Below are 280,282 nucleotides of genomic sequence, written 5' to 3'. Positions count from 1 at the left end.
TTTTTGTTACTTTGTATGTACTATTTAAGTTATTTTATGTTCTTTGTTGTAATTGTCTGTTTTCCATATCTTGTCATTGCCCCAGGATTATATTCTTTTGATTTTCGCTAGAATCTTGGTTCCCTGATTATCATATTTTTAAGCTAATGGGCATTATTGTCCTACAGCATAAAGTAGATTGGTTAATTATCTCTTATAACATCGAAAATAGTGCATTCACTGTATAAACAAACCAAATACATTCTCCATGAATTTATCCATTTTGTTTAAATGATTTATTGACATTTACATAGCTTGACCAATAGTATACTTGCACGAAGTTAGGTGGTGAGTGGTTTCGTTCATTTTTGTTAACTTAAAATCTCCCCAATGCTTAGAATTCTTATTTTTAATTGCGACAGGTAGTAATATTGTTATTGTGTGATGCAAGTGTTAATGCCAGTCTCCTGGTGTAAAGTATGGACTACTATAAGCTCCCAGGTGACCATCTATGATTGTTTAGACAGATTTTGTTGGAGGGTGAGGTGTTGGCCAAATCTCTCCAGCAGATCTACTGACTGTCGTAGACGGTTACGGGGGCTTTATAATATTTTTGTACGATTTTGCTTATTAATATTATGGGGAAATAAATTAATCTTTGTATCAAACTATATTTCTTCGAAGTTATTTTGGAAGTCATTCAGCATTTTTGTCTTGGCGTCCAGGTTAAATTGTTCGAAAGTGCACACTTTGCGTGCGTCGTTTCATTGACAGAATATTAATGTCAACGCCATTCTGCAACTATTGTTATCATTAGTGGCTGGATTACCTATCATGGTCATATGCATATTGCTGCTTTTCTTATTTGGACGAATGATTTTATCCAATCATGAGGTGACACACCGCAAAATCGTACAAAATAATTTTGTCAGAAAGGCTGTGAAAAGTCGTTCTGTCCCCAAAATAAAAATATTTAATTTTACCAATTAGTCAATGAATTGTTGAAAGTCGCATCCGGATACGGTTTCGACTCTCATTCAAATGTCATGTGAAAGTTAATTCTTTAAAAATAAACCTTTGCGCGATTTATCAGTGCGATTTTAACGTTTTAACTCGTGTGAACGTATTTAATGTCCACTGAATTTGATACAAATTTAAAATACGTGTGAACGTTAACGACGTTTACAGTACAAATTGGATAGTTAAATTAGAATGCGAATTACTTGTGAGCGCAGCTTTGACTGAGGCATTTTATCCACCCTATTAAAATTAAGATCCGTTTATTGATAGAGTAATCAAGGGAACCAAGATTATAGCGTCGTGCAAGCGTAATTTTTTATTCATACTTCAGCAGCAATCTAAGTCAATGTTTTGTTTTAAAAATCTGCCATGTTAGTAAATGGTGAAAATGTAGAAACATTTTTTTTCAATGGATGAGTAAAAAAGTAAAAAAAAACTTTCTCTAAAATTTGGAATATTGATATTTTTTTTCAAAAAGACCCGAGTTGCTTTAGTCTTAGAATATTCTAAACTTCCATGGAAACTCAAACCAAAGTCTTTGAAATTGATGACGTCTCAAACAGTTAGGAATTTTCTCAAACTTCAATAATTTTTCACGTTTTGTTGTGCTGGGGCCTGATGTTGGGTAGTAACGACAGAAGAAAAAAATCCATAACACGTTATTTTCGCCTTTCAAAGGTAATATCACCCTCCATCTCTGATCCAACGGAGACTAATATCTATTATAGTTTTCTAGTCATAACTAAAATCCACAAAAATCGTGATCTTTAGCTTTTCAAAAGCAATAATTCTACATCGTAATTTTCTTCAAGCTAAAGAAGGATGATTGCATTTATTATCCAGTGTTTCTTATAGTTTATGATATACTAGTATGTAGATAACTTTGGTGTAAGAATCGACGGCCATGTTATGCGCTTGATCTACACAATCGAAACAGTTTTTTTTTTCTTAATATTCCTTTTCAAAAATGGGTCGATAATTTGGCAAAAATACGAGTTTGGAATTAATAATAGGGTTATAACCCTTTACCGCTAGAATACCCGTTGAATAAATCAGTTTTCATGGTGAGGATGGATACACAACAACGATCCACGAGTTTATGATGACGACCATAGAACTTCTGTAGTGGTGACTTCAATCTTGTAGCAACATAACTCTGTTCCAGAAGCCCACTTGTTAGAGCTCTAGTCCGATACAAAAAGTCTGCGTGGTTTCGGCAAGCGCTGGCATAACGTATGAGTTGTGATATGAATACTCCATACGCAGGTGCTGAAGGGATGTTGCCACAGATGAAAGGAAAGTTGACAATTCTGAATGAAAAGTCATCACGTTTGTCGTAAAGTTTGGTCACTAGTTTATAGTGAATGTTATGTTTATAAAAACTTCGGGAAACACGGGGATGTACGCTGTTCTACTGCTGCTGTTGCCAAGAACCTAACCCGCATCGGAAAAAAAAACATAACTCAGATTATAATATCAAAATGGAAGCATAGCATTTCTAAGATAGGAAAGGCAATCATTTTCTGGTTGGGAATTTGCAGCTGTCGTCTGAGTTTTGTTTACGTCACATGATACGTTTAAAATTTTCCCATCATCAGTGGAGAACTGTAGTATTTCCGGTGCCCCGCGCAGGTCCGGGTGTCAAAAGAATAGGCCTGCAGAAGCGCTAAGCTTGTCGTAAAAGGCGACTAAATAGTGCTCAGAAACCTGGCCGGGGGCTAGGCGCTCTGCCCACAGAGCAACTGGGATGTGTGCCCCAGGTGGTGGAATGGGGTACCCCCGGCATGTTACATGCTGGGGTTGTCAGGCTATAATACGGAAAACCTGACCGCAAACCATAGTGGTGCACCGTGTTGGGAAAGATGCCACGTTCCTCGCACGTTAAAGAACCCTGCTGTGGTATTCGATAGGAGTTGGAACCTTTGCGCTCCGCCACAGGAGGCTAAATTGCCCGACCTTACCCATTCCTCCCTTTTTCTAGTGGCAATCATAATTTGTCGACCCTACTGTCCTTGTGTCCCATCCCGTTTTTCATTTCATCATCATTTCATGTTCATTTTATCCGTTTCATGTTCATCGTCTGAATATAGCTGAAATATTGCTGCTCGGACGTTAAACCCCAACAATCAATCAATCAATATTTCCGGTATCTGTACAGATTGATCTGACAGGCCAAAACTGAATGTTGCTAGAGATGCCCTTAAGGATAAATAATGTTAAGTACTGCGAAGTGTTAAAAAGTTATTTTGAGAGCGAAGGGAAAGTGAGGTATGGGGTTGGAATTTGGGGGAAAATTGTTCAAGTTATTCATTTATTAAAAAAAACTCCCCCATTAATTAACAAGACAGATTTTCAAATAGAAATATTGATCTTGCTTGCTTGTTAAATATAAATAAAAATATTGCACTTGCGAAGCAACAAAATTTTCATCCGGGTCGACCCCCCCGCTTTGTAATGTCCATCATTATTTTTACGAATCTCGCACAGACGGTACATGTATGGTAAAGCTCACAGTGCTCGCTGATTTAGGCAATGCCTACCCCATATTAAACAAAATAGTTCAGACATAAGTAAAATAACATACTTATGAAGTCTTCTCCTGAAATAATAATAATTACAATAAAGTATAGACATACAAATTCAGTAGTGTTATTTATGTTTTACAAAGTTAAGAAAAGACAGTAAAAATATAACATTAGGTGATGTGGTGAGATGTGATGTGATGTGAACTAATTCAGCTCAAGCAATAAGGAATCTTTTCGTGCATTTAACGAAGGAATGTACACAGTCCAACGCAACCTGATATTGTTTTCCTGATAGATTTTCTGCAAGACCAACAAGTAGATGTAGGTCTATATTGCAGAATTCAAGAACCCACTGTAGGTCGCTCATTAGTTTGGTTCTTGCATTGCTATAAAGAGGACATATAAAAAAAAGTAATGATGAGCAGTCTCGTACGTATGACCACAATGACACGATGGACTTATAGATGTATAATATAGACTCTATACAAATCAAAGTTTAAAAAGGATGAAGAATTACGAGTTATCAATATATTTAAATTTCTTGGGCCGTAACAAAAATGATTGGGAACAGTTAATTTATCACTGATGTTCAGTAAACACGATTTAAATTGTTTGGATGCCTGAATCTCCCTTAATGTTCAATCTAGTTTATGCCATTCAACTATTGTTGATGGAAAAAAGGATTTACGAATCACCGACAATCTACAAAAGGGAACAATGATATCTTCACCATTCCGAAGCGCATATACTGTAGTAGATTGAATCTGCGGTGGCATTATATCTTGTAAATAATCCGGAGCCATTTTATTATATATTTTATGAAATAAATTTAATTTTTTACGTTTTCTTCCATCTAATAGTTTTTCCCATTCAATTTCTCGATATAATTGCTCCGATTTGGTGAATATCGGTAAGCCAGTTATTATTCTAGCAGCTTCGAGTTGTAAAGTTTCTAGCTTTTTGGTGTTTACTATCCCACAATTATCCCAGACTTCTGAGGCATATTCTGTGAATAGTATTCTAAGTGATTTCGAGAAAGTTTAAATTTTAATTTTTGAAGAATACTAAGGTGCTTTCTAATCGAGGTAGCTAGATTTTCTATGTGATCGTTCCATTTTGCGTCGTCACTAAAAGTAACACCCAAATGTTTATAAGTTTTGTTACGACGTTGCGTACGTTGTTGGTGTCACATTCGATTGGACCGGGGCTGGTTACGAAAACCGAAATATTGCTATTAGAATGTGGAGTTATCAAAGGCAATACAGATATTAAAATGATCGAAAATGGTTGTTGTTTTAGGATTACAATCATAAATCTTTGAAAGATGCCGTTAATTGTGGAGGGAAAGCATTATTCGATCACAAGAACGTCCAGTTTCATATGTGGACTGGTAACATTAAGACATGCCTGCTTCCCATTTCACAAATATATCTAAGTTGTTTCTTGGCGTATTTTGATAAAACAAACTTTTTTTTGGAAAGAGCAGTTTGTGCTGCAGACGATGTCATATTTTTCATGACGTAATGGTAAGATCAAAGCGTATTACAATATCACAAATGTCTCCCCTTTGATGTGGACATTGTAAAAATAGAAAGAAACTTTTTTGAAGACAAAATGTTAGCATTTTTTTTAGTTATGCGAACAGCTTTTTTAATCGGGACTTTTGTTAACTATATTGACAATTTATTACATAACCCCAATTAAAATATATATACATAAAATGTTCAATCAGTTCAATTTTGTTAAAAGCCTTTTTGTCCGTCTTTCAATTATGTCACAAAACTTATTTTTTTCGACGTTGGCCATTGGCTATTTTCTTGCTTACGGTTGTAAAATATAGCAACGAATAGTATTTTTACCAAAGTATATTCACGCTTAAAGGACTGTATAAATATTCAGAATATATCATGTTTATTCTAAAAATAATGAGTTTTATTGTCTAATAGTAGATTAATACGCACGTATGTTGTGATGTCACGTAGTCTTTTTCCCACTTTTTCTACACTTTGCGTGCTACCCAGTCTTTATCAAAAGCTTTGTTCGTTAGCTTTGACTGAACTAATGACTATGAAATTTTAAATTTTACATGTATATATGCTGCAGATAGTATGTTCTAAAAATAATGGTAGTTGGCTGAACATGTATCTAAGCGCAGCATTTTGTTTGTCTAACCAAAATGTCACAACATCTAAAATTTGTATATTCTATTTATTTCGCGAAATTCGAACGAATTGTTCAGAAAGGCAAATGGTGTTGAGTCGATTTCTTCATATACTTAAAAATATATTCATCCTCCTCTATGGTTTTATCATTTCATTTTTTCTTTGGCTTAACAAATGGGTTATATATATGTATGTAAAACCGTGTCTAACAAAAATGTCACAAAGCGCATTTTTGATGTTTCCAAAGTAACTTTCTGCTATGAAAATGATTTTAGGCGTTGCCCAACTTTGACCCCCTATAACTTGAAAACGGTCAAAAACACATAAAATCTGCTGTACATAGTCGAATTAAATAAAGAACACATTAAAAATAGAATATTTAAAATCGAAAAAGAAACCAATCTACATGGGTTTTAATAAAATACGTATTTTTACCCTTTTTGGCCCCTTTTTCTAAAGCGGCAGGGGCAACAAAGTCCAAATTAAATAGGAATCTTGTTGTTGGTAAAATCATATGATTATTTACGAACAATTCGTCAACCACAACTAAAGTTATCGCACAGAAACGAAGTGTCCCAAGACGACGACGACGACGACGACGCGGACCACGGCTGCGCCATAACATTATACGACCGCAAATTTTTTTTGTCGTATAATAAAAACGGGAGATTTCGCTCTCAAATAGGGAGATTTGCCAAGGTTTAGTTTTCTCGATATGTTGTGTAATGCTTTATATTTAGCAACATACCTTGTAAAATTCCGAAACGAGTACATGTATTCGGAAATATCAACATTCATCTACATCAGAGATATAAAACCAAATAGGAAAGATTCACTTTATACGCTTTCACAATATGATTTTCGGAGGGAGGGTACTACTGACTTTTGCTTGTAGGTTTGTTTGCTTTCTGTTTTAGTGAGGGTATTTTACTTTTTTTGCGCATCACGAAATTTTTTTTCATAATTCCTAACATTTTTCTCATAGGATAAAATTTTCTTCAAATCATTTTTAAATGGTTGATGCCAAACTATTTACCATATCAAGATGTAATCTGATCATTTCAATTGACCAAAACGTACAAAAAAATAATATTGAATCGGATAATTAAATAATAAAACATGTCGTGTGTGTTATTTTATGTAAAAATTAAACTTCTTTTTACATGTAACAATTATAGATCGCAATACAAAAAAAAGAAGAAGTCAAATTTCGATTTCGACGTTACCAAAAATGACACCAACACCGTAGGCTACGTCTAAGTGGAATGCCTTTTCCGTTCAGACTGAAATTTATAGTTGGAAGATCGACTTTTGAAAACAACATAATTCCTGTTTTATTTGGATTAGCGACTAAGAAAAGGGCAAGTTAAAATTAAGCATTTTCGTTTACTGGTAGATAAAAGTCGACAGTTTACTAGATCAAACTAGTCAGTTTTCAATAGTGTTTAATTAATTCAGGAGTACTTCGTCTAACTGGCAAAAATGGAAATATGAATGTATTTACTTATTTTGTCAACAAAGAAAATATTCAGTTCTTAACAGATAGCTAAATATTTAGAAAATAACGTCTTTAGAACTAAACTCGTGTACAACCGTATCTAGAATTTTACAAGTACAGCTCAATTGAGTTAATTACTATCAAAACATTGTCTAATTGTTGATGAGGCCGATAAAGCACGCAGACAAAGCCATACCTATGTTGTTTTTTTTTAAACCGAAGAGCGGATTATCAGTACTATGCATGAATCCCTTGTGGGGTCGGTAGATCTGAGGTATGAAGCAATCGCGGTGGGTAGATCTAAGAAGATAAGAATTTTCGGGTGAACACGATAGTTTCATCCTCTTAATGTCTTAATTTAATCCGCATCCTTCCGAACGTATAAAAGATGAACATTTTGCGGTATTGTATCATTAGTGACTTAATTCTCGAGAGAAACTGAATATCCTTTTTGAGATGAAAACAACTGTGTTGGAAGCGCTTCTTGCTACGTCAGAACGTCGTTTTAGACGGACATGTGAGCAGATAGTACAATTAAACTACAAGCTAGCAGCAGCAGAAAAGAGCGTATAACATTCCGGTACACCCTCAGACTGAGAATAGCCGTTATTGATGGTCTCCGAGAAGTTTACTACCAGTACGCTCACCAGAAAGCGACAGATGTAGAAGAGTTGAAGACTTTGCTGAATGATGTCAAAGGCCAATAGCTACAGCCCACAAGAAAATATTATTAAAAGGCTCTTTTTAGAGCCACATATATGTTTCAAAAAGATTCTCTTCTTGATATGGGCATTAACGTGTCTAAGTTACAACTACATCATGAAAAACGTTATTTTTACTCAAATTTTAATTTCAAAATTATGATTAAAAATTAAAATCAATATTTTACATATTCATATATGCATTCAATAATTGATAATAGTTATCAATTGCGTTCAATGGCTGCACAATACTTACTGATAATTGGACTTCTACAGATCAAAATCCAGTTAAGTACATCATTTCGTTCGGGAGAACCGTTTTAAACGTCACATCGTACAAACAATTCCAAAATCCATAGCTGATACAGTAATGAAATTATTGACAGATCACCAAGAAGTTGACCGTCTATTTGTAATCAATTTTATCTGCTTCGGAGTGGTGTGAAAGTTACAAACTTGTCTATATCAGTACATTGAGTTGACGAAATTTAGTTTTTGTTTGTTTTTTTTATGTTTTTATCCACAACCTAGGCCGTTAACTGTACACGTGGTGAAATTGCCAGAAAGTGTACTTTCACAAATTGATCGTTCCTGAATCTTCTCTCTCCATCGCCCCGTGCAGGTCCGGTTGTCAAAAGAATAGGCCTGCAGTAGCGCTAAGCTTGTCGTAAAAGGCGACTAAATAGTGCTCAGAAACCTAGCCGGGGGCTAGGCGCTCTGCCCACAGAGCAACTGGGATGTGTGCCCCGGGTGGTGGAATGGGGTACCCCTGGCATGTTACATGCTGGGGTTGTCAGGCTATAATACGGAAAACCTGACCGCAAACCATAGTGGTGCACCGTGTTGGGAAAGATGCCACGTTCCTCGCACGTTAAAGAAGCCTGCTGTGGTATTCGGTAGGAGTAGGAACCACTGCGCTCCGCCACAGGAGGCTAAATTGCCGGACCTTACCCATCCCTCCCTTTTTCTAGTGGCAATCAAAATTTGTGGACCCTACTGTCCTTGTGTCCCATCCCTTTTTCCATTTCATCATCATTTCATGTTCATTTTATCATCCATTTCATGCTCATCGTCTGAATATAGCTGAAATATTGCTGCTCGGACGTTAAACCCCAACAATCAATCAATCAATCTCTCTCCATCCTTAGTAACGTGATACAAAGCACCTCCTTTGTTTTACGGTTCATTTGCTTTAAGTCATAACAGAAACTTGATGCTGAATCATGTAAGTTTCATTTCACATCTCAATTATTTTAACACACTAATACATCGGCCATAATTAAGCTTAAAAGCATAATAACCTTAAAGAGCAGCATCTTCGCATTAAGTTATACTGTGATATTTACATTTTTGCATGATACAATTTTTACCAGTGCAAACTTTGGTCATGTATACTTTCTGATGTAGTCGCTGCCACGTTGGCACGTTGAAATAACATTCTTAGATATGACTTGCATCATGTAGTTACGAAAATAACATCTCGGCAAGAAAAAGAGAGAGACCGAAGAAGAAGAATTGAATGACAAAAATACCCCAAGTCCATAAATATTGGGATGTATATACCAAAACATAAAAATAAAACAATTAACACTATTTTAGATAAGCATAAAAGAACCGAAGAAGTATGTTTATCATTTAGTGTCTCGTCATGATCTACCTATTTATATAAAAAAAAAATACAGAAAAGATAAAACGTGAGGATGCGTTTACATGTTTTTTTCCAATAACACGATTTTTAAGTTCACTGCTTAAAATCTGGCCAGAAACACAACGTAAAAACCGATCCTACCGTTTACTACTCTGCAAGTATGTAGCTAATAAAAAAACTGGTTTATGTGGTTTTACAATATATTATTTGTTACGTAGTTTGTCTATAAGGTACAGCAAAGATAATTGTTCCCTTATTCGCTATAAACTAACGTCGCATTTCAGTAATAGTTCAGATTCATAGCTTCGATCATCTTGAACAAACTCTTTCTTAGACACAAATTTATTAGAAAATTGAAAGATTTTGATCAAAGAAAGTATGGGTAACAGTTTCTGCTATCCTGTTGTAAAAGATCTGTGTTTCAAAGTAAATTGAAAATGAATCGATTTATTAAACAGATGCGTCAAAGAAAATCCGAAAATGAATTCGGATCTAATACCACCCAGAGAAAATTCAACTACCAACTGGACGACAAGTGATATAAACTATAATAATGTCAACACGACCGAAACTTCAACTTTGTTCACTAACTTTTCAAAGCCTTCAACAGCCGTTACAACCAACACAAGCGAAGATTTGATCTGGACTGTACCAACAATTTTAGGCATCATTTGTTTTTTACTTGCTGTTGCCTTTATTGTGTTTTTTGTCATCAAAAACTGTGAAATCTGCGTCCTGCGTGTGGTATACAACTACTGCATGTGCTGCGGAACATCGGCAGAGGCAGATGACAAAACACAACTTCATTACTCTGAACTTAAAGGAAAAGAAAGTAGAAAAGATGAGATAGAGGCTTTGAATGTAAAAGGTAAAGAAAATAAGTAACTTATTCTATCCGCATATGCTCACGTTTCACGTACATGTTACGTTTTTTTTTATATGACTTCCTGTATAGAAGAGCAGAGAAAACTTACCTCACCGGTGCACCTGAGCCATGCACTACAATTTGGTTTATTGTATGATATCTTGTGGTTCTGTTTTGCTTGTTTTTTCCTCCATTTCGCTTTAGTCACAAAAAATTATGATTTATTTGATGATAGCAAAAGTTACAGTATCAGTAACAATAGATTTTTTATGAATCCACACACATGCACACATACATGTTATAATGCTTGAATATCCTTCATATAATGGACTGGAAGTCTATCATGACATTGCATGTGGATTACCAATGGTACCTTCATTTGGATTTTAAAGGTGGCAAAGTCAACTATGATTCTTGCTAAAATTTCGTTTCTTTTCGGAAAAAGAGACCTTCTTTTTAAAGTAAGTATTCTGAGATACATTTTAAATTTTCAGATATGAAACAATCATCTGGTTCATTTGGAACAATGGACGGCTCAGTTGACAGTGGAGATGACACGGAACTTTTTATACGGAAAACATAAACTCTGTATGCTTGTGGATTTGGCAAATGATCATACATGTACTTATTCAACCTTTACAGAACTTGACATTTCTTTTACTTCTTATGACTATATTAAAAAAATGCACTGTTGGTGGATTTGCTTTTTATACGAATTTGCACCTACGTCGTCGCCCGCCGTCTGTAGACAATTGGTTTTCGTGCAAAAATTTGAGTATTGGTTGATCGTAATAAAATTTTATAGCAAGGTTCCAAACCGCAAAAAGAAGCTTGGTATTGACTTTGGGGGTTATGGCCTCAATCTTTTTGTAATTAAGGGCCAGAAAGGGGTCTTTAACAATTATTTCATAGTCTATATAACTCAAGTATCTTTATTGTTGCACAAATCCAAACCGCTTAAGGAAGGTTGGTGTTGATTTTTTTAGGCCATGGCACCAACCATTTTATAAGTATTCTTTACTACAAGATCAGATTTTGGATTGATTTAAGGGGTACAGATTTTGATTTTTCAGATATTAGGGACCAATAGGGAGTAAGAAATAAGCAATTTCCTGAATTATTAACTTGATTATTTGTGAATGAATCTTTTTTAAATTGTATTACAACGTGCCATACCACTAAAGGAAGACTGAGATTGTTTTCGAGAGTAAAGACTTGAACCTTGTAGGGACCAAAAAAATGGCACGAAACAAGCATTTTCCTTATGTTCGTATAATAATTTGATTAAAAGTAAATGGATTTCATATGAATTTTCCTAAAATGTGCCATACAACAAAAGGAAGACTGGGATTGATTTTTTTGGGTTGTGGCTTAGCCAAGTAAAAAAAATATATCGGCAAACGGACAAGAACCAAGTATTTTCTTATGATTTCTAGACGACAAGTTGAGTGAAAGGGAATGGACCCTTTGAAATTGTACCACAAGATCCTATATTCCGACAAGAAGTTTGGGATTTAATTTGCAAATTTTGATGGAAACCATTTAAAAAAAAAGTCCAAAAGTGCCCACTTTCGGTTTTAGTTATATGTTTATCTTGTGTCAAATGTCCAATTATTATTATAACAAAGCTGTGTCAAGTATAAATGGTATGTCCATACTTGCTCCAGCTGTTCAGAGTTCGACCTCCGCGGTCGTATCCAGCTACACAATGCAAAGCATTTAATTTTTAATAAGATTTCTGTATGAGCCTTTGCATGCCTTTACTTCCTGCTATATATTTCCTTTATGTGTTTTATGTGATTTTACTTTTTGTTAGTATTTGTTTGGATTTTGTATTGTTTTTCCACGATAAGTATCAGCTACCACTTAATGTGCATTAAGTTTCCGTTCAATTCCATAGAAAAAAATATATCATTTTTATATTTTATTTACAAAATATCATGTAAACTACAAAAACCATTTATAAATTATCTATAAAATACACTACGTTTATTTACAAAGCACCAAGTACTACTTTTAAAGATTGTCATGATTATCAAAAACACTCAAGACAATATACAAGACACATACACGACATTCAAGACAAATAAATAAAACGGCACTACATAACACATATACAATAATGTGCCTCTCACATATCGCACCATTCAATCAGACGAACCGAAACTTCTACCTGGAAATGTCCGATCATTTCATAGGGTTCTCTCGGCCGGAATTCGCTTTTGCCCTATATTGGTATCACAGATCGAAATACTTTGGAATCAGATTTGAACTCAATCGTGTAAGCAATAACCTAGTAAACTCTTCATACTTATGTTTTTACAGCAAATTGTTCTTTTTCTAGAATATAACTGATTCCATTGTCAACATCAGGTACAAATTTTGTCGGCTTCGCTAGTTCTGGTTCATGAGCTATGTCTCTGTGTCCATGGTAAACACTATCTTCGGACCTTGTTTCCGTCTCTTTCTCTGGATTGTACACACCTGTTCCGACTAACAAGCTTTCCATTGACGTGACAGTTTGTTCATACAATGCCTCTTCGCAGGGAATTGATCGAGATCTCGGTAAAGTGCGGGTGATGGAGTCATTTCTATTTCTATTTCTTCTGTTAGACCACGAATCTTTGAGAAATCTTTCGTATAAATTGCACCCAACGATATCTACGTTTGGATTATCACTGCAAAAGAGAAAGCTTTGATATAATAATGGTAACATGGGTACGAGACATGCAAGTTAAATTACTGAAAGGTTACAAGCTAAATATACGTAATACAAAAACGGTATCAATTTAATCTAAATAGATTTTATGTCGGTTGATATGAAACATAAAAGGTTAATTGAAAGTTATCAAAAAAGCATACTTACCCTACGAAATAAAGCTTCTTGATGTGTCGTTTAATGCCCATTTTCTTCGCAAGGTCTGCTATTGTATGTTCTGCATATCTGTAAGTTATTTCGCAAGGTTTTCCTATCAAAGCCTCGTATTCCAGTTCCTTTCCAGTAATTTTCTGTTAATTGAAATTTTACAAATAAGTGTATAGTTAAGTGACACACCTGACTACAGTTGCGTTATCTCTGGAGATTCTAACTAGTAAATGTATGCAAATTAGATAAGAAATATATTTTTTTTTAAATCTTTCCACAAAACATTTAGTTTAAAATATTCTCTACATGTCGACAGTGAATGTATTTGGATTTACCTTGTACAGCGCTTCTAAACAAACAAGGAATGCTCCATGTCCAAACCGCGGCATACATGCCTCTGCCATGAAGACTAAGTCCATGTTACATGCAATAATCGGTAGTTGTTTAACTGAAGCCAAGGATTGGGGGGCTTTTGTTGGTTTTCCTTCTGTCATTAGAAGATCTATCAACAGTTGTAGACTAGATTCCCACCGCTTTGGTTCTCCAATCATCAAAATTGCTGAAAAGAACGGAAAGTGTAAGTATAGTAATCATATTAAATTAATTAGTACTAAATGAAGTCTACATATAATGTTTGAAATATATTTACGAATTTAAAGAATGGGGGAAAAGAAAAACGAAAACTCCCACATTAAAATCCACTATTTTTTGTGTTTGTTTAGGACATTTTAAAAAAAAATTATTAATTTAATTTTTAATAGAAAAAATATAAAAGATATCAACACACCTTCAACTGGCTCGAAATTTAGGTTGTCAGAGAAGTTACCAACACTCTGAAACAGAAAAAAAGATCATCAGTAAAAAGTTGAAAGCTGGGGGAAAAAGACTACGAGAAAAAAACAATCAACATTTCGAAGTATATCCCATGAAATAAAACCATTGAGTAAGTATTCTTTATCTGTAACATATTTTACTAGGTAAAGCCGGCGATTAAACGGACGTACTTTTTAACAACCGGGCGGTGATTGAATTATGTGAGTTTCCCCATCATTTTACATCTTCAAAATTTTCTACAGATTTCATGGAAGAAGCCGTTTCTTCTTCAGCATATTCTTGATTTAAATTGCTGCACTCTTTATGGTAAATTGGAGATTTATACATGCTTGCTATAGATCTCATGTTGAAAATCTTGGGTTTTTTTCCATACCGAATGGAAAAAATTTAAACCAATGGAGAAAAATTTACACCACTCATTACTGGAGGAACCTATATTTTACTGTAAAATTGATATGCTCGTAACCGGTTTCTTATGGTCCACATTTTTATGATATATTTTATACATAAAGTTATGATATGTATTTACTTACTACTCTCCGTCTGTTTTCATGGTCCACCATGTCAAGGAATGGATAAGCACGTCGTACATCCTCAATAGTACAAGTATTAACAAAACCTATTCTGAGGGCACGGTTAAGGAAAATATTATTTTTCACCAAAACACAATACACCCAATGTGAGAACTGAAAAACTGCTCAAAACAACAGGTTTGTTTCATTTTCATATGCAACGAACCATTATTTTAGATTAAAAATATATTTATTGAGCATATCGTGTAATGAACATTATTCTACTATAATGTCAACTTTAAAAGGATACTCTTCAGCAATTTCTTGTCTATGTTCTTGTCCAATCACCAACACATGTTTGTTATGGAATTTTGTCAGAAGTTTTGCTGGAGTTGGAGCGTGGATGCAAGCTTCTGGGGAAATCTAGAACAACAAATTTAGGTCAATTTGTTATATTTACATTTTAAAGATTTCTGCTTAATATTTTGAAGTCACTTTATTATTGATTAATGTGTATTCTCATTTCCTCTTTTCTAAATTTTCACACTTGTCACGTTTATCTTGTTTTTCCAAAAAATAATAAAAAGACACTTAACTGGTATTATATAGAAATAAAAACCTACTTACTGGTGTATCGAACCAATTAGTGAGCTGCATAGCTTTATCTCTACTTCTACTACAACTGTTTGTTACAAAGGCGACTGGTACTTTCAGGTTTCCATGGCTGTCCTTTAGTTTGTCCAAGGCACGTACAGCTGGGTCTAATGGTGTGGCACCTCTGGCTAATACGCCATCCACGTCAAACAAAATCCCGAAGTCAGGCTATAATGAAATTTTATCATGATGTTAAAAGGTATTCATGTTTGAAAATTCCCGATTTAATTTATAACAAGCGGCCTCTATGAACACCGTGATTATTTTCACATGACTAAAATATCAATTCTTAAATAGAACTGGATATGATTAGAATTATTTTTCAACTTTTGAAAAAAGTAATTCTAGCATACCCAATGGTTTGTTGGTTAAATATATCGTAAATTAAGTTTTAGTAAAAAAAAAACATAGTCAACACATTTAACCGTGAATTTGTACGTCATCAAATTTGTATCTATTAATTAAGATTTAGATACTTGTGTATCTCTTACCCTGGACATTCGATAAAACACAGCTATCTATATAACAAATAAATTAAAAACTGACCTGTTCCTGGCCTTCATCTGATGAAAATTCCTCACTACTATCATCTCCATTCAGACTTGAGGTATCAGATCCAGTATCTTTAATCAAAATTAAAACCGTAAGTCCAATGTTTTATCAATTTTACAATTATGGTCTGCACGTGGTAGTCATTTGATAGTACATATATAATGCTAAAACAAAAGAGTACTTACCACTTAGAAATACTTCGTCATTATCAGTACTAAACTTAACTATTCTCATCTTCGTTTAATTTCAGCTCAGTTTAACAAGTTGTTACTGTTACAATATTGTTTGAAGATGCGTTCCAATATTCTCCTTATATATACCAAAACAATTGTGAACTAGAGGTCATGCATATATTAGTATATCTCTTATCTGATTGGATAAAACAGTTCAGTTAAAGTACAAGGTCAGTGCTCATGAATTTTCTTGTAAACAGTCATGAGACTAAACAAAAACAAAAATCGGCTAGGGCATTAGCACATGTATTTCTAGGACATGTTTACAACTAAATACTTGAAAAAAAAATAGTTAAAAAAATCAACAAAGTTAAAAACGTAGTATTATTGTTGTAAAGAGCACTCCTAGGAGGGTTGGGAGAATTTGACAAGCATACGATTTTCTTTGTAGTTTACTTATATTTTGTTTTGATTGTGAATATATACTGATGCTGCTGGTAATAGTTTTCAATAGATTTCAAGTAACTCATTGCGTTCGCTTTTTGACCTTTGTCTTTTAAACTGTTTGAAAACACTGTATGGTATACATCATAAATGTATGTGATAAATAATTTACTTCAATCCCAGGGTCATCCTCTTTCATAGAGGGAGTTTTAACGCGATGTACAACCTAGATTTAAGCGACCATTTGGTTTGAAATGCCTGTACCAAGTCAGGACCATTGCGGTACCAGCTGCTCCAGTGGTGTAATATCTATTTTGCCAAATTTATTTTGGACTTGACTTAATTATGAATCGGATAAGTGTTCGGTAATTTTGTTGTTACCCTTATTAGCTACATCAAAAGTTATATTTGTGATTTACACAAACGACTTAGATGAAATAATCAATTATCTTTATATCTTTATTACGAAATTAAAAGCCAATTAGTTCATATATTGTCCTTTATTATGTTTTGAGCATGAAGTCAAAATCAAGTTTGTGGAAACGTTTTGAGATGAACTGTCCTGTTAAAAGTACAGTTACAAGGTTTCTCAATTTTATCAACCACTCACAGTGGTGTTCATGCTCAAAATGTGTGATACTACCTTAAACAGATGCATCCCCACTGGTTTCAATTAAAACGCCTAGGTCGCACATGCAAGTAAACGTGAATTGATTCACTCTTATTAGGCACAATTGCTATCTTCCTTCCCCCACTGACCCTAATATTGCTTAACCGTGTTATCAGAACATGCATATTCTCCGTGATCCAGAGTACATCCTTGGAACGTTGTCATACTATCACGAGAATCGATAGGGTTAAACTCTCTTCAACCAGTTCCAATTTGTTTGTAAACGAAGCCACGAGGTTAATTTAGTACATTGCTCAGCCAGTGTATTTGCTTATATGTCTTTCCATTCATGTTTCTTTTAACAACGTCTGAAATGGGGTCGGCCTCGTTAAATGGTGGTAAACAATAACAATGAGAAAGAATGACTCAGCGTCTCGTGATCATTTCTCTTTACTTATCGTATTTTTGAAATTTGTTTATCCAGGTTATTTTTATACTTCGTTTCTAGTAAGTATTTCATTTTTACCGACAGCAGTTGGAGATACGAGTAAAAAATCACGGAAAAAATCATTTGACCAATTAAACATGACCTCCCTTTAATATTTTAACATATTAATTTAGGGTGATTGGTGAGTAACTGATGTAGGTGCAAATTCAAAGGTACCCAGACAAAACATACAAAAACAAACAGAAGAAAATGCACCAATAATATAACACTAATCGTTTAAGTCAATGAACTGAATTTTTATTGATATTAAAAATTAACCTTTTGGTCGACAAAGTAACCTTGAAATTATCTTATCCTTTACGTGTATCGAAAGCGATCATCAGCGCCGATAGTAATATTTCGATTTAAATGAAAACATCCAATTATCAAAAATACGTATGCATTCTTAAATTATCAAAAAAACTATGAAGTCACGTGACTATTAATTAGAAAATAAAAGGATATATTTTTTCTTTAAAATAAATATGTATGGGATACTAATACTCGGCTTAGTTCGCAAAAATCACAACAAATTCACGCTATTAGAAATAACACTATTGAAAGACCAATGTAGTAAATAATTTTAAAAAAAAGTAGAAAAAAATGCACTTTGCAATGATAAATATGTCAGCTATTTGCACTGAAACTTACACGAGCATAACAACGTGTGTAAAACGACATCGAATAAAAGCTTTTTGTATTATATAATTCTGACATGTCAGAAAAAAAGGAGTAACATTGCAGAAGTTCCTATACCACAGGTTATTTGTACTTAACCTGTTTATAAGGAAATCAATGAAAACATGTAACTTATCAGTATAGTGTTTCTTGTTTGTTTACAACCACAGCTCATTCACCTTCTGTCATACCAGTGGTCTTTAATTTTAAGTGTTGTATTATGATACACGAATGACGATACAAAAATACGTCGTAAACATCTCGAATGTTGCATAAAATTAGTAGACCTAATTAACGAGCTATTATTTTGAGAAGTCAACAACACTCATTTTCAAAGTAATATTACGATTCTGTAAAACATGTTTCATTTTATAGTATTTTATTTGATTAAAGAATAATCAAGGAAACCAAGGTTATTTATCCAGGAATAAATGCCAGACATGGAAAACAAACATACACAACTAAGAACACAAAGTAATTAAAATCATACATACAAAGTAACAAAAGTAAATGAGCAACTCGGACTCCACTTAAAACTGGGAGCAAGGACCAGGTGCACCGGTAGGGTAAGCGTCCTCTGCTTTTCTCGAAACACACGCCGAGTTGAAGTGATTGCTGCTTCTGTTGTTTTAAAATCTCAGTTAGTATGCATTATAGAAATTAATCCAATTGCGACCATTAAACTTATTTTCTAATTTTATAGATAGGTCACCGTATCTCACGCAAAAATACGAGGAAAGGATTAAGTTGAATAAAAATATTCATTTCATAAGCACTGATTGACCATTATGACGAATCCATTTCCAATATGTTCTACGACCTTGACCTGTCATAGATACTATCCTCTTTCTATAGTTTTTACATTCAACGAGCAGCACGGCGATTAATTGCATAAAGCAAGAACTTCTCTCTCCCATGCGGATCACACAAGTATTAAATGTGGTTAGTTCTATTCGTTAGTCAGTGAAACGAAGTTATGATGAACACATTTCTAAGTTGCTAAAATCGTGTGTTATTTTCTGGTCCATAAAACAATGAAATCTAAAAATAAATGCCAGTTCATATATACGAACAATGTCTTTCACTTATGTATCCTTTGATTTAGAAAAAAAACTTATATTACTAGTACTTTGGATTGCACCATTGTAAAGTTCTATTTACATGTAGACAGTATGTCTTCCTTATTTCCCAAGATAGCGAAGAATGATTATAGTAATATAATGAGAATTTGACGAACAAAACGGGAGCAATACCAATGCAGCCTGTTGAACACTGTACATTTTGGGACCAATGTGGACATAGATTCATATTGGAAACAATTTTTATGAGACTACGCACTTTTTACACACAATTTGATGCCATTCCTGAAATACCCAACTCCAAACAGCAATCAGTACCATTTTTTGTTGACAACATCATGACAGAATATGACTAATTCCTAAGAGTATGCACATTTCCATATGATAATATTACACTCCTTTCAGTTTCATTACTACCATGCAAGTTCTTACGGAGGGGTTGTTGGCAACGTATCGGACCAAGTTTTGCTAAACAATGCGTAAGCTTCAAAGTTCACGATTTCTACAATTTTTGCCCTAACATAAATTCATGACAATTAGCACATCTCCATATGGTAATCTGTCAACCAATTAAGTTTCATAACAACCCTGAAAGTCGTTATAAGGAGAGGTTACTGACAACGTATGAGACTAAATTTTGCTGAAAAAATGCCTAAGTTCAATAGCCATAACTAACTACATTTTTTTCCAAACATAAATTCTTGACAGTATTTGCATATTAAAGTGGTTATATTATACCTCACAAAGTTCCATTATAATATTCCAAGCTGCTTAGAAAATAGTTCGGATAGACAGACGGCCGGACAGACAGACAGACAGGTTTAAACCTATACACCCCAAACATAATAGAATGATAATTAAATATAATGAGAATGGATATAAGTCAAAGAGACAACAACCCCACCGCGATGAAAAATGTCAGCTCAAGGCCACCCATGGGTCTTCATTGAATGACGAAGAAACCCTCACACCATAGGGCAGACTGCAGCTGGCCCCAAAACAACATTATACATAACATAGTTGCCCCTATATAATGCAGCAACATCAAATTAAACCCCTTAAAAACTGGTCACTGTGGAAGAATTATTACACAATTAAACACACCTAAAATCAGTTAAAAAAGGTATGAGTCTCTTGATAAAACAGAAATGAGGCAACTGATTATACTTTACACTAAAGCACAAACAAAGGACTACTAGCAGTCAACTATCATACCAGCACCAGACCAGTTTAAATCTAATTTTGGTTGCTTATATGTGTTACTACATAATCAGGCTGCCCAAAACTGTAAACTGTATTTAGTTTTTTCCTCGAATACCATTTTATGACGCAAGAATTTGTTGAAACTTGTGATGTTTGATGCGATATCTAAATATAAAGTTTGGTACTATATCGAATTCTAAAACAACGATTCTTCAAACACAACGATGAAACATATTCTAAAAGTGCCATTAAGTTTCAAGTAAGCATATATATTTTCAGACGTCGGCAACGGTTTATATATCGGATGCTTTGCATATGTCATTTTAACATTTTGTTAGCAGGATTGAGAACCACGGCACATCACAAGTCGTATCATAAGATAAGGACACAACCCGTGCCATGCCGAAAAATGCGTTTAAATATAGTGCGTTAGTTTTTATCTGAAGAAGTTATGAGCGAATCAAAATGCTTGTTTGAAAAACACTTTGAAACAATATCATAACTATATCCCTTACGAATTATCCTATTAAATGGTTTGGTTAAATTATTGGTTACTTATTGAGCGTTCTGTGCTTTGTGAAGAATATTAGCATTAAATATAAGATGGGAGATACCCGCGAGTATTAATTGTTTACAAGTACATCTGTATTTGAGAATGAGTCCCTTGTATCGGTTGAACAATTTTGACGAGTTTTTATGAGTTTGTGATAACGAAAACTTGATTTCTCAGTTATATCAAGATTTTTTTTTCGTTGAAATCCGAAACATTGTTACAAATACGAGCAAATCGACCCAACACCATATGATAGTGACAAGGATCAAAACGGATGATCACAGTTGGGAATGAAAAAATATCCCTTTTTGCGTAGCTAGATTTCAGTATAAAGTTGACCTTTACTGACATGAATACTAAGATCAAGAAACAGACCCCCTTAAAACTACTAGGAATGCAGCCCCGTAAGGTCTCTCACGAACAATACGATTTTCACAACTGTGATCAAGACAGTTAACGAACCAATATACAATATTAAGTTTTTAAACATACTTGCAGTTTCTTTGTGTTATCTTTAGATGTATATTTATATATCATATTTAAGCTTTTAGTCTCTATTCTTGACTTCGTCGTTGATCACCACTATTCGCATTTTGATTGCTTTTTTAATCATTGTTTTATTTGATTAAAAATTAATAATATCTTTTTTTTTTTTTTTTTTTTTAAAAGTCCGTTATATATATTTAAGTGCAATTGTTTGTAAAAATCAGACAAAACTGGAAAAAAATCAGAAGCATGCATGTCAAAACCCCACCGATCTGACAGTAATATGTCACTCTAGGATGCTTTCTCAATTTGAAAAGGCAAATACTTGATCTCTGCATCATTGGATTTGCTCAGAATTTTTTTAATAGAATGTTAGAAAAATAAGATTTTTGATAGAGTTATCTGCCCTTGAAATGTTCATTTACAGTGCAATTCAATGATATTGTAGCTCAATGGTCCGGCATGATATGAAAAATCTTGTCTGTTTTCCTTGATTCTGATGATGAAAATAGTAAAATTACACTATCAAAATGGAGGGTTTTCCATACCATGTTTCACCCACTGCTTGATTCTTACAGATACTGACACTTAACAAATGTATTGTTATATATTAGATTGAATATACTTATATTAACGACGATGAAATATATGGATTAAAAAGTATTTTATTCATGTCATGTTTAGGTCTAATAAATTTAAACCAAATTAATCCTAATTATAAAGTTGATGATAAAATAATAACAATCGTTTTTTACCATGAAGCTCACTATGCATACGTTTTGTCTTTATTCTATTGCATTCAAAAAATTATCATGGAAGTTAGTTTTTTTCCAGTATTATATGAATCATGTTGAGATTTAAAATCTTCTCCTTGTATTTGGTTAATGAAACTCAACTAACAGGATACCATTATTTGAACATACCTTCCAGAAATTCTACTCTATATTTGTCCATTTTATAGGTAAAAACTCGGTTTGAGGTAGAAAGTGGTTTCAATTGTTACCAAAACCCGAAAATGAGCATTTAGTCTTCTTTTATATAGAAATGAAGCATATTTATATTGATAACTTACTTGTTATTTGGGTCTATAGATAAAATCATTTGGTATCAGTATTTGGGTTTATGTCCACGCCGGCTGTGAATGAATACTAGATGTAGATCAAGGGTGATGGCGGTAGTTAATTTAGTCCAGGGTTATGATACTACTTAGTAAAAACGATTTTGATTCTGAATGCATTTGAACTGTGATAAAAAAAAATTCAAAAAATTCAACGCTTGCTGTTTTTTTTTATCTTCGTTATGAATTTCAGTTTTGTATGAACAATTCATATAAGCTGACTTTTTGTTTAAAACAGGAATTTGATTGTCAATGAGCCTTTCTTGTATATATTCCATTGGTCATGCTGCGTTTTTTATTATTATTATTATTTTTTTTTTTGAGAACTGAAATGTTTCCAGTTCATTTTAAAAGGAACAACATGTTACATCATACTTTATTTTAGCAAAATTTTGTGCCATTTTCCTAGAGTTTTGTACTTACAGATATTTTTAATAGCTCCGTAAAACTTAAGGTTTGAATCTTAGTCATGACTTAGAAGTATATATAGCCATGAGTACCTTTCAAATGTACTTGCATTAGACAGACTTATATTGATAGACAATAACCAATTGTATTTTCCAATTTGACACTTTTGTTTTACTAATAGCACTGTCATTTGTATTTGCTTTCGTCTAACTCGAAATTATCGGTTATCGGAACATTGAAAACTTGTAGATGAAATACATGAACCAGTAATTGATTGAAATTATATGAAATAGTTGTTATTAGGTCAGTATATCTTTAGTAGTGACCATTTGATTTTATCTAAATAACCATACTGATAACAAGTACTTTAACAAACTTGACCCGATTCACTTCCAAACTTCAGATTTCACAGTTTATAAAAAATATATTAAAACAAAACATTTGAATGTTGTAACCAATTTCGCTTTGGCACCAAGATTTTATTAGTAGATATAAGTAAGGTTAATGAATCAATCTGAAAGAAATCTAAAACACCTGCACGGCTTAATGTTATCTTGATATAAGCGAAAATTAACAAAAATGATTGATTGATTGTTGGAGTTTAACGCCCAAGCAGCAATATTTCAGCTATACTCAGGCGATGAACATGAAATGGGTGATAAAATGAACATGAAATGATTATATGAAAAATGGGATGGGACATAAGGATAATGAGGTCGACTAATTTTATTGCCACTGGGAGTAGGTGGGAAGGTCGGGCAATTTAGCCTCCTGTGGCGGAGCCCTATGGTTCCTACTCCGGGAGAATACCACAGAAGGGTTCTTTAACGTGCGAGGAACGTGGCATCTTTCCCAACACGTTGCACCACTTTGGTTTGCAGTCAGGTTTTCCGTATTATGGCCCAAAACATGAAACATGCCAGGGTTACCCCATTCCACCACCCGTTGACATACAACCCAGTTGCCCTGTGGGCAGAGCGCCCTAGCCCCCCGACCAGGGTTCTCAGCACTACTTAGTCGCCTTTTACGACAAGCTTAGCGCAGCTGTTGGCCTATTCTTTTGACACCCGGACCCGCACGGGGCTAACAAAAGTGAAACCGGAATGTTAACCGTAACCGTATACGCTACAAAGATTACTGATACACTTTTATTCCCTATAAAACAGGGGTCCAAAATTAAGCCGAGTAATTAAGACTCTAGCAGAAAATAAAAGAACGTAGTCCAGGGACAAAGACAAGATATGGAAAGCAGACACATACACACAACAAAGAACATAAAATAACCAAAATAATACGTACTAAACAACAAAAGTAAATGAGCAATTCGGACTAAACTAACAACTGGGAGCAAAGACTGAGGTGCACCAGAAGGGTAAATGTTATCTACTTTTCTAGAAACTAGAAACACCTACCGAATTGCTCATTAAAAGTCAATGGCCGGGGAAGACGAAGGCAGGAGTGCTGGAACGTAAGGAGTTTCTTACTCATCTTACTCCACTTATTGGGCATATGAATGTTTTTCCTTACAATTTTTGAACGGAGCATTTAGCTTGCTTCACATTCTTAAAACAATTAGGATTATTATTCTTAATGTCGATTTTACTGATTACTCTTGCTTAAGTTTTCTTCGTGGAACTCTAGATCTGCTAATTTTTGTTTTCCTTCTTTTAAAACTTTGCGCTTCCCATTGAACTTTTATCGCTGCATTTTAGCACAAACGATGATCATTACTATTTTCTAGAATCACTTATTCTGTTGATGTAAGAATTTTCAAGATGAAATCTCCCTTCTATATGGCAGTTTCTGTTTCTACTATTATATTTCATTGTATCTCCCTAATTGTCATTATCTATCTAGGAGTCAAATAAAATACCTACCTTCTAATAGTTGTATTGTAAATTTTTCCATTATTTCCAACAAGTAAGAACGAAAAGAACAATTTAAGGGAGAAAAGTCTTCAAAGGAGAAAACGTTTTTGTAATAGAATATATCATTTTGATAAGACTTTTATATTGATACTTGATTTTGCTAGCGCTAAAAATAAATCATGTGAGTCTCCTGTCCACACTCTTGTCACGCTGTAAATGAATGAAGCTGGATTTTCTAGATCAAGGGTGAATCCCTCTGGGTGCTTGTTCAGCAAAAGATAACTTAGTGACAACTAATTGAAGATTTTAATCTGGGCTATTCCAAAGATAGGAAATCTGTTCTATTAATCCAGTTTTAGGAAACATTGAAGTGACGTATATAATGAAACAGCATATTAAAACATAATATGGATAGATTATTTGGTTTTTTGTTAAATACTTAAATAGAGTAGGTAAAATGCATATTTAGATGACCCAAGATGTCTTCTTTTTCTTTTTTTATATGAAATCTGTCTATAGAAATAGACCAAAGCATTATTCCGAACCAAATCTAACTATTATTTATTTTCGTCTTTCTTATTTATTTGTTTTTTTTTTTTTTTTTTTTTTGTTTTCAATTTCTTGTACTAATTACATATAAGAGTGAAAGAATACATAAAAAAAACAACTAACGCAGTAAATTATTAGATTGAAAGAGTAATCAAGGGAACCAAGGTAATAGCGGTAATCAAAAGAATGTAATCCAGGGACAGAGACCAGACATGGAAAACAGACATACACAACAAAGAACATAAAGTAACTAAAATCATACATACAAAGTAACAAAAGTAAATGAGCAACTCGGACTCCACTGTTTAAACATAATACATAATATACGCTGGTAAATATACGACTATTGTAACTTCTTCTCTGAAACTTAATGGGGAACATTGAATTTACTTCAACTGTGGTGATATTATGGGAAATTAGTTTTGGTGTTGTTTTGTTTTGTTTTTGTTTTTTTTTTGTTTTTTTTTCTTATGTTGATATGTTTCTTAGTGCATTTGTTGTAATTACAAGATCAATAAAAACTAATAAGATATCGATCTCTTCAATTAAAATTTAAAACTTCGATACCTTTTTTAACAAAGGCTATTGCTAAACTTGTTTTTAGTTTCAAATTCTGACATTATAATCAGTATTTGATTTTTCAGTTATTTGAAAAGCCTTTAATGCTAAGTTATTATTTTCCCCAAAATAACGTGATAAAAGCATGCTCAACAATGTTTCGATGCATGTCTACCTAGAAATTAAATATAGGTAAAGCATGTGCATTTAAAATTCGAGTAAATGACTTGCGGTTTTTTCTTCAAAATATTTTCGTTTCTTTGATTTACACCTTTAGGATTAGATATCAACGATTATGTTCAGGAAAATAATATTTATTACTCATAACATGTCTACTAGGAACAATAACAGAAATGGCTCATATTGGTCTTGTATTTGGATTGTTAATACATATTCAGGTTGCACTATATAGATGTGATTGAGGTGCACTGTTTCGTACACAAAGTTGACCACGTCTAATTTTGTAAAACTTTAAAATTAAATGTGAAACTTTCCACAAAGTTTCACATTTTATTTTTGAGTTTTACAAAATTAGACGTGGTCAACTTTGATTGTAGGTAGTAGACCATTCATATATAAATACACGCAATACTTGTGAAAGCAAAGAGGTGTGAAATGCATGTTAAGCTATCCGGAAAGATTCGGGTCCTCGCTGGATTGGGTTTTTTCACCATATGGATGATTTTTTTAATGCAAAATTTAAATCCTTTAAGAATTAAAATTATGAACAAATGAGCAGAAAAAGGTACTCTTGTTTTTTTTAATTTTTTTGCAAAAATACCACGCCTGCTTACTTTTCGTGGCAGTTTAAAAGTGCCTGATATTTTAGAAAACCTGTATTTTTTACATTAATTTTGGGAAGGCACCCAAAATCTGCTATGAAAACTAATTCATTTTTGTCATTAGTTACCATAGCTACATATTTCTTTGACAAAATATAAAGTAATACCTTTTTTTTTTCATGGATCTCCATAATGTAAGGATTTGAAAAATATATATATATACTTTTTACAGGACAAAGTTGTTGGATTTGCTCGTTTGAGTGTCTCAATATAGCTTTATTTCCACAAATTGTCATTTACAATATCTGCCCCGAGCGATAGCAAGTTGTTAAATAACGATATGAATGGCCAGCCTGTGGTAAAACAATGTTGAAATGGAGTTTCCATGATTTACTTCAATTCTAATAGGACTGATTTCTTCATATTTTTGAAAACACGCAGCCTATGAGTTCCACGAAAGGTTGAAGCACGTCATGATAGAATTATAGAACCGATGTGAATATATGTTGTGCTTTCAATTTGTGAATCGCCTGAATAAAGCTGAAATATTGCTGCTCGGGCGTTAAACCCCAACAATCAATCAATCAATCAATGAATCAATATTGGAGAAGACACTTACTTTTCATGCCGCCCATTTGTATGGTATTTTCACAGGTCAGAACTGGATGTCTACTTTCCTACAGTAGTTCCGCTGTTATGCTAGTGCTAATGATTGTATTATCGTGTTATTCATGTTTAACTAAATCGCTCTGCTGATTTTGCTATACTTTCTTATTATCACGTAATTGCTACATTTGATGCAAGAAATCAAAGAAACACTATTCTTTGATACGAAAGGTGTTATGTCATTTGGAATATTATCTTTCTGTTTTAACTCTTCATAGAGCGATTTACTTATGATACATTAACAAGCAATGTAATAGTTTTTTTTTCAACATCATTACATATATATATATATATACAACGTCTCAAAATGTGACGATTCTATTCGCTACACTGCTCCATCGGATCAAATTGATACAGGGAAGATAACGTAAACTCATAGAAGGGTCTGAAAAATTCCCAACGATATTACAACTGCCAAATTTGCAAAGCAAATATTGGTCGTTCCCTCCGCGGGACTCGAACTCGTACCGCTGTGACATCTATGGCAACACCGCCTGCACTAAGTCCAGCGCCCTATACCACTCGGCCAGCTAGGTTATATAGCCAATGTGAATTTATGACAGTTAATGTATTTACTTTTAGATTTGTTAATTCAACGGACAACATTAAGTTTTAATTTGATTATCAGCATTTTAAGCGGCATCATTTGATATATTATTGCTTATTCATTTCATATATTTCCAAATTTCATAATTTTATTTTTAAGGGCTTCCCTACAAGGGAAAGACCTTATTGTTTTTCTAATGTTTTCTTAAGGGCTTTCCCTACAAGGGAAAGACCTTATTGTTTTTCTAATGTTTTTTTTTATTCCTTCGTTATTTGCAAAATTGTCTTTGACATAGTCTCCCCTATTCATCTTTCAAGATATCGTTACCAAATTTGCACCATCGATAGATCTCATTAAGAACTTTTATCAGATGACCCTGTGAACAATTCCATTAACCACTGTAGAAGTTATCTCCCTTTTACCTATTTATAGATTTGATATTGCATCATATTTTCAACTTCGTCGAAGGGGGTCATGTGATATATCATTTTGAAGGGCTAAATGAGCACATTTCAAAAATCAGAGTTTCAACTTCAATAAGTCATACATGTTCAAAGGGTAGGGTCATTACGTGCAAAAATTCTTAAAGTTCTTAGAGGGTAAGGTTGTTGCATATCAAATGGAAGGTCTTAAATCGTACATCCGAAATATCGATGTTTTGTCTCGAAATAAATGAGTTGAATGAGGTCAATGAATGCAAAACTTAAGTCTTTTATATAGTTAGGTTGTCGCATATCAAATTAAAGATCATAATCTCAAATTTCATTTTTTTTTTACAGAAAAAGACCCCAGTTGGGGTTAATAAGTGCAAAATTCTAAAGTTCACAAAAAGTAGGGTTGTTGTAACGAAAGGTCGTCGAGTTTACATTAAACAAATCATGATGGAAACATCGACAACTGCATTTGACAGTTGACAAGGTCACCAAGTGCAACAAGACAAACTGTTGTAGAAGGTTAGCATTGTATGTATCGAACAAAGTGTCGTAATGTGTAAATTACAAAGAGAAAGTTTTCAAGGGAAAGACCTTTCAATTGTTTAACAAACAATTTGACATACTAGTTACTGGAAGTCAAGTTCATTATTCGCACGGTGTCCCTAAAGCTCTATAGATAATGATTTACGTGCCTAGTATTTTCTTGTTTGCGCAAAATATGTCAAAAGGTTGAGGTTAGAATTCGGGGCATTTGTTTTCATATTGTCATTGAATTTGATGCAGTACATTACAGTGCTCATTCTAATTATTCCTTGTTTTCTTCCAAGCAATTGTTTTAAAAGGGGAAAAATCTAAATATTTTAAAAAATTAATCAATAAAGAATTTTTTAGCGAATTTTAATAATCAAAACAAATTTAGGAACACCAGAGCTAGTGAGCAGAATTATTGATAATCTTTAAGTGATTTGAAAATAACGTTTCTTTTATGATTGCATTGTTTACAGTGCACATGTACCACAAAAATTTGACGACATCCCTTTTTTAGGCCAGTAAACTATGATTACCATATATATTCGTCTAAAAACTAGTCCACATTGAAAAGATCTATTTTAGACAACAAGAGAGGTACCATAATGATTTTACAATTGCGTAACTCAGACATCATATTCTAAATTAAGATGGAATAGTTACGGTTTATGTCAACACAGTACTGCACTAAATCATTGTTTGATTAAATGCGGTTTGTTTACGCAGGACTAGATACTAGTGCAGAGCCCTCTTTATGAACTTTAAAAACGATATACATATATCGGTTAAATCATAATTTACTATATTCAGTTGCATAAAAAATCACACTTTTGCTTGATATTGTAGCGTTTAGATGCGTACCGTCAAACATATATACACATAATTAAAGCATAATACATTATGGTTAAACATGAACATTCAAATAATCTCGTATGTTAATTTTTGTTCCTGGTTGAACGGTTTAAAGTCGCTTACCTGAATCTTGTTCGGATGATATACGCCTCCATCCTGTTAGTCGGGACAATTTCAATAATGATAAGTGTCGCGAAGCGTCTCCGTGAAAATGGAGACTTCTTGAGATGATTTTGAGTGTTATTCGCAATTTCATGTCCAATTCAGTTTAGATCAAAGGAAGTTAACCCCATTTCCTACCTGATAATATATACCATGAATGACCTAATTGTAGTTATGTTCATGCGTCCTACTAAGTAATGTTTTCTACAAATGTTTTGTTCAAATGTGTAAACTTTATAAACCAGATGAGGGAAAAGGTCGTAAACGATTTAGGATCTTTCATGACGACCATCGTGATTCTTATTAGAGCCCGTTAAATATTTACCGAAGTGTTCAAAATATCCATCTACCCAGCAGATTCTTCAACAAAACAAAAATCAACAGACCTACCTAAAATATATTTAAAAAACTTTAGCGCGTTCAAGTTTAATAAGGCTCCATTCCTACTAACATTTTCTCGTAATTTCTTTTTTTTTAACAATCTAATTTTCAAAAGTTCCTGTCCAGCACCTGTACAATTCTAAAGAAATCTTTCTCTCCAACTGTAAGATAATTAAAAAAAAAAACACTATGTGCCCAGTACAAATCGCCGGCGCGGCAATACGATAAATATTGAGCGGTCCCTAATCAGCTTGTATGTAAGCTGTCGTGAGGGATGCAAGTAAAACAGATAATGTTTATGAACATAAGATTTTTGGAGGCTTCAACATTGTGTTTGTTTCTGCACTGTGATGTTGTTAATATTAAATACTTGTAGTTACAAATCATTTTTCGAATGGTTCTAGGGAATGAATTGTGCAGTAATGTGCAACATTGTACCAAAACAAAATTCCGAATCTTCGAAAAATATAGAGGACGCGAAGTATTTTGATTTATATTTCACTCGGTTTTTACATGAATTTTTGAATAGAATTTCTGTTGAAATTTTATCTGTCATATTTTGGTTATTTCCTTATTTTATTTGCCTAAATGTTTAGAAACAAGTTCAACAGTTTTCCAGTATATAGCATAGATAAATAATATTAAATGATTAATTAAAAATTAGTAGCTTTTTATGTTTTCGTTAAAAGTGCATTTTGTGTTTAATAATTACAATTTTCTTTTTTTTTTTTGTTTGTTTGGTTGTTTGTTGTTGTTTTTTTTCTCTCTCTCTCTCTTTTTGTATTTACAGTACGAATATATACTGAATTATAAACATATATTTGTACTTAAATATAACCACAATAAAAAGACCATATATAATGTGATTATTTCTAATGCGTGTGCCATTCTTAAAATAATTATGAGAGACTGTTACATCAAAACATGTTTTGTTATTAACACAAAGCGTGATAGAAAATACTACCAAATACATTAGTGGTATAAAAGAAACATTAATATGATAAAAAAGGTGGGTTTTTTTTATGGTTGTCCTACATTTTAAACCGTAAGTCTTTTTATAGGACAATCAGGAATTTCAGTTGATGGGCAACCAGGAATTGTTTGGACACATATTCATAAATTAATAATAATAATTATCAGTTAAAACAACACTATCATAATTTCATATTTTTCTGTAAATTTGCATTAGTAACTAGCCATTTTTTGTTTCAATATTCAGTAAACTATCAAAACAACCCTACCTGGTGTGGCATTAGTGTCCCCTGCTTTCGGTATGAACTGTGGCCACTTGTGCTGTGTTTAAGTGCCACACTGCTTTTCTGTATTTAGTATTTGTAACATTGTAGAATTTAGTTATGATGTTTTGAAATTTAAATCTTCCTGTGTTGGTAATATTTTTCTGCTATATAACTTTGTTTTGATTTTCGTCATTTTGATAAATGAAATTAAAGTGGATATTGTGTCGTTTCTTTATTTTGAAAACAAGCATTAGCCCTTAATGCTTAGGATTGCTCTGGTTCTCAGTGTAATTTGTCACTGCATGATGACGTCTCTTGGTTCTCAGTGTAATTTTGCACTATTGACGTCTCTTGGTTCTCAGTGTAATTTGTCACTGGTGAGGTCTCTTGGTTCTCAGTGCAATTTGTCACTGGTGAGGTGTCTTGATTCTCAGTGTAATTTGTCACTGGTGACGTCTATTTGTTCTCAGTGAAATTTGTCACTGGTGAGGTCTCTTGCTTTACAGTGTAAATTGTCACTGGTGATTTCCCTTGATTCTTAGTGTAATTTATCACTGGTGAGGTGTCTTGATTCTCAGGATAATTTATCACTGGTGAGGTGTCTTGATTCTCAGTGTAATTTATCACTGGTGACGTCTATTTGTTCTCAGTGTAATTTGTCACTGGTGAGGTCTCTTGCTTTACAGTGTAATTTGTCACTGGTGAGGTCTCTTGCTTTACAGTGTAATTTGTCACTGGTGATTTCCCTTGGTTCTCAGTGTAATTTATCACTGGTGAGGTCTTGGTTCTCAATGTAATTTATCACTGGTGAGGTGTCTTGGTTCTCAGGGTAATTTATCACTGGTGACGTCTATTTGTTCTCAGTGTAATTTGTCACTGGTGAGGCATCTTGGTTCTCAGTGTAATTTGTCACTGGTGAGGTGTCTTGATTCTCAGTGTAATTTATCACTGGTGACGTCTATTTGTTCTCAGTGTAATTTGTCACTGGTGATTTCCCTTGGTTCTCAGTGTAATTTATCACTGGTGAGGTCTTGGTCCTCAGTGTAATTTATCACTGGTGAGGTGTCTTGATTCTCAGGGTAATTTATCACTGGTGACGTTATTTGTTCTCGGTGTAATTTGTCACTGGTAATGTCCCTTGGTTCTCAGTGTAATTTATCACTGGTGAGGTGTCTTGATTCTCAGGGTAATTTATCACTGGTGACGTCTATTGTTTCTCAGTGTAATTTACCACTGGTGACGTCTCTTGCTTTACAGTGTAATTTGTCACTGGTGATTTCCCTTGGTTCTCAGTGTAATTTATCACTGGTCACGAAACAAAGAAGTTCAACATAAATACTATTATTATTTCATATCTTTATTTTGAATTCATATTGTATACAAAACACTAATAAAGCTGCAAACATAAAACGCTTTTTCAGAGTAAATATTTACAGCACACAATATATCAATATCACAAATCATGAATGAATTATCAAGGGAACCAAGGTTATAGCGGTAATCAAAAGAATGTAATCCAGGGACAAAGACCAGATATGGAAAACAGACATACACAGCAAAGAACGTAAAGTAACTAAAATCATACATGCAAAGTAACAAAAGCAAATGAGCAACTCGCAATAAAAACTGGGATCATGGACCAGCTATACCGGTAGGGTAAACGTCCTCTGCTTTTCTAGAAACGTCCGCTGAGTTGCTCATAAAAAAGTCAAGTCCGGGGTAGATGAAAAAGGAAAGGAAAACTATGACACGTTGAACAAATCAGTTTTCATGGCACAAATGGATACACCGTAACGATCCATGAGTTCATGGTGACGACCATAAGACTTCTGGAGTGAAGACTTCAATCTTGTAGCAACGTAACCCTGTTCCAGAAGCCTATTTGTTAGAATTCTAGCGCGATACATACAAAAAGTCTGCGTAGTTTCGGCAAGCTCTGGCATAACGTATGAGTTGTAATATGAACACTCCATACGCAGGCGCTGAAGGGATGTTGCCACAAATGAAAGAAAGTTGACAATTCTGAATGAAAAGTCATCACGTTTGTTCTGTCTAACTGCAACATATATTTAGCCAGGTCCAAGTGCTGAGTCACTACACTTTATCACTCTATATTATAGTATACAGTTGTTGAGTCTGGTGTTGATCAGTGTGCATTTTTTGCGTTTGATTGGTTGACAAAGAGATAATAGACATTAAAAGTAACAACTATAGGGATCTCCTAATAGACCTTTTAACTAGTATAAACTTTTGTATGCTTAATGGTAGAATATCGGGAAACAACAGTTTTACATGTGTTTCAAAGCGTGGACGTGTGCAAAGTTCTAATAACTCGCTAGTTTGGGTGATATATATACATTTGTATTTTCAGTCATTTACAAATTTAAGACAGTTTCTAAACATTATGTAACGCGTACTTAGAACTTTGCACACAGTTTGATACGTTTTTGATATCCGACCTGATAAAAGCTACTGGTATGAACACTGAACGATCTATCCCCGATCATGGAACTATAGTCTGGGCTCTAAACATCAAGAAGGGTATCTGCTTAGAGAACCCTGTGCCTTCGTGCTGTGATACAAAAACACGTTATGATTTTAAACAGCCATACGGATGTCGTAATTGACAAATGAAAGTGAGAACATAAAAAACTGTTCAACTCCTTTGACTCAGACCATTTTGACAGTGAGATGGAGTGGATGAAGAAGCAATTTATGTTCAAAGCATTTGAAAATTATAGGTAGAATAGGTAAAATTTTTTGTGGGACAATCAGGAATTTCAAATCATGAATAATCAAGAATTGTTTTGATTGTAAATTGCTTTGATTAGGTTGTCGCCTCTGTTGTCAGGATTCTGTCTGCTGAAGTCCATTCTAACGTACGTGTAACAACTGATATAAAGAATTGTTAATCAATTGCATTTGCAATTAAGTTCTTTTTTTTTAATTGTTACCTAGTGACATTTGTTTCTAAATGATACTTAAACTACATGCAGCGTCAGATATTGAACAATATTCATTTATTCATATTTTGCAGATATTGCCGTAATATTTTCGGTATATGCGTATTTGTATGACCGTCTGCTATAAATGCTTGTTTTTTTTATATGTTTATTTACTTGTCCAGGTGAAAACAACAGGTACGTACCGATCAATGCATTCGGCGGCCTTGGTGTTTTAAGCCAATACTACATTTTGTTTTGTAATCACGTTGTGTACAAAATTCAGGAAAAACAATATGTTTACGTTTTCATTATTTTAGTTGTACTCTGAATTTTTATGATTTTTTTTCAGTACTTTTTTTAAAGGACCTTCACAACATCAAAATTAAATGCTTAATTTCTTCCTTTTACTTAGTATGAAATTGGTGAAAACAATGAAGCATTCTTAAACTGGACACGGCCAGGATATGACCTCGAGACCATCATCATAGCCGATGGTTGTTGTAAACACCTAACTAGAATAACAGTATTTAAACGTGAAGGACTACATATAATTGAGATTCATTTCACCTTCTTACGGCTGCAGTTTTAAACAACCTTCATATGATATTTGATGTTGATATTACATGTTATTACTGACATAGCAATCTTCAAGAAATTTTCAGTATAGCTCTGGCTTTTCTACTTCCTGAATCAATGGATAGCATAAAACCATTTTTGTTCATAGGATGGGGAAATCAAGGGAACCTGATTTTGAACGGTGTTTAAAAAACATGTTGAAAGGACAACAACCTGGCAAAGAAAATAGAAATATACAATAAGAACATGACATAACCAAAATAACACATACAAATGCTCAGAAACAAAAGTAAATGAGCAACTCAGATTCCTAAAAAAAATGGGAGCATGGACCAGGTTCAGCGGTAGGGTAATTGTCCTCTGCTTTTCTAGAAACACATGCTGAGTTGCTAAAACATATCACGTCCGGTGTAGACGAACGAAAAAAAAAAACTATTATACATTAAACACGTTGATTAACATGGTGCAGATGGATATTCGTTCATTTTTCACACCTCGTATTTTGAGAAATTTCTTTGAACAGCAAGACATTGATTCCCTGTCAGAATGGGTAAAGGCTGTGACGTTTTTAATTTTGAAATGTATGAAAGTTTTAAGTAGGTAAATAAGTGTCAATGCTGCGTCAGTTTTCAAAGGCTCCGGTGTAGCAAAACATTGCCTAGATCATTTAATCTCATGACAAATATGTTGTCAAACCAGCAGACAAAGCCCAAAACAACATTGTTTTTGCCTTCAAAACGTATTGCATTCATGTTTATTATCAGATGTAGATGTAAAAAATAGTAATCACAAAATCTATACTGCTACCACTCTCCAAAGAATAGATAGTGGGAAACCATGAATCTGTGCTATCCACTTTTGGTCTCTACCAAAGACGATGATTGTGATCTACCGTCTATGTACTGGATTCCTAAACTCCACAAGAATCCATCCAAACAACGTTACATGGCTGGATCTGCAAAATTTACCACCAAACCTCTTTCAAAAGTTTTCATTTAAATACTCACAGCTGTCAAAATTTATACTTCTATTCCCGATACTCAGTTAAAATCCCGACTCAAAAACATTATGTATATCGTTGTTGTTCCGAAAAAAAAAAGACGGTACACCTTGATACAAATAAGTAGTTCTTGGTAGAGATTCCTCATACCTCTAAAATAATTCCAAATCGTCTTCCAAATAAACCGGAGAAGATGCTGGAATTTTTGATCGACAACATATTTTTCCAGTATGGTGGACGCGTTTTTCAACAAACGGTCGGCTTTCCAATGCGGAATAAAATGTGCTTCTCTACTTGCTGACCTATTCCTTCACTCTCATGAGGCTGACTTAATACCTGATATTATCCAAAAGAAGGAACATCGTTTAGCCAGATCATTTAATATCAGTTTACGCTATATAAATAACGTGTTATCGTTAAACTATTCAAGTTTCGGGGATTTGATACATCCAATCTAGCGCAAAGAACTTGAGATAAAGATACTACAGACACTGTGAAGTCAGCCTCATATCTTGAACCACAGTTAGAGATCGATTGTAAAAGAAAACTACTGACCAAACAATATGACAAATGCTATGACTTTTCTTTCCGTATTGTCAACTTTCCTTTCATCCAACATCTCTTCAGCACCTGTGTATGGTGTTTTCATGTTACTACTCATACGTATGCAGAGCTTGTCGTAAATACGCAGTTATTTTTGTATCACCCTGGCTTCTGGAACAGGGTTATGTTGTTACAAGATTGAAGTCATCACTACAGAAATTTTATGGTCGTCATCATGAATTCGTGGATCGTTACGGTGTAACCATCAGCAGCATGAAAACTGATTTGTTCAACTTGTCATATTTTTCGTTTCCTCTTTCATTTACCCTGAACTTGACTTTTGCAATCGGAGGGTGTTTATAGAAAAGCAGAGGACGCTTACCATACCGGTGCACCTTGTCCATGCTCCCAGTTTTTAGTGGAGTTCGAGTTGCTCATTTATTTTTGTTACTTTGTATGTATTATTTTGGTTATTATATGTTCTTTGTTGCGTGTGTCTGTTTTCCATGTCTGGTCTTTGTCCTGGATTACATCCTTTTGATTTCCGCTAGAATCTTAGTTCCCTTGATTACTCTTTGAAAGGATACGTTTGGTGCAATTGCTTTCAAGTTCGAAGTGTCTTTAAGATATCCATTATGCAGTTTCAAGTCTCAACACTAATATTATTCCGCAGTCTCCCTTTTGTGGTTTTGGCACCTTGTGGTACAATTTCATAGAGACTAACATACTTAAACCAGGTCATGAATAGGAGGATTAATTGGAAAGAGCAAATAACATTCGAAAAATCACTGCTGTATGTATTGATACCAAATGTCTACGGACGCCGACCGAAGACGAGGTCAATGCCATACCATACATACCACAGATTGTTTTTATGTTTGTATGAAATGAATAAGTAAGGGGCTTATAAATGTAAATATGACATACAAATAAAATGCATCCCAGGGTGCAGCTTGATTCAACCAAAGAGGTCGAACCCTGATCTGTTATTTCAAGTATAGGATTGCGATTACATATTTAACAATATTTGACACAGGTTACGATTTCGATCTTAATCGAAGTCGCTCCTTTTTCCTTAACCACGCCTTACATTTGGAAAGGCTCTATGGAGAGAATTTTATGTATTATTGAGTGAATTTTTCGTATGTTTGTTTGTCGTACATACATTTCATTTCATTTGAAATCTATTAAATTCGTGACACGATCTAATTTTTTTTCGCATGACCTTTTGCTATATTTTTTCAAGTTCAAGATAAAATAATGGTCCTGTGTTTTTACTTGTACTTATATAGTTGAAATTGTTCTAAGTTTTATGGTGATTTTTAATTATGTCTATTTGGATATGTTTTCACTATTTCCGCATTATTTCTTTACCAACATCTTTATTCTTATTGTATTGAATGAGCTACATTAGTGTTGCTAGACTATAACAGGATAATTATCACTTGCAATATGACGGATGTGGCTGGCGGAGCAGAAGATGCTTATCCTGATGTTATTCACGTTTTTTTTTGGCGGGAGTTCATATTGACAGTGCTTCCGGTTTGTGTGTGTGTGTGTGTGTGTGTGTGTGTGTGTGTGTGTGTGTGTGTTACGTTACATCTTCAGTCTATATACGTAATCACGTAATCACGTAATCTTTCATTCGATTTTGACTGCTTACGTCCCATCACCTTGGGATGTCATGGCCTATGGTCAAAGCACAACAGGAAACAAAACAGGAAATATGTCGACAATCTGAAGATGTTGGATACTGGCAGAGAATGTGACTGACTCAAGTCGGGCTTCGACATGATGTCATGATATCAAAGCAGAAAAACATTACCTGTAAGTTTACCTCATTCATATATGCAACAATTGACGACCAGGAATGGCAACAAGGGAAGACTGGTGACACTAGAAAGACAGCTGGCTGCCAGGAATAGACTGGTGACGGGTGGCAAGGTGCAGTGCTAGAAACCTCTAGGGCTCTGCGTCATCACTCGACAGAGTCGAAGATCTAGTGGTTAAATTTGCACCAAAAGCACAGCAGAGACCACAAGAGAGACGAGAAAGGCTGGCTTTGCCAAAGACAGAAGACTCCCCAGTGTGGAACAATTTTGATAGTGATGTCAGTACTTTTCTGGAAAAAAACCTTGCAGGGAAATACAGAAAGAAAAAAAGAAACACTTACAAAAACTTAACTACAACTTCGGCATTAGACTTGCTACAAGTTTCTCTGTAATATATATTTTATTTGATTAAATATCATTACTATCAAAATTCATTCACTATCCAACTGCTGTACAGAGAGACTTGTAAAATCAGCAGTGTCCGTAATTGAGAAAATTTAGCAATAAAATTTCATTGAATCTGTCACCTTGGTAATAAAAATGTACTTAAAACCCAAACATCACTGATAGTTATATGATAAGGGTGATAATGACCATTTTATTCTAATATTCCTAAGCTGTGTAACAATTAGTATATATTTTGTGCTTATGGATTCAGATGTTCCTTTAACACCTGAAAAGAAATGTCTTTATATTGACTATACACCAACAACAAAACAATTAGTATGTGTATTACGTGGTGATAAAGTTATAAAAAGAGAGTATAGAAGAAAGTTATTTCATGGTAGTACAAAAACAGAATTTTGTCATCTTATTGAAAGGCACTTGGATATTTCTACTTGCCAAGATTTACATACTGATATTTAATGTAGAAAGGGCCACAGAAATGTTCAAAAAATTGATGAAACAATTAAATTATTGAAAGACTCATATAACAAAACATTGGTAAAATTGCAAAATTCCCATGGAAAGGAAAATCCTATTCACTCTAAACAGGTTGATAAAACAATCATACACTGTATAACCAAGTCAGCATTCCTAGCTATCAGAAACAATTAATTTTATGAGTGAATTGTGGAAGAGCAGTGACAAGATTAAGTGGTCTATTTATAGGTGACCAGAATATGATCACAGGCTCCGCAGATTATACAAGTCTCTCTGTACAGCAGTTGGATAGTGAATGAATATTTCTGTACAGCAGTTGGATGGGGAATGAATATTTGATAGTAATATTTAATCAAATAAAATATATATTACAGAGAGACTTGTAGCAAGTCCACTTCGACATAGAAGGTTTGGTATTGAGGACGCAAGAACATCCAAGTACACCCATAAAGGTTACAACAAGTGAGAAATCAGGATCAAAGAATGTCGTGAAGACATGAGGCAACTCAACAGACAATTTAAGTGGTTTATCTTCAGAATTTGAAAACAATGGGAATAGCTGTGCTGACAGATGATTGAACATCAGAGATAGCAAGGTATTGACGAGCAGAAAGAACAAGGAAGATGAAGAAGAAAACACCAAAAGCCTGGGCAAGTTTTGTGAAACTGACGCTTCGTGGACGACCTCACAGTGATTATCGCAACTCACGTACAGGCGAGATCGGTATTAGCCTCACTGAAGGATACTGTAACTTTGGCGCGCATGGAGTTCAATTCTAGGTGTATGCAATTCAATATGAAGGATCAAGGTGAGGAAAATCCAACAATTGTGAACGATCCAAAAATGCCTTGGAAAGTGGAAAGTGGTTAGATTCCTTGCTAAGACACAGTTACTACACAAAAGAGCTAAAGCCTACAGGAACATCATAACTAAAGGGAGTAGACACGAGTGGGCTACTAGGAAAGTATAAAGCTTGGATTTACCAGAATTGAATCTACCAAGATTGATGTGGTTGCTCCTGATTTATGATGTAGTGATGACGATAAAAGAGGGTTTGGAGAGAGTGGTCGCATCTATGCAAGAAGATGGTTAGAGTTCCACCAAGCTTTACTTCAATTGGACTACGCAGCAAAACAACGCAGTTACAGCTACCCTTATCATCCATGATTGAAGGGTTGAAGGTGGATAAATGCAGGCTGTTGACGACGTTGAGAGATTCGTCAGATCAAAAAGGTCCGTGACGCTGGAGTACAGACAAGATCGGAGCGAAAGTAATCAGAAGCTACAGTCGTTTACCAGGCAGAGAGCACGCTAGAACTGCTGGACATAATCGGCAATACATACAGAGGTAGAGAAGGAATTTGGAGTTTCACAGTTACAACAGTAGGCCAAAACAGACAAGACCGAGAAGGGATGGAAGGTAATACTTCTTCCTGTTAAGGTCGGGCTTCTCAGCAGTCAATGTGAAAACTACTTCAGACTGTGGGAATAATGTCATCAAGGAGGAGAACAGCTGTCCGACAACTGGCAGAGGCAGCAGAAATGGCATCGTGCTGGATATGAAGCAGATGGGAGGACCTGAAATCAACAACTAGTGTTTTGGCAACCACTGCTGACCCACCAACTAGAGGATATCATGGTCTAAGGTCGAAACATCCGAGGAAAGTTGGCGCCCACCTGAAAACGTAACCAGGCAGAGTGTGTGGCAACTCAAGTCGGGCATAGACATGATGCCAGGACTTCAAAGCATAATTAGATATGCAAGTTTATTTCAATTGTCACCACACATGTATTTATTTTTTTTCTTATGTGATACAATTTCAATGAGATTTATACACTTGTACTCAAGTTATTGTTCAAACACCATATACATAACAGCACCACACCAGATTATACTACTGCATTTTAAGTAACATGAAAGTGCCAGGATAATATAAGCAATGAATTAGTCACTGGAACAAGTCCTGTAAAACTTGGGTGTGTGCGTTTTCAAAAACTTTAATGGAACAATCAAAATCTGTGAGTTTTTCAGATAGCAATCTAGTTTGATCAGTTTTATTACAGCAGAGTTTTTTCCATATATTTGACTGAAGTTTTTAAGTAGAAAAGATAAAAGATTTAAAACATTAAAAGATGACAACAAAAGATTGGTTCAGTGATAATATATTAAGCATACTGAGACCTTTGATCAAGGAGGAATAAATTAAACACTATATTATAAAGAATCATTTTATTACATGATTCAAGAGTACAACTCTCATACATCAGCTGTACAAATAACAAATATACTTCTCTAGATTGTAACTAAGTGCATTTCATACCATAATTATCATTATCCAAAATTAACATATTGTTTATAATACAAGTAAAAGTTTTGATATATGTGAAAACCTGCACTAAAAATCCAATTTATAAGTTATGAAAATTGTTTATTCATAGATTAAGAAACACTAAAATTATACAAAAAAAAATTTGCTGTAATGTTACAATACAGGATTAATTATAATAAAAAATTATATTGTGGTTAGATTGTATTCCTGTTCTTCAGAAATTACGAAATGTAATCACTCAAATATGACATGAAACTTAATCAGTTACAACTGGAAAGGTTAAGAGAATAGGGACATGAGTCCAAACAAAACAAAAACAAAAAATAAAGGTCTGCATTCATCATTATAAATATATGTGTTAAGGTTTAATTATTTTTTCTGATGAGAACCATAATTTCTGCATTTCAAAAGTTTGATAATAATACACTTGCTCAATATCATATATATAACAGCATTAGACCAGTAAAGTGCATTTCTACGAATGTGACTATCATTCTAGCCAGAACAGTATTAACAGTAAAATTTTAAATGAATCACAAATTTCATTGACATCTATCACAATTAATGTAAGGACATTGCAATGGTGTTGGACAACTGCTTGGCAGATTATAGATGCACATTATTAGATTATTAGATTCAACAAACTTTTAAGTTAGAACTATGTGACTTCAACATTTTTATGCATTTGACATTTTACCAATGAAAATAAAAGAAAGGATTAAGGACAGACCAGTCCTCTAAAACTAGATAATGTAGCACAGGGCTCAAAGTGTATTTTAGTATTATGAATTTAAGAAAGCAGTGCTATAAATAAAGGCATATCAAAGCTTAGTGTTATTCCTTGGTCTTATTTCTTGGGTAAAATGAAATAAAAAATGTAAATATTCCAACTGTCATACATATAGTATTCAACTTCTATTCAAAAATATTATACATCCATGAAAGGGTATTTTTTCACTTGTTTGTCATCTGATTGAAAATAATTTTGTATCAAATAATTCTGGCTATACATAAGGTTACCAACTGTTATTTATACAGATATTTCCACAATGTACAAATAAAAATGCAAATCATCAGCTGAGTAAACATTAAAATTTCAAATACAATGATATATATTATCTAACAGAAAAAAAAAATATTGCTAGGTCTTGGATTAGGAGGTACATGTACCTGTATTGCATATGAAGATTTGGAGGTCAATCATGGATTTGATGGTGGCAAATTGAGTTTACTGGTGATGGGCAAGAGGAGCTAGTAAACTCACATTAGCCAATGTCAAATCCAATTGATGACAAATCTTCAATACAATACAATTATCTCCATTCTAATTTAAGTGTCAAATAAATCACGGAAAATTACAATTAAAAACCTTTAAAAATAAATCTGCACATGTGTTAAAAATTTGAAGAAGTCAATGCAGGAATTGACATCCTAAAATTTTTTTGGTGTAATCCAATGAAATTTGTCTTAACAACAAATATTGCATAAGAATAGTGGATCACCCCACCATGTGAAGCTTGTCTTTATCAATAAGATCTTTATTTTAAACATTCCTTCTAATTTTTTCCATCTTCATTTAATAGATAGATCTTGCTAGTATATTTTTGCCACCTTACTTAGCCAGTAATAAAATTATCATATCAAAATTAAAAAATCCAAACAAAAATTAGACAAGACGTTTTTTTTTATTAACAAGGTGGAAATAAGTAATAAGCTTCACAAAACTCTTCAAGGTAATAAATAAATAAACTTTGTAGTACTTCTGAGTAAAACTGTTATCTTTTATAAACTAACTGACTTCTCCCAGATGAGTCAGTTAACATTCACAGATTTTACACTGTAGCACAAGTATTACATCACAAAGCATAGTTATGATATATTAAACATGCATCTAAGTATAAATTACATAGCACTGAATGTACAAAATCACAGACTTCACTGAGCTTCCAAGTTATTGTTAAAACTAGTCACAGGTGGTGATAGGATTTATTAAATAAATAGCAGTGATTTACTGAATACTTCCAGAGTAAAAATTTTTGATAATTCACACTGAAATAAATTTGGTAATTTCACTCTTGGACTTTCTTCTGCCAAAATGTTACAACAAAAGTATCGATCTGCCATCCACAAATAAAAAATTCATGCTGAGAATAGGAACGAATAATGGAGAAAGTCTATATAATAAATAGTATAATTAATTGGTTATCAAAAAATAACTAAAATATGATCACTCATTAAAAATAGGCATTCTTCAGCATTCTTAATCATATTTTGGTTATAAACCCTTTCCAATTAATAATCCTATTATTATTCAAGTAAAATATCTTAAAATTGTAAATGCACAAAAACCTGCCAAAACTTATTTCAGTTATTTTAGCATTGTTTTAAGGATATATGTATTTTTTACAAGTGGAAACTTACACTTCCACAATTATCAAAACCTTTGATAGAAACAAATACCTTTCAGCTAAATCAATGAAACTTCACTAAAATATCTGCACTGAAAATTCTTATTTTCATTGACTCTAAGAAATTTTAATTGATAGACATTTCAATACATGAATCTATTTATGGTTTTTAGATTATGAAAAACAAACAAATCGATTTTTGTTAATACATAATGAAGGTTAAATGCAATTGACTGAAAATATATTTGCCAAGTTATTTGAACATTGCTTCTCCATGCATATGTCTACTGTCACACAATAAAGAAAGACAATCTTCTGAAGGAAGTAAAAAAAAACACAAGTACTATCTTTAAAAAAAGATAGCTGACGCACTAAAATTTTGTTCTTTTTCTAAGTTTCTACATTTCTTTCAAGAAAATAATACATGGCATGCAATGTCAAATTTTGGATTGTTTTTTTCGAACACAATTTCAAATTTTCAATACAGTATTTCCGAACGCCACTAAGTTAGCAGTATTTGGCAAATCCGGAAACATAATGGCAATCAGGTGATTTGCGCTACCATAGAAGAGCGTCTTAAAGGTCAAAGGGTAAAAAGCGAAACTATACCAACTGCGTCAGAAAAAGACACATACACTGTAAAATGTTGGCAAGACTAATGTGGTGTATTTATACATCAAAGCTTTCTAAAAAACTATGCGTATATTTTTATATCATTTTCTGGTACAATAAAATAGATATAAAAAGTTTGATCCTAAATCATGAGCATGCATTGAATTGACATGTCCCAATTTTACACAAAACCCAAAAAACTACATTATTTAAGTAAAAATTATTGAAAATCTAATAAGTCTCATTATTGTTTATAAATGTAGTCTGTCAAAGACAGACTTTAAAGCAGTGCTGAATATTCTAGTGTACATTTGTAGAGGATGAATCTAGCAATTTAGAATGTAAAAAAAAAAACAAAAAAGAGGCATTATTAAGATTATACAGGCATTACAAATTCAGAAATAGTCATTTCAAATTCATCAGATATTTTGTTAATATCATGAACATTCTAATAACAAATATGAATCACTGGGACTGTGCAAAAATTGACTTTAGGCCACAAAAAATATTTACTTGATTTTCAGATCCAATCAGACAAAAAATAAAGACAACTCAATATGAAATAATGAAAATAGGTAATTTCAAATCATTTTTCTTCCACATTAAAGATCAAACTTAATACGGATTATGTTCATTTTAATTGTCATGCAGTGTTTTGTAAAAGCAACAACAATAAATTGAATAAAACAAATTAATGCTACTTTAACATTAACTAAAGAACAAGAAATTAATTTTGAGTGGCCTAATAAGAACAGATACAAAACATAAAACAGTGTCAACTTTTAAAAAAAATAAATATTTAAAAATGCACCTGGCAATTACTTAAACACCTAAAAACTTCCAAAATTAAATGTCTAAGCTTTGACATTCAAAATTCATATCTGTTTAGGAAATGAAAATTATATATCTTCTCAAACAGTTGAAATAATTCATCATATAAAACTGTAACTAATTCATTAAAGGAAAATGAAAACATTCAAAACAAATCTGCTCCATCTGAAAATTGGAACACTTGGAAATAAAATATATCTATGTCTACAACAGGTTAGCTATTAAAGGGAGAAAAATCAGAATTTTTCTTTAAACTGTCCAAATATTCCTGCTGGGACTGTGCTAAAACTTGGGCCAATATGTCATCTTCATCCCAATCTTGGTACCCTGAAAATATATTAAAGTTCAAGACAGAGCAGATCACAAAAAAGCAGGATAAATATAAAAATAGTAATATTCAAAACGTTTACACAATACTTCTTAAAATAAGTAAGTTGGATCAATGACTAGACAAATGACACAAGATTCTATATAATGAGTCACCAAAGTATGAACTTTAAGTGTTTTGTGAAGTAACTATTGACTCAATGGCTAGATCTACATATATATATGTATACAATGCTATTGTGATTGATTTTCACTTACTACAACTAAAAGAATTTATATGATTTCTCTGATTAAATCATGTATGTGAATTATGTTTTTTATTTATACCAAAACATTCCATTTTAAACCAAATGAGGAAATCTTAAAACCAAGAAATTTGACACAAGGTAAAATCATTTAAGCCAATTTCTATATAAAACTTGTTAGTTAATTCAATAGAACAGTTGCAGGTAAAAAATTAATGAAAAGTATACAAATAACTAATAATAAAAATCCCTCTTACCAAAATACTTCTTCAATATTAAAGGGACATTCTCTTTATGCTTGTCTATATACATGTACTTAAAATTAATCTTTTAATCCATTAACCAACCAACAAACAAAATAAAAAAAAATAAAACATATTTGCTACATGTAACTGTATGTCCTAACCAACTACAAAAAAAGTGAAAAGCTAACTCCTGTAATATTTGCAGAAACAAAATCAGGGTGCAATATGATCAACTACATTTTTTGACAATTTTTTTTTTTAAAAATCCATTGAGCCATGTCAAGGAGTTGAGTCATAAAGTCATGTGTGACTCAACAATAAAATATGCATTAATCAAAATACATGATATGGAAGGTATGGACCTGACACGAAAGACGAACAGAATATGGAAATGACCCAATTTCATACGAAAAAAGTCCAATAACCTAAAAGCATAAAATTGGAACTTAATAAAATATGAAAAAGGAGTTTACATAAAAAATATTTCAAAGTTTTATGAAAACTGGTGGAAGCTTTATAGAGCAATGGTGTAAAGAGGGGTAAAAGTAAAATTTTTGTGAAAATTAAAAAGATTGTTCATCAAAGAAATAATCAATTTCATAAAGTTTGAAATTTGAGAAAGCATTTTTGAGTTCTATGTTCTAAAAACAGGAAGTCCATTTTTGCAAAAAGAATACCCCCTGCTTCAAATGATAGGACTTAAATGTGTAGCCTTTAAGCTTCATTATTTCCATTGGATTCCTCCAACACTAACTAAATTGAAATACTCCTTCATTATGATGTCTATTCTACCTATAAAATTTCACCAAAATACCTTGAGCAGTTTACGATGAGTTGCACATTTTAACATGTAAAAGACTTAAGTTGGATTATATTCCTTTGGTATAATCCCACAGTAATTATATTCCTTCGTTTAGTTCACTTTTGTTTTAATTTAACATTTTAAGTAAACTGCAATCAACGAAAGCCGTCACCCAAACAGTCAAACCGGCGATTGAATTCAAATATTATTGATCATTGCCGCTACCCTTTATGAATGAATACGATGATGATAATAACAACTTTGAAACCATTAAAATATATAAACAAACTCTAGAAAATATGTTAACATAACTCTTTTTAACTGAAAAGACATTATCGAGTGTTCTGGCATTATCGGTCCTTTAATATGCAAATTTATACCCATTTATGGTATTTCGTAACAAATTTGCACATGGCTAAATTTATAATTAGTTATGGTGTTATCTAAATGGCTAATTGCAACCAAATTTGCAGGTAACAATTACCTTTTATTGTATTTCTTAATACCAAGAAATATTGTTTATTATTTACCACTCCTAATTATGACCAATTCATCAAAGAAATTTCCTGCTGATTTCACACTTGGGCGCATACTAATTATGACCAATTCATCAAAGAAATTTCCTGCTGATTTCACACTTGGGCGCATACGTTTGACATGTTTATGATTTCGTACACCTGATGATCTGAGGCTTGAGAGCCATTGACACACCATTTGGAGTCCTCTGACAGTTATTATATTCCTTCATGCACATCTACATATCATGCCCTAATAACTTCTTATAAAATTCCATCTAAAACCCTTTAGCAGTTTAGGAAGAGTTGTGCTGACAAAAAATGTGGGCAGATGGACGGAGGGACAGACAGGGTGATTTCTATTTACCATCTAAACTTTATTTGCAGGGGTATAACAATAGGTCTTTTCTAGAAATTCAGGAATATATAAATGCTCAGATTCACTTTTAACAGAACTTAAAGAGGAATAAATTTGGAGCATGAAAAGTCTTGGATATTCAGGTTTTTTTCCTGGATTTTAAAAGCTTTAGTCACCTTCGCTTGAGAAAATCAAGACCATTTTCATGTTATATTTTTTGAAGTACGGTAGTATTTGCATCTGACTTAAGATATTTTAGAATCATCTATTATTTACAGCACTGTGTAAAGATATCAAATAAAACTTAAATGTGCATGTACATTGCATATGAATAAAGCACATGTTTTTCCACTATCATGCAAGCATGTTCTCCAGAGATTCCAAATAGCATGCCAGAGGTTAAAAAAAGAAACTCCCCAGCAGATAGAAATCCCCTAATCAGGGACAAACATCCCTGGCATATATTTTTTAATGTATTTCATATAGAAAAAAAATGCTGTTTTCTGCATTGCCACCCTTTGTAGAAACACAAAAATACATCTGGCACAGTGTAGATGTTGAACTGCCAGCATGCACCAGTGCTACATTGGACAGATATAAATATTTTCAAATAGGTATTTCCGTATTGTTGCATCATGAGATTCTTTTTTAGCACAATTTTCAACTGTGCTTTTGGGAACCAGACCAAATTAATGACAAATTTATGTAATTATTTTTCAGTTATATTTAGTATTGGTCCCTGTGGAATTCATTGATAGCATAAATGATATTTTCAAGATCTTAAATATTGCTGACATGCAACTATACAAAATGTAGTCACACCTGGGTAGTGACAAAATTACCCACATTTGGTTTACACTCAAGTTAATAACGCAAATAACTTTTTACAAACAAGTTTGATGTAAATAAATAAATAATTTTTATGTCTATTGATACGAAGTTACTGAGAAATAAAGGAAGTTTCCAAGCAGCATTTGTTTCTGGCATTTGAATTTTCACGCTTGAGTGGTCAGAGATCAACATTTAGTCCACGTGCCTGATTACTGTAATTGGCGAATTAGGTGATTGTTTACACAAAATTTTGACACCTGTTGAGAGTTGTAATTAGCTTGGGGTTATAAAATTGTTGCTTTTGCCACTTGAACCAATGTTGAGCTTACACCTCTTGATGTTTTTCGTACTTTCAAAGATTTCAGGTGACGAAATGTGACTAAATTATTTTTGTCATTTTGAAAAGCCTTTCATCATTGGCGAAAATAACGAGCACTAGAAAAATCACTGGATATTTTTTTCCAGTAAATCACTGTTGTTATGGACCTACTTGGCTTTAAGAGAGATAAGTAAAAAGTAATTACCACTCAGCAGTGATGACTGGTGATTCATAATAGAACTGGTTTCATCAAACTCAAACATTCCTCCACCTACAGCTCCTTGAGGTTCTAACACATCTGATTCCATCAGAATTTTTGGTGAACCTGAATTTTAAGAGATATTAAAAAATATGTCAAAGTCATAGCTGTCTTATGGGTTACCTGTATGAAACAACCACTTGCCTTTTAGATATACCTATTTAGTGTCAAAATAACCTGATTATAAAAGCTGCTATGTAAACATAAGCTGTCCATTAGAAGGTAAATTAACACAGGTTCTGCATCTGACCTGACCAAAAAAAAGGCATTTCTAATGTTATTTCACATTACTAATTGATTTATTGATTGACTGATTATGGTTTAATGCCTTTGGCAAATACAAAAACATCTGACCTATCGAATATACACTTCCCTATACTAGTCTGACACCCTCAGCCAGATTTTTATTCCACATTGCTTTCACATCAGTATTCAAGAATATCATACCGTTCTAAAATGTTAGATAGAAAAGCTAAAGCCAATTCTTAGATTAAACATAATTCAGTGCCATACAAACCACAACTATTGAAGTGATCAAGATTGCAAAAGCAAAGCTGAACATTTTTTCATGTGAATGTAATAACTGTCTCTTCATATACCTTCAAGACTAACTGATTGAACTCAAAGTCAATAGAAAATACATACTTGTCCTTCCCTGTTCAGCAAGTTTAGGGGAGTGGTGTTCTGCAGGATCAACTTGCTTAGGACTATTTTGTTGCGAATTTGGATTACTACGATTGCGTGGGGATCTGCCTGACCTGCCTTCAGATGAACTAGGTTTGTCAGTGTACATAAGATCACATGATGAACTACATGTAGCACTTGGTAAACAGCTGGTACATGTTGCACTTGCACTTCTTGTCTGTAATACATCAAGTAAACCAGATTATAATGATATGATCCTTCAATGATTACTCCATTTCAACTGATTTTTTTTTTCAATTTTCATGTGAGCTAAAACTCATTGATAAAGATCCTGAAATTTCTGATAAAAAATAATCTGTTAAGGAAAACTAAATAGAATGTTTCCTTGTGATCATTCCCATTCTCTTTTTTACAATGGTGCCACCAGCTTTCATTGAGATTTGTCAAGCTTTAAGTAGACAAACATATTAAGAAACAAAGCTGCATAGGGTATATGTGATTTTGACATTAAAATAACTCCTAAAATTAAAATGCTTAGCCTGCAAAACACCCTACAATTTGGAAATCAATCTGTCCAGTGAGAATAATATAAAAAAAATTAGAAGAAAAAAAAAATATCATTTAAGTTGGTTGGCCTTACAACAGACAGTTGAATAGTTCACTTGATTAAAAAAAATGCTCACCAACTAATTACATTATTTCAGACATAATTTTGTGGCGCAAGCAAAGTGAATATTGGCAAAATTAAAAGTAAATATACAGCAAAAAAAAGAATTACTAAGGTAAAAATCCAAATTTCAAAAAGCCTGAGAAAAACATGCCTGTGTTATACTGACAGAAGAATAATGTTTAGCTGAGATTTATATTATGACCTAGATTCAACTATTCTCAGAGAGGGTTACACAGTTCTATTATGGGATATGAAGCTCAGGGTACAGTAAAGAAAGGGCTGCCTTATCAGCACAAAATAATACTTGTCCCCTTTAAACTTGTCTTTTTCCAATGAATATTTATGATCAAGTAATGGTGACACATTTAAATGGCACAGCTTAATTAGACAATGCCTCCAAAATATGCCTCAATCAAAATAGGACTTTTATGTTCAATTTTTAGTGAAGGCGGCAATGTTTTTTAACCAATCAAAAAGCCCAGACGGTCATTTTGGATACCCTAAAAAACAAAAATACCAACTTTCATTGAATTCTGTGCAGTAGTTTCTGAGGACAAGATTTTTTAAAGTAATAACATCAAGAACAGCAAAAAACGTCCAAAAAGGGCATTAACTCCATCATGGGTCAACAGATTATCACCAAAATTTGACCACAGATAGACCTCATCATGCTGAATACTTTTACCCAGAATGTCAGAATTTGGATAAACCTAACAGTTTAGGAGATATATGCAAAAATCTGCTGTCTGACCCCTATGTTGTATTTTTAGTAACAGCCACCATGTTTTTTAATCGGTCAAAAATCCAAACAGTCATTTTGTGCAGGATACTCTAAGGAACAATCGTTATAAGTTTCATGCAAATCTATTCAGTAGTTTCATAGGAGAAGTTGTTTGAAGAAATTATTAACAACGTCGATGACAATGGATGCCAAGTGATGGCAATAGCTCACATGGCCTATGGCGAGGTGAGCTAAATATGGAAAACACTCTTCCAGCTTTCTGTTTTTATTTTGTAGCTGTGTTCAGCACACAACTGTATCCAGTATTTAAGAATGTTTATCATATAACTTCGTCCTTTCGTGCATGTAATGCTCTTTCTTCAATATAAGTCTTTGGTAACCTTATTGAATATTTACGTGATGTTAGCCATTAATTTGACTGAAAAAGAAATTATTCCAATGCCTTATCTCAAGATCATTTAAACTTTGTTTATAGATTTGCATATGAATAGCCCATATACTATCAGTTTTGTATGAAAATTGAATTATAGAGAGATTTTTATATAAGCAGATAGCTGAAAATTGTCCCCTTTTTAGTTATTTTGGTAAAATGAGTCTAGTATCTCTCCTAGTCCTACAAAATAATTAGAATACAAAATTCATGTTAAATCTTATATATTACCATATTTTCCAGATTATAAGTCAATATTTTTTCAGCAAAGTGTCAGCCTAGACTTATCGTCCACTTCGACTTATCTAAGGATTTTTCAAGACAAAATGTTCAACAACAATGCATTTTCTAAGATTTGATTAGTTCAGTTTTGATTGTTTTAATTCAAAACTTTCGGTAAACTGCAGTTAACGAAAGCCATCACTCAAACAGTCAAACCAGCTATTGAATTCGAATATTATAGATGAAACTTTGAAACCGGTAAAATATATAAATAAACTCTAGAAGATACGTTAACAAAACTCTTTTTTAACTTGGAACTTTTAACAATAACTTTTAACTTTGGAGTTATTGGTCCTTTAATATGCAAATTTATACCCATTTACGGATGTCGTAAAACATTCGTACATGGCTCAGGTTATAATTAGTTAAGGTGTTATCTAAATGGCTTATTGCAACCACATTTGCAGGTAACAATTACTTTTTATTGATTTCGTAATACCAGGTAATATTGTTTACTAATTACTGCTCGTAAATATGACCAATTCATCAAACGAATTTCCCGCTTATTTCACACATAGCTGCCCACATTTGACATGTTTACGATTTCGTACTCCTGAGATCTATGGCTTCAGAGAGCCACTGACACGCCATTCAATAAAAATAATTGAATTTGCGGTCAAAGTACACTTTAACAAAAACACAGAATTTAATTCAGAAATCTTACACTTAGTAACATCGCTGGAATAATATGATGTTGAAAACATATCGCTCAACTCGAATCTCCACAGAGAGGTACGATAAAAATGCACACATCTGACCCTCGACTTATCTGCCGAATTCGACTTATCTATGTTTTTTTTCCATTGATTTTGGTCAAAATTAGGCAATTAAACTTATACTCCACATTGACTTACAGTCCCGAAAATACAGTAATCCTCTAAAAATGAATCCGTCTTAATGTTCAGTTGTTTATTTAAATAATTTATCAAAATGATCCTATAATACCAGATATGGTTCAGTTTGGCCAATGATTCAGAATTCTAAAAATAGGATTTTTTTTTTAATCTGCAGAGTGAATTTTGTTTAATATTTGCCAGAAGATGAACTGCAGTTAGTGTAATATCATGCACAATAGGAAATTTATTAAAATGTAAAGGGAGCTTGCATCAGTAGAAATAAACAATTAATCCATGATCCATGAAATTTTTTAGAAATGTTTGATAGTGTGTGAAGTGAAAAAACCTTTTATATATAAATTCATACTACACAAAAATGTAAAATCAGAATTTAATAAAAAGAAAATCAAAAGGGCACGTACATTAATGGAAAAATGATTAACCAAAATTCATGACAATTGGTGGAAGTGTATTTGCATAAATGTGCGAAAATTAGAAAATCCCCCCTTAAAGTCCTGCTTGATTAACCAAAATTCATGACAATTGGTGGAAGTGTATTTGCGTAAATGTGCGAAAATTAGAAAATCCCCCCTTAAAGTCCTGCATCTCAAAAGCATAAAATTGGAACTTCATAAAAATCAAAAGGGAGCTTGAATCTATATATATCAGGGATTTCATTAATTTTTGGCAATGCAGGTATCATTTGTTTTGTAGGAGGTACTTTTCATCAATTTCTTTTACAAAAAATGTATGAAATTTTGAAATTCAGGAGGTACCTTTCAGTAGCTTGGTGGGGTAAAAGTACTTGGTACCACCTTTAAATGAAAGGCCTGTATATATTAATAAAAAGTTTTCCAAAGTTTCAGGAAATTGGTGAAAGCTTTTTGAATTATGGTCTGAAAATGGAAATCAGTAAACATAAAATTGAAACAAAAATAAGAACTCTGATGAGTAATCACTGAGAAAACTACTATGGAAAAAACTGTTACACATGGACCTACAAAGGTAAAACAGTATATCCCTCTCTCCTTTCGGAGCTGGGATAAAAAAAAAATGAAAGGAACATCAGTATACAGAAAAAAGTCACCTCAGATTTGTGCAAAGTGATAACAGGAAATAGAGAGTTCATAGACAACAGTAAACCATAATATGTCTCATCTAGAAAAACCAATGTATAAAAGGATATAGACTCAACTTTACTCTACAGAATTCTTTGACTGAGACTTACAGAGGAGTGAGTTTTTGCTCTATTTTGATTGTCCATCAACCACTGAAGGTATGATTCCCTGGCAACTTGTTCCTCTATTGTTTCTTGCGTTACCTCCCAATCTGTCTCTTTTAATTTATCCTCTAACATACACTGAAAATGGCATTAACAAAACAACCTTTAAAATAAGTTAAACAAACATACATTAGATCCTTATATGTACATACATATCTACATTTATACAGTGTACTCAAATTTATATCCGTGAACAAGAAAAATACCTGGTTTTGACACTTACATCCCATGCTCTTAAGAAATGACCTCACTCTTCTGACAAGGTTATAAAACCTTGTGGTACAATAACATAAAGCTCCAATCACAAGTTATTGAGCAAAAACCAAATGTCTCCATAGGAAATAACCATAAAAACTTTGTACGATTGCATTTTTTGGTGATTTTAGCACACCTGGCAAAATTTGCCTTTCAAGGGCCAAAAATTTAGTACTTAAAACGATCGTTTCAGCAACTCAAAGATTTGTTCTATCTATCATAGTTATTAAGATATCGGCTGAAAACTAAAAAAAAAAAATATCTTTTTTCCCCTTTCAAGGACAATAACTCTTACCAGGAGTCGTCTGACAACTTTGATCTCATGGAAATTTTTCTAGATTTTTATTTATGAGGATCATTTCAGCAATTGAAAGAATTCAGCTAAACCTAACTGTTTTAGAGATATATACGAAAAACTACTGTCTGACCCCTATGTTCTATTTTTAGTAACGGTGGCCATGTTTTTGGACAGATAAAAAATCCCCACACCAGTTCTATGCAAGATACCCCAAGGAACGTTCATACAAAGTTTGGTTCCAGTTGGTCAAGTATTGTCAGAGGAGAAGAGTTTTGAAGAATTGTTAACGACGACTAACGCTAAGTGATGGCAATAGCTCACATGGCCTTTGGCCAGATGAGCTAAAAATGAATATAATACTTTATTTTATTAAATTCACATAAACATAGCATTTTTTTTCTTTGTCTTTGTGATGAAGTAATTCAAATATGTGTATGGTATCGTCTCAAAAGTTTTAGCATGATTAAGGAAATTCATGATATCCTAAATATCAATAAGAAAGCATATCTGAACATCCCTACATGCATCATATAATAACAGATAACTTGTGCTATACTCATACCAAGCAAATAAACACATTAAGATGTTATTAATACGAATCATTAAAGAAAACTTTTACTACCGTCTCTATATGTGTATTCTCTGACTGTTTCACAGCATCACACATAAGGTTTTTATCTGCTAACTGCAAAATATACAAATAAAAATTCCTTTATGAAGCAAGAAACTGATGATAGATCACAACCTTGGAAAAGCTGGCACTTATGACAAATAGACCATTAATCATAGGGCACACTTTATACATTTTAGCTGAAATTCTGATATAACTCTATTGTAATTTTACTATTTCTTGGTTCCAGCACTTTTAAGTACATGTAAACACAGAGATTTTTAGATACAAACAACAGATTTGACTGTTATAATTAGTAATGTTTTTGAAGGGAGAGGAGCATATTAAGGCCATTGTTTTTTTTATTTTTAGTTATCCACCGACCCTAATTTTTAGCAATTTGGAAAAAAAATAAAATGACTTTTGTTTCGTTTTTTTTTTTGAATATTTTTTACGACCAACTCGCTGTTTTGTTGTTTCAAAAAAATAAAAGGTTAAAGGTTATTGGCTGTATCTTTAATAATCTTAATCTTTATTGCGCTTGAAAGACATAGCAGTTTTTACGGTAAATAAACGTTGCTCAAAGTTGGTTTCGAATACTTTGAAGCGAAGAGACTGAAGGTAGAACAGTACTATTTATTTCCCATAGACAACAATAGTGAAAACCTTTGAAAAATTCACACCTTTAAAACAATGACGGAGCTATAAACTGACTTTTTTCCAGAAATATCTTCAATTCTCTAACTAAAATTGTGATCGAAGTCATAGCAAAACTGTCTCTATTCTTTGGTATTTTAAGCATGTGTAGTCCGAATTTCCTCTGACCCAGCAACCCTTCTCTTTCTTATTTGGATATTGATATGTCGGGTTGGGGTCAGAACGAAGTGCCATACATGAAGTTGGAGATTCAGCGGTACCGTGAAGTACCATCCTTCAACTGCTTGAAACGACTTTCAAGTTGAAATGGTGCATATCACACCTATCTAGTTCTATTCCAAAATCATTTTCCTGTATGCTGATACCAAATTTGCTACAAAAATTACATTTATTATTGAAGTTTCGATAATTTTTCACGAGATACCCTGTTTTGTTGACATTTTGAACCGTAATAGAGTAGGCGGAGCTTGTTACTTTTGGAATGGAACAGAGCAGAAACGTTTTTTAAAACAAGAAATCTAACAGAATATTTCAAAATTCCACTGAAAGATTATGTATCCACTACCTTTCCATACTCCATGGCAAGGCTGAATCTCCAACTCTTTGTATGGCACATCGTTCTGACCCCAACCTGACATATCAATATCCAAATAAAAAAGAGGAGGGTTGCTGGGTCAGACAAAATTCGGACTAAAGCAGATGATGTTTGGGGTCAAGTTCCCCCCCCCCGCCCTTTTTCTGCGAATGGCACATAAATTTTTAAAATTCATAATATTTATACAAAATGGTTTTCAAAAAATATAATGCAATTTTTTAAAAGTATAATAATGTTAGAGCCTGGAATTAATAAAACACTTTTGGGTACACAAAAGGCCAACCTAAAATAATGAGAAATAGTACCGTTCTACCTGAAAAGCAGGCACAGAAAAGATGCATTCATGGTTCTGCATCGTTGTGTTTGATCCTGGTGTTAAAACAATTAAAAACAAATTTATAAAGACCCTAACTGATTCTACGATAGGCCAGGCTATATCTGACGAATTAGATCTGGATCTATTAATAAAAAAATATATGGAAATAGTGCTTACATTCATGGACAGGGCCACAGTACAATTTGTTCCTCCACAGATGTGATTAGTGAAATGTGGTATAAATACCTATACAATTATTGTTTGAAAAATAATAAAAAGTATGTTCAACTCTATTTCTGCATAATATTTAGGAAAAAGTGAAAAAAAAGAAGTCAGATCCTAGAACCTTGTGGGCAGAATACAGACCCATCGAAACCTGCCGGACCGTCGGACCTGTCCGGTAAAATTGTCCCGGGTCCGGTAAATACATGTTGCTTGTCGGCCCGGGTGTCCAATGTTTTTTTCTTACGTTAAAGAAGATTTTCTCAAAACTGAAGTGGTTTTTGTGAATAATAAAACTAGAACGTTTTAATAATTACGTGAATTAGTCTACAGTCTAGCGAGATAGTCAATCAATTTGATTGTAAACAATAATATGTAACTTCCGGTTCATTCGCTACACGTCCTTTGATATATCGTCCCTTCCGTTGTCTCGCTACTCGTTTACATGTGAAACATGCGGTCATTATATTGTCAAAATAATAATGAAAAAAATAATAAAGTATATTTCTTTTACATCGAAATTGATAAAGATTAATAATTGAACATCTGATAAAACAAATTTTCATTTGAAATTTTGTTGGGTCAAACTTATTTATTAAAGAATGATATTGATAATGTACAAGTTGAAGTTAACTCAACACTTAACATTGTGGAGAGCCTTTGTGACAAAGACAATGATGATGATTATGAAGACAGTGAATGTTTTGACTATCAAGATGAAATGTTGAATTTTGAAATGATTATGTTTTATGCCAGAGATTGAGAATAGATTTTATAATTTAATAACAATACTTTATTTCAAATTTAAAAAATCAACAATATATAATACAAAGAACTCAAAACAAAGTATACATGTTTCGTTTATGAAGACTCATCAGATACACTCTAGCCAAAATGAATAATGGTGACAAATTAACAAATTCAAGAGCCCATACCCAGTAGTTTTAAAATCAGCTTGATAATAAAATGTACTTGGAGATTCCCACCCCCCATCAAAAATGTTAGCGTGTCGATAAATTGTTCAGAGTTTTTTCGGTCAGACAAATTGTCGTTCGGTCAGACAAGTCATCACCTTGTGTCTGACCGAATGTCAGATGTGCTTAAAAAAATTTCGATGGGTCTGAGAATATCAACACATTTTTGTAAAATGGTTGAAACAATGTCAGACAGAAAGAAAACAACACAATTTCAAATGCACAGACACAAATTCAACTTATTTTCTCTTAAAACCATATTAAATACGTTCAAAAAGTATTATCTTTAACAAATTCAAAAAAAAAAAAAATATTCTAAAATCTTTCTTTTTTTTTTCGTCCTCCTACTCATGACTTTAGTGAAATACTTTCGTAAAACTAAAAATTAAAAAACAATGGCCTAATTAAGGAGTGACAATGTGCTGCTCTATTTTAGGTCAGAAGAGGCAAGGTTTTTTCTTCATTATAGTATTGCTAATAAAAAGGGAATAAGTCAATGATATTAGCCAAATCCCCACATTCCTGAAAGTGGGCAAAAATTTCTAACAAGTGGGGCAGTTATATATAAATTGTGAGCCAGTGTCTTAAATCCTGGAAGGATTATTTCCTAGAGTAGTTAGATCTGTTCAGCTCCATTTTGACCACTGAGCTCTACCAGGTCACCAGAAGAACACCCATGGCACACCCCTGTATTTTTAATTGTAAATATTAATACTACAACCTGACCTGTCATAACCTAGCAGCCCGTATCATATTTTTCTGGGACCTCCTAAGTGTTCAGTAGTAGGGTTTTAACATTACATATTGTATTTGTTATATTATTACTTCCTGAGAAGTTTATTAATGTTATATAGAAGTTGAAATTCTGTTCAGCTGTGTGTTAAGAACAAATATATGGAAATATCTTCAAAGCTGCACTACCAGTGAAATACTACTTAGTATACACTTGCATTTTAAATTTACCTACACACCTGTGAAAGTATATCAGTATTATCACTGCTTTTATAATATATGATACTCATTAACAATGTTTTGAAACTTCACTATTTTCTTAAGGCCATTATTTTTTGGTCATTACACATATGGTGTAATATAAGTACTAACCATATGCAGTGTTCTAGGATTTTTCATAAATTGAGGTTTCCTCAGGAAAAATCCACATAAAATCAACTTTCCCACAGTCAGTGACTGCTTTCCTAACAAAACAAATCCTTACAGCATATGAAGTTTTCAACTTGCCACTGGAAAGTGAAACTAAGTACCTAACTTTCCCTGACCCAAATTTCACTTGCCCCGGGTAACAGGAAATAGGAATCCTAGAACACTGAATATGGTCATTGTGTCTTACAGTATCCAAACTTGTGTTTCTTCCTTTTTATTTTCTGTTGTATGCACATAACTGAATGTGACGAGTTATGTGCGTTATATTCAGAATAAATAGCATTTATTGTATAAATAATTCATGTTTATTTGAACAGAGTGAATTTAGAACATCACATTCCTTACAATACATCACCTTATAATAATGCCAAGAATTTTAAGATACTTTCAGATACCTTGTTTGACATCTAGGTACAAAACTGGAAATGGTCACAATTTATGAACTAAGATCCCAGAGTAAGACATGGCAAACATCTTGTTTTTATAAGTATTGTCCATTCAGGTGGAAAAAACATTTATTGAATATATCAATCTTACCCCTGGTTGAAATCCCGGTAAACCAAGTCCTACACCAATAGTAGCTTTGTATGGATCTACTATGGAGTTGTAATGTGTATTACGATGATAGCTGATTCGAATGGGCTCATCTTCTGTTTTATAGGAACAGCTGAATGTGTTTATTGGTTCTAAAAATAGATACAAACATGAGATGAAGCATGTTCTAATGAATCAAAAAAAAAACATTCAAAGTATAAAATCCCTGTCAAGGGTTGCCATGAGATGTTTTTCAAGGTGGAGTTGTTTTATCTTTGAATCATTCTCTGTTTCCATTAATATGACGAGATAAAACAGAAAAAGAACTGATAAGGTGAAATGTAACAAATGCACCAGTGTATAAATACAAAAGAGTAAATACTTTGAGAGAACACCAGTCTTCAATAAGTGTAAACACACTGTTAAGTAATTTAAGTAAGCTCTGGAAGGCCAGTAGAGATAATAAATCAGACAAAATACTCAAAAATATTCAATTAAATATAAGCAAAATAACATTACAAAATCATATCATTTTACAGTCGAATCATGATGTGTCGAACTCGGAAGAGTCAAAATCTCCGATAACTTAAACTAACTTCAAAGTCCCAGCAAAACTCCCCTTACCCCAATACAATTTTACCTCGGATGACTTGAACTCAGATGAACAGAAATCTCAGATAACTCAAGGTTTTCCATCAGTCCTCTCAATAGGACTTTGAGGTTAATTAACCCTGATGTCTCGAAAGTCAACTAATTAGTCTGAAAACTGATTGCTTTATTTCAAACCATGATTGGAATGTGTTCTTACAATGATTAGCGTGGCTTTTGAAATTATTTGTTGACACTCGTTATTGCTCGATTAATCCAAAAAGTGTGTGTAGTGAAAAGAAACAAACTTTATTGATCACACTTTGGAATTCACAATAACAGTGGTATCGAATATTTTGATAAAAAATTTTAATAAAATATAGATGAATTATATTGGTACATGTATCTGAATATTTAATTAAACATCAAACATACGATAATAATTATGTTTATTTCAACAACTACATTCGTGTTGCTAGTGAATCTGAAATTTTCTCGAAGTAATGTAGAGCACATGGTTTGACAAATCTCCTGATTGTGAGACATGCAAAGCAGCATGTTATGAACTTATGTTTTTGACTTTTAAGCATGTGATGCCATTTAGTATTTAAAACATCATAAACATCACACGAACATATCTTCCAATATGAAATGCAAGGCATGACAAACCCTGTAAAGTTAAGAACACGAACATGTACAAACAAAATAAATGATTTAAATGCAAAAACATTCATCGACCAAACTATTTCTGGGTTATAATCAACCTCGGATGACTTGAACATTTTTGCCTGGTACCTCTGACTTCGACTTAATGAGGTTCAACTGTATTTCCCTTCACTATTGGTGCAAATATTTTGAATGCTAGTGTTAATTTTTAGGTGCTTAAAAAAGAACAATTTATGTTGATTTGTGTTAACATGTCTTGACTTCATATGAAAGAGAAACAAAGGATATTTTACCATTACATGTAAGTTGTTTGACATCCTTGTAAGTAAAATTTGTTTTATTTTGAAATCACCAATATTTAGACTAAATTCTAACAACAAAATTCATCTCATATGTTCACAGTGCTAGGTGAAAATTTTTCTCACATCAGTATATCAGTATGACAAACCTGTTTTTTATAATATAGATAGTGTCCAAAATAGTGTACAAATTTCTTTAAAAAAAAAAAAAGAAAGACCTCCTGATCAAGGTTCTGGAAATTTTGACAGCCGATGTTGGTCATTTACATTCTCAGATCGAGAATAAACTTTAAAAAAAAACCTATTTGTAGTTATTTAAAAGATAAATATTGTGTTTTCTTATCATATACTATGTCTGTTACTAAACATCTGAGCGAGTGAACGAGGTCATTTTAACCACACCTGTGGACGTTCCAACTACTTAACAAAACATCATATCTTTCAGACTTTTTCATCACACTGGCAAACAGCCGAGAAGTTTGGGTGATAAAAAATGTTAATAAATATAAGAAAATCGGGAATACACTTTTGATCTTGATTAAATGAATTATTGACTTCTGTCTTACAGCTTATTGAAAAAGACCAGTTCCTATTTCAATACCAATTTATGTAGGCTAGTGAGTAATTTGAATAGCTCTCTAAGTAGAAATCTGCTCTACATTATATAAATGTGTCCTACTTAACTACTACAGAACACCTTTGTGATCTTTTTGACACTGTCTTTTAAGTTTGAATAACTGTCAATTAAACTACTCAGTAGCCTTCCTAGATTTGTACTGCAATTGGAACTGGTTTTATTTCAACTAGCGGTACAAGGATTCAATCAACTAATTTATAATTACAAACTCAGACTGATTTGTAGTTTTAGCACCACATGCTTTCATTACCATTGAAAAAAAACGATGGGAAAATAATGGGAAGAGGAAAGTTTTTGTAAATCTTTTTCAGAATTTTATAAATTAAGTAGTAAATGTTTGAATATTCTCAGAGTCACTTCAATTCATTTGTATACGGAATGATGCTACATGTGTATCTTTAATTTAATTATGCAATCAACTAATCAGTTACCAGGCCTTCAAGCAGGTTTTGGGTAAATAACAGGGCTTTTAATAGGGCTAAATTTCTAGAAAAGTAGCACATTATAGAAACAATCTGATATGTTATATTTTTAGTAACAGTGGCCATGTTTTTCAACAGATCAAAAATTCCCACCACAGGTTTATGCAGGATATCCAAACGAATATTCACACCAAGTTAGGTTCCAATTGCAGTGTTCTAGGATTTTTCATAAATTGAGGTTTCCTCAGGAAAAATCCATATAAAATCAACTTTCCCACAGTCAGTGACTGCTTTCCTAACAAAACAAATCCTTACAGCATACGAAGTTTTCAACTTGCCACTGGAAAGTGAAACTAAGTACCTAACTTTCCCTGACCCAAATTTCACTTGCCCCGGGTAACGGGAAATAGAAATCCTAGAACACTGAATTGGTCAAGTAGTGTCAGAGGATAAGAGTTTAGTATAATTGTTAACAACGACGACGACAGACCTAAGTGATGGCAATAGCTCACATGGCGTGTACCAAGGTGAGCTAAAAATGTGGATTATCATTATTATTTATTCAAGTAAATTTAGTGAAGAATTTTTACGATCATTGTACCATTAGCATAATGATTTTGAGAGCCATATTTTCCCAGCTTTGAAATGGTATGCAACCTTAAGATGTCATTTGTCCTGGGAATTCACAGTGAACTTTAAAAATCATTTTTTCAACATATAAACTAATGGAAACGTTCTATTATGCAGGATATCCCAAGAAAAATATTCATACCAAGTTTGGTTCCAATTGGTCAAGTAGTGTCAGAGGAGAAGAGTTTTGAAAAATTGTTAACGACGACGACAGATGCCAAGTGATGGCAAAAGCTGAGTTAAAATACATAAATATTCATCATGTTTACATCATTATAATGAAAACTCTTACCAAATGACATCATATCAAGCAAACACACTTAAATTATGTCTTTTAAATGACTGTACTACCCCAACTGGGAAACCAAGGCAGCTTTGGAACATCTTGAAGTCTTCAGTAACCACAGATCTGCAAACTGCCAAAGCTGTCTTGGTACCATGTTGTTGTAGTCCATCACAAAGACTTGAGAGAAATGATAAAAAAAAAAATCAGATTCTGAGAAAAAAAACAATACTACAATTGTTTTCAAATTGTTAAATAAACTAACAGATCATACATGTAGAAAAACAGGTTTCACTAAATAATCAAGGAGAAAATTACAACTTCTTAAAATTTTCAACCAATTAATTTCAATTGATAGGAATATTAAATATAGAGAAAAGGGCTATTTCAAACAAAAACCTAGGAATTATAGGGCATTGCCAAAAAGATAGGGATTTTATAGGAAATATAGGGCGACTGAAGGCCTGAGTTACAGGTGGCTCCACATTGTCAAATATTGAGACACACCTGTCAATTTCTAATAAACAATTAAAGTTTGTATTTGTCTGCAAAAGCATATGTCCTCATATGCACATTTTGTACATGTATTACATAATTACTAAATTCATAATTTTACTGATCATCAATTTCCACAAGGTTTTGCTACATCCTCACAGAAAAACTTGTGCTTATTGCATTCATGTTTTTAGCTAAATCCATGCAGTATACTTTCATGCTACTTTGTATCAGAACAAGACCAACCTATGCTATACTGATAGACTTCTATCGGTCTGTTAAACAGTTCACATATTGCTTGCATTTCAACATGATTTCCATGACAATGATCAAGTCTTTTACGATTCAGATATGTGGTGAAATCTTCAGTTACATAGTGGGAAAAATAATCTGCATTTTTGGCCTGAAAAATAAGAACACAAATTATTGAAGTGTTGGAGTCGTATATTCTAATATTCTTGTTTTTCTTTGTTTTGTTCATCATTTCACTCATCTTGACCTTCACCACTGACATCCGAGTTTTTAGTCATTGTTGTTCTTGCAGTTTTCATCAATTTAAATTGAACTGGTTTTTATTATACTGAGCAGTATAGTGAAAGCAATATCAAAGTCAACCTTAATTGCATTAGAAATACACTTCTAGCAAACATTAATAGTGATAAAGAGAGTATTTAGTCTTGTATCAACTGTACAGGTAAACCCTACACAGACATATAGCACAGAAAATTAATACTTACCATGTAATCAACACAGCTTTTTCTAACAACAGAATGCATTTCCTGGTCACCATATACTTGATCAGCTGAAAAATAATTGAAATAAAATTAAGAGGTGACAAGTATTTCATCAGTACAATCAGAGTAACATCTTAGACTTAATAAGTAGACATGTTTGTTATCTAGTTGATACAGGAATACAAATAATGCCAGACCAAATAATATTTTTTTAATCAGTGAGCACATTTAACAAATAAAAAACTTCATATTCTAACAAGCAGCCTGATAACATTCGCTTTCAAGTATATTTATATTCAGATGAAAAGTTAATCATCCTTTAAATACTAGACAAATTGCCATTTCTAGATCTCTAAGACGAGACCATTTTGTTTTACTTGTGGATAAGTACAGTTACATTCTGCAAAATAGTTCAACAACAGCTCCCAGTAAATTACATAAAATAAGGTTACATATAAGTCAATATATGAATAGAAAGATATTGAATTCATTATGGAATCAAGTAGGTTTATAAATTTTTCTATGAACTTTTAACTCTGGTTAATTAAATGTGTGATGAATAGATAAAATGCGATTTATTACGAATTCATTGGTGCATTATTATGAATGTTGTAGTTAGACATATTTACAGTTTGAATAATGCAAATTTTTGTGATATTCCCTGACGAGTACTGATATGTGCTAGTAAGATCGTGCATGTTTTGTTAGTTTTACAGGATATGTCAGCAGAATGACAAGCACACATGGGACTGATGACAAGTTGTAAGCTTAATGTTTTAACGTTTCACAAACAAGAATAAATGTTTGCAATTTTCCTTTTTCCACATGGGCATTGGGCACAAGGATTTTTTTTAATGTTGAATTCAATATTTAGTTTGAATTTATGTTCCTTGTGTGTTAGCAAATCTTAGTTTTCCTCTCATTTTCTCTTTTTTTTCATATCCTTTACCACATCAGTTAATATTTCTCAATAAAGTGAACCTTCTTATCAAGACTATAAAATTTGTAGTTGTAAGTGTCCTTTTTATACTATAACCATAATGAAGACTGGTTATCAATACTTACAAAAATTCAATGATGAATTCAGTATAGTTTTCTTTTGAAAATCCCACAACTTTACCATGTGCAATAACCAAAACTTTGTAAAAATGTAATACTAATATATTACTAACCAACAGCCCTAAACAAACAAGCTCCGTCTTCACCCATTTTCTTGATAGTAAAACCTTTTTGTTCTTTAAGATTCTCTTCAAACCATCTCTCAAGCTAAATGAAAAGGGTATACCAACTCTTGATAAGTAAAAGGACATTTGTTTACATGCAAAATTTACTGGTCATATTGAACTGTCAGACTGACTGAAACATACAAATCCTAAACTTTGTTTATCATGTTTATGCCAATTATGGTGGTTTAAATAGGTTTGGACCTACATGTATATGGATTAATTAAACTATCAAGAGTTTTATTGTTATGCACATGTACCTTTGTATTTCATAATAGTTTCATTTAATATGATGGAAGGTACATTATAGGAGAACTTAAATAGAAACTAGGTTCCTCTAAAGCAAAACAAATCTAAGCCAACATGAATATAGATGATACAACCCTGTAGGCATAGCATCCCCTAGATATGACAAAGTTACATCAAGTTTAAGTAAATTTATATCAAAAACTGACCTGACTTTTGCAGGGTTAATTTTTTTCAATTCTGCGGAGTGCAAAAATAACAAAACAGGGAATTTTTTTTCCCACATGATCAGCCACATGGAATGGCAAGTTATGTTCGGCCACAAAGTTTGTAAAATCTTGACATAACTATCAATTCGAAATTGTAAATCATGCTATTAGTTGATATGAACGAAGATAATTCTAGAAGACTCATATGTCGATCAGCTGTTTGACGATAAAGTGCTTTCGCGGCCCATTCTGTTGTTGACATAAACTAAAATGGCAGACAAAAATTGACGAAAATTTGATAAATTCAATAATGGTTTTTAAAGAAGGAATTCTTGAAATCGGGAGATCGATGCCTCCTGCATGGGAGACATTTTTTGTCGATCACAAAGTAAAATTACAGGAGACTCCTGCAAAAAAAACAGAAGGGTTAACACCTATGAATACACGAGGAACATCTCGAAACTTAATTCATTATCGACCTCTCTGCAGGATTGATAAAATTAAAGCAGTAAAAGTCAGTCCATAATTTTATATAATTTAACATAAAATGAATGCAACTTTCTCATATCTAGGGGATGCTATGCCTTAAATTTTTACTAGATACACAGGTTTGTCTGTAGTAAGAGGGAAATAAGTGGTGAAATTGAGGCGATTTTTGTCGAAAGGTAATGATGAACCTTAACCACACTATACTCGGCGTCACATAAATAACATACTGTTAAAATTTGAATAAAAATATTTTCTACGACTTTATTGACACCAACCGTCGTTTAAATTGTCTTAAATGACTTGCTCATTCGTTTAGCCAAACAGCTTCTCAAAAACAAGTCGCTGATTAGCTTAAATCATGCGTAACAAATCCTTACGGGAAAATCCCATACTAATATCCGCCATGTTGGTTTTTACGGGACGATTTGTTTACAAACGAAGTGCGTAAGTTCCCGTCGAACTCCGGTGACAATCGTCTGCTTGATCAACTTCTCGGTATTATACGTTGTTCGCGTAAAATAAATCCGAGATATCCGAAATAACGCCGAATTGCATTCTGGGTTCTTCGGTTTTTGGACAAACCATTTAAACGTAAACAACATCTCCTAGCAACCCGATCACTGTAAACATGGCCGACTTTTTACAATGTAAATATTGCCACCTAGAATTAAAATCTGACCGGAATTTAACGATTCAATGTTTAGGGAGAAGCCGTTTGGCTAAACGAATGAGCAAGTCATTTAAGACAATTTAAACGACGGTAGGTGTCAATAAAGTCGTAGAAAATATTTTTATTCAAATTTTAACAGTATGTTATTTATGTGACGCCGACTATAATGTACACAAAATTCAATTTATTTTAATTTTGGTTCAATTAATTTTAATTTTGGTACTAATAAGAAAAGTTAATAAGAACTCTATACCACTAAGCCTTGATAAACCAAGATAAAAAGTAGAGACCACATTGATGATTTAAGTAGATATCAAATTATCATGCAATATAACTGAACAAGGTAATCGCACCTCCTCAATATTGTCAGGACATTTTGGGGGAACATATTCATCATCACTATTCTGACCAGTCAATGTCTCTTCATACTCAGCAGCTTGTGCTGTGGATGGGGCTGTACAAGTATGTGTTGAAGTTCTTTGGTGATTATGAAGTCGGTGTTTCCTAACGCTTCTGTGAGGTGATGATCTGTGACGCCTCTTATTACTTGTAGACGGATCGAATCCTTCATACGTTCCACCAGGATCTTGGCCAGTCAATAGTTCGTCCCGTGATGTTGACGGCAGCCATCTTGTTGGCGAATTCCTACCACGGGTTGGTTTCTCATGTCGGGTTTCACTGGCAGAATGTGTATGACCCATCGATGAATGGTCTGTACTTTCCGACTCATTTTTATCTTTCGTCGGCTTTTTCTTCGGTAGTATAGTCATAGTTCGGTAAAATAAAGTTTCTTTGTCAATAAAATATAAGTGTTTTGGTGTATTTATTAATCTAAAGTCCCTAAATCATCAAATTTCCTACGTCCTTCGTCCGAATTGCATATTGATAATGGCGTCTGGTACGTGACGTCATGCGTAATATTTTGGTTTTCAACTGTATTTCCGGTAATTTGATATATCTGAAGACCATTAAATTAAAAAAATACTAACACTAACATGACACTACCAATGATTATCTACTATAAAAATCATTCACACTACTAACTAGGGTACATTTAAATGAGAGAAAACACTTAGTTGAGATATAAAATAGTTATAAAAAAGTGGTCATGTACCCTACAGAATATTGTGATCATTTTTGTCCTAATTGTCAGTCCTACACTGCAGTCCTGTTTATTATATTTATTACCTACAGTGTAGTCCTGTTTATTATATTTATTATACATATATTTCTCCTTTAAAAGCTTAGTTGCAATTGGAAAAACTCTGGTTTTCTGGTTACATGGAGTATTGGGGAAATGGCATATATAGTTGTTCTGATTGGCTTTGTTGGCCACAAAGGATGAACAAATATATGTGTTTAGACAGCAGTAAAATTTCTCAGTTTCTTGAGTTAATAACTGATTTTTTTTTCAAATTGGTCAAGATTTCAGAGCATAATTCCCCACTCTCTCTTTTAAATAAAATGCCTCTAAGTTTCATTTTATACTCGCTTACTTAATCCTCTTCGTCTCCGGTGAGACACAAGGCTCGCGGCAATTGTTTCCCGCCACCTGGGTCTGTCTTTGGCTATATATCTTCTGGGCTTCTCCCCACGTATATCCACCCTGTTTCAGTTCAGCCTTCCCTGTTCTTCGCCAAGTTGTTTTTGGCCTACCAAGCTTCCGTCTTCCAGGTGGGTCCATCTGATGGCAACTTTAGGTAACCGTTGCTGGTCCATACGAAAAACTTGCCATAGCCATCTCAACCTCCTTTCTTTGATATCAATGTTGATGTTCTTGCAATTTTTTTTTGAGCAGTTTGATATCTGAGATTTTGTTCGGCCAAAAGATTTTGCATATCTTCCGTAGGCATCTATAGTAAAAACTCTTAATTTTCTTTATGTCGCTTTGGATGATTCTCCAGCACTCAGATCCATACAGTAAAACTGGTTTCACATTACTGTTGAAGAGTTTAATCTTAATTTTCAACGAATATAAGTTGGATCTCCAGATAGGACGCAGGATGGAAAATGCTATCCGTGCTTTCCCTAGTCTAGCTTTGAAGAACGCGAAAATATATTAACATTACCAAGTCCTTTGACTGTTATAATCATTGTTTCCACAATTCTTTTAATAGAAACATCGTTTTGTGCTAGGGTCGTATCATTCAATGCAATCAAGTATGAATTAATACTGAGTCTATCATAAAAACGTATACGGTAAAAGCATGTGGGTTATAATTTCTAAATTCATGATCTTGTTTACATAATGATTTGTATCACAGAGTACCCGTCACACCAAAGAATAGAAATTAACACCGCATACACATTCCATGAGATTTTATTTGGGGTTGGAAAATACACCCCTAATGATGCAGTAGCTGGTGATATGGGTTGGAAACCCTCATACGTTCGACAATGGGTTAACGTTTCTAGACACTGGTCTAGATGTAGTAAAATGGATGTAGATGGAATTAATTATAAAGTTTTTAAGTGGTCTATTAGAAAAGGCAGTTATAGAATTAAAAACTGGAGTTACAAAGTTATGGAAATGTTAAAATTTTATAATAAGGAACAATTTTGTAATATAGAAATAAATATACTTGATAAGAGTACCATATGTCAATTAGAGGAAAAAATGTTTGATAAATATAAAACCGACTGGTGTAACAGAATGAGTCAATATTGCCAAGGTGATAAATTAAAAACATATAAATTGTTTAAATTTTCATATTAATCTGAACAATATTTGTTGCAAAATACACCTTTACATTTTCTAGTGCATTTGAAAAATTTAGATGTGGTGTAGCACCTTTCAAGATTGAAATTGGTCTTTATGAACGAAACGAAATTAAACGAAAGATTATGTCTCAGTTGTAATGATATAGAGGATGAAAAACATGTATTATTAATCTAAGACAGTCACTATTTTTAGATATTATTAGTTACAATGACAATTTTTTTTTCATTGACTGATAATGATAAATTTATATTTTTAACAATGAAAATGTATGTAGCTTAGTTGCCAAAACCTGCTATATTATTTTACTGAGAAATAGTATTTTATATAATTAATATATGATACTTTTTTTTATAAATCGTACCTTTTTTTAACTACATTTAAGATGTATATATTACTATGTTCTCAATAGACCCTTTTGTGGTAAGTTGGTGAGCATGCTCAATATACACTTCCGCGAGGTAGAGCAAAAGAATTTTCCTCGCATAAGTATGTATCGAGCATGCTCATCGACTACCCCAACGTTAGCACAAAAGGGTCTAGTCTCTCAGAATTCTTTTTAGAATGGCTCATGCATTTTAATTTGTTTTATCTCTTGTTGTTATCATGTTTTATATGAATGTATGTGGTGAGACTTTAATTAACTATTGAATTGAATTGAATTCTATTCACAAAAACAACAAAATGTAATTGTCTAACGCACACTACAGGTAATCACGATAAATGTGACCATTAAATACACACGCCAGAGACTGTCAATAAAAAGTTCATCCGTAAACATACAATTAAAGGGTCAAAAGTTATCCCTACAATTAGCTACAGCTTGGGCAATTAAGTGATTTCTTTTCAGTTTTGGATAAGAATACATACACAGTTAGATTAAAATAGCTGTAGGAAACAAAATATGAGGACTTGTCAATTTGTTAATGTCGTATAGACATTTATTGAATTGTTAATGGTAAAATAACTGATCAAAAGAAGAATCGCACACTGCCGAGACTATTGAAAAACTTCATTTTCTTCAACCCTGAAAACTGCGAAAATTAGCTGCCATGAAAATTAATAAGTTTACAGTATACACTTTTACACTTCACAACATGATACCACACCCAATATCAAAGAATCTGTCAAGTGCTTTCAGAGGAGTTGCATCCACTAAACTTTACAGACCAAAAGACACCTACCATTACTAACGCATGTCTTTCCACCACTTCGTGGCTGGGGAAAATAAGTGGTTCAAAGTAACTGAACACCTGTACCTGTCTCCGCACACAACTTTCATCTAAGTAGAAATATGACCAAGGCAATAAATTGAAATATAGAAGTCATTCCACAAAAACAACATTTATTCAAAAAACTCGCAGTCCATGCTTTAACATCAAAACCTTTACCATCCGTCTTCCTATCATGTATTCCAATGTGTCTGTGGGATAGGGAGTATTTTTTTTTTTTATCAAAGAGGAAAAATTTGTTTCCCTACCAATTGTTTTCAAGACTATTACATTCCTAGTTAATTCCCACCTTATATTATAATAATCATTCCAATAAAACAGAAATCACAGAACATGACATTAGTTCTTACAAAATATTCAGTGTTTTCTTGTGAAAAAGTGCCTTAATAAATCACTTAAAATTCAGTGAATGCTTTAAATAACAATAAACTTTAAAAATTTTCTTACTGAATATTTTGCAATGTTTCATACTACAAGCCACCAACTCTATTTATACATTAACAGATAACTAGATTCTAAACACTGTAAGCTTTCCATGGGTACAATATTTGAAAGAATACATATTAGTCAAAAGAATATCAGAAAAGTCATATAATAGAGTACATAGAAATTTCACCAATAAAAATGTTGTCCAATTCAATGTATATACACTTAAATTAGAAAATAGCTTCAAGTCAGTTCATTGAAACTCTTTTCAACCTTTCCTATAATTATCTGATCTTGAAACTTTCTTGCATGCATTTACACCTTGAACTTGTTCTAATACCTAAATATTATGTATGAAGAAAAATAGAAATGGCATTGAAAGCTACCTTCTCAACAAATAGCTGTTAATTCAGTTTCAGTCTCGAAAAGCCTTGCAGAGTAAAATGTTTAAAATAACTTTCTAATGGATTTATAAAGTTTAACAAATCAATTTTTCAATGTTCAAACCTTTTCCCCTCAATTGAAATTCATCATCCATTAGTTTAACTTGATGCCCAAAGAAACAGCTTACACACTAGAAAAGGTTTCATGAAATTTCTTTCTCCTTTTCCCTTTCTTGGTCTTTTTCTTTTCATTTGTGGCCTTGAGTAGTTACTGAATTACCAGAATAAGAATAACCCTTACTTCTGGACAAATACATAATGTTTTGACAATATTTAATACAATCTAATTATTACATTATTTATATCAAATTCTAGTGAAATGACAAAATGGTGCAGAACCATTCTTATTTAATACCAACAATGAACTTGAGGAGTACCTTAATGATATAATGGATATGCCTATTCTTTTAAATAGAAAATAGAACATTTTATACACTAGAATTACAAAACCACATTGGTTTCATTACCTTACCTAGAAAACATCAGTAGTAATAAGAAATACCCTTTTTTAATAAAACATTCCCTTTGTGTCAATCTTTTTTTTTTCGGTTTTGCTATTATGTGTATAAATTGTCTATGTTAAAGCAAGCTTAAAAACTATAACCAATAAATTGCATTATTTCAAACATGTGAAAAAAGAAATAATTTTTTTTACAAGAGCTAGGAATTAAGATGACTATTTTCAGATAAATGCCCCATTTCCCTTAAATTTTCCTAATACATTAATTGTAAAAATGACAAGTGTCAATCAAAATTCCTAGCTTCCATTTAACATTTTCTCCAAATTTCATGCACAATAGCATTTCTCAAAAGTAATGCTAAAATCATTATTTATATAAATTTTAATCATTATTTATACAATGTTTGAATATGTTTTAACTTCATATCATTACAAAATACAAAAGAATAAAACAGGATAATTATATCCCGAAAAAATATACATATTTCAAGACTAGGGCATGGCCAACCCTCTTACGAGTCTCGACACCAATCCAAGCCTGGATTGTCTTTTATTTACCACTTGTCAGGTTATCAGAGCATTTTGCTCTTGTGTTGTCTCAACAATTCAAACAAGAGCAAGCCTTCCCTCTGAACGAAACATTTCTTAACTATCTTCTTTAAATAGATAGTATTTAAATTAATCCTTCCCTTTATTTTCACTAACTATCTTAAGAACTACAAGTTCAATTATCTTAACCAGTAGATTTTCTACCTTTATATCTTAGTAAATGTAAAACAGCCATAAGGAACAAACTCAACCCATTAAAGATACATGTATCCAATTTACACTGGAATAAGTTTTAAATGCTATCATATTGTTGACATCATCTTCAACATGTTGCCTACATTTTTAAACCATTACTATTTTCATACCGATATCAGAATAACAGAATTGATTACATTAGCTAAATTTTCTCTCTTTTTCAAAGCCAAGAATTACTTTCAATTTAAATTCTCATTTCAGCTCAATAGTTTTCTAACCCTATTCAATAGATACATATGACCATTGTGATGCTTTCCCTTATCTCACCCAAGGAAGATATTTTAGTGTTAAGAAATTAATAATCTTCACAATTTTATTTCTTTCTTTTTACTGACAAAAGAGCATGAAAGATATGTGTATACAGAGAAGATAAGGTGTACAGAAACAAGACAATTTTAAGAGATGTTGACATCTGTACACACTTTTCTTTTGGTCTCAAAAATATACTAATACTGATGGAAAGGTGTCATTTCTAATAGGATAAAAATTGAAATTAGATTTCCCTCTACAAGTTCCATCAAACTTATGTTTTGTCCATTCCTAAGCAACCAGACTCAATTTAATACAAAAATATACGAAATTACAAAAATATCTTCTTTGTAAAATGCAGTCAAAAAGCACTTCATAATCTTTGGCTGACATTAACATTCATCACATGCATACCAATGCTGTATAACAATCAATAACATGACTGCGTTTGTTTCCTGTGGCATTTTAGTCCAGTGGACTCAGTTGTCAAAAGACAACCATGAAAAAATATAAATGCAACAAGACAAACCTACAAAAGTAGGGATGCCATAACAAAAAAGAAGAGTTTTGAATAATATTAGAAAGTTTGACAGTTTCTAACATCATTCAAACTCTGTGACATGTTGAAAAGGAGACTACAAACTGCTAACTTTTTTTTCCAAATAAAAAGGCAAAATGTTTGAAAGACTCTTTTAGCAGCATAGTAGTGTTCTTTTCAACATGCACTAGAATGCTCATACTGATGAATTTCTAAAATTTACCAGAAAAAACATTCTGCTAGAACACTCAGTTCAATTAGACAGCACTATCACTATAAAAATGTAAATATATGAAAAAATTTAACAAAAACAAGAAAATAATAGAAAAGAAATAATTGTTGATACAAGTGCAGTCTAACTGAAATAACAATATCTTTCAAGAAAATAAGTGCTACCAATAACTGCCATTTATAAAATACATCAATAAAAATACAGTTTTGCAATCTTATTGAGGATATTGTTCAAAGTAAATGTATAATGTCAGTGCAACAATGGTTATTGAATGAGCACCTTAAACATATACATGATCTGAAGTAAAAAAGGAAATTGTCAACTTTTCCTATATATCCTTGATAAAGTTGATCTCCTATGGATTTATGGCATTATTTTGCAGTTAACATGCCTCATAAATATTCATTTAGAATCGTGCATATGTTGTATAACAATAACACATGGCAACAGTAACATTAATAGTTCAACACTGGCCACTAGAAGTATTTGTGATGCCATCAGTAACACTTAATTTCTTATGTACAAATGTCTTGATGATTTAGGCAGTGATATCAGTCGTTGACTTGTCACCATGAATGCCACTGTCAGGGCTTTGGATGACATCTGGCAATCCTTTGGCAGTGGGGGTAGATACTTCATCAGCATCTTCAAACATTCCATTTATTTTATCACCATTAACAGCTATTTTAATATCAGCCTCTTCTTCATCCCTAGAATCAAACAGGAAAAAATTACAAGTACTAATATGTTTCACACAAAGAATTTCTTTCAGTCAGCAAGAGGGAATTTCCTTTTTCTGGGCATGAGTTATATCAATGATTCAAGTCCTAAGATAGAGAAAGTAAATGCTATTCTAGATTAGATAATTCTGGCCAAACTTTGCACTCCCAAGTAACAATATCACAGACATTTTCTATAAATACAGTTTTTTACTAAATAAAATATTGTGTACATCTTCAGCAAACTATCACAACATTCAATTCATTAGTGATGCAAGTGGAGACAGCAATAAGACAATATAGCAAACTAGATGTAATCAAAGACTTGTCTTTGTTCTTTATAGACCAAACAAGACATTGCATCTTGCATATTGAAGTGTAGATAGATAATGCTATTTCTACATTTACACAATGTTTTAATGTTTATCTATATAATTACCCATCAGTTTCAACAGTTACACCTCTTCCTCTACCTCCAGCAGGTCTGGGTTTCTTGTTGTTAGGCCTTGGTCTGACCTTGATTTGAGGCTTCCTTACTCCTCTTACACCTCCTCTACCTCTGTAATAACCTCTTTCTGGTGACATCATCTGAAATATTCAATCAAGTAAACATTATTACTTACTTCCTGTAGGCTGCTATTTTTTCAGTACTTGGTTGATATATTTTTTCCAATTAAAGAACCCCAGTGAGCATGCTGACAAACCCAACCCCTTCACAAATTTGACTCCAAAATAACAAGTATTTAAAAAAAAAAAACAAAAAAAAAAAAAAAAACTAGATAAAGTGATGCCCCAGCATTTAACCTTTATACAGCTATATCATAACTCATAATTGTAAAAAGCACTTTGTCAGATGTGTTATTGTGTCTGTGAGACACAAATGATGCCCCTGCATGTCGTTTTGAGTAAATCTCAGCATAGCTGAACTAAATCATGACAGACACACATACCAAAAACCAGTCAAATATCTTCAAGCGTTTACAAAAAAAAAGCGAAAAGCTATTATTTCAATACAATTTTTAAAGTGCAGGGCCCTTTATTTTAGTAAAACTCAACGTAGAAGAATGAAACTTATACTCAATCTGTAACTAATCATGAAAGACTCACATACAAAAAATCAGTTCAATATCTTTAAGGATTTTCAATAAAAGTGCGGAAAACTTATGGGACGGACAGGGGTAAAACAATATGCCCCCAACTTATCGTTGCAGGGGCATAAAAATTGAGCGCATTCAAAGGGATCTAACTCCCATACAAATTTGAAGGATAAATATTTTCCCTCCAAGGAAAATCTTAGGATTGAAACTAATCAGACATTACTCAAATTTGGAAAGGGAAATCAAATGAATTAAAAAAGTGTATTTTACACAGTTACAAATTATACTGGAAGTTTCATTTAAGTCTGAAAAGTCATTTGAGATACTATGACCTCACCAACCTTTTGAAAGTCAGTCTAATAGGAATTAAGCAATACCTCTCTCTCCGGTAAACAGGGGGGATAATTAAGGTCACAAAAGGCCCTATGTGTAATCAATTACATTAACGTATGTGAAAAGTCCAAAGTTCTGTTATTTGTGTTACTAATGGTGGTTGACTCACTGACCAATATATAGCTCAATATCTGCAAGCATTGAGAAAAAAAATGCAGAAAACTGTTATTTCTATTACTTTTATAAGTCCAAGGCTGCACTGTTGGTAATTCACATAGTACTTACACCTTGATACCTCATTCCACCTCTGCCATAACCTGGAGGATATCCCATCCTTGGCCTCATACCACCTCTACCATACCCAGGATCACCTCTGTACATCATACCACGACCCATAAGGGGTGGCGGTCTACCCATCATACCACCTCCTCTGTAACAAATATAAACATAGAGTTACAAAAAAATGAAATGTTAACATAAAGTGTCTAAGCATAGGAGCTTATCAAGATATGCATAGAACTACAATGTTTTATTTTCTTCCCATCCAATGAAGAGCACAAGTCTTTCTTGAACCAACTCTTATGGAGGAAAAAAAAACGAACCTTTAACAAATGTAGATATTTTCTTGCAAAACAATAATTTAGAATACTGCAGTGGAAGATCAATGAACCAACCTGTTTGGATATCCTCTCCTAGCTCCACCAACAGACATAACCCTTGGAGACATGCCTCCCATATTACTACCTCCTCTGCCCCCAGGGATGTTGGCTCCCCAGCTTCCTACTACAACACCAGCTATTTCTAGCTGACCTCCACGTGCATCTATTGGGGACTGGCCTAAAATTTGGCAACATCATTAAACTGATATCTCTTTCATACTTAATGTAAAATTGCACAATGCTTAGTATGATTAAAAATATGTCATTTACCACACTGTTAAAAACTCATTTATGATGTAACATCAAATTTAAGCACAAACTGGTAAGACCTTAATAATAAGATTTTTTTTATCAATTCTATTATTTAGCTAATAGTTTTCATAAAAATATTTTAATGGTTATTATGCTAAAATTACAATGCAATTTTAATGTGAATTGATAACCTTTTTGTGAGTATGTGCAGCAATAAGCTAAACCTAATATGACAAATAGTGAAGTTGAAAAAACACACAAATTCTCCCTTCATCAAAGCCTTTCACACTGATGTCAACCAAATCACAGTATGAAAGTAAAAAATGTATTTTAATCTCAGACTGATTGGAAAATATATTAATATTGTAATATAATACCAGAACTGCTTGAGAAAATGTTTTTCAGACAAGAGACAAGTAATAAACAAACAATTGGCATATTAAAGGACAGAACAAACAGACTTAACTCTTCTACCAACAGTTTATTTAAACAAGAAGTGTCCTCCATAAAAGCAAACATTGTACTTAACTAATTGTTCAAATCCCTAAAATGTTTTTTTTGTTTGTTTGTGCCATGTTGATTTTCCATCAAAATACAGACCTATAAAGTACATCTATTACATTTGTCTTATTTTTATGTATTAAATGAAGATTGTCACGTATTGTCGGTAAAAAATAGGTTTTCTTTAATCTTCAATATAATAATCTGTTGGTGAAAGAGTCAATAATCAACAAGAAAAGAAAAGAAGTAACCAAGTAAAACAAGATGAAAGCAAGCTAACTAAATGAAAGAGGGTTGATACTGCACCTTTGGTCTGATATTTACCCAGAATTCCCCTTCCTCTTCCAGGTGACTTCGGCTGCTGTCCCATACCAGCTGGAACACCAGGACGCATGCCAGGACCCCTTTGCATGTCTGGTGGCATGCCTCTCTGCATCCCTGCAGGCCTGATGTTCATGCCCATTGGATTGGCAAATTGATTGAATGGGTAGTTGGTATACATGGACATGGCAGCTGAAGGAAGAAGGGGACGGGCAAATTCCACTTTAAGACCTTCCATAATGGCCTGTCTCATCCTTTCAACTCGAAGCACCTGGTCAACCTAGTAAAATTTGAGGTCATACACTACACATTTTCCATAAACCTTACTTATTTATCAATACAATTTTTAGTGTGTTGAAAAATTTTGTACATGTTTATTAAGATTTGTACAAAAGGTAATAAAATTGAGGGTTGCTATATTTTAACCGTAAAACAGGTCTTTGCATTATCATCATTTTAATTAATTCATTTAAGTATGATATTTGCTTTTGTATTACCTGACCATCACACATATCAATTAAGGGAGTATTGTTGTTAGCTTTGAGTAGTTTGTAGTGGAAGAGTTTGCCATCAAAGTAGTGCCATGGGGGACACATATTCCACGGAATCGGAGCTCCACAAACATCATTGGCAAAAACGGCAGTCTCAACACCAGACATGAACAGGGAGGCCAAGTGAATTCCTCTAGGCAACACATTAGGTAGCTGAAATAGAAAAAAAGTATATACGTATAGAATGAACAAGTTGGTTTTTGACTAACAGAAGTTAAAATTGAGATGTTCCACAGTCACAAGAGTCTTTGAAAAGGATTACAAATTCATACAGAAAGAAAGGTAATTATTCTTTTTCTTTCAAATTATTTAAAATTCAGATTTTTTAAGGTATTTTTAATCAGAGAAATGAACAATGCACCTTGCCTTCCCAATCCTTGCTTTTATTATTTAAATGTATGATATACCTTCAAATCTTGCATAGTCTGTACATCATGTAAAAGGGGTGACACACTCATGGCAAGGAAGGCATCCAATTCTTGTCTCTGAAGAATTCTTCCTCTTGTCAAGATATACCTGAATAATTTACACAAATGAATGTACGAAAACTGTTTGAATTAATTTAACTTGAAACTCATTTTAAGACCACACTTATTCAGTCATAAAGACTGTATGAATTAAAAACAAAAGCTCTTGCCACTGCGGATAATTGCACAAATCCATGTATGGTGCATTTACATTCATCTCAAGTTATTTAAGGTTACATTGAATATCCCTCCTTTATACTTCATACTTTACATGTAATGTTCAACTTATCAGAAGGCAGAAAGCATCAAACAGTATGTTATGATCAGTTAAGTAACTTACCTCAATACACAACAAAGTAACAACAGTTGCTGTGGTACATATTGTGTGTTTAACATCAAAGGAGTATCACTCTCCATACATGTGAGGAATGCTCTTAATCTTCTAGTTTTGTCATCAACATTAGTTCCTAACCACATTCTTTCAATACTGGGAGTTTTCCAGTCAACTGGTATGGCAGCAACTGTTTCACACTGAATCTTCGTTGTTCCTCGTCTGATAGTCCATTCTTTGACTGGAACTTCAAACTTCTTATCAAGGGCACCTCCTAACGGAATAGGTCGTAACAAAAATACAACTACCTACTTAAAGATCAAATTCTAAAGGTGTATGCCATAAATCAGGTTTGGATGCTTTATATTTTTTTAACAATCTTTTTATTTTAATAGAGATGGTGGTAACTTTCATTCACATTCAAGTAGCAAAATGTTTTTTGTAGAACAGCTTGATCCACCCCTGAGGTCAAAATAAGAACTATTACAGCAAACAGACACTGTTAAATCCAATATCATACAGCTCGGAATATAGATTGTGATTGAAAGTTAGACATATTAAAAGTGGTACAAATGTATAAGAATTTAAAATTTGAAATAAGACTATCCAAAATCCAAAAGCTAAAAAGATTTCTAATCACTTATTCAGCAAACAAGGAGAACCTCTAAAATTGTTTTTTTTTAATTAAAAAAAAAAAAACAATTAAAAACACTCGTAGATTGATAAATTTTGAAAGAGACTTAGGTAATCATAATTGAGGTTGAAAGTAGTACAGAATTCTATCTTAAGACATATTTAATCACTAAGTAGCATATCTAGATTTGTATTGACAGCTGTATAAGTTCTGTTCAAATTGCTATAAATACAATTCTTTTTAAGAACTTTTAGTTTTCTGTACTTTTTCTAACTTGAGAATATAAAATCAAGTTACCCTGGTCTTTGTTCTGGTTATCATATATGATTTTCTGTTTATTGAGGTTGAAAAGAACAGAATATACTGTTTGTCTAATAGGTCTGTACAGCTCCACTCCAGTTGGTAATTCTCTGCTAATGTCATCCTCCAAGGAAACTGCTATCTTTATCTCACCCTATTGAACAAAGTTACTAAGAATGACAAAATCGCACCTTTCAAGTCCTCCAACAGTAACAATACTTTCATGCACACCGCATGATACCCAACCTTTATACAAAATTTCATCAAAATCCCTTGAGCATGTACTAATGAAAGTTTAATCATGTAAAACCTTGAAGTTTATTTTTTTCCCTTGGAGTTTTGACAGTAATTATATTTTTTCATACATGTCTACACTTTCCTACTAAATATCATCAAATCCGTTCAGCATAAACTAAAGAAGTTTAATCATGTAAAACCTTCAATTTAAATTTTCTCTCTTGATTTCATGACAGTAATTACATTCTTTCACAAATGTCCACACTTCCCTACAAAATTTCATCAAAATCCCTTTCGTAGTTAATGACGTATTGCACTAAAAAAGTTTAAACATGAAAAAACACTGAAGTGAAAGGTAATAACAAAATTACCAAATGAATAAAATCTGCACAGTCCATATAACATTTAATATTAATATTTTTTTTCGATTTATTTTCATTAACATTGAATTATGTTCTTTGTACTTGTCCTGTAACTGGTTGTAATCCTATTATTTGGATTTTATATCAATAAATAATTTTGAATTCACAACAAATGGCAATATCATGGTATAAACTGGAAAGACAAAGACACCTGCAATGGCAAAGGTAATTAAAAAATGAAAGGATGGGTTGAACCAGGTTTTATAGAGCACTAAACCTCCCACTTCCATTGCGGTTGAATAATAAGTTGTATTATCTCCCTTTGGAATCCTGAACAGAAATAATATTCCTTTCATGAACACTCAATATTCTTGTTAGATTTCATAAAAATCCCTTGAGTGGTTTTAAATAGTCTTTTGTCATATTCTCGACTTTGACTTCGTTTTTCAAATTTTGGGTGAAGGGAAATAACTCCCCAAACTGTACAGACTGGTTTACTGTCCAATTGGAGCAATGGACAGCAATATACTCCAAATTCAAATATTTGACTTATTATAGCTGTTATAAGTACTTGGATACTCTAAAATTTTTTAGCACGTACCAAAGTGTTAATAGTTTTCATACTGTTTTCCTTTCCCCAAAGAGATGGCCAACCAGGTTTTTGTGTGTTGGTGAGTTATGCCTCTTTGAAAAAAACTTGCTAAAATTGCTTGCATTCTGTAAATATGGAAAAACGACTATTACCTGAGAAAGGAGTTGATAAATCCATGGACACATTAGTCCTTTCTGGTGTCTTTCACTAGCTACCCTCATAATCTCAGGAAGAACTTGTGGAATTCTGGAATCAGTCTGCTGTCCTTGGGGTTTGTGTACCTAACAAATAAAGTCCAACTGAAAATTCACCAATATAAAAAATCATGTGATTACTACAGTATAATATTTTACATCTAGGCAAATTTTAACTCATCACTAACACTTAGTTCTGGTACTTCTAAATTTTTATGCAGATCAGTAAGGAACTACACATTTAACAGTGATCAAAAAATGTACCAGATTATAGCAAATCATATGTGATGTTTAACTCCATCAACAGTAAGAAGTCCCTTGCTCGAAGAATTTTAAAACATAGATAAGATGACAGGCATTAAAAAACAAGGAAATAAGCTTTTAATTCTAGTACAGGCACCCAATTAGCAGACAGATTTGTTTTCATGTACTGTATATTGGTTAATTCTAATGAAACGTTGCTGTAACACTATGTTTCTGGGCCATGTCAAGCTTATTTCCTGTAAAATGTTAAATTCAGCCATGTTCAGCTCAATCTCACCCCTTGTTGAAGTTTCATAGTCTGTGGCCATCCAACTTCAGGGCTATTTCTGTTGGGACTAGATCCACTACTGCTACTGGATGAAGATGAAACAGCAGCTAACATTTCTGGTTTAACTGGCATAACTACAATGAATAGGTATGAGATATTCAAATATATTACCATTGCAATCCTGCAGGAGAAAAAATACTAATGGGATTTACATTTTTGTGGTTTCCATAAACTGGTGGAACCATGAAGTAAAATTCTGAACAAAAGGTATTACTTTCATGAAATCTTTGACATTTTTTATGGAATCCGAAAAATTAAATCCTCGCTAAAGGTATATTAAAATAATGATGTCATACAAACATCTATTTTCTAACCACAAAAAAATGACAGCAGACAATGGCAAAACATTTTGTACACGAAAATTGCATAGACCCAAGTTAAATTTAAATTAATTACCACATATCCATAACCCATTGGAAATCTCTATTCCTGTTTATTTTCTAAATACGCACTTCATTTAAATTCATGAATAACACTTACGTGTATCAAGTTTTTTTTTTAATATATACATGAAGTATATGTATTTATCCCGAAATTACTGTCTTGAACTACAAGGTGTTCATTATAGTTGTGCTATATCTTGCCTGTAGTGTTTATTTTTTTTGTATTTTCTCAATAACTACTTGAGATTACCATGTAGCAGGGAATTCAAAGAATTCAGTTTACAAATAGAAAACACCATTTAAACATGAAATCAACAAAGAGTGCTGTAGATAACTAATGAACTTAATTTTGCTTCAAATCTTTTGGAAATTCATTAACAACTAGTAAGAAAATACCACATGCACAATGAAAAATATATATTTGCAAAGGAAATAAACCATTAAACCTAATCAAAACTAGTTGGAGCACAAAAGAGAAGATGCATGCATTTAAAAGAAAAAAAATGTTTTTCAATTGCAGGATAATAACAGGATCAAGGTACTGTTTCAATACAGCCTGTATAAGTAAGAGGATAAGCAATGGTAGAATTTACCTATCAGTGTTTTCAACAGTAGCTGGCAGCCGGTGGAATCAGCTACCTATTACTGAGTTTTTTCTGGCTATGAAATTTCTGATCAATTTTTTTTTTGATCAATGTTAGTAAAAACGGAATTTGAATACAGATACGGATCAGTGTTTAATTAGTCATTTTGTCCAGCACGGAGGGTAATAACCGATGAGTTCGAATGTCAATTGTTGCGTCGTTTGTGCATAGATTAGACACAAAGTGTAATTCCAGAATATGCTCCTGTAAGCACTAAGAATTATATTCTCCTTAGAAATTAAATAAAAATTCAATATTATTTTTTTCAAGTAATGCATTAAATAACAAAGTACACTCTTATTCATTTAATCTTGGAAGAGTGATTTTGTTTTCTGGAATTGCACTTTGAACACTACAATAGTAACATATATCTTAATGATTTGAAGAAGATACATGACAGTTCAGAATGAAAATAGGTCCATGCAACAATAAGCACAAAGCACAAGAAATATTACAATATTTATCATTTTAAGAAAAAATACAAGCTGGATTAGAGGCACCATAGTTAATGAGAGGTAAGAAAAAATGAACAGAAAAAGCTGAAATTCGTTTTCGGACCTTGAACGGCCCCCCACCCCTCGCCGTAATTTGGGTTTCCTTCTATTCATTTTTAATTTCCAGCTATTCAAAAACTTAGTGAAAACACTGGGCTATGTTGAGTATTTTTTCTGGTAAACACAACTCCACCTGGTGGCTGTTGTGAAAAGGTCTGTTGGTTTGGTGGTTCTACAACTATCTGTGGATTTGGGCCTTGGTCACCAGCATACCCTTGGTTTTCCTGCAAATGCATGAAGGAGAGTACATTTAAATAAAATTTTGAACGGTTGAATTTCTTACATTATTACATAAAACAATTTGAACTAAATTTAGTAAGTATGTAATTGTATTAGCATTTCAGTTTTGAAAGAATTAAAATATGTACATTGACATGTTGTTTCATCTATAAGTATATATAGTCAGCAAAAGGTCTTAAATATGTACATTAACACTAAACAAGTTCAAATACCTACAGTGTTACAAATTTCCCTATGTAATGTCCTAATGATAGCATTTAATGCTGAAAAATTAAACATGCTGTAAGTGTAGGAAAAAACATCAAACTTCTCCATAATAGGAGATGCACATCTTCATGTATATAATCAAGTTTGACCAATTTTGTTTAGTACATTTTGAGTTGCAGATTACACAAAGTAAGTCCAATCCACAACCTAGTGACAAAAAAATGAGCTTAGACTAATATGTTCAAAATAAAGGACAAAATTCATAAAATTTCTCTGTAACAGGAGGTGTACATCTTCATTAAGTATATAATAACTGGGCAAATTCTTGGATACTTTTTGAGTTACAGAAAACACAAAGTAGGTACCCCTACTAAGGGTGAGGGACTGGCAAATGAACAAACTGACAGAGCTAAGCTTAGCTACTAGACCTGCTTTTACCTTTGATGTCGCAGGTATGGGGACATGCAAAACAGTATACTCCACCCCCTTTGGACTTGGGATGCATTGAAAACAAAAAATTCTATAAATCTGGCCTATTGATATATTTTTCTATTCACAGTTCCTACCTGACCAGGTGGTCTCTGCTGAATTGGAGGAGGAACAGAGTAACCTCCTTGCCTAGGTATACCTGAAACTAAAAATTTTCAATAAACAAGTGCTATAAGTGCATTTTTTCATTTATTTTTGAAAACTTGTAACCATAACCAATTCAACAGACAAATTATCACAATTCTACATTTGATTGACAATAACAGCCAGTACATCAATGGGTATCCTTGATACTGTTGTTTGTCTCAATTTATGTTAACTAGAACTCATAAGTTTCTAAACCATTTTGTTTTTTCAAAGATAACATATTAGGAATAAGAGCAAAGATTTAACTGAAGAATTTTTACATGAAGAACATAAAAAAATTGTTTTTCCTCCCCCCCCCTCATTTCTACTTAGGAAAGACTTGTAATTCAAAAATTACTTCACAGATATACTAATCTTTATTTGAGACTGAAGTGAGATCCTTTCATTCCTTAAAATATGACTTATCATAAGAACCTTGCAATTGGTTAAATATAAATACAATACACACTGTTCTGAGGTGTCCTGTACTTCAAAAATCCATCCTGTGTCCCATTCAAATAGTACTGGACACACTGCTTAAATTTTACAATAAGTTCAGTCTTCTTTCTGTAATAGATCAATGTATTACACTTTACTACATATTGTTCTTAATATCTAACATTAGAAAGGAAACATAACTGCTACAAGTCACAATGCAATAAAATACAAATAAAGGTTGCATCAAGGCAATTTAAATGATTAAAGTTAAAAATGGCCCATCAAAATCTTAAAGATTTGTAAACAAGAAGCTCTCAAGAGTCTTTGAGTATCTCACCTTGTTCAATAGCTTTAAAAAGTTGAATACATGCAAAACTGTAATACGGTCAAACACATGATTTGACCAATTTTGCACAGATGATATTTGTCATGATACTGAACATTTAAACATTAATCAGGATTCTACTTATGTTAACTGAATAGCATGCTAAAAGTGCAAAAAATCATTACAAAATGCAATAAACAGATTTTTCCCAAATTTGCCCCAATCAAAAATCTTTACATACTTTTACATATAGATTTTTAAAATTTACATTAATTATCAATCTGCTATAGTTTTGTGAACAACAAGCAAAAAGAGGGAAAATGGTCACTTTCTAGGGCAAGGGTCTGGAAATTTGGACAGCACATGTCGGTCATTTCATCAAACTTCAGCAGACGTTTGTGTCAGTCTCCTACATGCTCAGTAGACAGATTGAGAATAAACTTAAAAAAACAAACTTTTTTTGTAGTTATGAAATATCTATAGATAAATACTGGAATTTGTGTTATTTTATCACATACTCTGTCTTTCATAAAATATCTGAATGAGTGAACAAGTTTGGTTTCAACCACATCTGGATGTTTTTACACGTAAACAAAACATAGTATCTCTTCAAATTTTTCATTACATCGGCAAACGGCCCCCCAAACTTCCGACTGAAGAAAAAAATGTTGATAATTTATAAAAGAAAATCGCAAATACATTTTGTATGGGTTGTTGACTTCTGTGTTAAAAAGATTCAATCCGTAAATTAATATTTACAAACTACGACTGATCGGTAGTTTCAGCACTATGTGCTTTCGTTACCACTGAACGACAGGTGGTAAAATGATGGATTTGTCAATCTTTTTCATAATTAAATCAAGTACATGTATGAAAATTCTCCGAGTCACTTCAATTAATTTGTATATGCAATGGCACTGCAAGTGTACCATTAATTTAATTATGCAAACAACTAATCAGTAAAAGGTAAATCACAGCAGTGAAACCATTTTTTCCCCAACTCGCCATTCTGGCTAGTGGAATATCGATCTTGCTAGCCAAATAGAAATTCAACTAGCAAATTTTTTTTTGTCTGTACTATCATCTGTTTTCTCTTGGATTTGACTATCTTCTGCCTTTCTTTTTCTTTCTTCAACTATCTTTTATTTGCTTTTAAATTTATCAAAAACTTTTCCATTTTTGAATATTCCATCCCATTGAAGTTTATGAAGTACTTAAAGTACTCCATTTCTAAACTCATATTTTAAATACCCATGCAGGTCCGGGTGTTAAAAGAATAGGCCTGCAGCAGCGCTAAGCTTGTAGTAAAAGGCGACTAAATAGTGCTCAGAACCCTAGCCGGGGCTAGGGAACTCTGCCCACAGAGCAACTGGGATGTGTGCCCCAGGTGGTGGAATGGGGTACCCCTGGCATGTTACATGCTGGGGTTGTCAGGCTATAATACGGAAAACCTGACCGCAAACCATAGTGGTACACCGTGTTGGGAAAGATGCCACGTTCCTCGCATGTTAAAGAACCCTACTGTGGTATTCTCCCGGAGTATGAACCATAGGGGTCCGCCACAGGAGGCTAAATTGCCCGACCCTACCCACCCTCTCCCTATTTCCAGGAGTGGCAATCAAAATTTGTTGACCCCCCATCGTCCTTGTGTCCCGTCCCTTTTTCATTTCATCATCATTTCATTTTATCATCAATTTCATGTTCATCGTCTGAATATAGCTGAAATATTGCTGCTCGGACATTAAACCCCAACAAACAAACATATTTTAAAAATAAAATTATATTTCAACAGATTCATCATTATGAAACAAGAAAATGTTAATCAATTGCTTCTTGTTCATTTTTATTTTGACAATAAACAACTAATTTGCAAGGTAACATTTCATAAATTACCAAGATAATTTCGTTTGACTACTAATACAAGATCGGGACCGTCACGTAGGTTTTGGCACATCCCATTTACCGGAAATTAAAATGGCAGATCGTAAACAATGCTTTGCAAGTCAATAAATTTAAGCAAAATTCACTGACATATTCAAGCTAAACTTCTTAAAATATAGGGAACATATTTTTAATGCAGGTGTTTCTAGAAAAGCAGAGGACGCTAACCCTACCGGTGCACCTGGTCCATGCTCCAAGTATTTAGTGGAGTCCGAGTTGCTCTTTTACTTTTGTTACTTTGTATGTATGATTTTAATTACTTTATGTTCTTTGTTGTGTATGTCTGTTTTCCATGTCTGGTCTTTGTCCCTGGATTACATTCTTTTGATTACCACTATAACCTTAGTTCCCTTGATTACTCTTTAATGTATGATGTTAAAGGATGTTTCACTAAATACCCCTGTTGGCTGGTTAACCTTCCTTGGAACTCGCCAATCAAATGCAAGTTGACAAATTGATGAGTGTAAGCTAGTGAGAACTCGCCAAATTACACATCTACTCATATTAGGTGAGCGGGCGAGTGGTGGTTTCCCACACTGACACAGTCACAGGTGGCTGCACATCGGTTAGTATTGATGCACTAGCGGCACACCTATCAATTAATTTCCAATAAACAATTAGGAGACAGGTAGACAGGATGTTTACACACTAATAAAACTTAACAGACTGTAAATTATAAGGGTTGACAAATTTTTATGTGCAATATTGGAATATTATTCAATTATTTGCAAAATTTGCAAAAACCGGCATTTTAGACCGTTTCCGGACCCTTGTTCTAGGGCCATAATTCCAATAAGAGACAAAAGATTTTTCTGAAACTTTCACCAACAAGAGGCTACTAGGAGCCTGAATCGTCCACCTGGTTAATTTTGCCTCTCGAAGGCAATAAATTTAACAAGAAGATGTCCAACAATTTTGACTCAAGAAGTCTTTGGTAGGACTTATCATAAAGATAATTTCAACAATTGAAAGTTTCTTCTAATCTATCATAGTTTTCAAGATATTGACTGAAAACTTAAAAAAGTCATTTTTCCCCTTTCAAGGGCAATAACTCTTACAAGGAGTCATCTGTCAACTTTCATCCCTGAAGACTTTTGTAGTCCTAATAGATCATTTCAGCTATTGAAAGAATTTGGCTAAACCTAACGGTTTTGGAGATATATGCGAAAAACTACTGCATGACCGCTATGTTCTATATCTAGTAATGGCTGTTATGCAGTGATTTAGCTAGCGCTCATCATTTTCGCCATTTACGAAAGTATTTCATATCGTTTTCGTCACTTAAAATTTGGAAATTGTATAAAAAAAAATTCTATTCAAAAAGTATTTCAGATAAATTTTCGTCCCCTTAAATAAAAATGTCAAAAATTGTCAATCGTCATCTGGCCTTACGCTCTGACAATTTTATGACCCCAAGCTTGGTAATTACCTGGTCAACCAGGTGTGAAATAAATTTTATTGTTGTTAACCTGGCATCCCTGATATGTGCATTGATAATAATCCTTTAAAATAACAACAAATTATCAATCGTTTGATCATTAGGACCACAAAAGATAATACCAGGGTTCTCACTCAACTTCAGCTGGTTGTTTTCGACCAATGAAAAAAGCCTTGAGTTGACTCGAGACATTTCTGCTTTTAAGTATGTTTAAAATGTAACTTATATATATTCTTATTTTAAGGATGAGTCGTGTTAAACAATTTCACTCTTAAATGGATACTGACTGATTTTACGCCCATATGAAAAAAAACCCGTCACGAACCTTGCAACGTCTATATAGCTATCTATTTTAAGAAATTTAAATGCACACAAAAACAATATCTCTGATGTGTGACTGGTCATCTCATGGATTTCAATTAATTTTAATGCAGTTAGGCAGTATTAATCAACGATAAATATTTATTTTACGATTCTCTTTTCTTCTTGAAACGAAATCACAATGATTACGAACGTCTTCAATTCTACTCATGATCTGGGGACAAAGGTCACTAAAAAATTACCACCCAGCAGTAAGATATCACGCAGCAACCGCTTAGGTTGAAGAGGGCTTTTGAGGTGTGGTGTTTGGCAAAGGACAGGATTTTCTCTTATTAGTTGAGTGTCAGATCAGATTATAATAGTAGCTGTGTCAAATAGTAGCTATTTTTAGACTGAATGCATCAACACTTTGTCATGATGTAAAAAAATTCCTATTTTACCATTTTTCTAATAGTAACTACTTTATTTTATTGAAATTTTTATTGTATTTGTAAACTTAAAATGAATATATTAAAAGAGTGTTTATGTCTTTTGTTTATGATACTACTGACTATTTACAAAATTCTGCTATCCATAATATGTCGTTCGTGCTCTACACAAAAGTGACTAAAGCCCTCAAAATCCTAGCTAAAACCCTGGTTATGTTTTTTTGACAGATCAAAAATCCCCACACCAGTTCTATGCAAGATACCCAAGGAACACTCATGACAAGTTTCGTTTCAATTGGTTAAGTAGTATCAGAGGAGAAGATTTTTGAAAGAAATAACATTAAAAATGGGCAATAACTCCAATATGACTTAACAGATTAAAACCAAAATTTGACCAGAGATAGATCTCTGCTGTCTGACCCTTATGTTCTATTTTTAGTAACGATGGGCATGTTTATTTGACGAATCAAAAATCCCCACATCAGTTCTAAGCAAAATACCCCAAGGAACATTTATACCAAGTTTGCTTCTAATCAGTCCAGTAGTTTCAGAGAAAAGTTTTGTATAATTGTTAACGCCGACGACGGATGCCAAGTGATAGCAATAGCTCACATGGCCTTTGGCCAGGTGAGCTAAAAATAGATATTGAAATACTGCACATATTAATTTACATTAATCATCAATCTACCTTCGCGTTGTTAAATAATAGGCAAAAAATGATTAAAACGTAAAAAGATGACACTTTAAATTAAAGAGCCATGACAGATGACGACGATGGACGCCAAGTGATGAGAAAAGCTCACATGGCCTTTTAGGGCAGGTGAGCCAAAAATGGTCCACTTAAAGAAATTCTTTCTCGGTCATGTAACTAATATGAATACTACTCATCCTAGTTTCCATCAACAGATTGCTGTGAAGATACTATCTAGAAGACAAGAAGAGCAATAACTTTAACATGGCTCAACAGTTTTACATGAAAATTTAACCACAGATAGGTCTCCCCAAGCTAAACACTTATACCCCATCTTAAGAACCCAATGGTTTTCGAAATAAATGCAAAAAAAAACCTTCTGTCTGACCCATGTTCTATTTTCAGTAATGGCATCCATGTTTTTCACAGAATGAAAAATCCATACATCAGTTCTATGCAGAATACTCTTAAGAACATTCAAACCAAGTTTGGTCCATTAGTATCAGAATAGAAGAGTTTAGACATTTTTTTAACAACGATGAAGACAGACACCAAATAATAACAATAGCTCACACCGCCCTTTAGGCAAGGTGAGCTAAAAAAGTGGTTCCTCTCCATGGAGTTCTATGAAATTAATCCAAGCTTTAATGGTGTCTTACATTTCATCCTGGTTAAGGAAAATGAACAAAAAATAAGAACTGTAACCAGGCAATGACAAAGTAATTATTGACTGATCTGTCAAAAACATAACCCCACAACACTATCGTGTGTGGTATAATTAGTGTGTAAACTTCAAATAAAAATGATGTCCTCCTAATTATTGTAGCAGACTAGTTTCTCACATTGTACGACATGAAACTTACAACTACAAGAAGTTGTGAATCATTAGAGACTTAAAAATGCTCTCTCTATGTATATATGGTATGGCTCAATTCTACAGACCAGTTCTTTTGAAATAGAAAAACAAGCAAGCAGTTGAAAGAGGGAACCATGTCCTGCAGATATAATGTTTTTTTTTCTGTTAAATAGTAATTACTAATTACTAATTAGTATTATCTACTTAACTGCAGTTTTAAGCATGAATGGAGTATTTACCTAAATATCTGTTCTCCTACATTGTCCAAGTTGTCAACTGAAGGAAGATTTCTGACAAACTTCACTGCTGCTTCAATACAGTTTTCTGGTGTAAACTAAACCACAAGAAAAAGGACATGGTAAAAAGAGGTAATTAAAACCATTATTTATATTCTTAATTTTGTTGTCACACTTATATATAAAATTCAGTGTTGTGGGATTCCACTTTCCCATCACCCAGGGCAAGTGTAATTTTGGTGTGGGAAAGTTGTTTATCATGCTCTACTTTCCCTTGGGCTAGTAGAAAGCTTGACTCTTTAAAACAGGTTTTTGAAGTTAAAAAGCAAACTTCAAGTGTGGAAAAGTTTATCCTAAATTAGTTTCCCCAAGGAAACCTACAATTTTGAAAAATCCTGCAACACTGTAATGTAATCTATTTAATTGTGTTTGCTACATTGTATACGTCGATCATCTTAGTTTCCTGTTTACTTCTGTTGGCCATGTACAAGTATTTGGATTTTGATATATTTGAATTTTCTTATTGTTCAGTGTAAGTTTAAATCAATGTCTAAAATAATATAACAGACATTTTACAATAAAACAACATGGACAACAGTTAGGCAGCATCCCCCAAAAAATTAAACAATAACACCTTTCTCAAGTTTGTAACAGGTTATCAAAACTCTATAACACAGTCTACTTTGTTAATATATTGGAGCATTTTCCAGTTGTGAATAAATGGTGTAGAAGGATATAGCAGTAAGTTTAAGAATAGTAAGAATTATTTCAAGCCTTACCTTCACAGGCTGTCCACCTTCTTGCTGCATGGTATTTAGCAAGTTTCTGTAAAAGTCATACAAGTCTTCATCCTGGAGAATATGATTACCTGAAAAAAGATACAAGGTCCTTAGCAAATGTCTAAAACAGTCAAAATATACATACAATTGAATGCACTGATCAAATAAATGATATCACATGTTTTACATTTAGACATCACCTCATTTAATTTCAAGTTGGATTAAAAAAATTTGAATACATGAATCGTCCATCAATTTTTGAGGTTGCAAGAAATCCTTCACAGGTTTGAAACAAGACGGTTAGACCTCAAATTAGGATTACTGTGCAAGTATTACTATTTGATGAGTACATGTACCTATTTCAGGTCTTTTGTGAGTCTGGTAAACCACAAAATTTGTTCCCAACAAAAAGAAATTTCCCATTCATTTGTATAATAAAGTTGTCAAATCAACAAATTCAAGAATCTACCAACTGACGTTCCGTACTACAAAAATTAGTACCCACAAATAAAAGTACTTACACAGTAACCCCCAGATTGGGGTACTACTCGTCATGTGGTACATTTATGTAGGTTTATTATTCGTTATCCCATTAAGTTGATAACCTACACTGACATGCAAGTCACCTGAAGACTGAGAGTAATTCTTCCTTGTTTAGTCCATGTTTGAAACAATGAATTAAAAAGCTTGATGGCAGGCACATAAAAATTTTCAAAATTTTGTTCACAGCCTTTAATAAAGGGTAAGCCACACCTACATGTTCTAAATTTCTACCTTTAATTTGAAATTTTGGTGATTTGGAGTACCATGGTTTATGAGGTACATAAAGTGAAACAAAAAATCTTTTATTACAAAATGATCAAGTAGATTTACATTTACAATGTGGACAATGGCTTACTTGAGCCTCATATTCATTCACAATTTTAGGTCCTATCTTACTTACAGCACATCCTGTTTATGTATTCAAGGCAACACACTTTAATTGCCTTTTTCTATTAACCTCTTTGAATTGTCTCTTTTTACAATGCAATTGTTTATTCAATTTTAGTACTGGAACTAAATATATTTTTTTAAAGGTAAGGTGTTCTATGCAAATGATCAAATGCCATACCTAATAAAGCAGCAAAAATGCAGAATCTATTTGGATTCAGATTTAGATTCTTTGCAATTTCATCCATTATGTATTCTTTAGTCTCCAGCGAACCCTTGTATGTAAGTTTCAAATTGTGAGAAGAAAAGTAACGTGGAGGATCAAAAATAGTGTAAACTGCATCTTGTGCAAGAATTCCTTGAAGGCCATGTTCTCTGCAGTATCCAATGACTTCTTGTTCGTGGTCATCCATGGAACAAGCAACTGTGACACCAAGTTGTCGCAGTGCCATTCTCAAGGCACCATGAAGAAAAACTGGTGGGATCCACCATATTTTGGGAGGCGGAGTGCCTTTGTTGTTGACATGCCTCAAAATGGACTGAACCTTCTTCTTTTCCATGCTCTGACTGGCAAACCATTCTGTCATCTTCTGACTCTCAAGTGCACCATTAAAGAATACTACCAGCTCCATGTTTGCAGCCTGACAGGCTTGGATAAGACTGTTTAGGTAAGATGTCATTCTATTCCATTGGCCCCCACATACCCAGTCAGAGAAGTAACCTCCATAAAGACGATCCAAACAACTCTCTGCATCTACCACCAGACAGAATCTAGAAGTACCTGGATACCTGCCACGCCTCTTTGGTATGAAACCCCTTGATATTTTCAGCAAATCAACTGACACACAGGCACTGGAGCAATGCGACTCAATGTAATCTTGCAGAGACTTAATTCCCATAATTGCAATGTTCTTTCCAAAGTAAAATGACTATTTCATCGATTTTTTAAAGCCAAAACAAAAAATTCCGTAAAACAGAGCTCTAAAATTGGAGAAAATGAAAGGAATTTGACCTCATTCAGCGGCCATGTGCTTCTTCCTAGCGGCTCTGACACCCTTTGACATGCGTGCTGATGACGCAAGTCCCGGATGAATTTCCCGAGCTGCATTTCGCAACCTTTCGGTATTAAAGGACTTTTCCTTACTTAGACTCAAAGGTCCAGAGACATACATACCGTGTATTTTGTAAACAAACACCTTTCGCAGAGCTGAAAATGGCATTTCAACCAGGAACAGGGGTTGCGCCTGCTACCCTAGTTGAATTGTCCATTTCTTGTCGGTAAGATCAGCCGAAAATCATACATATTTAAATATTATATGTTTAATGACTTTTCGGAGGTGTATGTAGTAATTATAATTCGCTTATTTGCAATACTGTTAAGTCATGGCATTGACATTTCAAAATCAGCATCTAAAACTAAAAGTAAAACGCATATATGTTTTATAAATTTATACTAAATTTTGCCTTAAGTTAAATGTAGATTGGGGAAGCTGCATGTGGTTTTAATCTTTCGTTGAATGAAAGAGTAGACATGCAGGTATTTGATTTTTGATTCTTAGATTTTTATCATACTAACAGTGAGTAACAATGAAGCCAGTGAAAGAGATTGATAAATCAATGTTTCCTTGTACCTGGGTCTTGTATTCTTTTCTTTATAGAGTAAATAATCTGACTATTCATGTTAATTATGAGGCAGGTGTAACCTGTAGGAGGATGAAGTTGAATACATTAATCTTTTTAAAAATCATGTCTTCTAGTTTTACAGGTTTATATTAACTGTAAGATTTATTTTTCTTCATAATTTAAAAAAAAACTAATACTTAGAGATGTGACCTATAAATGGATAAACATTTTGTTAAAGATACAAAGCTAGTAAAGAACCTTGCTTGGTGTTACAGGTTAACTTCCTGGCATGCCCCTCTCAGCACTTCTTAGGTCATAGGTTTAATTCATATTTATTACTATTTTGAAGGCTTTGTCAATTATTACTGTTTGTTTTAGTGGTATATTAGGCAACTTACAGCTAATTGAAATGGACCAGTTTTCCAATTTCAATACAAATCTTGGTAGACTACTGAGTAGCTAAATAGCTGTCTAGTTTGAAATCTGCCTGACATTTTACCAATGTGTCCTACTGAACTACTTCAGAACACCTGTGTCATCTTTTTGACACTGCCTTTTAAGTCTGAATAGCTGTCAATTATGATGACCTTAACCTTTAAATTTACCATCCACCATCATAATTGACAGCTATTCAAAATTAAAAGACAGTGTCTAAAATATCATACAGGTGTTCTTAAGTCATTAAGTAGGACACATTTGTATAATGTAGGGCAGATTTCTACCTATAAAAAAACTTTTTAAATTACACACTAGCCTAGCTAGATTTGTATTGAAATTGGAACTGGTCTATTTCAACTAGCTGTAGGACATGGCATCACTAGTACCAATTCATAGTTTATAGGTTTATTTTGATCAAATATCAACATATACGATATATATGACAAACCATTTTCACAGGCATATAGAAAGAAATTTAATGTATTAAAGGCACAAATCAAAAGTTAGAATTCAACATACATGTATGGTTATGTTTTGACAAATCAAAAAAGTTGATACTTGACCTTAGATGGCCCATATAAGCCCAGCTTTTTCCAATTGGGTCCATAGGGTGCAAAAATACAAGTTGTTGTGTCTATAATGAACTATAAGTCCTTATGCTTAAGTGTGTCAAAAACTAATATTGTGTCCACACTTGTCCCAACTGTTCAGTACTTGACCAATGTGTTTGTATCATGTTACACTCTACGAAGCCCTGTATTTATTGTTGGTCCGATTTTGGATGTTTTTTCTTATTGGATTCCTTATGAAAATCCCTGTTTGCATTTTTCAATCAGATATTGGATATATCCTTTAGTTTTAAGAGTCAAAGTGGTCACACACCCAAAAATTGACTTATTTATTTCTGATCCAATTTTTTTTTCATTAAATTCTTTGCCTTGTGGAAATCCATACCTGCCCATACAATGGCCATAAATATTGAGTTCAATAATAACAGAGTTCAAGTGGCCATGGTTGTATCATACTGCTCTCTGCCAAGCTTTTTATTTTATCATAAAGTCAACTTGCTGTAGTATTTCAGGTCTTCACGTTTTTTTTATGTTATTCAAATTTTCCTTTCAATTTCAGACACTTGATTGATGCAGATGTTTTTTCTAAGTCTGATCCAAGTAAGTAACTTTTGATTTTTACTGTACTGTGCTATTTGATCACCACCAATACATATATTCACACCGCAAAGGAAGATGGAGGGTTTGTATCCTGTAAAACCTAGATTTAACCAACCATTTTGATTGAAAAATCTGTACCAAGTCAGGACCTTGTGGTACCAAACTTGATTATGGATCAGATTAGTGTTAGGTAATTTTGTTGTTACCCTTATGGAATTGTTGGCTGCAAATCTAGCTTTAGTACTTTTGTGTCTGCTATATTTCTAGCAACAAGACAGAAACCCTAATCTGAACAAAATGAACAAAATAGGTAATGAATTATTTTATATCCCTGTGTATTCACAGGAAGTGGTCTCATACTCCCACTGAAAAACAAAGAATGTGGTTGTTTACAGAGTAAAGACTACAATCTTATCAAACAAATCCTCTTTAATGCATAAAAAGAAATATGACACTTAACTATTTTTAAACTATATCAAGTTTGGTAATTACTATAATAAGTAGAAAATTCTGATAGCTGCAGAAGCAGCAAACAGAATATATGTCGTTCCTCAGTTTCCAGTGCTTTCAACAATAGAAATTCTGGATAAAAAAATTGGAAAATAAGACTTACAAGCCCTCATGCTATGTTAATGATAAGATATGCAGCTTATTTGCCTGTTATTCATGTCACATACAAAATTATTTCATTTAATTTTTTTTTTTTTTTAATGCTTTTTTATTGCCTTTCAGTATGTGTATTATTTTCAATGGACAACAACACCAAACAATACAGAGAGGTATGGACAGTGTTAAAAACACATTAAAACCTAGATTGTCAGGAAACAGATAATCCATGGTTACTTAATGTTTTATGAAAACTTAATTGTCCCAGGAATACTTCAGGATCTAATAAACTGCAGAAGGACCCCAAATTTCTATTCCTGTATATACTGTTAAACTGTTAAAGTGCAAACTGCTGGTTTTGATTGAATTTATGAGTACAGGAATGGTATTTAAAAAAAGGGTTGTAAATTAATTTACATTTTAAATCATATTTAGACATAGAACTGCTTGCACCTACAAACACTTTTCAATAAGAAGCATACAAAAAACTGATTTATGATATGGCAACCTATTCTAGTAAAGCTTAAAACACGAAGCTAATGTGATTCAGAGAGAATAACATATTACCAGAGTTCAATACTAACTGTTTTGGGTCAGAAATTCAGAGTGCTAAAATTGAAAAAAAAGACATTGGCTCTGTACTTAATAAATCACTAGCCTGGAGTTTGAGGGATAGCAAGATTATTTGAAAACTGCCATTGAAGCCTTAACTCTGAAAATTTACTGGTCTCTGGCTAGTGAGCTTTTTTATGTTGAAACCTGATGACCAGTATGGGTCTACATGAAATTTATAAATATATCATTGTTTTGGATTTAATTATTTTTTAGGTTGGAAGAACAGAAATCATCTGGAATAACTTAAATCCAGATTTTGTAAAGAAGTTTGTTTTACATTACTATTTTGAACAAAGTCAAAAGTTAAAATTTGAAGTGTGAGTATGCAGTCATTTTGTTCTATATGGTATATACTTTCATCATATTTTCTTTGAAAGTTGCTTTTGAAAAATATTGTGATATAAGTGTTGAAGGCTTTGTATTTCACAAGAAATATTTGAGCTTTCCAGCTTACAACTAATTTATAGTATTGCCTTTACTTTTGATGAACAATGTAGAAAAATATGATTGAGCAATCCAAATTTGACCTTTGTGCATGCATTTAGGAAAGATAACCATTGATAAAAGAAATATGGTGGTTTAGAGATTAAAATAGATTTGAAGAGAATTGATTTTACTCTTGAATTGTAGGTATGATGTTGACTCAAAATCTGCAGACTTATCTAAGCATGTAAGTATTCAGGGTTATTTTCGATTTGAATACACCAGTCTTTCTAGATTGGATGTACACTGTTATGGTATACCGGTGTCAGTCCCTCTTTCATTTTTTTCATTTGATAATAAAAATTTTGACACTATTTTTTGTGAAACTTTGGGGAATTGATTCTTTCTATTGATTTTCAATTTGTATACAACTACAAAAAATTGTGCTAATATAATTGTTTGGAGTTGTTGGCATCCATGTTGTCATCATCTGTGTTGATGTTATTGTTGTCCATAGACACCTAATTTCTGTTTGATAACTTGCATAATAGATGATTGATAATTTTAAAATTTTACAATCAGGTTCCAAACAACAAAAGGGAGGTATGTATTGATTTGGGGTATGACCCTAACCATTTTGGAATTAAGGGATAAAAAATTTTTTCAAAGAATTGAACTACCTGTATTTAACTCCAGTGAAAGCATGTGATGTCTAGGATATTTTTCTACAATATTATATATCACTATGGGGTTCAGATTTGAACGTTTAGGAATGAGGGGCCAGAAACAGCTGTTTTTCTGACAGACATAAACTTGACTGTGAGTATGTAAATGTCTTTTAAATTGTACTACAATGTACTTGGTGTCATACCACTAAAGGAAGTCTGGGATTGATTCTTGATTTGTTCAAAAATGGGACAATTTTTTTTGTTTTCAGACTATGACTTAAATACCCTTACAGCACATTTTTGTTGAATATTTTATTTGTAATAGATGTTAACTCCCTTTAATTTTTTGTGAGTTACAGATTTTAATTAACTTAGAACAATGGAAATCCATTCATAAAATTGATGGGGATACATTTTTGTACTAAAATTCAATAGTGGTAGTTCCCATTTTAATGAAAATTTAGAAATTAGTTTATTTCTATTGTTGTAAGCTCCCTTTCAATTTTTATAACTTTCTAATCTTCTATTTTTTTGTTTTAATTTTTTTATTTGAAATCTATACATTTGTTAGACCGAAACATCAAGTACCAGTATCTTATCCTGGTCTCTTTAACATTAGTATCATAATAAAATTATCATACTAAATTAGTTGTTAGTTTTTGTTGGAACATTTCACATAATGAACTATTTCAATCAGTATATATATAACATGGTAATATTCCAAAGGACAATATTGGACAAGTAGATGTATGGGACTTTATTCATAAAAAAGGGGTTATTTGCACAATAACTTGAAAACACTTCAATTTTTCATGAAGCTTTGTTGAACTGTTGATTTCTAATAATGTAAACTCCCTTTTTGTCTCGCCTGTGATGTATTAAAGACAAGACTATGGTCTTTACATGTATTACTTTTCCAAGTGAAGATTAAATGTTAAGTTTTCTTGTTAGGTCAGTATAATATGAACCATTTGCTAATTGAATCACATTTGTTATGCATTTTGTGTTAGCATCTCTCTACCACCATTCTGTACCTATTTTATGGATATGCTCCAACAGTCACTGTCTTTTGACTTGGAAAAATCAGATTTTATGTTAAGTTTTCTTTGTAAGTCAGTTCAAAATAAACCACTATTTTTAAGTCAGTCATATTTGGTAGGCAGTTACATTAGCATCACTTTATCACAGATTATGTGTCTGTTTCATGTAAATTGTATATATCCCTGCAGTCACAGTCTATTGACTTTGAAATTTCTTTGTAAAGAATTCAAAATTTTCTGATAAGGTCATTCAAGCATGAATCACTTGTACCAGGTCAATTATATTTTGTGTGTAATTGCATTAACATCACTACATTACATTTCTATATCTCTTTCATGTTTGTGCCCCCACAGTCACTGTCTATTGACTGAAATTTTCAAACACTGAACTGAAATATGAATTCTTCACAGTTCCATATATATGCAAAATATATAAGCTATAACCAGTAAACTATACCAGAGGAATCTGTCCACTTTGGTGATGTCAAATGGTTGTTTTGATTTTATAAATTAGTAACAATGTCACCATCAATCAAGTTTTGAACAACAGGGTCTATGCGCAACAGGGAGACATATTTCTGTGATAACATTCATGATTTTTGTATATTTTGGATTACACATTTTTGAGTTATGGTGTTTAATTCATATTAAAATAGGGTAAGATCCAGTTTTTGGACTATAACTAAAAAATTGTGAATTGTTTAATTTCAAAATTTTTGGACATAGTCCGCCCATCTGTTTGTCTGCTCAGTCTTATTGTAAGTATTTAAGTTAATTAGTTAAAATATATTTATTAAGTAATTTGCATAATTTATGATCAATTAAAAACTAGAAAAAAATAGAGGAAAATGTACTATAGCAAATTTATTACAGGATTTAGAAACCAGACTTGAAGTCTCATACCAATTCATCTCCTGAAATCATGAATAACAGTCCTATCATTGACACATAAGTTATTGACCACTTGCATTCTGGTCAAACATTTAATCACAATCAAAATTCAGAGTTGTATAAAGCTTGATTTTTGTCTCCGCATTTGCCTTTCTGTTCAGGATTTGAACTTAGTGGGTGTATCTAGCTGTACTCTGCGAGGCATTTTATTTACATAAGTCACTGGAAAAACCTAGAAAAAAAGTACTTTGATAAGGTATTGTGGTTTATTTACTGGTTTTTCCATTAGTGTACACAGACAATTGGTATCAGAAATATAAAATTGAAAAATTATTACTAATTGTGGAGACTCAGCAGATGACAAACCCTATGGTGAATACAAATATCTGTACATAGTAATTGTAAATAGGAGGATAAACATAAGCTTTATTGTAAATGTGACAAGACTTGTGTGTAACTAAAAAAAAGAAAGAATATTTAATTTTGATAATATGATAAATATTTGCAGGATTTCCTTGGTAGAATGGAGTGCACACTTGGAGAGATTGTTGCAAGTGGATCAAGATACTCCAAAAATCTTCTGTATGTACATTGCATGCTAAGATAAAATGTGATATTCAGAAATTTCAGTTTTTATACCCACTGCAAGCAAATTATGGGGATATATAGGAATTACCCTGTGTGTACGTCCGTCCATTTGTCTGTCCACATTTATTGTAAGATCAACTTCTCCTAAAACACTCAAGGGATGTTGATTTTTTCCTGTGCATGAAGGAAAATAATTACTGTCAGAAGATAATTCAAATTAAGCTTGCACACAGTATTTCTAGTTTGCTAAGTATTTGTCAGATTGATGATGTAAAATTACTTGTATGAGACTGTTTCTGTTTATCAACAGTCATTCACTTTCATCAGTTCACTTATCTTGATAGACTTGTATATCATGGTACATTGCCTATAAAAAATCTACATGTAGTTTGAATTGTTCTTGTTAAATAATTCAATTTTGGATGTAACATCTCTTCTGATGGCTTTAATGTTTTTGGTTTATTATCCAATAGACATATTGTGATGATAGCTTTGTTTGCTGATTTACCTGTTAAATTTTAATTAAAAATAAATTATAAGGAATGACTGATAATTTTACTTGTTTAAAGAATGATTGTAATATTTTTTTTCTATATGAAATAACCTCAGTGCATGTAGTGCCTATGCTGGTTATTTTGTGTCCACCATACGATTTAGTTTATTCCTTCATTGACCCAAACAAATCATTCCATATATAAGGGAAACTAATCAAATGTTATAATATGATGCAGGTATAACCTGTAAGAGTCTAGAGTTGAATATATTGGCATCTTAAAGAATAATTATGCCTTCTACAGTTTTACATTTACAATAATTTGTTTTTCTTCATAACTTTATATAGTGTGACTTATAAACATTTTGTTTTTGTTAAAGATACAATACTAGTAAGGTCCGTACTCAATATTACTGGTTGCCAATCAAGATTTTACTAAACATACTAATGCTATCCATTTAGGTTACTAGGTTACATGTTCATGTTAGTTTTATCTTCTTTTCTGACTGAAATCAAGATCTCAGTGCTTCTAAGGTCAAAGGTTAAACTCATATCGATTACCAGTTGAGGACTTTGTCATTTAATAACAATGACTTGTATACTTATGTAGAAGTGTACTCAATAATTAATATTCTTTTTTTAGAGGTCCAAAGAAGAAAAGTGGTAGTATAATTGGTAAGTCAGTGTGGTGATCAACATTTATGTCAGTTATATAATCTCTTAGAATCTAATGTTCTATACAAACAAATTCTCCTTTGAGAATAAAAATTTATGACTTATCTTTTATGAATGCCATATTAAATTACAAAATCTTTGTTGTAAAGAATTTGAATGTACCTGGTAGAAGATGAGTTCCATTTTTACCCTTTTCCAACACCCAGGTCTGGCTGAGACTATTTTCTGGTTTCTTTTCATTGACTTTAGTAAAAATGTATGGATCTCTATAAAATTATTATACAAGGTTCCATGTCATAGAAGTAGAAGGAAGGTGTTGATTGATTTCAGGGGTTATGACCTGAACCATTTAGGAATTAGTGTTCAAAATAGGCATTTTCTTAAATTTTGTATTAATTCTTATTTGCTATGTCTATTGGCTAATTATAAAGTTGTAAGACAACTTTCAGTTCATTCAAAAGTTTATTAAACACAATCCAAATTTAGAGCTGTATTATGTTAAAACTTCAGGACTTCTATTGCCCAAATTTTGTCATGGGTTCAACGTCTTCGGTTGTATCAAGCTGTGTCTTACGAAGCATTTTATATACACAATGTTGTATTCAATACTCGTAATGCTGTAGTTTGCATTAACAGTCAGGAATTTATGGCATATTTCTTGCAGAAAATAGTCATTTAGGTAGAACTGTGGGAGTATCTGTTATTACTGGATGCATTTATTTTTTTTTTTGGTTACCAATATATAAAACTCATAATACATCTGATAGAGAGATTGTCAAGGAAAATACATTGTACAACAAAACAATGACATGTTTTCAATTATGCTCTTCTTTAGAAATCTAATAAGATTACAGAATCCTATATCCTTGGCATATACGTAATTTATTGTGTACCGGTACTAGTGATTTCCAACATTTACTAATGTGTATATATTTATACAAATGAATGTTATGATGCCAAGATGTTTTTTTTAATTTTATTTTAGTTGGTGTTGAAGAGTTAAGTAGTTGCAAGGTAAGAACTTACAAGAGTATTACCACGGTAGATTATAATTGTACTATTTTATTTGGTGCTCAGAAACTTTTACAAAGAAAAAAACTTTTTTTGGATATCCTTGGCAAAATCTAGGTGGAATATGAAGATTCAAGTCACTAAGAATTGTTTAAAATTGCTTTAAGTTGCCAGCTTCTGTATTTTCATTTATTTTAATACCAAAATGTTAAAAAGTATTTCATTCTATTTTGATTCAAATTTCAGATGAGAAATTCTGCTACTTTTATATTTTATTGAGTTTGCTCTCATTTACATGCTTTTATGACATAAAATATGTATTGCTATAATAGTATCTGAATTTTCTTGAATAGGAACAAGCAACATTGCAGTTCAGAGCAACCAAAGTAGACAAAAAAGATTTCTTTGGAAAATCAGATCCATTCTTGACATTTTCACGGGCCAATGAAGACAATTCGTAAGATTTGATAGCATATATGTTAAAGCATTGTTTAAATTCTGGAAAACCAGTTATAGAAACTCATATTGAAGTTTGATGATAAGACCATACAGAAAAATGTGTGGGTTCTCAGGCCTTTTTTAAATGATGTAGAAGAGAGGATTTTGTTTTGTCAGAAGCAAAAAGAAGAATTTTGTTATAAAATGATAGATACTGCTTAATCTGATGAAAAAAATAACATATAGTTCAGAAAATTTGCATGTGGAGGACAAGTTGTAAATGATACTCCTTGACATCAAAATCTTGCTTGATTAAACAATTTGGCATGATATTAGTGCCATATTTTAATCAATGTCAAATTAATGCATCTACTGAACCACTTTTGAACCTTCTTGTCAAGCATGCAAATGATCCAAATGACAATTTTTTTTCAAATGGACACTGTTTTCTAGCCCAGACATGAAAACAAATCCGCATTTTTTTACTGCAGAATAAAAATCAAAGATCTCAAGTTTTTATATGCCTGTTTAAGATGGGACGTATTATGATATCCCGGTGTCCATCCGTCAACACTTCGGACAATAACTCAAAAACACTTTTACCAACTTTTATGAAACTTTGATAGTGGTTAATTTTTTGTGCATTTTTTATTTACTTCTTTTGGTAGGTAGGGTATTTGACAGGGCTCACAGTATTTCTAGTTGATCATATAAATTCATTAAAAGCATAAAGACAAATTAAAAGGGCAATGGGCTTATCATGCACTTAAGGCGCTGCTCTTTATTTATGAAACTTTTTGAAACTTTTTATTTCACTAAGAGACTCCACATGGAGCATAGTAGTACAAAATAAACATATATACAATTATGAACAATGTTGAACATGCTGAATGAACACAACAGAAAGGTACATGTAATATCATTTGAATAAAGACATCACTATCTTAATAAATTTGGCAAGACCTATTATAGTAAATTTATCTTCACAATTCATTATTTCCCTATAGCTAATAGTATTGGACTGTCATTTATGTATTTTGGCAAGAATTTACATCTTTCTTGAATAAAATAAGTACAATTGAACAAATAATGAAATTCATCACCTAATTCTTGTTTGTTACAAAGATTACATATTCGTTCAGATCTATCAATGGCTAAGAACCTGCCAGTTTCAATTTGCAATTTATGACTACTACATAAGTTATACAATAAATCTTGTGGTAATACAGTTAAATAATTTTCAAAACCAAAAGTTGTCTTGTACATCCTATAATTAGAACGTTTAGAGGAATTATATACTTGATCTATCCAGTTTTCAACAAAAGTGTCAAATGATGACTGTTTACATCTATATTCTGATCATTCCAAATCTGGATATTACCAGTCTTAATTAAAATATCTTTTATACACTTAACCACTTTTCTTGTACTAATAGGAATATACATAGGTATTCTACCAAGTTCACCATATATTATACATGTTGGTGTACATTTTTTAACTTTCAATATATATGTGCAAAATTCAAGATGTAATCTCTCAATAATATTATTATTATATTCATATCCCCACACTTCTGCTCCATACGTCAAAATGGGAGCGATCATTGAATCAAACATTTGTATTAAAATATCTGTAGGTAAACATAGTTTTCTTCATTTGCGTAATACATAGAACATAGCTTTCCATGCTTGTTGTACAAGTCAGTCTTTGTTAGATTTAAAACACCCTTTTCTAGAAAATTTAATACCTAAATATTGAAATTCATCAACTAAAGAAAATTCTTCACCATTAAGATTAGATCTGATATTTACAACATTATGATTCTTACAAAAAATAACAACTTTGGTTTTCTCAGCATTAATCTTTAAATTCCAAGTCTGACAAAATAAAAAAATTGCATTCAGAGAAAATTGTAGTTCCTCTGCAGATTCGGCTAATATTACAGTGTCTTCAGCATAATAAAAATAACTTAAAGTATACCTCAATTTCTGAATCGTCAAACACCAAATGTGCAATATTACTAATATCAGTGAGACCATTGTAAGAATGTGACATAAAATCAACCAAATCATTAAGAAATATAGAAAACAAAAGGGGTGACAAATTTTCTCCTTGTTTTAGGGTATACAGCATCACCTGAGAATGTAGATTTTTTTTCTTAGCCTAATGCTTCTGTCAAGGCAAATGAAATACTTTGTTTCTACTTTTTAAGTTATTAACTCTTCCAGACATTTGCTATTTTGTAGATTTACAGTTGTACACCGAACTGAAGTAATAAAGAAAACCCTAAATCCTACATGGAAGCCATTTACAATCTCTATCAGGTCCTTGTGTAATGGAGATTATGACAGGTAATCATACAGTTCATGCCTCTTTTGTTAGGGGTATATATTACCAAAGATAGGTTTGATCTTATGCTCTAAGGTAATATGATTTTAGGTTATGCCTACGATGGACTGAGCTCAATGTCATATTGAAAGACAAAACAGCACCTCTGCACTTGAACAATCGTCTACTTCCATGTACTTCCATGTCAACTAATTTCTTCACTTCTGCTAGAATGTTTTTTAGCCATTCACAGTTCTAGTATAACATTCTACATATAGAGGACATTGCTAATGCTCAGTCCATACCATTTTACAATGAAGAGTGCATGTGCTAAGAAAGACCCCTATGCACCCACTCTTGCTATCTAAAATATGATTTTTGGGTACTCTCGTTGATTCAACTAAAGTTTTAAGTCTTCCTGGTTGGAAAAAAGAATTGATCAGGTGAAATGCAACAAGTGCACCCACTTATAATTTAATTTCATCTGTAACACCCTTTCTGATTGGATAAAATATTTTGTCCAACTCATAGACCAAATTTTCAGTCTATGAGGAAATAACCTTAATGCCTGTGGTGCACACTTGAAAATAGCAGGTTATTTAGTGTGCACTACATGATTGAAGTTATTTATATTTATTATATGTTTTTAAATATTTTACATATGCATTTTGATTTAGACAAATGTTAAACAAAACTATTGATATATGCAGTTATACAATATTAAGCTGTCTTCATTGTCAAAAGGAAAAAAATAGGATTTTTTTGTTTCTTTCATTTTACAGTTATATGGTAATCCTTTTTAAATATCACAGTTCAAACATGTTTTGTGTTGTTATAAGTGAACATTATGTTTTATGATAAAAAGTCCAATTATGAAGAGCCTTAGTAGCTTATAAATATGTGAAACAATCTTAACTTGTGTTTGTTAGGTATGCTAAGAGACTGTATGAATTGATCTTAACACAGCTGATGATTTAAAATGAAATTTAATGGTTTGTATAAATATTGAATTTAACATCACTTCATACTTGTTTAACAACTGTGTGCATTACAAGTGACTGTAGTAAATTTTTTTTTAAACATATTTTGGTTTGGCATGGGTTAAGTGGAAAGATGATTTATTATTCTATTTTTAATTTCTTACAGACTATCACAACATTATGTAGCTAATAACATATTTGATAACATTGTTATGTGTAATTATCCTATACCTATTTTTAGGTCTATAAAGATAGAATGTTATGACTGGGATGCAGATGGAGGGTGGGTATAATAGAAATGGTAACATTACACTACAAAAGTTGTCTGTACTGTTCATTGTAACCTTTCCTGTCCATATTTCAATGTGTAATTTTCTATAGGCATGTTGGACAACTCCTTTTTAGAGTTATTGCCCTTGATAGGCAGAAATTTAACCAGGTGAGTGATTCAGGCTCCAAAGAGTCTCTTGTTAAATGAATTTCAACTTTTAAAAATAAAAAATCATAATCACACAAGTTTAAACACTTAAACAATAAAAAATACTGTGTAACTTCCATAATTTTTTTCTCAAAAAAATGTTTATATCTTCTAAAAATCCTGTAAAATTATCATCACTATAATTAACATCTTCAGCATAGTCAGAAATCGACTTTTAATTCCAAAATAAAGTTAAATCTTTTTTAAGTAAGTAAGTTACTTTTACCTGTAAATATGATAAGGGTTAATTATTAAAACAACACTATATTGTAAAAAACATTTATTGTTCTTTCCATGTTAAAATAGCTTGAATATGAAATTTTAAAATATTGGAATAGCCAGAAGACACCTTAGTATATATCGAAAAAAGCCCCTAATTTTAAGCACTGACTGAGCTGATGCCTGCAAGTGTAAGATACATGTACTTTTTTTCCAATTCTAGTTTGTATTACATGTATTTATTTTGCCAGGTGTTACTGAAGAAAATACTCAAACTTTAAAAGCCTTTACTATAGATAGCTTTAAAACATTGTTATGCACCAATATTTCATTTATAGTGCTGAGCCAAAAGTAAAAATATATTAATGTCTGATGTCACTTTCACAATATCAGCAAAAGATAAATTTAAGATTTTTTATTAAATAAGGCAGAATTCTGATATTTCAATATTTATTTTCAGACATGACTTCATAGGAGAATTTCAAACAACCATGAGAGAACTTGCTAGAGGACAGTGTCAGCAAAACATATTTGAAGTATATTTGAATAGGAACTTTTTTATAACTATGTTTATGTTAAAATTCATTTTTGTGGAGAGTGTATTTCCTGCTATGAGAAATTAAGCTCTTTTGAAGTCATTGTAATGCAAACTTCCTGAAATTTTGTTGTTAATTAAATCGTGGAATTTAGACCATAGACTGTTTTTTTTTTAACATTAAGCCAAAGTCCATGATGTATCTGTAATTTTACTAGGTATTTGTTTACATATCATGTCAGTGATAGGGAAAATTGCATGTAGAAAGTTAATACACAAACATCTGTTTCAGTGGTTTATTTGTATATTCCTGAAGCAAATATTCAAGTATAGCTTACTGAAAGAAGAAAACATGTATATCTGGAGAAATATCAGGATATTGTGAAATAATGCCAGAAATATACTTTGACTTTGGCCAGTTAGGGCCATAGATTGTTGTTCATAGTTAAAAACTATTATGTTAAATTCATGTTGCAGTTGATTGTATAAAATTTTTCTTTCCATCTGTCCTTTTAATGTTAATCATTTTATTTTGACAACTAGTAACTATTTTCAGTGTATAAATTCAAAGAAAAGAGATAAGAAGTTAAAGAAAGGCAAAACATATACTAATTCAGGTGTTGTAAGTATATCTTTGTATCCTTAGAAACTACAAGAGCAAATTGAAATTTACATGTACAGTCATCTTAATTGATGAGAAAAGTCTGAAAAATAGAAAGAGGGAGGGAAAAATATCTCATGAAGTACAGACATTACAAATTTTCAATCCTAATGCATATTTTGTACAAATGTAATTAATAAATTTCATAATAATAATGTAAAATTTAGCAAATGTAAAACACTGATTTGATTATGATTTATAACTGTATATTTCTAGGTGGAGCTAATGAACTGCAGAATAGAAAAGGTTTACACATTCTTAGATTATGTCAGAGGAGGGTAAGTTTTTCATACATTTTCTAGCTTTACTTTATAAAGATTATAAATAACTTCTAAATTTTTTCACTCCTGGTGAACTGTATGCATTTTTTAAAATGTGCAGTGGAATGATTCATTTTTCTACAATTATGTATTTCGAATAAAAGTCTTGTTTTATTTTAATTGCAATAACTTTATACATAAAAAGGTTTATGAAGAACATGTCAATTTCTGCTTAAGATTTTTTAAAACTGAAATTTCAGTGAACTTAATTATTATTACAGTGAAACTTTTCCAAACTGAACCCTCAGAAAACTGGTCTTCCCTTCAAACCGGCCATTTCCAAAAGTCCTGGCTGAAATACCTTAAAACCTGTGTGTTTTGTCTTCAATAGACCGGCCACCCCCTAAAACCGTACATTGGCTGGTTTTTCACAGTTTTAGTTGCATATTTCAAGTGAAAACAACCTCTCGCTTTAAACTGTCAGTTAATGTGATCTGTACCCAAGCCAAAACAAGACTTTGTTGGTAGGTAGTTTACTAAAGCAATACAAATAATTTGTTACCATCAATTGTCCTTTGATCTTTAATACACATTCTTTCAAAAGCGTGAACATTATTTTTTCAGCAGTTCCGTTTCTAAATCAAATCATTTACAAATGATGCAAGCTTTGAAATGTAATAGAAGGCCCGAAGTTTGAATTGGCATTAATTATGCCTTGACCAGCAAACTGACAATGTTCAGGGTTATTGAACACATTAATTGAAACAACTCTTAGAATGCATTGCTATTTTTCACAAAACTGGTCACCCCTAGAAACCAGCCATTTCATCTTTTCCCTATAGGGGCTGGTTTGGAGAAGTTTCACTGTATTATTTTTTTTTCAGGGGGTGGGGGGAGGGTAATTTGGAGGAATTTCAAAAATTCACTTGGAGTTTGATTATTAGAAGAATCATCAAAACACACACATTGCATATAACAACTGATATCACTCAGTTTATCACCACTTTTCTTGTGTTTTTTTTCAGAACTCAATTAAACTGTTCATTTGCTGTAGATTTTACTGCTTCTAATGGAGATCCAAAATCTCCATCCTCCTTACATTACATGAACCCCTATAGACCTAACCCATACCAAACTTCACTTAGGGCTGTTGGGGAAATCATTAAAGATTATGATAGGTAAGTATTTAATGGTTTTATGTCAACACTGTTATCATCTAATGTTCAATCATATATTTGTCTTAATTTGAACACAGTCATGCATTGTATATACCTTAAGAGAGTCTTGTTTGTCTGCATATTTGTATAATACACATCCCCATTTTGCTCCCAGGAAATGGTTTTAAAACATGAATTTGAACTTGGGACCAAAAGCAAGAAAGGCAATAAACATGTGCTTAACTGTTATCAAAAATGGATTAATTACCAGTAAACATGATTTTTACAGTACAAACTACTTGGAATGTATTTTAAAGACAGTGAAAAGTGATAAAAAATTAAAAATGAATACTGCATATTTTTTGTGCTTTAAATTATCATGGAATTAAAAAATATTCTATGGTAGAAAAAATGAAATGGAAGTTAAACTATTTCAAGATCAATCTTGTATAATTCAGTTGATAAAAATAAATTAATTGATTTACAATGCTAACTCCAGAACTGATAGTAAAATGTACTTTAGTTCATGTTTATTTTTACTTTTCTTCAGTGACAAGTTATTTCCTGTCCTTGGTTTTGGTGCTAGGCTTCCGCCAGATGGTATTGTGTCACATGAATTTGCTCTGGTGAGTTGGTATTAACAGTGTCATGGAGATTGTGTATACAATGTGAACACTGAATAAATTGGAAGCTGTTCAAACCAAATATCTACTGAAGTCACTTAATATCAATACAAAACTATAAAATCTGCAATCTGAAAGGAGTTTTCACTGTTTACATAAAATTTTTGTCAACAGGCATTGCCATAAACTGTGAAATTTTTGCTATTTTCACGATAAGACTTGTAATGAGTTATTATTTTTTTGAAGAACATCATAATATGAATTTTAAAACTGTCATAAATTTAAAACTACACAAAAGTAGATTGACTGCAGATATCGTAAAAAAAGATGGCACGAAATATTTTAAGTTTACAGTATCAGTTAAAACTACTGTATAACTCCTGTATGAGAAAATCTGATTTGTTATGTTATTTAATGAATAACTATATGTATTGAAGTACTGAAAGGTATGTGGTTAGCAGAATAAAAAGATATATTTATTTTATGGAAATACTTTCACAGATGGCTTAGCTTGGAATAAGATGTAGAAGGCTCAAGTTTTCCATGTTTTAAAGTATAAAGAATTTAAGTCAATTTTTTTAAAAACATAAGATAATTATCCTTGATGATAACTATGTGTATTAATTGTCTCCATCATAAGTTTGTTTTTACATTATTCTGTAGTCAGTAATTGTAATTAAATTTTTAATGTACTGGTAATCACATGTTCTATTCGAGAGTAAATTACCTTTACATTTCTTTTCTAAAGCTATGATCTATATATGGAATACTAATTTTTTTTTCTTACAGAATGGAAACCCATCCAACCCATACTGTACTGGTATAGATGGAGTATTAGAAGCTTACAATAAAGCATTACATTCAGTACAGTTGTATGGTCCTACAAACTTTGCTCCTTGTATCAACCATGTATCAAGGTAACTTATACATTCTAAGTATTACTTTGGTTTTTTTTTAGTTCAGCAAGAACTAACTATATAAGAAAATTGACCCAAATTTTTTTAATAGTATGTCATGATAGTGTACCATTAACTGTTATCCTTGTCAGTAGCAGATCCAGAGAATCATCTAAAGGTGGGGCACAAAAAATCTTTTAAGACATTTTTTTATGTATGCATATATATATATATATACACAAAAATGTGTTATTTTCATAATTTTCAAATTTGTAGTGGGGGCTTAGATTGTCCTATGCTTATCAAAGTAAAACAGTTTATCAATGATTCATTTTCATTTAGTGGTTCTTGCTGTTGTATACATGTTCTTTTCATTTTTCCACATTTTTCTTTTTATAAGTTTACTACTTTTTTTTCAAAAGTATCTGTACTATGAGGTATATTGAACATTATTATATTTTGATTCAACACCATATTGATCTCGTTAGCCTTTTGCTTTTCATACTGTATTGTTGTTTTTATATGTCCCCCATCTTTTGTGAAAGTAGGGGAGTATAGAATTAGGCTTTCCGGTCGTCTGTCAGTACATCCATCTGAAGCTAGTTTAAGACTTATAAGTTAAGGAAGACACTTGTTGATTTTGAGGTCTGTTGGTTAAAGGTCAAAATCACATAGACTTAACAAAATATAGTGTAGGGGTGAAAATTGGTTGGTTGAGCATAACTTTTGAACACCTTCATAGAATTTCACCTAACTTGGATAGTTGAAGGCTTATGAGGTAATAAAGACACCTATTGAATTTGAGCTCAGTAGGTGGACTTAATGAAATATAATTTTGGAGGCGAAAATTGGTTCCTGGATTGTTACTTTTGAACACCTTCATAGAATTTCACTTTACTTGGACAGTTGAAGACTTATGGGGTAAGGAAAACACCTATTGAATTTGAGGTCAGTAGGTTAAATGTCAAGGTTACAGAGACTTGACATAATATAGTTTTTTGGGGGGGAAGGAGACGAAAATTGGAGTGTAACTTTTCAAGGCTAAACTTGGACAGTTGAAGACTTATGGGTTATGTAAGACTCATATGGAATTTTAGATCAGTAGGTTTAATGTCAAAGTTAAGCGGACTTAGTAAAATATAATTTTGGGGGCGAAAATTGGTTCCTAGATTGTTACTTTTGAACACCTTCATAGAATTTCTTTAAACTTGGACAGTTGAAGGCTTATGGGGTTAGGAAGACACCTATTGAATTTGAGGTCAGTAGGTGAAAGGTCAAGGTCACACAGACTTAACAAAGTAGAATTTTGCATTTTGCAATATTCCATGAAATTTTACTTTTGTTGTGAGGCGGGGGACCTGGAGCACTACTCTTTTGTTTTTCCAATAATTAAGCACATGTTGAAGCATGAAATATATTCATTGGATAACCAGTATTGGCCAAATTTCACATATTGAAAATCAGGTTAAAGTATGGTGAATGTTGATTGGGAGGGTGGGAAAATATTTTCCTTACACTTTTCTCAGCAACTACTACAAATGTATTTGTGTCTAGCATCAGGTAAGGAGATTTTATCTTGGAAACAGATTTCATGCCTGTCAGACATACTTCCTGTTTAACGAAAGTTTCTGTCCGACCCATTTTTAAGAATATTACTGTGATCTAAGAAGTTCATGTTTCTTTTCATTGTACAGATTTGCTGAGCAGAAATGTAATGGAGATGAATATTTTATACTGCTCATTATAACTGATGGAATTATAACCGATATGCCTCAGACATGTGAAGCTATAGTTCATGTATGTATTTTCTTAACACCCTGACCACATGGCTATTTGGATTGTATGTGTTTGACTATATGGTCACACCATATGTGTACGGTCAGGGTCTTACAGATGTATTTATAGGTCCTTACAAGTTCCTATGTATATTTTTACAAAATATGTAAAGTTACAATTGTTTGATTTTTTTTATTTGAAATAATGAAACAGAGAATATAAAAATTGAGTTGCATAAAACAAATATTAACATGGTTTATAGATCATTGAAGTTGATAGTATTGAAAGCAAAAACCCTTGTAATTTACTCTCTTTAACTGCTCATAAAAAAGTTTAAAATTACTACATTTATGTTTCAATCCTGTTTTGTAAGTCTTATTTTATTCCCTTCCTTTTGATACTTGTTTAACATAAAATATTTATTTAAATAATGGAAAATGGAAATTATGTAAGGGGAAGGTAGTATAACATTGATATCCACATGCACAGTCCAACAAAATATGCATTATGCATATAGTTTGGACTTTGCATGTACAAATATGGTTGAAACACAACCATATGTATGTAGTATTAGTAATTTGTTAGTCCAAAACTTTTATATTGAACCTTTTGAGATACTAAGAGTAATCAAGGGAACCAAGGTTCTAGCAGAAATCAGGGACAAAGACATGACTAGGAAAACAGACATACACAACAAAGAACATAATTTAAATAAAATAATACATACAAAGTAACAAAAGTAAATGAGCAACTGAGACTCTATTAAAAACTGGTAGCATGGACCAAGTGCACCATAGGGTAAGCGTCCTCTGCTTTTCTAGAAACATCTGCCTAGTTTTCATAAAAAGTCAAGTCCAGGGTAGACGGAAGAGGTTAGGAAAACAATAACGCAAACAAATCAGTTTTCATGGTGCAGATGGATACACTGTATACACAAGGTATATCATGTACATGTAGTTTTATTTGGCATCTGAATGGTGATAGCATTACATAATGACTACTAAGTGACTGTGTGAAGCATATAAAAAAAAGTAAATATTTAACTTCAGCTAAAAGTTGATCAGCTATTTATTTATGAACTTAAATGTATTTCTATAAATAGGTTTACCTATGATCTGTATGGGTTTTAGTTAAGGAGATAGATCTGGGTAAGGGACGCAACTCTTTCAAATCATTTGAATGTTTGTGTTCAGCATTTACGTCAATTTCATGTAAGCATCAAAGTAACTTGGACTGATTTCAAATGAAAGCTTGATAAGCATTGGTGAAATTGAATATGATACAAACATATCACTGATTTCAAGAGTTATGTCCGTTACCCTAGGTTTATCTCCTTAAATTAATCAAATGTCAATCCGTTCTATGTTCTTTCTCCTCTGTTATTTCAGGCTGCCAGTCTTCCAATATCTATCATTATAATAGGTGTAGGAGATGCTGACTTTGAAGGTATCTATCATCTTTTTTTAGCTATATTCAACGGTTATTTTAATTATATCATCATGTATGATTCAAATGTGTGTCAGTCAAGATATTGTTATGTTTTCACAAAAAAATTAAATAAGACAGTCATTACACAAAAAAATTTCTTCACTGCAGTTAACTTGTTCCAGTCAAAGAGTAATCAAGGAGACTAAGGTTCTAGCAGAATTCAAAAGAATATAATCAAAGGATAAAGACTAGACAGGGAAAACAGACATACACAACAAAGAACATGAAATAACAAAAATAACATGTACAAAGAAACAAAGTAAATGAGCAACTGTGACTGCACTAAAAATTTGGAGCATAGACCAAATGCTTCTACAAGGGGTAAAAACATTTACATTACACATATTTAAAACAAATATGCAAATACACAAATATTTATGTATCTAATGCAGGATTTTCCTCAAATAGTAAAAAATTTAAATCATATTTTCAATTTAAACTGAAAAATTAAAATATTTGATGCACACATTGATTTCTTAATTTATAGTAATAAATCATTTAAATAAATCTAAAAATCTGTATGATATAATTTTAGCTATGGAAGTTTTAGATGGAGATGATGTAAGGCTGTCTTCACGAGGGAGGCATGCTGAGAGAGACATAGTACAGGTAATGAAGCATACAAAAATGTTTTGTTTATGTGTACTCTATTAAGATTTACTGTGTTAATATCTACTGAACATTAAAGCTGACGTATTTAATAATTTCAAATTAGAAAATTCTATGAGGTAAGATAACAATGCCACAAATGAATTGTATAGTTATTTTGCATTTTCAAATTTTCAGTTTGTACCAATGCGAAATTTCACTGGTCGTCAAGGAGAAAATCCAGCAACACTACAAGCAATGCTTGCAAAGGAAGTGTTGGAAGAAATTCCTGATCAGTTTTTATCCTACATGAAAACACGAAATATAAAACCAAAACCACCTCTACAAAGACAACTTACAATATCATCGGTGACATCACTTCCAGCTTCAGAACAGTAAGCGATCAAAATTGTACTGTATCCTAGTTGTGACACCCTTTCTTTGAAAAGAATGGTGATTGTGATACAATAGTTTACTTAAAACTTTTATTCAGGATTTTAAAAGTGCTTCTTTTTGGGTTTTACAGCAGTTAATTGTACTTAAATGAATTGAACTAAGATTTTGGTTAATACTGCAGTATTTTGCTCGATAAATACTTGTATAATCCTAATGTTTGGCTGAGTAAGCTGCCTTAACTTTAGCATTCTCAAAAGATCTAAGGTTTAAGCTATATTAACAAAACTGATATTATTTATAAGGTAGATTATATGTATTACAGCATCTTTCATATCTGTGAAGATATATGTATTTTCAATGAGCAATGTAAAAACTATGTAATTATTTCAAATGATGTTTTGACTTAAAACAATAACAAACACTTAGCCTTAAAAGTGGGAAAATAATTAGCATGAAATATAATTGATACATGGTTTTTAAAATTAACAAGAACAATGTTTGGTGACCCAACAGTTCAAGAAATGATAAATCATTATAATTGTTTTAAAAAATTTGCCATCACAAAGATTGTTTATCAGAAAATCAAGTTTGTTGACTTATGGTTTAAATTGAAATTTTAAAGTATCTCAATCTTTCATCATCTCTGTGGAAAAGTAGGACAAATATTATACAAGATATACAGCACTTACCACATGTAGTACTTGTCATTAACATTAACTAATTTTGTAGGAAAAATGATTTTTATCAGTGTTTCTTTATAATTCTTTTATGCTTACTGACTTTTTCTAATAATCTTTTTATATTTATTTTCTGTAATCTGTAATAGATATTTAAATATGGGCATAATACATTTTATTCAAATCAGTTGTTATTTATGAACAGCTTTTGTAATAGATATTTTTTATATAGAAATGTACACATTAATATATACATATACATGTATTATATAAAATTTAGATATTTAAATTTACTATTATTTACATCCTTTCAAAACTTATAGAAAGAACAGGTTTGTCATGTTCTTCAAACCAGCTATTTATTGCATATTGTGATCATATGATCTGTTGCTAACCTTAAAATTAAAATTTAAGCTTTATATAAAAGTAATTACATATATATATGTTACATGTTTTAAATATAGTTCTGCCTTTTCTAAAACCTGTTCTTTTTAGTGAAAAAAATCTTTTCTTAGACATGTTCATTTGCATTATAAGAAAAAAAAAAACAATTAACACACTTCATTTGCCCAAATATTAGAAAATGATTGGGGGAGGGGGGGTTGCAATATGACCATCAGCATCATGAAATACTTGTTAATTATTATAAATTGCCCATTTACAACATCATAAACTTCAAAGTACATCTTCCTTTTTTCCATGACATGTCTAATTAACAGGTATCCTTAAAGGGAAAGACCACCTTTGCATTAAGTTAGGCTCTTATGATAAATCATACCCACGTAAACAAAAATAAATAACCTTTAATGCAAAATGTGCTTTTATAAAATGCTCAAGGCTATGCAAAGTTCGAAATCCTTGAAATATAAGTGGATAGCATCTTGGAGAACTCTCCTATCTGAAGGAAGATCATAGCCAGATTTTCTTGATTTTTACCAATAGCTTCCGATTGGCTTGTGACCTCAGTCGGTTTGGTACTGATACAAGTACTGCAGATAATATGTAAACAAAGAATATTCCATAAATTTTTCCACGATCATGTTATCTAATCACCAAAACACGATGACTTGTCAAGCTTACGATTGCACAAATGATAAAAGAGAAATGTTCTAAAAGTTTTTTTTTTACCAGCAACACGAACATTCTTCGGAAGAAGCCATAAGATTTTCCTTACAAATACTAGTCCTCTGACTGCAAATCCTGTTGTTCGTCAGTGATGTCTGACATTTGCTTATACATGTTGTGCCTCAATCTCTTCATCTATTTATTTTTGGTTGAAATTATAGGGGAAAAGTCCCAAATTTATGATTTCTTAGGACATCGTAATCAATTAGCTATTTGTTTTCACTTCACAAACCGACCTTGTGACGTCACAATACAACCAGTCATGGTGGTGCCCATAGGCATGCCAAATTCACATTTCCTAATTATAAATCTCGATTTATAAATTAAGAAAAGGAAATTAATTTGTTTCAATTTAATTTTCATGAATATTTTACAGATTAGTTTTGATATTTATGACTTGCACAAAAACATGGTCTTCTCCTATAATTTTTATTTTAGAAACTATGTTTTGTTTATATTAGTTTAGACATTCCAATTACTACCTCTTTATTTCTCTAAACTCACCTTAACATTCCCAAACTTTGTATTGTGTGGTTACTACTAAACCTTTCAAATACCTGTTATGTTATTGAAATTCAATACCAATCATTTTATCTATATATTTTAATAAATGATGTATAGGACTTCTTTACTGAAACATTTGTAAAAGTCAATGGAATCAATTGTATATTGTATTTACATTTATCCTGTTCAACTAAATATAGAATAATTTTTACTTTATGGTTGTTACATGTTTATTGAGTTATGGTAGTGTTTTACCTTTTTAGTCTGTATATGATAAGTATATCTGAGTGATGTTTTTATTGTTACTTGTATATATCTTGTGTTGATCTATCTCTTCAACAACTTTCCCTTTTGAGTGTTATAGCTAGTTGGGGCAATTTATATTTTTCTGTGTTTATCTTTTTTATAATAAAGATCAGGTGTTTTCACATCTTAAGACTGCTGGTTGGCTCAAGTGAAAAATATTAACATGATATTCTGATGAATATTTTTCTACATATATTAGAATGGTTCTAGATATACCCTGTAGTTTCTCAATCGTATTATCCTACATGTATGTAAATTCCCTCAAATTTGTATTTATATTATATAGTAATATTTTATTTTTTTTGTGAAATTCTGAATAGTTCAGCGTTATCAAGCAATTGTGCATTTTGTATATGGAACTACGGAACTACGTCAATGGGGTATCACATTGCATTAAAAGCATGCATGTAAATTAGAAATGGCACAATCGATTGACAGTTATGCCATTTGATAACTCATAAGGTCTGAACAATGTTGTCTGCAGACAAATGTTAGTGCTATGATGATTGAGGAATGAAGGTTCAGATTACCTTATCAGGAATGAATATGTCTTCCTTTCAGTTATATAAGCTAGGTATCAATGTTCTGTTTTACTTGATTTATCGATAAGTTTTTTATACGACTGCAATAAGTTTGTGGTTGATTATTGGTCATGGCGCTGTCATTGTTATTGTTGCCCCATGACTAAAAAAAAGGCCTGAAACAAGCACTGAATAGAATTTAACTATATAACTCAATTAAAAGCATAGGAATGTCTGTGATATTGTTCCACTTTATTCTGAACTACACTGGTCAGACTTGGGTTGATATTTGGGGGTGGGGGGTGGGGGGTGGGGAGTATAGACAGAGTGAAGATGGATTGATTGTTTGGATTGTGACTGCAAGCCATATTAGAAAAGCGGTAAACAAAGGGGCCAGAAACAAGTTTTTTTTCCCTAATTTCTGGGTGATAAATGATGTGAATTGATCATTTTGAAATGGTATAACAAGGTGCAGTATTTCCTCAGGAAGTTAGGGAATGACTTTGTTGGTTTTGACAGGAACCATTTAGGAATAAGTGCCAAAAGGTGATATCTTCAGTTCTGGTCAAATTTTTATCTTTTGTCAATTGTCCAATCATTATCAAAATTCAATGCTGTGTCAAGTTAGAATGGTGTGTCCATACTTGCCCCAACTGTTCAGGGTTTGACCTCTGCAGTCATATCAAGCTGTGCCCTGTGAAACATTTTATTAAAATATTTGTATTATATTTACACATTATTGTACCGTTGTTATCCAAACAATAAATGATTTAATATTATACTTTTGTTTTACCGATATTAATAAAACACCACTCATCATAATTTTCATGGCAACATTTACTTTGAGAAGTAGAGAATCGTACAGTGAACTTCTATGCTTCTAGCAATATAATACCTTTTAGCAAATAGAATTGGCATATGCCCCCCTAACAGTTTTATTTGAAGATGCTTGGGTTCTATAGCTCCTTTGATATCTGACACTGTATTATGCACATCTACACTACATATCCTACCAAATAAGGAAGCAATCAGCCAAGTGAATTCAGGAGAAAGTTACTCACAAGATGTTGTTAACAAAGGAAGACAACCTACAGATGGATGGATTTTATTACCATGTCTTTCTGTGGCTTTGTAAAGAGAGGAGGCATATACCTTAAGCTGTTAAGAAAAAAGTGAAAATATAACTTTTTAAAGGCTTATAAGGTCATGCACTCTACAACTATTAATTACTGTGTGAGGAAGTAGGAATTTTGAGTCAAACAGAAAAAAAAATTAAAACTGAACAAACTTTATTTTTCAATATTGGAAAGTTAAAACTGGTTTTGGTTAAGTTCTCAATTTAAATATCAATGAGGTAACAGTGTTTCCAGTTTTTCCTCCAAACATAAAACTAGGAGTCTTGATCTTTGTATGCAGCTGCAGATCTGGAAAACAAAAAAAAAAGTTATAAAAGTTTGAGCTGAAATGTCCAACTCATGTAATCCTCATAACATTTAAGCAGCAGTTGTTACAGACAGAAGGTGATTCATGCATGTCAAACACCTGCCAAATTACCCATTATTACTTATTCAGAAACATTTACAGACCACATAACCAGTCTTAGTTTGTCTATCAATATTCATAAAAATTATACAGATTGTGTTGCACTTTGCAAGAGTTACCGGTCTTGATTTTGGTTATTTGCTTGATTTTAGTGGGAGATGAATTTAAAGTTTTCTCAAAATTACAGATTTGAATACAGAGAGTTTATCATTTGGTAAAAATACAGCATATTTAGACAAAAAAAAACAATGTTTGTTCGGTAGGTTTTTCTACACCATGAATTACCTCTACCATGGGCAGTGTTTGAATTTTATATACATTGGCCACCACAAAAGTTAAAAAATACTTAAGTCTAAGAATATTCTTAACTTCCATGGTAACACCAATCAAAGTACTTGAAATTGATGATGTTACAAACAATTAAGAATTTTCTCAGACGTAAGTAATTTTTTTGTGCTGCAGGGTCCTGGTATTTAAATAAACAAAATAAATTGGACATTGCGTCCATTAGACACAATTCATTCCAGTATTTTCTTTTAAAATACTGTAAACATATTAATTTACAGTAAACTAATTTTTCCCTAAATTTCGTGGTGGACAGAAAAGCATGAAAAATAGTACCAGCGAAACTGGCTGTTAACAGAATTTAATGCTAATCATTTTTTTGAAACTGCAAAATACTGGTTCCCATTAACAGCTCCATTTAACATAATCCGCAAAAATTAATATGTTTACAGTATTACTATGTACAAAACTTTTTATTATTATTGTAGCTTATCTAACTGGAAATTTGATCAAATAAACAAGGAATGTGAAAAACAAATCTAACTTTACCCAAAATTGCTCACTCATACTATGAAAGCATTATTGTTCTTAGGATACCAGTTTGTGATTTTCAAAATTTAGATATTTCAAAATAGTGATTGAAGACTAATTTATTTTACATTGATGAATGACTTAATCAATCCAAGAATTATAGATCACATTGAAGCAATGAAATGTACAATCCACAACAATAGTTTGTACATGTACCATAAACTAGAACTTTGATAAATACTGTATGTTATACAGTGAAACCTGTGGTTTTGTTCTGTAAAGGCAGTTGTTTGGTTTACAGGGGTTCAAATCACATAAAACATTGACAGAATTTCAGAAGATGTCTAATTTATGTTTTATATATTCAATGATTGTTTTCGACAGGTTTCACTCTATATTTCTGACATGACAGGATTTATATTTCTTAATATAACAACTTTACAAATGATTATAAGATGATGTGAAGAAGTGACCTTTCAACCTTACCTTTCCCAAAAAATTGAACAAGCTGTTCCTCTGTCCAATTACAAGATGTAATGATAAAGAGGCTGTCTGGTGTCATTATTCTCTTGAGTGTATGGAGGTAAGACTGTCTAGCAGATACATCATCTGATGGTATTAAACTAATGGCATCATAAGTTCCTTTATCTAAACAAACTTTATATGTTCGGCTCAAACAAGTGTACTTTCTATTTGCATCATCACAAATTAAGTCTGCTATCTGCAAGATGGATTAAGATCATATTACATCTTATATAACATCTGGTAACAACAATTGTTAACTTTGTAGAGCTGTCTTTTTAATACTAACTTTAGAGCGTTTGCATTGTAAAGCCAAGGTTTTAATTTGTTTTTTATGAAATTTCTACTTATCAGTAAATAAAATGTTTTATGAGGAAACTTGATACAACTGCAGATGTTGAACCCTGAACATTAAAGGTGAGTATGGACACATCACTTGGACTTCATACAGCTTTAATTTTATAGTGTGATTAAATACTTGAAACAGGATAAGAATTTGAACTATTTTTGGTACCTCATTTCTTAGTAGTTCGAGTCTACATTAAAAAATTCAATCTCAGCCTGACTTTCGTTGCATAAAATATTCTGCTGCAATATTGAATACATCCATATGCTTTTACTGGAGTTACACAAATAAATTCTAGAAAATGATCCTTAATTCCAAAACAGATGGGCCATAACCCATAAATTAATACCAATCTTCCTTTTGTGGTGAGGAACCTTGTTATAAAATTTTAAAAAGATCAACCAACTAATATTCTATGCTACTGCAGGAAAACCAAGTATTTACAGCTGATGACACGGATGACAACAGTGCCATACCATTACTGGTATATGATGGCAAAATCTATGAACAGCTAGGGCAAATATGGCACACTGTTCAACCTTGATACAGCTCTAAATTTTGATTGCTATTCAATATTTGACACAGGAAAAGAATGGCAACCTATGGTACAGTTTTAAAGAGATTCATTTGCTTTAAGTCATGTTATTGTCCTCATATCATGTAAAAGCTTGTTTCTGGCCCCTTCATATTCTCCTAATACCTAAACAATTTAGTCACAACCCCTTAATTATTTCCTGCCTTCTTTTGATGTATGACAACTTGTGGTTCAATTTTGAAGGGATTCATTCACAATTAATCAGATCAGACACCATGCTTGTTTTTGCCCCTTGTTTTACCACTTACCGGTATACATAAATGGTCTGAGTCACAATCCCAGTCATTCAATTGTGGTATGACACATTGTGTTACAATTTAAAAAGAAAAAGAGATCTGTTCACATTTACACAAGTTATTGTCCATACATCATAGAAATGCTTGTTTCTGGCCCCTTTTTGGCCCCTAATTCCCCAACGGTTCATATCACAACCCCCAAAATCAATCCCTAGCTTCCTTTTGATGTATGAAACCTTGTGGTTTAAGTTCATAAAGATCTTATAACTTATAATTTATACTTATAATTAAGTTATTGTGCAGACATGAAGTGTCTATGGTAGACTACAAACATACACTAACACACATGACAAAATTTCCTTTAAATACAGTCTGTCATGTCTTATGAGTGAAAATGAAGAAAGGCTGAATTTTTTATAAAGACATTACAATTACTGTGAAAGTACATTTATTCATGAGTACCGATTTTCGTGGTTAAGGGAAAAATGATTAGTTCGTAGATTCTAGAATTCATGGATTTGAAAACTCTATTCTACTTATTAATATTAAATTTCCTATTCATTGGGAACCAAATTTCATGGTTTACCAAACCCATGGAAACCACAAAAATTGGTACCCCATGAAAAATATTACTTTCACAGTTTGTAACAAATAAAAAAATCATATTGGTGTTCAATAAAGTTTTTTTAATTTTTTTGCCAGGTCTAACAACTAACAAATGAAATAATCAAGCCAAAAAAAATTACTTATGTACATCAATATAAAGAGTTCATTATGAATGTACTGCTCTGATGAAACATAAACATATGTTAAGTCATACCTCTAGAGTTAAGTTGTCTACATCATTGGTATGGGCTATTGACTTTGCTAACTGAATTCCACCTTCAGAGTAATCAACACCAGTCAAATCAGTATAACCTCTCTGGCTCTATTTAATACAATGAAAAGCCATCATTTATTATATAGTCTAGATAGCAGTGTTTTATTGAACGTTCCCAGGGTAAAAAATTTCGATAATTCACCAAGTGAAATAAATTCCGTAGTGTCACTCTTGGACTTGATACCAATCCACCAATATCAATCTACCAATCACAGAATTTAAAATTCATGTTGAGAATATCAATAAATTTTGAAGAAAATCTATGTAACAGGATAGTCAACTGGTTATTGTAAACAACCAAAATATGATCACTCGTGCTAAGAACGCTTGAGCATTTAACTCATGTGTGAAACAGTTCACGCACTCATTAAATCTAGATGTTCTTCAGCACTCATGATAATATTTTGGTTATTTCACTCTTTCCAATTAATTATCCTATCATTCTATAATTTTTGTCCTAAAATAATTCTTGACAGTAAACACATCTCCATGTGGATATATTATAACCCACAAAGTTTCATAACAATACTGCAAGCTTCTTAGAAAATAGTTTGGTCAGATGGACAGACAGACAGACAAAAGACAAACAGAGGGACAGACTGGGTGAACCTTTTACCCCCACCCCCCCGCCCCAACTTCGTTTGTTGAGGTTATGAATGTATTTAATAGTAAATTAACTTGGCACAAGGTTTTATAGGCATAAACAGTTTGTCACAGAGTGGTCTAGGTAAGACCCTTAATGGTGGAGGGTCTAATTTTGCATTCTGTAATCATGCTCTCCAATTATCATAAGTTCATCTGGCCAAAAAAGGCCATGTGAGCTATTGTCATCACTTGGCATCCGTCGTTGTCTGTTGTAAACATTTCTTTAAAAATCTTCTTCTCTGAAACCACTCAGCGGATTATTACCAAACTAGGTCACTAGCATCCTTAGGGTATTTATTTTAAAAATTGAATGGATTATATAGATAAAGCTTAAAACATGGCCGCCATTGCTATTTTTTTACCACAGGGGTCAAATCACCAATTTCTACATGTATCTCAAAAACTAAAGGTATAAGAGATAATGGTAAATAAATGTAACTTTCCTTCTTCAGTTTAAAGAGCTCCACATTTCAAGAAACCTGGTCACAATTATCCTTAGCATGTCTACTTCCAAAATTGTATGCATTATGATCCCTTGCCGAAAAATATTATCATCATTACTGAATATAAATGTAAATAAATACAAGACATAGGGGTCTCACAATATGTTTTGGCTTATATCTTAAAAACCATAACAGATAGATCAAATGCGCAGTCAAATTGCACTCTTTCAATCCATGTGATCTATCTACCCTCGAAATTTGAAGTTGGTCTAATTACTAGAATTTTTGCCCCATTAATGCCCATTTAACCTAATGTAAACCAGGAAATTTTCACCTTTTACATTGTTTCTGCTATAAATCTGCTTTCGCACAGTTTAAAATACACAATCGTTCATCAAATTGTACTGTAATGTTCTTCTAAAAATATTTGTGACAGTTAAATTTTTGCATTACAAATCTTGGTGCAAAAATAGGAACAATAAAACTGCAGCAAAAATTTCAGTTTCTTTTGTTATTTTCTTAAAATATATTGCTACTAGCTCACCAACTTCAGCTGTGTGATCAATTAAATGACAAAATCAATCAAAGGTAAAAATTTAAGAAAAATCCTCAAAAAAAGCATTTTTGGAGTGATGGCCCCATAAACGCTATTTTTGAAGATTTTTATAGTTTTTGTCTGTATCTAGAAAATGATAGCAGATTCGTTACTAATTTTTCAGCAAAAATTTTAAACATCTTAAAACCTATCATATAAGTAAATTTCATAAAAATCTGTTACATTTTCTTCAAGATATGCCAAATTAAAATGATATTTTTGACATATTGACATATGAATGTTAGTAGATAGATGGAAGAAAAAAAAGGGATAATGTAAATAGCAAATATGACCAATATCATGATCTCTACCTTTTGTGCAAATTTAAGAAAAATCTTCCTTTTCATGGATTGGTATCACCTGAAAATGCACTGTTAATTATTTTTTTCCAGTTTTTGCCTGTTTTGTAGGAAACAATAGCGGATGGATGATTAATGTAAATTGGAAAATGATCTGTTAATTTTTCAAAGAGTGGTATCCCCAGAAAATGCACTTTTGATGATCTTTCCAGGTTTTTCCTGCTATCCTGAAAACCAAAATTGTTGAATTGTATATATTTCACTAATATTTTAATTATAAATACATAATGATATAAAGAGTTGAATATGACAATACTTTTGATACTGAACATGTGAGTGATACAGGCTGTTGTTGATCTCTTGCTTGTGATTAAATGCTGTTTTTTTTTCCTTTTTAGTTTGGACTTCAAACTCCACTGAAATGAATTTAAGGCAAATTGAATTGTAAATAAAGCCATGTATCACTAATGATATTGATGAAATTACTAAAATCATTACCAATTCTACCAGTAACATGCCATTTCCACAGCCTAAGTCAATGATAGAGTCCTCATTACTAATCTCATCACAATCCTCAATCCAGTCGAGAATCCTCTCCTGACTATCTTCTCCAAACCTACAAAACAAGTAGCATATACCTAACAGCATCACACTTTCACAGCATTTGAGTTATAAATAGCAGTTTGAAGAAAAAAAAAAGATTGTTTATAATTATTCCATAGTAGTATACTATAGTCATACCAGCATGTCCACTGTACATGTACTAGTTTTATATGAGTTTATCAAAATTAATAAAGAATTGCAATGTTTTTCAACAATGCTTCTCACTTAAATTAGTATTCTTAAAACACCAATGAAAAGACTAGCCTGTTGCAGTGTAGATGTTATTGCCTTTCTATGAAGGGAACTTTGGAAATGATTAACATTTATGAGAGCTTTCGTAAATTTTTGAATTCATGAATAAATTATTTTATTCACTGCATTACAAATTGTGCTTGTTCAAACAATGTGGATTAAGTTTAATTGCTAAATAAAATTTCAAAATGTCATATTACTCATCAAAAAACGAAGAACTAACATAAACAAGAGGCTCCCAGGAGTTGGAATCACTCACCTGGTTGAATTTTGCCTTTCAAAGGCAATAAATTTAAAAAGAAGTTGTCCAACAATTTTGACTCAAGAAGTCTTTGGTAGGACTTATCATAAGGATCATTGCAACAACTGAAAGTTTCTTTTAATCTATCATGGTTTTCAAGATATTGACTGAAAACTGTAAAAAAAGTCATTTTTCACCTTTCAAGGGCAATAACTCTTACAAGGAGTCATCTGACAACTTTTATCCCTAAGACTGTTGTAGTCCTAATAACAAGGATCATTTCAGATATTAAATGAAATTTAGCTTAAACTTACGGTTTTGGAGATATATGCCAAAAACTACTGTCTGTTCCCTCTGTTCTATTTTAAGTAACAGCAGCCATGTTTTTTGACTGATCAAAAATCCTCACATCAGTTCTATGCAGGATACTCCAAGGAACATTCATACCAAGTTAGGTTCTAATTAATCAAATAATGTCAGAGGAGATTTTTGAAAGAAATAACATTAAAAATAGCAAAAAAAAACATCAAAAATGGGCAAGAACTCCAACATGGCTAAACCGATTAAAAAGAATATTTGACCAGAGAGAGATCTCATCATGCTGAGCACTTTTACCCTGTCAGATTTTAGTATAACCTAACGGTTTTGGAGATATATGCAAAAAACTACTGTCTGACCCCTATGTTCTATTTTTAGCAACAGTTGCCATTTTTTTCCACAAATCAAAAATTTCCATATCAGTTCTATACAGGATACCCCAAGCAACATTCATACCAAGTTTGGTTTTAATTAGCCTAGTATTTTCAGAGGAGACGGCAGACGACAACGACAGACACCAAGTGATGGCAATAGTTCACATGGCCTTTGGCCAGATGTGCTAATAAAAGGTAATTTTACAAATATTTTGCCATCTGCACATATACTGTATCACAATGGAAACTTTTCCAACCTATTCAGCTGATTAACAAACAGTTTTATTCATTTAGTGTGACTTCCTGCATACTACAACAACTATGTAGTTCTGTAAATATTCTTACTGTGCACTTGACCCTAACATTTGTAGTGTGGATAAATATTTAACATTATATAACTCAATTTATATAAACACATTAAGTCATACTTAATTAATTTTGTTACTTTGGTCAAATTTGAATAATTTTAATAAAAAAATTAACATACAGAACAGTCATATTGCAGTTATATTTTTAAGCAAAACACCAGAAATTATTAAAAACACATTTTAGATGTTTGACATTTGCTACATTTTTCAGTCTTTGATCAGGATACTTGACCGCTTCTGGTGCCTTTTGATGTAACTTGTAACTGATGACATACCAAATTTCTCCTACGTCACCAACATCTCTAAAAGAAGCAAGTTCTCTCTCATAAGCAGAATCCCAACTAAAAATATAAAACAAATACAGCTGAAAACCTGATGGCGATATATATTTTAGCTAAAGGTTTGATGTTTGATGTCATCTATATTGAGGATTAATGAGCTTAACTTAAGGTCTGATGTTTGATATCATCTTTGTGGTACATTGACTCTTGGGGTAGAGGAAGTGTAACAATGCCTTCCTTTCAAAGGTAGCAGATTTTAATACTACTCTCCATTAGCTGTGGTAGTTGAGTAATCCTTAGCACAGTTGGTGAGTCAATTTACAATGCCAGTCCTGTTAGATCTTAGGCTTGAACTATTATTAAGTGTGTCACGCTCTACTGTTACAATACATAGTGGTACACTCAAACTGAATACTGAAACTGGAAGATATAATAATGCTGATAAAGCTAATCACCTTTGTATTTGTTGTAATATGAATGTCATATAGGATGACTGTAATTTTATATTAGTATGTCCAGCTTATAGGAGAGTTCAATTATTACCAAAATACTACTGTTCATGGCCAAACTGTCATAAACTTTTTGCTTATATTACAGGCCTCCAATATATCTGTAACTTTGAAATTATATAATTATTAAAAAGCAGCTTGGAATGTGAGATCTTTTTACTTTATTACAGGCCCCCAGTGAATCTGTCACTTTGAAAGAGTAATCAAAAGGGAACCAAGGTTATACATGTAGTAGTAAACAAAAGAATGTAATCCAGGGACGAAGACCAGACATGGAAAACAGACATACACAACATAGAACATAAAGTAACTAAAATCATACATATTACAAAGTAACTTGGACTCCACTAAAAACTGGGAGCATGGACCAGGTACACCGGTAGGGGAAGCATCCTCTGCTTTTCTAGAAACACCTGCCGAGTTGCTCATAAAAAGTCAAGTCCAGGGTAGACGAAAGAGGAAAGGAAAAATTATGTACTTATTTAAAAGCAGCTTGGAATGTCAGATCTTTTTGCTTTATTACAGGCCTCCAGTAAATCTGTCACTTTGAAATTATATAATTATTCAAAAGCAGCTAAGAATGCCAGATCTCATACTATTTTGTAGTATATACAACTTACATTGTTCTCTGTTATTTTTGTTACTTTATATCTGTGTTTGTTTGCAATAGCAATAAAGTATTCATACACCAGTACAGTTAAACATGTCTATGGCATGCCCTCTTATGGATGCATATAAAGGATTTACTTGATTGAGTACAATATAAGTTCATAATGCATTAATGTTAAAACAGAAATACTGTGTGATACATTTCTTGCCATATATATATTTTTACAAAGTTTATGGTACTTTATTATGCAAATGTGAATCATAGGCCAAGCCCCCAGGTGCATAAGATTGAATACACATGCATACATTTACAGACATACAGTTGTTATACAATCATGTGAAATTACACAAATGACAGCACTATAGCAAGTGATTATAACATGCTGAAATAAATGATTCATGATATATTTATAGCACAGTCTTTCGAGTTTGACAAATTAAATTTAACCCAAAGGGCTAAAGAAATTCACATACTCGAAGCTGCTTAAGTAAACTGTTAGCTGCAGTGTCTTGTGATTGAAGCGAGAATTAAAGATAAAAGGGGAAGAATATCCAGATAAATTGTTATACGCCATATTGAGCTATTGCAAAGATGTGAATGTGAAAGCTAGAACTTTCTTGATGAAAAGGAAATGAGATTTGTTACTTATTGATGTGTACATGATTTCTGTATGATAGAGTTTAACAAAGGCAAATTATGGTAGGAACTTAAGTAAAATTAGCAGATCCTCTTACAATTTAAGATTACGAAATGTTATGGATTGTCCGGTTTTTTTTTGTATGCCTTTCTTTTCAGAACTTTTCTGAAATGATTCAATTTTTGTTGAAACATAACAGTAATGACTAAATTGTTTTTATTTCAATTCAATACATTTTTTAGAACAGAGATTTCCTTGAATATTACAATACATATATTTACTGCTGGGTAAAATGTGCTTTACTTAAAAAAATAATAATAAATTTTTCCTTTTTAACGGTGGTTATATGCAGGAGAAAAAGTATGTTCAGATCAAATTCAGAGGTCAATTAATTTTTCTGAAAGGGACATTCAATGTCATAATAGAGGCAGAATTTCTCTGTGCAATATTTATTCTAATGCAATTAGATATTTCAATTGCGTTCTATGGAAGGATGTGAACTTTCATATATCACTTTTATTTAGCGCATATATATTTGGTCTTCTTCTCTTGTTTATTCTAGACAAAAAATTCAACGGAAAAAAATCATAGATGCTACAATTATGTGATAGGATACTAAGTGAGACAGTAAGACCATGGTAACTACCCTATCTGTGACCTAACATGCGGTGTTTATAAAAGAAAAAAATATTGATAATCAATCTGTAACACATTTAGAAAGTTTGACACATTTTATATTTAGAATTAAAATTAAGCATAGTCAACCATTTTCTACCAATACTGCCTAATCCATAAGATTAAGAATACCCTGTTAACTTCACTCAAGGGCCAAACATTGCAGTGATTAGTATTGGAGGTATACACATGCACAGCTAACACAACATAAACCACAACTAGGCAAGAGCCACACACAAAAATACACATTGTAATGTCTCAATCATGCATATTATTTATGTTATTACAATAATAATTAAAAGACTCAGGCAACTAATTGGAACAAAACGTCAGAACTGTTCAATATATGTACATGCTCTAAAACATGAATGAATCAAAATCATTCTGCAGGAAGTGAATTATTTTGGAAATGACATTTACAGTCAGTGATTTGATTTTTTTGACACAGATGCAAAGCACTTGCCACATTGCCACTGTTTGAGACATAACAAAGTGTTATTTGAATAGACACTAAGACAGCTCCATCCCTCATTGGCACTGCCTACATATGTCAACACATTCAGGGATTTTATATTACACTCCCTGACACATTTCAAAAACACAGACATAGCTGAACATAAAAAAGTACACGTCATGATCAATAAAATAGCAAACTACAAATTATTAGTTAAATAAGTGCATGTCATGTACTTGTATGTAATGCATTCTCATTTTATGTATTAATAGAGTAATAGAGGTCTGTCAACTTATATTTTGAGTATCCGTGAATCTATTTCGTGTGTTTCTAATAAAAGCTACTGTTGACACGTGCTTACAATTCAATAGTTCCTAGATTAGATGAATCAAAATCACGTTTTTCTGGTTCAGCCATTGGTAAGGTAAACAAAGTTATCGACAGAGATGTTCCGAGTTAACTCGGAAGTTAAAATTTGACGTAATGAGGGTCACGCGACTGCGCCATTTTGGGGAGTTATTTGTGATTTATTTACAGTACTGACATTTGTCTTGACTTTTTGCTGATTTACGTACTACAAACAAGGTATTTTAATATATAGGAAGAATCTTAACAAAGCAATGGTTCCATTCGTCATTCATGTAATATGATATGAGTTCTGTATTGATTTATTTCTCTGATCAGCTACTGCCTCGGTTGACAATGTTGATGTTGACTGAGATTCAATCATGCATGTCACATTTGGCAAAAAATACTTTCATCATGTATATATGTCATAAAGTTCCACTTCTTAAGCTTTTTATTATCATTATGAGGATATGACATCCAAGTGGATGCAGTGAAATAGTCCTTTTAGTTTTGGTGGGCTTTGTCAACTTAACCTGTCACTGTGTGTGTCAGCTGATCAGTATCTTGGAAAAGGACATCATGATGAAGGCATTAAAACTTATAATTTCCATTGAACCTGGAACAAGAACCTGACACTGCATGTCATAAGATGTCAGGAAATTTTTGGCTTCTAGTATAAGCAAGTTGGGAACAAGTATATGGAATACCCCCTTCCCAACTATATGATTATATGTGATGGTGATCTCCCAGGTCCAGGGTCATATAGCATCAAATTGCTCAAATATTATTTTTTTTACCAGGTTGCTGTCTGAAAAGAACTCCCCATAGGGTCCAAGACAAATATGATGCTATAATTTTTAGATGCAAGATGCTGTATTGAAATTCAGGGGTTATCAGAATGCTATCTGTAAATCTTAGGGAGAACACTAAACCTTAGGGTTACCCACATTTTAGTTGTTGAACTTGTTCTCCACTTGACTAATCCAGTCTCCTATCCATCAGAGAAGATTCCAATAACTTGTCTGCCCTTTATGATCTTACTAAGTATTTACTATGTGTATTTAGTTACACCCATTGCATTAGTTGCAGTTTACCATATCTGTTCATTATTTTATTGATTTTATCAAAACTGTTGCTTTTTACAAATTTTCACAAGACTGCTTTAGTGTACTATAGATAGGGTTTTTTCATAATAGGGCACACTACATGTATATACATTTTTATATGTGTACACATACATTTTTGGTCAAATACAGTACATTGGGAGTTGATTGAAAGTGTCCCCACTACCACACTTCTCCCTTTAAAGGGAAAGACCACCTTTACATTAAGTGAGGCTCTTATGATAAATCATACCCATGTAAACAAAAATAAATAATCTTCAATGCAAAATGCGCTTTTATAAAATGCTCAAGGCTATGCAAAGTTCAAAATCCTTGAAATATAAATGGATAGCCATCTTGCTGAACTCTCCTATCTGAAGGAAAATCATAGCCAGATTTTATTGATTTTTACCGATAGCTTCCGATTAGCTCGTGACGTCACTAAGTTGGTTTGGTACTGATACAAGTACTGCTAATAATATGCAAACAAAGAATATCCCGTAAATATTTCTACGATCATTTTTATCTAATCACCAAAACATGATGACCAGTCAAGCTTACTATTGTACGAATGATGAAAGAGAAATGTTCTATAAGTTTTTTACCAGCTATACAAACATTCTTCGGAAGTAGCCATAAGATTATCCTTACAAATACTAGTCATCTGGCTGCCAAAAATCCCGTTGTTTGCAATGATGTCTGACATTTGCTTACATGTTGTGCCTCAATCTCTTCTTCTATTTACAGTGTATTTTGGGTTGAAATTATAGGGGAAAAGTCCCAGATTTGCAATTTCTTTGGACATTGTAATCATTTACTTATTTACAAACTGACTTCGTGACGTCACAGTTCAGCTGATGGTGGCACCCATACACGCAGGAAATTCAAATTTCCTAATTATAAATCTCGATTAATTAATTAAGAAAAGGAAATTATTTTGTTTCCATTTACTTTTCATGAATATTGAACGGATTAGTTTCGATATTTATGACTTGCACAATAACATGATCTTCTCCTTTAATGGGACTCCTCTGGCCTGATGGTCAAAAAGAAAAAAAAGAAAAATAGGAGATGTGGCATGATTGTCAATAAGATGGTCATCCACCAAAAGCTGAGCAACAAACTAACTTCTATAGGTCACCACACTGTCTTTAATAATGGGCAAAACCCATACATTAAAGCAAGCTATTAAAGGTCCCAAAATAAACTAATCGACATCTTATGTAATAAATGCTAAATTTGTCTTTCAGTTTCTGTAAATTTTGTATCTGCTTTCAGTGATAGAGATTAAAGTTATAAGAATGTGCTATTTTCAATTTAATTCAGAATTTTAATGGACCATTTGTTAACACTCTTGGAAAAGATTCTAATTTGCATGGGACATTTTTATATGGACGTGATAGATGGCAGACTGTAGTTTTTCGCATATATCTCCAAAACTGTTAGGTTTAACTAAATTCTGATGGGGTAAAAGTGTTCAGCATGATAAGATCTATCTCTGGTCAAATTTTGGTTTTAATCCATTAAACCATGTTGGAATTATTGCCCTTTTTCAAGGATTTTTGCTATTTTTAATGTTATTTCTTTCAAAAATCTTCCCCTCTGACACTACTTGACCAATTGAAACCAAATTTGGTATGAATGTTGCTTGGGATATCCTGCAGTGATTTAGCTAGCGCTCGCCATTTTCACCATTGACGAATGATTTTCGAAAGTGGCGAATTTTTCTTGTGCACAATTCGTCACTTGATATTTCGCTCCCCCCCCAAAGAAATATCAGTAAAAAAGCCTCTGATGTTCCCATGACCCCATAATTGACAACTTTATTACCTATCCCAAGCCAATTAGGGTTTTACAATAAACAATCATGACCAATGTTTTGATTGCATCACCTTTGATCACACCTTGCTTGATCACCTGGTTGAGGCTAATTATCCCAACAAACAAATTAATTAACGGTAATGATTTGTTTGTTGAGCGCTGTGACACGTTCTCAAAGTACTCAACATGTCATTGTATGTATTTAAAATGGAAAGATATTTGGATTTTTCAATCACAGTTCGAATCGCAACTATGTCCGCCATTACAAACTATTTTAGTTCGTCGTCATATGACAACGTACCTAAAGGTCAACAGTCTAAAAATAAGTCAACTACTACAAAGAGTCGCAGCGATCGACTATTAAAGTCAAAATTTAAACCAGAGTGGTCAAAGATATTTCCATGCATATACTACAAAGATGGGCAGAGTTGAAATCAATGGCAGTAATTTTTGACAAGGCAGAGAAGAAGTTTCAGGCAGGTCTTTGGTACAAGGTGGTTGTCCTTTGAAGGCAGTGTTGAGGCTCTGTTGTCAAACTTTGACATTCTAGTTGGTTGTTTGTAGTCTGATGAGCAGGGTGGTAATATCATAGCTTGTGGTCTTGTTAAGTTCATTTCTACTTTTGAGTTCTGGCAGTTTCACACTTTATGGCTGATGTCATGTGTTTAGTTTGTAGGGTTAGTAGAGTGTTTCAGAAGGAAGATCTTACTTTTACTGTTGTTAAGGAGGCTTTGGATCCTGCTTGTTCTGCTATATCTGACGTGAAAACTACTCCAGGTCCTAGGTTGAAGTCATTCTTGTCTCAGGTTTCTACTGATGTTGGGGAGAAGGGTCATTTCATGTTCAATGGTAACTTGATCAAGTACAGTGCAACTCAAAGTGCAACTTTGACAATCCTAATGTAAGGTTTATTGACCAGTTAGTTTCTAATCTTCAGAGTTGTTTCCCATCACAGGACATTTTCAATGCTCTTTCTATCTTTGATCCCAAGTTGATTCCAGAGAAGGGTAGTCAGGAGCTTGTTTCCTATGGCAGTGTTCATGTGGATTTCCTTTGTAGGCATTTTGGACAGGACAAGGGTGAGTACAGTGCTTTGATCAGAGACGAATGGTCTATGATGAGGCATGTTCTTGTAGGGTATAGAGGTTTGAGTATGGCAGATACTCTGTCATCTTTGTTATCCAAGGGCAGTTTTTCTGATGACTATCCTAATGTTTCTAAGTTGCTCTCTGTTTGTCTTCTTTCTGCTGTATCTTATGTGGACTGTGAGAGGGGCTTTAGTAGGTACAATCTGATCAAGACCAGTCTGAGGAATAGGTTGAAGGTGAATCAGTGAACACTCTTCTTAAGGTTTGTCTCCATCCTTCTGATATGGGTTCCTTTGATTTTAAGATGGCTTTCACTTTGTGGTGCATGGCTATGGACAGGAGGTTTATGCATTACTGATCAAGTAAACAGTGCTTTACATTCTTAGACACATGCCAACAATAGTATATAATTTTTAGATTTTTACACACATGATATGTATGACACAGTAACAAAGTATTTTTTTTCATTGTTTTTTTCATGAATAGTTGCTAATGTAGAAACTGTATGTTGTTAAATATTTTTTCATTAATATGAATTATCTGTTATTTATATACAAGTGCTGAAATAGAAATAAACATGTTATTATTTATAATATAGTTGTTATAAGTATATGTATATACATGCATGCTGATAAATTTGCGACGCGAAAAGAAAAAACAGTATTGAGATTTAGTCTTATGCAAAAGTGACTAATGGATTGAAAATCTTGGCTAAATCCCTGATCCTATATAGAATTGATGTGGGGATTTTTGATTTGTCGAAAAACATTGGGGCCGTTACTAAAAATAGAACATAGGGGTCAGACAGTAGTTTTTCACATGTCTCCAAAATTGTTAGGTTTAACTAAATTCGACATGGTAAAAGTGTTCAGCATGATAAGCTCTATTTCTGGTCAAATTTTGGTTTTAATCTGTTAAGCCATGTTGGAGTTATTGCCCTTCTTCAACGATTTTTGCTATTTTTAATGTTATTTCTTTCAAAAACTTTCTCCTTTGACATTACTTGACCAATTGAAACCTAACATGGTACAAATGTTCCATGGTGTATCATGCATAGAACTGATGTTGGGATTTTTGATCCATCAAAAAACATGGCAGCCGTTACTTAAAGCAGTGTAGGGGTCAGACTGTAGTTTTTCACATATACATGTATCTCCAAAACTTTTAGGTTTAGCCAAATTCTTTCAAAGCTGAAATGATCTTTATTATTAGGACTACAAAAGTCTTCAGGGATAAAAGTTGTCAGATGAGGTCTCACTAACCACTTCTAAAGTTTATATTACTTTACATGTTAAACAAGTAATTTTCAGTGTTTCACTGTGAATTCCCAAGACAAATGATACCTGAAAGTTGCATACCATTGCGAAGCTTGGAAAAGAAGGTTTTAAAATCATTATTCTAATGGTGCAATGACCTTAGATATTCTTCACAAAATTTACTTGAATAAAAAAAAATGAAAATCAACATTTTTACCTTTTCTGCTAACTGACAGCATGGAGGCAAATCATACACATATAAACAGTATTCATTCACTTTTGTAGTAAATTACAAAAAATGATTTTAAAATACACATTCTCAGCATTATTTTAACTACTTTTGATCAGAATACACACAAATTATGTATTTACAATGCAGATTTCTAGGTTCTGTGTTTTTGGTACTGCCTAGTGGGGTGGCCATATATATGTACATGTATATGTACGGTTCCCGCATGGTAATGGTCAAGATAAACATGATATTCTGATCTGACTGGTAGTATTAAAATTATTTTTTAGGTGCCCATTTTCACCAGTTGCTCAGATTTTAATGATTTTTATACTTGCTTTGATTCCAACCATAATTGGTTTATAAAGTAAACATGGTCTGCTGATATGAATGGGAATTATGAAAATGTTGAATAGCCATGGTTTAACTTCATTTTATGTTCTTGTTTAGCAAATGTATACTGGGTTAATGTCCCCTCAGACCCGGGCATAGGGGGACCCTTGCCCAAATTTTGTCCAGAGGTTCTAAAAGCACTGAAGGCATTTCCAACATTTAACAGTGCCTTAGGTACTCTTTTGAACTTACAGCATTCATCAGTATATGCTCTTTTCAGCAATTTTTTGTCAAACATGGTAATAAAGCATGATATTTTACTTACTTAGTTAATAGGACATGGGTTTCCAGGTGAGCGATTCAGGCTCTTTGAGAGTCTCTTGTTTAAAATGCCATATTTTTGTTCAGTGGCAGTATACATTTTTGTACTTTTAATTAAGATATCTATAATAACAATGTATTTTATTGATACTTCCACGTACTGATTAAGGTCTATAGGTAGTTTGTTAAACAGTCGTAATCAGATACATTCAGCAGTTACCTGGTGAATAGGACCGTTATCCGTAAAGTGTCTAAAATGTTCACAAGATGACTGCTTAATGCCTGTGTTTATGATTGTATCTTTGGTAGTGATCTGAATTTCAGTATTTGATAGGGTTACAGGGGCATTCACTTTAATTTATGATTAAAATTTTGAAAAAAAATAATCTTCATTACTTACAAAATTTGTTCTTTTAAAAATAGTACGGTATTTTCCGGACTATAAGTAAGTGGTGTTTAAGTTGAATTGCCTAAATTTGACCAAAATCGACGAAAAAAACATAGATAAGTCGAGGGTCAGACGTATGCATTTATATCTTCCATGTCGGGGGAGATCCAAGTGGAGCGGTTTGTTTTCAACAGCATATTATTCCAGCGATGTTACCAAGTATAAGATTTCTGAATTGAATAAATATATGTGTTTTTGTTAAAGTGTACTTTGACCACGAGTTCAATTATTTTTATTGAATGGCGTGTCAATGGCTCTGAAGCCATAGGTCATCAATAGTACGAAATTGTGAATACGTCAAACGTGTGCAGCTATGTGTGAAATAAGCGGGAAATTTTTTGATGAATTGGTCATAATAACGAGCGGTAATTAGTAGTGAGCACCGCAAAGCGGGGTGAGCTCTACGGTTATTACGTGTACTTTCTAAATTTCCCTTAAGGTTCCCCAAATACTAACGAACAAAAGTCATGTCCCGGAAGTAACAAAAAGTGACTGTCCTTACAGAGAAAACTCATCATTATCTTCAATCAAACAAATAAAAAAATATAGGTTAAGATTATGTTTTAGTAAAAATAAATTCATCTTTTCTGATAGTTTTCAAGTCTTTTTCTATTTTTTTTACTTATCTAAAGAAGTGAATGTTATGTTTTTAAAAACTTTGGGAAACACGTGGATGTGTATGTACGTGTTACGGTGTATCTCCGCTGTTCAACTGCTGCTGTTGTCAAGAACCTAACCCGCCTTGGAAAAAATATAACTCCAATTGTATTATCAAAATCAAAGCTTAGTTTTTCTAAGATAGGAAAGGCAATCATTTTCTTTTTTGGAATTCGCAGCTGTCATCTGCATTTTGCTTACATCACATAATATGCGTAAAATATTCCCACCATCCGTGGAGAACTGTAATATTGCAGATTGATCTGACAGGGATATTGCTAGAGATGTCCCTAAGGGATAAAAAATGTACAGTTTTGTGAAGTGCTATAAAGTTATTGACCATTTTGAGGGAAAGGGGGTATGGGGTTGGAATTTTGGGGAAGAAATTGTTCAAGCTAATCATTTATTAAAAAACTCCCCTTTTAATTAACAAGACAGATTTTCAAATAGAATTATTGATTTTGCTTGCTACATAAATATAAATAAAAATTTTGCACTTGCCAAGCAAAAATTTTCATCAGGGTTGACCCCCTCCCCCCCATGTAATGTCCTTTATTTTTACGAGTCTCGCACCGTTGGTGCAACGATGGTAAAGCTCACGGTGCTCGCTGATTTAGCAATGCCTACCCCATATTACACAATATTGCCTGGTATTACGAAATACAATAAAAAATAATTGTTACCTGCAAATTTTGTTGCAATAAGCAATTTAGATAACACCTTGATTGAATTAAAATTTGAGCCACGTGCGAATGTGTTACGACATACCATAATTGGGTATTAATTTGCATATTAAAGGACCAGTAACTCCAAAACACTTGATAATGTTTTCCAAGCAAAAAAAGAGTTTTGTTAACATATCTTCTTGAGTTTATTTATATTTTAACAGTTTCAAAGTCCCAGAGTTTTATTAACGTCATCATATTTATTCATAAAAGGATAGCTGCAATGATCAATAATGTTCGAATTCAATTGCCGGTTTTACTGTTTGAGTGACGGCTTTCTTTGATTGCAGTTTACCAAAAATTTTGAATTACAGCAATCAAAAGTGAACTAAACAAATCTAATGAAAAGCAATGTCGATGAACATTTTTCTTGAAGAATCCTTAGATAAGTCGAAGTGGACGATAAGTCGAGGCTGACACTTTGCTGAAAAAAAATATCGACTTATTGTTCAGAAAATACAGTACTTATTTGTTACAAGAAGTTAGTGGAAAGCTTGTACCACATGGTGAAAGTGCCATACCACACAAAAACTGTCTGGACAATAACTTGACTATTAAGTGAATGGATTTCTTGAAGTGGTTTGCTCAACTGCTTCAAGGTGCCATAAAGTGTGTCCTTACTTACCCCATCCAAGAGGTCAACCTCTTTGGTAGCATCAGGCTGCATCCTTTGCAGAATTTTTTTACACTGGTGAATTGTGATGAGGTAAATACCATATTATCCTATTTCACGACCTATGCCTTATTGCTCCTATTCGTTACCTGGAACACTGCTAAGTGCTTATGATACTTCCACTTACTTGATTTGAATACATTGTGATTTTTGGTTCATATTATTTAACAACTTCAAAGTTAGTACATGTACATGTAAGATTGAAATATCAGGTTTACAGATTTTTTCTGACTGTTGGCATTGTGGCTGAAGTATTTTTCTTTTTTTTGGCCCTTATTCATGTTGATGAAAGCCACACTCTTTCCAACTGATATTGGATAGCTACATGTCAATATATCAGGGATAAAAATTGGGAAATACAAGCTGGTAGCCCAGATCATATTTGTGTGTGATGTTTTCTATATGTTGAACTAAATTTTACCTAAAATTTTGGTAGCCCAGCTAAAAATCTAGTAGCCATGGGCTACTGGGCAACTTTAAATTTTTATCATTGATATATGAATAGGTAACCTAAAGAAAGTTTCCATTAAAAGTAGAATTTCTTAAACTGTAGATATATTTTGGAATACTTTGAAATGAATACATTTATGTATAAATTTCTGCTAAATATTATCATTGACAAACTATGGTGTTTTTTTTTTCTAACTAAGCTGTAGCCTTTTAAAATATTCAGTTGTCATTATACATTTATTTTGTACAAATTTCTCATAAATTGTGTCATTGGCCCACTATATTTTTGGGGGGTTTGATCCTTCAGCATCAAAATGCCTTACATTTGTATGTCACTGGGACTTTCCTACTATTTCTTGATATACACAAAAATGTAGTCCAAAAAATTCCTTTAATATCATTCTATACCTCTTTTATATCCAGTAAATATGTTTCTGGCAATTATTCAGCTCAATAATATTGTATCATTTCTGCAAGTAAAACTAAGATCTAGTCTAAGATTTAAGGGACTCCTTTTTGGCCATGAAAGATAATCATTTAGTAATAAATTTGCATTTAGGGAATTTAGTTCTTGCGGTAATGAGTCAAGAAGCATTAAAAGTTTTGAGCATGTTCCATTTAACTCATTCATAAGTAAAAATTTCCATTCTATCATTAGTATTTTACCAAGTAATGAACTGGAAGTAAATGGCAGTGATTTTAACCAAGTAAAATTGGCAGAAAAAATTCAAATTGATACAAAATGTCAAATTTTTTAAAATCTCATGTTCATCAAGGAAATTGTTTTCTTCAGCTGGTTTTATTTAATTTTAATTTCAGAGTAGGATAAATACACTGTTGATATTGTTATTGAATGTAAATGCAAACTAACTTTTTGACAGGTTTAAAAATTTGGCAAAAAGATGACACTGAACAAAATTTGTAAATTTATGTTAAGTTGGATTCTGTTTAACTATTGATTACAGTTTATACTTTAGCAATGTGTAGTATTGATTGACATTCAGTTTTTATATGTTTGGAAAAACAGTTCTAAATAATATGCAATGTATGATCATAGTTTTATTTACATCCTGTATTCTTCGAATTTTTTTTTCATGCTACAATTTGCACAAGAATCAAAAACCTCAGTACTAGCAGCACTTTGATTTAACTTAGCTATAACCTTAAATATTTCCCCCACTTTTTCAGATGGCTTCAAGGAAAAAGGTTTTACTGAAAGTGATCATATTGGGTGACAGTGGGTAAGTTTGTTAGACATGAATGTTAGATAAATGTCCTGTGTTTACTGTAGACCGATGTCTTCCTGTTAATGGATTTTCTGATTAACATTTGAAAGTAGTAAATGTACTTAAAAAGAGGGTATAACATGGAGTTAATGTTCATTTGTTGTAGTAGTACTACTTATTTAATATAGTCTGAATAATGATATACACGAAGACTAATTTATTCATAGATGTTCATTAATAATGGTTCTGTAAAACAAATGTACACCAAATAAGTTACACTGTATCTTTCTCATTGAATTTTAGTGTGGGGAAAACATCATTGATGAACCAATATGTGAATAAAAAATTCAGCAATCAATACAAAGCCACGATTGGAGCTGATTTTCTCACGAAAGAAGTAATGGTTGACGATAGATTAGTCACAATGCAGGTGAGAACAACCTTGTGGAATATTCACAATTTTGTACTTTTTATACCCTGCCACACAAAGTGGGGTGGTATTATGTGAATATCTCCAAAAATATTGTAGTTGCATGTCTGTCCTTCAACAGTTTCCAAATGATGACTTTGGAAGATATCAACAGATCTTTTTTAAGATTTGTATAGGTGATTATTTACATAAAAGTTACTGCTCTTTAACATATTTTTACCCCCAAATTTTGTTGATAGAAACGAGTTGTTTTTTTTTAGTATTTAATAATGTATTAAGTTTAAATTTCATTTTCAGTTCTTTTTTCCTTGCCAAGTTTATTTTCCGATGAATTAGAGTTATCATTCTTGGAATATGAATAATCAATTGATGAGTTTTTTTTCTTGATTAATTAGAGTTATCTTTTTTGGGGGGAATGCAGAGAAAAGTAGCTCTTTTAACATTGTGGTGTTGAAATAAAGTTTAAATTTTAGTTGTTCCTGTGTGTTGATTTGTAATTTAGCATGTGTCCAAACTGTCCATGGATATATGAATGCAAAAGGAAGTTCAGTATCATTTAATGTCCCATAGATATTACATTTGGTTTGTGTTGCAATTTACAATAATTTTTTTTAAATGACATATATTCAATTACTTCTTGGGGATGTATTAGGGTTCACAGACATGCACAAATTATGAGATATCAAAGGCAAAAGTGAAACATTAGTTTGTTTGACATTCCCCTACCAACCCATAAAAGAAACTGAAATGTTTTTAATGATTGAATGTCATCAATCTCTTACTGATTTCCTGATTTTATATCAGTATTTTTTTCTGTCATCTTGAGGGCTGTTTGGGCTTATTCATTGATGTTAAAAGGTAAACAACACAAATTATTAGTAAAGGCAGTCATATTGTATTACACATCTTTGTACTTTATCTATATATCTATATCTTTTGAATGTAAAATTCAGACTTGGAATGATCAGTCAGAAAAAAATTATTTACGTATTCCTACCAACCCATCTTTTTTTTTATCTTCTGGGCAATGTCTAACAGAAATTTTTTTTTTAAGTCTGGTCTTAAAAATGTTTTCAGGATTTTAATTTTTTTGTGCAATGTAGGTATAATATATGATTACATATTTATTATAAATTTAATGGAATATTTCTAGTTTTGAAATCCATTATGTCCTTTTATGTTTTCATTTCAATGTTCTGATAATACGTCAAAAAGGTTGGTAGGTCAGAAAGTTCTTTCAAGTAGACTTTAATGTTAAGTTCTGGTACCTATCATGTAATGGAAAAATCCTTATTTCCAGTTTTACACACTAACATTTAATGTTTGGACAAATCATCAAAATATTGCTATATAGAACACTACTGTTGGAAATAAAAGTTGTGTATATTTTAAGGAGGAAAATGTGAGGGTAGTTTGTTTTTTTTTACTCCTCATATGACTGAGAGATGTTTTCTTAGGGTTGTATCTTTTAAATAAGTAGTAAAATACCCTTATTTTTCTATATAAGATGAACAATAATGCTGTATCATATAAAAATAGTGACATGTATCAAATATGATTAAATTACTTAAAAAACAGGTCAGACTGAACAGTAGGTCTGTTTATCAGTTTCTTTAATGAATTTTTTTTTTTTAAATACAGAGAAAAAACTATGTCCTGTTCTCAAGCACAAGTGTAAGTAATGTCCTATATCCATCTCAACATTTGTTTATTCTATGTAGATATGGGACACTGCTGGACAAGAAAGATTCCAGAGTTTAGGTGTGGCTTTCTACAGAGGGGCTGATTGTTGTGTTCTTGTGTTTGATGTAACAGTGCCAAATACATTTAAACAGTTGGACAGTTGGCGAGATGAGTTTTTGATACAAGCAAGTCCTCGGGATCCTGAAAACTTCCCTTTTGTTGTAATAGGAAATAAGATAGATTTAGAAAACAGAGCCGTGAGTACATGCTGGTGATATCTTGTATCATTATGTGATGTAGCATTACATTTTTACAAAAATACATGCAGGAATTATAAAGATTATTCTAATACAAATGTACCAATATGTAATAAAAATTCTGAAAATTTTTTAGGTTAAATTTGATGTAACATTTAAAACAGACAGAATGGTAGCTATTAAAAGTTTATTTCCGTAAAGGTTTTTAGGTCAACTTGTGAAAATAAGCGGTGAAAAAAATAACCCAGGACCTTTAAATTTACTGTTTGTATGTTCACCACTAAATGTGATATTAGGTAAGAAGACCTAAGACCAAACTAATGTGTATTGATTTTTTTACAGGTAACAGCAAAAAGGGCACAGGGGTGGTGCCAGAGCAAAGGAGATATACCATACTTTGAAACAAGTGCAAAAGAGGCAATCAATGTAGAACAAGCTTTCCAGACAGTAGCAAAGAATGCATTAGCACAAGAAACAGAAGTAGAACTGTACAATGAATTTCCAGGGGAAATTAAACTCACAGGAGACAATAACAAACAAAAAGAAAGTTGTGGATGTTAATAATGTTAGGCTATTTTTTACTCAAGACCACTTCATGTTGATGATAGTGTACAGCTTACAAAAAAGTTATTTAAACAAAATAGCATCAAATGTGATATTTTAAAGCAATGATTTTCTACTAGGGAAACTCTTTCAGTTTTTCTTTGTGCCTGACAATATCAAATTAAAATCTACATGTGATGTTTATTATCATATATACACTGGGGAATTGATGAAGATTAGTGCATTATGACAAATAATTGGTTCATATTTGTTTTCTCTCTGTGGCTGTACCATTATTGAGCAAATGTTGATTTAATATTTTTTTTTGGGGGGGGGGGGTTATTTCAAGGGAGATAATTGTCAATTGTACAAGTAAGTTATTTCAAACTACAATCAGGGAAATGTAGAATGGGTAATTACATTTGTCCAATTTATATACACAATTTAAATTGAAATTAAAATGTAGGGTTTATAATCAGTCTTTTCCCTAGGTCAATGTAGAGCTGTTTTATGCAGCACTATAATGTTCTGTTCTATTGGATACTATTTTGGCTAGAATGTACGAAGGGCATTGTGCTGTATTATTTAAAGCCTAAAGAATTATGCTATGCCATTGAGCACTGTGCTCTTCAATATTAATGGGGAAGACACTGGTGCGTGTTAACTGATAATGATTGTTTCCAGCAAATGAAACAAATTTTGTTGTTGAAGTAAAGAAATACTTAAATTGTCAGTCAGTGTTGCATAAAGAGTAAATTGCAGTATATTTGTGAAATTGGTTTTACTTGTGTGAATGGATTATGAATGGATTGACCCAATATGATAGTTATTAACCTGTTGCTTTATATGTTGAATTGTGTTTTGATCTTTGCAATATTTTTTCAAATCTTAAATTTTCTGTTTCAGCTAATATAGAATTTCATTATGCTTAATATTCTTGACAGAGGTTGAACAAGTTAAATTCATCAATAATCACATTTAGTTGATAATACCTTTACATGTCTCAAGAACTGATTTAAATTGTGAGAGAATTGAATGAATACATTAATTTAAAATTGATAAATTTGAACTTGTTGTATATTTCATTAGCATGTGTAAATAAACATGTCAAAAATACTTTTGAATGAATATGATATTTGTTGCAATTATTTGTCTATAGTGAATAATACATATTTGTATTTGATTACTGAAACAAACTCACTGCTTGTTATTAAGTTATGCTTCAGAATTTATTCTCCAGCAAAATTGAGATTTATTTATTTATATTAATAAGAATTGCTTTTAATATGAACATCAGAAAAAGGGGGAAATGTACTACATTGATGTTTAAGAGCTAATTAGTGCTCATAATTGATTTTCAACAGGGATGTAATTGATTGGCAAGGAACTGAAGTTTTAAAGTTAAGAAGAATTAATGATTCAACATAAAATTGACTTAAATTCAATGCATGAAATGGAGATGAAGTTTGCTTCCTACCTCCCTGCTATATTGCTATTTTATCAGTTAAAAAAAAACCAAAAAAATTATCTAGTGAAAATTACCAAAGGAAAATGGATTTACATTGAACTTCTAGCTAACCATGATCAAAAGTGCTAATGCATCCTATATCCAATTCTTTATAATGCTGTGAATATTAATAAAATTATATTTTGTAGGGACCAAGACTGCTTTAAGATTTAGAATTTCAAGCAAATATTCTCCTTAGCTGAGGTAGTCCTGGCCAATGCTCAAAACCAATCTTGTTTTGGGCTTAGTAATGCAAATTTTTTCTCACACAATGCTAAATGTGGTGGACTGTAAGACAGTCTTATTAATTGTAATTTGCCACACAACAGCTTGAGATGATACTGCAAAAAAACTATGTTACATATTAGTATATAATTTAATTTCAGATGTAACATGCTTTCTGATTGGATAAAACAATTTTGTCCATCATCTCATAGACTAAATTTTGTAATGTGACTTTGACATCATCAACTTTTTTTGTTAATTTACTCCTGAAATTTTGATACTAAAATTAAATTATAAGGAATGACTGTTATGTTTTTGAAATTTGAAATAGTGTCAATGCCTGTGGTGCATACTTGAAAATAACCTGCTATGCAGGTTATTTAGTGTGCCAAACGTGATTGAGGTTATTTTATAATAGACTACAAAAAAATATAACTGTCACTCCTTAAGTACTTTATACAGTACGAACAAGGTGTTCTACACAAAATTTTTTCAATATTGGATTGGCTTTGTGGTGCATATGTCCTCATTATTTTTCCAAGTTTTCTCTCTGCCTTTTAAAATTTTCAATGAAAAAAATAAGAACAAATAGAACCAAAATCAATATATTTTATATATGCTAGTTGTTTTTCTGGAGTACAAACCACATAATTTGATCATTTTCTGAGTTATATTTTATATGTTGTACTGGATGATAAGTACTATGTATTTTGGGTGCAATTAATTGTACTGTGATACAACTATCCAGTACTGATTGTGTCTTACTTGTATTATTTAATAGATACACAATTTTCTTTTCAGCAAATGATACTATTTCTCTCCCATATTTAAATATGATCATAATTATGAATAAAATAAATTTTTACATGTGGTGTTTCTTTTGTTTTTCTTAAGGCCCTTTCATAACAGGAAAATTATATCGTCTTAAGACCCTGAAATATTTTAATTCATTAATTTACTCGTGAATATGCAGTTTGTGAACTAGTTAGAGGTTCTGTAGAATTTTATGCTTCTAAACGGAAAGTTTGCATTTAGCTAAACTGTTTAAATACATTGTCACCCAGTTGCTGAAATAAAGTAACACCCCACACAAGCCGTACATAGTTCTATATTTTTGAGTTGTCCCACAGTCAAATAGTCACAGTTTTCCTCAAATTACTTATATGTTGGTATATAGTAATTGCACATTATGTAGTTGTGCGTTTTGCTAGGAAATTTTGATCACTTATTTTTTTTTTGTAGGAGTTATGCCCATATAAAAACAACAAGTGAAATATCAACCGAACAGTCAATGGCAGCCAAATTGTTTTTATTTGCATTATTATGACCATCTCCAACTTCAGTGTGGGATATGTGAGCCTGCTTATTAAGTTCTTTCATTTTTTTTAATATTATGGTATGCTATTGTTGCTGTCATTCTGGTGTCCAGACAGTTACTTGAGAATAAGTATAGATCTATCTAAAATTGTATCACAAGGTGCCATTGAAGGAAGACTAGGATCAATTTAGATAGGTTGTGACTTGTATCATTTTGGAATAAGAGGCCAGAAATCAGCATTTTCCTGATAGCTCGACAATTACTGTAAACATTAATTTTCATAGTGGACTGAAAGTGCAAAAAAATAGTTCCTGCCAAAATGATTTTAAACACTGCAACACCAATTTTTTTTAAACCAGGAAAATTGGTACCCATGAATATGGTGGTCACTTGACAGTACATTGTATTTATGTAACAGAATCCACAAAAAATAATACTAGAACAGTACTTGAAAACTTTAAATGGAGCTCTGTGAATGTATATCAAGTGGTTGGATTGATTTTAGAGGTTGTGACTAACTGTTTAAAATTTTAAAGTATACCAGACTCAAATCATTGTCTTCCTGGTCCATCAAGTTTAAAATCCATCAAAGCAAAAGTAGTGCCAGGGAAACAAGTTATTGCTAAGAACATACTGTGACCTTTTCCTTACAGACCTCAAATTGAAACTCCTGCTAACAGAGATAGGAGTACAAAGAAGATACGTGTAGGAATTGCCCTGTCCACCTATCCATCAGTCTAGAATGCATTTCCATGCATCTTGTAAGCTCAACTCCTCTTATACCTTTGAATGAAATTTAATGACATTACACATTGAGGTTGGGCACCATAGACGTGCATGAAACAGGAAAAGTATGACCAGATGCTTTTAAAGGGAGATAATAAAACTTATGGGTTTTACACATTGCAAGTGGGGAGGGCATCATTTAGTGAGTTCCCTTAGTTTTCAAGTTTCTTGGTACATGTACAAGCTTCCATCTGTGCAAGAAACATTACAACTCAAAGAAACAAAGTCAAGAAAAATAGTTAAACACCAGTGTTTGGGCTCAAGGATGAAAATTTACATGATAAAAATAAAAATATAATGGTTTGATGTTCAAATTGCACAATTCAATTAGAGATAGGAATGTAAGAATGAAAGCATCTGTATTAAATTTATCAACTATAAACTGAATATATTTGCAAAATTATTGCACCATGCAGAAAACATTTAACTAACACTGTAAATATCAATATGTAAAATTTTATTACCACATAAATCTCTGTAAATCACTTGAACTTTCCCATTTGAATGGCTTATTAACAAACAGATAAATAGTTGCACCATTAATTGCCACATACAATAAAAATTCTATACACAATTGTAATAGAGATCCTTGTCTAATGTTCAGGCGAAATATCAAATATGGAATTATAAAATATCTAAATTCTAGAAGTTTTTGTGGTACAGTGGCTGCAAATAAGGAAATAAAATAAACAAGCTTCCAGAAACTACTTTTGTGTTGTAATAAATGTATGAAAACCCAATAAGAACACAAATAGACAGGAATCATAAGGTATTTGATTATGAAATGTCTGTTAAATAACCTGGCCCATATATAAAATGTAAAGTGTCTATTGTCAGAAAGTAAATACACATGAACATAAGTGAAATAATAAACTGATATAAATGCTGAACACAAAAATAACAATGTTTTTACATAATTTGTGGCAAGATCTTTTAAGAAGGCAAATATTTTGCTAGGGATGAAAAAATAAGGAAATGCAAAAAATGAAGTAAACAGTATGAAATAAAACAGTTGTGGAAAATTTAAACATGCTGTGTGGTGACTTCTATCACCAACTACTATTCCTTTATTCCAGAAAACAAAAGCTAAAAATCCTATTATGATACAAATGTATGAAAAACAGGTTTGAAGAATGCTAAGTAATAATGGAAATATACATAACAGATCATTGAACAGCGACTTCATGAAAATGTCTATTATTTCACTGATTGTGTAATCTTTTTTCCTTGAACTTTTGTGTTTGTCTGACTTGGAGTTGCCTGTAGTTAAGTACGCATGCTGATGATTAGCCCAATCTATTAAAGTATCGACTGCAGTTAATCCTGTCACAAAAACTACCCATATCACATTTGTCTGTCGAAACATAATAGCAATTACACCAACAAGAGATGCCACACATTTGTTGTCATGGAGATGAAGTAAATACATAAATAAGACAAAAAATGTTGATCCAACATCTGTGTAGTACAGGAAGTTGAAAAAGTACAGTAAAGGGAGAAGACTCATTGTTAATGCTGAAATGGTTGCTCTAGTCATAACACTCTGAAAAAAAAATGAATACATTACATTCATGAAAAATCACATTTCATCAATAAACAATAAAAGTTTTTTTACAATAAGGCAACTTCAACTTAATTTTAACTGCCAGCTTATAATTTACATTAAGATGTGTCTGTTTATTTCCTTGTTTTGTGTCAACTCATTTTGTGAAAACCTATCGGCCAGCCAGGAAAAAACATACACAAAGTAAAAAAAACAATATTCTGTGTACAGATCCAGAATATTTCCATACATTGTTGAGACACCCTAGGTCAATATACAAGGATAAAATCATTTTTGAAGTGTCAAGAAGATTACATTCTTCATGTAATGCTGAAGTTAAGGTTGATATTTGTTAAATTTATAAGTAGTTTGGCACTGTTGATATTTAGTTCTGTCTCCAGCTTATTTGTTATTGCCTTTCAGTACAGAATATATGCACATAAAGCCCATATAAAAATGATCAAAGGTTAAACCAAACTCTTGAGACTTGTGTAGCCTTGGTTGCTTCAACTGTTTAATAGGTTGAGTAGTGTATTTTTGATATATTCCTCCATTAAAAATTAATGAACTTTGAGTGAAGTTTTAGTGTAGTTTAAACATATTTTATTTGAATGTACATGTGACAAAATATTTTCCGTCTTTTCATATTTATATTGTGCTTGTGAGTATGAGATTTTGGACATTTGGTTTAAATACCTATTGTGTTTTTATGCATTTAAAATAAACAAAGTAAATGATGCCTTATGTTACTGAGTAGAACTGTAATGATCCATACCCGCATGCAGACACAAAACACAGAAAAAAAAAACACAAGTTTGACTCATTCACATTTAAATTAAAACATTAAAGCATGATCTTGTGAGCACAGGTACTCCAACAACCAAAATTATCAAAATAGGAAATAAGTATAACTCCTAAATGATAATCAAATTTAAATATCCATTTAGTTAAAAAAGGATGTTTAATAAAAAGATTGTTAAGTGGAGCATCATCAGTTTAATTATAATCCTAAAGCATAAAAAAGTACCGGTACAGACTATTGTAGTGGAAAACAACCACAACTCCTGGCTTAAATGAATTAGACATCTTCAACACATTGTTTAATATTAAAAGGATCTGGTTGAGTAGTACTTCAAATGTGATTGTCTAATTCAAATTAAACCTCACCTTTTTTAATCCCTTTTTTGTTTGCTAAACAAATATAAATTGTATGGGCTAATGATCCAGACACCAAAAATCTGATGAGCAGACATGAAGACTTCTATACAACCACTTGACTTGACCATGACAGTTCCTTAGCTCATGAAATTATGAAAACTGCATTACATGGGTAAATTTCTTTTTTTTTTTCATGTGTGATACCAGTTACAATCAATCAGTAAAATCAATTAAATGACAACATTAACCAAAATTTACCTTCTCATTTTCATGAAGTTTGAAAACCAGTGCATAAATCAAGTAAAAATTTCCAACAGCAAACAAGATGTTTATCATCCTCAGCCATAATACTGAACAAACTTCTTCTACATTCACATTAAATACTTTCTGAAGAGGATTAAGAACTCCCACAGATATCAGGTAGAGGCCTGGTAAAGTTGTTATCATTGGATCCCACTGTAAGAATATTTTATGATATCATATATTATAAACTATCAAACTTAAAAAAAAATACAAAATTAAGATTTCACCAAATTGACAGTTTCAAGTAAGTGTTAAAACTCTTGGTATTAGGCAAATGACCTGACAATGTAACTAAATAAATGAGGTCTTATCACCAGAAACTTGATCAGGCCAAAAATATATATATATATCTGTTAAAGGTTACATTAGATGACAAAAGAGGGTAGGTATGTAGGTAAAATCATTTTATTTTTCTTAAATTATTTTAAATAGACACTTATAAGAAGATTTATAATGCATGACTTTAATAGTGCTCAACTAAAAAATTAAAGTTTGTCAACATTTCATAAAAAAAAAATACCAATAAAATGTTTTAGGGTAGGCAGAAAAAATTGGGTAGGAAGGGTTAGCTTAAACACAAGTTCTTTTTCTCTGGCCTTGGTTCTTTAGATATAAGCCATAAACTGCCAAATTTATTTTTCTTTTCAAGGGCAGTAACTCCCCAAAGAAATCTTTTCTTACCATGATTCATTTGAAACTTAAAGTTGAAGCACAAATTTGTGGTTAAATAAAAACTGAAAAAAAGATAAGATTTTTTGCATATCAAGGGCAATAACTCAGTCTTCCTACAACTTTAACCTAAGCTAATGGAGACTTGAAGGCCTTATCATTGGATTGTTTTCCATCGATTGTGGTTTTCAGGTCAAACAAGAAACATGTTTTGATTTAAAATTGTTATTATCCACCTTTCGAGGCCAATTTGTCCTACAACTTTCATCCAATGAAGACTTTTGTATGTCTTACCATAAAGCTCAGTAATTTCTTTCAGTTCCTTCTGGTAGTGAACCCATATTTTAGAGCTACATGTATGTAAAGCATTTATTGATATGATATCAAGCTCCTGTGGTGGAAGAAACTGGGACAATTGCACTAGTCATATCCATGAGACCTTCAAGTTTTAGCATGAGAAGTATGATACTAGGTAGCTAGGGTGCAGCTCAAGAACTTCACACATTTGTTACATAATCAGAACATAATATTAACACTAACAGTATCAGTATCATGCAATAATATCGAGTGCCGCAAAGCGGTGTGAGCTCTACGGTTATTACATGTACTTTCAAAATTTCCCTTAAGGTTCCCCAATATACTAACGAAAAAAAAGTCATGTCCCGGAAGTAACAAAAAGTGACTGTCCTTCAATCAAACAAATAAAAAAATATAGGTTAAGATTACGTTTCAATACAAATAAATTCATCTTTTCTGATAGTTTTCAAGTCTTTTTCTAATTTGTTTTACTTATTTAAAGAAGTGAATACAATGTTTATAAAAACTTCGGGAAACATGTGGATGTACATACGTGTATCTCCGCTGATGCTGTTGTCAAGAACCTAACCCGCCTCGGAAAAAATACAACTCCGATTATATTATCAAAATCACAGCATAGCTTTTGTAAGATAGGAAAGGCAATCATTTTCTTGTTTGGAATTTGCAGCTGTCGTTTGAATTTTGTTTACATCACATGTAAAATATTCCTACCATCCGTGGAGAACTGTAATAGTTCCGGTATCTGCACAGATTGAAACCGAAATGGATGTTGTTAGAGATGCCCTTAAGGGATAAAAAATGTTAAGTACTGCAAAGTGCTGTGAAGTTATTGACCATTTTGAGAGCAAAGGGAAAGGGGTGTGCGTCTAAACACAGCACAGGAGTCCTGAGTGCACTCAGGACATGAAATATCATCCATAATCTTAAATAAAGTGTACCAATGGAAAGATATTTATTTTTTTTACCTTAGAACACGATTTTGAATATAATAAATACACAGACTTTATTCGACACATGCCATGCTGGTCGGAATTCAGAGAACATGCCATGCGTGACTATTGTTTATTGTGATTAATGGGGCATGATGATATTTATAAGTGTTAAATAAAAATAGAAAAGAAAATCTTACTTTCATGTTTTATTACGTTTCGTAATCTTGAGGTTATTAATGAGATTGAAGCCGTTGATTGAAGATGTTCACTTTCTTTGATATCCTTTTCGAATAATTAAGTAACACTGATCTACAATGGTTATGTTTATGCAAAACGGCTTGTGGTAAGGCTTGGTGTATACACAAACAAGCGTGTTGTTGTTGTTTTATTTAATTAAAAGGAATAGCACATGGTTTCGGTAAACTTTGTTGCAGATTTCTTTTTATCTTTTTCTTTATAATTTGAGCTTTCTGAGAAATTTGAGAAAATTATCATTTTATAATAAATATGTGTGTGAAAAAGTTTGAACTCCATACTGTTTTAAAATAAGTTATTATCAACATTATCGCATATATCTGTAAAATGTGGCGTCCTTGGGGGTCTTCTAAACCCAGGTTCACCTATGAAGAGAGTCTACAGAGATTAATTGAGGTATTTTAGTTGATAAACATTCAAATCTCACACTAAGATAAAACAAAGTGTATATTGATATTTCTGAAATACAAATTTACAAAATTTAAATGAACGCGTGTACGATTTTTCATTCTGTAGACAAATTATTTTATTCCCTTTTTTTATATATTTGCTTTTAATTAGTTTTAATTTGCAAAGTACGAAATTTCAGTAGATACTTTGTTTTTGTCCAGAATAAAGTGTATATTGACATTTCTGAAATACGAATTTACAAAATTTAAATGAACGCATGTACAATTTTTCATTCTGTAGTGTACCTCCAGTGGGACGGTTCTTATTTATCTTATCATACTTTTTTGTCGCATGTCCCATCTATCAGACAGTTAAAGGTGTGGACATTCATATTGGCACTGACGACAAATCTGGTTTGACAAAAGCCATTGACAATGTGTTCCCTAACATAAAGCGCCTTCTTGCACTAAACACATCAAAGACAATGTGTCCAAACACTTGAAAAATAAAGTCAGTGTCAACGATAAAGAAAGATCTTTAAAGAAAGAATTTAGTATCCGAAATATTTGATTGTAAAGGGTTAATAAATGCCAGTGACAAGACAGAATTCAACAGTTTAGCTGACATCATGTGTCCAAAATACCCTTTCTTTTCAGACTATTTCAATTCTTGCCTATGGGACAGGTTGGAGGATTATGTTTGGCAACCTAAAATGCAGTTAAAGCATGATCGCTTATGGACAAACAATAACTGCGAGTCTATAAATCATGTGTTTAAGAGAGCAGTTGAATGGAAGCCACAACCTGTGCCTTCGTTAACAACCAAGTTGATGCACATTGTTGAGGTGCAGCTCATAGACCTTAAGCGTGCCTTATATGGGACAGGGAACTACAAACTTTTTGGCCCATACAGAAAGCATCTTGTTTCTCACAAGTGTTGGTTTGCGAAAACTGAGAAACAAAAAAATAGGCAATTCCAAAACCTTCTAAATGACCAAAACCGGAAAGAGACTGCTGTGAAATCAACTGTTGCTGACTTTGTTGTACCCAAGCCACAAAGACTTGCTAAAAAACCAAACCAGAAAAAGAAACTGTGAACAGCCCATACAAATCCAAGATACTAACTCTTAAGCCTAACTAAACAAGTTGACTTGAACTATGTTGAATGCACTCAGGATGTCCTGATTGTTTTTTAGACATACCAGGGAAAGAGGGGTATGGGGTTGGAATTTTTTTTTTTTTTTTTTTTTGGGGGGGGGGAGGGAATGTTCAAGACATTCAATTATTGAAAAAAAACTCCCCCATTAGTAACAAGACAGATTTTCAAATAGAAATAATGATTTTGCTTGCTGCTTAAATATAAATAAAAATATTGCACTTGCCAAGCAAAAATTTTCATCCGGGTCGACCCCCCCCCCCTTTGTGATGTCCTTTAATATTTTTACGAGTCTCGCACAGACGGTACATGTATGGTAAAGCTCACGGTACTCGCTGATTTAGGCAATGCCTACCCCATATTATAAATGCAACCAAATTGCCTTACACTACTGAAGTTTCCGATGCAGTACTGATTAGCTTGTGGAATGTGAAAAATTTCATCCATATAGGGCATTTTCTGTGCATTGTAGATTATCATAAATGTCACTGAAAGAACAATTACAAGGCAAGAAAACCCAAATAATATGTTCATTTTGCAAATGATGCAGATGTTTCTTTTCTAGAAGAAATCCGAGTTGTTCCGACGGTCTCACTAATTAGCAACAAGAGGCGTCAAGAAGTATAGAAAAAGAGTCGAGAAGAAAAATTAAGGACATGAAGCAGTGAAATAGCGTCAAAAAGGTTTTTTTTTCAATTTAAGGCAAAAGAAAAATGAATGTAAAGTATTCCAATAAAGTGTCAAGAAAATGAGTTCAAGATTTTGAAAATACAACTTGTGCTTGTGCAGGATGTTTAATTAGATATGAATTTAAGATAAATAATTTATCAGTAGATAGAGAAAATAAATATTGTTCAAACTCTAAGAACAACTGGCACAGTTCAATTTATTTGGCAAGAAAATACCTCAAATTATACATATATTTTTCAAATTATTGAACAATTGGAAATTGCAAACTCAAAAATTTAAAGCGAGTGTATAATACAGAAAGCATCAAACAAAGCATAAATATAATATAGTTTGGCATAAAGTGTTACTGGTGAGACGCCAATAGTCGAAACACGTGCTCTTAACCAAATGTATTAATTCCTAATAGTAAAATACCTATATTTTCAACTATTCATTTGTTAATTCAAAACAAATAATTTCTTATCATTTTTCTAGATTATAACTATTTCACCATTGATCATTAATAACTCTCGAATTTTTTTCTTGCAACTTTATAAATTTGATAATATTTTATTCCATTTTTCATTTTTCTTTGAGTAAAGAAGATCATCTAGTAACTATAAAAATATTTATATTCAATCTATTATTTTTTCATTATAACATTTTAAAAAATATTTATATTCCTTGTTTAAAAATACATTACTTTTTCGACATCTTGAGCATAAGTTTTCTTGTCACTATATAAAAATATCTTTACGTTCTTTTTTATTTCACCATCAATAAAAAAAATCTTGACACCATTTTACTGCTTCTTGTCGCTATTTTTTTTCTTTTCATCGCTTCTTGACGCTTCTTTTCGCTTTTATCGCCCCTTGTCTCTAATTAATGAGACCCTTGTTCCGAATAAGCTGTACACTTCTTAGGAGCAGTTATTTACGTTTTGTAACTATTTCAAGCGTTGATATCATAATTATTATGGCTAGTTTTTATCGTTTGTCCAAAAATTGGAAAATATTGCAGTATGGAAAACTTGTCTCCCAAGTATTTGCGTTTTTATTGAAAAATTAAAAGAGTAAATTTAAAGGAAATAGCCAAGAACTGGTCCCCCTGTTCTTCTTTCGGAGATAGAAAGAGTATAAAAAGCACTTGTTGGTCGATAAATTTATGATTTTCAAATAATTTGATAAATCTTTCAAATAATAAGAAAATGAACAAAGGATGGCTTGAACTTGAGAGTGATCCTGGTAAGATTTGGGTTCTGCGTTTTCTTTATCGCATGGAAATCGATGTAAGCCAATACAATATGATGTTTTTTTTATTAAAATGTAGGCATGTTGCTATGTATCGAATGTATTTGGACGTGTTTCCCCGCCGTTGTATATGCGTTTAATATGTGACCTATGTAACACATAAGAAGAACATGTTACAAACTTTGGCACTTTTGAAATTGAAAAAGTGTGCCAATATTTCATTGCATTAAACTTATTTTTCTGATGCAGAATTTTTAACCCTAGTAATTTCTAGCTGGTAGCCCTAGCCCGGGCCTTTGTATTACAGAGATTGTTCACCACTAACAAAATCTATATAATGTACAAAAATAATTGTGCATCCAGGTCTTTTTACTGGTTAAATTTAAGGCAGTGGCTATTTTGACGAACCTCATCAAAATATTGATTAATGACGATATGCTGTTAATATATTGTATATTGCTTAAGATTGTATATACAAGCTTCTTACTGACTTTATATTTAAGGTATATTGAGTACATTTCAATTTCTTTAAATCATTAAAAGAAATATAACATTTTAAAGCAGAAATTGGATCATCCTATGTAAACAATATAAATATGTAAATTAAACTTGCGACGAAAATACCCAGATCTAGAAAAGAGCATAAAGTGCATTCTTGTACACCTACATGTATTAAGCAAACGCCCAAAGCACATTATACTGGTTCTGTATCAAATGCAAATGAAGTATTCTTTTAAGCTATGTGTAATGTTAACTATAACATTTTTACCTGAAGTTCTATTTTTGATATAAAGGTATCTGTATTGAATTTGAACATTTTGAATGCTTATTGTATTTTAATTTTTGTGTAAAATTTTATCCATTTTTATTCCTAACCTTGACATCCCCATGGTGGAATGGGGTACCCTGGTGAGTTACATGCTTGGGGTTGTCAAGCCATAATATGGTAGCTGACCATAGGAAGCTAAATTGTCCGACCCTACCTATTTCTCCTTATTTCTAGTGACAATCAAAATTTGTCGACCACATTATCCTTGTGTCCCATCCCTTTTTCATTTCATTATCATTTCATGTTCATTTTATGATCCATTTTATGTTCAATGCCTGGCTATAGCTGAAATATTGCTGTCCAAGCGTTAAATCCCAACAATCAATCATTCAATCTTAATTTCAACTTATTAAAAATTTATATTTTTATGTAAAAAAATCTGTGTCAATTTTTAAATATTACAATTTCTATTTTACTTTAATTTATGTGTAAAAATTTTAGAAATTTTTATGCAAAATTTCAACTTATTTAACCAATTTTATGACAGAAAATTTTTAATGATTAGAATTCCTGTTATACTTCAATTTACGTGTAATTTTTTTAATACTTTTCATTCAAAATTTAATGAATTTTTATAAAAATTCATTCTACATCACATCTCCAGTTTTGTAACAACTTTTTTGTTTTTAAAGTTTGTTATGTATGAAGTTTTGTATTTTTGTTAAATATTGACAGCAAAATAGCCAAATAACATTATACATGTATAAGCTATTTTGTCGGACCCGGCAAAATAGCTAAATGATATGAAATAAGCTATCTTACCGGATCCGGCAAAATAGCCACGGCCTAGATTTAAAACAATGAGATTGACATTTGTCTAATGCATACTGGAGAAAGAGAAGTTATTCAGGATTTTAGTTATATAGGTTGTAAAATTAAATATATGATGACAAATTTATGATGAAAATACTAAAGGAAAGATGTGTAACAGTTCTCAAAAAACTAAAATATAATAAAAATGTCAAAATTTACCTGTAAAAATCAATAATACTTACATGTATTAGTTATCAAAAATTGACCAAGGGAACATTAATGACTTTGGTCAAATTCTAATTCTTAATCTGTATAACTTCAAAAAGTATTTATGTCAGGCATTCCATATTAGAAATATATTGTAAATCAATCAGACATCATGATTTATATTTCAAATTGTATCTTACTGCAGTAATACTGCATTATAGTTTGTACTGTTTATACCGATGAACTGTATAGTTTAAGGTAATAAAGAATTAAGCATTTCAAACTCATTATTATGCAATAAAAATTGTATCATTATAAAGAGGTTTCTTTAATCATTTAATTGGTAGTAAATTCATATGGTTAAATGAACAGAAAGACATGATGATTAACAGCTTACTGGAATGTAATTTTTGAAAATGAAAATTTTGATATTTCTTTCTCAGGACATAGGTACATTAATTTAGTCATTATTTTGTTATTCGAGGCACATTTAATAAAAAATAGTCATTGTCTTTCAGCAGATTTTTCTCTTTCATTTGGTATTTAAATTTCATTTTAATAGATACGAAGTTTTCACAAACACTCAATGACAAATCATTCTTTATGAACTTTTTAAAAAAGTGATTTTATTTGGTTATTTGTCTGAAAACACCTTATTTTGAACTGGAAAATATTTACATTCCTCATATTCCCAATAATTAAGAAATATGTGTTACATTCTTCAATTTTTTATCTTTGATTTGGTACATCACTAATCAAAATCCATCCAATGGTTTTTACAAACATTCATAGCAAAATTAACCTATTTTTAACAGAGAAATTTGAAAAAAATGGCCAATAATGGCAATGTTCTTTATAGATCAGTACAAGCAACTTCTCCCTCTCCTTGCCAAAAGGTGAGGTAACTTAACATGCTTTAAATTATGCTCCCATTGTATCAATGTATGGAAAAATTCTTTAAAATTATTTCTATAACAAATGTTTGCTATGGCAATTTGTATGGAGACATTTCAACTACATGTATTCAGTAGATCTTTAGAACTTTACATATTTCATCTTCATTTCATTTGATAGTAATTTTACTTTCATAACTGTAGAAAAAAAATTGAAGTTAGTCGTAACCACATGAACATTTCCAGTTCACCATTTATTTTCCAGTGCTTTGGAAATTGCATGAAATTATGGTTTCAAACTTTACACTTGGCCCCTAGTTTGAGACTTTGAGCACATCCAAAACTGAAAACTGTGCACCATAGTGAAGTGCAATCAGAACTGTTTTATAATTGATTATCAGAAAAATTGGAAAGGGAATTAACCATTAATAATCAATTATAATCAGACACTAAATAGTTTCAGAATTTTGAAGTATGACATTGTGATGTAAATACTCTATTGCCATAGAATGCATATACAATGTACTATAATAAGACATTCAAATCAGCTATTTTTACAATGTGTTATGTTGAAGCAAACTACATGTGTGCACACGCACACAAACAAACATATATAAAATTGTATATACATTTTTCTTGTTCTAGCAATTCAGTTGGGCCTACAATATAGTGGGGACAGAGTATTATATGAGATATTATGAACTTTTAGTGAAGAAATATTTTTAAGTTTGTTTTTACTCTACAATTTTTTTTTTGTTTCAGGACTTTTTACATTGCTTTTAGAAGACTTTGGTGAGTAAACAAAACTAGTAATTGTTTTTTAAGTGATCAATATAACAGTAACACTGACTTGGTTAAGGTCTCATGAATCCAAATTGGATCTATATAATCTTGCTTGAAGTCATTATTTTTTTACTTTGATTTCTTTAGTGGTGGTTTGGGTCAGTCATCTTAATAACAAAGTAATAATTTGTAATGAAAGTATATGATTAAGCTCGAGTAATATTGATGTTTCAGGAGTGAAAGGTGTTCAAGTGGAAGAAATTTATGATCTACAGAAAGCCATTGACGGGTATGTTTTGTATTGTTGGTATTTTTTACCTAAGGTCTAACTAACATTAAATGTTGCCCCTGTGACGAGTAAAAATTACAATTTGGCAAGTAAAAGTTAATCATACAAGGTACCTGTTGAAAAGACCTTAATTGATGTTTTTTTTACTTGCATTGATTTAATTTTCAACTATTTTTTTCAATTTGGGCACTTTGAATTTTCATCAACTTGCCCAATAGGAAAAGGTTCACAAAACATTAACATCAGTCCGACAAGAAGTTTGTGAAACTAATTCTCAGTGAAATGATTTTTTTTTCAAAACCATTAATGTACATCTCTGGAAGATAACTTAGGTTCTAAAGTTTTTAGAGTGAACATGAAAAAGACCGACTGTATTGATTTGATTCTTATTGGTTACTGCAAATACTAATGACATGTATATAGCTTGCAACACATGTAAAATGTTAAAATTTTAATCAACTATTTCATATTTTTAATTTTTATTTCTTTAAAAGCATAGTAGTAATGACTAAAGTACAATGTACAAAGACCATATTTAATGGCTCAAATCATTTTCAGGAGTGAAAGCCAGTTTGTTAATCAGTAATCCTAGTCCTCTGTAGAATTGTGTATTTCCAATAAAAGTTATTTTGTCACATTTTTTGCAGCCCATGCTATGGATTTATATTTTTATTCCGGTGGATTGAAGAAAGAAGAAGTAGAAGGAAAACAATTACAGAAGAGGAAACTTTCCTTACAAATGAGGAACAAGTCAACAATTTATTCTTTGCACAACAGGTACCTGTATATGTATACATTTTCTAGCATTCTTTTATGTGGATGTGATTTCAAATGTGTAGCATGACTTAAAAAGATTAGCTAATTGCATCATATTCATAATTTAGTTACTTATGCATATTAAGAATTAATAACTTTGTGGTTAATATTTTGTAATCATTAAATTGTTAATCTCAAGTGATTACAGATTTTACCTCTCTTTATTTTTTTTTCTTTAAATATTTTTTCAATCCTGTGTCACCCAACTTATAGAAAATGTGGAAAAATGGAAAGGAGAGCTAGATAAAAAAAAATGCTATAGATTGTATATACCTCGATTTTGAGAGGGCTTTTGATACAGTTCTGCACCAGCGTCTTATTCACAAATTCAAGAGTTATAGTGTTTCTGGGAAACTATTGAAATGGATAGAAAATTTTCTGTATGATGGAAAACAATGGGTCGTACTCAATGATGAACACTCAGAATGGACTCGGGTCACAAGTGGCATTCCACAGGGGAGTATGTTGGGTCCTATCCTGTTTACAATCTACATTAATGGCCTCCCAGATGCAATCGAAAATATGGCAAAACTATTTGCGGATGATGCAAAAATTTACTTAGAAGGCATTACAAACGACAATCAGAACAACTTGCATAGGGATATTGATAGCCTAATAGACTGGCCAGATAAATGGCTTCTCAAATTTAACAAATCAAAATGTAAACGTCTCCTCCTAGGTCAAGATAACGGAGCACAATACACCATGAACCAAGAAATAATTGAAACTACTACACAAGAAAAAGACCTTTTCATAACTATAGACAGCAAATTAAATTTCCAGGATCATATTAACATACAAGTTAAAAAAGCCAACCAAAAATTAGGAATGATCAACAGAACATTCAAGTATATAGATAAAAATATGTTTCTTGTGCTATACAAGAGCATAGTATGTTCCTGTATAGAGTATGGGAGCTCCGTATGGTAGGTCATAAACAAAAAAAGAAGCAGAACAATTAGAAAACGTACAGAGAAGTGCTACAAGACTACTCTAAAGCATCCAACATCTAAGTTATGGGGAGAGACTGGTGTATCTAGGAATACCAACACTACAGTATAGAAGGGAGAGATCAGACCTGGTAGAAACATATAAGATCCTCAATAACATTGACAAAGTTGAATGCGAAAACCTATTTCCAATGCATGTATCAAACACCAAAGGTCACCAGCAAAAAATATATAAGCAACACTGTCGAACAAATAAAAGGAAGGCAAGCTTCTCACAAAGAGTGGTTGATAATTGGAACGGATTACCAGACAATGTTATAAAATCCAAAACTGTAAATAGTTTTAAAAGTTCCCTGAACGCTCACTGGAAAAACTATCTGGTAAAATTTGTGCCGAGTTTCTATAGGGCGGAAGTAGGCATTAGAAGAGAAAACCTTATCGATATGGATCTTAGACACGATGAAGCATAGTTACAAATCAACCGATCTCGGGACCTGATGAACCTGATGAAAGGATTATAGTAATATCAAAGTTGCTTCTCATGATTTATTCAACAATGTGGATGCTTCCTACAGTGCCTTCGATACCTCATCTGTGACTAGCTTTACTCAATGTTCATTGTTTGAAAAGCTGGTATTATAATGAGGAAATGGAATAATAATGATCCTTCTGAAACTATTAAATATAGTTTTAATGGGTAGAAACATGTTTAAGGATAAAAAATTGACTCATCTTTCAAATTTTTTTTTGGTTGCAACAATGTATGTTCTTCTCTATCTCATTTAAGGTTGTACCAAACTCCTGTGCTACACATGCTTTACTGAGTGTTTTGCTTAACTGTGATAAAGTAAAGCTTGGAGATACCCTGTCTAAGTTGAAAATCTTTACTAGAGGCATGAATTCTGAGGTTTGTATTTATCAAAGTTTTTCAAGACTGCAAAAGAATTACAGCCATATAATGGTATGGCACTGTTGTTATCATCCTCTTAGACATTTGGTTTTCATGCAAAAACTAGAAGGTTCAAAACCACTAAACGAAGATTGTTATTGATTTTGGGGCTTGTGGTCCCTTGTGTTTTAGAATTAATTACAAATACAAGGAATTTGGAGTAAAATTCTAGTACTGTATACAACTCCAGTAAAAGCATCTGAATGTCTATTGTTCCACAATATTCTAGGTCAGACTGGGATTGATTTTAGAGGTTATGACTTGAACATCAGGGAAATGCTTATTTCTGTCCCCTTTTTGGCCCCTAATTCCTAAAAAGTCATAACCTCTAAAATCAATCCCAGTCTGACCTATAATATTGTGGAACATTATAGTACCACAAGTGCCATACCAATGAAAGAAGTCTTGGATTGATTTTGAGAGTTGTGACTTTAGATAAGTAAGAATAAGGGACCATAAAAATGGCCTGAAACAAGTACTATTTTTTTCTTCTGATTTCTGGATGATAACTATTAGGTTTGAATGATGTGTCCAAATTTGCCCCACCTTTTCAAGGTTCAACCTGCTAGGTCATATCAAGCTGTGTCGTGCCAAGCACATTTATTTATGAACTGTCACATTTTATTTTTTAATAGCTCTGATTTTTAATTTACTTCCTTTCATCAAAGTATTTTTTTATGTAAAGATTATCATGTGATAGGTTGCAGTATTAACTTCATACACATTGTCAAACTTATGTATACACAAAATATATGTCACTATTATTGCCAGTTCAAGGACTGGTATGAACAGGAAAGTTTTTTGGTGCCAAAAAAATTTACTGCCAATTTTCTGAAAGTGGAGTCAGGAAAAACAAATTATTCTTATGTCTGTGTCATGACAAGAAATTAACACATGAGATATCTCTTTCAGTATGAGCTTCATGCATGACGCACCAACAATTTGCAATCTTTTATTTTTTCTGGTGACAAAAATTACCTGTTTGTAATTTTTTTTTGGTGCCTAAGTATTGTATATTTAAATTGGCAAGAAATTTTTTACACTTGGACATTCCTGTCCAAGCAAGCAATTTTATACCCATTAATTAAATTAAAATTGTTGATAAGACCTTGTCTGAATAAATAGACAACCTACTAATTGCTTGTCGGATAGCTTCAATATGTGGTAGAATGTATTGTTATGAAGTGTAGATGTGCATACATAACTATTTTGATTTAACCAGTTTGATTATAAATTATGTAACTTAGATTTGTATAAATGCTTTTTTTTCCAGTGGTGGAGGAAATATTGCTAGGCCTGGCAAATTTGTGCATGTAGCAATGCTATAACACAATCTTTCAATGAATACCTCTCCTGACTGGAAATTATATTCAAACAATAAAATATTCAATTTATTTATCAAACATTCTGTCATTTAAATACGTCACAAATTGATGATATATTTGGTTTATTGGGAAACACCTGAAAAATAGGTGTAACAACTTTTAATAATATGAACTTTCCTGTGATAAAGTATGACAAATTGATTATCGAAGTAAGAAATGCCTTTTTGATAATTACATTTCTACCAAAAAATTCAAAAAATAAAAATATTTCAGGGTCAGACTTGAACCAAAAACCTGATATGCCTGTTTTGGTACCTGTGTTTAATACACTTACGTTACTAACCATTAGAATTAATTTTCCAAAACAGATGATTTTAAGTCATTATTAGAAGTATTGCATGGGTACATCAAGAAAGTCAGTATCTGTTTAATGTAATGTTAACTTAATGCAGATCTTTTTATCTTTTTTTTCTTTACAGGCCAAAGGTTTTGCTATTGGTAACATGCCTGAGTTAGCTGAAGCACACAATAGTCATGCTAGGCAAGTTAAATTAACTTAATGCAGTAAAATGATACAATTTTAAAGGATGCCATTTGAACATAGTACAAGAACACTGATTGCAGTTTAACATGGACAATTTATATTTTGTTGGTATATGTGACATATGTTTTGTCCCTTTTTTTCTGTTAAAACCCAGATAAGAGAAAAGACGAAAGCTGAAAAAAAGTAGTTTGTTAAAGCTTAATAGTTGAAGTTAAATGTGACTTAATTTCAAACAAATAGCTAAAGAGCATTAGATTGTTAGTCAAACTCCAGATTATTATATTGGAAAAAATGAGTTCTTTTTTTAGATATATGTGTGTTGTCAATTAAGTAGTATAAGGAGAGTAGGTATGGTGAATATGTCAAAGACACAACAACCCCACCAGGATGAAAATGTCTGCCCAAAGCAGACAAAGTATTTAAGTATTTGCTGTTAGAAAAGAATCAGATTTATCATGAAGATGTACACCATGTACTTTATTTACACCACATCTTGTTAGTTACCATAACATACCTGTCGTGTGATACACATGTACTTAAAATACTGACATAAAGTTGACACATGACAGTTCCAGATTCAGAATGAATATCTGGTTTATATTTTACAACCATTTTCTTCATTACAGATCTGAACCAAAACATTTACCAGAGAAACAACAAGGAATAGCCACTACAAAGACCATGGAGGCCTTCCACTTTGTCAGTTATGTTCCAATTAATAACCATTTGTTTGAGTTAGATGGTCTCAAGCCTTATCCAATAGATCATGGTATGATAAATTTATTTTCAAAAATTTATTTATCAATGTCAGCCAGGGTTTTTTTTTTAAAGAATTTAAGAAGCTACATTCAATGTTCATAATAAAATTTATGTATGGTAATACATGTATAAGTGTTCTAAAGAGAGTAATCAAGAAAACGAAGATTCTAGCAGGCCACACTAAAAATCACCTTTTTTATTTCAGGTCTGATTTCCCTACTATTTCTGAACTCTACACAAAAAATATAGTCCAAATGTAATTCCTTTACATCATGCTGTGCTCATCATTTTATTGTAACCACTTTATTCCCCTGTTTTAGAGGTTGGAAACATTTTAAAGTTTTGATGCTGTCCATACTTAATGTACATATATCCATCACATAATTTTCTGTTGCATAAATCTTGACAATCCTTCATCCAAGTTTTTTTTTAAATAAGGTTTATAGCTTCGTCTTTTAAATAAGGTTTATAGCTTCGTCTTTTAAATAAGGTTTATAGCTTTGTCTTTTAAATAAGGTTTATAGCTTCGTCTTTTAAATAAGGTTTATAGCTTTGTCTTGATTGATTTTACCATATGTGAGCTTTTAAGCTCTGTCACAGAAATAATCTGTTTGCAATTTCCTCGTTTTTACCGTTTAAGGTTTTCATAGTAGTCCTTTAGTATATAGATCCACCTAGTTGGGTTGTACTGAGTACACACTTTTAAGCATAGTGACACATCTTCATATTGTTTTCTGTAACATTTGTATTGTTAATGCTTACAGTATTTAGGGTTTCATAAATGTTTGTCATGTAAAACTTAGCAACCTTTCATGATAATGATTTGAAATGTGAATTGAATATCTAAGAAAAGATTTCAACTGGGTGTACAAAACGACACTCATTAGAATAATCTCTTGGGTAGCAAAACCCATTTCAATACATCTTTGTGATGATTTTTAAGGTCCTTGGGAAAGAGATGAGTATTGGACAGAGAAGTTTAGACGTGTCATTACAGAAAGATTAGGAATGGCAGCTGGAGGGTATGATATTGACTTAATGTTGTGTGGGCTGATATATGAAAAAAATAGGCAAAGGCCTGTGAATTGATTTTCAGTTTTTTTGCTGTTATGACTCAAATGGTTCTATTATTGTAAGGATCTTTAACTTGATTGTATCATAGGCAAAAGTAAGAAATTAAACCAACATGTTATTTTATCCTTTTGATCCTGTGTCAGGCAATTATGCAAACATTTTTTTTTCTAGGCTGCATTTAAACTTAAATCATTCTTTAACCATCAGGATGTAATACTACACCGCATATCTCATATCTATTTATTTCCAAAAATATTTTATTAGATGGATGCATTATAATACATTGGTCATAATAATTACAGACTTATTGAGTATTGTTATCCTTTCTCTCCAGTGAACCTAACAATGATATCAGATTTAACCTCATGGCAGTGGTACCTGATAAATGTCAACTGTATGAACATAAACTGGCCACACTAAAAACAAACCGACAGATAGTTTTAGAAACACTACAGCAGGTATGCTGCAAGATTTTGTTTTGTTGTTTATTTCACAATCCCTTTTTTCTGTGATATAATATTCCAGAGTCTTTATTCTGTACTAGATTTAACATGCATGAATTTTGGTTAAACTATTATGATTTCTTTTTTTGTATTTAATGCTATCTTAATTGATGTTTCATCATACACTAAAGTGGAAAAAAAGGATCTGGTAAAATATAACAAATGTGCCAATGTATTACTAATATCCAAAGCAGTTAATATTTTTTTATTTTTTTTTAATTCTTTGATCTGGATGTGTGTCTATCTTTTCACTTATTATCATTTCAAGTTTAGGTTTGTTTTAAGTCTTTCTTTTATATCATCATTTAACATGATAGTGATTCAGTCCTATGTTAACACATTTCCTTGTTTCCTAGTTTATTTATGTCATTGATTGTTAGAAAACTGAATTAAAAAATCATTAGTTTATTCCTCTATTCTGTATATTGTATTATTAGTGTTTACTATATTTATTTTGCTTTTTTAAGCTGCTGGATGCCAAGGTATAGTTTCACATCCTAGGAGACAACTTTGATGTTGTGTTATGTACTTATTATTTCATATGTGGGTTTTTCTATATCCAGAAAAAAATATTTTTTTTGTGCTTTATATGTTTGTTTCTTTGGTCTTTGTATTTTGATTTTTGAGAGTTAAAATAAATAGTTTATTTCATTCATGTCTTTTCTTAGTGTCATTATAAAACTTCTTAAATTTTACACTTTTTTTCATTCTTACATTTGATATACTGTGAAAATTTTTGTGGTTTCTTTTAAAACCAAGATTTCAGAAAAAAGTGGAATTTCCATTCAAAATACAGATGTTATTAAGAAATCCTTGAAATGATGAAATTTTGATTACTACCTGTAATGAAATAGATACCTATGAATAAAACTACTTTCACAGTACAATGGAGTAATTTAATTTCCACAACAGCTTAGGAAAAATTCAGAAGAAAAATTTCTTATATAAATGAAAAAAATATTGAATTATTTTTATATAGTTTTGTAAATTGATGCTTATGAAATATATCTTTTTACAACATCTTTTTGTACATGAATGGACAAATTTGGCAGATGTTTTCATTTTTTTTTTGCAATTTTACTTAGGGTTTGGTTTAGACAGAATTTCTTTTGGAAGTTGGGATATACCGTTACTATGCATGAGAGAAAACATTTTATAGTTTGGTTACATTAAAAATATGTGTAATGTTTTCTGATTTATAAATTTGCCATTTTAGATGGTAAAAGTAACTAACCCTGGCTTAACTTCATCAGATAAAGATAAATACCTAGCTGCTGTCAAACAGCATGAAAAAATGGAGGAAGAAATGATAGCAAAGGCTGCAGAAACAGCCACTGAGAAATCTGTTATTAAACAAGACAGCACTGATAGTGATTCATTGAAAGATGTAACAGACGAGAAAGCATCATCTGTCAGTGAAAATGACAATTGTGCTAATGATCACACAGAATCTCAAAATGTAGATAGTGAAAAATCAACAGAACAAAATATGACTGAGGAAAAACAATCAGACAAAGAGGAAGTTAGTAAGGTAGTGAATATTTCAGAAAATAGTGAAGATATTATTATAGATGTTGATTCAATGGAAACCGAATCTGAACAAAAACAAAGTGAAAAGTTGACAGCAACTATTGAGAATATTGAAATAGACAAATCAGATTTAGCAACTGATGGTAAAATGGACATTACGACAGAAATTAAAACTGTAGTCAGTGAACCGGAAACGTCTTCTGCTTCTCAACCAATGGAAGAACAACCTGTCATTCTTAGCAACAAAGAATCTCTGGAAGGAATACAAGTGACTAGTAATAATGATAAAAATGTAAAAATTCAAATTTCTGTGGATAATGGTGATATAGGTAAAGGTGTAACCATACCAAGATCAGTGGCATCTACAGATGTAACAAAACCACTGACTATAGAAACAAAGTTTGGTGGTCCATCAGGACCCAGTAGTGAGAGTACTGATACAGCCTCAGAAGGAGGTAGCTGTTTTAGTTCACCTAATACCAACTCCTGTCAAAATAGTCCACAATGTAGTAATGGTGAAGGTATGTTATTTATGCCACAAATCTAGAGGAATTTGACCTTTTGAAACAGTATGCATTTACACAATTTGTTCACTTTTACTGGTACTAAGAAAAAGACAGAAAGTAAGGTCACATGTTATAGCAATAGATGAATTTAATGGTAATAACTTTGTTGGTGACTCATTAGAGAACTTGGAATCTTACTCTTGGATGTCTGTGATTCTCTGTCTTACATTCTCAGAGACTTTTAACTTACTTCTTAATTATGACAAAAGGTTAGTTTCTCCATTGACTGTTAATGTTTGTAGATTAATATCTTAAATGATTTCCAGATGTAAAGAGAGATAGTTTACCTGACAGAAGATCAGACTCTAGTCATCATCATAAACATAAAAGGAGGTTCAATAATCACCAAGCATTTACTCCCAAGGTTTGTAAGCCATCTTCTTTGTTATAGGTTAAGTATACCTTTAAGGTTAATCTAGTGTAAATATTGGTCAAATGTGTGTTGTAATCTGTAAATTATCTGTTTATGAATTTACATTACAATCAGTGAAACCATTAAAATGATTTGCAGAGTATCTGGGCTTATAACTTGTCCCTGTCTATTATTTCTCCTGCACCATTGTCCTTTTAGCTTTTTCTTAACAGCTTTTTAATATAGAGTGTTTATTTGGTTTGTTTTGTTTGAATCTTAAGGAGGTAGACCTAGGGTAAGGGATATAACCCTTGAAATCAGTGAAATATTGTATCATAATCAATTTCACCAAAGCCTTTCAAGCTTTCCTTTGATTCAGAATGAAATCAGTCCAAGTTACTTTGATACCTACATGAGATTTATGTAAAATGGTGAATACACGTTTGAATGATTTGTAAGAGTTGTGTCCCTTACCCTAGGTCTGCCACCTTAAAATATAATCATGCTAGGAAAAGACTTTAAAGAATTTGGTATTTCATGGTGAAGCTTATATTTACAGCTTTAAATTTGGTTTTCATATGATAATATACAACAAATATATCAAAATCTTTACTACTGTAAATAAGGAAATTAGGGGAAGATTTTTTTCTTATAGGAAACAAAGGCTAGATTTTATTTGCAAAAGTGAGAATTGCAACCTGGTTAATGGTATAAGTGAAACAATCTAATTCACAAATTTCCTAATTTACATTAAATTACCAGTCAAATTTTTTTCTATACAGCATTTTTAAGAAAAGTCAGTGAAGAATTTATTTTGTATATACTATATACATCTAAGTCATGTAGAGCTGTGAACTTCAGCAATACTGTCTCTATCCTTAATGGCTTTGGACAAGGCATATGACATTAAATAAACTTAGTATACAAATATGTATTTTTTTTTTTTTTGCAGGATCTCCTAGCCCTACTTAAGAATGTAGAAAATGAAATCAAATTATGTGAAATTAATTTAAAGGATGAATTGGAAAAGAGGAAAAAATATAGGGTAAGGCTTAGCTGTGGTTGTTTCTGTTACAACTTAATTATTTTCCACAAAGAAAAAATGTAAATCAACATCAAAATAATTGATTATATAGATAGCAGTGATTAATGATAATTTTTTTCCATAAATCACACTGTGAAATAAATTTGGTAATTTCACTGTTGCATTTTCTCCCGCCAAAACATCAGAACACAAATATCAATCCGCTGTTCACAAAATTTTAAACTTGTGTTGCAAATAACAAGGAATAAAGGATGAAATCTATATAATAAATAGGATAATCACTTGGTTATCGTGAATAACCAAAATATGATCACTCGTGCCAAGAATGCATTAAAATTTAATTCATGCGCAGAACAAGTTCCGCCCACTCGTTAAATTTAGCCATTCTTCGGCACTCATGAACATATTCTGCTTATTCACTCTTTCCAATTAATTATCCTATTATTATTTACCAGTAAACATTTATGCAGCAAATATTACTTCAGGTTATCATGGCACTGTTTAACTTTTTTAGCTTACCTGTGAGCTATTGCCATCACTTGGCGTCTGTTGTCCATCGTTCATCATCATTGTTGTCTGTTAACAATTTTTCAAAAATCTTCTCCTCTAAAACTACTGAGCAGAATTATATGAATTTTTGCACATATGTTCCATGGGGTATCTTGCACAAAATTTGTTTAGATTTTTGATCTGTCAAAAAAATGGCTGCCATTATTAAAAATAGAACATAGGGGTCAGACACTAGCTTTTCACATATATCTTTAAAATCATTAGGTTTAGCCAAATTCTAACGGGGTAAAAGTGTTTAGAATGATGAGATCTATCTGTGGTCTTATTTCACTTTAATCTATCTAAACATTGAGGAGTTATTTCCCTTTTTGACGTTGTTTTGCTATTTTTAATGTTATTTCTTCAAAAATCTTCTCCTCTGACACTACTTGACCAATTGGAACAAACTTGGTATGAATGTTTCTTGGGGTATCTTGCACTAAAATTGTGCTTAGATTTTTGATCTGTCTAAAAACATGGCTGCTGTTACTAAAAATAGAACATAGGGGGTCAGACTATAGTTTTTCACATATATCTCCAAAACCATTAGGTTTAGCCAAATTCTGACATGGGGTAACAGTGTTCAGCATTATGAAATCTACATGGTATCCGTGGTCAGATTTTCATTTTGATCTGTTAAGCCATGTAATGGTCCTTATGAGAAGTCCTACCGAAGTCTTCTTGGGTCAGAATTGTTAGACAACTTCTTGTTAAATTTATTGCCATTGAAAGACAAAATTTAACCAACTGAGTGATGCAAGCTCCTCAGAGCCTCTTGTTAAATTGTATATTTGTATAAGCCTATATTGTTACATTTGTATTTGCAACAAATACATTGTGTTTTCTAGTCTATGGAATAACTGGTAAGCTTTTGGAACTTCCCAAATATGTTTGTACAGAAAAATCCAAGAATTGGATATGGCTGATTAATTTTTTTCATCATCTCTAGACCAATGTATCAGTTTCATGATTAACAACAATATGTATTTCTCTCTCCAGATTGATGACTGTAGAAGAACCCATAATTATGATGAGTTTATCTGTACATTCTTATCCATGTTAGCCAAAGAAGGACACTTAGCAAATCTAATAGACCAACAAGTATCTGTGAAAAAGAGACACAACAGTGGCAATGCTGGGAGACCTACAAAACATTCATTACCGGTGAAAGGGTCTAGGCCAAAACCAAAACGACGAAGATGAATTTCATTTATTGTATTATTGTAAACTTAAATTATTTGCAAACAAAGTTTTGAGAATATTTAGGAATCACCTTGTCTGTCTTTAGGTTGATGTGTCCACATATCATGTTAGTGCAACTACTCTTACTCCTAAATTACTCAACAGATTTTAATGAAATTTATTGAAAGGTTAGGCATCATATATGTACATGTATGTTGTGGTGCATTATTAGATATATTTTAAAAGTTTCAGTGGGATATGTTTTAAATGATAAAATTGTGATTGCTTGTTGACTGGTTGGATTAAATTATAATGAAAACAATTCACCAATTTGATTAAAATCAGCTGTTGGTTGTGATGATATTACACTACCGGTATACAATTCTCTTACACATTTGAACCAACTCTTTAGTGGCCAAGGGTGCCCACTCATGCCTGGGTATTCAGCCATGGTAGCTTCTAAAGCCTGTTTTGATTAGAGTAAAGTATGCTTGTAAATAGTAAACATATGTTAGACATATTGAAACATGAGTTGAATCAGATGTGAAGAGAGTGTAGGATAGTGTTGGACAGTGTAGGATAGTGTTAGACAGTGTAGGATAGTGTTGGACAGTGTAGGATAGTGTAGCTCATCATTGATTTTCATTAGATTGCTTTTACATGTTAACTATGAATAATAAATTAACACATTTCTTTATTTGAATATTTTTAATGAAATATTGTATTATATCAGCTACCTTAAAACATGCCAGGTATTCACATGCTTGGAACCAATTTGAACACTACAAACACCAGTCATAACAGAAACACTCAGATAAAGGTCAGTGTTTACTTCAGGGTATAGAAAAGGAAACTCAATAAATTCAAGAGAAAAAAGTATATCCAACAAAAAATAAGATTTTTTATTCGGGAATAACTGATTATTAGTTGTTGAATTGAGGTGAAAGTTAAGTTAATATGGTTTATATGGTACTTGATTAAATTTTCATGAAATTTGAAACAATCTCCTCTCACATTATTATTTTAAACTTTTCATCAGCACTTCATTGTATTACACATTCTCTAAGGTCTTGCACAATATCTAGAAAATACAGATGTTTTATAATTAAGAAGAAAACAAAAATAGATATATACCAAAGGTACAAGAATTGGACACTACGGATACAAGTTAATAGCAGAGCATGGTTTTCACATTGATAATTTTACACTAAGATTACCTTAAAGTTGATCTATGACAGATCATACCTAATAATATTTTAAACATTTTATTGTAATTTTTCTAAAAGAAGAATGACTGAATGAAAAAAACTGTAAAATTTTAATATAAAACACATAGGTCATCCAACTTGATTTTTAGATTAGTCAGCTGTAATATAGGCATTTTTTACAACATTTTATAGAGATTCTGTAAAAAATTAAAGAGCATTACAGATCACAGCATGATGAAACTAAAAATAGCGTCAAATAATATTAATTTTCTGCAAAGCATACCAATGTATGCCAGACAGAGTCTTAATTGGATATTATAGGAAGTGTTAGGCCAGTTTGAGTTGTTGAGTATTGTATCTCATACTTTTGGTAATTAACTTTTTTTGTGTATATGTGAATGGCTGCTAAGCTGTCTATGTTTTATTGTCATTGCCTCTAATTTTGTTTTGCCATTTGAATGACTTGAGGGATTTCCTGATGCAGAACAGGGTCTTTGTCATTGGTCAGTCAAGGAAGGGGCATCTTGTAATCCACAGCTCCTCTTAAACAGCTGAATAGAATTTAACAAAACTTTCACAAATTTTTTATCACATGTTGCCATTATGCACCTCCTATTTTGTGTTTCCTTCTTGCATCAAAGGGTTATCAAAGTACCAAACTGATAATTATTTTATAATGGTGCATATACAAACTATCCAATCATCACTGAAAGGCTTCAATTTAAAACTAAATTGAACTTCATTTTATCGCAATTGATTAATTAGAAAGTGTGGTTATTAAATATATGAAAAATAAGTCCCTGGCGTGAAAACAGGATTAGAACCAAGGACATATTAATAAAGGGACAGCATGTTTATTTTGAGTCAGAAATTTTTTTGCCCAAGTGTGATAATAATTTTTTTTCAGCAGCTGTCGGAGTTAAAAAAAAATTTTTATCTTTTGAAACATTGCCATTGAAGAGTCAAAAAATGACTATGAGAGATTTATTTTATAATATGAAAACCAGGTGGATAACTAAAATGCTCTGTATCAATTAAATGATTCTGATGACAATAGTACAGTAAGGTCAAGAGTCCAGCTTTAAAAAGACTTTTTGACTAAGTGAGCGATTCAGGCTCTCTAGAGCTTCTAGTTATTGATCAGGTGCAGAGACTATAATAAATAGTAAGTAATATCAGGTCACTGTCAGGTGATAGGAAAAATTTGTATCCAAGATAAAATGAAAACGGCGGCATCTTTTCTAACTGTAAAAATGGTTATATTAAATTGAACAAATCCTATGAAGGACTTTGGAGCGAAAATTAGTCAAAAATCAACTCATTTCTTGTTTCTTGGCAAAACTTGATTAAATGTGTATACTAGGTTCAAAACTACAGGAGGTATATTTTGATGAGGTCTCACCAACCACTTCCAGGTCAAATGTAGTACCAAAAACACACTGAACTTAGACATATGCATTGTAAGTGTGTTATTTGTGTGTATTATGGTTAAAACTAGTCAAAATAACGCAGAGAATGTGTACTTTAAAGTCATATATTTATAATTAACTACAAAAGTGTATGAATATTGTTTAGATGTATGAGTAATTTGCCTCCATGTTGTCAGTAAGCAGAAAAGGTAAAAATGTGGATATTCAGTATTATTTATTCAAATTAATTTTGTGAAGAATTTCTACAATCATCGTACCATTAGCATAATGATTTTGGAAGCCTTAGTTTCCAACCTTTGCAATGGTATGCAACTTTAAGATGTCATTTGTCCTTGGAATTCACAGTGAAACTTTGAAAATTACTTTTGTAACATGTAAAGTAATGGAAACGTTAAAAGTGGTTAGTGAGACCTGAATTAAAAGGATTATGGCCCTTATGATACATAAATTAAAGCAAAAGGGGTTCTGAAATTAAGAACTGTATGAAATTGGAATGTTGTGTCCATATTTGTTCCAACTACTCTGGGATTGACCTCTATGATCATATAAAGCTGTGCTCTCTGAAGTATTTTATTTTTTTCAAATTTGATATACTTGGATTATAATAAGTTCGTATTGAATTCTTAGTAAAGTAATTGACATCATGAGAGGTTTTACAGCAGTATAGTATTGCAGGTCAAATGGGAGTTACACAGGGATGTGTAATAATTAATGTTATCAGTCCTAATTGTGATATTCCTGAATTTAGGTTACAGACCACCAATTCAACTCAACGAGCATTTGGAACGTACGCAAAAATAGTCCTACGCAGAAATAACCCCTGTTCCTCATAGTGCTGTGAAAAAAGTTCTCATGTTATTTTAAAAATTTGAACAGTTTCTGAAAGGAAAAACATTTCTGTACATTTTATAGGTGCATTTTGCTTCTTGTGATGTGAAGCCTAATCTCCATAATGATTTCTAAATATACCCCTATCTTGTGAAAACACTGGGATTTCCCATGCTATTTATAGACACTTCACTTCCGGTGACCAGTACTGCATTGCAAGTCTGCTAACCCCACATGCCATTCTGAGGATTGTGAGCTGACATATGTAGAATCATGCTGATATATTAAGTTAAGGTCAAGCTTAAAAAAAAAACCATTACAAAACCACTTGGATAAAAAAAAAAATAATAGCACTTTAGCACTTGCAGGTTCTTATTTAAAAATGGTATTGCCCATTCAGTTTTTCACGGAAATATAGTCTTAACAAAATCTAATGGGTTTATCAATTGCCCTTAATAGATTTATTGATAAAGGACACGGTTTTCAAATTATTGTCTATCCTTTGAAGCTTGTTTTCACAAATAGAGATATTCGACCCCTAATTACACCCCTGCGTAAAAAATAGTCCTTTTTGAGTATTGCACTTCATCGAATCTTGCCTTTTTATTATTTGACGTTACTACTCCAAATATCAACCCCACTGGACTTACTTCTAATGTGGTAGTTTAGGTGGTATTTCCATTCTTTAATATGTTTAGTTGACTGCGAGGTAAGTTGATATCCCTTTTTGTCTATATGGTTTATGTTGAGGTATTCAGTGGAGAGAATTGGATGTGTTATTAAATTAATTTTTATGGTATTTTTGTTCGTTGCTTCAGTTCATTAGCGAGTTTTATCTTTAAATTTCCAGCGGAATCTATAAAACTACATTTAAAAACAAATCTTGGGAAGATTAAAGTACATATGTCTGTTTGGGTTGATTATTCAAATGACAATTATTTGAACTCGATAAAAAAACTGACGTAAACAATTTATTTGCTTTTGTATGTAAATTGGCTATTGTTCTTGTATCGTATTCACTGGTATTGCAGTGCATGCATTTGGGAACTTAAATGTAATAGATTTATTTTCTAGATATTTGTCTTTCTTTAAGTGAAAAGTTCTTTGAAAAAGAATCATCTGTGACATGGCATCACAAAAGTTTCTTAAAGTAATTTTGTATAGATTCTATGGGAGAAATTAAAATTGAACCCACTTTTGGCACGGTGCTGTACACAGTGTGGGGAACCAATCAAGTATGAATGGACTTTCTGAATTCTGAAATTCGTGAATAAACATTGAAATTCTTTTCTTAAAAACCAAATAATATTATTTAGTTTTACTGTCATTTTTACTCGTTCTTTTCTCTAATCATTTTACTAATTATTTTACATCAATTTGTTATAAACCTTTTCATTTTTTACACATTTTTCACTATCATATTGTTACAGGCGAAACAACTTTTTTATCGCCCGGTGAAACTGTACAGTTTGAATTAAATGGCACAGGTTAAAAAAAAGAATAATATCATCACGCACAGGCAATGCAAAAATACCTCATATAAGGCGTATAAATATAATATAATAATGAATCAATAAACGTAATTATGTCCGTCGAAGTACTCTGCTGGAAGGACAACTTTCCCACAGGTCTTTGTTTTATGGTCGATAGCTCCGTGACTGCTAAGAAGTGAACGTATTGGTTGATTTGAGCAAGCCATAGTAAATGCAGTCACATTTGTTTCCCTAACGGTAGCATTTACGTCAACACGTGTATCCAAAAAGGCTTCAACAACTTTAATATGTTCTTCGGAACAAGCATGCATCAAAGCAGTAAAACCAAGACTACACGTAGTCTTTTTGTCTGAAGTAGGTTGTTCAAGAAGGAGTTTAACAATGTCTTCGTGTCCTTTGTTCGACGCGATTATTAAGGGTGTAGCCTTCACAGAAGGCTTTCTGTTGTCCACCGCAAGTAAAGAGTCTTCGGGAACAATGCAGCCATGTCACACGGTGTCATCATTCTCCAGTAGGTACGACACTGCGTTTATGTCTGCCCCGTTTTCCAGTAAAATAGCGACAACATTTTTATGGCCGTTGCGCGACGATATGATTAAAGGCGTATTCCCATACATTTTACCTCGCTGATTTGCGTCGGCTTTGTTTTCAGTAGCATTTGCACGATAGAAGCATATCCGTTTGCGATTCCTAGACAACTTCTGTCGTCATGAACATAGTGTACATCAACCTTGTGAAATAGAAGCAAAGACACAACGCATTTGTGTCCGTTTGCACATCCTTCAATCAGAGCTCCATTTAGTTCATTTTGATAGGTGAAGTTAGTTTTTGTCTGTCGTTGTTTCATAATTATGGCAAGGATTTCACTTTGACCACCACGGGCAGCATATATTCCTTTATATTATTCAGATGATCATCAGACAAGTGTGTAATATTTTGATGGTTTCGGTCACTGTCGTGGAAATTCTGTATGTAGGAAAGCAAAGCATTAAATATACTGATGTGCCCCTTTCAGGAAACAATTTGGAGCACTGTAGTGTTGTGAAAACCCCTTATGGAAATGTCTGCGTTGAATTGAAAAATTTCGTTCACTATTTCAAAATGTCCTCTTTTGGCAGCTAAAATAAGAGCCATGTCATTCTTTTCATTTTGTTTCTTTATATTTGCTCCTTTTTGGAGCAGAAACTTTACGGTCGTCAAATGACCAGCGGGGGCAGGAAACATTAAGAGTGTAAATCCCAGCACACCAACACCATTTATATTCGCGACGTATTCTATGTACATGTAACTTCTCTACTGTTTTGACCCTTCCAAATTTAGCACTGAATAAAATATAAAATGTTACCTGTTACATTTATTTTAAATCCAAATTTTGGATTGTTCGACATTCTAGATAGTGAAAACCTATGGTGTAGGAGAGCAGATACAACCTCTTCGTGTCCAAGGCAACATGCTAAATCAACGCACGTCCAGTTCCTGAACGACTGGCTTAACTGGATCTCTAAAAATGCATATAGACTGTGAGGTTCTCTTGTTAAACTAGCATAGTATAAAATATAGTCTTTTTCTTGGAGAATCGGATCGACTTCTGTTTGGATTTTTTTTCTCAGGTGATTCTTTCAAACTTTCAGGTATCGTAATTAGACGAAAAGCTACATAAAAGAGCATCTCATTAATGCTATCTTTAACATCTTTAAATGGAATGTTTCCTAAACGAAGTTTTATCAACTTCATGATTGATAATGGTATACATTATAACATATAACAGTGGGTTCAATCCAAGCATTCGACAGATTTTTGACAAACTAAAATCAATTTCTGAATCCAACGTACCAATGTCAAAGCCCATTTTTAGGAAATAATGAACTAACTCGATGATACCTGTAGTAACTGCTGTATGAAAATCTTAGAGTTTTTTTCTTTTTTGCATTCGATATGATCCTGTCTAATAGGCTATGATTTTTTTTGTGCAATGTCATGGAACCATTCATACATCTGAATGTTTTCCCCATGATAATTGAGAATCTTGATATGTTAACATTCTTGAAAATCGTCTTTCTGACCAATTTTACACACTTCTCATTTAGAATCGTCAGAATCAGATACAACCTCTTTCCTAAAACCCATTGAAAGTTACTATTGCAGAAAATTGGTAGGAATGATCTAAAGTCTACCCGTTCCACTCTATCATCAAAGAAATTAACTAGCCCGTTAAAGGCTTTCCGTATATGCACCTCGTCAATGCCATATGAAAACTGAAACTCTCGAAAGAAAATCGTATCTATTTCGAAATTCTTCAGCCCCGAAAAGTATTCAACTATCCTTGTCTCAAAACCTGTTTCGTCTATTTATGGGTTTTCGAAAACCATTTGCGATCTACCTTTTTGCAAGATCTCTGACCAATCTCTTAAGGTATATTGTTTCTAAATCTGGCAGTATAATGAAGACCTTTGTACTTCTAAAACACATAACGTTATTGGTTTCACTATTCGTGTAGGAAAGTCTAATTCGCTCTTGAATTATATAACTGTCAGCGTGAAAAAGTACTAATTCACAATGCTAGATGTACATACATAGTGGGTTACGACTTCCATTAAAATATCATGTTTTATTCTTACATAATACTCGTCTGCCTCATAAAAGTCATTCGCCATTAGAGTCGCTTTTTTCAACAGTTTACGGGAGAAGCCTCTATTTAAACCACAAGATTCACACGTATCACCAACTATTCATCTTTCTTTGTTTTCTAATTCAATCCTTTCAAGGAGACTAAGAGGTAAGTCACTATTATAAACAACACAAAGAACAATTATACAGAATGTAACCGCCGACTTTTATTGAACATTCGAAAGCTCGTTGACAAAAATCTCAAAGGGATCTGAAAAAAAAGAGTCGCATTTTATCCTGGTTGTCTTTTACTTCCCCACTGACGAATATATCTTACATAACAGAGAAAAGTATAAATGCATTATCATAGTCCCATCCGAAATCTGGAGTGACTTTCGCGTAAGTGAGCAATGAGATTCGAGTATTAGTCGTCTTGTTGCTATTGTCAGGCTGTAGTCTAGCACGCTCAGGTTAATGACGCATTCATTGAAAAGACTTACGTCTTGAAAGAGTAATCAAGGGAACCAAGGTCATAGCGATAATCAAAAGAATGTAATCCAGGGACAAAGACCAGACATGGCATGGAAAACAGACATACACAACAAAGAACATAAAGTAACTAAAATCATACATACAAAGTAACAAAAGCAAATGAGCAACTCGGACTCCACTAAAAACTGGGAGCATGGACCAGGTGCATCGGTAGGATAAGCGTCCTCTGTTTTTATAGAAACACCCGCCGAGTTGCTCATATAAAGTCAAGTCCGGGGTAGACAAACGAGGAAAGGAAAACTATGACCCGTTGAATAAATCAGTTTTCATGGTGCAGATCGATACACCATAACGATCCACGAGTTCATGATGACGACCATAAAACTTCTGTAGTGATGATTTCAATCTTTTAGAAACATAACCCTGTTCCAGAAGCCTATTTGTTAGAGTTATAGCGCGATAGTTTCGGCAAGCTCTGGCATAACGTAAGAAGTTGTGATATGAACACTCCATACAGATGAAAGGAAAGTTGACAATTTTGAATGAAAAGTCATCACGTTTGTCGTAAAGTTTGGTCAATAGTTTTCCTTTACCATCGATTTCTAAGTGTAGGTCAATATATGAGGCTGACTTCACAGTGTCTGTAGTATCCTTTATCTCAAGTTCTTTAGGGTAGATGCGATGTATGAAATCCTCGAAATTAGGATTGTTTAAAGATAATACGTCATCTATATAGCGGAAACTGAGATTAAAGGATCTAGCTAAACGATATTCTTTCTTTCGGATCAGATCAGCTATGAAGTCAGCCTCATAAGGGTGAAGGAAAAGGTCAGCAAGGAAAGAGCACAATTTGTTCCCATTGGAATGCCGACCGTTTGTTGAAAAACACGCCCACCACACTGGACAAATATGTTGTCGATTAGAAATTCCAGCATTTTGGATACATCTTCCTCTTAATATTTGGAAGATGATTTGGAATTATTTCTTACAAAGTATGAGGAATCTATACCAAGAACTATATACATGTTTTGTATTTGTATCTAGGTGTACCATCTTTTTTGGAAAAACAACGATGTATAATGTTTTAACTGAGTATGAGGGATAATAGAAGTATACAGCATAAATGCTTTATTTGCTTTAAAAGCACTTTAACAAGCAACTAAAAGCTTTTTTATTGTGGCATTGTAAACATATATTAATCATTTCCTCACTATATCTTTCCAGAGGAAAAGCTTAGAATGGTCGACTTCATAATTCCCACACGGTTGATCAAGGACGACAATTCTTTTTTTTTCGGTTCATCGAAGTTGTTTTCTATATCCCCTGGACAGCTTGCTGGAATTGGAATCACGTCGTATCCTTCTTGGTTGAACTTAAAGTAAACATGGCGCAGTATAGCTGTTTTTCCCGTGCCCACTTCTCCAATAATCGTGACTGATGTTCTAGTGGACAGTGTTATTGCAGCTTCTGTAGCCTTGATACAAATGCATTTTTTATCATTCTCTTTCCACAATGTAAGAAGTCTTTCAGCTAGAAAACAAGAGAAACCCCTATTAGTGTGAACGTTTAAATATGACCAACTTCTAAGGGGAGCATGATACCATTTCAATTACTGTTAGAGACTTTTTTAAACACTTACGGAATGTTTCACCGATCGCACTTATTAGGTTTATTGAATACAGATTAAACTAAACTAGATTATGTTGAGCTAAAACATTGATGAGGTTTTCGCAAAGTATACTCATCAGTTCAGCTTTCTAAATCATGTTTAAAAATACAACAGAGTTAGTTGTGTCTTTTTATCTTTTCGAAAAGATATTCAAGGTACTCATCAGTTTCAATAAGCATGCTTCTACGTAAAAAGAATCTGCATGGTTTGTACAGTGTTTCTTGTTTATTCGTGCTTTAAAGTTTGTAAAATAGGTTTGAACCATATTGATAATCTAATTTTATCACCACCGACATGGCTTTTAATTTGTTCGTCAAAAGAAATGTGTAAAGTACCTCTCAATTTCCTTTTTTCTAATATTCCTTCAGTGGTTTTCTGCAAAGCACTGCTTAATTCCGAAATCTTCTCATACTGGTCCTTTTGTGATATTTCAGCGGCCTTGTTGAAATCCTCATATTGTTTTAAACAACGTAATGTCTCTTCACACAAGAATTTGTAGGCCAAGTTAAGTTCAGCAAGTCCAATATCTTCGAATTCTTTTTTTCAGCGCTGGTCCTCCAAGACGCTTTAAAATCAAGACTAACCTTTAACAATTGACCAATAATATACACTAGGGCCCAGTTGCTCGAAAATATTTAACCACTGGACAAAAAGTTTTCTACTGAATAAGTATAGTATAATCGAAACAAGTTATTCAAGGGATAAATATCTATCCAGCGGATAAAGTTTTGAACAACTGGGTATAGTTGTATATAACACAACACTTTTTTTCAATTATAGCTAATAAAAGACAAAACTTTCTATACTAAAACATTCTCATCAAAGGCAAAAAGGCCCCGTGCAGCAGCGCGAAGCTTGTAAAAGACGACTAAATAGTGCTCAGAACCCTGGCCGGGGCTAGGGCGCTCTACCCACAGAGCAACTGGGTTGTGTGCCCCAGGTGGTGGACTGGGGTACCCCTGACATGCTACATGCTGGGGTCGTCAAGCCATAATACAGAAAACCTGACCGCAAACCATAGTGGTGCAACATGTTGGGAAAGATGCCACGTTTCTCGCACGTTGAAGAACCTTGCTGTGGTATTCTATCGGAGTAGGAACCTTTGCGCTCCGCCAAATGAGACTAAATTGCCCGACTCTACCCACCTCTCCCTATTTCTAGTGACAATCAAAATTTGTCGACCCTATTATCTTTGTGTCCCATCCTATTTTTCATTCCATCATCATTTCATGTTTGTTTTATCATCCATTTCATGTTCATCGCCCGGTTATTGTTGAGATATTGCTGCTTGGGCGTTAAACCCCAACAATCAATCAATCAAAGGCAAAACGAGTTCTCTATTAATTTAAATAGCTAATGTTTGCTTTTTTATTGAATAAAGAAAAAAAATAATTTCCTTGAAGTTTTTTGGGGTATTTAGAATTTCTTAGCCAGAATGGGGAATAGGTATGTCAATTATTCTTCACATATACTTCTTTGAAGCCTTTCATACTATCTATTGAATAAACACACACACACACAACTATGTGAAATCTGAAACAAAAAATATTCTTCACTGGTGAAATTTGTGATATCTGTAATTCTGAAATTTCCCTTATTTAAACTTGGAATATTTAAGGAGAGAAATTTATGGCTTATGCTGAACATGAAATTTGAAACATAAATATTTTTATTATACATACAAAAGGTTATTGTGTACAATTTTTGTGTGCTACAAACGATTATTTTCGTTCATATTGAGGCTAATTTTATCTGGGAAAGGTAACTATTCTGTTGCTCAAACTGCAAGTAGTTTAAATATTTATTGCTTAAGCTAATTCGAAAGTTAAGCGGCTATTAAATGTTTTAAGCATTAAAAGGCTTGGCTGAAGTACATTATTTAAAAAAAAATAGCAATCAAAGCTGACGTGGAGGAAAATATGAATTTCCGAAAATTCAGGAGGTCAGTATTGTCACTTCAAGAATTTAAGTCTGACAATTAAGTGCCTTTAATGAGTAGATATGTCGATTACATCGATTTCTAAAATTATAATTCTGAAAATGTCTTTCTTACAGAATATGATAAACCTAAGCTTTTCCTTCATTGGGAGATTTTTGTTTAGGTAGAGTTGACAACTTTCACCTAAATGGCCATTAAATAATTCAAACATTTATTCACCTGGCTAGGGGCTCATTTTAAAAGGTAAGAAAGTTATATAAACACAAGCTCGTTTAAGTATTGTGTTTTAAAAAAAAAATGACAACAACGGGTGAGATATTATATTCTGTTACCTTCCCCCCTTTAACGATAGTATAACAATTTAAATCCCAAAAAGAAAAACTAAGGTATCGTATTCTTAATTCTTGGTACCCTAATTATGGTTTTTCCATGTTGGTATAATGTAAATGGACATTTTCTCTGATAGTGACACTTGTATTATAGAGGTAAGAGTAATATTATTTTTTTTATTTTTTTTAGAATAATTAATTGAAAATTGATGTCTTCATGATATTGACAAACGAAATATCTATGAAATGATAAAAAAAGTAGGTGTTTTCGTATTGCAATAATTTGTTGAGTCGAATTTACGTAACTTTTTTAGGGAAATACAAAAACCCAGTTTTCAGCTACTTTTTGATAAATTTTGACAAGAAAATAACCACACGTCACCAAGATGACTCCAGAAGTATAAATTGTGATACTACTAAACATAAACCATTTTTTTACTGAATCTTAAATACAATGTTCTTTATAGGCTTCGACACTGTGAAAAACATGTCAATTCAAGCGATTTTTCGTTGAGGTAGAGGTACATATTTTGAAGTTTACTCAAGTATGATCGCAACCTTCTTGATACCATCGGGAGCTGACACACTGGGCTCCATCAAAATTTTAAGAGTAAATAACGGGAAAAAAAAGTTTATGGTTCTATACATTCAGTGTCGACGTTAAGGGGTAAGGCAGCAACCATTTGATTTTCTGGGGGGAGAGGGGGGGAGCTATAGATTTTCTTTGGGAAAAAAGTTTCTTTCTTGAAAATGTCGACAAGATGACAACTAAAAATTATTTTCAATAGATGGTGAACACATTTGTTTTTTAATGGCCCTGAAAAAATACAGGTTATTTTTGCTCATGGTAAAATAGTTTGTTTCAGAAAAATTCCATAGCCACACCCCCAGGAATTTCAAATGGTTGCTGCCTAAGGAAAACTGCTGCTGCTAATACAGAGAATTTACTACTCCGCTTGTTTCTGTTACAAAGTCTGTATCTGTCATTATTCCATGTTCTGAATGGGCTGTAATGTTCCTATAATACTTAAGTATCACTAGGTCGTCTGATATGTTGGTATCGTTGCGAGAAGGAAGACTATCAAAGCCAGCAATTGGAGTTGGCAATCCTCCAAAGTGTCTAAGCAGGCATATCATAAGTGAAACAGCAAAATTTGCGGAACAAGGTGCCCCTAAGAATTATTTGGACCATGAGGACTAAAAACATCACACAAACTAGGCAATATACAAGATGGACCCACTACAGTAGTTTCTTATAGAACGAGGGCAAATCACGGGCACTTATCTCAGAAAAATGTAATTCACGCTATGATGAGGAAAGGGATTTTTTCTGAGACAAGCGCCTTTAGGGTTAACTTCGAAATCACACTAAAATTAAGGTCCACATAGTATGACATATTGGGCAATTTGCTCGGACCTTCACAATTTTCCTGTCTAAACTATTGCCCTTAGTCAGTCTAAAAATTCATTGCCCAAAATTTCATTCCTCTGTATCTGTCCAGATTATTATATTCTTTTGTTATCATTTAAAAGATCCCATGCTAAAAAAAGTCACATTCATTGATTTGATGGCCATATTTTGATATTTTTTGACAATGTCAATGTTGGGAGAAATGATTTCATTTTCTTCCAAGTGTTTTTTTTTCTTGACAAAAGTGCTTTTTCTATACAGTCGTTGTTGAAGTTGTGCTGGAGGGAACTTGTTATCAAATAATATCCTTATTGTCTGCTGTCCTGGACCCAGGACTACATCTGTAAGGCGCAGGGAATTTACTGTCTATTTGGATACCATAATTCAAACGACTACCTCTAGCGTTTTATATGCCATATATATGGCACGCGAAATTAACCAAAATCCCGTTATCTATGGGTTCACAGACCGTTATTTATGGGTTAACAGACTGCAACTCTCAATATCACCTGTGATCGATCATTAAATTCCGTTATCTATGGTTTAGCAACCTGTTAACCCACATATAACGCTCGCTAACCCATAGATAACAGTCTGTTAACCCATAGATAGAAAAACTGGTTGGATGCAACCATAAGCAGGGTAATGCCAGCATCTATGGGAAGGACAACCCAGAGAGTAAACCCAACAAAAAAAAACACGCTGTTACAGAAACCATAACAAGAAATATGAATAACTCTGTAAATGGTCTTAGTGAAGACTCTAGCCAAGAAGCCACCATTGGCAGTATGACAGCTTCTAGTGAAAGCTCAAACCAGGAAGCTAAAAGACAGAAAGAGAGCTTCTTGAGACTAAAGCATAAGATCAAAGTTGGAGCTTGGAATGTACGTACCATGTATGAAACTTCCAAGTCTGCCCAAGTTACGAAAGAGACGAAGCGATTTAATATAGATGTCCTCGGTATAAGGTTACAGACCACCAATTCAACCAATGAGCATTTGGAACGTACGCAAAAATAGTCCTACGCAGAAATTACCCCTGTTCCTCATAGTGCTGTGAAAAAAGTTCTCATCTTATTTAAAAAATTGAAACAGTTTCTGAAAGGAAAAACATTTCTGTACATTTTATAGGTGCATTTTGCTTCTTGTGATGTGAAGCCTAATCTCCATATGATTTTTAAATATACCCCTATCTTGTGAAAACACTTGGATTTCCCATGCTATTTATAGACCCTTCACTTCCGGTGACCAGTACTGCACTGCAAGTCTGCTAACCCCACATGCCATTCTGAGGATTGTGAGCTGACATATGTAGAATCATGCTGATATATAGTCATCTGCAGGTTAAAGTTAAGGTAAAGTCCAGAGAAGCCATTGAATATTGTGAAATTAGCATAGAAGCCTATGGGAAGTGGAATTAGTGGTTTTTAGCCTTAAGATGAAGCCATGGCGAAATGAAAAGTTTCTTGAAATAGCTTTAAACTACTTGAAGATCTTGTTAACTTTGCCATGAGAGGAATACACTACAAAAATCCTTCAAAATATGCATTTTTTTAAGTTATAGGTCCAAATTATGGAAAATTGGTCTTTTTGGCTGATTTTTATGTCCTATCTTGTAAAAAGTGTATAAAATTTAGTAAAAATATCAAATATTAAACTTTGAGGGCTATATTTACCTAAATATGGTAGTAATAAGCACTTGAAATCAAGTTTTGTGTAGATTTGAGCAAAAATTAGGTTAGAAATGAGGAAAAACTCACTTTCATTACTGCGGTTAAGGCCATATAAGCATTCCCCTATGGCAACATGGAAAATCCATTATTGAGCACTTTTTTTGCTTTAGGTGCCCTTTACTGGTCATGTTTTAATGTGAAAACACTGTATTTACAAATTTAAAGCCAAATATATCACCTTTTGTGAAAATTTAAAGATTTAGGATTTTTGACATGTGATCAAGAAAAAGGGGGAGGCATGTCAGAAATAAATTTTTAAAAATAGACCAATTTCTCAGAAAATGATTACTTTTAAAACTATTTCTTCATTAATATTGTTAAAAAACAAGTTGTGATTGATATTTTTTATTTGAAAAGTCAGAAAAAGTTCTTTGCAAATATTTAATGCATTTCAGTATGGTAGAATATTTTCACTTTTTTGCTCGCACAACTTGGTTACCCTATATTTAAAAATCAAATATTTAAAAAAGTGCTTGTCACATTTCACTGAAACTTTGCAAATGCATTCAGTATGTGTGTAGGAAGATACCTGTATAGTTATTTATTTTTTCTAAGACAAAAAGTGACCCTTTAGGTTACAGACCACCAATTCAACCAATGAGCATTTGGAACGTACGCAAAAATAGTCCTACGCAGAAATTACCCCTGTTCCTCATAGTGCTGTGAAAAAAGTTCTCATCTTATTTAAAAAATTGAAACAGTTTCTGAAAGGAAAAACATTTCTGTACATTTTATAGGTGCATTTTGCTTCTTGTGATGTGAAGCCTAATCTCCATAATGATTTTTAAATAGGCTAAAAACCACTAATTCCACTTCCCATAGGCTTCTATGCTAATTTCACAATATTCAATGGCTTCTCTGGACTTTACCTTAACTTTAACCTGCAGATGACTATATATCAGCATGATTCTACATATGTCAGCTCACAATCCTCAGAATGGCATGTGGGGTTAGCAGACTTGCAGTGCAGTACTGGTCACCGGAAGTGAAGGGTCTACAAATAGCATGGGAAATCCCAGTGTTTTCACAAGATAGGGGTATATTTAAAAATCATTATGGAGATTAGGCTTCACATCACAAGAAGCAAAATGCACCTATAAAATGTACAGAAATGTTTTTCCTTTCAGAAACTGTTTAAATTTTTTAAATAAGATGAGAACTTTTTTCACAGCACTATGAGGAACAGGGGTAATTTCTGCGTAGGACTATTTTTGTGTATGTTCCAAATGCTCATTGGTTGAATTGGTGGTCTGTAACCTAAAGGGTCACTTTTTGTCTTAGAAAAAATAAATAACTATACAGGTATCTTCCTACACACATACTGAATGCCTTTGCAAAGTTTCAGTGAAATGTGACAAGCACTTTTTTAAATATTTGATTTTTAAATATAGGGTAACCAAGTTGTGCGAGCAAAAAAGTGAAAATATTCTACCATACTGAAATGCATTAAATATTTGCAAAGAACTTTTTCTGACTTTTCAAATAAAAAATATCAATCACAACTTGTTTTTTAACAATATTAATGAAGAAATAGTTTTAAAAGTAATCATTTTCTGAGAAATTGGTCTATTTTTAAAAATTTATTTCTGACATGCCTCCCCCTTTTTCTTGATCACATGTCAAAAATCCTAAATCTTTAAATTTTCACAAAAGGTGATATATTTGGCTTTAAATTTGTAAATACAGTGTTTTCACATTAAAACATGACCAGTAAAGGGCACCTAAAGCAAAAAAAGTGCTCAGTAATGGATTTTCCATGTTGCCATAGGGGAATGCTTATATGGCCTTAACCGCAGTAATGAAAGTGAGGTTTTCCTCAATTCTAACCTAATTTTTGCTCAAATCTACACAAAACTTGATTTCAAGTGCTTATTACTATCATATTTAGGTAAATATAGCCCTCAAAGTTTAATATTTGATATTTTTACTAAATTTTCTACACTTTTTACAAGATAGGACATAAAAATCAGCCAAAAAGACCAATTTTCCATAATTTGGACCTATTACTTAAAAAAATGCATATTTTGAAGGATTTTTGTAGTGTATTCCTCTCATGGCAAAGTTAACAAGATCTTCAAGTAGTTTAAAGCTATTTCAAGAAACTTTTCATTTTGCCATGGCTTCTGCTTAAGGCTAAAAACCACTAATTCCACTTCCCATAGGCTTCTATGCTAATTTCACAATATTCAATGGCTTCTCTGGACTTTACCTTAACTTTAACCTGCAGATGACTATATATCAGCATGATTCTACATATGTCAGCTCACAATCCTCAGAATGGCATGTGGGGTTAGCAGACTTGCAGTGCAGTACTGGTCACCGGAAGTGAAGGGTCTACAAATAGCATGGGAAATCCCAGTGTTTTCACAAGATAGGGGTATATTTAAAAATCATTATGGAGATTAGGCTTCACATCACAAGAAGCAAAATGCACCTATAAAATGTACAGAAATGTTTTTCCTTTCAGAAACTGTTTAAATTTTTTAAATAAGATGAGAACTTTTTTCACAGCACTATGAGGAACAGGGGTAATTTCTGCGTAGGACTATTTTTGTGTATGTTCCAAATGCTCATTGGTTGAATTGGTGGTCTGTAACCTAAATATACCCCTATCTTGTGAAAACACTTGGATTTCCCATGCTATTTATAGACCCTTCACTTCCGGTGACCAGTACTGCACTGCAAGTCTGCTAACCCCACATGCCATTCTGAGGATTGTGAGCTGACATATGTAGAATCATGCTGATATATAGTCATCTGCAGGTTAAAGTTAAGGTAAAGTCCAGAGAAGCCATTGAATATTGTGAAATTAGCATAGAAGCCTATGGGAAGTGGAATTAGTGGTTTTTAGCCTATAAGTGAATGTAGATGGACAGGATCAGGAAAAACGAGACTGAACAGTGGACATACAATTCTATACTCAGGACAAAATAGCAATCATATCAGTGGAGTTGCTATCATTATCAGCAAAGAGGTAGAGAAAACACTATTACAGTGGCAACCAATAAACGATCGTTTAATAACCGCAAGATTCATTTTCAAATTCTGCAAACTGACCATTATACAGTGTTACGCTCCTTCAAACGAAGCGGATGAGGAAGACAAGAATGACTTCTATGACCAGTTACAAGCTGTATTCAATTCAATCAAATTTCTCAACCTGATATGATACTTGTTACTGGAGCTCTCAATGCCAAAGCAGGATCAGATAAAACCAATATAGAACAAGTTATTGGAAAACATGGTTGTGGTGTAAGAAATGAAAATGGAGAACAACTCGTTGATTTTGGTCTTACCAACAGGTGTGTAATTGGAGGCACTGCCTTTCTGCATAAGAACAACCATAAACTAACTTGGAAGTCACCAGATGGGAATACTGTGAACCAAATCGACCATGTGTTAATAAATTCAAAATGCAGAAGATCCCTTCTAGATGTAAGATCCTTCAGGGGTGCAGATGTTAACAGTGACCATCATCTGATACGAGCAGTAATACAACTTAAACTTAGGAAAACACCGGAACAAGAAAACATCAGGAAAAGGTTAGATATATCCAAACTGAACATCCCAACAGTCAAAAGATCATTCAATCTTGCTCTACGTAACCGATTCAGTGTTCTTGAAAATTTTGAGAATGATAATATGCAAAACCAGTATGAGATCATAAAAGATATGTATCTTGAAACAGCTAAAGATACTTTAGGATACCAAACTAAGAAAAATAAGGAATGGCTATCTGAGGAATCATGGAAGAAAATTGAAGACCGTAAGGACTTTAAACAGAAAATCCTTAATTCCAAATCATCAAGGATACAAGAACAACTCAAGACTTCATACAAGACCAAGGATAAAGAAGTCAAAAGGAGTGCTTGGAAAGACAGCCGTGAATTTTTGTAGATTCTATTGCCAGGGAGGCAGAAGAAGCTGCCACCAGGGGTGAAATGAGAACAGTATACAAAATCACAAACCAACTATGTGGTACAGTGAAAGTACAAACTACACAGGTCAAAGACAAACAAGGCAATACATTGACTACCGAGGAAGAACAAGCTAAATGCTGGGTAGAGCACTTCAAAGAAGTTTTGAATTGTACCGATCCAACATCTATAGCAGATCCAACACCAGTTGCTGAAGATGCCAACAATGATACTGATCCACCAACTTTAGACGAAGTGCAAAACGCCATTAAATCGCTGAAGAACAACAAAGCCGCTGGAATTGAATCCAACAGTGCAGAATTACTAAAAGCTGATATCAACACCTTAAGAAGAATACTTCACAACCTATTTACAAACATCTGGACAAATTAACACATACTACATGACTGGTCGAAAGATCTTATTGTCAAAACCGCGACAAAAGGAAATTTGCTGAACTGTGACAACTGGAGAGGAGTAACATTACGGTCAGTTCCAAGTAAAGTATTTTGTAAGATCGTTCTTGCCAGAATAGATGATGCAGTAGACAAGAAGCTAACAGAAGAACAAGCTAGCCTTAGGAAAGGACGTGGATGCATAGACCAAATATTCACGCTCCGTGACATCATGGAGCAATGTATAGAATGGAACACGCCTCTTTTCATCAACTTTATCGATTTTCGGAAGACATTTGATAGCGTTCACAGAGAGACCGTGTGGAAAATTCTAGGAACATATGGAATTCCATCAAAGATTACAAACTTGATTAAACGTTTCTACACCAACTTTGACTGTAGTGTCGTCCTGGGAATTGCCATCTCTCAACCATTCAATGTAAGATCCGGTGTAAGACAAGGCTGTATATTGTCACCTATACTGTTCGTAATGACCATAGACTGGATCCAACGGAAAACACAAGAACAAGTCATGGGATACAATGGACAATGTTTAGCAAACTCGACGATCTGGATTTTGCAGATGACCTTGCAGAAATATCAACATCAACACTTGCAAGAGAAAACAAATTCTTTGAATAACTATGCAGAAGAGGCTGGCCTAAATATAAACACAACCAAGACCAAAGTGATGGCAATCAACAAGACACTTACCAACCCAATCACTATTAACAAAAAGCCAGTAGAAACAGTTGAAGACTTCACATATTTAGGCAGCATAATAAGCTCTGACAACGGCACAAAGAAAGACATACGGGCAAGATTATCGAAAGCTCGAACTGCCTTCGCCAGATTAAAACCTGTATGGAATTCAAAGGTATACAGCAAGAGAACAAAAATACGCATATACAACAGTAATATCAAGCCAGTGCTGTTGTATGGGTCAGAATGTTGGCGCATCATTCAGAGAGTTCTCCAAAATAGATAGGACAATAGTGTAATGCGTAAAAATATGGCGTGTGTAGACAAAATAAGTGTCCTTTGTTTGTTGGATTTTTCTGCACCACGAATAACCTCTTTCATAGACGATGTCTGAATTTTTATATGGATTGGTACTTAAATTTAAAAAAAAAACTATCAAAACGACTAAACAATATAATTGTGGAAAATTGAACGCGTCGATCGCTAATTTTTGCCGCCTTTTATTTCATTACCTTTCTATACACTATCAATACGTAGTATTTTCCATCATCAGAACTATATAACTAAATATTCAAACATGTCAAAATTCATTGGGCTCACGGGATGCCACCGGCGTAGTTTGAAAACAAATTGACTAAGCGGTGGTCAGGGGAAAGCATCCACTAACAGTATATTCAATCAGCAAAAGATTTCTTTCAATTGTAATGATATTGCGATCCAAGCCTTTTAGACTTGAATATTCATTGTACTGGTGTGAAAACCTCAAATCCATACACAAGGAGGGGCAGATTTGGGAAGTAAATTCAGAATTTTCAAGTCGAAACTGTCTGTCAAATTCAAACTTGAGCCAGAATCATTGAAATAATGCACGTCCTTAGATAAATGTCCCTGTAAACTAGCTATGTTTCTCAGTTGATAAGCTACATAGCTCAGGTCATACGAGTTATCGCATAGACACCTATGTGTCATGTAAAAGCCCTTAGTTACTGGCACCTGGTACCAGATGTGCGAACAAGTCAATTTTGCATTCAACAAAGAATTTTACTAGTTCTGCAAATAATTTTGCTGTAATGCTGACTTATTAAAAAAGTGTAATTCCCTAGATTAAACTCAGTTTTTTTGTGATCAACCTAAGAATCTTTTTGAATAATTTAAGTGGCCCTTAAAAGAGCCTTTGTAATAATTGACTTCAATATGAAGTATTTATTGGTGGTCTTTGACTTCTTGTAGCAACACTTTCAACTCTTCTACATCTTTAGCTTTCTGGTGAGCGTACTGGTAGTAAACGTCTCGGAGCCCATCAATTACAGCTATTCTCAGCCTGAGGGTGTACCGGAATGTTCTACGCTCTTCTCTCTTGGCTCTTGTGTATCTCTTCTCTGCTGCTGCCAGTCTGTAGTTTAACTGTACTATCTGCTCACATGCACGCCTGAAACGACGTTCTGATGTCATTAGGCGCTCTCTCAAAAAAGATGAATTCATGATAATATATCAGCGAATCGACGTCTGCAGGGTTGGGTAACTTATTTTTGTATGGTGATGCTTCTGAAACCCACATCTTTAAGTAGTATTTAAACAGAGAAGGATCAAAAGAAATGATAAACGTCCTTTGTCGCAAAAAAAAATCTACATTTTATCTTCATATTTTGATCCGATGGTCTGTGAATGGCTTCATATAGGATTAGCGGTAATCCTGTTTAAAGTAGTTCTCAGGTATATAGTGGCGTGGCTTCGTCTGTACTCTAACAGAGCGACAGACAATGTTTAGACAACAATTATTAATCTATGCTAACTAAAAACAACATGTTTAACTGATGTCATTTTTATTAAGTATTTCAAATTGGTATCAGATTGGTGATTAAATAATGAAATTGCCTTAAATATTGATTTGGCTGATTAAAAAAAAAAAAAAAACCCCAAAAAAACAAGAATATTCTTATGTATTCTATTTTTCACCATTTGTTTTAAGCCGGGTACAGCATATACAAGAGTGTCTTTTTCTCTTTAACAATGATATACTTCATGAAGGCCTACGTTAAATTCTAGTGATGTAACTCGTCACATTTTCTACAAAATAATTTTAGATTCATCAGAGTTGACAACTGGGGGTACCGATGATAATATGACAAACAAAACCAAAATCTTTGAAATGGCAAAAACTTTATCCGACATTGAAATGGAGAGGTTTAAACCTTGTAAGTTGGAAACGGTACACACCTATTTTAAATTGGAAAGACAATTTGAAAGGGAAAAGAACTTATCAACTATGAACTTCTATATTTGGAAAGCATTGTGTAAAATTAGATTTGACGTTATCAAAATGTTTCGTGGGGCGCAGCTAGACACTTGTTACGGTCAAACCCTGAAAAGATGGTTCATGCGAACCCCATTTCTGTAAGAAAAAAAGTCCCATAAAACCAATGTAAAAAAATCGAAAGATGGTTTACATCAACAGAAAGAAAAAAAAAGAACTGTTTTATTTATTGTGCAAACGGCCACTGGTAAAACATAATACATCTAGAAACGCATAGAAAGGACAAAAGTAGATAATAAAACTGATAACGATAGAAGATAAGCTACATTCGCTGTAAAAGACGATTGTATTACTAGTTATATTTAATAAATTGTCTTGCCTCTCTGTCACTACATTCTGTCAAGGCACTGGAATATAGTCTACAAAAGGCAATTTTTAAATTCTAAATAACTCATGTTTAGAATCTGAAATCGTATATCAAAAACTTCCTCAGTGCAGTAGCATACCAACTTCGTATCCACTCAATATACTTATAGCTATTCTGCATCCAGATCTAAGAAAGACTAAAAATAATAATTTATTCTAGGTCTATGATGAAATCAAGTAGGTAAACAGTTTGTAGTAGCCGAGACAGATCTTACTTAGTGACAATTAATTATGAATTCAATAAAATATCATTAGTGTGTTGGATGTTTACATATAAACGATCTCATTATGTGGATTAGTGTTTAGGCTAAAAACCACTAATTCCACTTCCCATAGGCTTCTATGCTAATTTCACAATATTCAATGGCTTCTCTGGACTTTACCTTAACTTTAACCTGCAGAGGACTACATATCAGCATGATTCTACATATGTCAGCTCACAATCCTCAGAATGGCATGTGGGGTTAGCAGACTTGCAGTGCAGTACTGGTCACCGGAAGTGAAGGGTCTATAAATAGCATGGGAAATCCCAGTGTTTTCACAAGATAGGGGTATATTTAAAAATCATTATGGAGATTAGGCTTCACATCACAAGAAGCAAAATGCACCTATAAAATGTACAGAAATGTTTTTCCTTTCAGAAACTGTTTAAATTTTTTAAATAAGATGAGAACTTTTTTCACAGCACTATGAGGAACAGGGGTATTTTCTGCGTAGGATTATTTTTGCGTACATTCCAAATGCTCGTTGGTTGAATTGGTGGTCTGTAACCTTTACACAGACCAATGGGAATTATTTTTTGCATCAGTTCTTGCCGATATCTTCCTGCAATTTTATGAGACATATCAAAATAGCTAAAAAAAGAGCAAATATCGAATGGTAAATTTGCTGTTACATACAAAAGTGACGAATTTAAAAATATCAGTCATAGATAATTAAAGATAATTATTTTTTTTCACTTTATAATTCTTCTAGCATATCATCTTCACCACTAGTGTCTGTTTCCAGTATTAAAAAAAGCTTTACAGCACAGGATGCAGCTTGATATGACCAAAGAATAGAAATGTAGAACCATTTGAACAACTATAGACAAAACAAACATTCAAGCCTTAAACAGCACTTCACTTGAAAAGTAAATAAATGTTTAACACAAAGATTCTGAATAGAATGAAAGAGGCCAAAGAACTTATGTAATTTGACATTAAAAGTAAGCAAACTATACAAAGTTGAACAAAGTGCTCGTTTCTGACCCCTAATTTGTAAATGGTTATGACTATTACCCTTAAAACTTTCTTTTGTGGCACTGAACCTTGTATTAAAATTTATTAGAGAACCATATACCGTGACTTAAATTATTGCCCAGAAAGCTGGAAAATGTTCTTTTTTTGTCAAGCTTTAATGTCATTTAAATAAAAAAGATGGCTGTGTGTTATTAGTGACTGTTATCTTTTTAGCTAAGAAGGAGTAATGCGTTGGGATGACCCATCAACCTACTGAATGGTTCATTGGAGGAATCACATGAAAGATAGCCAGATTCATTACATATGAATTTTATCACTGTGTTATACAGCTAGAAGCTACCACTACTTCTTACTATAGAATACATAAAATTCTTGTTTCAAAGGTTTGAGGTACAAAGGTGGCTATTTTTTTCCTTTTTTTATTCAATATGCTCCATTTTAGACAAAACTAAAATTATTTATAGAAATCATTTTAATTTGAACATACAGTATACAAATGTGATGAATACAGCACAATGATTCAAAATCAGGGATTTGAAATTTTTTTTCATAATATATCAAATGAAACTTTAATCGAACAGTAGATTTCACACAGATCTTCATAAAATTTTCAGATCCCTGATTTTCAATAAACAATTATATTGAAGCACTAATAAATTAATCAAATGTTTATGACACGACTCAGCTTCTGAACTCTGTTTAACAAAATGTCTCCTTGCTTAATGGTAGCCTGAAAATAGAAGAAAAAACTCCAAAAAATAAAAAGTTCCAGCAAAACAGACAATGTTTACAATATAGTTACGTTACTGTAATTTTTCACGAGCCAGAAAAAAAAACTTGTCTAAGCTGCCTTACTTAGACTATTTTTTTCCAACACAGTCGGTATAGTTTCACTTTTTACCCTTTGACCTTAAGGAGGCTCTTCTATGGAAACACAAGTCACCTGATCGCAATACTGTTTCGCGATTGACCAGATACTGATAACTAAGTAGTGTTTGAAAAATCTGTATTGAATATGTGAAATTGCGTGCCATGTGTTATTTTCTTGAAAGAAATGTAGAAACTTAGAAGTTAAAAGAACAAAATTTTACTGTGTCGGCTATCTTTTTTAAAAGATAGTACTTGTTTCTGTCTACCTGAGCACAATTTATTGTAATTTTTTTTTATGTATGCTGCTTAACAATCATTATTTAGTTGAGCACAGTTAAAGTAATAAAAATCCTTAAGTGTTCATATGAAATAATTTTAGAAAATAAAATTAATCTACCTACCCTTTTATCCGATGTAACATTAAACAGACATACATTTTTGTTAACTTATAATCATTGATATCAAGATTCATGGTTGGAGAAACAACATTTTGTGGGATACTTAAATTAGTGTTAAATTGGTCAGTTATTTCACTTTTACCACAAATCTGTATGGTTAAAAGTTGGAAAACCCTGAGTATGCAAACAATCATTCTGCTAATCTACTTTGGGTATGCATTAACATAAAATAATACTTATGGGTAATAAATGATTGGTTGACAGTAGATTAAAACATGTAAGGATGTTGAATGATAGATATGTATCCTGATACCTTAATACTTGAAAGATACTGGAATTCAAAATTTTATTTGATTTACGCCTATTCAATAAGGTCATTGTGCACAGGGTTTTTAATTTCATGTTTGTATACCATGAATATCGATACCCCAATATTTGAGATAGCGGAAAAAGATTTGCATTCTTCATCCTTCTTATACCAGGACTCTATGACATTGAAAATAGTTACTGTTAACTTATGATTTGGCTTATTTTTTGAAACAGAAAAATGTGTTTTTTTCTGAAGTACACTTGTATTTTCAGTAAATTACCAGTTTTCCCTTATTTACTGGATATTGACAGTTTTCCCCTTGATTAACTAACTTCCAGTTTTTTTTTATCATATTGCCAGTTTTTCTATTAATTTCTGACTGCCATTTTTTTTATATTTTACTTAGTATAGCCTTTTACCCTTTTATTTACTTGTTATCACTAACTTTTGCCTTATTTACTGAGAATTGACAGTTTCCTTCATGATTTACTGACTGCCAGTTTTGCCTCATTTACCAACTTAGTATTGTCAATGTTCCCAGTTCATTTACTGACTGTCAACTTTTTGCCTTTTTATCTGAGTATTGCCAGTTTTCCCTTGATTTTCTAAAAGCCAGTTTTTACCCTTATTCACTGGGTATTGCAAGTTCCCCCTTTAATAACTGATTGCCATGTTTGATCATTAACGGAGTATTGCAAACTCCCCCTTTATTAACTGACTGCCAGTTTTCCCTATTTACTGGGTATTGCCAACCCTCCTTTAATAACTGCCAGTTTTTTCCCTATTGACTGGGTATTGCCAACCTACTTTACTGACTGCCAGTTTTTCCCTATCTACTTGGTATTGCCAACCCTCCTTTACTGACTGCCAATTTTCCCCTATTTACTGGGTATTGCCAACCCTCCTTTACTAACTCTCAGTTTGTCCCTATTTACTGGGTATTGCCAACCCTCCTTTACTAACTCTCAGTTTGTCCCTATTTACTGGGTATTGCCAACCGTCTTTGATTTACTGACTGCCAGATTTTTCCATAATAACTGGTCATTTCCAGTCCTCCCCCTTTACTGACTGAAAGTCCCCCCTATTTACTGGGTATTGCCTCGCTACCCTTTTATTTACCTGGTATTGCCAGTTTTTACTGTCAGGTCTGTTAGTTTCTACAATGCCTTTGACTTTGTCTATTTTACAATGGAGTCGACCTGCTGCAATAAATCTAGACAGCTCTCTGAAAATTAAAAAATAACATGACTTTTTAAAATCCCAACAGAACAACAAACAAACTTTTATAACCTTCTTGTACAGCTTAAACACAAGTAAAAAGATAAATGACACATACTACTGTTAATTCAGAAATTATTTTCTGCATATTTTCTTCAATTTTGTCCACATTAACCTAAACTGCGATTTTAATTTTTATATTACCCTGAAAAATTCATTAAAATAAAAAAAAATTCACTCGTACAGGTTTGATTATGGTATTGCAATTAAAATCCTGTCATACAAAGAGGCCAGTGGGGGACTAAAAACTATATTATGGACTGAGGAATTCAAGTATTGAATTTGACAAGTTTGAACATGAATACAACTTCAGTGAGACTTTTAGTAATATCAATATCTAAAGATTCTCACTGATCAATAAACTCTATTGTTACACCAAATGCATTAGCCATATACTGTAGGGTTAAACTTCTGTAGGACTCTAGTAGCTGTGTGTAGGTTATAATCCTCATCTCTCTGGCATAGTACTTATAATGGGGAGCTAGAAGTCGGTCATATTTCAACAGATCTTCTACTTCAGCTGTAAGATAACAAAATCAAGTGACATCAATGGTAACAAAAGTTAAAGTTCTTTTCCCCCTTTTTTGCCCCTAATTGCAGTCTTATCTCTCTGGGAGTGAACATTGTGGTACAATTTTATAGAGATCCATAAACTTATACTTCAGTTATGAAGTTTAATTTTATGAAATGCTTGTTTTTTATCCTAATTTCTAAACGGCTGGGACCATAACCTTCAAAATCAATACCAAATTTTAAGGTATAATATCTTTTTATAAAATTTAATCAAGATCCACTAACTTATTTTCAAGTTGTCACACAAAAACAAAGTGGCTACACACCTGGACCAAAATATTTATTTGCATGTTTGTAATCACAAAAAAATGGCCATTGCAGATACAGTACCAACATTTTTACAACTATCACTGGTTGTTATCTGATGATTCTTTGTAAGAGTTTTTTCCCTTTTTCATTTTCCCTTTAACAATTATTTGTACTCTTTAGACAACTGTTAAAATTTTGTTGTTGTATAATGATATGGTGCTGCGATCATCTGTGCAGGTGTTGGTGTCCAGATGAGCTCATATGGGCTACACAAAGTCTGACATCTCTGCAGTAAGTTGTAAAATTTCTAGTTAGCGATATTTAAAAAATCTACGTTTGTAGATTAACCTAAGGGTTTAGCATGTCAAAGGATTAGTTACAAACTGTTGAAGAATGTTGATTCTGGAGCATTCACAAGGGTGTTACAAAGAAATGGAAGGAAGGGCATGCCTTCGCTACCTTGTTCTTGAGGGAATAATCAAAACAGGAAATAATTTCTAAAAATGATGCGGCTGTCCCCATGATGGAATTCCAGTGTGAGTACTGACATGCAAAAAAAATCCAATAAATAATAGGAAAAAGTTCCATAACTCTTGAAACCAAAGATAAAATTTTCTCTAAAATGTATACAGGCCCTAAACAATTATAATCTTCTTTATTTAAACAGAATAGCATATTTAGTCTGTGGACTAGTTTACAATATGGTCCTTCATTATAATAAACAATTGTATAAAGTTTGAAGTTTTTTATTCAAAGGGCTTCTCAACATTAAAGAAGAATCAAGCTACGGTTGGAATGTAACAAAAAATCTCATAAAAATATGATATAACTCAAAAAATTAAAAAAAGAATTTCATCAAAATATATACAGACCTTCAAACCATTTTTACAAATAACTGCATGTAGTCTGAAGTAAATCCAACATACAATTTCCTAAATATGGGATAACATGTAACATGTAAAATCTTGACTTTTTTAAGTAAAGTCTCATAACTCAAGTACTAAAACTGGAATTTTCTCCAAAAAGTTTATTGACCGTTAGACCATCATAACAATTATTTGTGAAAAGATTGAAGTTTATCAAATAAGCAGTTCTCAAGTTATGCTGTGACATGGTAATGCCGTCGGACAGACATTATTATACCATAAAATGACAAGGCTTTTAAAACCAGTCAGTATTCTGAAGTGAAACCCATGATTCTTACCTAGGTATCTGAAGAAATCTGAATAATGGCAATCATACAGAGAAAACAAGTAAGCCCGAACCTTAGGTAAACCATGCAACACTTCTAATATTTCGGAGCCTTTAACAACCTGTAAATGATGTAAGACAAGTTATTAGTACAGCATTATTTTACTGATTTATCAAAATTATAATAATAAAAAAAAAATGTTTTATAAAGTGTCTGAATGAGAGACAAAATGTCAAGTTATTCTTTAAAATAAATGTAAATGTTAGAGGAGACATATGTCTCCAGCAAACAGAATAGTAAGTATATACACTAATCAACCTACCTTTTCCCTAAGGTTTGGTCTTTCTAAGGCAATCATACTACAGATCACAGTATATGTTACAAATGATGGATAATCCATTAATTCATAAGATGTAAATGTAGCTACAGTGTCTAAAAATAAACCAGCAGCTTTCTTAAAGTCTCTGATTGACATACAATACATTCCTCTGTAAACTTTTAATCTGTTTCTTCTGTCCCAGTCTCCACCTTCATCAATCAAGCTGTAGAATGAATTTAGCATATCTGTATCATTAAATTAATATAAAAAAACCGTCTTTTTAAACCATGGGCCTTTTCAAAAATATCTCAGAACTGAAGAATTTGCTAGATATTTTTTGGCCTGAGAACTGAAGAATTTGCTAGATATTTTTTAGCCTGCAGAATGCAAAATCTGTTTTCAACAGAAATTGAAAAAAAAAAGATTGAAACTTAATTTATGCCCATCTCAAGAAGACTGAACTTTTTTTTGTGTTAAAAGATATTTGATTTTTACAGTACTTACAGGGCCCAATCTAGAGGAAGAAATGAGCAAAAACTTCTTGTTTATGCACACTTCTTCTTTTTATCTTTGACAAGGGGAAGTTTTTGTAATAGATTACATAAACAAAAATGTCAAAATATTTTTTTTTCAAACAAAATTTACTAATACTTCTTCTTGTTGACAATATCTAGATTAGGCCCTGACTTACAAAAAACGCAATGAAATTGTGCCATTTCTATTATCATTCATTAGCACTGTCTCACAGATACAACAGATAATATATAAATACATGTATTATACCTAGAAGGTACACAGGATAAATCCCCAACGTTCAATTTGTTAACTTCGTGTGAAGATTTATCAGAAATTTTGGTATCACAACATGGACTTAATGCACGCAAAGACACTGAGACAAACAAACGAATTAAGTCTTTACTTATCAATTGCCATGTAGATAGAATGGTTTCATTGCTGAATTTAAGCAGTATTGGAACACAAACTGTTGAAATTGACTTATCCTGTTTGAAATTCTACTTCCACCCTCTGTGGTGAGCAGGGAGCAACAGTTATGGAATATACAGTCATACCTCGTTAAGTCGAAGTCGAAGGGACCATGCAAAAATGTTCAAGTTATCCGAGGTTCGAGTAATCCGAGGTTGCAGAGAAACCGGAAATACTAGTAGTTTGGTCAATGATTGTTTCTGTATTTACACCATTGTTGTGCTTGTATATGTACATGTACTTCACTTAACACGGTGCTTCATAATGTCCTGTGTTTCATATCAGAAGATATTTTTTTGTATGTTGTACATCATGTTTGAAATACTGAACGGCACTGAGTATTTCAGTGAAATTTCCTTTTTTGTTTTTTTTTTCTACATCAAAAACATCATAGCTCATAAAATGCTGCTTTGTTTGATTCACAATCAGGAGTATCGTTAAACCATGTGTTCTACATTATTATGATAAAATTTCAAATTCACTAGCGAAACGAATGTAGTGGATGAAATACCCTTCCTATCATCTCTTTGATGTGTCATTAAATAGTCAGACACCATTGCAATTCATCTGTATTTTTAAAATTTTTTTATCAAAATATTCGATATCACTGTTAGTGTAAATTTGGACGTTTTATTAATACAATTTGTTTCTTTTAACACGCGCAATTTGAAATTAATGAAATAAACAAATCAAACCATAACGAGTGTCAACAAATTAATTTTAAAAGCCACACTAATCGTTGTTAAACACACTTCGATCATGGTTTGTAATAAATCAATCAGTTTTCTGACTAATTAGTTGACTTTGAGACATCAGGGTTAATTAACCTCGAAGTCCTATCGAGGTGACTGATTGATTACCTCAAGTTATCCGAGGTTTTGATTCATCGGAGGTAAAATTGTATTGGAGTAAGGGGAGTTTTGCTGGGACTTTGTAATTAGTTTGAGTTATCCGAGATTTCGACTAATCTGAATTCGATACGTCGAGGTTCCACTGTATTATGAAAACAAATAATAACATGTACATAATTGGCAAACGTTGGAAGTATATATTCAATCTTGATATTTAATTAACTTTAATAACAGTTATTTCTTATTCCAATACAATTTTACATCTGATGACTCAAACTTGGATGAATCGAAATCTCAGATAATTTGAGGTTATCAATTACTCCCCTTGATAGGTCTACAAAATTAATTAACTTGGATTTCTTGAAGTGAACTAATTAGTAGGAAAATTGATTGCTTCATTACACACGATAACTAAAATTGTTTTTACAACATTTAGCATAGTTTATGTAATTAATCATTGATACCTTTGTGGTCTAATTTGTGTATTTGATCAATATTAACAAGTGGCTCCCAGGAGTCTGAATCGCTCAGCTGGTTATTTTTTTGCCTTTCAAGGACAATAACTCTAATAAGGAGTTGTCAGACAATTTTGACTCCATGAACACTTTGGAAGGACTTCTCATATGCATCAACTTAAAGTTTCATTCTATCTATTATAGTTTTCAAGATACTGGCTGAAAACTGCTAAAAGCATAATTTTTTACCTTTCAAGGGCAATAACTCTTACATGGAGTTGCCTGACAACTTTTTTGGATGCCTTATAATAAGGATCATTTCAGCAATTGAAAGATAATGGCTAAACCTAACAGCTTTGGAGATCTATATGCAAATAACTGTCTGACCCCTATGTTCTATTTTTAGTAATAGCAGCCATCTTTTTTTAACTATCTAAAACCCAAATGATACCCTAAAAAAGCAAAAATATCAACTTTCATTGAATTCTGAAAAGTAGTTTCTGAGGAGAAGATTTTTGAAAGAAATAACATCAAAAACAGCAAAAAACATCCAAAAGGGGCAATAATTCCAACACAGGTCAAGCCAGCACTCCACAGTATTGTAGAACTGCCTAATTTTGGTCTTGTAATCTGATGTTTTGTAACATTTATCACTTTAAAAAATTGTCAAGCATCTGTAAATCTATATATCTAAAAATAGCTGAAACCAAGGCCTTCAGGGTGCAGTGAAAATTTTCTGGAAAAAAGATTACCTACAGTAAATAGGGTTACCATAGAAACCATGCGAAAATTGGCAAAAAAGTTCATAAAATCAGGTTTAAAATGATCAAATTTCCTGCAAAATATCTTAAATTTTTATTTCATGCCCTGAAACTCTCCAAACTTTTTCTTTCGAAAATCACTTCCTCTTATGGGCATTGCTGGTTAGATTTTGAGCTATTTCACTTTGTGATCCACTTATCAAATTTAGCATGGTAAAAAATTGACTTACTTTCACTTTCACAATGAAGTCAAACTGTCATTGAAAAAAAGCCCCTTCAACATTGAAAATACATAAAACATTGCAAATACTTTGAAAAGTCCCCTTTTTCAGAAAATGTTTTCTCAACATTTGATTCTTCATTTTTAATCACTATAGCAACCACTGGTTTCCATTTTTCATCCCTAGCCAAAAGTGTGAAACTAAACTAAACTGTGGAGTGCTGGCCAACAGATTTTCACCAAAATTAGACCACAGATAGATCTGATCATGCTGAATACTTTAACTCTGTCAGAATTTGGTTAAACCTAAGGTGTTTGGAGATATATTAAAAAATCTGCTGTCCAACCCCTATGTTCTATTTTTAGTAACAGCAGCCATGTTTTTAAACAGATCAAAAATCCAAACAATCATTTTGTGCGGAATACTCTAAGGAACAATCACCTAAAGTTTCATCCAAATCAGCCTACAGTCAGATGAGCTAAAAAGTTTGCGTTGTTAAAAGAAACAAATTCAAACATTGAATGTTTTTTTTATAATGATAATAAAAATGGTTGTAAATTTTCTTTGTTGGAATGATATTTGATCATTAAATTACATGCAAAACAGATTATAAAAACTTATGTATTTTTTTACGACTATATTTGTTTTGCTAGTAAATCTGAAATTCAATTGTTGCATGGTTTGACGGTCCTCCCCTTTAGTTATGTGGATATAAAAAAATAATTAAATAAGAATTTCTCCTAATACATTCCATGTTGTTCAGAATTTATAACATATTTAATACACATCACATAAAAATTATCTTCTGAAATGATAAAGAAGACACCACAAAGTACTCTGATAAAGTGAAGAACATGTATACATATATGTACAAGTAATATAACCTGTGTAAGTAATTAAAAATGCAGAAACAATCACCGACCAAAACATTTCCAAATTAAAATTGACCTTGGATGATTTGAACCTTGGATAGCTCAAACATTTTTGCCTAGTCCCTTCAACTTCGACCTAATAGGTTTGACTGTATATGCTGAAACTGATTAATTAAAACAAGCTATGATGTAGTAGTAATGGCATTTAACCAACAAACATATCTACAAAAGAGATCAAACATACGTTTGTGCTTTATCTAGATTCCTTGTAATGAGATCATGGTCCATATAAAACAGTCCCATCCTTATCAAATGGAAAACTAAATCTAATCTGTATCCTAGAGTTACTGTTTTTTCTTGAGTTTTTCTGAACTGAGTCAATGATCCTTCCTGTAACAATAAAGAACTGTAGTAACTGCTCAGATAAATATTTAACATAAATTTGAATTTCAATTAATAGCTACACTTAAGCACATGATTTATTCTATGTTTTAAATTCCATAAATTTGAAATGAACAAAAAAAAAAACAAACAAAAACAAACATTAAATGAAAACAAACTTTGTACAAATAACTCAAAGCTACATTTCAAGAAATTGTCCACTAGCATGGACAAACAAACTAATGGATGGACAGCAGTATATTCTGAAAAATGTACAAGTAAATACATTGTAGAGTGCTGTAGTGTAGAGAGAAAATTTTAAAGTGTGATGTTATACAGGTTCTAATGCATTCAACAGGGAAGAAAAAATGATATTAGTGGAAGAAGTTTGCAGTGATTGTTGACATGACTACAGTCAGTTAAAATGAAAAAGGGTCACACACTTTTTTCAAATGAATCTTTTAAATGAGAAAATATCACAAATGTCCGACACTGGAGAGAATTAAATCATGTTTCTCCAATGAAAGGAAATTCTTCTTGTACAAAAAATAAAAGCATTTGAATAGTGTTGTATCTACATGATATTTATTAACATTTTGCAAAAGAATTTGCTCCAAAACATATTTGCAAAGTACAACAAAAATATTACAAAATCTACATGTATTCTTACTTAAACACAACTTACTTTGTCACCAATTTTGCACAAATATTCTGCTTTCTTTAACATAAACTCCCTAACTTCTGTTTCACCTAAATTTTTCTCCGCATCTTCAATTGCTTCATCAAGTTTCTTTATTTCTGCAGCATTGGCATCTTTCATTTTCTTTACCAGAGCTGCATCAGAGGGCCAGTTAAAATCTTTACAACATTCTTCATAGAAAGGAGCCATGTCTACAATAAATATTGAATATTTTGAGACTATGTAATGGCTTTTTTAAATTTATTTTTAATTTTAATTTATTTCTACATGCACAGGTTAATTTACTTCTATTGAATTGCAGTTATGAGAACTTTAAATTTTAAAGATTATCAATGTTACTAAGGTCACCTAATTTTTTGCTTGCTGTTTTTATCTGTGCTGAAAGCAAGTTTAATAGATGCTTGACACTCTCAGTCTGACATGCTTATGGGGTTACCTACCTACTTTATGTACTCTGTAACTCTAAATTGTAAAAGTATTACAAATTCTAGAACTGTATATTTTATTTTTTTCACGAAAACAATGCTACATAATTTTGAGAGATTTCCCTCTTAAGAGTTTTCACAGGTAAATGTCTTTGTGTTTGTACACACAGGTATTGAGTGACAAAACTGTAATAGAACAAAACACCTCATGTCAGAGAAATTTTACCAAATTTCGGAAATCAATCAGGGTTTTGGTCATGAAGTCAGACAGAGTAAGACTTATTAAGAAATAAGAGAAAATAGGATATTCATATAATCGAAAAGTAGGGGTGATTTGTATTTTGGCTCAGGCTCGAAGCGTGCAACAAGAAGTGCCATTTCTTAGATACACAAATCACTTGTTAGGTGCCAGGCTACAATCCTGCATATTCAAAAGAGTGCACAAAATTCAATTGAAGATTTTAATTTGAGAATAAAACTTTAAAAGTGAGTCAAGCTTGCTCTTAAAAGTATAGAAATTCATCAAAAAAAAATTAGCATGACCACTTGAGAAACTTTAAAAAACACTACAAATCTATCTATTGAAGCATTGAAATGCAGTCAAAACACTTGGTCAACAAAATATCTTAAAAACCCACATGTTATTTGATCAGAACTTGGACATTTTAACAAAAACTACTTCTGGTTGTGGTAAAACCAAGCATTCTTCGTTGATCCTGTAACTATAATATATGGAATATTTTTTTTGCTGGCTCCCGCAGATGATATTGTCCCAAATCAAATTTCGCAAAAATGGTAGATGATATTAAATCTATTTTATTTCATAGGGAACCTACTAAATGCCTTCCTCCTATTACATATTATGGGCTCCCAAAGGAAGCATTAATGTATTATCAACCAGGTTCAGTATACTTATGGCAGGAAAAACCAGCAATATCTGGTTTGTGCATGTAAAATTGTGATCTAAAAATCGTGGCATCATGGCAGCTTCAATCTCGGAACTTTGAAAATGCAATTGAGAACCACCCCAGCCTCAGAAATCAATAGCTTGTAAAATAATGTAGAAAACTGACCTTGCAGTTTATTTTTTTCAATTTCATAGAGAATGACAAAACAAACTAACATCTGAAGTTCACTTAATATGGACCACTTACATGTTTAAATTACCTATGGTGGCTATTGTCCTTCCATTGACCAGCTTGTCAATGTGAATAGAATTTACCTTTAATAGGTAGGGAACATCTCAAAACAATTTCTTAACTCTCTACAAAAATTTGAAAAAAAATAAACAGAAAAGTTGGATCTGTTTTTGATATAATTTTACATGAAATTGGTAGCTCAAAAGATGGAAATACACTTTGTTGACCAAAATACATAAGGAATGATCGTAAGACATTTCAAGACTTTAATTATAATACATGTTATTAACAAAGAAGTAACTTTTAATCATTTTTATCTGAAAACACAACATTGCGTTTTCATATGTTACAAAATTGTTTTGTTATACATGTAGAATGGACATGGTCCTTTTGTGCCAATTGGATATAAAATTGTAGTTAAATTGCCCCAAAAATAGTTTTCTGTTTAGTCTATTTCCGCCAGAAAAAGACTACCTTTTGTGCCAAATACAAATAAGGAAATTAAATATCGAAGAAGTAAAACGATCATAAAAAAAATGAACTAAAAATGAATTAAAGAAAAGAAACATAAAAAATACTTAAATATTAATATTTAAAATTGTATCCAGAATAAAAACCAAATATAAATTATATATTATAATTATTTATTTTTTTATTCTCATTTTAATTTGATTGTAATCATTTATTTTTCAATTTTCAACTTGAAATTTTAAAATTAACAAAAAAGGAAGGAGAAATAACTGGATAACATACATGTAAATAATTTAATATTTCTTTTATTTAATAATGGATAAAGTATTGCTCGTCCGTCCGTCAGTTGCAAACATGTCCCATAGATATATAAAAAAGAAGGCCATATTCACAGGTTTACAAATGTAACTTTGTAATGCAGTCAATTAGATTGACTTAAAATATAAGATGAACAAGCAATAATAAAGAGATAAAAAAAAATGGTGAATAACATACAATAACCACACCACACATCTAATGTACCACAAATGTAAATTTTCTTGTATTCTTGGGCAAAATGATTATTAAATTATTGGTGCAATTCAACTATGAAAATCGTAAAGTAAACTGGCGCAAAAGGAGTACTGGTGCAAAAGGCCTCAATGGACTTCTTCATGATATCATGATACAACATGAAGACTAAGGGTACATAAGGAAGCATAAAAGGAAGATAACATATCACCTTTTAATCAACATAAAGTTTTAAAATATATTTCTAGAAACGGTTTTGAATTAAAGAAATGAAAGCTTTGAAAATAAACATAATGAAGGAGGATTTATCATATGAAAACACTTACAATGTATATTTCTCTTACATATATGACCAATCTTGTTTTTATAGTATTTACTCAATATAATTAAGCCAATCATCTATACTCATCAATTACAATTAATAGTAAAGTAATTAAACTTATTTTCCTCTAAGCAAAGCATGCAGATGACTGGATGATTACATGTTTTTATGAAAAGTTTTCATTGGTAAGCCTCATTAGTTTTTTTTAATGAACTTCAAACAGTTCACAACTTTTGTGTTGGGTACAATTTTCAAAATGACTTTGTTAATTAGTTGACATGAATATATGACACATGCAAGTAAAATGTTTACTACCACAGAAGTCCATTATACATCTATAATGAGATAATCAAATTAAACTACCGCGTTAATTATAGAACAGGAAATAGTAATATGACACAGGTGTGTCCATCTTTTAAAATGCTAACTCCAACAAGTGAGGGTTCCACTTCTGTGGTCAAGAATGAACACACTGGGGATTGATGATTATTACCTTTTGAATTTTATCAAATTAAAGAGTATAAGAGAATGTGTGTAAATTATCCTTCTTATACATGTAGGTTTGTCAAATAAATGTATCATTCTGCCATGTTTAGTTCATCAAGCATGATTTTCATACTTGCTCACTTGAAAATGCTTTTGATTCACAAAATATTCAAAGAGAACTTTTTAGTGTACAATTAAAATTTTGAGGCGTCTTTCCACATGTATTTTGGTCATTGACACATATTTCAGTCTTTCGAGTAACCTATCTAGGCCATGTTGTGCCTCAAAAAGGAAACATTCCATAATGTGTAACCATTCCAGTACCCAAATCACAGTTCTCGATACACAGGTTTGTCAGTAGTGAGAGTGAATTTTGTGGTAAGACTGAGGTCATATTTGTTCAAAGGTTATGATTAACCGTAAGGTTCCACTTTCCTCATATTTAGTCATTGAGGATATTTTATCTCAATAAAGATATTATCCACAAATTGATGGTTATCCCTGAACTGTTGTAGTTTTGTTAAGTGACAAAGCAAAATTGAATTTCATAGATTAATTGAAGAAGTTTTTAAACATTCGTACTGTTAGACTCCACAAATTTAAGGATCTTGGATTTGATCTCTTTATCATTCTTGTATTTTTGTGTTTGAAGAAGAAACTTCCACTGCGCTAATTCTAAGTTTGGATTCTTTTCAAGGCCCTGTTCTTCTAAATTTTCGACCGGCATGTTTACAACCGGAAATGTACAGTATGTGTGCGGGATTGTTAAATTTCTCATGCAAATTCTAATTCATGCATTTTACAACTCATTAGATTTTCAAAATTATAGAATATTTCTAAATTTCATAAATATATAGTGTTATTTTTTATTTCTCTTGGTTAAAGATTGTGGAACCGTGATCATTCAGCCCGTGACTACAAATTATTGACAAATTAGCAGACAAAAATTTTGCAGGCACTAAGTGAGTTGACAGCCAATGGGTGATTCTGTTTCATGAAAAGCAAACCCAATACAAACAGAGGAAGATGCCAGGGATAGAAAAACTACATTTGGAAGATGTCTTAGAGGACAGTCCTCAGGTAAAACTGCATACTGAAGTGGGTGTCAACCAAAATCCAAATCAATGCCTTTCTTCAATCAGCATTGATCATTACAGTTTGTTTATTTAACATAGTTTGTGTCGCTTTCTGGATAAAAATTCATTGTAGGACAATATTCATTAAAGTATTGTGCATTATTGCAGTTGTCATCGACGTATCACTTTAAACCACATTCTTCTGAGCTGAATCTCCAACTTTTTGTATGGCACGTCGTTCTGACCCCAACCCGACATATCAATATCCAAATAATAAAGAGGAGGGTTGCAGGGTCATAGGAAATTCATACTAAATAGTTTTCAGAAAAGCATAAAATTCTGACAGGAAAGTGAGAATTAGTCAATTATTAGTTTGGTACATTAACTTTAGACCTTTTGCACATCTCATGCAATTTAAAGTTCTTAACATACTGCAATGATGAGTATTTCAACAAAACATAATTTGGGTACAGCAGGGTAGGAAACTCACTCAAATTCTAGCCAGTCCTGTATACAGTTTTTCAATATATTTACTATATGGTATATAGATTTTTAGTAAAATAGCAGGCAGGCAGTCTACAATTTCTAACTCTGGATGCAGGGAAAAGTTGGTACAGGTATGGGCAGGATTATATTAATGGTCACCCACAGCAACTATTACATCAGCTTGGGGATTAAAAAGCAGTTGTACAGGAGCCTAGCTGGCGACAGATATTGAAACATCGATTGGGCATTTACATTTCTTTGGTAAAGGAACCCAAGCTTTCATGAAAAAGTTTTAAATCGAAACATAAACGATATTGAAACTGGTCCTTAATTTCTTTTATACTTGAATTTTACTTGGCTAAGAATGTTTGTCAATCAGTTCTATTAAATGGTAAAGGTGTAATAATTATTTAAATTTTAATGTGTATGTCATATGCAAAGATTTATTGCATCTTCTCTGTTATCAGATCAGAGTTTTCAATGATTTGAATTACCATGAAATGTGGAATTTCAAAAAAGAAAAAACGACTGAAGCAAGCAAAAATATTATTCCAATTATTAATCTCCAAAGAGGGCGAGAATTTAATTGACAGAATGGGAAACAGGTACCTGTGGTTTAAGCTAACTGACAATGGCATGGTTTGCCTCGCATGTCAGGCCCATGCTGATAAAACTGTAATAAACCAATTTATTAGTGGTTGTATTTCTTATAAATCTGAAGGAGAGGACAAGGCTTTATTTATTTACAATGCTAATATTGTACAAAATTCAATGTGTGATTCTACAAAAATGTACTGTTATGGGTAAGAATATTTTTAAAAGGCTGCATTTATATGATGGATATCATAAATCTCTGATTTTCTCAGGTTTAATAGCAAATGATATCAGAAGATGGCAGGATTTCTTTCACTATGAATTTGAAACCAAATATAAACAAGAGGCTCCCAGGAGCCTGAATTGCTCACCTGGTTCAATGTTACCTATCAAGGACAATAAAGTTAACAAGGAGTTGTCCAACAATTTTGACTCAAGAAGATTTTGGTAGTACTTCTCATAAGGATCATTTCAGCAACTGAACTACCTATTTCAGTTTTTAAGATATTGGTTGAAAACTAGAAAAGAAATTCTTTTATCATCTTTCAAGGGCAATAATTCTTACAAGGAGTCGTTGGCCAACTTTGATCCCTTGGAGACTTTTCTAGATCTTTATAATGAGGATCATATCAGCAATTGAAAGAATTTGGATAAACCTAACAGTTTTGGAGATACATGTACATGCAAAAAACTACTGTCTGATCTCTGTGTTCTATTGTTTGCTCACCTTGCCGAAAGCCATGTAAGCTATTGCCATCACTTGGCGTCTGTTGTCGTCTTCCGTCATTGTCGTTAACAATTTTTCAAAACTCTTCTCCTCTGACATTACTTGACCAATTAGAACCAAACTTGGTATGATTGTTCCTTGGGATATCCTGCATAGAACTGAATTTGGGGATTTTTGATCTGTCAAAAACATGGCCGCTGTTACTACAAATAGAGCATAATTGTCAGACGTTAGTTTTTCGCTTATATATTCAAAACCATATGGTTAAGCTAAATTCTGATAGATAGTAAAAGTGTCCAGCATGATGAGATCTATCTGTGGTCAAATTTTCATTTTAATCCTTTAAACCATGTTGGAGTTATTCTCCTTTTTCAATGTTTTTTGCTATTTTTAATGTTATTTCTTTCAAAAACAGTAATTGGGTAATTTTGCCAATGGGACAATGGCTCCCTTACCCTTCAATTCAATGGGACATTTTCAATTATAAAGGGCCATTCTAAAAAAAAAAAAACATGGTATAAAATTTGGAATAGCTAAGGCCAGATAGATAATGAAGACCAAAGATACATTTGTAACATAAACAAACTTTAATTTACACTGCAGATCAAATGTTTATTAAGGTCACATCGAATCACTTTTCTTTTCTGTTGTTTGAGTTTTTATATAATGTATTGTCTAGTCCTTTATCATGGTCCACAGATCCCCATCAAATAGACCCTATCTTGGCTTTAAAGTAGTTTATCACAAATTATATGAAAGAGTCTAATTTTTTGTTTAGCTGCAATCAGATTTTTGATTTTTATGGGTGCTTCAGGACCAGATAATATGTCTTTACCATTATCAATATTTTCAAAAAGGGAATCATAACCATGTGTAGCTGCCAAATTAGTTTCTACAACAATTGCAGTTTGATTCTGGTAATTACCAATTAACAGTATTAATATTTTTTAGGCTTTGAAATTGATAATTTGTTTTGGGTCGAACTTAAAAATGTCTTCGGTGGCATTTTCAATTTCAAATGGAACAGCCGGTCCATGCTTTTTTAATATTATCAAATTATTTTATTCTTTAAAACAATGTTTGTTGTTCTTTCAAATGTGTAAGTGATCAAGAATATGTAATTAAAAAAACCGATAAAGTACCGTTTCATTCCCTGGTTTCAAATCCCCTCGAAAACGTGACAATCAAAATGTCCATTTGCAGCTAATAAAAACATTGTTAAAAGACACGCTCATGCCTTTTTTACTGTCACAAGTAGTGGACAACACTCCACGATCAATGATGGAAACTTAATGCATGCACATGACGCGACACATTAGTTACCCAATGCATCATTCTAAGAGGAAATGCGACTATGGTGCATGGCACATTGTAATCCCAATCACAGCAAAAATCTTCTCCTCTAACGCTACATGACCAATTGGAACCAAACGTGGTTTGGATAGTCCTTGAGGTATCCTGCATAGAACTGATGTGGGGATATTTGATCCGTTGATAAACATGGCTGCTGTTACTGAAAATAGAACATAGGGGTCAGACTAGTTTTTTGCATATACTTCCAAAACTGTTAGGTCTAGCCAAATTCTTTTAATTGCTGAAATGATCCTTATTATAAGGCCTACCGAAGTCTTCTGGAGTCAAAATTGTTGGATAACTTCTTGTTAAATTTATTGCCCTTGAAAGGTAAAATTCAACCAGGTGAGCAATTCAAGCTCTAGGGAGCCTCTTGTTATTGTTATTTCTTTCAAAAATCTCCTCTGAGGGGGCTCTGACACTACTTGACCATTTGGAACCAAACTTGGTTTGAATGTTCCTTGGGGTATTTTGCATAGAACTGATGTGGGGATTTTTGATCCGTTGAAAAACATGGCCGTTGTTACTAAAAATAGAACATAGAGGTCAGACAGTTGTTTTTGGCTTATATCTCAAAAACCGTTAGGTTTAGTCAAATTCTGACAGAATAAAAGTGTTCAGCATGATGAGATCTATCTGTGGCAAAATTTTCATTTTAAGCTGTGAAGTCATGTTGGAGTTATTGCCTCTTTTTGATGTTTTTTGCTGTATTTAATGGTTTCTTTCAAAAATCTTCTCCTCTGACTCTACTTGGCCAGCACTCCACAGTATTGTAGAACTGCCTAATTTTGGTCTTGTAATCTGATGCTTTGTAACATTTATCACTTTAAAAAATTGTCAAGCATCTGTAAATGTATATATCTAGAAATAGCTCAAGCCAAGGCCTTCAGGATGTAGTAAAAAATTTTCTGGAAAAAAATTACCCACAGCATATAGGGTTACCATAGAAACCATGTAAAAATATGCGAAAATTTGCAAAAAAGTTCATAAAATCAGGTTTAAAAATATCAAATTTCCCGCAAAATATCTTGAAATTTTTATTTCATCCCCAGAAACTGTTCAAACTTTTTCCTTCGAAAACCCCTTCCTCATATGGGCATCGCCGGTTAGATTTTGAGCTATTTCACTTTGTAATCCACTTATTAAATTTAGCATGGTGAAAAATTGACTTACTTTCACTTTCACAATGAAGTCAAATTGTCATTGAAAAAAAGCCCCTTCAACATTGAAAATATATAAAACATTGCAAAATACTTTAAAAAGTCCCCTTTTTTCAGAAAATGTTTTATCAACAATAGATTCTTCATTTTTAATCACTATAGCAACCACCGGTTTTCATTTATGTCATTTTTCATCCCTAGCCAAAAGTGTGAAACTGAACTAAACTGTGGAGTGCTGGCTTGACCAATTGGAACCATACTTAGTATGAATGTTTCCTGGATGTCTTGCATAGAACAGATGTGGAGATTTTTGATCAGTCAAAAAACATAGCCGCTGTTACTAAAAATAGAACATAGGGGTCAGATAGTAGTTTTTTGCATACAATATATCTCCAAAGCCGTTAGCTTAAGCAAATTCTGAAATCAGGTGAAAGTGTTCAGCATAATGAGATCTATCTGTGGTCAAATTATTGTGGTAAACTGTTTAGGTCTCACTATCCACTTCTGGGGGAAATGCCCTCCCCACTATGTAGTGCCAAAAACACACTGAACCTAAACCTATGCCTTGTAAGTGCACTATTTGTGTGTATTCTGATTAAAAATAGTCAAAATAAAGCTGAGAATGTGTACTTTAAAATCATATATGTAATTTACTACAAAAGTGTATGAATATTGTGTACGTGTGTGAGTAATTTGCCTCCATGCCGTCAGTTATCAGAAAAGATAAAAAATATTGTGAAGAATTTCTACGGACATCGTACCATTTGAGTTATGATTTCGAAAACTTTATTTTCCAAGCTTTGTAATGGTATGCAACTTTAAGGTGTCATTTATCCTAGGAATTCACTGTGAAGCATTGAAAATTACTTGTTTAACATGTAAAGTAATGGAAACTTTAGAAGTTGTTAGTGAGACCTTAGCCATGTTGGAGTTATTGCCCTTTTTTCAACTTATTTTTGCTATTTTTCATGTTATTTCTTTCAAAAGTCTTCTCCGCTGACACTATTTGACCAAATGGAACTAAACTTGGTATGAGTATACCTTGGGGTATCCTGCATAGAACTTTTGTGGAGATTTTTGATCTGTCAAAAAACATGGCCGCTATTACTAAAAATAAAACATAGGGGTCAGACAGTAGTTTTTCAGATATATCTCCAAAACCGTTATGTTTAGCCAAATTCTTTCAGTTGCCGAAATGATTATTATCATAAGGCCCATAAAAGTCTTTAGGGATTGAAGTTGTCTGACGACTCCATGTAAGAGTTATTGCCCTTGAAAAGTGAAAAATGACCGTTTTCGGCCGATATCTTGAAACCTATGATAGATAGAATGAAACTTTCAGTGCTGAAATGATCCTTATGATGAGGCCTACAAAAGTTTGTTGGGATCAAAGTTTTTGGAGGAATCCTTGTAAGAGTTATTGCTCTTGAAAGGCAAAAAGTTATGTTTTAAAATGGCAGTTTTCAACCAATATCTTAAAAACTTTAATAGATAAAATGAAACTATCAGTTGATGAAATGATCCTTATGATAAGCCCTACCAAAGTCTTCTTCGAGTGAAAATTGTGGGACAGCTCCTTGTAAAAGTGATTGCCCTTGAAAGGAAAAATTTAACCTGGTGAATGATTCAGGCTCCTTGGAGCCTCTTGTTTAAAATGTAGGGACCCAGGTGGCTACTACTGGTATATTTCTATCCCTGTCCTACCAGTTTTAAGTTCAAACAGTCACTTCCTGAACTGCACACATCATTTCCTAAATAAGTCACTTCTGACTTTAAAGGTTTCAGAGAATCTATACATGCGACTGCATTTTAAGTTCAAACAATCACTTTCTATTTCCTAAATAATTCATTTCTGACGGAACGACTTTGAGCCATTCAGGATTCAAAGCATTTATATGTGTAGAATGTCCATATAATTGTAAAGCACTACATATAAATGTACATATATATTGATACCTATTGATATTAGCCTCTGCAGGTTTCCTCAACCTCTATAGTTGCCTATATTTCTTCATCACTGTCTGAAAATGTACTACTTTCGATGTTTACGCAATAGTCCACAGTAAAGTCATCCATCATTGGATGATCACTCCTGTAACTGTCTAGCTGTTGTTTGAATGTATTAGTGTTCTTGGCTGTTTCAACTGTACAAGATTAACTGTTTCAGATACATACTATTGGTAGGTAAAGTAGTTTTTTCAAATATATATTTTACATTAATTCTTCAACTGTTTTAAGGGATAACCTATAGATGAATTTAATAGTGTTGATGTTGAACATGCCTCTTGTTCTTTAATTTTCGTTTCCAGTGTACAATATCTTATAGGCCTCTATTTTGTCTTTTCTTAATTGAAAGAATTGGTATTAAAGTTCTTTAAATTTTGGTAACATCTTGATCTCTCTGCATCGTACAATCTTGATGTTTTCTATGTCTTTCTTTTTTTGGATGGACTTCATAAGCTAATAGCTTACTGTAAACGTATTAATTTTCACATTTTTGAAAAGTCAACATGTTCGCAGGTATTAATTTTCGCATGGTTTTCAAGGTAGAAGAAATTAAGTTTTTTAATAGTCTTGGCAGTGTGTGATCTCTCGTTTGATCTGTTATTTTACCGTTAATAGTTCAATGAAATAAATAACGACTGTTAATATGACAATAACAAATTGACAAATCCACATAGTTTCCTCTGGCTATTTTAATCTAACATTGTATTCTTATTTAAAACTGAAAAGAACTCAATTAATTTCCCAAGCCGTAATTAATTGTAGGGATTAACTTTTGACACTTTAATTGCATGTTTACGGATTAACTTTACCTGACAGTTATCAGCATGTGTAAAACGGTATTGGCTGTATGGCCATCGATACAAATATGTCAACAAGACATGAATTTACGTGCTTTTACCATTTATGTTTTTGTAATAGACTTAGTATAAATTCATACTTGATTGCATTGACTGATACAACCTTTATACAAAACGATGTTTCTACTCGAAATTGTGGAAGACTTGGTAATATGAATATATTTTCGTGTGTACTAATTTTTGCATTCTTTAGGCAACAGCAAAAATAGCAAAAATCAGTACACAGCAAAATTAATATGTTTACAGTATTCCAAATGCTGTCTGACTATGGCCTTAATTAGTGGTCTTATCTTCTAAAGTCCAGATATTTGAACGTTCTTCTGACTAATCCCATCATTTGGTTGGCTTTATGGACTTGGTTTTGAATATGAATATAAAATTTTAAGTTTGTGCCAATTGTAACACCTACACCTTTCTTGATTCTAACAGATTCCTACTGTACCTCCTTCATATGTTGTTATAAATTTTGTATATTGCATTGTATTAATATCTTTTCATATGTATATGTACTTGGTAAAGTTATAAAAATACCAGCTTAGTATCAAACCCAGGACCCTTGACACAGTAAGCAGACATTCTATCTACTTATATTAACCGAGAACTTTATTAAATAATTGTGAAATGAAGCCACCTCAGCACTACCCCATTAATAGTCAATGTATATGTATTTAATTTACATACATATACAAAAAATGTATCTAATGCTACTTAAAATCCTCATGAAATATTTTCTAGATGTACATGTAAGACTGCAATAATTTATAAGAAACATTACATGTAAATGCAAAGAATAGTTCTAAATTTTTTTTTATATGGTGATAGTGTCCACAAGACCACATTCCCAGTATTATACAATAATACCCTCTTAAGATTCTGAAAGAAAACAAAACCGAAGAAATTTAACAAGAACAACTTACAAGTATTTGAAACTTCAGTAATAGTACTGGTGCCTATTTGAAATATTTTTTCCCTTCATATACCTTCAGTGCTTTGGTTAAAATGATCCATGCAGTATATATGTCATATTTCAGTATTTTGTGTATCCCATTTCATGAATCAGATGTGCATTTTTTAATGAATTTTGGAGAATGGTCCATTAAAATTTTAAAAGCATTGTAAATATTGGTTAATTGACTAATTGTAACCATTTCCTTCACAGTAAAATAGGTGTTACTTAGAAAATATATTTGCCTTAACAATGAAAACATTAATTTTTTCATTGAGTATAATTGAACTTCTGATTTCAAGGTGAAAAGAAATGATGATAGTTTTAATATTGCGAAAAAACAAATTATTAACCTACCCTTTAAGTTACACTTTTGTAGCTACCTGTAATTTTTACGTTTTTGATTTTTCAAAGCACCTGATGTCACCAGTCTATCACTGGAACTTCCCTACTATTTCTGATGACTACACAAAAATATAGTCCAAATGTAATTCCTTTTATATCATTCAATACCTCTTTTATAACAAGTAAATATGTTTCTTGCAATTATTCAGCTCAATAATATTCTATTATTTCTACAAATAGAATTTAGATCTAGACTTCATATCAACTGAAGATTTGAGGGACTCCTTTTTTGGCCTTGAAAGATCATATTTAGTAATAAATTTGTACTTAGGAATTTTAGTTCTTGCAGTAATGTGTCAAAAAGCATAAAATGTGTTAAGCATGTTCCATTTAACACTCTTATCAGTCAAATTATCCAGCCTGTCATTAATAGTTTATCATTAATAAACAGGAAGTGAAGAGCAGTGATTTTAACCAAGTAAAATTGGTGGGAAAATTTTAATTGAAAAATGTGTCAAGTTTTGGGAAATCTTATGTTTATCGAAGGAATTTTTTTCATAAGCTGAAATTGGTTTTAATTGAGTACATTGTATAATAAATAGTCTGTTACTGTAGTTTTTTAATGTTAATGCAAATTAACTTTTTGGACAGTTTTAAAAATTTTGGAAAAAGGTGAAATGGAACAATATATGTATTTGTGTGTGGAGTTGGATCAAAAGTATGGATTAACATCTGGTTTATACATATTCGGAAAAAACAGTCCTTGATATTAAATATAAAAAATTCAAATGTATGATGGCAATTTTATTTTACATCATGTAATCTTCGAAATTTTGTTCATGCTACAATTTTCCCAAGAATCAATAACCCCCAGTGCTGACAGCACTTTGATTTTAGGTAGGACCATCAAATAGAAAACAAACAATATTTTATGATTGGCCTAATTAAATCATAGACATGTATTACATGTAATGAAACAAGTGAAAGTTAAAAATGGTACATGTAATTGACAACTGACTGAAATAGATGTGTCAAGTGACAAAATAAATTTACATATTATGACCATTATAAGAATGACTCATCATAATGTGTTGTATAATACTGACTTTTTAAGACATTTGTTTTATGAAAACTTTTTAAGTTACCTTAGTTTCTTAGAAGTGGGGTTTTAATATGACTGCAAGTTATTTTTTTTTGTTCTATAATTGTATTGCCCTGTCAGCATCGTTGGCATCATTTGCATCCATTAACTTTAATTTATTTACGAAAACTTAAGTAAATTTTATCCATTATTTTTTTAAATTTTAACACATTGTTCTTAGGAACATGGCAGAGGGCCTTAAAGTTTTTGGATGTTTTTGCCCCACCTCTTTTGGAAATAAAGGGATTAAAGGGGAAAATAGGTGTTATCATTAGAATTAATAGAGAAAAAAAGCTTATTGTTGATAATATTTTTATGGTTCAGATGTCAATCTGTTTCATTTGAATTTTTTTTTTTGGAAATTTTTTACACAGTAGATAATCTTTAACAGTTTTAGAGTTAAAGGGGTACAAAATTTGACTTTGCCCCCAAAAAGTCAACTTTTAAATGACTGCCAAAAAAACTGTCATATAATGGTATCACCCACTGGTCATCGTTGTCGTCTGTTTACTTGATTTACATTAACTTGAGTAGGTAAAACTTATCTGATCTTTTTGAAATTTCTACACATTGTTCTAGGAACATGGCAGAGGGCCCTATAGTTTTTGGAGGTTTTGCCCTACCCCTTTTGGAAATAAGGGGCTTTAAGGTTTATACCTTTTACCTTAACTGAGTTCCAAGGAATTTTCATAGCTGTCTAAACTTTTACCTGGTTTAGAACTACAAGTTGTTACCAAAAACCAGATTGGGTGGTTGTACTGTTACTTATTTGGGTATGATTTTTTTCGATTTTTTGGATGGGGGTAGAAAATGGTAAAACGTTATTTTTTGTAGAATTTTGTATAGTTATAAATTTATTTTGCTTGAGAAAGAAACTGTGGAATTTGAGAGATGAATTCTGCTGGATGGAAGCAACAATGTCTTGCTGTCTGAAGTACAGTTGAAACTTTATAAATCAGTCCCAAGCCTTTCTGAACTGATTATTTTGTGAATTTTGGAAAGGTATTTGATGTCAATAGGTTCAACCTGTGTAGAAACTGGTATGACTTCAGAACAGGTTATTGCTGCTCGGACGTTAAACCCCAACAAACATCAATTTCATGTTCATCGTCTGAATATAGCTGAAATATTGCTGCTCGGACGTTAAACCCCAACAAACAAACAAACAAATACTATAGGTTCCACTGTATATTATAAATCTCACCAATGTGTCTACATCTGGCAGCTATTGTGACCTCATTGTACAATCTTCTGATGATGGCTATTGATCAAGCTAGAAATCAGTAGTTGTTCAATTAATCCATGAAATATTTACATTATTACACCTCGTGTACATATAATTTGTAATTTGTATCTCAATCTATAGAAGTCGTAACAGTGTAGGGTACACTGAGTAGAAATATTTCATATACATAGGAATTGTGATAAAATTATAACCCTTAGGTTATTTCTTCCTATATTGATTCAGTGATATTGTTTACTATAAATTACCTCCTCTAAATAAAGGCTGTTTTCCCTATTGAAAGTTTCCCATGGCTAAAACATTATCCCAAATCAGACCAATTATTTCCCGATTTGATTTAGGCAGTTTAATGTTACCCTACTGCCTACCCTAGCACATTTTATTGGTGATATTTTATGAAATGCCGCTAAAGTATCTTGTATTAGTTGAGCACTATTGAAGTAAAGAAGTCCTCTCACAAGTGTCTAAATGAAATCATTAAAAATATAAAATTACTTTACCTACCTACCTACTTACACTTTTTTTTCATCCAATTACCTTAAACAGGCATTTTTTTTTAACTTGGCCTAATTGTTTAGTAGAATGTTTCTGCTTGAAATTACGCTGATTAATTGTTTATGACTTGTGCTTTCTTGTTATCCTCTGTAAGATAAATGATTTTAACTGAAAATTTAAGATTTTGTACTGTTTTCCTGAATTTTCCCAAAGTAAAAAATGATGCAAATTTTCCCAGTCTAAGAATCAGGCAAAATGTGTACAAAATGTATGGCAATGAAAAAAAAATAATGCAGATGTTTAATGCATTATCCAAGTATTTATACCTCATTACCTCCAGAAATAACCATCAAAGTGTTTGGTAAGTGTGCCTTTTTAATATATTGGTAGGTCATATTTGGTTGAAATGCACTATGGAAAAAGTCGAAAATGCACCCCCTCACCCACTCTTTTCCCTATATAAGCAATAAAGAATATCTATGTCACAGAACTTCAAGATAAATTTATATATCTTTTTGGTTGTTTTCTAGACATATCACTATGTGTGAGGCAAACAAGTAATGATCTGCCACCCATTGGCTGATTCTTACACAGAATGGTACTTAAAAGATAATATATGGTAGTTTTGAAAAAAAAGTTCATAATATCATTGAACTCATGGAATGTTAAATGAAAGTAAAGAACTTGTGCTTTACTTACAAAAATATATCATGAGAATAATTGTACAGAAAGCAAATGTCACATTGCCGGGTTAGAAAAATCAAGTCTGAGAATGAAATACATTCTTGCTTGCCATATATCATTTCGATACTTGACTCTGAATTACTAGACTTGATTTATACATGTACACTTAGTTTTACATTAATTAATCTTGTGTTAATCAATGAGCCCTACTGTCAATGAAGACTATATTATGTAAGCAGTCATTAATGTATTTAAACAGATTTTCAGTACAAAAGAATTCTTGTACATGTACAGGTACATTGTATGAATACTTATTACATGTATATTATAAGAGTCCTTATACATGTACATTGTAAGAGTACTTATACATATAGATTGTAAGAGTACTTATACATATAAATTCTAAGTGCTATCACTAAAAGAAATCTGGCTGTTATTAACTGACTTCCATAATTGAGTTTATATATTCTCACTTGTATTGTCACTGACTACTTGATTGGGTTTTATTCTCCTTCTAATGGTGATGGATATATAGCTTCTCCTATGATCAATATGGGATGCTAGAAAATCCATGGTGGGTCACTAAGTTGACAGTAATAACTGTTTGTGCAATCTGACAATTGAATTCAATCTCTGGTATAATAATTTGATAGATATCCAAATCTGTCTGTATTGTTAAATCCTCGTCTCTTATTGATCCAGGCAGACTTGGAGCATCTATATTTGATTACCTTTTAGCATCAGTACAAGGTGAAGAATTGTTTGCTAAGAGAACTTTACAAGATAGTTGATTAGAATTATCTGTCTGGGAATCTGTAATGCTGGATACATGTATGGAGCTTCTGAAATATATATTTGTTGAGTTAAATACGGGGGTGAACATTTCATTTTGCACAGTATATTTTTCAGTCAACTGTACACAACAAATAAAAACTCCTGATGTCAGTCAGTTTTAAGGGAAGTTCAGTTATGTTGTTACAAGTACAGAAATGCACTACTTGTAGTATATATTTTAATTTTATTTACAAATAAATAAAATGTATGTACATGTATTTGAAAGCCAAACCACTTTATGACCTTTTAGAAACTAAAAGTGGCAGTGTCTTTTAGTAATCAGTCTGTTCTTCTGTATGTCTTTGTTCATCTCTGGGTCCATTCATAACAAATCATTTCTTTGCTATAACTTTTTTCGTATTTCACTGGGCAACAATTTCGGGACAGTGTTTCCTACCAGGGCTTGTCTTTTTTTATGTAGTGAATACTGTCCTTGTGGTAACTTCTTTGTCTTTTAGATAGGTTTTAAATATTTAGTATTTGGGTAAACAACCTCAAGACTATGTATCTCAATACTAGAGTTCCTGACCTTTGACCTTTGAAGTATGTGTTTATTTAACTTTTATAATGTACCAAGCCTTGTTAGGGCTGTTACTATCTTTACAGTAGACATATGATTATACTTCTTCAAAACATTATGTTCTGGGTATGACACTAACTTTTCATGTTAGGTAGCTCATATGACTTTCTGACAGATAAATTTGGTAGTCCTCAGAATAATTTTGTGGTCTTGCCCTTCGGACTGATTTAGATTTATATTAAGATTTTACGGTAGTCACCTCTCAAATTAGGTAGGCCCAGGACTACCAGACTACTGTTAGTGTGAAACCCTGGTGCTGTTTTACCAAGGTTGGTTGCCTTTGGCCTTGAAACTTTGATTGAAGGTCAAATGAGTCAGTTTAAACTTAGTTCTTGATAATAGTATTTAAACACTTTGTATGCTAGTTACCAACAGTCTGTGACGGTATAATTTTATCACCTGAAATTATTTATGAGAGGGTCCACAGAGATGGATTCCGTATCATGATATAGTTAAAGGTTGATGTTCTTATTTCAATTTCAGACAAGAAATCTTCTGAAAGTATTTGAGAAGGATGCATTTACATTAAAGAAATACAGTCTTGGGCTACATAACTGTTGTCAGAGAATAATGAAAGCTCAGGTATATGTTGTGTGTTACACACTTGTCAAATGAACATATACTCATTCAAATTATATATACACATACAGGTTGTAGTAGCAGAAAGGAAATCTCAGAAGAAAACAGTTATTACTGGTAATTACAAGTCCTTATGAAATTCACTGCCTATGGTAATGGTGATTAACGGTGTAAAAAAATCCATTGAACAAACAATGTTTTTTTTTTCCGTCTTCAGATGCTGTATTTGTAGATAATATTAGCCTTTTTCAAACAGCACTTCTGAGAAAATCATACATTCATCTCACACTAAAATCAAGAACTTTAACTCTTACAGATTGCTAATTTTATGTACAATCTACATAGATTTTATCTCAAAAGTGCAACACCCAAATGAAAAACCAAGACTGATTATGATGTTTGTAACTGATTCTGAATAGGAAATACGCCCGTGCAGGTCCGGGTGTTAAAAGAATAGGCCTGCAGCAGCACTAAGCTTGTCGTAAAAAGCGACTAAATAGTGCTCAGAAACCTAGCCGGGGGCTAGGCGCTCTGCCCACAGAGCAACTGGGATGTGTGCCCCAGGTGGTGGAATGGGGTACCCCTGGCTTGTTACATGCTGGGGTTGTCAGGCTATAATACGGAAAACCTGACCGCAAACCATAGTGGTGCACCGTGTTGGGAAAGATGCCACGTTCCTCGCACGTTAAAGAACCTTGCTGTGGTATTCGATAGGAGTAGGAACCTTTGCACTCCGCCACAGGAGGCGAAATTACCCGACCTTGCCCATCCCCCCTTTTTCCAGTGGCAATCAAAATTTGTCGACACTATTATCCTTGTGTCCCATCCTTTTTTTCATTTCATGTTCATTTAATCATCCATTTCATGTTCATCGTCTGAATATAGCTGAAATATTGCTGCTCGGACGTTAAACCCCAACAAACAAACAAACAAATGAATAGGAAATAAAAGTAAAGTAGGTGTGTTTTTGATATGCATGAATCACATCCTATCTGATTTTTATAAAGAACACATTGACATTTTATATCTCATATGTTTTTTTTATTGTACATACTTCAACAATGATAGCTGATTATTTTACAGTTATTTTTTGAAAGTTTATTTAAGCTCAAATACATGTATTTATGATGTAATTGTAGAATGAATTATGTGCAGCTACTCAGGCCTTGTCGCAGCATCTTAGAGATTATGAAATACAGGTTGGTAGAATATGTTGTTAAACATGTTTTAAAGTTATATTTCTGAGTTAAAAGTCAAAGCTCTTATCGACAATGTTCAATGAACGTAATCACAATTTTATCTCAATGTCTCAACTATTTGTCTCGCCTGTGACATAAGTAGCAGAAGGCAAGACTAAGGAATTGCTTATAAGGTGTTGGTGTTGGCATCAGTGTCTACGTTATGATTTTATACTGAGTTTTCTGATCAAGTCACTTTAATATAAACCACTTGTGCTACCGGTAATTTTGTCATATTTAGTATGTAGTTTCACACATAACAGTTCATGCTAATTCAGAACTTAGGATATTTCTTTCAGGATAAATCTTAAAGTGTTCATGTATTGGTAATTGTAGTACAAACTATGCTAAGTTCATTTAGAAGTTATGCTTAAACCGAGGAAGATAGATTAACTGTCTCTGTAGAAAAAAATGTGTAAAACTAGACCTCCAGACTAAAATTAACAAAAAACTAGCATAATAACTCAAAAGGTTATTTGAAATTGAAATTTTTTTTTTTGTAGACTTTTCCTCTGGAACCTGAAGACAGCATTCTAACTACAACATTAAAACAGTTTTCTAGTTATTTAGATGATGTAAGTTAATTGTCTATAGTAATGTACTGTTGTGTATACATTTGTATGTTAAAATTTGAAAAATATTCCATTTATTTGATTAAAATTTTTAAAATTTTTCCAGTAAATTTGCTTGTTATAAACTGTTTTGGTTTGCCCTTTCACTTTGTTGTGTTAAAATGTCACATAATCTCTGCTACATAGATATTATCATACAAAAAATGTACTTCACTGATTATTTTGAATATTCATTAAAATAATGTTGCTTTTTTACTATTTCAGATCAGTTCAATACAACAAGTGCTGTCTGCACAGTTTTCTGAAACAATGATGTATCCATTATCCAGGTTTATACAAGCTGATCTTGAAGGTAGTAGAAATTGATATAAGGTTAACAACAAGCCTTTGTACATGAAAAAAAATAATAAACTTAAGTTTGAATACAAAATGTTAATACTTTCATTAAGTTAGCAAGACTGATAAGTCAATTTTTTTTATTTTTGCAGAAATATTTTTTTCCACATGATAACAAATAATGAAATGAAATGATACACATTTTACGTTTATCTAAAACTTTTTTTTTTAATCATCTGCTTACTCTTTTTTAGAGGTTTCAACTTTATGTGAAATGTTTCAGTTGGCAACCTCAGGTTAGTACATACTTTTGTCTACCCAGTTACTTAAAATCTTGTAAACATAGGTTAGATTGAAACTCTCCTCACATTTGTAAATGGATTTGTTTTTTTAAGTCTAATTCTACAGATTTACACTTTATAAAAAGAGTGTGTATTGAAAAGGGAGAGAAGTTTTCAGTGTGGAGAATGCCAGGCTGTACTGAACATTTTTATCGGTTCGAGAAAAATTGGAATATCAAAGTTTTTGTTGTCATTGTGCTGCAATAAAATTAAAAAAAAAGAAAAATAACATTTTAAGGAGGAGATACAATGTTGGTTATTTGAATTGGGCAACATCCTGGCAACTTCAAAACAATGTAACATTTGTGACATTACAAGGGAAAGTAATATTCAGTCAGTGGCCATATATCATTTGTACATAGATCATTACAGTATGTACATTTTGACAGCTCAAATAGAACTGTTGCAGTAATCTGTTAAAGTTTCACAAGAAGGTACAGCATGATAATAAAAATGTCATGGTTGATCTTCTTTGTACTCAGTCATGAAATGTTAAGTAGTACTCCAGCTAAGAATCATGCATAATGTGCTACATGGTTGGAAAGCCTACATATTTTTTTGACATTTGTTTAAAATGATATAGTAAACAGAAATTAACATTTGGCTTTTCATATAACCCTTGGTCTTTGAAGATATAAATTGTATAGATCAAAAGTAAGGGAGATAATTTGGAAAATGATATTGAAATACAATAAAACTTATAGATTTTCAATGTGAATTATCTCCTAAGAGCAAACAGATTGAAATGAATAATCATTCATTTCATCAAAAGACATATTAAGCAACTTGATAACAAAAAATAAAAATGTGTAACCTTTTTAGGGGAATTTCACATACTACAGACTTACAAAGACTGCTACTATAGGTTTTTTTTTTATTTACAGATCATGAAAGTGCAATAAAAAATTACATGAAATTAGCAAAAAAGAAAGAAAATGACAGACAACGAATGGAATGTAATGAAGAATTGTATGGAATGAGAAAAAAATTCCATCAGGTAAACTCTAGCTTATACGAATTCATGGTATCTTGTTCTGTAATATATGTTATGACACTATCTCTCTTCAAGCTCTTTTCACAGGTTTTGACAATTTAACTGATACTTAGAATCAGTCAGAAAACAGCATCAAATTATATGTTAATCAAAAGGCTAAGTCATAGAACAGTTTTCAGAAAGTATACTTCAAACTAGAGAATGAGATTTGAAAGTTTATTTGTGTATTATTTTTTTTCTTAACAAGAGGAATCAATTTCTAGATAAGGATTTCTATCTTATGCTGCTTTCTTGTGGAGACAGCATTCATTTTAATTTCTTTTTCAGACTGGTCTTCATTATTACTCCAGTTTAAATGCCTTACAGTATAAAAGAAAATGTTCCTTGTTAGAGCCTATACTTGGTTTTATGCATGCCCAGAGAGCTTTCTTTCAGATGGGACAAGATGCAGTGTGTAAAAAAGAAATAGAAGAATTCCTGAACAATATAGCAGCAAGTGTGCAATCGTGAGTGTTACAACTGGATAAGATCGTTATTAGGGCCCTGCCATGAAAAGTGGTGGTTGCCCTATAGTGATCACTGTGTCCTTCCGTCTGTCCGTTACTAACTCGTATCTGGGCTGTAACTTTTTTGTCTTTCGATGTAGGCTTTTGATATTTTGCATGTGGGTGGATAACCTGGAGATAAATTGTCATGTACCATGGGTAATGGCCTTTGACCTTGAACTTTGACCTCAAGCTCAAATTCCGGTTTTTCAGTGACAAACTCGTGTCCAGGCTGTAACTTTTTTGTCTTTCGGTGTGGCCTTTTGATATTTGGCATGTGGATAGATCACGTTAAGACTGTGTGTCATGTATCAAGGAAAATGTCCTTTGACCTCAAGGTCAAACTTCTAATTTTTTGGTGACAAAGGTGTGTCCTGGTTGTTACTATTTTGTCTTTCAATGTGGGCTTTAGATATTTGTCATGTGGGTAGATTTTGTAAAGATGATGTGTTACGGTTCATAGATAGTGGCCTATGAAGTTGAACTTTGACCTCATGGTCATATTCCTATATTTTTTTTGTGACAAACTTTTCATGTTGGTTTTTGATATTTAGCATGTGGGTAGATCACCTAAATCCACTAGTATATATGGCTTAATTGCCATGGCAGGACCCACAGAGATGGATTCCATCTCAATGATTTCTTGTTTTTGGTCAGGTATTGATGAGAATGATATGTAATGTGACCTACAAAAGTCAGTTATTGAAATGAAAAAAGAAATTATTTTAATTGGTACACTTTAAATGATTTCTTAAAATGTATTAAATTCTCTTTTTTTCACCATACATACTAATTTCTGTTCCTTTTTATTTTTGATTCCACATCTACTGATGTTCAAAAACCACACATGCTTACTTTACCACAATGTGTATATTTTTTACTCTCAGTTCTAAGGAATATATTGCCATCTATGTATAGTTTATTTTGTGGTATAAACTAGTATTTATCCATTTGTTTGCTGTTGATATTTTACTTGTGGTACATTCATTCTTCTTTGTTGTAATCCTGCTTTTGAAAAGTAGGTATATAGTTATCACTCTGTTCATTTGTTTGTCCATCCATTTCCATTTCTTATATGCAACTGGTCTAAAACTGCTGAATGAAATTTGAAGAAATTCTCATATTTTTGGGGGTTTTTTGATTCTTCAGAATAAAAATAAGTTATGCTATTTGTTTATGTCAGGGACTTCCCTACTGTTTTGAATGAAAACACAGAATATATTCCTTATATAATTTCTTTTATATAACTAAAAAATATCTATTTCAAAACTATACAAAATGTAAATATGTTCCATGTACTTATTCAGCTTAATAAATATTCTATCATTACTGCAAATAAAAGTAAGATGTAGTCTTTAAATGAAATAAATATTTGAGGGACTTCTTTCTGGCCTTGAAAAATGTTAAGTAATTGATTTGCTTTAAGGAAAATAAAATTTTGCTGAATGTGTCAAGAAGCATTTAATTTGTTAAGCATGTTCTATTGAATCTTCATCCTTTCATCAATATAAACAGGAAGTGAAGAGTTGTAATTTTAAGCAAGTAAAATTGGCAGAAACATTCAAAGTGATAAAAGTAAGGTTGTTTTTTTCTTTAAATCGAATGTACATGTGCACCAAGAAATAATTTGATTTTTGAATGTAATTGCAAATTGTTTTAGTTTTGATGGGTTTAAAAAATTGTGAAAAAGGTGAAATGAAACGAAATTTGTAAATAAGTTGGATACTGTTTAATTATACCAAACGCAACGAAGATGCAAAGGGTATAATTTTTTGACCCGTCAGTCCATCTTCAGTTTTCTGGACTTTTTTCTAAACACTTGCAGATTATGACATGATTTTTGGTATACAAGTTCACCATGATAAGTTACAGGTCAAGTTTATTATGATTTTTACCAAATTAAATCTAACTAAATTCATAGAAATAACCATTTTTCGGACTTTTTTTCTAAATGCTTGCAGATTATGACATGATTTTTGGTATATAAGTTCACCATGATAAATTACAGGTCAAGTTTATTATGATTTTTACCAAATTAAATCTAACTAAATTCATAGAAATAACCATTTTTCGGACTTTTTTTCTAAATGCTTGCAGATTATGACATGATTTTTGGTATATAAGTTCACCATGATAAATTACAGGTCAAGTGTACTTTATGTTCCGGGACGATGATATTTACTTTGGATTATCTAAAACTCAAAGAAATCACAGTCTAGAGTTTGAAACTACCATTCTGAGTAGTAGAGTTTAGTAAGAAGATAAAGGTCTAAAGCCTAAAAAACACTCTTATTCCTTTTTTTATCGGGGTCCTTCTACAGGTATTTACTTAAGTATCCAACATGGGGACGCATGGGGTATGTGAGCGTGCTTACTAAGGTTTTTTAATTTTTGTTTTCAACATATTATATCCATACCTGTTAACCCTCCACATTAAGGGGAGACTCCCACAAAATCAATAAAAAAACAGAAGAATGTAAGATTTGTGGAAGGTTTTTGGTTAAAATAAGATGTATTATATTTTTTTGTGAAAGATGTGAAATAATTGAATTTTACATACAAAAATTAACTTTTGTGTAAAAATTTCCCACATGAGACAGTGTCATTGAGGGGGAATCTCCCACATCATTACTTCCAAAGGTTAACAGGTATGCATATCTCTGAAATCAATATTAAAGATTAACATTCAGTTTCAACATTTAAAAAAAAACAGTTCTAAATTATATTGTAAGTGCAAATTTATGATAAGTTTCATTTTACATCAGTTAATCTTTGAAATTGACTGCATATTGTACTATTTTTTCAGTGATCAAAATCCTTCAGTGCTAACAGCACTTTGATTATCACAAGATGCCAATTGTGCACCTCCTATTTTGTTTTTTCATCTGAATAAATTTAAGGGTTTCCTGGTGCAAAACTTGGACATTGTTATTGGTTGACAAAGTGGAGACCCTTTTCTAATCTGCTACTTCTCTAAAACCACTGAATGGAATTAAATGAAACTTTCACACATTTTTAATTACATGGTGCCATTGTGCACCTCTTATTTTGTTTTCCCATTTGAATGAATGTAGGGGTTTCCAATATAGCTTCTAGAAAGGAGACTGGAGGTATCACCAAGTGAAATATGCTCATAGCTTTTCTATTTATTTTTTTTTAAAATTTGAACTTAAATTATAACTACAATCGTGGTTTATCTTAATATTACTGTCTAGAGTACAACGAGAACTACAGCAAGAAACTAAGAAGACAGTAGATCTGATAGACACATTAGAACAACAAAGTGTACAATATTATCATGCTGAACCTAATCCAGAGATGCCATATATACCCCCAAATACTCAACTCTCACAAAAAGGAGGTTATCTTTTTGTACGCAGGTAAATACAGATTATGTTAAATGCAAAAACTGTTTGTCTTTTTATAATTAAAAACATTGAGACAATTAAACCTAATTACGATTACAAAGATTTTATTTTTGGCATTTTTTTTATACTTGATATTTTTTGAATATCATAGAACAGAATAGAAAAAGTTCATAGATCAAAAAATGAAAGCAAAACTGGATTAGAAGAAGTCATATTATTTTAAAATTATATACTTTACCTGATATAGTAAACAGCTGATAGCCACCAGATGGGACAGGTGTTTCTTCTTCACCCAAGGTGGAAACCTTATGTGCCAACCCAAAGATGAAGTAAGTTTTGTCAAGAGAATTTTTTTTTTTTTTTGATTGGTTTTGTGCTTTATAAGCTTTCTTTTAAATGTTTTATTATTAGCATGTTTTTGCTTTGTTTCTTGTCAAGTTATGAACATGGTGTCCAAGGGAAATAATTCATGTAATCATTTTAGTTTTTTAGTTTTTGTATTAGAATATTACAAGACATGAAGAGAGTAAAAAATTTAATGTATTCATGAAGGCTAAAGTAACAGTACCATATTAAAAAAAAATTTGTTATAAATTTCTAGTTCAATTTAATTTTTGGAGCTATTTAATTTTTGAAGAGATGTCTTTATTTATTGTGAGTTTTTGAGTCATTAAATCTACATGAAAATAAACTTTTTATTCTTATTCATGGATAATGGATTATTTTTCTTTTGCATTTTAACATTTAATATTTCTGTTACTTTTCTGCTTTTTGCTTGAATTTACAAATTGTACAAAATTCAATATTTTATAAAAAGGTATTCCCAAAGTAATAGAAGCTTTATGTACAACCTGTAAATACACAAATTGATATTTTGATAGCACATGTTTGAAAGAAAATAAAGATAATTTGTGTATTCTTATAAAATCTTTACTATTTGAACTGCTTTGGCATTCATAATTTTTTTTGCTGTTTATCATTGAAATTTGAATCAGACTTAGTACACTGAAAAAATGGAATTATATATTTGTCAAAGCATGGTCATAAATAGCATGAATAATGATATATATGTAATAGTGTACCCTAGGGACTGTTTTGGGTAAGCCCAGGCGTCCTCCAAATAAATGTTGATGCTTGCATGATATGCCTTCAAATGTACTTCTAATGTGCTCTTTTTGCACCAGAATCACCTTGCCCTTTTCAGAAGCTGCAAAACACTATGTGGTATACTGTAATAAGACCTATTACTGTGAATAGAATATAATCATGAAATTAAAGTATTGTACTTTCAAATGAAATGAAAAGATTTATTTGATGAAAAACTACATTTGCTGTATGGAGATTGAAAATTTGATTGAATCTTCCTGATGATGTTTAAAGATGATCAGATTTGTGAGATTAATACATATTAAACTGAGTGTTAATTCACCACAGATATGCTAACAGCCCCTTTGAATATTTGGTTCACTCAATCTCTATAATCCAATTCTCTAGGATGTTTGTGTGACATGAGTGAATAGTATAATAGAATCACCTTGTTCATCAAATGTCATAGTTTCATCACAATTATCTTGGCTCCCAAACTATGAATTTATTTCAAATTTGGTGTGTGGCCTACAGATAGGGCAATTTCAACTTCCTGCACGAGTGGGGATTTACCTAGCACGACAAAATTTGTTTGGTTGGTTTATTGAATAAAGTTTTGTTTAATTTGGGCAAAGTCTATATGTTGATGTTGTGAATTTATGTCTAGAATGAACTTCTTACAAAATAAATCAAACTTCTTACTTCATTCATGCTAATGAAGGGAAAATGTGGGCAAATAGGGATTTTATTCCTTATAACCAATCACGCATTAAAGAAAGCATATTGGGATAATTTTAGATACTTTAATAATTTTAGATACTTTAATAACTATAGCAGTAAGTTAAAAGCTGCACTTATAATCAATAGTATCTGCACTTTTTTGTGTTACGGAAAGATAAAATATAAATGATGTCCTCAAAATCCTACTTTTCACATCAGCAGACAAAACTTATGTTTGAGAGGTGTTTTTGTGATTTAATCTGATGCTGAAAAATTAAGTATTACTGGAAGACTTCCTTTGTCCAAATAAATGTTTTGTTTTTTGTGAGAAGATAGGGACAAAAATGGGCAGACAGTAGAGTAACTGTATTTGGTCAAGGCTGTTATCATAGAAAAAAAGGTATTTAAAAAAGAATGTAGTAGTATCTTGATATCATCATCATTATAAAAACTAATATCCTCTACTAACCATTTCAATTTCAGGTGAAGAAAATTGTAATGCAAGAAGTAAGGAATTTTATACATGTCCTTTCCATGTTGTGATAGCACTGGCTTTTTATTTCATTTCTCAAATTAAGTTTTCTTATTTGATGATTTTATGTACACCATTTCTTTCATTTTTTGGAGTACATTTCCTGATGTGCAAACTGTGGCTCCTTTGTTATATATTTAGTTGTGGAATTACGATGTATTACATGTCAAGTTTGCTTAAACTTAGTTATATCCCCCTCATATTTTAGCCTTCAGTCGGATCATTGTAGTATCTGGGCCTAGGACATGATAAGAGTTCATTGGTCAAATTTGGGGTTGTAAAACAGAATATATGCTGGTCTCTCAAAGTTTTCTTATTGTTTTTTTGTGTTATAAGAGATTTGCTTTTGTAGCTAATTTAAATTTTCATTAAGTTTGCATGATAAATTTGATAAATTTACATTTGAAGAGTTTTATAGTCTACAGCATGCTTAGATTAGGCTTTGTATTAGGAAGCAGGTCTATATTCTCAGTATTTACAGAAAAATAACAGTGTTGATGTCAAAGCATTTGAAACTGATGTCATTCTGTTTATCGGCAATGTCACATGATTATAATAAATGCCTGTAGATTAATTAAAAAAAAAGATAATGAAGAAGAAAATCATCATAGTATTTGTCATCAAAGTATTGAAGTTGATTTCTCTCAATTTCCTGAACCTAAAAAACCCATCTAAAGCAAAAATGTCATTTCCTACATTCACATTTGAAGCTTTTCAGTGATCCTTGCCAAATATCCCTAAAAATATGATACATTCTTGCACAAACATTATGTGATATGAATAACTTAAGGCCTAAAGTATGGCAAACTAAAGCATTTTTTAAACTTTAGTTAAATTTTTCTTCAAGATACAAATTCATTGGGATAGAAAGGTTTATCTTATGATTGATTGAAGACTGCTTTGTATAAGTTAACTGAGTTTTGAATCTTAACAGAAGTCTAGGCAAGCTTTGCAAAATGATATTTTCTACTAAACAGCACACCAGTACAATACTGTGTTTTATAATGTAAAAATGCTTTATCAATTGATCATGTTCCTTTCTATTTTTAATGGTGAGTCTTTTTGGATTTCTTCAATGCAAGACACAATTTTAAGGATTGAAAGCCAACAAGAATGCAGTTAATATCTTTATAATTTCAGGTTGCTGGTAGTTTGTCATTAGATTTAAATGAACCAGGAGTGTTGGCGGAACCATATGATGCTGATGATAGAAGATTTGTATTCCATGTGTCCTCACCAAAGTTAAGGAAGTGAGTACAACTTACCATAGCATACTGGTGGCCCCAATTATATTAAAGACTTTTTTCCAAACAAAAAAAAGCAAAAAAAAACAAAAAAAAATAAAATGTGACAAAAGATAGTCATATTCATTGTTGTTAACCAGGAAAATAACTCTTATGTAAATATAAACATTACTCTATCAAAAGGTGAAATAAAATTTATCTCTGAAAATAAGTTTGTTTACAGTACAAAAATTCTGTTATTTTTCCTTTATTCTATATGTGTTATCATACTTTGTAGATCAGTTGTATTGCAAGCTGAAAACGAAAGAGAGAGAGATGAGGTACATACAGTATAAATCATCTGCTTAATCACTTGCTGAAAATGAAAATTTCTCAATACTATTTAATGTTAGGGGTAATGGCTAACTCATCTACATATGATAGTGATATTTACATCTGACAAGATGACCAGATCCTGGCTGTTTTAATTATTCAGAACTCAAAATTGTGTATTTCTTGTTTGCTGTTATTATGATTTTGTAAAACATAAATCAATTAAAATTACCCCATCTTTTGAACTAATTAATACATTTCTTGTTCTATTGAAGTGGATCTGTACAATCAATAACATTGTGAGAGAAAGTGGTTATATCAAGTCAAAGAATCCACAGCAGCATCAAGCTAAGGTATGTCAGTTATTGTATTGGTTAGACCTGAATATCAACTTTACAGATGGGTCAATTTTAAATCTGATTATTTGTTGGTGGTAGAATTTTTTCATCACAAACAAATTACGGTCACAGAATGGTTATCTTCCTTAGTGTTGTACTCATAGTCTAGCCTTGGATTTGGTTGTGAACATTTCAGTAATTATTTATAGAAGTATACTGAAGTTCATCCAGACATGGCAAATTAAGCTGTCACAGTATGTATGAGGAAGTAGTTTTTTTCTTTCAAATCTTTTTTCTGGTTAATGTTTCAACTCTTTATATTTAATATGAATTTCAAACCAAAAAATAGTACATCAAAAGATTCATATCAAATATAATTACAACACATGTGTATTGTTTCTGTAGGAAAGAACTTCTAGCACAACAAGTAGTACAAAGGAATCTGATGGTAGCAGTCCAGATATGACCACTGTAAACAGGTATCATTTGTGAATAAACCAATCTGTTTTTACAGTGTTAGATACTCACCAAAGTTTACGGATGCAGGGGGCAAAATGTTCATTATTCTTAATTGTAAAATGCAGTTACTTATTAAATATGAAAAAGTCTGGCTGTACTGAGAATTAAGGTTCATTACAACATCAGTCTGTAAAAATTGATAATGATCATTTGTTAAGACATCTATTTTAGCTCAAGCCTTTTAACTTTCAGTATAGGTCACAATGGTAATAATGTTTTTTTTCTGTTAAGTCATGGGATAAATAACAATTGAATTTAAATCAAATGAATTTTTAAGATATAATGGATATCAAGGATGTTGAACAATATCTTTAAGTTTTGTGTGCCATTGCCAAAGGTATGCACTTTTACAATGCCTTTTGAACTACCTAGCAGTTGAGTTTTTGCCATTGTTTACAACATGAATCCTTCTGTAGCTACTTCTGTGTTGTGGATCATACACTAACATATGGCCCAAGGATAGTTTTTTGTTGTCATGATTTTGCATCATTTTCGTCACTATTTTTATCATATCAAAGCACCTTGGTGTGACAATACAACTTCAATGAATCAGTATGCATATGCACTGTGCAAAATGGTAACAGATCTTTTCATGATTTTGTAGTTAACTTGATGAATTTCTGCACTGATTGCAGTGTCAGGTTTTAGTGTTACTCATTCCTGTGCACATTTTTTTTGGTTTCATCTAGAATGTTTGTAGGTAAGACTTAAGTTGATGAAAGAAAAGACAATGCAATATTCTGTGTTGAATGTGTTGTAAAAATCTACCACTTAGATTTCTTATTTTCGTCTCTTTCATTTCATGTCCAGTATTTTGTGATCTGGCAGTGCAGAAAAATCCTGAAAATCTGTTACCTATCGGCACAGTAATATAACCTTTATACCCCCGCTTTGTTCAAGGTATTTAGTGATCATAGTTTCCATCAGTGTGTTTGTCTGTCGATTTTTTTAGTTTTGCTCTACAGCTACTTATTACAGCCACTTGATAATTTTGAAAGAAGCTTTATATAGGCATGCTTTATCTAGGGATTTGATTTCAGACTGAAGAATCCTCCTGTTTGATATCTATTTTTATATTTTGACCAATTAGTACCCCGTGGTAGGGAGGAGTATCCTTTAGTGATCTTTGCTTACAGTTTTTTTTTCTAGTTCTAAGAATGTCTTGGCCTTTGAAAGGTAATACTAATATATACTTAGATTGTTTAGTATAATTTTTGTTACCATTCAAAGTAATGGGATCAAGCATGGCTTTGTACTTGATATCTGTACTTTTTGTTTGGGAATAAGACTTCATATTAGAAGTTTATTATTTCTGCATAACTCATGAAGATGGTTTGATGATATATTTTTCTAACATTTACTTCTACCTTGAAGAGACATATATTTTTTAGTTGAGTGTTGTTATTTAACCATATTTGAGTGCATTTGTTATTTTTGTTTTATTTGAATGTATAACCTAAATGTTGTAATTTTGTATTTTATTTTATTAACAGTACAGCAAGTTTAGGATCCCAGCATGCTCCTAAACCAACACCTACAAACGACTTTTTATCAGACACACCGATACAGTTTGATCTCCAACCAGTCATTGACGAGGCTGATATAAAACCCAATCTTCAAGGCCCTCCAAAGTTAGTTTTCTGACATTGTCATTTTTTGTGATTTTATTATTACTTTGATTGAACTGACTGACAATTTCTTTCATGATGCCATAGCATAAAAAGGGATATCAGTGAAGAAAAATGCCGAACTGGTCAAGCCGTCAAGTTTTACTGAAATTGAACTGGCACAGTAAAATGTTAACTAGCTCTTATGATATGGTATACCTTATTGCATTCATCTTGTCCATCCATCAGTTTGTTACATATTTCTGTAACAGATTTCTCAGCTTCTAATGGACAGAATGCTTAGATATTTGGTATATTGCTATTGCATGATGACCCCCTTTTCAGATTCATTGTTTATCTACTTCCTGTTTACCAAAGACGTAGTCATTATTTAGTTGATATGTAATGAAAAATTTTGTAGCAGATTTCTCTACTTCCATTTGAGGAAATGCTTAAATATGTAGTATATTGCTTTTGCCTGTTGACTTGTACCATGCCTCCCCTTTCCAAGCTCTTTGCTTGTCTACTTCCTGTATACTGTAAATGATTGAGTGGGGTTATTCTAAGCACAGTGTAGTGTGCAAAAAACAGAAACATTCCATATTAGTTGGCCAAGCAGGAAAGTTTTGTTTGACTTCAACTTGTCTGTCATGAAATTTGCTCACTGCAGTCCAGTGGGAAAGTGCTTATTTCGAAGTTAAACCTGACATGATACACAAAATAGTGGTTAACAGCTTCTTATTTTATGAATGGATCTTATGAATATCAAAAATAATCTTTATGGTGCACCTCAGAATTTGCTTGATTTGAAAGTGGTAGCTTTTTGTAGTTCATATATAGATAGCCTAAATTAGCTGAGCTATGAAAGTAATCGAGAAGATAACAGATACTCTATAGTACCTATAAACTCTACAATCAAATTTGACTTTTCAGTCCTGTAAGATATTACTGATCTCCAGTATACTCTGTTTGATTGATATGTACATCTCATGTCTCTGAATCAATATTGTCTATATACATGTACACATGTAGTTATTTTCTGATGAAATATACTAGTTTGTACTGATATTTCTTTCTTTAGTTATATGTACATTACCTCACATTCCATGGACTTAAGTTTTAAGATGATTATCAATTTGAAAAAAAACTTTTTTAATATTTGAAAATTTAGGTAATAACCAGCATCCTTTTCACAAAACATTGTAAGTTATGACCTCATAATAGATTTGATGTCATAACTTACAGTTAATCTTACTCTTTAATATGATTTTTTGTTAAAAGGGCCGCTGTACTTTGGTGTACTTAAATCATTTGAGAGTTTGAAATTAAATAGTCTTAGTAGTAATTGTTTTTTACATATGTCAAGAATTACATTCTTGGGTTTAAGAATTGAACTACTTTGCATGGTATAATATGTTGGCATGGATTTACAGTTGTTCTATGCATGTGAGCTTTCTTGAATAGAAATGCTTTCAAGAGTTCTTTGTGCATTTAAGTTTTGTATGATGTGAGGGAAAAATACTTGTACAATTTACAAATATTTTTTTTTTTATAAAAAACACCAAAAAACTGTAAGACTTTCTTTTGCCATTACTGAATTTGTCGTATTTCAACTAAATTACAAACTTCTTTAATACTATAAAGTCTAAGTAAAGGTTTTGCTTGAGTTTCTTCCTTGTTATGTGCTTTCGTTATTAAATTGTTGTTTTCTTTTGCTACATTCGCCAAATTTATTTTTCTGAATATCAGAAATGTTTTGTGTCCATGTGGCCTTTTTGTATGAATAAAATATTCACCCAGTTAAAGGGCCATAACTCTTACATTCTAAACCCTGTCATATATTTCTAGGAGAATAAATCCATTTGACCAGGCTTCAGGTGATATAAACACTGTTAGTCAAGATGACAGTCGTTATGTTGAAAGTTTTGTAGTAAGGTTTCTGGGATCAATGGAGGTGAAGGCTGACCGAGGTAAGTAAAATGGTCATTCATGATGACAGATGATGATTCTTTAACACTGGTTTCAAAACATTGGTTTTGTTTTGGTTTCAATTTATTGTAAATGATATGTTTTAATTTAAATTGTAATAAGCCTTCTCATCGGTTGGTTCTCCTTATGCAAACTAATTTGTTACTGTGATGTCAGTAAGGTCTATTTCATCACAGTCCATTGTTCAAATAATTCCATAGTTAATTTCAAGGACCAATAGTGAACTTGGACTTGAATCCATTGGAAATTAAAATATCGGGATGTATTTAAAATTTTTGTCCAAGTTGTGCTTGGACAATTTACACTTCTTCATTAATAGTTTTGTAGGTCATGAAGCATACATTGCCATCTAGTTGGTACAGTGTAATATCACATAATTTACCCAGTAGTCAAAAGTTGAAAACAGTACTTAAAAACTAGACACATATTTGGAGTTCTCATGAACTCATATTTGTAATCTCAATAGAAAAATGATAAGCAGTTGATTAGTAATGATGATTTTCAGGTGAACCTTTGGTTCTTGAAACAATGAGACAGATAATGGCAGCCAGAGCAATACACAATGTCTTCAGAATGACAGAATCTAAATTAGTTATATCTAGTGAAGATATGAGGTAATCTACTCTATATCTGACTCTTGAAATATGTATTTAGTGTTCTTTTTTAAAAGTAAATGAAGGTAGAGCCATAATGTTGTAAAAAATGATCATGTTGTTAGGGTTACTGTTATTTTCATTTGAAAGCTAGAAATTATTGAAATGACATGGTTGCATCATTTTGTAATTTTGGGTAAGAACAGTAAAATGGTATTTACCAAATGGTGTTTTTATATGTGGGTTATTTTTGTCCCATCTGTGATGAAAGTCTCAGAAGGCAAGACTAATGTGTTGCTTTTCCTGTGTTGGCATCTATGTTACATTTTACATTGTTTCTAATTACATCAGTTTGATATGAATCACTTGTGCTAGGTCAATCATATTTAGCATGCAATTGCATTAGCATCACTATATCACTTTTCTGTATCTGTTTCATGCATATTTTTGAAGTAAGTTTTCTGTTATGTTCAGTTTAAAGTTGACTACTCATGCTAGGTCAGTGGTTTTTAGAGTATAGTTGTATTAACATTACTACAGTACGCTTCCATATCTGTTTCATGCATATGCCCCTACTGTCACTATCAAATATTTAAATATTGGCAATCACAGGTGACAGATATAATAATGATGCTAAATATTAGATTATTAAAAGATTTCAGTATGTTAAGAAATATAATTTAGCAGGTTTATCCTATTAAAGTGTTTTGTAATGACAACTTTATGATAAACAGATGCCACAAAATAGAAGGAAATGTAAAACTCATTTGGTAATTAGGTTCCTTACAAATAAGAAATTCATTATTGTTGCAGGTTGATTGACCCAGCCACAAATATAATCAGAACAATATTTGCATTAGCAGACATATCATTTTGGGCAGCTCATAATGAAAACAAAAGGTAAGTGTACGTTTAGATGCTTATAATTGAAGTATTTTAAAGAAGTTTATGGTCGTCATCATGAACTCATGGATCGTTACGTGCATCCAACTGCACCATGAAAACTGATTTGTTCAACTTGTTACAGTTTTCCTTTCCTCATTCATCTAACCAGAATTTAGCTTTTATTGAGCAACTTGGCAGGTGTCTCTAGAAAAGCAGAGGATGCTTACCCTACCAGTGCACCTGGTCCATGCCCTCAGTTTTTAGTGGAGTCCGTTTGGCTCATTTACTTTTGTTACTTTGTATGTAATATTTTTGTTATTTTATGTTCTTTGTTATGTGTCTGTTTCCAATGTCTGGTCTTTGTCCCTAGGTTACATTCTCACTAGAATTTTGATTTCCTTGATTACTCTTCCATCCCCCCTTTTTATTGTTTCCAGATGATAACTTGAGAAAAAAATTTTTATGAATTATTTGTGTATTTTTAAGTGAAAATATTGCATTAATGAGCATTGCTAGGGATTAACATTATGCATAAATATTTTTGTAGGTTGTTTGGTTTTATAACAAGGAACAGACAGACAGGTTTACCCAATCCATCCTTTGCCTGCCATGTGTTTGAATGTAATGTTTCTGCCGATGAGGTTTGTAACATCGTCAACTTAGTAGTTTTTAAGCTTTTCTAGTTTTACCTGTATTGGCTGTGCACAAAAAAAATGTTAAAAAGTCTATGATAGCCATTCATTGTTTCTTTAAACTGCATAAAAAAGATCAAATGAAAATAAAGATAGGCTACATTTTGTTGCAATTTTATTTCATTTGAAATTAATAGAACTTTGTATGTTGCAAATAATTCAAGTTGCAGACATGATTTTTTTCCACTTTTTATCGGAATTCTGCTATTTCAGTTATGGATTTTACCGTTTCGTTTCTATTTTTACTGTGTATTTACTTCCAATTTTCCCAATTTTCACTTTGTCTGTTGACTTTGTAAAATCAGGTCTGAAGTTGATGGGCTATGTTTTTTATTTAGTCTTGTATTATAAACAAGATAGTATTACAATATAAATGGTCTCTACTTCTGAAATGCACACAACAATTTCTGAACAAGTAGATACTCGAGAGGAAATTTGAGTACGTAATGAAGTTATTTTTAACTGTTATCTGTTTTAAACTGTTTTTATCCTATTCCTTCAGATTTGTGGTGCCATACAAACAGCAACAAAACTTGCCTTCCAAGCATTAATGGTAAGTATCTGAGTGGGTTAATGAAAAATAAAGTTTTCAGTTAGCTTAATATGGGGATTTCTCTCCATAAAAGTGCATAGATTTAGTTTTTATGAATTTGCTATTAAACTGTTAGCTGTTGACCTTAAACCAGGTAGTTGCCATACACTTTTTATTTTTGCTTATGTTATTTATAAGTGTTATGTATCATGTTGCATTGTTAATTCTTATACTGATAAGTGTTTCTGTGTGATTTAAACATTAGTGTGTAGTGTAACCAAAAATTCTGTGCTTAATGCAGATTCATATTGTAGAAGTGTTGAAAGTAGATAGTTATTTGTAGATTTTAGTATTCAGGGGAATCAAGATATTGTGGAGGTCACAAAAATATATATTTGGTGAGGTGGAGATAAACTGCTTGAGTAGATCATCATTTTAAGCTTCATTCTACCAGATTTTGAATAATTCTGTTGATAAAAATATGGTAGTAGAATATTATACCTATAGGTCAAAGTTGCATTACAATGTTTTAAATTTCTTATTCATAAAAAATGTCATTTGCATTATGCACTGTACATTTGCATGAGAAGGTGACTGTGACATTTAAAATAAATGTTATTGACATAACTAAACCATTGCAGCTCAGTTCATCACATGAAACATTAGTGTATGGTATGTAAAATGATGGTTAAAGGTCTTAATCGTTTAAAGCACAAATAGTCTAACATTCTAAACCTGAACTAATTTCACATGTATATTTAAATGTTTAGGTGTACTTGTATCAATATGTATGATATATTGTGGTTTTTTTTTTCTATATACTTGCATGTTTTTGTTTGCTTTATTTTGGAAAATTTGTGAAGATCAAAATATGAGGGTGGCATTACAAAAATGTGTATGCACATATTTGAGACAACTTTTGAAATAAGGCTTTGAGGGAGGGTATTACAGGTGCACAACTCTATACAAATTTGAAAAGTGTTACACATTGTTATGATTTGTATAACACAGAGCGAGCTTCAGCTTTGTTTAGTTATGGAAATACTGTGAAAGTACTTTAATTCGTGGATATAAATTTTCATGGAATCCGGGAATTCGTGGTTTTGAGGTTTTCAGTAAACACATCAGTGAGAATCTCCCTTTTGTTTGGAACCAAATTTCATGGTCTGGCTCAACCACAAAAACCATGAAAATTGGTACCCCACGTACAGTAGTACTTTTACAGTAGTTGAAAGCATCTTAAAACGCCTCAGATTTTCTATATTTCCCAAGAAAAACTTTGTTTTAAGGTTGTAAAAATACATCAAAGGGGGGTACATTAAATATAGCATAAAATAAAAGATAAAGTGGAACTAGCCGTAATTATAACCTTTTTATTGTTCCTGCTTAAAAGTGGGGTTGTTAGTTAATGTATCTTAACCATTCCACTTAGTTGGGATATAAATGGAAAGATACTACATGTATTATAATGACAATGTTGTTCATTCTGATAATGTGTGATAGTGTTCAACAAGAGGAAAGTACTGTATTTTTGAAACGATCATTACAGCCATCACATGAACCCTGTGTAGCAGGTGTGAGTAACAATCATATATGTCCTGTGCTTTGTCTGTACATGTACTGTTTCTTCATATCATTTTAGCCAGTTACAAGTGAATTAAATGAAAGTTATATAAATTAATACAGAACAGTTTGTCTTAATTTTTAAAATTGGGTTTGTGTATGTGTGGAAAGCTTAAATTCAGTTGTACTTGGCAACTATTGAATCATTTTTAAAAACATTTTAAACAAAAATTATTATCTACAAATAAAGTTTTTAGTAGAGAGGAGGACCTTCTCCTTGGTGACAAATTAAAAAATTTATAATTACCCCGGTACCCGTAAAAGAAAGGGGTATTTGAATTTTGGATCTGGTGTTCCATCAGTTGTTTTGTTAATCATGCCTCAGGTTTAATTTGCATTAAAGCCTTTTTCTATTTCATTATTGACTTTGTAAACGTTTACCACCACTATCATGGAATGACCTTTTAAAAGTGGCAAAAAGTGCTGAGCAGGGCATCAGTGCTCTCAAGCACACATTTTTTTTTAAACATTTTAAATCAGTATGGTAAGGTTTTACCAGTACTGTTCTACATGCATTTTATATCCTGAAACAAAAGGTGTATGTTCGTGTATATTCAAGAATTTCTACCTTATTTTACCATATTTATTTTGAGCATGTAAATGGACATGCATGAACTTTTACTTGCATGCTCATTATCTTCATTCTGTATATACATGTATGTGTAATTTTAATGTTTTTACATATAATGTTTAAGCTAGTTTTTGCATGAGTGATGTTTTTAGGTGTTTGAGAATTTTCATATTACAGATGTTCTTTTATATATAAGTGCTAAAAAATTGCAGTCATATAATGTATCAGTAATGGCTTGATATCATCCTAGCCATCATTAATATACATTTGGTTTCCTAGACAGTGATTTGAGTATAAATGTAGGGATCTCTCTGACATTGTGGAAGAAGGTTAAGGATTGTTTTGAGGGTTTTAGGAATTTGGGAAAAATCCACATTTTGTATGGTTCTTTACAATGCTGCATTTTGGTTATTTTAATTTGTCCAAAGTTGGGTCCAAAAATGAAACTTTGTTTGATTTCAGAAAAACTAAAAACAAAGAAAAACATTCCTTTGGGTTCTTCCATATATTGAATCTAATAGGGTTTATTTATTTTAGTTTTTTTGGGGTCCAGTGTTAATTGGTCCATGTCAAGGTCCAAAGGGTTCAAAATAAAAGTTTGAGGCAAAAATTGAAATCTTATTGTTTTTTTTTCTCAAAAACTTGATCTTAGATAGCAGACCAATACAGGATTTAGCCATCCAATACAGGATTAATCTGTCCAATATGTCATATTTGCCTGGTTAAAATCCATATTGGCCTAGTTAGTCAATAAAGGTATAATTATGTTAGGTTGTCCATATTGGCTGAGTTATTGGTCCTTGGGTAGCAATATTGGACTTTGGCTACGCCTCAGTCCAATATGATTAGCCTTGGATCAATAACTCAGCCAATATGGAAAACCTTAACCAATAATACTATATATAAATACATGAACTGTATCATTTATGCAGTAAATAATACAGTGTAATCTGTCTAAACTGAACTCTGAATAAACCAAAACCTGTGTAGACCCTTTATATCAGTTTAAGTGTATTTTTAACCTGGGTAAACCCATTACCTGTCTATACCAATGTAATTTTAACCAAAATTTGATTAGATTGGCTACCATCAGTAGGTTTTAACTTGACAATGCTCAATAATATTGGAGTCAATTTTTGTATGCAGCATTTTTTTTTCTAAAAGTTAACTTACATGCTAGTACCTGGATCTATCGCATGATTGTTTCTTCTCTGTTTTTTTGCTACTTGTACTATTATAAGCTTTATACAATACAAAAAATGTATATACTGCTACATATTATATATTAACAAGTCTTAACTAAAAACTACCTATATAAAAATTATGACAACAGAAATGTTGATTTTTTATAAACACAATGTAGCAATAAGAACATTGATCAAAATGTAGCAATTTTATTCTTCTAAATTATATCCATATCCACCTACCTGTTAAAGATTTAAATCAAAATAAGAAGACATAATATATCACTTGAACTTCATAGAACTTACATATTTCAAGACATTAAGTGGAGTTTTTTTGTAGTGATGGGTCAGTTCCTCAAAACTACTTTCTTAAATTCAATGAATTATATAAATATAAAAAAAATATTTTATATTAAATGCTTGCAGATTTTGTTCTAAAGGTACTATCTTATACCTTAAGGTTTTCTAACATCAGTAGTTTCCATATTGCCATTTTTTTTTAGCTCACCTTGCTGAAGGCCAAGTGAGCTTATGCCATCACTTGGCATCCGTCGTCGTTGTCATGGACAAATTTTTAAAAATCTTCTCTTCTGAAACTACTGAATTGACAGGTTTTAAACTTGGCATGATTGTTCCTTAGGGTGTTCTGCACAAAATGATTGTTGAAATTTTTGATCCATGAAAAAACATGGCCGCCGTTACTAAAAATAGAACATAGGGGTCAGACGGCAGTTTTTTGCAAATAACTCAAAAACCATTGCCTTTAGCAAATTTCTTGCTGGAGTAATATTGTTCAGCATCATGAGATGGACCTATGCCAAAATTTTCAAAACGATTGGTCAACTGATGTAGGAGTTACAGACCTTGAAACAGTTTTTTACGCATTTTTCGCATGTGCAACTTTGAAAATCTTCTCAAAATCCATTGCACAGAATTCAGTGGAAGTTGACATATATGTTCCTTAGGGTATCCCACACAAATTGACAGTTGGGATTGTTGATTCATGCATTTAGCAAATTTCTGGCATAGGGTAAAATTGTTAAGCATCATGAGAAGGACCTATGCCGAAATTTTCAAAACCATTCATTGACTAATGTAGGAGTTAAGACCCCTTACAGTTTTGTTGTTTTTTTTTGTTTTTTTTCACATGTACAACTTTGAAAATCTTCTCTAAAACCATTTAAGATCATTGAATGAAAATAAGCATAATAGTTGTTTAGTGCATTGTGCTCAAAATGATTGTAGTGATTTTTAATTAATGAATAGATATGGCTGCCTATACTAAAAATGGAACTTAGGGGGTCATAAGACAGGTTTTGAAAAAAAATTCAAAAATTGTTGCCTTTAGCAAAATTCTGGTTCAGGTAATGAAAATGCTATGAAAAGCATTTCTTGCATTTGACAATTTAGTTGATTTTAACTTAGCCTGTCTCATTCCTCAAGTTTTTCAAATAAGCAAACAGACCCATCGAAACCTGCCGGACCATCGGACCTGTCCGGTAAAATTGTCCCGGGTCCGGTAAATACACGTTGCTTGTCGGCCCGGGTGTCCGATGTTTTTTTCTTACGTTAAAGAAGATTTTCTCAAAACTGAAGTGGTTTTTGTGAATAATAAAACTAGAACGTTTTAATAATTACGTGAATTAGTCTACAGTCTAGCGAGATAGTCAATCAATTTGATTGTAAACAATAATATGTAACTTCCGGTTCATTCGCTACACATCATTTCGTCCTTTGATATATCGTCCCTTCCGTTGTCTCGCTACTCGTTTACATGTGAAACATGCTGTTATTATATTGTCAAAATAATAATGAAAAAAATAATAAAGTATATTTCTTTTACATCGAAATTGATAAAGATTAATAATTGAACATCTGATAAAACAAATTTTCATTTGACAATGATGATGATTATGAAGACAGTGAATGTTTTGACTATCAAGATGAAATGTTGAATTTTGAAATGATTATGTTTTATGCCAGAGATTGAGAATAGATTTTATAATTTAATAACAATACTTTATTTCAAATTTAAAAAATCCACAATATATAATACAAAGAACTCAAAACAAAGTACACATGTTTCGTTTATGAAGACTCATCAGATACACTCTAGCCAAAATGAATAATGGTGACAAATTAACAAATTCAAGAGCCCATACCCAGTAGTTTTAAAATCAGCTTGATAATAAAATGTACTTGGAGATTCCCACCCCCCATCAAAAATGTTAGCGTGTTGATAAATTGTTCAGAGTTTTTTCGGTCAGACAAATTGTCGTTCGGTCAGACAAGTCATCACCTTGTGTCTGACCGAATGTCAGATGTGCTTAAAAAAATTTCGATGGGTCTGAGCAAATGGTTAAGCATGTGAGCGATTCAGGCTCTCTTGAGCCTCTAGTCTTTTTACATGTAAGTGTGTCCAGTGTTTGAATTTTCTCATTTAGATATTCTGTTTTTTGTCTCAGCATGTCAAGACTTTATTTGTGACCATGTATAAATATGCTGACCTTTTTTTACCATAGTGTCATTATATGGAAAATATCAGATTTTTAGGCAAACAAATTGTCCCAGAAGAAATGTTGACTAATTTTCAATGAAAGCAGATACTCACTGTTCCAGGCACAGTCATTTCTGTGACAAATAAAATATATGTCAAGAGAGATAAATATCATGAATGTGTATTGTGTTACAATGGTAAAATTGTATGGTATATTTACCCACATTTACCATTTATTTACTTGCAGGAGAAGAAAGCTGTGGACAAGATCAAGAAAGTTAAAGCCCAAGAAAAGAACATTTTGTTACAAAATATACAAAATCTTGAAGATGCTGATTCAGATGATGAACTTAACAAACTTCCACTTTCTCCTGATGGAAAATACTTGGTTCTTACTGCTGCTGAAGAAGATGATGATGCTGTAGAGGATTTTAACAATGTAGAGACACAAATAACACAAAATGTTAAAGATTTAAATGTAGGACAAGAGGATGATGGAGCAGTAGATGACTCAGAAGCTTAATCATTTAAATAGGGCATTCTTGTTTATTAAGTACTTTGTGTACTGGTTGTGCAAGTTTGAATAATTTCTTGAGAATTATGAATATAATACAAAAATGTACTGTGAAGGAAAATTTCAATCATGGGTAAATGTATTAATTTTCTTTTTAGCTCACCTTGCCAAAGGCCATATGAGCTATTGCCATCACTTTGCATCCATCGTGGTCGTTAACAATTATACAAAACTCTTCTCCTCTGAAACTACTTGACTGATTAGAACCAAACTTGATATGAATGTTCCTTGGGGTATCCTGTATAGAACTGTTGTGGGATTTTTAATTTGTCCAAAAACATGGCCGCCATTACTTAAAATAGAACATAGGGGTCAGACAGAAGTTTTTTACATATATCTCCAATACCGTTAGGTTTAGCCAAATTCTGACATGGGTAAAACTTTTCAGCATGATGAGATCAATCTGTGGTAAAATTTTCATTTTAATCTATTAAGCCATGTTGGAGTTATTGCCCTTTTTTAAAGTTTTTTGCTATTTTTAATGTTATTTCTTTCAAAAATCTTCTCCTCTGACACTATTTTACCAATTGAAACAAAACTCAGTATGAGTGTTCTTTGGGGTATCCTGCATAGAACTGATGTGGGGTTTTTTGATCCGTCGAAAAACATGGCTGCTGTTACTAAAAATAGAACATAGGGGTCAGACAGTAGTTTTTTGCATATATCTCCAAAACCATCAAGTTTATTCAAATTCTTTCAATAGCTGAAACAATCCTTATTTTTAGGACTACAAAAGTCTTCTGGCATAAAATTTGTCAGATGCCTTCTTATAAGAGTTATTGCCCTTGACAGGGGAAAATGACAGGTTTTTTTTTTACAGTTTTCAGCCAATATCTTGAAAACTATGGTAGATTTAGACTTTCATTTGCTGAAATGATCGTTATGATAAGTCCTATTAAAGTTTTCTTGAGTCAAAATTGTTGGACAACTTCTTGTGTAATTTATTGCCCTTGAAAGGCAAAATTTAACCAGGTGAGTGATTCAGGCTCCTGGCAGCCTCTTGTTTTCAGAACACTTCATTGGTTTTTGTCTCTCCCTTTCAAACAAAATTGCAAAAGTGGATACAAAGTCGCTACTGCATTCCTCTATCTGTCAAAAATAGCAATAAAGTCATTGTCAACTTTTGACATGGCAAGGAGATGCCACATTTCAAGTTGTCCTTCTTTTTAATTGGTGTATTTTATATGACTTCAAGATTTGTCTGTTAAGTAAAAACATCAAGTACTTGTGTCATTTTTTGTAAACAACAAAGAAAATGAAAATAGGTATACTATGGAAATTTTTTCACAGTACTGTTAAGTTGAATTGAGTTTTATTGTCTGTATGGTAAAAAAAAGCATTTAATGTTGTTTCTGCAAAAAGTATGTTGGTTTTTGTCCATTTTTGTAAGTTTGCTGAATTTTCATTTCAGAAGTCTATTCATTCATATGATTTTGCTATTTGCAAGCTTGGTTGAGCATTTTAGTCATAGAGAACAGGGGCTTGTAAGGTTTAGAATTATGTTAATATTTTTGCATGTATTTAATAACTGTCATTGTTCTTGATATGTTTCATCCTGTCTTACAGTTGAAGGATTTTAGTTTGCAGACCCCAATATTTCAAGGTTCGGTAAAATGATCCTGCTTCATAGATTTCATCATTTGTAAAATTCCTCAAATGTCTAATACTTCAATAGAATATAGACATTTCACAGGTACCATTAAACCTAGATATTGTTTTTACCCACACATCTAGTATCCTCAAATGATGTTACATTCAGTATTTTTTTCCTGGTATTTGCTGTACATGTGTGGGTGTGTGTATTTTAAGCTTTTATGAATGATTTTCTTGTTCAATGCATTTTTTAGCAGACACTTTACACTTTATTTATATATTCCAGCATTATATGGAGGCAAAATTGTGTTTTGTGAGTCTTGTAAAACTGTGGGAAAGTACTTGGGTTTAGTATATATTTAACTGCTTAAAGAAAATCACTTTTATATAGTTATGATAACAAGTGTGTTTTGAGAAAGGTACAATTTTGTATAAGTCATCCAATATGGAAATCCAACATCATTTTTTTCATTTTTGTTACCAGCCCTGAAAACAGTTTTAGTGTGTCAAAAAATTTGGGTCTTGTAGGACTTCAGACTTCTTTTTGGTATGTCAAAATCCATGGGATGTCATTAGTGGGCAGTTTCATCTACTTGTGCATGTCTAGACACATTTTAGTATATTTTATGCATTAAGAAACAATACAAGAGGAATATGGCCTAATTTCTCTGCAAATATCTGTCAAGTTACTAAAATATCACTTCCTGGTTTCATTATAATTTACCTTTGATAATGTTGCTTTAGATGGTATCATAACAAAATTTGAAGAAGAAAGATGAACTCTGTGCTGTTATAATTTTCCTGCAGAGTTTAGAAAATAATTCATGGTGTTCTTCAGAGTTACTTTTCTGGTGATCTTGTCACTCAGTTGTTACATTCTTTAGACACAGTAATACTGTTTGTATTGTTAAGGTTTTGTTATTTGTTATCAGAAGTCCGATATAGTGCTTGATGATTTATATCTTTGTTACAGAGTGTTTAAAATTCATGCCATTAATTATATATCAGTGTTTCTTTTACTTTTTATAAGCTCATTATGAATGAATGAACTTGGTTATTTAATAATGGTGGTGTTCAGTTTTTCTCCCCTTTTTTACTTATACACAAATGCTTTTAAAACACTCTTAAAACTTTATTTACGACTGTTAGGAACCAATCCATAAAAATTCAAACACTTCCCTATGGCAGAAAAACTTACCAAGCAAACAATGTTTTTCGGTCTAGATCGAATAAAATTAAAATTTGATAGGAAGTTTTAAATTTTCCTATCTACCACTTTTCATTTCATATCAGGTTCAAGCAATCAATTAACACATTTTCTTATTTCATTAATAGACTGAAACATGAAAAATGAAAAAAAAATAGATAAATCTAGTCAAGTATACTGGTATTTCAGAAGTCATTGTGATAATGGTATAGCAATTAATGTGATTGTCTTGTGAATAAATGGTTAAAAGCACACTTTTTATTTTAGCCAATATACAGACCAATTTAAAGTTAAACACAATTATTGTGCATTGTAGAAAAATGTGACACATTAATTACCATCATAAATATACACATTGGATTTTGATTCTCCAGTATACAGGCCCAGTGCTACAAGGCTTGGAAGAATTATATAAGTCTTAGAAAATTCTCAACTGTGACATCATCAATTTCAAAGACTTTGATTGGAGTTGCCATGGAAGTTGAGAATATTCTCTGAAAAGTATTTTTAAGTTTTGTGGCTCTCATGCCAGAACATATAATGAATTCAGGTTAAGAAGTTTTGTTTCTCTTTATTGCGGTAAATTGATAAACTAGTAACCTGTCACTGTGCAATGACTAAATATCAAATGAAATATACAGTATACTCCATAGCAATCCATCTATATCTATTTATATATGAACAAATGTAAATATGTAGTTTTATTTATTTAATAATAATATAATCTGCTACATATATATCAGTAAGAATAATATTAGAAGAAGATAGTTTTTAGATAGAGAACCATTGTCCATTGTTAGAATCTCAGAACTAAGAACTATTAAGAAATTAAAGTTCTATGTGCCTAAATGCTAGTACTGAAAGAGAAACTCTCTCAATGGAATTTCATGTACTTTTTGGTACTAATTACTTTTCAAGAAGATTTTGAATTGTCATAATATCACTGACACTCACACATTTGTAGTAATAGTAAATTTAATGGTTGTTGCATAGTGTTAAAACTTGATTTAAAAAAATCATTTATTTAGATTTTGATTGGTCTACTGTTAAGCCTGATACTTCTAAATTGAATTCAGTTTTGTATCCAAAAGACTGGTTATTCTTTTAAGCTTCATTTACTGTAGTTAGATTTTTAATTGATGAAATACTTAGTACTCAATTGAAAGCATTAATGCTGAAGATTTATATTGTTTTTAAATTTTGCAAGAAGAAAAATAATAAGATGAACTTGATCTTTGAAGGAAATGAAAGCAATAGCTATAAACATGAACTACATCTTTTAAATTTTTTTAAGGTCACTGCAACAAGAAAAAATAGACATAATTTTTGTTTGTGTATGTTTCATACGCATATTGCAAAAATCAGATAAGATCATACATAATTGAATGAGTTCTTTCTTTACTTTAATTTTCTATATGCCAATACAGATATGGTCTGATGAAATATATACATAATAAGTCAGTTTCAGGTGTAGTTGTACCCTGCACAGTAGGAGAAGTGTGTACTGCTTTACTCTTATCCATTTTTTCTATGTGTGGTCATAACACTTTTTTTCTGTCAAAGTTTTCTCAGCAACTACTGAGATTTTAACACATTCTTCTTGTATGTATGCCATATAGTGGTATCCATTTTCGGAAAAAAATTGACAACAACTGCCTGTTTACCGAGGAATTCGATTATTTTTTTTATATTGTGGATGAAAGGGGGGGATATTACTAGTGAGCCAATGCTCACAAATTTCTTGCTTATTCAAAATTCTTTCTGCTATTTAGTTACCTAAGAATTTTACCATTTCATGTATGTTGTTTTGAGGTGAAAATTCCTCATGACAAACCATTTTTATTTCACAGTAATTGTCTTAACAGAGCTTAAAGGAAAGTATTTACATGGTTAGCATTTAAACCCTCGCTTCCCCTTGATTTGAATTGTGTCCCCTTTAATCTGTGATATGTAAAGTCTGTATATTGTACATATTAGCATCATTGCAAGCAATTCTAAGGTGTGTGTTATTGAAGTAAGTTATTAATAAACTTATTGTTGAATAGTTTGTTATGATTTATACAATGGTGAGTTACAGTTGAGTTTGATATATAATTTAGTCACCTATGTCTTCCAAAGGCAATCTATCAATAACTTTAAAAACTTTTTTATCTTGTTTGTCATAATGCAGTGTGTGTTCATGTACTACAGCATATTCTAGTTTTGTATGTAGCTCATTTTGGTCAATATCAAGTGTAAATGGTCATAATTTTGTTTTCAAAATTTGTAACTTTTAATTTTTTTTTCTATTCAATCACTCAAGCATGCATAACATTGTCTTAGTTGAATAAGGTGGTTCTTTTATCAATCTAAGTAGTCTCGTTATAGTGTGCCCACCTAAAGTGTGGGAGGTCGTGGTTAGGGTCCCAGTCTACTTGTACAAAAGACTGTAAAATATGGTGGGCACTGCTTATCATCGAACCAGGTAGTATTAAGAGATTGCAACACGACTGGTTGTCTTGGGGTCAGAATAATGGAACTAGTGGACTGACAAGCCTTTCCATGGGCAGTTACTTAGAACTGTGGGTTAGCACATTTAAAAAAAAATCAGCTCAGCGTTTTGGCCTATTATGGAGCAGGCTCTGTTAGATTGGGCATATGTCCTTGTTCAGAGAAACATGAAATATCGGCAATTAAAAGTTTGATTAGAAACAATCGTTCCTAAATTATAAGTGTTAACTTAAAAAATTCTGTTTGTATGACGTTTCTAGAAAAAACAGAGTTTTTTTACCCTATCAATGATCATGGTCTATACTCCCAGTTCTTGTTAAGTGGTAGAGTTGCTCATTTATTCCCATTTATCTCCGTGTCATCGTTCATTTATTGTTCGTTGCATGGTATTAATACTTAGTTTTCGAGTTAAGATTTAGCTTTAAGTTTGCGCTAACTAAGAATTGAACTATATAAATACAAAATATCAATCATTTGTGTATTGCAAATTCATTCCGCTCTGCAATACACTAGTTTTGAGGAGTAACTATATCATCAGCAGCATTAGAACTGAACATACATCGGAAGTTCAAGATTCAAAAGTTAATTTTATATAAGAAGTACACACGACAGAAATCCAGCACTGAGAAATTCCACCATGTGTTTTAAAAAGAATGAAGCCTCGGGGTTTTTGTTCATTCCTTCGAATTTTGTGCTACAACTAATTTCAATCTATAATACAAGCTACATGCACTAGGCTGATGGATATCCACAAGGACCTATGGCCTACCAACAAAGACATCGACCTTTTGGTTTCTAAACAGAAGATTACAAACGGTAAGTTGTATGTTCTATTTATTGGCATCTTGTGAACAATTTACCAGATAGATTATCTGGCAAAATAGCAAGGGCGTAGTTATGTTAACGATTGTAAAATAAATTTTATCATAACGTTTACTTGTGTAAACGTATTAAAGTTTTTTTTAATTTTTTTTTTAGTCAAACTATTCACTTTCCAAAGATAAGAATAAACAGTTATTTCTTTATAACACGATCCCTTTCCATTACATCTGTTGAAATTATTTATCCACATTCGTCAATATCCACATGCATCGGGCCGTGTATTTTGTCACAATCTACGATAATTCTTGAATAACTTGCATCTTCATTTAGCATGCATATGATATTGTTATTATAGTCTGATACTAACAAGTCACCGTAATTATCGGTGCATAAACTGGTAAATTCGGCGTTAGGTATTTTCCCCTTATTGTCTGCTAGAATCACTTGGTCACTTTTACAACAAGTCGCAAAGTAACCATGTCTTGTTTTGACTTTATTTTTGTAAGAATAACGTTTTGCAAACACGATTTTAGGCTTGTATGGTCAATTTGTTGTCAATTTCACCAAGTTCATTTAATTCGAGAAAAATCTCTTCTTTTATTAAAACAAGCAAATTTCCATTTAGGGAAAATATACAGGCACCTTGTCATCTGATAATACATAATTTCCCTTATTTTCCCCATCTTCTTTCCAATTTTTTACACAGTTATCTCTCCAAATCCACAAATCACTTCTTTTTCGCAGAAAGAAAAAGTTTATTTCCAGTGTACGCCTTTCAATCAATTGTCATTTGACCGATAGAGACTTCCTAAGTTGTTTGTGATAACCCACGCTGTAATGCTGTTAGATCCAAAAATATTTGTGAAAGTGCCATTTATTTGGGCGCTCCTCTGTTTGGGGGCAAGGACATCTGATACTGGTATTTGAAGATCTATCACGTTTTCTTCTAATTCGACTTTACAAGTTTCAATCTGAAGTTCCCCAAATATATCTCTCAGCTTTTGTTTCGTTGTAAGCTTTCTTCATAAACTTGATTTGCGATATGGTTAGAGTGGACGTAATAATAGGCTCTACATTGGAAAGACACTTATCAATCTGTGCCCGGATCAGTCGCGAGTGTTCAAAAAGGTCGATATGAGAAAGCGTCGAGTCGGATAATATTTTATCCGAGGTTATTGCCAGACTACAAAGCGACAGATGTTTGGTTTCATTCTCGTCCAGAATGGTTTAAATACTTTTCAGGTTTTTACCTTTTTTCTAATTCTATTGTACGCAACTTTGCATCCACAAAATTATCTATTGCTTTGCAAAAAAATTCTTTAAAATGTGACGCGTGAACTTTTAAATCTTTCTGGACAATTTCTGTCTTCTTGCAAAACACCTGTTCTTCTTGCCTAACTCGGTCTAACTTGTCTTCTATGGAAGATATTCTACTTTTTAAATTCGTTTTTCGAACTTGTAACGAATATCGACTCTCGACTGCTAGTGCTGTAAGTTCTTTGGTATTGTGCTGTTGATGAGATTCTTGGACACAATCTTGACAAATTGCCAAGTTGCAGGGCTTACTCAACAGAACAAGTTCCTTTTTATGTTTGTTGCATATTTCATCATTGGCTTTGATACAAGAAGAATCCAAAGTGTTCGCTGTGGTTTCCAAAAGATTTATACCGCGATTATCCCAGGACTTAGATTTACGATGGTAGTCATGACACATCGAACACAAGTTCGCATTGAAGTCAATGCATTTTGCAATTGCCGTATTCTCGTCTTTGCACAAGTCACAATTAATTACTATTGCATTGCAATCATGATTTGAAATCGTAGTATTATACGGATAAGACCTTTATTTACTTGCTCCTCGTTGCTAATGAAACATGTTGTACTACAGAGAGGACACACAACACAGTTATTATGGATGTTTTTCTATACACGGAGAGCAGAACATATGATAAAAGTCTAAAAGTCTCGGTTCATTTAAAGGGACAGACAAATGCTGCATTTGGAGTCAAGATCAGAGCTCCATCCATATGGGTAGCGGATTCATTTTTGTCTATCTTCTCCCTCTTCTTTTAAGCTACTACTTCAAAATTTTGTACAATGCTTATAAATATAATAGAAATGTGCAGGGCCAGGTGGTTCTAGACTCGTGATAGTTTGCCCACCTAGTGCTGGAGGTAGTGGTAATGGTCCTAGTCTACACATACCAAAGACCGTAAAATATTAAAGTCATTGCCTATCGATCCAACAGGTCATTGAGTGATTGCAACACAACTGCATGTCTTTGGGTCATAATAATGTGACTTGTGGAGTGACAAGCCTGCTTAGAACTATGGGCTTGTACATTATAATCCAGCTAAGCGTTTTTGGTGTTTTACAAAACAGGATCTGTTTGATTGATCAGTATGTTTCTCTATACACTTAGAGCAGAACACACGATAACAGTCTTGAAGTCTCGGTTCGGTAAAAAGTGATAGGCATAAAGCTGCATTTGGTGTCTAGATCATGACCTGGTTCTTCCGTCATTTCTGTCGTGAGTTAAGTTAATATTGCAATCTTTGTACCTTGAATAATCATTTAAAACGGAGACCATCTTAATTAATTCAAATTCTATGTTGCTGTAACTAAATTTACCTCCTGCAATTACCAAATATAAGCAATGGTGTAATTGTGTTATCCAAGAAAACACACACCTGTAATACAAAATGAGAAAGCTAAAAGATCTTTTTATATCGTGACTAAAAGTCAGTTGGCATATTAATTTTAATCCTGGCTGTCTATATTGATAGCGGGTACGTGCTTATCCGACTATCTCCTCCCTCTGTTTTTAAGCTACTACTTTTAAATTTTGTTGGATGCTTATACACATAATGGAAACGTGAATGGCAAAAAGAGTTAGAATTTGTTAATAAAAAAAGAAATAGAGATAGTCGAACTTGGCAGCTTTAATATCCATGATAGAGGCGTGCAGGGTTAATGAAATTTTGGATATGCTGTACACGTGTTTCAATGGGTATTACCTCCCATTGTCAGCATTTGAAACAAATACATAGGAAGTTCAAAAATTAACACTCAAAACTAAAAATCGAAATAGGAAGCCAAAGTCAGCACCGAAGAATTCTACCAAATATTCAAATGAGCAGCCTCATTATTCTAGCCTCATGTTTAATAGAAGGAATATTGCATCGGTGTTTTAGGGATTCCAATTTTTTTTCGCCGCTGCACTACTGAAACTTAATTAATAATATACAAGATATTTATAAAATATTGCAAAGTAGTAGTTTGAAAGTAGCAGTTCTTATCTTTCATTGAGTAAAAAGGAGTACATTTTTGAGCTGTAGCTTTGAAGTTTTTGTAGGATGTTAATACACGTAATGGAGATGTCGAGATCAAATGATTTTGATTTTTAGAAATGTAGTATATAGCATTTTGTACCAATGTTTAAAATTATGTCTCATGAACTGCCTGAAAAAAGTTTTAATCTGATGTCCTAATCATATTGAGAAATATTCTGTTTCTGAAAAGGGTTTATAGACGATGGATTTTAAAAGTATCACCAATATATCTTGTGTACTGTTTTGAATACTGATCTTACCAACTTTGCCCGATGGAACAACCAACCATAATGGGAAATGGAGGTTTAGCACGCTTTAAGCTCGTTCCCGTCTGATTACTCACTATTGTTTCATAGTCTACGTGAATAGTTAGGCGAGGACCAACTTATAAGCGCGTTCTAAAATCTGGTTTAACCAACTATTTCGATTGGAAATTCCTGTACCAAGTCAGGGCCATTGCGGTTGATTCCAACTTTCCGGGTTTTGCCTTCTGCCATTTGTTATATGGATGTTCCTTCTTTAAACTGTTAATTTGACAATTGCATGGAATTTTTGTCAAGGATCAGTTCGCTAATCTTGCTCTAGGCTAACGTTTCCTATTGTTGATAAATTTGGTTTTTTCATTTCCTTGAATGTTAATTGAACTTAATTTCTGCACACTGCTAAACTTTAAAGTAAACCTCAAAGCGAGGAATGGACCATTGTACAGTTTATAATGCATAACATGCAAAAGTTTGCAGAAATAACAAAACAACACATATATAGCCGAAGACGCATAATTCCATCGGTAACTAAGCAGGCAATCAGAACTCCGTACAGGAGTTGCATAGACACGGAGCACTGTTTGAATGAGTGTAGGCGTCTCTAAAAATACAAAGATTTCTAATAACAACAATAGCGAGACAAATACTGTTTAAAACATTACATTAAATGGTGATAATTACGACTTTATGATGTATAAAAGTAACTTGTTTAATGTCGAATTTAACAGCATGATGGAAGTTTTGGCACGATTGTTGTGGCGACAAAAATGATAACAGTTCATCAATCTTATTTATCAACAAAACATATACAGTTGTGATTTATATCTTTATTCATATGTATGAAAACACTTTTACATTATTTTTTGAATTTTCCTTCCGCTTAGCCAAATATTTCCTCAGTCATCCACTCCAATATGAGTAGAATAAGTTATCCTATTGTTAGTATTATTAAGAAGAGTCCGTTTTAATTGTCTAAACTCTGATGACAAGTAAACAGTATGGTAAACAGTATGGTAAACAGTATGATTATTATAGTTAGCCACTAGAATATGTCCATAATTGTTTGTTGCTAATGATCTAAAGCCTGTGGTTATAATTGAAAAAAAACTTGAACCATTGGCCTTGACATCTTGAAAAACGGATTGAAGACTCGGGTGCTCAATTGTTCTCACCATTTCCCCAAGATCGTTGATTTCATTTAATATATTGTTTTTCAATTCAAATACGACTAACTTTCCACCATGAAGGAAACAAACGGCCAAACAGTTTTCTGTAGCGTAGCTAGTTTTCTTATGTTTATTTAACTTGCTAGCACGGTTTTCATGCCATAGCTATATGCCATCTTGTGGATTTTGTAAAATGGTGCACTGACTGTGTCGCCATATTGGTAAATACAAAAAATACCAGTTTTTATATTGAAACTTTCGATATGCTGTACACGTGTTTCAAGGAGTAACCTCTCATCGGCAGCATTAAAATCAGGTATGTAGGAGGATGATAATCAAAATATTAGTTGTATACAAGAAGTACTCATAACCAAATCTATCGAAAGAGGAAGCCAAATCCATCGCCGAAAGGTTCTGCCATATGCAATGCAAGGAATGAAGCCTCAGTGTTTTACGTATTTTCAAATTTGGAATAATGCAAGATTTCATAAATAGGTTAAATAAAATGTGATATTATTCGAGGTCAAACAAGTCTGACTACTGGGTTGGTGAATAAGATATTTCCATTTTCATAATAACACTGAAGTAAGTTTTTTTGTAATAATTCAATTGCTTTTACAAGACTGCATTCTTTATGATATGCAAGTCATAAGTTCTGCTAATTTGAGTATCGCTGTACAGTCATGCTTGCTGTGATCTTGATCAGAACAGAGCAGACAAGTTCATTACTTGGTTTGCAAAAATATGAAGTTCTTTGTTATGTTTGGTGCATAACTGAATTTCCGATTTCAATGAAATTTTTTAATCAGGAACGGTAAGATATTCGATTTTGTGTGGTTTTTTTATTGCTTTAGCCTCATGGGATATTCTTCACAAAGGTTGCGAATAAGCACACCTAAATACAGGCATTAAGCAATACCACGTTCCTCGTCCTCGAATAGACCACACACTTTGATCGGCATATCATTTTCCTGTTGAAATTTTTTTGCTGTAAAGTGGGTTTAACTTGAAACTGTTTACACCTTCCTCGTCAACAGATATCCGGGTCCTACATAAAGGACAATCGAAAGAACATTCATCAACAATTAATGTTTTGAGACATAGAGTGCAAGACACATGGTAACAATTCAAAGTCTTAGCTCTTTATAACACGAAAGACAAATGCTACATCTAGAATCCAAACCCAAGACACCACTTACTGCCATTTTTTAAAAATTGTACAGTCATGTCAAAAAATGTAAGGGAACAAAAGGGGATAAATGTACCGCATTGCTGATTTTGGTCTCATTTTGAAGATCTGACTATACAAGACGCTTGGATTAATGAGTCCAACGGCGCAATTTTCGAAATGTTAAACGTCAAAAGCCCATAAGAGCGTCAAGTTTGAAAATTTTTGAAAGTTCTTAGTCACATAATTTAGTGTCAGAAATTGTCCTCATTTTGACATTTCAAAGATAGAAAAAACCGTTTTAATTCTTCTTATCCTATTTACAAAATATGACTTTTCTCGAACTTCTTTGCTGCTTTTCGACACAAGCAGCGTGCATAAAAAGAGGAGATTTCATATTTTGTAACTTTTAAATATGGTAAAACTAATTAAAAGTGTAAAGAAGATATATATATATAAATCATTAAAAAAATGTGCATTTAGAGATGAAATTGAGAAAAGGATACAAACATACACTTAACATATCAAAGTCAAAATTTTTACTCCATTTTGTTCTTAATTTCCTATTGTACATGCACACATTTAAATTTTAAATTTACATATTTTTTTCCAGTGTTAGGAATATTATAACTAAGAGAATTAAGAATACCCATATACCTGTTATTAAATAGATTAGCTAATCCGAATAATGCAGTCGTTATATTCCGCTCACTATCGATCGCTACCTTGTATGGCCAGTGGCCGATATAGGGCGCAGAATTATTCGAGTTAGAGAATAGCAAGACATCAAAATTCCGCTTTACCACGCTGCTCGAAACAAGATTTGAAATAAAAGTAATTACTTTTAACAGAGACTTTAACATAAACCCTCTGCATTCAAAGACACTGATCACATTGATTTCCCATTTCTAAATATTGTAACTGTTATTTCAAACATAAATGATGAAGTTTCTGTTTACGATAGAGACATTTATATTGTAAAGAAGTTCTAGAAATGGAAACGACACCATTTCTTCGACCAATTCAAGGCAATTGTGATTAATATTTGATTAAATGTGGCCTTCAAACCCCTTACTTTCTATTTTAATGCTTGTTTGTGACATTTTGAAGGATTTATATGAACTCTTCCTTGAAAGGTTTAAAAATTTTATGATGAACACAATTGATATGTGTGCATGCAACACATCTCTGGTTGCCATTACATGAAAATGAACGTTATTCATTTTTAATTTTTCAATTAAAAACAATAAGCAAAAACATTCATTTGAATACATTATTTATCATTTACACACTTGTATCTTTTTACAAATTTATACATAAGTCTATAATTTCAAAGAATATTGTTTATAAACTATACTTAGCAATACACAAAGTAGTATCGCGTGATTTCGGTAGTTATCGAACTACGTCGCTAGATTTTACAAACCAATTTGTTTGTTAACGCTACACATGCAAAATTATTTCACATGATAATTTCACGCGAATTTCAGATGATTTTTACCTGAATTAAGCAAATAAACTTTGTGACAGAGTTCACGTAAAATTCAGGTGAATGAGCCTTCACGTGAAATTCGTATTAAGTGAATTTCACGTTAATATCATGTGAAGCTCGATTAACATTAATTTTACGTGAAAAATATTTGTCTCTGTAAAGTTGCGCTTCTCTTAAATTGCAGGGGTATGGAATACCAGAGGGAAAATCCATGGACAAAACAAAGCCAAGAACGCAGGTCACATTAAACAAACGTATCCACAGAAACGAACACTACGAACCCAATTAAAACTGAAGTCGAACTAAGGTTAGCCGGAAGGGTGGACAATATGTCCTTTAAGTCTCGACACGTTAACTCTTGGAATTCATGAGAATCGGTAGTAACTCCCATTCAACAGCATTGGAGATGATTTTAAATAGAGTAAAGACCAAGATCTTATCAGTAAAACATTTTACACATAAATACATTAAGACGCTTAATTATTTTCTACACTATTACAAGTTTTAAATGAATAGTAGAAAATTCGGATTACTATCCGTCACATCGATGCACAAGGAAGTAATAAACTAAATTCGAATCGGTGTTTGGTTTTGAATGCAGCCCCATATATATAAAAATTCTTACAATACATCATTCGTGCTACTCGTTGAAGGTCCAGTTAAATGAATGAGGAAATCTGAACATTTGGATAGATGAATGTTTTTTAATGAAATTGGTAACGAGTACTTCATATCGGTCAATGAGGTTATGGACTTTCTTGAATTAACAACCTCTATTCATTCACAACATAACCTTGTCCAAGTTGCCTTTTTGTAAGCCACTGAGCCTTAAAGCCCTATCAAGAAAATTAATTTTTAGCAAAGCGTATAAATTGTATAACAAAATCTCAATAATCTCATCTTGAGCAGCAGGCCGAAATGTCGCATTATCATGTAAATACATAAAGCATTATTCTGAGAGTGTCAAAATGATACATAAAGAAACTAGGTCGATAAAATGATACAACAAATGTTAAATTATACCAATTTACATCCCTTATGTTCATATGTTTATCTAATTGTTAGACACCATCATTTGCGCGAACTTCATGGAATCACCATATCCTCCCCAGGAATACCAGTAAATTCCATCAAAGTAACTACCACTGGGCGTATAGGGTCCACCATAGTAATATTTGCCGGTAAGGAAGGCGTATGTACAGCAATTGAACCACCATCCTCCCTGTTGATGAACAGCACAGTAATTCCGGTCAGGTTTATCTTGTGTTGCAAATGCCATGTTATCATTATGGGACATCGAGTCACCAGCGTCACCAGAGTAACCACCAATTCTTAGTGTGTAGCTTGTTGAGTCTATTAATTGAAAATGACTGTATCGAGCGTTTTTGTTGTGTCCCGCCCAGTCTTGAAGATTAATTGTCAAAATCGTATTTCCTGTAATGAAAAAGTCAAGGTCATACTGGTAGTAAATATTATCACACACGGATGAATCCACGAATTAATAAAATGGAGAAGAAAATATACTTTCTTAATCGAGAGCTACATATCATTGGTTAATATTGACATGCGCAATGTTAACTTACCGAAAACTTAGTCTTAAGTTCACAACTGCAATATTTGTTTGACTATTGAGACTCTTCGAAAATATTTGAATCTTTCTTTCTTACAGGTTACGGTTCAACTTACTTTGAATATTTGTGAGATAGTATATTTGGTTTAACCCTATCCAGTAATCACTTTGACTGTTACCAAATCCAGAGACATAAGACTGCCATCCCTGGCTGAAGCTTATTTGCGGGTCCATTCTTTTCAAGATTACATTATAAGAGTTGTAAACGTTGTGAATGCAGTAGATCTGGAATGAAGAATTTGTTACATTTGTAAGCAGTAAATATTTGCATTTTTGATAAAAAAAAAAAAACTTCCTTTATTTAACAAAAAAAAAAATGTTATTAAGAAAAAAGAAAAAAAAGCGTAGGTTGATGTTTTTTGATTGTTTTATCTCTACTATTGGTAACCTGTGCTTTGATACACTTTGATATTAAGTTAAATTAGGGAAATACAACAACAAAAACTGAATCAATAAAAGTACTCAATGATGTCAGACGCTGTCCAGCCTAATTTGTCTGTCTGATTTGTTTTTTTATGAGAAAAATAAAACTCAATGTCTAGTTACAATTAGAATGAGACAGCGGTTTTTTTATCCCTTCATACTTATATGTTCAGTTTACCTCAAAACTATAGGTTGAGTTCATCCATATCCTGTACACTCCATCCTTTGTGTATTCACCATACTTCCTTACTTCACCACAGTCTACATCAAAATGTATGTAACGTAATAACGGATTTATAAAGATATAGACCAAACTTATTGAAAATTAGCTTTTATTCCATGATTAGAATTGCATTCTTAATTTCTAATCTTATACTTGTATTTATATATTTGTATTTTCACCCCTTAATTTCAAATTTATTTTACCATTTTTAAATATATTTTAATTTTGATAGTAACATCATGTTTGGTAGTGCTGCAATAAGCTCAATACTTTGAAGTTCATCCTTCTAGTTACAAAAAATATATTACAAGGTAAAATTGTAATGCATAGTAAACATAACTCTCTTATGTACATTGAAGTTCATCTTATTTCTGAAGAAAAATATAAAAAAAAATCAATTTAAAATCAAAATAAAATAAATAAATTCAACAATGCAAACCATTTTCACCATAATTGAAAATCCACAAATTTATCCGGAAGTTACTTTGCAATGTTTATCTTTTTAAATGTATTTGAACAAGCTTATCTAACCGTAACGTAATATGTGTGGAAGTAATGTAGTACAGCTGTACTCTCACATCACGATATAAATAAAAATGACGAAGTGTGTTAGTGATAATTTATTTTGTCATTTAACAAATTAAAATCGTTAATATAAAAAGTCAATGAAAGGATTAAAAGAAACAAATAAATATGTAGTTAAGATAAACACATATCCATGAAATGGAGAACGCTGAATAGACATACCTCTGTATTTCTTGTTGTCCCATCTGTTAACTAGGGTTTCTAACTGCTTGTTACTATTCTCTCTTCCCCATAAATATCCATTTGTTTGACACAAACAGGACAAACAGAAAAACAAACTTAAAGGTAAGAAATTTCTCAAAACGACATCCATATCAATGCGTACTGTCTTACATTTAAGTCATATGATAACAGATCAAACCAAATTTATATCAAAACAACTTCCTGTTAAACCCCACAAAATCACTTTAAATCAAATATTACCTTTTTGCCTTTATTTGGTTGTACGTATATAAATATGAAGGTTATTTGATTCATCTGGTTTAGAACCTAGGTGAAAGACCAAAACTCAAAAACGTATTTGAAGACTTTGGTCAAAAGGCTGAGTTTAAATTTATATTTAAACTATATTTAAATTCATTTGAGGAATAAGGATAATAACAAAATTACCGAACAATAACTCGATCCCTTATCAAGTCAAGTCCAAAATAAATGTGAAAAAATAGATATTTTACCAACGGAGCAGCTGATGCCGCAATGGTCCTGACTCAGTACTGCGATTTCAAACGAAATGGTGGGTAAAATAAAGGTTTTACAGCGCACTAAACCCCCCTCTTTCATTGCGGCGTGAATATACCAGTGGTGATTAAACAGCATTTGCATGCTATTGCTTTAAAATCGAAAAATTAGCACAAAGAACAATTTACAAAAAACAATCATTACTCATTATTTTAGAAGAAACTGAGTACAATATAAATCTAGCAAAATTGACATTACACCACCGGAGCAGCTGGTACCGCAATGGTCCTGACTTGGTACAGGCACTTCAAACGAAATGGTGGGTTAAATCTAGGTTTTACAGGGCGCTAAACTTCCCCTCTCCCATTGCAGCATGACGATAGTGATGATTAAAAAACAACAATCATTACACATTGTTTTAGAAGAAACTGAGGACTGATTTCTAAAAAATAATTTGGTAAGAGACTTTTTAAGACGCATTTCTTCATATCCTTGATTCAGGAGTCTGTTACGCGGATATTTATGACGTTCAAGGAAATCCGAGTAGTTAGTACTTGCTCTAGCGTAGTGAATCAATTATGAAATATAAACACCATATGCAGGGATATAGCTGCACAGAAAAGGAAATTTTATTAAAATTAAAGTCGTCTCTTTTATCATAAATCTTAGTGCGAGTTGACCACTGTTGTCGAATTCGAGATGTAGGTAAAAAAAAGATGCAGAACAGGCTGTTTCGGGAGTCTCCAATATCTCGAGCTCTGATGGATATATTGACGGTAACCATTTACCAAAAGAAGGTACGTTGATGGACAATACATCATCAATATATCTTTATGTAAAGTTATATGATTTAGCATCTTTTAAATTTTTATTCTTTACAAGGTTCTTAAGGAATTCAGTCTCATATGAATATAAAAACAAATCGACCAGGATAGGAGTACAGTTAGTGCCCTTTGGTATGCCAATTTGTTGTTGAATAAAATAGCTCCTCCAAATGTGACAAATATGTTATCAATAAGGAAATCAAGCATATCGCAAACCTGCTTTTCTGTGTAGCACACTTTGCCTTCTACGATGTTTTAGAAAAGTATGTGGATTTGTAACCGAGGACAACATAAATTTTGAAATAGTTAAAGATTTACGAGATTTCGATTTTTCATGTGGTAATGTAGTGTGAAGAGTTGAGCAGTAAAAAAATTGGAGAGAAATAATTTCCGAAAAACTGCAGGATTTTAGGTTTTGAAGTTAGTCTTTAGAATGTGTCCACATATGATTAATGCCGCTACGAGAGTAGGAGGTATTTTAATAAGATTGCTGTCCATTCTTAACTGCAGACAATATCTTTGTAAGATGAACTGACATCTCCTTCGTGGAGCAAGATGAAGATCCAGTTATATACCTTTCTTTGTATGGATTCTTAAGGAGTTTGGGAATCCAATACAAGTAAGGTAAGTCCTCAAATTTTGTTTCGATGTTGAGAAAAGACATGAAGGACTTCTAGTTGTTTAGAATTTCATCTTTCTTTTTAGAAGTAGTACATTTGTATGTGGCACAACCTGGAATGTTACTATCATTGCCTAATTCTGTAATAAGGCAACTGAAGTAATGCGCTTTACAAACAAATACAATGTTGTTCGAAACTTTGTCCACACATTTTGATGACACATTTCTCATGTATCGTTCAATTGCCTCACAATCGTTGAATTCCGACTTGGGTCTTTTATCGACACATTTCTGGAGATTGTCAATACGATTCCGTACCAACGATTAGATGGCACGTATCCAATCTGACAAGGACTCGATTTCTGATTCTTAGTCCTTGTCTCTCTCTTTATCCATGATCTGGCATCCATTATAGTTTTGAAATTAAGTTTCCAATTAAGGCGCTGTGATTCTCCGAATTTTGGACCATGAGAAACTGAGGAGTTCATTCTCAATGATATTCAAATGTCCAGTGATGACATGGCCAGAAGGACTGTTATTAAAAAAAGAAGCACAGTCACATGTCAGAGGGGATTTTAAGTATTCCTTAATGTTTAGATTCTGCAATGTCTTTTTACTACTTATTATCTTAGTGTAGCTGTAAGAGACTATAGGAACAGATTGATTTTTGAAATATGGTGAAATTTTGGAAACTACCGCTTTACGATGAAGAATATTGCTGATGTTAAGAGCATCTATTCCTTTGTTGGAAAATGGGATGTGTATAAATTTCCGATTCTCACCGTGAAGAGGTTCAGATCTAACAGGTTTAAAGGACGGACTTTGGCCACGTCAAATATAATGCCGGACAACCTGTATTTCATCGAAAAGGGGTTGACATCCTTCCACGAGTCCGAAATATCTAAGATCTTTTAGAAGGGTGACTGGTAGTGAAAAAAGTTTCGTTCTTATGTAATGAACAAGTAAAGGTTATTGTAAACTAGACAGAAGGTTATTCTATCTGTCTGAAAGTGAATATGATGGGACAGGGTCGGGTGCATCTTTTTCCCTAGTCTTCCGACGTCTTTGGCAATGGCTACGTTTACTTCTTGGACAGGTGTTAAATAACGTCATTGCATTGATTTCACTGATACTTGTACTAGAAAAATTCCCGATACCTATTATATTATTACTAAAATAAATTTGGTAAGAGACCTTTTGAGACGCATTTCTTCATACCCTTGATTCAGGAGTCTGTGCAGATGTTTATGGCGTTCAAGGAAACCAGAGTATTGAGTAAAGGATACTAACACTCAATTTCTAAATTATGAAAATCTTTTACAACTTTTACCTACAAAGAAGTAGGAACTCTATAGCTTACATCGACTCCAAAATAGCGTTTTTAAAAGAAAAAACATTATTCCCTTGACATGAAAAATTGTGTAAAATGCAATTTCTTACTCCAAGAAAAAAATGACACATCTAGATATAAATGCGTGGTACTTCATAGAGATTCGTCATACTTTTTACAAAACGATTCAAAATCATAAAGAAAAAAGATATTGTCAAAATGCTGGAAGTTTTTTATCGACAACATATTTTTTCAGTAAGGTGGACGCATTTTTCAACAAACCTTTGGCATTCCAATAATAACAAATTGTGCTCCTCTACTGGCTGACAAATTGTGCTCCTCTACTGGCTGACAAATTGTGCTCCTCTACTGGCTGACCTATTCCTTCACTGTAATGAAGCTGACTTTATAGCTGATCTAATCAAAAGGAAGGAACATCGTTTAGCCAGGTCCTTCGATCTCAGTTTCGGTCATATAGATGACGTATTATTGGTAAAAGATCCTACTACAGACGCTGTGAAGACAGCCTCATATATTGACCTACACTTAGAGATCAATGTAAAAGGACAAACGTTGACTTTTCAAAACGTATCGTCAAGTTTCCTTTCATCTGTGGCAACATCCCTTCAGAACCTGCGTCTAGAATGCTCATATTACAACTCCTACGTTAAGCCAGAGCTTGCCGTTACTACGCAGACCTTTTGTATCACGCTAGACTTCTTACAATTAGCCTTCTGGAACAGGGTTATGTTGCTACAAGATTGAAATCATCACTTCAAAAGTTTTATGGTCGTCATCGTGAACTCATGGATCGTTACGGTGTATCCATATGCACCATGAAGACTGGTTTGTTCAACATGTCATAGTTTTTTTTCCTTTTTCGTCTACCCAGGACTTGACTTGTTTTTATCCTAGGAGAAATTATAATTCAATTTTCCCTAGAATCGAGGGTTTCAAATCCTACTAAATTTCAATCTGTCCTATAACATATATATCTTTTTCATTTTTTACTATAAAAGTGATAGTGATCATATAAACAAAGTGTAAACCGAGAATTCACATATTTGAGCTTAATGTTAAAGTTAAACCAGGCTTTAAATATTGAGCTAAATCTGGAGGGACGGTTTGCTCTAAAAGGGAAGGTGATTTTCTGTCAGTTGTGGAAAAAAAAAACATATACAATCAAAAACATGCATACTTAGTCAACAGCATTCATGATTTATAGTAGTGTCATGCTCGAGACATGGCAAGGAAAGGGGTTGGATGTTCAAATGGTTGTGTTATGTATGACGAACTAATCAGGCTGAATAAGGTTCACTCAGTATTAACCTCCTGGGGATGGGGGTAGTGGACATGGAATTATAAATGATGTACGTTACAACGCCTAATTATAATAGCTCTTTGGGTATCAGTCAAGGTCAATCAGGGGACAGGAACAATCTTCAGCCTCATAAGAACATGAACGGGATTATAAATTCATTTATGACTTACCAGAAAACTAGACATTGAAATTCTACAACAGAGGTGTGTTTTGCAATTTCCTAGATTACTGTTTGGTCATGAATGTAAAGAGATTGTCGGGGAGTTGGCTACTATTGCTGAAGAAAAATCAACAAAGAAATAAAACTAGACAGAGTAGTCGGTCTATTTTGTCCCCTCCATTCCTAATCTTCCGAGTGTCCCCAATTTCGATTATTCCAAAAACTGATCCAGCAGCGAATTTCGAATGATCCATAATCTGTCATTTCTTCATAATAAATCTGACAACGACTATATTGATAGGGAACACTGTAAAGTTAAATATTCAAGTATAGACAATGCTGTAAATATCATTCAGTGTCTTAGCAAAATATTATATTAAATCGGCATTTAAAATAAATTTTATGACATTCGTCTAGAGAACTCGATCTACGAAGTTCAAATTTGAAATTATGTACTACTTAGAAAAATATCTCACGATGGGTGCCTCTGTTAGCTGTTCTTTGTTTGAATCTTTTTCAATGGCTTTACATTGAAAATATCTTGAACTACTTAAATGACTATTTGCTGTGTTCAAAAGAGGGAAGTTTTGAGTGTAAAAGCACTTTAACCACCTTTCAGAAGAGTTGCAGTTTAGGGGGGTAGGCATTGGGTCCCTTAAGCGGATGAGAAAACCGTAGATTATACAGAGGTACTGACATTTTGGGGGAGAATTTGACACCAAGCCGTTGGTAATGAAGCTTTGGCGAGATAAGATTGAAACCTTGTGTAACAAACTATTTTCTTGTCTAAATTGTTAAAAATCATACTCCGTGAATTGCAATCTTTGATAGGCATGATAATTTTGCGTGTCAAGGTATCGTTCCAGGTCGAGCAGCTTAATTGACGAAACAAGTAATGTGATAAACCTCAGCATAAAATCAGGGTTACACAGTCTATGAAAGAAGACATTAGAACTTAGCTATCATTTCTGGACAAATAGAATGAAACTACGCTCTTCTGGATCAATTTTGGTCTTATAATGACCAGTTGCAACCGTTCAGTGATAGCGCGGGTATTTAAGATATAGGGTTTGGTATTTATTTCAATGGTGGGTGGCACAGGAGAATTTGCCATATTCTTGGTTTGAATACTGATATTACATTTCTTGAATTATTCGTTGTAGTAATCGCATTGAACATATGGGGACAACATTTAAAAAACAAGAATGTTATTTTCAAAATCGATAACATGGCCTAGTCACAATTATACGAAATAAATCCTCGAAATCCCCAAAAGTGATAGCCCTTGTCAGAAAATTGGTTTAGAATTTGATATTTTGTGAAAACCTGAACATATCCCGAGATGTTTGAATTCTGATTCTCTTTCACGTGGTAAATTTAAAAAATTCAGAAGAATGTGTCCCACAGCAGACATCAATAGCAGTGAAATTTCGTTCCAATTCTGAAAGTTTTACATGAGTACAGAATTTGCTAGTTAATTTTTCTATGTTGTCTAGTACCTGGAAACTTATGAAATAGCAGTAGAGTCTTACATTCAGTTTCGGTTACTTGATAATTTGGATGATTTGCGGCCAAATCCTATTGACAATTGGGCGAAGTTCATAGCATACCTTTCTTACAAAAACAACTGTCAGTTTCTAAAGTGACCACTTACTTGTCAGGACTGAGTTTTGCCCTCAAAATACGAAACATAACAGATAGTGTAAAATCATTTTTCATAGAGAAAATGGTTGAGGGGCTCCGACGGAATAAATCACGAGAAGCTGATGCTAGGTCACCAATTTCTCTAGCGTTATTAAATCGCCTAATCAGCGCCCTAAACAAAGTATATTTTACCCGATACGAACGGGAAATGTTTTGTTTTGCTTTTTCATTTGCTAAATTCTTTTTGCTAATCTGGTCCGAAAGAAAGAATATCGTTTGGCTAGATCATTCAGTCTCAGTTTCCGCTATGTAGATGACGTATTATCTTTAAACAATCCTAATTTCGGGGAGTTGATACATCGCATCTACCCAAAAGAACTTGAGATAAAGGATACTACATACACTGTGAAGTCAGCCTCATATCTTGACCTACACTTAGAAATCGATGGTAAAGGAAAACTATTGACCAAACTTTACGACAAACGTGATGACTTTTCATTCAAAATTGTCAACATTCCTTTCATCTGTGGCAACATCCCTTCGGCTCCTGCGTATGGAGTGTTCATATCACAACTCATACGTTATGCCAGACTTTTTGGTTCGCGCTAGAACTCTAACAAATAGACTTCTGGAACAGGGTTATGTTGCTACAAGATTGAAGTTATCATGAACTCGTGGATCGTTATGGTGTATCCATCTGCACCATGAAAACTGATTTATTCAACAGGTCATAGTTTTCCTTTCCTCGTTTGTCTATACCGGACTTGACTTTTTATGAGCAACCCAGCGGGTGTTTCTAGAAAAGCAGAGGACGCTTACCCTACCGGTGCACCTGGTCCATACTCCCAGTTTTCAGTGGAGTCCGAGTAACTCATTTGCTTTTGTTGCTTTGTGTGTATGATTTTAGTTGCTGTATGTTCTTTGTTGTGTATGTCTGTTTTCCATGTCTGGTCTTTGTCCCTGGATTATATTCTTTTGATTATCACAGTGTCTGTAGTATCCTTTATCTCAAGTTCTTTTGGGTAGATGCGATGTATCAAATCCCCGAAATCAGGATTGTTTAAAGATAATACGTCATCTATATAGAGGAAACTGAGATTGAATGATCTAGCCAAACGATATTCTTTCTTTCTGATCAGATCAGCTATAAAGTCAGCCTCATAAGAGTGAAGGAATAGGTCAATATCAAGTGGACACGGATACGTGGAATACCATGGTATGCCCTCATGGCCGCCGCAGTCGAATAGGAGCTAAAATATGTACCCCAACTAATCTTGATTCAGCTAGGTTAGAATGATATTGGGGATAAAAAATCATGTGAATTGATTAATGACATGCCGATATTTTGCATCTTTGTCTCTCAAAATATTTGGAATTACATACTAATTAGGCGATATTGGCACGTCACCGTAGGAAAGAGAAAAAATATTGAAAAAGTCAGTTGTTAAGTAGGGGGATTATGTGAGTATGTATAGACCCACTGGTATAAGGGTCCCGATCTTTTCCACTATTTTACGTCGGATCATATCAAAGTCAGCGACTTTTCCACGTTACCTTGGGAAGTCAGTTCGGTGAAGACTATCTCATGTAACCGTGAGTAGCCGGGGCGGGCGGCTAATCTGATACCAGTTTGTTATCACCGTGTTTAAGTATACTTTTAGCTTGTATGAAATATAAATGTACGTAGTTAAGCTAGTAAATTGTTTAATTGCTGCTCTTCCTTGTCAACCAGGGTGTTCTAGGATAAAGTGTAAAAGAGCAGGACATTTGTCCTCTCTTGGTGATTTGCTTTAGTAAGAGGAATTTGAGCATTCTTTGATACCAAAGGCGCGAAGACTTGCTCTATATATTTTGGTATTCTGTTTTTTTTCGTGTCATATATCGTCATCCTGATTCGACTGTGGCCGTTTAATCCACTTCATATCTTGTTGATTAGCCAAATATTTTAATTGTAATTAAAATAATGTTTATTATTTCATGTGAATGCGTAATTGAATGCATGAATGTTTATAGGAAACTTAATCGGCTCGGTGGTTCCGATCCCTGAAAGGTATTAACAAATATCGTTATAAATTTGTAGGTACTACGTACTGGTATAGCTAAATATCAATACATGTTAGAAAGCCTTGCATAAAAGTTAATGTATCTAAATTTGGTAATATAACATTTTTGGTTAACCTATTAGTTTGCTAGCTAGGTACAGATTTCAGACGGGCTTGTCTCGGCATATACCAAATTTTCCCCTTTTGTTATAAGAGCTGGTACATCACAAAATGGTATTGTAACCAGCACATTTTCTGTATAAACTTTCATCTTTCAGACGAAAGGATATAAAATGAGGCCACTTGTCCCATCGAAATCTGTCATTCTGTATCGACCGTGGTGACAAGTATTTATGGCCTAAGAACTTCTGGTGGGAAAGTATCTTCTGTATTAGCCACTTAGTTGCTAATGCCTTGAAAACTGTTCGCATGGTGTTGACATATGAATTTACCTTAAGTCAAAACCATCGCAAATAGCATATATCATGACCAGTAGAGGAAAACTATAACAGATAATATTCATATTTTATTATTTTTTTATTTCTTCCCTGTTCCTAAAATATATTAAAACAATAATTTAAACTTCAATTGCAATTTAAAGCGACTTATGTATTGATTTAAGTAGCAATTGCTTAAATAAATGTTATGAATTTTCATTCTTGCCGGTGCATCTGGTCCATGCTTCCAGTTTTTTGTGGAGCCCGAGTTGCTCATTTGCTTTTGTTACTTTGTATGTATGATTTTAGTTACTTTATGTTCTTTGTTGTGTATGTATGTTTTCTATGTCTGGTCTTTGTCCCTTGATTACCATATAACCTTGGTTCCCTTGATTACTCTTTGTTTACTATAACAGCTAAATGTTCGTAATTAAATTAATTGAAAAAATCATATCCTTAAAGTGTCCTTCCAAAAAAAAAAAAAAAAAAAAAATACCCACCACACGAACCACAAGTAGCAGGACACATGCGTCTTAAAGTTGGGTCAGAACATACTGCAGGATTACAATTAAACAGAGTTGAGTCTTTACATAAAACTGCAACACAAGACCAAAACAAATAAAGAATATCATTTTTGCAATATCCTGAAAATGGTGTTGATAAATTCAGGTATATACGTCTATTTCAATGACGAAAAAAAAACAAACAAACAAACAAACAAAACAAGACGAAACGAAACAAAAAAACAAAAGAAAAAAACAACATAACTCCCTGTGCATCGAGTTTTGTATTAAAACCTATACGTTTCATTAGATATAAATTTTATTTTGATCATGATCTTCCTACATATTTGATTTGATTGTAATGCTGTTGATGAGAGGTTACTCCTTGAAATACGTATACAGCATCTCGAAATTTACAATGTATAAAACTTGAATTTTTGTATTTTAGATACTGTGATCATTATACTGATTTTCAAGACTGGGCTCTGCAGTTTACGCAAAATAAGGACTTGTTGCCAATAGATTAAGGTCGTCATGCTTAAAGTAGAAAGGTCGTCACTTCCCCTTAACTGACCGATATGATGTTTCAACATTACAAACAATAGCCATCTTTCATTGATGATTTTCCTCTTTCATCGAACTTGATTTTCAAATAAAAAATGTAGCAGCACGAAGCAGAAACTACTCCCACGTTAAAATCACCTAGGTCACTCGCAATTTTAGGTGGTTTTGCACATTTTCCGTGTGTATTTTGCTTTATATTTTGTTGTTTGATCAATGAATTATTCGTCTACTGTCGGTTTGTTCTTTCGATATTACACAAAAGTTGTTCCGTTACTTATTCATACATTGATAACTTAGATTTTTTGTAAAAAAAACCTATCGAACAAACAATGATTTTTCGGTATTTAACAAATCATATGTAACCATATTTTAAAGAAAATCATGCCTTAATTTCCTACTTTGACCTACCAAATCATGAACGCTAACTCTTGGAACGTGTCAATATTAAATACAATCTATATAAGCTCATCCCAAAAGTGTAACAACCAAATGAAAAACTAAGACTGAGTCAATTCCTGTCTGATACTTAAAGAGTATGGGAACCCCAAAAGACTCTTACTCAAATTTAATAGTATCTAAATAATGCATGATTTTATTCTTCAATTTCAGAGTCTCACTAATTACCCTTAACTAACTGACAAACATTAATACAGAAGAATGAGATTTGTTCCCAGCATGCATCGTGATTATGACGTATATGTGGCACTAATCCCTACCTGGTTCTATAATAATGTGCTTTATCTTAACATGTAGTCACACACACAAAAAAACCCAAAAAAATTGAAGTAGATTATATATATCCAAATAGATGTATAATGAAAAATAGATTAAAACTTGTTTTTAAAAAATCAACATTAGTGTAGAAAAATAAATACAAAGAATATTTAAAAACAAATCAATATCATATATGAGATAGCGCATCAGTTAATCAGGCAAAAACAGATTTAAGTAATACTCAACTTTTAAAGCTCGTTTACCACAAAAAAGAAGACTAGAAAAAATTATAAAACAATTAATTTTCTTTTCGTTTAATATGCATTTGAATTTCCATATCTAGAATATTAAGCTCTTTAATTTGTAAAATTCTTTTTTCAAATATCTTTTATTTTGATATCAATTCAATTCAATTAAATGGTGTCTAAAAAGAGAAAGTATATTTATGTATTTTTGCATGATTGAGTAATGTAAATTGTAGATAAAATATAATACATCAGCTGTGTAAATGTATTGAATTTAGTATATACCATATGTGTTTACTAAATAATAGAAATGTAAACTTCACCAACATTTAAAAAAAACACAAACACTCTGATAATTTTAATTTGTGATAAACTGTACATTTTTCACAGGTTTAGGATTGTTTTTTAATACTACATGGAGGATTGTTGTGGATTCCTCTTGCCCGACTAATGCTTTTCAGGAATAGATCAGGTAGATCAAGATTTAATAATATATCAGATAGAGTGAATCATTTAATATATACTTGCACCCTGTAACCATAGGTTTAGCGCAATTATAATATTTAATTAAATAATTAAGTGGAACGAAGGAAAGTTATTGTATTATGTAAAGACTATCAATATAAGATAGGTTTTCATTTTGAATGATTGTAGAACAAACCTCCCCCAATTATTAATACTACAAGCAGATGTTTTAGACACTTTTTTTT

At 32.4% G+C, this 280,282-nt stretch overlaps 13 protein-coding genes, 1 long non-coding RNA gene and 1 pseudogene across 32 annotated transcripts in view; 7 read left to right on the top strand and 8 right to left on the bottom strand.

Moving 5' to 3' along the window:
• Window positions 1-9,044: 9,044 nt before the first annotated feature.
• LOC148627252 (uncharacterized) lies at window positions 9,045-11,091 on the top strand. Its single transcript, XM_088570403.1, has 3 exons — window positions 9,045-9,110; window positions 9,992-10,401; window positions 10,893-11,091. The coding sequence occupies exons 2-3, from the start codon at window positions 10,014-10,016 to the stop codon at window positions 10,979-10,981; spliced, it is 477 nt and encodes a 158-aa protein (XP_088426529.1). The 5' UTR covers window positions 9,045-9,110; window positions 9,992-10,013; the 3' UTR covers window positions 10,982-11,091.
• Window positions 11,092-12,309: 1,218 nt separating this feature from the next.
• On the bottom strand, window positions 12,310-16,103 carry LOC148627251 (haloacid dehalogenase-like hydrolase domain-containing 5). The gene is made up of 9 exons (XM_088570392.1): window positions 16,002-16,103; window positions 15,811-15,887; window positions 15,238-15,432; window positions 14,921-15,033; window positions 14,632-14,722; window positions 14,052-14,097; window positions 13,600-13,823; window positions 13,265-13,407; window positions 12,310-13,076 (listed from the first exon to the last, which is right to left on the bottom strand). Exons 1-9 carry the CDS (start codon window positions 16,048-16,050, stop codon window positions 12,710-12,712), a joined length of 1,305 nt encoding a protein of 434 aa, XP_088426518.1. The 5' UTR covers window positions 16,051-16,103; the 3' UTR covers window positions 12,310-12,709.
• A 25,513-nt stretch (window positions 16,104-41,616) lies between these two features.
• LOC148627250 (OTU domain-containing protein 5-like) lies at window positions 41,617-68,502 on the bottom strand. Its single transcript, XM_088570378.1, has 10 exons — window positions 67,937-68,502; window positions 65,919-66,012; window positions 64,750-64,814; window positions 64,259-64,415; window positions 59,996-60,144; window positions 55,546-55,608; window positions 54,317-54,448; window positions 50,129-50,345; window positions 49,430-49,549; window positions 41,617-45,909 (listed from the first exon to the last, which is right to left on the bottom strand). The coding sequence occupies exons 1-10, from the start codon at window positions 68,351-68,353 to the stop codon at window positions 45,797-45,799; spliced, it is 1,527 nt and encodes a 508-aa protein (XP_088426504.1). The 5' UTR covers window positions 68,354-68,502; the 3' UTR covers window positions 41,617-45,796.
• A 3,128-nt stretch (window positions 68,503-71,630) lies between these two features.
• Window positions 71,631-94,903, bottom strand: LOC148627249 (constitutive coactivator of PPAR-gamma-like protein 1). 4 transcript variants are annotated; one of them, XM_088570240.1, is made up of 17 exons: window positions 94,036-94,903; window positions 92,925-93,013; window positions 92,149-92,243; window positions 85,941-86,038; window positions 85,423-85,490; window positions 84,543-84,633; window positions 82,778-82,902; window positions 82,195-82,323; window positions 80,849-81,005; window positions 79,927-80,191; window positions 79,527-79,635; window positions 79,066-79,272; window positions 78,554-78,848; window positions 77,510-77,672; window positions 77,121-77,265; window positions 75,845-75,993; window positions 71,631-75,396 (listed from the first exon to the last, which is right to left on the bottom strand). In XM_088570240.1, the coding sequence occupies exons 1-17, from the start codon at window positions 94,751-94,753 to the stop codon at window positions 75,225-75,227; spliced, it is 3,075 nt and encodes a 1,024-aa protein (XP_088426366.1). In that variant the 5' UTR covers window positions 94,754-94,903; the 3' UTR covers window positions 71,631-75,224. The 4 variants fall into 4 exon arrangements, with proteins under 4 accessions (XP_088426366.1, XP_088426384.1, XP_088426375.1 ...); XM_088570258.1 differs by having other exon boundaries at window positions 78,572-78,848; XM_088570249.1 differs by having other exon boundaries at window positions 85,423-85,484.
• Window positions 94,904-94,975: 72 nt separating this feature from the next.
• On the top strand, window positions 94,976-117,778 carry LOC148627248 (copine-8-like). Its single transcript, XM_088570281.1, has 21 exons — window positions 94,976-95,132; window positions 97,044-97,084; window positions 97,817-97,863; window positions 98,519-98,622; window positions 98,936-98,975; window positions 101,836-101,909; window positions 103,052-103,083; window positions 104,069-104,097; window positions 104,448-104,551; window positions 106,779-106,883; window positions 108,082-108,123; window positions 108,998-109,073; window positions 109,629-109,694; window positions 109,950-110,011; window positions 111,019-111,171; window positions 111,701-111,776; window positions 112,563-112,690; window positions 114,364-114,466; window positions 115,834-115,891; window positions 116,469-116,542; window positions 116,720-117,778. Exons 1-21 carry the CDS (start codon window positions 95,068-95,070, stop codon window positions 116,918-116,920), a joined length of 1,680 nt encoding a protein of 559 aa, XP_088426407.1. The 5' UTR covers window positions 94,976-95,067; the 3' UTR covers window positions 116,921-117,778.
• A 3,544-nt stretch (window positions 117,779-121,322) lies between these two features.
• On the bottom strand, window positions 121,323-132,741 carry LOC148627247 (EEF1A lysine methyltransferase 2-like). Its single transcript, XM_088570353.1, has 6 exons — window positions 132,653-132,741; window positions 129,401-129,466; window positions 127,468-127,585; window positions 124,928-125,035; window positions 122,895-123,129; window positions 121,323-121,474 (listed from the first exon to the last, which is right to left on the bottom strand). Exons 1-6 carry the CDS (start codon window positions 132,706-132,708, stop codon window positions 121,377-121,379), a joined length of 681 nt encoding a protein of 226 aa, XP_088426479.1. The 5' UTR covers window positions 132,709-132,741; the 3' UTR covers window positions 121,323-121,376.
• A 46-nt stretch (window positions 132,742-132,787) lies between these two features.
• On the top strand, window positions 132,788-148,488 carry LOC148627245 (ras-related protein rab7). The gene is made up of 5 exons (XM_088570365.1): window positions 132,788-132,876; window positions 142,932-142,984; window positions 143,273-143,399; window positions 145,121-145,339; window positions 145,682-148,488. The coding sequence occupies exons 2-5, from the start codon at window positions 142,932-142,934 to the stop codon at window positions 145,898-145,900; spliced, it is 618 nt and encodes a 205-aa protein (XP_088426491.1). The 5' UTR covers window positions 132,788-132,876; the 3' UTR covers window positions 145,901-148,488.
• LOC148627246 (zinc finger protein 862-like) lies at window positions 135,823-137,148 on the top strand (annotated as a pseudogene).
• A 1,672-nt stretch (window positions 148,489-150,160) lies between the features above and the next one.
• On the bottom strand, window positions 150,161-157,018 carry LOC148627244 (dol-P-Glc:Glc(2)Man(9)GlcNAc(2)-PP-Dol alpha-1,2-glucosyltransferase-like). Of its 6 annotated transcripts, none has more exons than XM_088570293.1 (4): window positions 156,797-157,018; window positions 154,421-154,451; window positions 152,678-152,875; window positions 150,161-151,261 (listed from the first exon to the last, which is right to left on the bottom strand). In XM_088570293.1, the coding sequence occupies exons 1-4, from the start codon at window positions 156,973-156,975 to the stop codon at window positions 150,179-150,181; spliced, it is 1,491 nt and encodes a 496-aa protein (XP_088426419.1). In that variant the 5' UTR covers window positions 156,976-157,018; the 3' UTR covers window positions 150,161-150,178. The 6 variants fall into 6 exon arrangements, with proteins under 6 accessions (XP_088426419.1, XP_088426449.1, XP_088426438.1 ...); XM_088570323.1 differs by having other exon boundaries at window positions 156,829-157,018; XM_088570312.1 differs by having other exon boundaries at window positions 154,242-154,451; window positions 156,829-156,922.
• Window positions 157,019-158,218: 1,200 nt separating this feature from the next.
• LOC148627243 (ubiquitin carboxyl-terminal hydrolase calypso-like) lies at window positions 158,219-174,955 on the top strand. 2 transcript variants are annotated; one of them, XM_088570219.1, is made up of 14 exons: window positions 158,219-158,354; window positions 161,805-161,834; window positions 162,060-162,114; window positions 162,762-162,891; window positions 164,668-164,787; window positions 166,634-166,695; window positions 167,325-167,467; window positions 168,401-168,479; window positions 168,866-168,989; window positions 169,502-169,516; window positions 170,251-171,085; window positions 171,397-171,494; window positions 172,435-172,527; window positions 174,076-174,425. In XM_088570219.1, exons 1-14 carry the CDS (start codon window positions 158,318-158,320, stop codon window positions 174,277-174,279), a joined length of 2,025 nt encoding a protein of 674 aa, XP_088426345.1. In that variant the 5' UTR covers window positions 158,219-158,317; the 3' UTR covers window positions 174,280-174,425. The 2 variants fall into 2 exon arrangements, with proteins under 2 accessions (XP_088426345.1, XP_088426354.1); XM_088570228.1 differs by lacking the exon at window positions 169,502-169,516 and having other exon boundaries at window positions 158,220-158,354; window positions 174,076-174,955.
• Window positions 174,956-186,240: 11,285 nt separating this feature from the next.
• Window positions 186,241-198,764, top strand: LOC148627242 (uncharacterized). The gene is made up of 3 exons (XR_015920042.1): window positions 186,241-186,409; window positions 198,066-198,222; window positions 198,545-198,764. It is a non-coding gene; the product is annotated as an uncharacterized LOC148627242 (long non-coding RNA).
• Window positions 198,765-198,785: 21 nt separating this feature from the next.
• On the bottom strand, window positions 198,786-212,851 carry LOC148627241 (26S proteasome non-ATPase regulatory subunit 6-like). The gene is made up of 8 exons (XM_088570201.1): window positions 212,681-212,851; window positions 208,731-208,936; window positions 207,909-208,054; window positions 203,524-203,743; window positions 203,214-203,322; window positions 201,539-201,707; window positions 201,029-201,134; window positions 198,786-199,061 (listed from the first exon to the last, which is right to left on the bottom strand). Exons 1-8 carry the CDS (start codon window positions 212,823-212,825, stop codon window positions 198,993-198,995), a joined length of 1,170 nt encoding a protein of 389 aa, XP_088426327.1. The 5' UTR covers window positions 212,826-212,851; the 3' UTR covers window positions 198,786-198,992.
• A 153-nt stretch (window positions 212,852-213,004) lies between these two features.
• LOC148627240 (DCC-interacting protein 13-alpha-like) lies at window positions 213,005-256,939 on the top strand. Of its 7 annotated transcripts, none has more exons than XM_088570146.1 (23): window positions 213,020-213,178; window positions 227,110-227,208; window positions 228,345-228,404; window positions 228,947-229,018; window positions 229,280-229,367; window positions 229,606-229,647; window positions 230,577-230,689; window positions 231,014-231,192; window positions 234,447-234,611; window positions 234,847-234,928; window positions 236,889-236,912; window positions 238,078-238,187; window positions 238,459-238,501; window positions 238,769-238,846; window positions 239,237-239,310; window positions 240,844-240,981; window positions 242,806-242,927; window positions 243,452-243,560; window positions 244,353-244,439; window positions 244,972-245,065; window positions 245,619-245,669; window positions 247,198-247,224; window positions 251,771-256,939. In XM_088570146.1, exons 1-23 carry the CDS (start codon window positions 213,125-213,127, stop codon window positions 252,044-252,046), a joined length of 2,187 nt encoding a protein of 728 aa, XP_088426272.1. In that variant the 5' UTR covers window positions 213,020-213,124; the 3' UTR covers window positions 252,047-256,939. The 7 variants fall into 7 exon arrangements, with proteins under 7 accessions (XP_088426313.1, XP_088426272.1, XP_088426316.1 ...); XM_088570190.1 differs by lacking the exon at window positions 247,198-247,224 and adding an exon at window positions 246,290-246,320 and having other exon boundaries at window positions 251,771-251,950; XM_088570156.1 differs by lacking the exon at window positions 236,889-236,912.
• An 8,458-nt stretch (window positions 256,940-265,397) lies between these two features.
• LOC148627239 (fibrinogen-like protein 1) lies at window positions 265,398-268,885 on the bottom strand. The gene is made up of 4 exons (XM_088570133.1): window positions 268,654-268,885; window positions 267,862-267,944; window positions 267,317-267,485; window positions 265,398-267,064 (listed from the first exon to the last, which is right to left on the bottom strand). The coding sequence occupies exons 1-4, from the start codon at window positions 268,802-268,804 to the stop codon at window positions 266,685-266,687; spliced, it is 783 nt and encodes a 260-aa protein (XP_088426259.1). The 5' UTR covers window positions 268,805-268,885; the 3' UTR covers window positions 265,398-266,684.
• Window positions 268,886-277,622: 8,737 nt separating this feature from the next.
• LOC148627238 (uncharacterized) overlaps window positions 277,623-280,282 on the bottom strand; it is a 14,013-nt gene continuing 11,353 nt past the window's right edge. For 3 of the 4 annotated variants that reach the window (XM_088570118.1, XM_088570101.1, XM_088570110.1), the window contains exons 13-14: window positions 278,047-278,142; window positions 277,623-277,663 (exon numbers count right to left, since the gene is read on the bottom strand). In XM_088570118.1, the coding sequence (XP_088426244.1) occupies window positions 277,647-277,663; window positions 278,047-278,142 (113 nt within the window). In that variant the 3' untranslated portion in view covers window positions 277,623-277,646. Of the gene's footprint in view, window positions 277,664-278,046; window positions 278,143-280,282 lie in introns of those variants that run through there. The other variant, XR_015920015.1, reaches the window with a different exon arrangement.

Source organism: Perna viridis, chromosome 1 (assembly GCF_037379345.1).
Source record: "Perna viridis isolate PV_CMFRI_1.1 ecotype Kerala chromosome 1, ASM3737934v1, whole genome shotgun sequence".
NCBI classification, from domain to species: domain Eukaryota; kingdom Metazoa; phylum Mollusca; class Bivalvia; order Mytilida; family Mytilidae; genus Perna; species Perna viridis.
This window is presented reverse-complemented; position numbering and strand designations above follow the sequence as displayed.

Coding starts and splice junctions, on each gene's coding strand:
- LOC148627244 (XM_088570293.1), bottom strand. CDS start 156,975: ATGAACATATTATTTGGGTTTTCTTGCCTTGTAATTGTTCTTTCAGTG. Junction 154,452..156,796: donor GGTTGCATTTATAATATGGG/GTAGGCATTGCC, acceptor CAATCTGTGCAG/ATACCGGAACTATTACAGTT. Junction 152,876..154,420: donor ATTACAGTTCTCCACGGATG/GTAGGAATATTT, acceptor ATATTCTTACAG/TGGGATCCAATGATAACAAC.
- LOC148627248 (XM_088570281.1), top strand. CDS start 95,068: ATGGCATTTCAACCAGGAACAGGGGTTGCGCCTGCTACCCTAGTTGAA. Junction 103,084..104,068: donor GAAAAGTGGTAGTATAATTG/GTAAGTCAGTGT, acceptor ATTTTATTTTAG/TTGGTGTTGAAGAGTTAAGT. Junction 116,543..116,719: donor CTGAGAGAGACATAGTACAG/GTAATGAAGCAT, acceptor TCAAATTTTCAG/TTTGTACCAATGCGAAATTT.
- LOC148627251 (XM_088570392.1), bottom strand. CDS start 16,050: ATGAGAATAGTTAAGTTTAGTACTGATAATGACGAAGTATTTCTAAGT. Junction 14,723..14,920: donor AGACAAGAAATTGCTGAAGA/GTATCCTTTTAA, acceptor CCGTGCCCTCAG/AATAGGTTTTGTTAATACTT. Junction 13,824..14,051: donor AAATTTCGAGCCAGTTGAAG/GTGTGTTGATAT, acceptor CGTTCTTTTCAG/CAATTTTGATGATTGGAGAA.
- LOC148627250 (XM_088570378.1), bottom strand. CDS start 68,353: ATGACTATACTACCGAAGAAAAAGCCGACGAAAGATAAAAATGAGTCG. Junction 64,416..64,749: donor AAAGCTGTGTTGATTACATG/GTAAGTATTAAT, acceptor CTTATTTTTCAG/GCCAAAAATGCAGATTATTT. Junction 54,449..55,545: donor AGAATACACATATAGAGACG/GTAGTAAAAGTT, acceptor TGCCATTTTCAG/TGTATGTTAGAGGATAAATT.
- LOC148627240 (XM_088570146.1), top strand. CDS start 213,125: ATGCCAGGGATAGAAAAACTACATTTGGAAGATGTCTTAGAGGACAGT. Junction 229,019..229,279: donor TTTCTAGTTATTTAGATGAT/GTAAGTTAATTG, acceptor TTACTATTTCAG/ATCAGTTCAATACAACAAGT. Junction 240,982..242,805: donor AATCTTCAAGGCCCTCCAAA/GTTAGTTTTCTG, acceptor ATATATTTCTAG/GAGAATAAATCCATTTGACC.
- LOC148627245 (XM_088570365.1), top strand. CDS start 142,932: ATGGCTTCAAGGAAAAAGGTTTTACTGAAAGTGATCATATTGGGTGAC. Junction 143,400..145,120: donor ATAGATTAGTCACAATGCAG/GTGAGAACAACC, acceptor TATTCTATGTAG/ATATGGGACACTGCTGGACA. Junction 145,340..145,681: donor TAGATTTAGAAAACAGAGCC/GTGAGTACATGC, acceptor ATTTTTTTACAG/GTAACAGCAAAAAGGGCACA.
- LOC148627252 (XM_088570403.1), top strand. CDS start 10,014: ATGAATTCGGATCTAATACCACCCAGAGAAAATTCAACTACCAACTGG. Junction 10,402..10,892: donor AGAGGCTTTGAATGTAAAAG/GTAAAGAAAATA, acceptor TTAAATTTTCAG/ATATGAAACAATCATCTGGT.
- LOC148627239 (XM_088570133.1), bottom strand. CDS start 268,804: ATGGATGTCGTTTTGAGAAATTTCTTACCTTTAAGTTTGTTTTTCTGT. Junction 267,945..268,653: donor GGACAACAAGAAATACAGAG/GTATGTCTATTC, acceptor ATTTTGATGTAG/ACTGTGGTGAAGTAAGGAAG. Junction 267,486..267,861: donor ACTCAACCTATAGTTTTGAG/GTAAACTGAACA, acceptor TCTTCATTCCAG/ATCTACTGCATTCACAACGT.
- LOC148627247 (XM_088570353.1), bottom strand. CDS start 132,708: ATGGCTGAACCAGAAAAACGTGATTTTGATTCATCTAATCTAGGAACT. Junction 127,586..129,400: donor GGTGACGTAGGAGAAATTTG/GTATGTCATCAG, acceptor CTTGTTTTGTAG/GTTTGGAGAAGATAGTCAGG. Junction 123,130..124,927: donor TAGACAACTTAACTCTAGAG/GTATGACTTAAC, acceptor TCCATCTTGCAG/ATAGCAGACTTAATTTGTGA.
- LOC148627249 (XM_088570240.1), bottom strand. CDS start 94,753: ATGGGAATTAAGTCTCTGCAAGATTACATTGAGTCGCATTGCTCCAGT. Junction 92,244..92,924: donor AAGGTGGACAGCCTGTGAAG/GTAAGGCTTGAA, acceptor CTTGTGGTTTAG/TTTACACCAGAAAACTGTAT. Junction 81,006..82,194: donor TTTATCAACTCCTTTCTCAG/GTAATAGTCGTT, acceptor TTTGTTCAATAG/GGTGAGATAAAGATAGCAGT.
- LOC148627243 (XM_088570219.1), top strand. CDS start 158,318: ATGAACAAAGGATGGCTTGAACTTGAGAGTGATCCTG. Junction 162,892..164,667: donor ATTTATTCTTTGCACAACAG/GTACCTGTATAT, acceptor ATCTCATTTAAG/GTTGTACCAAACTCCTGTGC. Junction 164,788..166,633: donor CTAGAGGCATGAATTCTGAG/GTTTGTATTTAT, acceptor TTTTCTTTACAG/GCCAAAGGTTTTGCTATTGG.
- LOC148627241 (XM_088570201.1), bottom strand. CDS start 212,825: ATGCCGGTCGAAAATTTAGAAGAACAGGGCCTTGAAAAGAATCCAAAC. Junction 208,937..212,680: donor TAAATTTGTGGAGTCTAACA/GTACGAATGTTT, acceptor TATTTATTGTAG/ACATGGCTCCTTTCTATGAA. Junction 201,135..201,538: donor ACAATAGAGTTTATTGATCA/GTGAGAATCTTT, acceptor TTTAATTTTCAG/AGAGCTGTCTAGATTTATTG.